This window comes from Sander vitreus, chromosome 2 (assembly GCF_031162955.1).
Source record: "Sander vitreus isolate 19-12246 chromosome 2, sanVit1, whole genome shotgun sequence".
In the NCBI taxonomy this organism is placed as follows: domain Eukaryota; kingdom Metazoa; phylum Chordata; class Actinopteri; order Perciformes; family Percidae; genus Sander; species Sander vitreus.
In genome coordinates, this window is record NC_135856.1 from 22,494,499 (window position 1) to 22,765,001 (window position 270,503).

At 40.1% G+C, this 270,503-nt stretch overlaps 10 protein-coding genes across 12 annotated transcripts; 4 read left to right on the forward strand and 6 right to left on the reverse strand.

Annotated features, from left to right (window-relative positions):
* Positions 1-7,614: 7,614 nt before the first annotated feature.
* fbxo41 (F-box protein 41) lies at positions 7,615-47,965 on the reverse strand. Its single transcript, XM_078261435.1, has 13 exons — positions 47,417-47,965; positions 46,112-46,341; positions 28,695-28,902; positions 22,503-22,576; positions 18,876-19,264; positions 15,831-16,069; positions 15,594-15,709; positions 14,947-15,099; positions 14,689-14,784; positions 14,450-14,568; positions 13,876-14,034; positions 12,914-13,029; positions 7,615-11,852 (listed from the first exon to the last, which is right to left on the reverse strand). The coding sequence occupies exons 1-13, from the start codon at positions 47,963-47,965 to the stop codon at positions 11,790-11,792; spliced, it is 2,511 nt and encodes an 836-aa protein (XP_078117561.1). The 3' UTR covers positions 7,615-11,789.
* Positions 47,966-95,892: 47,927 nt separating this feature from the next.
* Positions 95,893-104,426, reverse strand: mogs (mannosyl-oligosaccharide glucosidase). Its single transcript, XM_078261437.1, has 5 exons — positions 104,324-104,426; positions 102,721-103,084; positions 101,363-101,586; positions 101,000-101,193; positions 95,893-98,462 (listed from the first exon to the last, which is right to left on the reverse strand). Exons 2-5 carry the CDS (start codon positions 103,067-103,069, stop codon positions 96,692-96,694), a joined length of 2,538 nt encoding a protein of 845 aa, XP_078117563.1. The 5' UTR covers positions 103,070-103,084; positions 104,324-104,426; the 3' UTR covers positions 95,893-96,691.
* A 1,019-nt stretch (positions 104,427-105,445) lies between these two features.
* On the reverse strand, positions 105,446-121,507 carry pdcd4a (programmed cell death 4a). Its single transcript, XM_078261442.1, has 11 exons — positions 121,387-121,507; positions 114,361-114,663; positions 114,140-114,237; positions 111,060-111,173; positions 110,592-110,813; positions 110,391-110,488; positions 109,886-110,000; positions 108,433-108,540; positions 107,336-107,446; positions 107,079-107,218; positions 105,446-106,545 (listed from the first exon to the last, which is right to left on the reverse strand). The coding sequence occupies exons 1-11, from the start codon at positions 121,430-121,432 to the stop codon at positions 106,494-106,496; spliced, it is 1,407 nt and encodes a 468-aa protein (XP_078117568.1). The 5' UTR covers positions 121,433-121,507; the 3' UTR covers positions 105,446-106,493.
* Positions 121,508-125,937: 4,430 nt separating this feature from the next.
* LOC144524962 (uncharacterized) lies at positions 125,938-182,798 on the reverse strand. 2 transcript variants are annotated; one of them, XM_078261462.1, is made up of 7 exons: positions 182,712-182,798; positions 175,810-175,910; positions 134,683-134,727; positions 134,290-134,334; positions 132,848-132,992; positions 131,265-131,426; positions 125,938-130,037 (listed from the first exon to the last, which is right to left on the reverse strand). In XM_078261462.1, exons 2-7 carry the CDS (start codon positions 175,846-175,848, stop codon positions 128,917-128,919), a joined length of 1,557 nt encoding a protein of 518 aa, XP_078117588.1. In that variant the 5' UTR covers positions 175,849-175,910; positions 182,712-182,798; the 3' UTR covers positions 125,938-128,916. The 2 variants fall into 2 exon arrangements, with proteins under 2 accessions (XP_078117588.1, XP_078117583.1); XM_078261457.1 differs by lacking the exons at positions 175,810-175,910; positions 182,712-182,798 and adding an exon at positions 137,936-138,260.
* mxd4 (MAX dimerization protein 4) lies at positions 162,799-190,804 on the forward strand. The gene is made up of 6 exons (XM_078261484.1): positions 162,799-163,027; positions 163,654-163,753; positions 167,137-167,166; positions 182,733-182,847; positions 184,609-184,771; positions 186,250-190,804. Exons 1-6 carry the CDS (start codon positions 162,964-162,966, stop codon positions 186,411-186,413), a joined length of 636 nt encoding a protein of 211 aa, XP_078117610.1. The 5' UTR covers positions 162,799-162,963; the 3' UTR covers positions 186,414-190,804.
* Positions 190,805-191,081: 277 nt separating this feature from the next.
* Positions 191,082-206,819, reverse strand: LOC144524996 (PRELI domain-containing protein 1, mitochondrial-like). 2 transcript variants are annotated; one of them, XM_078261506.1, is made up of 6 exons: positions 206,681-206,819; positions 205,244-205,450; positions 203,573-203,798; positions 202,018-202,131; positions 200,561-200,639; positions 191,082-193,019 (listed from the first exon to the last, which is right to left on the reverse strand). In XM_078261506.1, the coding sequence occupies exons 2-6, from the start codon at positions 205,333-205,335 to the stop codon at positions 192,898-192,900; spliced, it is 633 nt and encodes a 210-aa protein (XP_078117632.1). In that variant the 5' UTR covers positions 205,336-205,450; positions 206,681-206,819; the 3' UTR covers positions 191,082-192,897. The 2 variants fall into 2 exon arrangements, with proteins under 2 accessions (XP_078117632.1, XP_078117625.1); XM_078261499.1 differs by lacking the exon at positions 206,681-206,819 and adding an exon at positions 206,508-206,673.
* Positions 206,820-207,520: 701 nt separating this feature from the next.
* ndufb6 (NADH:ubiquinone oxidoreductase subunit B) lies at positions 207,521-209,830 on the forward strand. Its single transcript, XM_078261516.1, has 4 exons — positions 207,521-207,798; positions 208,956-209,048; positions 209,394-209,438; positions 209,705-209,830. The coding sequence occupies exons 1-4, from the start codon at positions 207,619-207,621 to the stop codon at positions 209,768-209,770; spliced, it is 384 nt and encodes a 127-aa protein (XP_078117642.1). The 5' UTR covers positions 207,521-207,618; the 3' UTR covers positions 209,771-209,830.
* Positions 209,831-210,653: 823 nt separating this feature from the next.
* toporsa (topoisomerase I binding, arginine/serine-rich a) lies at positions 210,654-214,657 on the forward strand. Its single transcript, XM_078261448.1, has 2 exons — positions 210,654-210,836; positions 211,947-214,657. The coding sequence occupies exon 2, from the start codon at positions 211,950-211,952 to the stop codon at positions 214,287-214,289; it is 2,340 nt and encodes a 779-aa protein (XP_078117574.1). The 5' UTR covers positions 210,654-210,836; positions 211,947-211,949; the 3' UTR covers positions 214,290-214,657.
* A 1,193-nt stretch (positions 214,658-215,850) lies between these two features.
* mtap (methylthioadenosine phosphorylase) lies at positions 215,851-230,798 on the forward strand. The gene is made up of 8 exons (XM_078261472.1): positions 215,851-215,943; positions 217,763-217,849; positions 218,003-218,061; positions 218,280-218,447; positions 221,208-221,310; positions 224,272-224,511; positions 227,106-227,228; positions 228,141-230,798. The coding sequence occupies exons 1-8, from the start codon at positions 215,920-215,922 to the stop codon at positions 228,177-228,179; spliced, it is 843 nt and encodes a 280-aa protein (XP_078117598.1). The 5' UTR covers positions 215,851-215,919; the 3' UTR covers positions 228,180-230,798.
* On the reverse strand, positions 229,685-232,929 carry cdkn2a/b (cyclin-dependent kinase inhibitor 2A/B (p15, inhibits CDK4)). The gene is made up of 2 exons (XM_078261524.1): positions 232,515-232,929; positions 229,685-231,151 (listed from the first exon to the last, which is right to left on the reverse strand). Exons 1-2 carry the CDS (start codon positions 232,635-232,637, stop codon positions 230,900-230,902), a joined length of 375 nt encoding a protein of 124 aa, XP_078117650.1. The 5' UTR covers positions 232,638-232,929; the 3' UTR covers positions 229,685-230,899.
* Positions 232,930-270,503: the final 37,574 nt, after the last annotated feature.

Sequence of the window (270,503 nt, forward strand, 5' to 3'; positions counted from 1 at the left end):
CATGGAGCCTTTGATCATGGGAGACGTCAAAGCCGAGACAAGGAATCTCAACCCCCCTCTACCCCCCTCACCAACACCAACGCTTTTGAGGATCCATCTCCTTCACCGACCCCCATACCCCATCCATGTCACCGTTCCCGACTCACCATTTCCCCCCTTTTCCCCCTCCCCCTGAGCTGGTTACTGCTGGAACCAAACTAACCCCCGCCCTAATACCATTTTTCTCTGCGTCCCACCCCTGCCGCAGTTTCGACACAATCACTAAAGGTAAAATGCCAGTCACCTCTTCCCCCTCCACAACGGAAACATTCTCTCCTCAGCTTGATAAGGTTGCTTGCAGGGGCGTAGCACAAAATTCAGCCCTGTAGAAAGGCATTCTCTATGGGCCCTTCCCCGCATCCACAGCTATTCATTCTAGCATCTTTATGGGCCCTTGTGTAATCAGTACTCCCCCAGTCTGACACCCCTGGTTGCATGTGTACAAAATGCAGCAAGCTGTGATTGATTCGTGCCAGGTCCAGGCTGCACGCCTAGTGGCCCTCATGACTCTTTCCAGGACAAGCCCGGGCCATGTGTACCAAAAGCTTCCTCAATTTCTGCCCAGATAGGTAATAGAAAAAGAATGGCAAAACCGCTAAGAAACAGGAAGCACTCAACAGCCAAGTTTAGCATCCATTCCTCGTCAGCCACAGCTTGCCGCAAAAAATGGAGCAGAACATGCTTTTAACACAAAAAACACTACAGCTTTATTAAACATTCAGTTCAATTCAGCGCCTCCCAACTTCAGTTTTATAAATGAGACTCGAGTGAATAAGAAAGGAGTTGGAGTCGCCATTTAGTTTAATGACTCACTCCAATGAAAGCAGATATCTTCTGGAAATTTTGCTCCTTTAGAATATGTGGATCTTCAGCTGAGTTCCTCCTCTCGAGCTATGTTCCTAAATATCTACATGCGACCTAAATACTGTGCAACCTTTTTAGATGGCTTTACTGAACTGCTGTCTATAATCTGTATTGACTTTGACTGTGTAGGTATTGCTCGTGATTTTAAACATTCATGTTGACAATCCCCAGGACAGAGGGAACTGTTCTTGATAACCATGTTCTGACTCAGCATGTGACGGAGCCCACACACAACAAGGGGCACACTCTGGACTTGATTATCTCTACTGGTCTGAACACTTCCAAGGTCATGTTGGCTGACTAATGTTGCTTTCTGTGATTATTCCTTTGGTTTCTTTGACAGCACTATCTCCATGTACAGAGGTAATCAGAAAACGGTATATCACTTAAAAAACACCAGTGAAACACCCCCACCCTCACTGGGGTCTCAGTCACTGAGCTTGTAGATTATTTCAATTCTAAAATTACAAATGTTATTGATGCCATTGCTCCCACTAAGGTAAAAGCTGTCTCTGGTAAAAAGATTTCCATGGAGAAATATCACACTGATAAGAACAGAATGTTGAAAAGCTGAACGAAGGTGGTGGAAAAACAAATCTCCAGGTTCATTTTGACATCTATAAACAGAGACTTTGCATTTATAATTTGGAACTGAGAAATGCAGGATGGCCCTTCTTCTTTGACATTATGGCCAAAAAGCAATAATAATTCATGTGCCTTGTTTGCTACTGTCGACAGGCTTACAAACCCTGTGTCAATTGCATCTGAACTTCTATCCACCATGGCATGTAATAAATTTGCCTCCTTTTTCACTGAAAAAAACCTGAAATTTAGACAAGCAGTCAGTGTCTCCATATCAGGTACAGGATATGTGTTGTCCCTGTGAAACTAATTTAAATACCATGACACAATTTTATGCAATCAACTATAAAAACCTGGAGGACATTATACAACATCTGAAATCCTCCTCCTATTGCTTTGATATCCTGACAGGCTTTTTTTTTTTTTTTTTAAACTGTTTGGCCTCAGATCTTCTACAGATTCTAAACACTTCTCTCCCAGCCCTGAAAACTGACATCATCAAGCCACTAAAATAACAATCTAGACAAGTCACTAATGAGCTTTCCACCTTCCATTTTTAAGTAAAATCATTGATAAAGCAGTTTTTCAACAGCTTAACAGCTTCTTGTCATTAAAACAACTGTTTTCAGTCAGAGTTTTGACCACACCACAGCACTGAGACAGATCTGAGGTATTCAATGACATCCACTTAGTGGCAACATTTCAGTCTCCACAACATATTACTAGACCAATTGGAAAACTGGGTTGGACTTTCTGGCTCAGTACTAAACTGGTTTAAATCCTACTTAAAAAAACAGAGACTACTTTGTGTCTATGGGTAATTACACATAAGCAGACAAATATGACATGCAGAGTTCCCCAAGGCTTCATTCTTCTTCTGTTTAACATCTACATGCTTCCACCTGCTGAGGCTATGGAAAACAACAAAATGTTTTGAAAAAAATCAACGATTGGATGTGGCAGAACTTACATTAAACAAAGAGAAATCTTAGCGAATTTGTTTTTGGAGCCAGAGAGGTAAGATTGAAAGTCAGAGCCCAACTCCAATCGGCAATGTTAAAAACAACATACAAAGCCAGAAATCTTAGTGTAGTAATGGACTCAGACCTGAATTTTAGAAGGCCACATTAATACAATTACAAAGTCAGCCTACTTACATCTTAAGAATATATCAAGGGTTAAAGGACTTATGTCTCAGCAGGATTTGGAAAACCTTGTCCATGCTTTTATCTTGTAACAGCGTCTTTACAGGTCTCCATAAAAAATCAATTCTGCAGTTGATTCAGAGCGCTGCTGCTTGAGTCCTCACTAAGACTAAGAAAGTGGATCACATCACTCCAGTTCTTTACACTGGCTTCCTTTCTCTCAAATAATTGATTTCAAGATGTTGTTTTATATAAAGCCCTGAATGGGTTAGGGCCAAAATACATTTCTGATCTGCTGCTACATTATGAACCATTTGCTTTCTATCCCCAGAATCAGAACTAAACATTAAGAAGCACCGTTGAGTTTTTAAGGGCCACATATATGAAACAAACTCCCAGAAAATTGCAGGTCCACTGCAACTCTGTGCTTTTAAATCATGGCTGAATACTTTTCTTTGTGACTCTGCCTTCTTTTCTTACACTGCACTGTAACTGTTATTCTTGTATTTTATATCTGTCTTATTCTATTTTAGCTTTTTATATTTTATATTCTCTTTAATGAATTACTTTACATTGTTTTTAATTGCTCTTTTTTTATGTAAAGCATTTTGAATTGCCTTGTTGCTGAAATGTGCCATACAAAATAAAGTTGCTGTACCAATAATTTAAGAAATGAGAAAATGTGCCCTCATGGGAAACAGCTGAAGTTTATTCTAATGACCAAATTATTCAAAACCAGCCATTGCCAAGGACACCGAATTGATGCATTTTCTGGATGTCGACTTGTTGCCAACTACAGTTTAAATATCAAGGATCATCAGATGGAAACTTGGTGGATGAAAAGGAACAGAAAGCCCAAAGTTCCAGTGTGAGAATGACATGCATCAAAAATTTAACATGCCATTTTTTTGTGTTGTTGCCAACACAATTAAAGACAACCAGTGCTATGAAACAGACTCTTCAATTTTGTGTTTACAATGTTTGTAGATCTCTCTCTCTCTCTCTCTCTCTGCATTGTAATATTTAGCAACTTCATGTTGACTCTGAGTATGCAGTGTGTTCACAGCAGAAGTATTCTCAAACCACACAGTGCGCATACTAAATAACATCGGTTTATGAGTGGGCTGTCGATGTACAGCTGGAAAACAAAAGTCTTAAATCATATGAAAAACATTTTGCAGTCTATTTGGGAAGTTCAATTGGCAGTTTGATTGACGTCAAACACATATTGTATAACTTCCTGTAGTTGTCAAAGTGTGTAGAAGTATTATACTATCTAGAATTTGTATGGGTTTGCAGGGCCTTTAAGAAAGTGTGTGAGACAGCTGCTACTCTTTGTTCATCCTAACGAGCTTGGAGAATCAGTATTCCTTTATCAGTAGAGTAAATGATTATAAAGCAATTCATCAAAACAGTATAAACTGGACAATAAAACAAGTGGGGCATTACATATATCAGTTAAGATAAGTAGGGATTTCTAAATACATAAATATATGAATGTAAAATAGATTAATTAATACCTATGGACAATAACGTTATCTAAAAGTGCTAAGTACACACTTGCATAGGCTACCGTGACCTGGATGACTAAGAATTTTCACAGACAGACAATATTAAAATAAATAGTCACATTTACAAATACATTTATCAATATAGTTATATTATATAATATAGTTATAATATCTAGTTATCAAAACGGAAGGCTTCCCCCTTTTTACTTTTCTATTGACTGAGTCTATTATGCTTTTGGTGCTCTCTGGAGCCTTGTTGTGGCCAAAACTTTGGTAATCCACTGTAAGATGTAACATGAGCTTCATCTGCTTCTGACACCTCAAGGGCACAGACACAGGAGAGCCAGCCAACACTTTCACCTCATAGCCAATCAAAACTCATGTTACATTTCATGGCACATTATCAAAAAATTGCCACAACAACGCTTCACAGAGTTTCTCCCATGAGCTCTGAGTAAAGACATGAGCATAGCGTGCCTCATTGGACAGAGTTAACAATCAATAACTTTATTTATCACTGTGTGGAATTTAGGGAAAGCTCTTTTGGTGAAATTAACTTGAGACAAACTCATAGTGCTGATATATAAAGTTGTTATGGTGAACATAAACATACGACTGCAGACAGCAACCATGTTGGGTCATGTTTCCTTATAAATGTAAGTCCAACATTTACACTTCTTTTACTTCTGCGTTTGTCTACACTCATTTTTGCTAAAAATATCTGTGTTTGTATTCTTCACCAGGTAGTTGCCTAACAATCTTTAGCTGAGCGGCATTTTCATTATAGTGGCATTATATGTATAATGTCTACTATATATTTTTATACTATACCTGCATTGCCTACTATGTTCATATTGCTGCTTATACAGTGTATTTATACAAAGTTCTATGGTTAACTGCTCCTCAGATCTCTACAGGGTAAATCCAGACAGCTAGCTAGACTATCTGTCCAATCTGAGTTATCTGTTACACGACTAAAACAACTTTTGAACGTACACATGTTCCACCAAACCAAGGTCCTTCCCAAGGCTATTTTGCAGAGGCGCTGTCATTGAGTCCGCCGCTTAGCGCCACCCAAGACGGGAATATGAAAAGTGCAGCTCTCGTCCCTCCCTCATTACCACCACTGAGGTGCCCTTGAACAAGGCCCTTAAAGGTCCCATGACATGGTGCTCTTTGGATGCTTTTATATAGGCCTTAGTGGTCCCCTAATACTGTATCTGAAGTCTCTTTTATATAGACCTTAGTGGTCCCCTAATACTGTATCTGAAGTCTCTTTCCCGAAATTCAGCCTTGGTGCAGAACTACAGCCACTAGAGCCAGTCCCACAATGAGCTTTCCTTAGTATGAACCATTTCTGTGTCTGTAGCTATTGAGGAGGAGGGAGGGGGGGCAAGGTGGAGGGTGGGGGTGTGGCCTTGACCAACTGCCACTTTGCTCGTTTGAAAGCCATGATGCCTCTCTCTTTCTCATGGGCTGGCCAAATTCTCTGGGCGGGCAAAGCAGAGAAAGGGGAGGTAACCTTCCTCCTTATGACCTCATAAGGAGCAAGATTCCAGGTCGGCCATCTGAGCTTTCATTTTCTCAAAGGCAGAGCAGGATACCCAGGGCTCGGTTTACACCTATCGCCATTTCTAGCCACTGGGGGACCATAGGCAGGCTGGGGGAATGCATGTTAATGTTAAAAAACCTCATAAATGAAATTTTCATGCCATGGGACCTTTAACCCCAACTGCTGCAGTGGAGCTGCGTGAGATCAGGGTGTTCCTGCAAAAGGGAGGCTTCCTCTCAGTGAACCTGAAAAAAAATATAAGTAAACAGGACAGTGTTGCTAATTAAAAAATTAAAAAATAGTAAAATCCCAGATAATCATTTATTGACAGACATTTATTTATTTGGGCAGATAAACTCAAAGCTATCTGCAGAGCTCTATAAGTAGAGAGTGGAAAAATGTCTTTTTGCAATTTCAATTAACCAATATGCTTATAATGAGATATATATATATATATATATATATATATATATATATATATATATATATATCTCAGCAAAAAAAAAAGTCCTCTCACTTTCAGCTGCTTTTATTTTCAGCCAACTTAACATGCGTAAAACTACTACTAAGAACTAAACTGAACAGCGTTTCACAGACATGTGACTAACAGAAATGGAAAAATGTGTCCCTGAACAAAGGATGGTCAAAATCAAAAGTCACAGTTAGTATGTGGTGTGGCCACCAGCTGCATTAAGTACTGCAGTGCATCTCCTCCTCATGGACTGCACTAGGTTTGCCAGTTCTTGCTGTGAGATGTTACCGCACTCTTCCACCAAGGCACCTGCAAGTTCCTGGACATTTGTGGGGGGCGCATGGTTCTCGCCCTTACCCTTCGATCCAACAGGTCCCAGACGTGCTCAATGGGATTGAGATCCGGGCTCTTCGCTGGCCATGGCAGAACACTAACATTCCTGTCTTGCAGGAAATCGCGCACAGAATGAGCGGTATGGCCGGTGGCATTATCATGCTGGAGGGTCATGTCAGGATGAGCCTACAGGAAGGGTACCACATGAGGGAGGAGGATGTCTTCCCTGTAACATTCTGCAACTTTTGATTTTGACCATCCTTTGTTCAGGGACACATTTTTCCATTTCTGTTAGTCACATGTCTGTGAAATGTTGTTCAGTTTAGTTCTTAGTAGTTGAATTTGGTTATGTTCATACAAAGTTTTACGCATGTTGAAAGTGAGAGGACGTTTCTTTTTTTGCTGAGTATATATATTCAGGCTCATACTATTTGTGCTTAGTATGCTTTTTGAGTATGTGTGCTTCATTTTCTTTCTTCTTTTCTTTTTCAGCAATGAATAACCTGCAGTTAAAACTGCTGAGAAGACGCAATATACCTTTTTAAACAGCAAACGGTTAATCAAAGCAGGAAAAGAACAGGTGTAATTTACATTAAAAACGACCTTCTGGAGCACCTGATGGTACCGAGCCATCGTTAACTAAATTTGCTTCACCTGCTTTTCCCGCTGTGTGTGTGTGTGTGTGTGTGTGTGTGTGTGTGTACACAGTCTATGGTTCCAACTGTAGGATACATCTTTTTTTGAGATTTCCGCTGCCACCCAAATACAGTGGAGGTGAATTTAATTTCTTTTGTGACGCTTAAAGCATTCACAGCTTTATGTCATTCAACATCAGCGTGTAAAGGCTTTCAGATTGCATTTATGAAATTCAACAGAAAACATATCTTTCAAGACACAATGTCGTGGTTCTGTATAGTCCACATACCTCACTGTGAACTGGTGTTAGTGATAGTTAGCTCAAGAATGAATTTGCACCATCTACAGTACTTTTAAACATTACTTTTAAAAAATAGCTGAAAGTATGAACAAATACAATTTAAAGCAATTTTTTATTGATGACAACAAATGAGTGAAAATGAGTAGTAAAACATTTCCATCTATTGCAGTCATCGCAGAAGGCTGATCATCTTTTGGGAATGTTTTTTTTTTTTTTAGCGACAGAATCTATTTTGTCGTTATAGCAACATAGATGAAGTTCATGAGTCAATTGGCGTACCTGTCGATGACGGTCAGAAATGAAAAAGATTACAAAGACAAACTGCACACTTAATTGCCCAGATAAGTGTTGAGGTAATGTGTACAATACTATTCAGATGAATGGGCAGAGTACAATCATTCATACATAAGATATGTACAGAGAGGTACATGAGCACTCAGACACTGTTTTTTAAATTGCACAGTATACATGATATGGAACTGCAACAGAAGAGTAATACGACTTGATTTAAATTATGAAATGATAAAATAAACATAAGGAAGCACCTTGGTTTATAAGTGATGCTTCAGTTTCTGAATCAAAATAAATAGATTAGAAATGATTCTGCTTTATATTTGGAGAGGCAGAGAATGGAGATGTAAGCCAAAAATTATTCTTGGCACCTCTAATCTGCAGTTTATATGTTTAGCAGGTCCATTTTCACGATGGAGCAAATGTATGGGTTGGTATGAGTGTGAAATCTACAGTATAATTCAAAACAAAAACAAAGACAGTAACAAATACAAAGGTGAGCATAAGGTCATATTGGCAATGAACTGAAAAAAGCACTTGAATGTAGTTGAATCAGTTTCAATCTTTAACTTCCCAACTGATGAGATATGAGAGATGGTGTAAGAGAAACTGTACTTCTGTTCAGTCAAGTTCATATGTAATCGCTGTATTTCCAAAATCTTCCTCCAATGAAACCGAACATGTAAGCACATGTACGATCAGTTTCATACCACAATAGCAAGTGCCGCCAGGCATCCCGCTGACAGAAACCAGCGTAGTTTCTGATTAAACCAATGACCGAAGGGCCGATAAAAATGTTCAGGAAAAAAAGTGCATCATATTTTGTCAAATACTGAGAAATAGCTGAACATTAAAAACAACACTCTTATAATAAACATCTGAAATATCTTTTTTTTCTCACTAGTGCAACAACAGACTGGATCAAATAAAGAGAAATGTTATTAACCTGCAGGCAATCAAAGCTCTTTAAACATCTAATAATTTTCTTGTCACAGTAGCAGAACAGTTAAGAAGGCAACTTAATGATTGATGCTTGAACACAAACATGCCAACATTATACACATCGCTCTTTTTTTTATAGAAATAAATAGCTGAATTATCATCTTTATCCTCTTATATAATTTCCATCTCTATATGACTCTGATGCACATTTAATATAAAGTATCTAATACACAACTGCATTTCAACACTACTAGTATACATAATATAATTCTCTATGTTTATCTTTCATTCAACTTTGGGGAAAAAATGCTTACAGAATGAAGACCTGTAAACGTCAACTTTTTCCACTCACAAGTATGACCTTAATATTATATAACATCAAATGTTGGTCCTTTTTTTCTTCTTGTTTTAGTTTTTTTTTTACAAACATTATGTACAGAGTAGCTGATAGCGAAGGCAGGATTGTCTAAAACTTAAAATAAACAAGTGCTTTGTGTTTTCTCTATCGTGTCAGCCAAGTTTTACACCTTTCCCACAAACCGACTTCCCTCGAACGAATCAGTACCAGTGTAGGATAATAATATGCAGTACTGGAAGAACATGAAGGAATGGATACTGACAACCATTCTCACACACTCACCTGGAACATCATTACTACAATAGGCAGCTACACAAGTCCTCACAAACATTTTTTGACAATAAAGCAGAGAACCCCAAAAAACATCAGCTCACAGCTCTCCTCGTCAAGTGACTTTTTGAATTTTTAAGAGGCCCCTGTGACAGGCGCCTGCTCAGCCTTCCTGGAAACTGTCACTGTGCTCTGTTGCACACTCCGCTCACAAACGTGTGTTGTAAAGACAAATGTGGTGTGCAAGGTTAAATGAACAATTTGTTAAGCAACCTGTGGTAAACGTGTCGCAAGGAAAGAGACGTGATGTTCCACCAGATGTGTAAATCATTTTACAACCTGTTTCAAAACTGTGTGCACAATTTCTTTAAAGTGAAGTGATATTAGGCGGCTAATAGGAGCTCCAGTGATTTAATATTGCACTTTTATAATGTTTGTGGACTCGAAAGAGACTGATTAAAAAAAAATCAATGCACAAAGTCAGAAAAATCCTGACTTTTGGTCCCTAGTAAGGGTCAAGCTCCAAAAATTCCCATAAATAGTCTTTTCTTTGGACCCTCTATGCCTTGTAAACACATCTTTTCACATTTTTCAAACTTCATGCCCCCCCCCCCAGCTTGTAATGCAGCTTTCTGTGCTATAAATTTGTAGTTTCCAAGCCGAGATAAGCATTATGAGGGTTATTTTCTCAGACTTGACTCCTCCAGAGCTAGAAGACATTATACAACTGTTTTTTTTTACAGACTGAGTAGTACTCCTTGTGAATAATAAACTAATCTTGATGTGTAAAATAGTTGGAACACCCCCTTTAAGTTATCTGCAGCACAGAGGAGTGTACACCACTGTAAGTATTGCTACCCATACTTCTTGAGAATTGCAATGTAGGCTTAACTTAATTGTAGCCATGGATTGAATCAAATCAAATCCCTAATTTGAAGGTAATACCGAGGACTTGAGCTCTTTGTTTTGCGTTCTGCAAAATAGTAAAGGTGATACATGTTCCTTGCTGCAAATAGTACAAAGTGTTATATCACACCAGCTGGCTGTTGGCTGTGTAAATCCTTGGAAAAAACCAGCAGAGGGAGCCAGAGGATGTCAGCTAAAAAATATAAATCAGGATTGATCAGGGCCTCGGCCATGATGAGCACTATTAATAGGAATGGCACTGTTATTAGTATGGTAAAGTATGAAAGTCACATCATATATAAACATTTAAACACCTGGAGACCATGTTCCATATGAAACACAACACCCTTATGCTCAGTAAGAGCTGCTTACACTCAAATCAAACTCCAACAAGTTACATTTGATTTGAAGAGGTTCTGCCTTACAGTACATAGTCCCTCTTCCCTCATTAATGGCACATTGGAGAAAATGCTCACTGGAATGAGGACACACACTGTTACAAATGGCACCAGTTTTTGAGAGAAATGCATTATGGATCATCTTTCCAGCCTTGTCAATGAGCAGCATCTGATACTGCGTCCTGCTCTCTCAGAGATACTACATCAACGAAACACTGAGTCCAGGTTTGTGATATGACGCTGTTTACATACAGGAAGCAGAGAGGATGGTAGAAGAGGGTAAATGCATCACTGCCATGCAATTGGCTAAGAAGACTGTCAAGGTCTGTGTGTTACAGCAAGGCTTTCCTTGCTCTCTCCACTGTGCCTGGAGCTGGCGCAGCATGTTTCTGTCCTGGGTGAAGGTAGAAAGTGTTGAAAGTTGTACAGTTTCAACACACAGTACAGTGCGGCAGGCACAGGCAAGCTGGAAAACCATTTGTTGAATCCTCGACACACACACACACACACACACACACACACATAAAGCTCCTTTCTCAAGACTCTTAAGAACTCAAGATCGCTTGGGGAAATCAATTTCTCTGTACTTTCTTACTCCTGCCACAATTCCATGTACTTCCTGTGGAAAGTATGTACGCTTTATAATGTGTTCCTGCCCACGAGCTGTTGGGTGTTGAAGGTAGTCTTGAGTATATAACAGACAGTTAAATACAGTGCTGTCACCTGGCTCCGGGCGTTTCAAGAAAGGGATTTGGCTCTGTACGACGACACAATCCATTTGTACAGTGAAAGCAGAAAACTGTCAGTTTTGTTGTCTTATTTGAGTCTGTAAGCTTTAAAACAGGCCCTTCTTGTTATATGAGTATATATACTGTATATATATGTATATATATATATACTGCCATTGTTTGTCCAAATAAGCCTCCCGACTGATTTCAATCATAATGAAACATTAAGGAGATATTGATTTCCCCTTACTGGAATAGTGAATGAGTTTTTTTTCTGTTTGAAGTTTGTACTTGTGGAGTATGCACGTTGAGCCATGGTCCTGGTTCACCGTAGCGATCATCTGTTGTTTCTGCAGACGTACTCAAACCCAGTGGAGCGGGCTCAAAACAGCTGGGTCTTTTTGATTGACTGGAGCCAAGATGGCCCCTCTACAAGACTTGAAAAATCTGCACAAAAGATGTTAGCAGAGACTATCTGCTTTTACGTGTAGGATTTTGGAGAAGCCGGGTCTCTTCTTCAGAGCCTGAAAGAAAAAAGAGGAAGGGATATCAGAATTAAATTTTCTCAAAGGCAACCTCTGTATGATTCTTTTCTAAATATCTGACAGCCAAAAATGCTCCTTCTTCCCCCTCTCGTCTTTTTTTTTTTTTTAGCAGTAACTGTGTACAATAACTGTGAAGCATTGCGGTGCAGCAGGTTAAGGATGACTGTAAGCATCGCCTCTACAGAACTCCCTTCAAAAAATGGATGATTAAATACAAGCGGAGAACTTTGGTTTCCTTTTCACAGCAAACTTAAAGAGCGACGGATAAAAATAAATCATAGCTGTTTGCAGCTTTTGGAGAGGTTACCTAACTGCTGAGAGCAACCCCACCATCTTGGGTGTGATATCCAAGAGGAACACACTGTAAACTGACTCATAAAAACAAAACATAAATAAAACCTGGGATTTTACAGCTTCTATATCTCTGTTATTGTGTGGTCAGCTGTAAGAATGACCCGAGCCTCTCACATTAAGCCTCTGCTCGAGTGAGTTAGCACCAGCGCATCCACAACCAACCAGCACTGGGACTTCAAGGATTGAGTCATGGTTTTAAACGATGTGTAGTTGTGATAAAAAATAGATGCATCTTATCCTTTAAACAAGTATTGGCCATGCTGTTAGTCATGTGCATACTGTGGTGCAAAACTCAAAAGACAGTGGCAGAAAAAAGAACCTACATTTAGAAAAAAAAACTGCTTAACAGAGTGCAGACGTCTGTTAACACAGCTCACCATACTGTTAGCCGTTACCTTTACAAAGTCAACACTGCACTTGATGGATGTGCACAGAAACTATTATGTATGTATGTGCTTACAACTACTGAAGCCCTGAGAGTTTATTTATTTATTCATTTTCATCTGTGAAAACAGCTGAAAAAAAAATTAGCCTGAAAAACATTTCTGGCTTGCTTCTATGGCTTCCGTTTACAACAGATCATCCAAAAACTGATCGCCATTGTGCAGTTAGAAGAAAGGCTTTTTCTTCCTCATGGAAACTTGTATGTGCACATGTATGAGTAGTGGGTGAAAGTGTGCTGGTACCTGAAGCTTGTTAACCATCTCATCAAACAGTTTTCTGGCTTCAGGGCTGTTGGGGTCCTCAAAGTAGTCTTCTATACCAATCTGAACCACGACAGACTTCAGGTTGCGGCAAACACCTGCATGAGTGGAAGGAGGATTTGGGCAGATGAATGCTTTTGGTGGTTGTTTGTTATTTCTGGCCTCAACAGGGTGTTCTCATAATAAATTTGTACTTTTGAAACTATGAAAAGTAAATACACAGTATTTTTCTTTTTCTCTTTTTTCAGTTATCCATTTTTAAACAACCTTAACAGTTATATGTATCTGCCTAAATGTAACCATAACCTATACTGTTTTAGTAGCATAACCTTAAACAGCACCCAAAATATTTGTATTGGCTGATGTTAAAGCTATAGTGCGTAGTTTCTGTCGCACCCATGAGGAATTCTAAGTAATGACAATACCACTGTTGTTGCATCCACATGACACAAGCCTTCCATAATTGCGCCCCCACCCCTCCTCCACACAGTTGCTAGTAGCCAAGGAGGACAGGGAGGATTAAAAAAACATGGACTCTTCAGAAGAGGTCATTATCTTCACTTGGGTTTCTGCACGCGAAAGTCGCCGGACGACACAATCTTCTGAACATAGCCATACTGAGAAATACAGAGAGTGTTTTGTGTAGCTGATAGCTTTGTATCAAGTCATGTGGCAATGGCTTGAATGTAACGGACGTTCATTAATATAAAAAAAGTTAAGCACTAAAGTTTTAATAATACCTTTATATCAGAAAACATATAGCATTATTTGTGTGATATACTGAGAGATTACACTGTTCAGTACATTTAATGCACACTTGCAGCACAGTGTTGTGTGACCAGTAGTACAGTAATAAATCAGACAACATTACATTAACTGTAAATGTTGTATATTCACAATAGTAGGATTAGACAGTAAATCAGTACAGCAGTATTCAAACTCACTGTTGAAGTGGAGCAGGGCTTTGGGGGTGACTGGTGTGGAGGTGAGCACCAGCATCTCAAGACCTTTCAAGCCCTCTCTGCAAACCTCTGCTGCCACCTCCTGGTTGATCTCACTCACATGATCCAACTCCAGCACCTGCAGGCGCATGCAGTTCCTCGCTGGCGGTGGCGGGGAGTTGATGAGGAAATACAGAGATGGGGAAGATTAGGAAGTGTCAAGATAATAGAAAATAGTAAATGTTACAATAGTGCATGCAAGCAGGTCTTAACCAATGGTGTTTAAAATGCACATTGTTATAAACAATATGGGAATAGACTTCCTTTTCTAAAACGGAAGTACGAACAAGACACTGGTTAAATGTAGTTTACATCCTGATATGATAATACACAAATGTTAATTCTGTCCCCTTACTGCTTCTGCATATATGATTGTGGTCACGATTTAAAAAAACAGTGTGACAGTATTTGAATACTTCATAAATATTATGAATAATGTATTTTTCACGCTGTAGCTAAAATCACTGAGAGGAATTAAACAAAAAATGGAATAGTAGTTCTATAAAGCCATATTTACAGAGAGAGGCCAGCCCCTGAATGCCACATCCAGCCCCGCCCACACCAAGAGCACGGAGGTGCGGCCAACATCTTCCGATCGTCTGCAGGCATCGGTTACTGAAACGGGCAGGTTGTTGGCTAAAAGAGACAAAATACAGTCCATGTTCATTCATTTAATAAGCACTGATATCATAACAGATATTATTAGAGAGAATATTGGTTATCATTTAAAAGTTAGTATAGTTCTCTGTCTATTACCATGGATGTAGCGGCGCCACCTGTAGGGAGATGATGTCTCTACAACCTGCTCCGAGGGCCCAGATCACCTCCTGGCCAACTGGATCTGTGGCACTTCTGGAACACAAGACATGTTCGCAATTTGTGTTTATATATTACACACGTGGCACTTACTACAGCACAAACCTGAGTGCAGTCCTATGGACTCATTAAAGCAAAGTCACTGGGGTTAAACTGTACTGTTTGTGCAGAGATGTGACCTGGGTGTTCATGGTCTACCTGTAGGTCACAGCCTGCAGAGCTCGGCAGTAGCAGCTGGCCAGCCAGAGGGAGCGATCGGTCAGCAGGTTGGGGCAGTGTGAAATCTTCAGTATCAGCAGGTTACTTCCTGTGGCCTTTAACAACGCCTCCAGACCTTCCTCCAGACAGCCACTTAGACGGAAATGTGAGGGAAGGTCAACAGAAAAAGACAGGCCGACAGAGACAGAGCAGAGGAAGTAATTCTCCTGTCATTCAGACAGCACTCCAACCATTTATAACAAAATGTTCCTCCAGTGTTCGCGTCTACGCATTGTCAGAGCAGATTGGAGCTGCACTATACTCTCCTCAGACAAAACATTTAAACAACTTCACTTTTCCCGCTCAAATCAAACTTCTACTTTGTCTTCTTTCAGGAAATGAAAACTGCTATTTTACATGCTGATCATAATCAAACAGCACAAAAACATCAGCATTCAATCACTTATGTTGGCTTCCTCTAATCAATCACTGTTTAAGCATTCATTTAGAATGTTACTCACTTAAATAGTTTGCAAAGCAATGTGCTTATCAAAGCCAAAATAATACACAATGCAGTAATAATAAGTAGCCCAAAGTGAATAGGCATTTGTTTGGAAACTGTGTACAGCTGTATATCTGAGTCTCACCGTGTGGTTTTAAGGTACTCGTCTTTGGTTTCCTTCTTGCCCCGCTGTCTTGGTTTGAGGTTTTGCAGGATGAGGGAATGCGTCTGAGTGCACCACTGAGACAATGTGCTCAGGAGCTAAGGTAGAAACATGGAGATCAGTGATTGTAATAAACAGCAAAGACAATACAGCTACATGCTACTGCTTTGATAATGCTACTGACTTATAGACTGCATACAGTATATGCTAACTATGCACCTTGGAGGAAATGCGAGCGTTCTCTAGCAGCACTCTGGTCCACACAGCTGGGTGACGAGCCACAAACTTCCAGTCACGGCAGACCTCAGCGGCTCTCAGCAGGGTTTTAGTATCCAGGTAGGTGAAGATACAGAAGAGAGCTGCACGCATCTTCAGGATTTCTGGACTGATCACCTCGTTGGATTTAGACGGGCTCTTTTCATGGCGGCATGGCTTGTTGTAGACTCCATCAGACCGACCTGTGGGGAAGAAAAAGAGTATTGTAACCCCTTTAACACAATGTGGGAGTGGTCCGCCCCATGTTAAAACACAGGGATTATTTTGGATCGTTAGAGCCCTGTGCTGAATTTGGACTTCAAAGCTATCAAGGATTTTTTTTACAATTTTGGAATATGAGACAGCTTTAAAGTTGGTAGGGAAGTTCTATATTTTTAAGGTTTTAGTATATTCTGATGTAAGATTATAAAGTTCAAATCCTTATTATTGGCGTCGACCATCTACACCGACAAACCTAGTCTTCGTTAGATCTGTCAGAAGGCTAGGTGTAAAATTCCACCCTCAATTATGAATTTCATATAGGCAAAGTCATCCAATCTTGTCTCTATCGTCTCATAAAAACCACTACATTTTATTAACTTTTGAGTTTTATTAGTATAGAATAGTATAGAATATCTTCATTGTCATTGTAGAAGTACAACGAGATTAAAATTGCAACTGCCGTATAAAATATAAATAAATACATTAGGTACAAATAAAACGTATGTTGAAATAATACCAAATACATCATACATGTTTTCATTTCCTTATGTTTGAACTACTGCAACAGTCTTTTAACTGGAATAAATCAGAAAACAATTTGCCCAGCTGTCAGACTCTTGACAAAACTAAGAAAAGAGAACATCCTGTATTACTCTTTATTAAATGTTCTAATCCTGGATGCCAGTGTATTGTAGAATAGATTTTTCATTACTTTTAGCATTTCATGGCCTGGCCCCAGATTAAATAAACTCTTAGTTATGTATTAGTCTGAGGTCCTCAGGCAGGAACCTTTTGGCTGGGGGCTTCATTTGTTTATACGGTATGTATATGTAAATATCTGGTATTTTATTAGCAAATTTCCTGATTTTGTGCTTACTATTTCACTTAAATTATTAACAAATTTGTTTTTTATTGTTATATGTTTGCTTTTTGTAAAGCACTTTGTAATCATTGATTTTGATACTGAACAACTGCAACATAAATAAGCTTGATTATGATTAAGTAGGTAAACTTACAGACACATAAAAAAAACTAATTAATTGAACTCTTTCACTCGAAGCTTGAGAGATGGATCTATGTTTACTTCTGTTATAGACCAATTTTCTAAAGACAAATACACTTAAATGCCACAAACAACAATGTTTAAAAGATATTCTGTCACACGGTGGCGCCAACCTTCAACAAGACACTAAATGATTACATAATTTTTTTTCTTCTTTCCATCTTTGCATTCTCTCTATTGCTATCTATTGGTTGATACTATGTGTCCAATCCAAGCCCGTCTTATTCCTCCCAGCAAGATTGCTCCTAGATGACTCATTTCATCTTTGGCCTTGGAAGGCGTCTGCTTGAAACCATCAGGGCTATGAACCATTACTTACACTCTCACTCTCTCTTACTCTTTCTCTCTTTCTTTTTCTCTCTCACACGCACCACCTACGCTCAAGACTGCCAAATGCACTAAAAAAGCCGAGCTGTGCGTTACATGCTGAGAAAAAACCGCACTTGTAGATACATACCATCTGATAAAAACCTGGCAGAGACTCTCCCAATAAGGAGAACTACGTCAGAGCAGAGGAATGCCAGTTACATGACTTGAGAACTTGAGTGTTACGTGAGAAAAACCTTTCAGTTAATGCGGCAATCATAGCAGTTCATAACAATTTGTCATTGGGCTCTGGCTCAGTTTCCCAGACTGCCTCAGTCCACCTGGTATTTAGAAGGAACCGGACAGCAGGTGAAGAATAATGGAGGGCAGCAGCAGTGAATTAAAGGATTTTGGCAACGCAGGAGAGAGTTAACAGAGAGATGCACAATCTGTGGTGGATCTGAAGAAATGTGCGGGCATGATTGGCCGTCTGACTTGGCGGCTCACTCGTAGAAGCAAAGCTTAGAATGAGAGGAGGAACGGAGATGACATAACAGGCAAACAGCACTCTCGCAAATACCAATATGTTCTACCAAAGTCACAGACACACAAATAAATTGTATAACAAGAACAGCAATGTATGACTTGGTTTACTCATCATCTATAAAAGACATGCTGGTAGTAAACAAAATAGTGTATCTTATGAAAACAGAACCTGAGCTGGTAAAATCACATTGTAAGCACTGAAGCCAAGATGGATCATATTAGGTTGTATGCCAATTAGCAGGATTTATACACCCTGAACTGATTATTCAAATGAAATGCATTCGGTTAATATCAGCTTCTTATTTGTCAATGCAGTGCTGCACATATTAAATACTTTTTCAGTTTTCTCATTGATGCACCTGCAACTGGGACACATACAGTATAATTTGGGTTATTTGTCTCATTATCAGCAAAGTGCTGACTAGCTGGTCTTTTTTAATAGCTGACAATTTTACTTATTGGCTTTGTAGCAAGTCAAGTTAGGTCAAGTCAAGTTCATTAATATAGGCCAAAATCAGAGGGCTGTAAAGCACACTACACCCTCTGTCCTTAGAAGTGTTTACATTGTTGTGTCTACACACTAAAGGAGATATGGGGCCTCTTTCCTCCATGTTTACCATATATGCTCATGATCCACACTCAGTTTGTAGAAGGAGCTTTGATCAGGGACACAGCGCCAGAAGCATTGCAGCGACTGCATCTCAACCTAACCTAGATCCACATCAGTCACTGCTCTTATGGGAGTCATTTTAAGGCTTTTATTCTGTGAATCCTGGCTCCCATGTGTCTGGATGTGAGATTGGAGAAAGTGTGTGACAGTGTGTACATTTCTAAAAATATAGGGTCTGAAGAACTTCCCAAAGGGCCGTTACCTGTGTTAGGGCGATATCCTGCCCTGCCGTGGTGAGAATATGGAGAGGCAGACTGCTGGACTTCAGCCACAGCTCTCCTCTCTTGTTCCCACATCTCCACCTCAGACTCGGTGGTCCTGGAGCCCACGTCTGATACGTCTCCTTCCTCGCCTTCAGTGCTGTTCCTGTAAGGTCGCCGCTGCCAGTTCTGGATAGCCTGTTTACGAAGACCCCAGTTCCGCGATCCACCACCGCCACACCCAGGGGAGCGCTCGTAACCCCCCTCGCCCAGCCGGCACTGCATTTGATAGAACTGAGCCTCGGGACAGTCCTCCATGGGATGCATCTCCACGCTGTCACTGTCGTAACCTCCAGAGCCCTGTGAGACAGACTTGATCCGCCCTGATGCTCTGCAGGAAAAGAGAAGGTAGTGTACTATAAATAATGATTGAATTATTAATATTTTTTAAATAGAATACTCAAAAACACAGATGGTCCAACTAATATCCAATAACACGCCATACTGTATTCTGAATAATCACAATAATGACAATCAACAACAGAACATAATAAAAACATCAATATTTCTATCAACAAAAGACTAAAGGAACAGTTCAGCATTTTAGGAAATTAGCTTATTTGCTTTCTTGCATAGCGTTAAAAGAGAGGATGATATAATATCCTTATAGGTCCACTGAGGACAATAGCAATATTGATGTTTAATTTGACAGTAGTGGATGCACTTCTGAAACCTAACGTGAACCACAAATAGGTACTGTATGACTGATACGGAACAGCTGATTTATAGTAGAATGAGGTCAGCTTTTGTACGTACTTGCTACAGTACTTAAAATAACCTCCCAGCCAATACAAGTAATGAGCAGTTACAAATATCAGCCTCTCAAAAAGTAGGACATTTTTCTTTCTTTTTCTCGATTCTGCCTTTTCAGAGCTCCCTCCTCTTTCTCTCAGCATAATAAGAAGGGTGGAAGCGTCTGCATGCATCATTTTAGGAATAAATATGAAAGGGAATCACAGATGATACTGCAGGTAGCACTTATCAGCAGTCACAGGGGAAAAGGATGCACAGAAGATGAGATGCATGTCATGCCACAAATATGAATTTAGATTATGTAAAACCAAAACAGTGTGGCCTGTTTATGGTTTCAACTATCTAAACTGGGTCAATGACAAAACTGTGATGCATTATAGTTTAATGAGCTGGTTGTAAAGCAGTAACCTGATGAAAATTGTTTGAATGTTTTGTCAACATTAAATCAATATCCAAATCATGAGAAGATCATGATTACCAATTGCTAATTAATGACTTTGGAGGGTGTATTCAGAATGCAAAGAAGCATCAGAGAGTAAAACAACTCAATAATCAGTGGAAGAAACAACACTCCCCCCTGTGTCATCTCATTGCTCGTGTTGACCCCTAATGTGCGAATCAAAATGAAAAGGTAGCTTTACACATTTAAAAATTTATGTCTTGATTCTGATAAAGAAGAATCACATTTACATTATAAGCTTTTAGACAGGTTTTCTATGCTAACTTGAATGGGAGCTCAGGAGCCTAAACAAAGCTGATTTAGACATTTATTTTGAGAAAATGATTATATACCTTGATAAAATCTGTGCATATCTTAACTTTATTACTATCATATGTGACATATAATACAGGAAATATGTGACCATTAAAGAGATTAAAAAAAATGGCATGTTATTGTAAAATCATGACTGTGAGGTCAATATAAATAAATCACTAAAGCTGTTGCACACTTGAGATTATGACCTTCATCCTAGATAAAGAGCTATTATTAACCAGAAGACAGAAGGCTAGGAGAGTGGTTGCTGTCTTACTCTGTGTGTGTGTGTGTGTGTGTGTGTGTGTGTGTGTGTGTGTGTGTGTGTGTGTGTGTGTGTGTGTGTGTCATGCCACCAATGATTCAATGGGAAAGGCCTGACAGCTTCTACGTGACGTCACGTTAGGAAATACATTCACACACCAGCTGGGAATGATAGTTGTGTTTGTCAGAGTCTCATGTCACAGCTGTGTGTCGGAAATATCCAGCAGGGACACAGAAATACTTCAGTCACACCTTATGTAGAGAGATGTCCAACCTGCACCTCACGGCCTTTACTGAATGAGTCTAGCTGAAAACGGCATCTATTCCATTACACATCACAGTGTTCAACAATATACTACATATGAATATCTTAATATGGAAGTGTGAGTGTGAAACAACACACAAAACACAAAATAGTGGAATATTTCCTTAGAGCCCAGGGCAACATCTTCCATTCGCTTGTTTAGTCCATCCACGCGTCTATAACCCAAATATATTTAATTTACAATAATAAAAAAACAGTGAATCCTCAAATTTGAGAAGCTGTTGGAACCAGCAAATGTTTGGCAATTTGTCTTGATTAATAACTTTAACAATTATTATCAATTATTCTAAAAATAGTTGACGACTATTTTCCTGTCGATCGACAAATAGATTAGTACTTTATTAACGGCTCTGGTTCCGGAAGTGTTTTTCCCCATTCAACTGTTTCATTGACGTTTCAAAAATTGCTTATATAGAGAGTTTTAAGTCTGGAACCAAGCCAACCAGCTACGAGATGAATAGTGAGCATAAAAGATTTGATTCGGCGCAAAACATTTTGAAAACGGCAAAAAAGGCAACAGTACAAGTGTACAAGTGTGTGGAAACTATCATAGAAGCTCGCAGGTACGGCAAACGTTTCTACGGTAACAGTGAGTTGGACCAATCAGAGACGTCGTTGTCATGCTTAGGATTGTGGGTAGTGTAGTTTTTCTCCATAAGATCACAGATAAAACATGTTTTTTTAAAACAAGGTTGATTTCACAAAAACTTCTAGCTTCTACAGGAGCAGAAACTTTCGTTTCACAAACACATAGCTTGTGATCAGTCTACCTCGGATGGTTTAGACTTCATGGCTGATAATCAAAATCCTTATGGAGAAAATCAATGGGATTTTTACTTCCGGAACCACACCGTTGAGCTCTATTTCTGTAGAGGAGCCATAGTGTTAACCAGCCTTCCGAGCACACTCATTGGTCTATGAATGTCACAGAAACCTTCTATGTGTACAATATACAGTAATCTCTGTATTTTCAATTTCAAATAATGTGGAAAAGACAAATTAATATAAAGCGGGTTGTAACAGGTTGTAACCATGTCACTTCCACTATCTTCATTGTTTTTTCTGAATTACTGTAACTGCAAGTGCTATGCTTGCAAACATTTATACACAGGACTGACAAGTTGTACCCCAAAGGCCAGAGGCGGCGAACACAGTAGATGGTGGTTAAAAGCTCTGCGGCTCCAGGGGTTCTGTTATATTTCCACACAGCTGACAGACTGTGTTTCACTACATCAGCTCTCACAAGGTAAGAAAGAGGAGGCAAATTCAATTGGGAGCCAATAGCCACAAAATCTCCACCTCTTTCCCCCAGACTACTTCTATCAATCCAGACAGGATGTCTCCCTGAAAAATAAAATGATTCCTAGTGAGGGTCTACACTTAAACCTCCTTCTGGCACAGTGGTGGTCGGGATGCATTTCAGAGGTGGGAAATCATGTGGAAATGTGGAAAAGGAGCAGTGTGCTGACTTACCCTGTGCTGGGGGACGAACGTCGTTCTGACACTTGGTACATGCCTCTTGTGCTCCCAGAGTTGCTGGAGTTTCTCTGGAAAAACACAGACATGCAGAAAGAAAAGTGTTATAAAATTACTCAGTACCCCTAAACTTCCTTAGGCTCAAATGTGTTCCTAAGTAGGCTACTGAAGAGTTGATAGCAGCCTAGATACTTTGGCTGTACCATTATTTTTCCACAATCTACATGAAACTTTTAGATAATTGTGAAAATTAGGAGTTTTTCATGAGGCTGCAATTCAAAAATTCACAAATTCCAACTGAAAAGATATTAAAATCAAATAGTAAATAAAATCAAAAAGTAGCCTATTTTTCTGTTATCGTGGGAAGCTTCTCTTTATGTGACAGTTCAAATAATCAAAACTGAAACAAGCAACACATCTGATCTTCAAATTAAAGACATTTTCAGTATGGTTTAGTAGTACGGTTTGATCTCGCTTCAGCTTACAGATTTGAGCGACATTACGGCTGGTGACAGCATCAGGCATAAATCAAGGACATCAATGGACAAACCCTTTCCCAACACAATAAGAATAAATGATGATCAGTCACAAATGATAAGTTAGGCAAGAAGAAGCTTGTTAAGATTATTGGTATGATTTTCTCCTGAGGGTGACAAAATAAAAGAAGAAGAAAATGGAAAGAGCTCTTGAGCATTACTGTAATGGATAAATGACATATCTATTTTATTGTGATATTTCTCATCCTTCAAAATAAAAGTTTGGCACTACAAAGCTTAGAGGGACCAATAATTCCTACAGCAAATTTAATGGAAATCCAGTGACAGAGCTCAATAAATGTAATTTACTTGTAATAAACTTACCGTACATTGGATTTTCGTATTTATTTTGTGAAAGTGATAACCTTTTCATGTAGTGATGCGACAGGAGGTCACCAAAACCATTAGGAATCATCCACTGGGGATCATGAATATCCATGACAAACGTCCTGGCACTCTGGCCAGGAGTAGACAAGATATCTTGCTCTTGAACAAAGTGTTGAATGGACAGATTACCTGACCGACCGACCCTTCACTCGAGCAACACAAAAACCCTCAATGGCTCAACGTCTTTCCTACAACCTAAAATATTTGGTTGTAGATCTTTAAGTGTAAGGTTTAAGTGCATTTGATGGTGGTTGGGTGTGCAGCCAGACTCTCACTCTCTCTATTTGCCTGAGAGCAAAATCCTCCTAGTCACTCTTTCATACACCACTCAAAGCTGCCTGTGCATTGAAGTAGGCAGCCTGTAGCGTTTTGTACGTGTGTGTGTGTGTGTGTGTGTGTGTGTGTGTGTGTGTGTGTGTGTGTGTGTGTGTGTGTGTGTGTGTGTGTGTGTGTATTGGCAGGTGGAACTCTGTGTACCAGACTGGCGACGTGCCACAGAGGTAAAATGTGCACAAACATAGACATAGACACACTCTCTCTCTCTCTCTCTCTCTCTCTCTCTCTCTCTCTCTCTCTCTCTCTCTCTGCTTCTACTCACACAGCTTGTTTCTGGCCTAGTGCCAGTGAAAATGGACCATGGAGGAAACAGGCAAACACCATCCGTGGCTCTCATTCCTGGCCAGCCGGCAGTGGACAGAACAGGGACAAAACTCCAAGAAATGGATGGAACAAAATCCATTCAGCAGAGGGTAAAACTCCAATCTGTTTCTCTATTCCTCCTGTCGTCTTCTCTGTTAAAAGGCCAAACGTTTATGAAACACTACAATTTAATTAAATCTCTCGTCACTTCCTGTAAACACATGCATTAGATTCAGCTCGAGTTGAGCTAGAGTGAGCAGAAAACAAGCCATCTATCTGATGTCTCACTGTCAGTCTTAAAATTCCTGTGGCTCTAAAAACCTGTCTCCTAGGAGATAAGGGTGAACTTGCTGATGTCGTGACAGAGAGACAGAAAGTGAGGTTGTGAGAGTGTCCGGGCTTCCCTTGACAGTGTAACAAGGTGCCAACCAGTCTGTGACTCCACACTTGTACTTGTCATGTTGATTATTCACAGTCCCGCATGAAACTGACTGATGTTTATATCCAAAGAGAGGACATCTAAATTTAGGTAGCAGTGTTTTGGTTCAATCACAGGTCAAATGGCTGAGAAAAAAAAGTATATTTCATTTCATCATATTCAATAAGACCAACTAATTCTTGTTTGCTAGAAAAATGTTGTGCATCCCTGTGGAGGCTGGGGCCATTGAACCTGAGTGGACAATGTTCAAAGTTTCCGTTGCTGAAGCTGCGGCGAAGAGCTGTGGTCTTAGGTGCCTCAAGGGGCGGTAACCCACGAACACCGTGGTGGACACCGGTGGTCAGGAAAGCCGTCCGACTGAAGAAGGATCCCAGAGGACTCCGGAGACAGTTGCAGGGTACCGAAGGCCCCGACTTTCGGTCGGCACCAAGGTACTTCTGGAAAACCGTTCGCCACCTCAGGAGGGGGAAGCAGGGAACCATCCAAGCTGTGTACAGTAAGGATGGGACACTGTTGACCTCAACTGAGGAGGTAATAGGGCGGTGGAAGGAGCACTTTGAGGAACTCCTGAATCCGACTAATACGCCCTCTATGTTAGGGGCAGAGCTGGAGGATGATGGGGGATTGTTGTCAATTTCCCAGGCGGAAGTCACTGATGTAGTCAAACAACTCCACAGTGGCAAAGCCCCTGATGAGATCCGTCCAGAAATGCTCAAGGCTCTGGGAGTGGGGGGGCTGTCTTGGTTGACACGCCTCTTCAACATTGCGTGGAAGTCTGGGACAGTGCCAAAGGAGTGGCAGACCGGGGTGGTGGTTCCCCTTTTCAAAAAGGGGGACCAGAGGGTGTGTGCCAATTACAGCTCACACACCTTATCACACTTCTCAGCCTCCCCGGTAAAGTCTACTCCAAGGTGCTGGAAAGGAGGGTTCGGCCGATAGTCGAACCTCAGATTGAAGAGGAACAATGTGGATTGCGTCCTGGTCGTGGAACAATGGACCAGATCTTCACTCTCGCAAGGATCCTGGAGGGAGCCTGGGAGTATGCCCATCCGGTCTACGTGTGTTTCGTGGATTTGGAGAAGACATATGACCGGGTCCCCCGGGAGATACTGTGGGAGGTGCTGCGGGAGTATGGGGTGAGGGGGTCTCTTCTCAGGGCCATCCAATCTCTGTACGACCAAAGTGAGAGCTGTGTCCGGGTTCTTGGCAGTAAGTCGGACTCGTTTCAGGTGAGGGTTGGCCTCCGCCAGGGCTGCGCTTTGTCACCAATCCTGTTTGTAATATTTATGGACAGGATATCAAGGTGTAGTCGGGGTGGGGAGGGGTTGCAGTTCGGTGGGCTGGGGATCTCATCGCTGCTTTTTGCAGATGATGTGGTCCTGATGGCATCATCGGCTTGTGACCTTCAGCACTCACTGGATCGGTTCGCAGCCGAGTGTGAAGCGGCTGGGATGAGGATCAGCACCTCTAAATCTGAGGCCATGGTTCTCAGCAGGAAACCGATGGAGTGCCTACTCCAGGTAGGGAATGAGTCCTTGCCCCAAGTGAAGGAGTTTAAATACCTTGTCTTGTTCGCGAGTGAGGGGACAATGGAGCAGGAGATTGGTCGGAGAATCGGCGCAGTGGGGGCGGTATTACATTCAATTTATTGCACCGTTGTGACGAAAAGAGAGCTGAGCCAGAAGGCAAAGCTTTCCATCTACTGGTTAGTTTTCGTCCCTCACCTATGGTCATGAAGGCTGGGTCATGACCGAAAGAACGAGATCCAGGGTACAAGAGGCCGAAATGGGTTTCCTCAGGAGAGTGGCTGGCATCTCCCTTAGAGATAGTGTGAGAAGCTCAGTCATCCGTGAGGAGTTCGGAGTAGAGCCGCTGCTCCTTCGTGTCGAAAGGAGCCAGTTGAGGTGGTTCGGGCATCTGGTAAGGATGCCCCCTGGGCGCTTCCCTAGGGAGGTATTCCAGGCACGTCCAGCTGGGAGGAGGCCTAGGGGAAGACCCAGGACTAGGTGGAGGGATTATATCTCCAACCTGGCCTGGGAACGCCTTGGGATCCCCCAGTCGGAGCTGGTTAATGTGGCTCGGGAAAGGGAAGTTTGGGGTCCCCTGCTGGAGCTGCTACCCCCGCGACCCGACACCGGATAAGCGGACGAAGATGGATGGATGGATGGATAGAAAAATGTCATTTAATGATTTCAGATGTCTTTGCAGCAGGTTACTTAATAGCATTATAAAGAGGTATCTCTTACATTATTCCTTGTACTGTATGGCTATATCAAGTGATGTGGACAATATTTTTGCACTAATGGATAGTGATCTGAAGAGAAGATTTTTTACTTAGAATCTATCCAATAATGAGCCAAAAAATAAATAGCTAATGTTTTCTCAGGCAGGTCTGTACCACATTACATGTGATTCAAAATCATGTTGGAATGTCAAGCAAGAACGAGAACTGGTTTCCATGGCAGCACACAGATTTGTGCACTGAAACAGGTCACCCCTTTTGTAAGAGGTGTTGGATGATTGTTTGAATATTTTTTAAAGAACAGAATGTGTATGCTTTTGCATTTTTTATCATTGTGTAAAAAGGCAAAATAAGGGGGGGGGGGCAAATGGGATGATCTCCAGTTTCCGGAGCCTGAGGAAGCTTTTTATGCGAGTGTGCTCTCTGCTCAGCATACTGCAAAGCTTCACTATTTTCACCGTTTTGTTGCTGAAGGTAAAGCAGACAGGGATCAAGCCTCTAATTTCACTTTGCTACAACCATAAGACCAATCTATGGTGGATGAGCATCACTTTGATTACAATACAAAAATGCTGTAGATACAAACACTATATGGCCAAAAGTATGTAGACACTCCAATCAACATATTTTTATATAATCTTGGTCTGGGGCTGTTTTTCAGGGTTTGGGCTATAGTTCTAATTAAGGTAAATCTCACATGTAAAGCTACAACATACAGTAATAGTTTAGACAATAACATGCTTCTTTACATGCTTCTTTACGTGTTCTTAACTGTTTTAACATGACATCTTGTGCACAAAGCCAGGTCTATAGAGACATGGATTTCCAATTTTGGGGTACTTGACTGGCCTGCACAGAGCACTGATCTCAATCCCGTCGACACCTTTGGGATCCAACGGAAATGGCAAGCCAGATCTCATCAAATAACATCTACGCAGCAATCTCACTAAAGCTTTTGTGACTGAATGGGAGCAAAATTCCTGCAAAAAAAATCACATATAAAAGGTGTTTGGGTGTCCAGGTAATGTGTTCAGCCAGTTTATCAAACTTTGTAAATGGGTGTTACAAATGTAACGTTGGAAATGTGAATAACTAAATGAGAGAAACCTAGATTCTGAAATTAATATTGAGTTATTTTTATATTATATTATAATATAGAAATATATATATATATATATATTATAATCTACAGTATGCTCTCCTCAAAGCCACCAGCCTTCTTTGACAAAAAGAGAACACAGGAGATGCTGGTCTACTGCTGCCTGGATCGGTTAGTTTGTTTGTGTTATTGTGTGACTTTGGTATTTTAAAAAGATTAGGAACTGACAAAACTAACAAACAAACTAACCAATCAAGGCAGTGGTAGACCAGCATCTCCTGTGTTCTGCAAGGCAAAATGACTGTTTTTGTCAAAGGAGTCTGGTGGCTTCAAAGAGAGCATAGATGGATATAACAGCTTCAGTTCCCTGTTTTTATAGGTGGGCTTTTTTTTTTAGGTGGCTAAAATAAGTTTTTCTGCAGCCCCTGTCCGCAGCAGTACATTGCTTAGCTTCCGTGTTGGTAGTGGTTCTCCTGTCTGCTTCTCCAAACTGGGGGTGTGCCGACAGCCATTTAAACACTGACTATGGATACGTACCACATACAACCCCACTTCCCTATCCCTTTAAAATGTATCACAAAATTAAATCTGAAACAGTTTTTGTATCACTTCAAGATCAATTCAGCATTTTTAAAACTATTTCTATGTTATATATTATGTATTGTATATGTGTACATTGTATTATCTATGTTGCTCAGACAGGAACAGGAAATGTCTTAAATATCATCAATACAGTCAAGTCTAATCTGAAAACACAAGAAACACAATATCTCACAATGCATTGTGTAGTGTGTTCTAAGCAGCAACTCATAGATGCAACAGAAGATACAAGTTAGGATATCCTCACCTGGCGTCCATTGCCCTTTGAGGCCTGCAGGCTGCAGCGCCCCAGGCTGCCGTTCGGCGTGGTGCCACAGCTGCTGATGATCTGCAGCTGTTTTTCGGCGCGGTCTGCTCGGTCCAGCAGCTCCTCGATGAACTGCTGTAGCCGCACCTTGGCATTGGCTTCACGTGCTGCCGTCTCCTGAAGGAACTGATCAATCTGGGCGACTTCCCTAAGGGCAGAGAGTGGATTGGCAATGGACAGTCTTCAAATTCGGGGGTATGCACTCTTAAAGCTTATTTTGTAAATCTGTCTCATCAGGTGGCAAATTACATATCTGCTGAACCTCACCTATGGTGAAAACTTAACTTAAATGTTCAGCTTAAATGGTTGCTGCAGGACCCTTTTTTAAAAAAAAAAAACCTCCCTCGCATTCACATGAGTTGCTGTTCTGCCCTTTTTGCATGGAGACTATACACACCAAGGGTTGGTGACAGAGATAATACAAACACAAAGGGAGGCAGAGAAAAAAGAGGAATAGAGTGTGAGAGAGCAGCTGGATATTTATACCGCCGCAGGCACAGCAGGGCCAAATTCCTGTCATTTTAAGGGACAGTGTGTTACTCGGATACAGAGGCAAACAAAAATTCAGACAGTATTAGTAATGGTCTGCAGCCTGATCGGCATACTGTATACAGTATTTCTTGCATTCCCTGCAGTGATTTTGTTCAGTGTCGTCTGAAAAAAATCACTGTATGACTGATGATGATCATGTGTGTTGATGGTCTGGTGATAAAAAATCAGATTTTCTTCAGAAGGGATTAGTCAGATCACATTAACTCAATAAATTTAAGCTTGGATTATGAATTATATAAGCGGTCCCTTATGTCCAGTGCCAATGAGCAGTGTCTGCATTGGTAGGAACTGGCCTTGACTTGGTATATGTCCAAATCAGCCACAAATAACAAATTTAAACGAAACAATGTCAATGGAAAATGTTATTGTTTACCTTAGTGACACAATGAAAAAACATACATTTAAAGACATGCAGATAAACTTTGCCTGAGTAATGAGTAATGCCAAGTCTGTACTCATATAGCTCTGTTCATCCTTTCAACCTGCAATAACTGATTTTATTTTGGCCACTTGGAGGCAGCAAAAACAAGTTGTTTGTTTGCAAACAGTTGCTTATTTACACATCCAGCAGTTACAACGACCATTATCATTCATGTGGAGTTTTGTTTGTGTCCACCTGGTGGATGTAAGTCCAATATTTTTAGCTTTTAGCTCTGTGTTTGGTCTCTACCAAATCCTTAGGGAAATATCTGTCTCCTTACAGTAGCTGCTAAATGCTCCACTATGTTTACCAGCTAGTTGCTAACTGTGTCTCTCTGCCGTTTGGTGCTGAGCAGGTAGTGCACAGTGGGTTTATCAGAGCTTTGCCTGCTGTGGCTGAAAACAACACTATGAGAGCAGTCAGAGTGAAGCTGGACAGCTAAACAATGAGCTGAAACTTGCTATAAAGCTCTGTAAAGCCGAGGAGAGCTGCAGATTTGGGTGATAATTCTCTGTAGGTGCATCACTATGAGCAACCACACTTTCATTTTGACATTTGATAAAGTGAAATTATAACTCATTCATGTTACTATGCATTCATAAGGGCTGAAACTGATAATAATTGTCATTATGGATGAGTCTGTTGTTCACTTTTGGATTAATTGATGAATCATCTAATCAGTAAAATCACAATCATTAAAATGTTCATGAAAAATGCCCATCATTATCTCAGAGCTTTGTTTGTTTGGTCCAACCAACTAAAACCAATCTAAAACCTACAGATTCAATTGGCATGATATACTATATGACAAACAGACAATTATTACATTTGAGAAGTTGGAATGAGCAAATGTTTTGCATTTGTCCTTAATACAGGCTGTTGTTGATTATTTTCTGCAAACCATTTCATATGAATATCTTGCCACCACCCAATCCAACATCCCACATCCCCCTTCTACAGAACATTATTTTCTCTTTTCATGCCTGTACTGTAAATGTGGAACTGTCTCCATATGGGACTTATGCAATTCCCAGAAGCGGCAGACATCCTCCAGGCTTTTTTTTTCTTTATTTATCTCTGTTGTGTCCTTATAAACAGACTCAGCCTTTACTGTCTAAGCAATGCAGTCAGAAGAGCTCAACAAGACAATTCAGACATCTGACCTTGACAAAGCCAAAGGAACCATTAAAAGCTTCAGACCATCACTGCAGACAGGAAATGAGGACACAAAACCTGTGTCCCTCCAGTTTAAATCGGTCCATGCTCATAAAATAAGCTAAGCCACTCATCGGAATGAAAAAAAAAAAGGATACTTTTACATCCAACTGATGGCAAACAATACAATCAAGAATCTATCGAAAAACAGTAACAACACTCACAGTGAATTTTCTGCAACTGGGGCAAGCTGAGATAAAAAAAAACAAAAAAATTGTTTGCTGCCTGGCACAGTTAACTTTTCTTATCCTTAGGCAAAAATGACAAAAAATATGACTCCTAAAGCAGTCTAGGTGTTTGACTTCAGGGGAGAAATGAAAGCACTATCAAATCTGTGAGTAAGCAATCAGTGAATCCGTAAACAATATCAAAATTAAGTGGCCATAACTTCTCTTCTTTTCCTCTGTGATCAATCTTTTTTTAGAGTTTGTCTCTTGGTAATTGCTCATAATGGGAGATAACATGATTTATATCTACTTTGGGCTCATTTGGCCCTATGCAATTGGGTGTAAAGTGATTTAAAGAGGCCTTTTACTGTACACTGCCTCCACTGCTGGAGATGACATTTCTCATTGTGGCTATTTACAGAGAAAACATGAAGAATGTGTGCGTTTGTGTGTGAGACACAGTGATGGGAATAACGGCGTTATAAATAACGGCGTTACTAACGGCGTTACTTTTTTTCAGTAACGAGTAATCTAATTGATTACTCTTCCCATCTTAATAACGCCGTTACCGTTACTGCCAAAAAATGCAGTAGTTACTATATTTGAAGCTGTCTTTTTCATCAGACCAACTAGCGTAGATCTCTGAGTCTGAGCCAAGAGGCAAAGACTTTTTTTTACTGTTCTTCCTTGGTTAGTGGGCAGTGCACGACACAAGTGCATACATGCTGACGATTGGCTGAGGTTGAGTAAAATGTCATTGTAAGCCAATCAGAGGCAGAGTTGGGTGGGTGTTCGAAAGCACGCATAGTCGGACACACAAGAACAACACAAGCGAGTCAGTCAACGAGAGAAAGACAGGTATGGCGTTATGAAATCAAGGAGAGGGTTAACTTTTCCTGCTACAAATTTTCCACCGTGGTCAGAAAGAACAGGAGAGACACTTTGTTTCTCTCACTATATCACTCTGGAGTCGCTACTAGCTCGAAAGCTAATCGCCGTCACTCTCTCACTTCTCCCTCGCTCTATCACCTACTCCCCACACACCCACCCACACACACCCACACACCCACACACACACACACACACACACACACACACACACACACACTGAAACTGAAACTGACTGAACTTTAAAGCAGCATTCATTTGAGAGATTGAGACACATTATACATATAACAGTAGCATATTTACACATCCAGCAGACACAGAGCAACAATAGCATTCACATAGAAGCCTTTTTCTGACACGATGGTGGATTAACTCCAATATTCACTCTCCCTTATGATCCACTATATTCACCTGCTGTTTCATGCTGTGCAGGTAGTCTACAGAGCTTTATCGCTGAAAACTGCTGCTGAGGGCAGTAAGGGTGAACCAAAACAATGAGCTGCAAGATGCATGAATGCTTCATAGAACTGAGGGGAGCTGCAGAGTTGGGTGATAAATCTCTGTGGGTTCATCACTATCAGCGATTCAATCCATTATTTGTCATATTCAATTCATTGTTAATATAAACATATATGAGTGCAGCTTTAAGCACAACGCACTTTAAAGTTACATCTTGACCTCTCAAGCATTTATTTTTCTTTAATTTCTATGAAATAAGTTTCTATCCTTGCAATTTGTGTTTCAATGTTTATATGCTGTTTACTTCTAATAAAATATGTAAATGTATTGAATTTCCTTGGTGTGTACAATATAAACACAAGATCAGCTTCCATAAATAATTTGATCTACATGTAGAATTTGCTCAAAACTTAAAGCCAAAATCAAAACTGACACGCAACAACTTTTTGGTACATTTTAGAGAATCACTGTAGTGATGAGGCTTGTGATACTGTTGTGCACATCAAAAAAACGCACTGAAAAGTATCATTTATTTTAATTCGATGATTGGAGCTGTACCTAATGTGGTGTATGGTTAAGCAGCATATAGCAAAAGTTCTGCTCTCGTAATTCAAGTTATTAAACGGAGAACAACAATGACTGAGCACTGTTTTTAGTTCAGCCTGCAGTACAGTATAATGATATACAGCCATCTTAAAACTGCTATGGATAAGCAAGGTGTGTATGTACCATACATTGTGTTTTGGCATTCAAATTGTAATGCATTTATAATTAGTCTTAGTTAATTATTTAACAATATTAGATTTTTGTTGTTACTGGAGACAGATGCACCAATCCCATGAGGAGGAACGTGTTGGAGGCAACACAGGAAAGCTTTCCCTCTCTCTGTGTGTGTAAGGAAGAAATGTACGGATGCATCAGACTGCCTGGCAGCTTAACAACTCAGCTGAAAGAACCTCACTAAGCATGGAAATCTTTATAGAGAAGAAGCAAGGGAATCAGGAATTTGATCGAAAGACTGAGAAAGATGTTGGAAGGTGGGCAGAGGGGGAGAGAAGGAGAAAATGATATCTCTGCTGGGTCATGGGAGACATGCAAGGAGAAAGGGGTAAGTCCAGAAATAAAGAGGAGATAAAAAAACAGAGGATTGAAGCTGATAAAAAACCCCATGAAGAAGAGGGAACAAGACTGTGAGAAAAAAACACTGCAGAGGCCAAAGCAACAGACATCAGAAATCTGCAGTCATGTGGAAGCAGAAAGCACAGGAGGTTTGACAAAGGAGGGGAGAGAAAGAAGATGTGGCTACTTCCTGTTGTCAATCCTAATTTCAACACACAACCTCAGATGAACATATACACACACACCTCGCTCTCAGCGTGACTCCAACACCTCAGAAAAGAACGCCCCAAGGTGGCAAACATGCCCGCGTGTTCACCCAGACACTGTGGGAGCTGGAAAGGAAGACCGCCATCTTTTCTGGGTGATGAACATGCAGGTTGTTAAGTCTGGGGCGTAATTCAGAGACAATGACTCGGCCGGTGGTTCCATGCTGGATCCACACAGTGTTCCTAACACCAATTCATGTTCGTGGGTGAGAGGAAACCACATTTTTGTGATCCTTGTTTACAATTTGCTGATGGTGCCAGAGAGTTGTGTCTCTTCTTTATCTTTGTTTCCATCTCTCACACACACACACACACACACACACACACACACACACACACACACACACACACACACACACACACACACACACATACCTACTCTGAGCATCCAGATACCAACTTTATAATGCACACATGCACTTTGCTGTGATGATGTCCAGAATCAACGACACAGAAATGATATTTTCCAAAACAACGCTTATTTGCTAACTTGCCGAGAGTTAGATGAGAAGATGGATACCACTCTTATATCTGTAAGTAAATTGTAGCTGGAGCGAGCAGCCGCTTAGCTTAGCTTAGCATAGCATAAAGACTGGAAATGGGGGAGTGCACAGAATAAACTACAGAGGATGCAGAGTTTGACCATTAATTCCTATCAGATATGATTTATTTGATTTAATATCTACTGGTCTTACCACACTGTATCATGATGAAGGGCTCAAATGAATTACATCGTGTAAAGTGAGCTCATAAGACCAAGAACACTTTCATTGTAATTAGATTTATTTTAGAACTTTACAGACAAAGTTTCATGATTAATGACAGAAAGGATTTACGTGGCTAGGAACTGTGTGCCTGGTACGTAAATACAGCAATCAAATATTGGATAAATCGTTTATAAAGACCTACTTTTGCACAACCCACCACCTTCCTATCATCACTATTACCTCCAGGATGTGCAGGATGCATCCATCATCCACCCGCTGGCTTTACTCCATCACCACCTGCGTCTAGTCTCTGGGGGATCCTGTATCTCTCATCTTCATATTGCTATACACTTTGGATTGATCTATCCCCATTGAATTAAATACAAGAGCTAAACTCTGATGCAACAATGTGCCTTACTAAATCCTAACACGAACACTAACACACAGCAGTTAAGATACAATCAATACCAATGATTACAAAGAATAAGGCCATAGCGCTACATTTAAGCTTTACCACACATTCCCTGTCAGCGCTCAAACAGCAAAGACTGCTCTTAATCTCTGCTGCCTTCCCCCCATGAGACTAGAATAAGGGGATTGTTGCCTGATATCCATTTAAAATCAGAGGCCTTCTTGTTCCTTTACGCTCTTGGAAATAGAAAAAGCTCCTTTCTTGCTAAATTTAGGCCTTGACAGCTTATTAACAAAAATATAAGTTTTTTTTTAATCAAATAAATGAAAATTGGCTTTGAAGACCATAATAAATGTCCTATGCTACTGAATATGCTCAGAGGAATAATGGAAAGCTAAGCCGACAATGTTTCATTTCCCTAACACTTAACAGCCATAACAAATAGTCTAGTATAGCAAAGACATCCAGCTATGACAGGCATGATTAATAAGGCATGGTATTCTGAAGGATTCTGTTTAAATGTTAATTACAACCACTGGTCAGCCTCCTTTCACATTTGTCATCATCTCTGGCCATTAATTCAAAATTATGCCTCATTAATATTAAAGAGCAGCAGAGATGATTGACTGAAAGGCCTGCATGTGGAAGATGAGGCTGTTGCATGAATACGAGCTTTCTCCGCTGTAACAAAGGACAGCTGCTTGTGTTTTGTGTTCTGACACCTGAATCAAATAGTGATGGTGAGTGGTGGGGGGGAGACAGATCTCTAGGCTACATTGTGTCATCATCATGTCATAATGTCACACATTTGTATGCATTACACACAAACACACAAAGAGAAAGGCAGCATGAGGAGATGTGTCGAGAGTATGGCTACATGAAAAGGAGATGTGAGATGGACAAGGATGAAAGGGTGACAGAAAAGGGATGATGAAAGAGACGCAGGCTAAAATGGACTGTTTTTAAAGCCTCTCAGAGACGGAAAAAAAGCATCACTGGTTTCCCAAGAAACCACTAATCCATGTTTTAGCTCTGGTCAATCAGGGGGAAGTAAATATTTTATTGTGGCTCGACCAGTACTCTCAAAATCTAAACTCCCGTTACAAATCAAACATGGATGAGTCCCCCAGAGATACAACAGTAAGGTGATGATGTGGAGCAACGACAGAAATGGATTATTATATCATTATGAAAGAAAAGGCCACCTGAAATTCAGCTATAAGACAGAGAATGCTTGTTTGCAATAATGAATGTGTTTTGCTTTTGTAATTGCAATCATTTTCTGATAAACAGAAGTGCAACTGGAACTAAATTGGGGAAAAACAGACATATGTATGGAAATCAATCAACATTTATTTATATAGCAATTTACAGCAACCAGCAGGTATCCAAAGTGCTTTACATCACACGAACCAAGAATAAAACAACATATCATACAATAAAAAAAATTAAACATAGAAAACAGTAAAATCAGAAAAGGTTACATAGAAACAGGAGGAGGAGAGGGAAATTGTCACACCACCACTACGTATTAAAAGCCATTCTAAAAAATAGAATCTATTATAGAATCTAAGAAATCTAAAAAGAGCTACATCTGTAATAGTGCAAATATCAGGGCGTAACTTGTTCCAGAGTCTCGATGCAGCAACTGCAAAAGCCTGATCACCCCACAGTTTCTACCTTGTTTGTGCGATGGACTACTGACTCTGTACTACATTGAACACTAAATACTAAATTTAAATAATAATATATCATTAATAAATTATATCTATCTATATCTATATCTATGTGGCTATCGGCCACATGGCAAGTAAATGTTTGTACCAAAATAGTTCTGTTTTTCAGTCTTCATTTTGGCGAAGGTGCAGCTACATTCTTCTGTTGCTCTGCTGTCTGCATGTCGGAGCTTCGCGGGGGGGGGGGGACACACGCACACACACTGGCGCACACACCAGACGCCAGCCACCACGTCACTTCTGTTTAGTGATAGCTATCGTTTACCTCAGGCTAATTAATTAGCTAGGAAGTGGCAATTTTTGCCAGCCAGCCTTCCAAAAGATAGAATAATGAAATGAAATGTTAACCGATCATTTACCATTGACCGACAAGCAGGAAACCGAGTCTCAGTTCACCTGTCAGAGAGGCGACATTTTATTTTACAGGATGGTAGGGGAAGACTCATGAATATTCATTAGGGATCCCATCCCTGAATGGCTAGTACTCGTTGCCCACTCTGGTTGGGTTGGTTAGGTTTAGGCAAGAGGAGGGTTATGTTTAGGCAAGAGGGGTGGGATTGGTTATGGTTAGGGTAAGGATGTCAGGGCGAGCCAATCAGGGATGAGTCTTCCCCTACCATCCTGCAAAAAAAAAAACTTGCATCTGCTCTGACAAATTTTCCACACTCTGTGTCCCCGGACAGCTGTAGGCTTGTACCGGTTAATGTTCTGTGCATTGTCGGACACATGCAGCCACTTTCCTGAAACCGCTTGCGAGACTGACAAGTCCACAGCAGCCCGTGGCGTTTATGTCCGAGCCTGTCTCCACCGCCTCCACCTGCGGGTTGTCAACTGTGTGTTTTTTTTTGACGACGTAGTTAAGGCGGGAGACGTGTGTTGTTTAGGCGGCCCTAACCCGAACCCTTAGCTGCAAAGTGCTGCAGGAAACCCTGTGAGAGACTGGTATAAAATTGGACAACACTGTGGGGTCAAGATGAGGCTTCTTAAGGAAATGGGTAGTAGGGCTGCAGCTAACTATCATTTACATTTATCAATTAATCTGTTGATGGTTTGCTTGATTAAGCAAGGTCATTTGTCCATCATAAATTCCCAGAGCCCAATGTGGCATCTTAAAATTGATTATTTGTCCGACCAACTGGCCAAAATTCAGGGATATTCATTTTACAGTGATATAAAACTGAGAAAGGCAACACATCTTGACAGCTTGACAGCTCAAAAAAGGAGAGAAAAAAATCATGAAAGCATTGCCTCAATATCAGCTTTCCAGTAGTCTTGCATAGCCAGACCTTCACAGCCCTGTATCAGCTCTGGATTATGGTCTGGCTATGCCGCGTTAACATTCTAGGATAGGGGGAAAAATGCTCCGGCTTGTTTGTATTTCTTTAAACCAATCTCTGCTAACCCACAGGGGTGCGACGGTGCCCTTGCAAAATCATGTGCAAAGTAGATAGCAGAAGGGGAGGGAGCTGCACCAGATTTCAGGCTTCATCCCATCAATGTACATCTGTTGAGCCAGACCTTTCCACAGAAGAAGCACACACATAGGCTATTGACACTAAACACCAGTAAAGTACATCCTCCAAACATCTTACACTACAATAATCAGAGTCCGGCTTCTGCTACGTGGACTGGTTACTTTACTCTTTCATGTCAGTCTTAAAGGAACACGCCGACTTATTGGGACTTTAGCTTATTCACCGTAACCCCCAGAGTTAGATAAGTCCATACATACCCTTCTCATCTCCGTGCGCGTTGTAGCTCTTTCCGACGCCTCCACCGGTAGCTTAGCCTAGCACGGATCCTGAAGGTAAATGGTTCCAACTAGCCTACTGCTCTGAATAAGTGACAAAATAACGCCAACATGTTCCTATTTACATGTTGTGATTTGTATAGTCACAGTGTGTACAAATAACAAGGTCACATGAGACACAGCCATCTTCTAACCGTAAATAAACTGGGAACTATATTCTCAGAAAGGCGAAGGACTGCTACTTCTGCTACTTGGGTGGAGTGATATGCTTGCACCTGAGAAGCACCGGACAGAGAGTAGAAATGCTTCGCTTTTCTGAGACTGTAGTTCCCAGTTTATATACGGTTAGAAGTATGTATGTATGTATGGACTTATCTAACTCTGGGGGTTACGGTGAATAAAGTCCCAATAAGTCGGCGTGTTCCTTTAACAAAATGGGGAAGACAGATGTGTCACTTCCTTCCTATTTCCCTTTCTCCGTCGTGGTTCAAAACCTTTCATCCAATCTCAAGGACACACGTCAGTTTCTTCCATCTAATGGTAGACATGAGCAGCCATCCAATCATAAATCCTGCTCTATCTGAGTGCTAACATCCACTGGATCATCCATACACTATAATCTGGGTTATCTAATATCATGCAGAACCCTATCTTGTTATACAACACTTTACATCGCTGCTGGAAATCTGAATGTCTGTGTACGTACATTTGTTTGACACAGAGGGTAATTTGGCTGGTCTCATTGTCCAGCTGGTCTTAAGTATGTACAAAGTGCATGTCAAGTAGATTTACAATTAATAAACATATTCCACATTATAAATGATGTACAATGCATTCTGGGCATGCATTTCTGTGTTTGGTGGCAGCGCTGCCATCTTTTCCTATAATCTGAACAATTTATTGGCTTACATGACATCTGTTCCTCCGGGGTTTGTGTGGACAAATATTACTCGAGAAAAATTGCACTTTATTATTTATATTATAACAAAGACCCTAGATTACACTCATGTTTATGAGAGGTGTCCTACTAATTTTCAAGTCAACATTCTTCACGATTACAATCTTAGTCTGAATTCTTTTCATTAGAGAGCCTTCAGAAGTCTTGCCGAGCTAATACAACATGCTCCTCTTTCTCAGACACTAATTAGGGCGAGTTCTCTCTCTGCCCTGACAGCTTCACTTTGCAATCAAAATTGCTGCTCTAGCTTGTTTTTTGAGAGGAGGCACTGTGACAGAAAATAGCCAGACTCCTCCATGCTCTGTGGAGCCGTTACAGCCTTTCTTTCGGGGCACTCTTACTTTGTCATAGATGGCTGTAGGAATAAATCAAGCCTCAAGGTTGAGGCCTACTGCAACTGTGCATGCTATGTGTGTGCTAAATATGATATAATAACCTGACAGGAGTTTTCTCTGTACTGCTATCCTCCTTCTTCAATACAGAGACTATGAACACCTGCACAATCTAATACAAACAACTGCAATACGGCAACATTTAGTCACTCCCCTGTTTGTAAAGCACACGAGGGTTGTATAAGACCAATCACGACATAACACAATCCGACACAACCATGCCAAAATGTACAGCTAGAGAAAATTACCATAATAATCACCTTTCAAACACAATGGAACATTATAAGCTTCACAAAGGAATCGTTGGTCGTAGGGCTGCAACCAACAATTATTTATATTGTCTATTACCAATTTGCCAATTATTTTCTCACTTAATTGGTTTGGTCTAGCCTCTGTCTTTAATTCTTTTCTTATATTTATTCCTCTATTATTGCTGTACATGCTTATAAATGATCTCAATAACTTAGAAATATTAATATTTTAATCTTCTTTCTATTCTTTTTTAGAGTGACTTTGTAACATCTGTCCAGGGACTACAGCCTTTTGTCCATGTGTGTCGCATTTACAGCAATGTTCATCATTGTAGACAGACAGATAGACAGATTGAAAGAGGTATTGCAAATGTAAGGTGATTAAAAAGTAATTAAAAAGTAAGAATGTGCACTGCCGCTGTTAAATTAACCAGTAAATAAATAAACAATCATTGCTGTTTTGTGCCTCCTTAATGATGTCTTCAAATTGCTTGCAAATCATCATAATTGAGAAGCTGGGACACGAAAATGTTCGCCATTTTTACTTGAAAAACAGTTGCTGAATATTTCTTTGAGGATTGACTTATTGATAAATCAATAAATGTTTTAGCTCTAACTTGTTTCAGGGCTGGACTACTGGATTGCAAACATTGCGCAGGTCTAAATAATGACTAAATCAACCCGCCTGTACGTCACATACAAACCTTTCCAGCAAGAACAGAAACAATCAAGTATTAAAAGAAGAGTGGCTGTCTGATAATCTGACTGCCACTGGAGCACACAGTATTATGTCATCCTGCAGGAGCACTCAGTGAGGCTCATCACTTCCATGTATGAAACGGATCACAAACTGAAGATCAAGAAATTTAATTAGAAATAGCTCTTCAAAATGATCTACTCTTAACAATAACAAGACAAATGGCATATTAGCGATTGCAATCATTTCATAACAATTAAATAAACCTTGCTGTATGTCATCAAGCAATCACTAATAGCTGGAAAGATTACCACAATATTCAACATATTTCTGTGACAGACACTAAATGAGGCTGTTTTTCTACTTTAAAATGAGTCTGTAGCACACTGAAATGATGAAGATAATCGTCCCACCATTTTTCATTTTTCCTCAGGCTCCAGTTTCTGCTGATCACAGCTGCTACCATTTATTCCAGCTGCTATCAAACCACTTAACAGGCGTGCTTGAGGGACTCTGTTATTCATTTAGTTTTTGACTGCTGCAGTGTAGTGTGATGTTTATCATTATGTTTTCAGTGACTGTTACGTTATGAGCATGCAGTTTGTTTTTGTGCATGTATTGTTGTTTGTGAATGAATGTAAACTAAACTGCACGCTGAGATTATAATGAGGACCAAGCTGAATCGAACAAGTTTACGTGAGACGTTTTGTATGCTTTTCATAATTATTTACAGTGTTTCTGAGTGCAGAATAAATTATTAGGCCATTTCATATTTTTATGAATAGCGCTGCGAGCAGCAGAAGGCAGTTCGTGGGAGTTTCCTCTGGTTGCATGGCAACTCACAGTGAGGTGACTCGCATGTTAAACATTTGATACCACTGATGTACATACAACATGATGCATATCTCCTTGAAGGAGTTTCACAGACTCTCCAAAGTCACTCACGGCTATTCAAGTTTGTTTTTTTTAAGAATCAGCTGTGTGTATAAGGTTGTTGGGCAGCCATGTTTAAGTCAATAAGCTGCTCTGTGTCTGTTAACTTCTGCTTAGTCATCAACCCAGCTGAACATTCACCGACCGTGATGCTCTTTTTCCACCTCAGACTTACTCTGTATTTTAAAGTCTGAATGAGCTCACTGTTTGACTGCCAGCTTCTCCTCAAAGAGACAGAGACCGAAAACGTGTTTGTGTGTGTGAGTGTGAGTGTGAGTGTGTGTGTGTGTGTGTGTGTGTGTGTGTGTGTGTGTGTGTGTGTGTGTGTGTGTGTGTGTGTGTGTTGTCGTCACACAGCCCAGGTGGGGATTTTAGGAATATGACCTTCCCAGTGTGATGCTGCCACGTTTGGTATGCATGACCACAGTACCCTTTACAACAGAGACGCAGGACTAAATAGAAGAAAAGCACACTTGTCTTCTGCTTATTTGCTTATTTGCAGAAGACAAGTGTCTTATTTGTTAGCTTATTTGACCCGATGAAACACTGTTTTGTATCTTACTATCACGAGATCAGCCAAGTCAGCTGCCATTATAATTATTACTATTGTCTCTGTTATAAGACTGTGGAATAGAAAAAAATACAATAGTTTTGTCATGTTGACACAAAGAGACACTTTTGTGAATTAGCTGTGACCTGGAGGGACCAAGATGGCCAACTGCAAATGTACATATGTATTGTTATACAGCAGCATTAGCTAAATTCACATTATCTCAGGAGCACTGAAACACAGTGGACGACTCTAGTGCTAAAACAGTTAGTCAAGTAATCGATTAGTTCATCAACAACAATTTTGATTAATCTTTTAGGTTATTTATAATAACATTTTTGCTTGATAAAAGCTGTTCTCTATTCTCTGATTTATATGATTAAAAAAAACAGAATCTTGGATGTTTTAGAGCTGCTGGTTAATTTGACTCAACACGGGAAATCTCACCCAGCCCGGACACGGAAAGGATTGACAGATTGATAGCTCTTGACCATTTTGTCACAACCTGGCTCAAGGGCCATGACAAAAGAGGGAAAGAGGCATTGTAAATGATCAAAAGTGATTTATTTAACAAAAGAATAAACTAAACATATCTTTTGTAATGTGCAAAGTGTGTCTCTGTAACTTAAATAAACCCAAAACAAGATGTAGCAGGCGGAGTGATCAGGCCATGGTTGATGTCTGGATTGCAGTGAAGAGAGACACATGTAGTCTGACCAGGTGGAGCTTTATCCCCACTAGCCCCCCCCTCATAAAGGCAAAACCAACTGCCACATCCAGCAGTCACAACCGAACATTATGCAGAAAAGGCAAATGTTACCAAATCACCAAAATATAATACACGGCAGAAGACATATACCAAGCAGAAAGGAACTGTCGACCTCCAAATTGCGCCGGGACGACTGCTCAACCCCGTCCCATCTTTAGCAAACCTCGGTACCTGGGAAGCAAAGTAAGAAAACAGGCACAAAAAAAACAAACAGGGTACAAGACAACAAAAGATGGCAATACCAACTTAGAGCAGAGAGGCACGTGACAACGCATCAGCCATTACGTTGTCTACTCCTTTAATATGTCTAATCTCAAGCGCGTAGGCTTGCAAAAACAACGACCACCTCATGAGTCTTTGATTGGGACATTTATGTGACTGCAAAAATGTCAGCTGATTGTGATCCGTGTACACAACAAGGGGCCTCCCACCAACGTACACCTCGAAATGCTGCAAAGACCAAACAAGTGCCAGCGCTTCTTTCTCTATCACTGAATAATTCAGCTGATAACGGTTGAATTTTTTTCGAAAAGAAGCTAACTGGCCTCGCCAGTCCCTGACCATCCTCCTGCAGCAAAACAGTACCCGCCCCAAACTGACTTGCATCTACTTGGATCATGAAAGGTTTATCAAACCGCGGCGCTATTAACACAGGAGACAAACACAACAAAGACTTGATGTTCACAAAGGCTTGCTGACACTCATCAGACCACAAAACTTTGCATTAGCCTTCAACAACTACGTCATAGGAAAAACGACTGTAGAGAAGTTTTTACAGAAGACTGTGAAGAACACTACATCGGTGAAGTAGCGAGGAATCTGGAAAAGAGACTGAGTGAACACTGGAAACTAACATGAACTTTCTGTGAACACCAGACCAGAACAGAAAAATCAACTGGGAAGGGGTTAAAGTCGGTGGACAACCAAAGAAAAATCAAAGAGGACATTATGATCTTACCCCATATACATTACGACCAATTGTTTTCACATGACCAAATCTCCATACGTAGGTTACATGAAAACAACTAAACCATCTGCATGACAACTGCAATTTTATCCACTGATGAAGGATATGAGATGTGGCTGAAAGCCAGGGAAAAACTAAGTAAGTAAGTGGACCTTGTGATAATTTTATTAAACTTTGCCATTTGTGCTATGGGAAATCATGATTAGGTATATTCTCTGAAATTTTAAAGATGAAACTATTAATTGAAAATAATCAACACATTATGGTGGGTAATGAAAACGATTGTTAATTGCAGACTCACATGACACAAATAATAATGCTTCAGTATTAATACCCAAAGGCCTTTAAATGTACATCACTTTTGTGCCATTCATTACATTCACTTACAAGGAATCACACACATCCATACAGTGCAGTGAGATGTGCAGTTGTGTGTTTGTGATGAGATTAGACGCCTTGTAAAGCGCCTTTCTGTCCCCGACCTACTGTTGACATTCAGGCCTGATTAAGAAACAGAAGAGGTGATAAAAAACCCAGAGGAAGATAGAAAGACGAGGATGGCTGTCCTGTCAGATAGACACAGTACAGATACCAGATGACTTTAATATGAGCCTTGAAAAACACATGTCAACACTTGTTGATCATTTTAACAAAGCAAATAGGTGCAAACAAGCAAAGGGCTTGTGTTTGTGGATGCAGCAGCTAGGAAAGTGCTACACCTTAATATATACAAGTAGACAGAAACTATGTTTCAAACACCTGTTCACCCAACTAAGAATGAACACAAAATAACCTAAACATAAATAACATAAATAACCTGTCACATTCTTCTGTTTCCAGAGCCTTCTTTTCCCATTAGATTGTTATTGTGCCTCATAAGTCCCTTTTGTAAATACTTGTCATTATAATGAATACTGTGACTGTGACTCTTTGACTGGTCAAATATTTTTATGGAAATTCAATGCATCTTTTAAAAAAAAAAAAATAGTGAGAGGAAAAAGGCAAACCAGTTTGTAAAATATAATCGTAGAGGATGCATTTTTTTCATTTATTACCTTCTATTTTAACATAGACTGAGTAAACACAATATATTTTATGCGCTGCCTCTAGCCTGTCAAACTAAAAATAGCATCAATGTTTGGAGCACACAATAAATTACTCCGGGATTCATTTCAATAAAAGCTCTGAAAATCTAAAAAATAAAGCCCAGTCTTACTCACTCTTTGTGCCATGCTGTGGGAGAGCTCCAAATCATGTTCATCAGATTCAGAGCCAGCAATAACTTGCATTAGCACACTGATGATTTATATCCAAGCGCTCGTTCTATTTACAGCAGCCGTACTTTTAACAAGTGCATGAAGCAACATGGCAGCTTCCTGGAAGGACTGGCCTGAGTCTCTGCTGCCGACCCAGCTGCTCCTGTCCAAATCTCCATTCAGCATGAACAGCTAACCAGCCCTGGAGGGCCATGGTGTATGGAGACAGCAGTGGGACAGATGCTGACCACATCTGGTGGGTGGATGCTACTGACAATTACATCATAAACTGAGGGGTAGAGGTGAAGGAGAGGAGTGTACGAGGGTTTGTATGCATGTCAATGCATTTTATGAAAGGAAGAACGAGGAGAATAGTTTGGAGCCATCTATAGAGAAGTCAAAGGTGAAGAAATTGGCATCCGAGTGTGTTCATGTTTTACTTCTTTCCTGCTACATTTCATTCCACCATAAGTCATGTGGACTATGACCTTTGTATTAACAAGAGAGATGGATAGACCAATCGACCGACAAACTGTCATCACCGTCATCTAAACAACAGCATGTGAGAGTATGACTTGTTTTGCACAATGAAAACTAGGGCTACAACTAAGGATTATTTTCATCATTGATTAAGGTGATGTCTTCAAATTGCTTGTTTTGTCCGACCAAAACCTAAAGGTACTTACTATCACAGCAGACAAAGAAAACCAGCAAATATTTACATTTTAGAAACTGCAACCAGTGAAGTAAATGAAATATTAATTCATTACCAAAATTTCAGCTCCAATGAGAATACATTTCTTGATTTCCTTTAGGTATTAGGAAAGCACACCAACAGACCAGCTGTAGCGCTAAGTCGACACTCAGTCCGAAGAATAGATATATCACTTACTGTTGTTTGTGATTGAGCTCCTGCTCCTTGTTCACTAGATCCTGTTTGAGGTTGGCTAGCATTTCCACAGAGACGTCCACCTGCCGAGAGAGCTCCGAGGCCTTGTCCTCCAGGTCTTGCTTCTCCTGGCTCAGCCGTTCGCTCTCCAGCTTGGCCCGCTCCAGCTCTGAGCTCTTCCTCTCCAGCTCTGACTGAAGACGACCTACGCGGGCCGCTATTTTCTGCTCCACCTACAAGACAAGAGGCACTTGAGCTTCCTAATGTCCCGCCATAATCCCCACATTGTATGAAACGCAACAAGATCATTCATTTTCTCTCTGCTGCTGAGCTCAAAGTTCTCAAAGCAGAACAGACTGAGACTAATTTAATGTCTAACCTAACGACACAGTGCATTTTCCTTCAGGGCCTCTGGACTGTGCAATTACCCACCTACCCAAGAGTGTTACGATCTTGGAGTGCTATCTAAGCAACACACCCATTTCAGGGGTTAAGTTCTGAAGTAGAACAGTGTTGAAAATACGAATATCTGAAATTCAAAATGTGAAGATCTGAGGGATTGCAGGTGATTTCCATAGTTTACAATAGACTTTCCTTCTGCATTATATTTTGTTGAAATACAGCTTTCAGTCATTAGTGGCAGGACTGAGCACTGTGTTGCTAAACAGAACTCCAATCATTCATGTACAAGAAAGATGATTTTCAATCACCAGTAGCCTACTTTACTGGAATTAGGCATGCACTTAAACTATTTCTCCTGTGTCACGGAAAAGTTTCCTCTGTTGAGTTTATATTTTCTACATTCTTCTTGTGTTTTAAATATTATTATTATGTGATTACAGCATCTTTCGTTTGTGGAAAAGCCCTGTGAAAATATGTTTTTTTATCCTATCCATTTATCCTATTTATTCTTAACGTGCCCTGCTGGATCCTTGGGTCATGAATTGGAATGTATTGTTTGATACAACCACTAGGGGGTGCTGAAGTGAGAAATGTTCAAATTCAAAACATTTATTTAAAAAAATGTCTCCAGTAAAATCATTATTTGAACATAGTAACAATCTTACCACTAACTATACATAGAGTGTGTACAGCTCTAACTGTATACCTAATAGCTATATATTTATTATTTTGCTTGTTTGCTTAGCTTGTTAGCTTTACATATTAGCGGTATGTTTGTATCTGTATCATGTAAATTTGTTCTCTGTTTTACGCAAGTATATTGAGTCACTTGAATGTGTTTGTGTGTGAATGTGAACACATTTGACAAAAAAAGTAAATTTTGATAACCATAATTATCATATTGACCTCTTCAGACAGCTTCTCCAGCCTTTCATCCAGCTCCAGCCGTTCAAACGCCCTAGCCTTCAGCCTGGCCAGGCCCTCTTCATAGGCCGCCTCTACTGCACTCGCCGCTACATTAGCTGCCACTGCTACAGCTGTGCTGGGGTTTCCATGGGGACCCGGGTCTGCGGATGTCATGGCTTTTTTCATAAAAATCTCCCCCAGGGGAAACTCCACATTGGGAATATACCGGGCTGCAGTGTTGGAGTTAGCCGGGGTCAAACTCAGGTCGTCCGCACAAGGAAGCTCACGACAAGGGAAGCGCCGCTCCTTTAAAGCTGACGGCCGCAGCGGCTCAAAAGGGTCGTTGTTGTTGGCAGGTGCGAGGATAGCTCCCTCAGCCACTAGCGGCAGCAGAGCAGCAGCGTCACATACACTGTTGGATTTGGAGAGGACGTAGAGGGTCTCGTACGTGTGGTTGTACTCCAGGTGGGCACGTAAGGACGACAGGCTTCGGAAGCGCTTGTGCTCCCCGCAGCGAGGACAGCGGTATGGCAGGTCCAGAGAGGCCATTCCGTGCAGTAACTGCCGGAGGAGAGGGGGCGCTCATGCGGCACAACGGTAGCGCCAGTATGAGGGCACAGAGGTCAAGTATGTGACAGATCCTCTCATGGTGAAAACATGGCGACAGGGTGACAACGGCAAGTCAGTAGGAGGAAGAGAGATCCCATGTCCTATGGAAGAGCCCAGCTCAGTCACATGAGCACACATAGTGGCAACATTCAACTGGTCTGTTTACTTCATCTGTCATTGTTCCCCTGCCTGAGGTCCTAGAAACAGAGCAAAGAAATTACAAGTGAGTTAAAGTGCTTTATACAGTGAGTTTTGGTATAACATCAGATGAGAAAGAGAATCAAATGAACAAATGGACATAATCAAGATAAATAAATGACAGAAACTTGATGACAAAGGCCATTCCTACAATTTCCCTTGGGATAAATAAAGTGATATCTTATCTTATTCTATCGTATTTTAGTGCAACTTCAAAACAATAAACTGGGGAAAAACTGTGTACTCCAGAACCATATTTGATAAATATATCTAGCATTTCCCTGCAACAGGACCAAGTTACTCCTGCTACTTTAACTTTTATGGACTCCTACAACTTGTGAGTTACAGTTTTTGCCCATTGCTTACACACTAAAAACGAATGCTTAGACCAAAGCCTCAATACCTAAACTTATTGTAGCATTCCTTAAACACAGTGTAACCATAGCTTTAACACATTGTCAAATTTGCACTTTGTTTGCAATTCTTTAACACACTTATTGCGAAACACAACACACGTTTTCTTACATTAGACACTTTGTTCAAAAACAAACTCGCCTGTTGTCATTGGGAAAACACTCATGCAAAACTCATCTGGCAATTGTAGACACATACAGACCTGAAAACACTTGCATAGAAAACAGAACACCAATCGGTCTTAGCACTACAAATAGGCTTCAGGTAAGCCATTTTGAGAACTTTGCAAGCATGGAGGCAATGAGAGTCAGAGTAAGAGGAGGACAAAGAGAGAGAGAGAGGAGTTGGACGTGGAAGAGACATCGCCTGTGACGTTGACGAGGACTTGTGGCCAGATCCCCACCACACACACACACACACACACACACACACACACACACACACACACACACACACACACACACACACACAAAACAAGTATGTTTTTTTCTTTGTTTTGTTGCTAAATGTGATGATTTGTGATTCTATTTTTCTTTATTTCTGTAAGAATGTTTGTTTTTTGTAAAAACTCTTGTTTGATTACTGCAGAAATTCTACTTTTGAGTTTTACAGAAGACTGAGTCTGAGAAAATGACAATAAAAATAGAAACACAAAGACTGCAGTGTTTTATATAAAGTCCACCAGTGTGTTGCTGGTGATATGAAAGAGTAATTCAAATGGTGCTTGTGTGTATGATTTTGTTGCAAGAATTTCATTTTTAGAAAGGAGTGTTAAGTTTTGGGAATAGAACAAGGGAAGAAAATTCACACATTTGTATGAAATAATCTTTCATGAAGTTAATAGCATGATATTAGCTTTCTTAGACATCTTTGTAAAATGTGATTATACGTATGATTATAGATATCATTTATATTTACCACTCCAGTAGCCTGCTGTGTCTGAACTCTCTAAGTAGGAATCTTGATCTATAAGTTTAGTGGTCAAGAAACATGAAACCTGGATTTCACTTAAGGGTTAAAGCAAACTCCTGCACTTGTACCCTGAAATACTCAGAGGAAGACTGGAGGGAGAGTGGGGGAAAGGAAATGGCTCCATTAGTGAGAGTGTTTGTTAGTGCCAACACCATCTTCTAGTCTGAAGTCTATGAGGTCAGCTGGACAATACTACAAGGGCATCTGGTAACTAAAACAAACTGTTCACCATCTGTTATCTGAGTTGTGTTCTCTTTCTCCTGCCTTTGCCTCTGCAGTTCCTTGTAAGCCTTAAACGCCGCCTTATATTTTTAATAACCCCAGTATGAAGTGAAGAAAAGATCAGTCAATAAAGTGCACACCAAAAAAGGACAAACACAGCATGCTCTTCAACTACTTTCCTTGGAATAATTTCTGAATAACAATGAACCTTGCATTCATGACTGGAGTCTGATACTGGTAAAAACCTGGTTTGCTTTTGACTATGAAAATGGCAACAACAACAAAAATAGGTCTTGTCTTCACATTGCATAATCATAAGAATCTGGCTTAAGAGATCCTCAAGTCAAGACTGTTTCAAACAACAACTAACGGGTAAAAATTCAGCTGGGTATTGCTCTGGTAAAGTTTTACTACTGAAAGCATAAACAGCTTTTGGTTAATGTCAATTACAACATGTTTTATCATGTTATATTGGACAGCAGCTTTCTATTTCACTTAAAAAAAATGCTACTGTTAAATGCAGTTTCTTTTTTATTATTTGGATAAGAACCATCTTGAATGGGCTGCTGTCATATATGTTATTATGTAAAAGCCTTGTAATGTTGCCTTGACCATTTCTAGCATTAATAGTTTGTCCATAGAACCCTCAAGATCTGCTGAACTCCTCCTACACCATGTTTAATGTTGCTTAGCCCAATGAAGCAAATTTCTTGACCCTCAAGTATTGCTGATTATATTATATATAATATTATTTTTTTAAATCAGCAACCCAAAGGGTGCTGGTTTAAGAACCAAGAATATTAAAGCCTTGAACTTGGATTGGTGTACAACGCCGCCTCCACCCACATGGTCAGCATATCAAGTAGAGTGGGCACAGTCTGTATTTCAACATGGACCATTTGGACTCTTACACCTGGGTAGAAACGGTGTTGTACACCAATCCGAGACTGACACTTGAACCAAAACAGACTGAAGAAAGAAGCAGTAGGCACTGACGTTGGCGGAGTGATCACAAATCACAAATGCAGGCTAGTCTTTACAGAGGGCTTATACACTGGAAATCCCCAGAAGTCACTGAGACTGTTATTAGAAGTCTGGTAAGGCTGGAACAGGGAGTGTACTGGCAAGCCGTGCCCACTTATTAAAAGAGGAGGATTTCACAGACCCAGTTACTACACTGCAGACAGCAGGCATTTCTCATCTGCTTGAAATTACGAAGTGAGGTATTTAACCGGGCAGGAAATGGAAGGGAAGTGAGGCTTTGGTAGCCTCATGTCACATCCTGCCAATAGAGCTCAGCTGAGACGTCCCAGAGGACTGTCTTTATTCATTTATTGTGATTAGTGAATAGTGGATGTGTGTGTAACATAAGACACGCAGCCATGCCCTTCAGCTTCCCTCATTGATACCAGTACCAAAGAGTGAAGTTTCCATTTTCTGTATTTATTTTGAATATTTACATTTTTTTTTTACAAAAAGCACCATTTGCAATGCAACCAGTGGTTAGGGTGGTTTTACACTGACAGATGCATCAGCAGCAGCTCTTTTGTGTTCCCCCCCGCCCCATATTGTCTGTTTATATTATAGGAACCATATTCTGAGTGGTCCTCACCATCAGAGGACCCTGTAAACTACAATGAACGGTGTTCTGTAGTAAGAAACAACAACTGTTTGATGCAAGGGAACACATGAGATAGCCTGGGAATATCTTCAAAGGTATTCAGTTTACATTTATAAATGACAAAGAGAAGCAGAAAATCCTGCCATTCAAAAAGCTGGAACCCGAGAATGTGTCATCTAACGTTTTGCTTGAAAAATAACTCAAGCGATTAATCGATTATCAAAATAGTCGCAGATTTTTTTCTGTCCATCGGGTATTCGTTTCAGCTCTACTATATCTACTATAAACCAACAACATTGTTATGCTGTTGTACAGGCTTCAACAACCAATCAAGAGAGGAGGCAAATCACAAACATCTGAGGCAATTACAGAATCAACAATAAAACAAATCATCTATAAAATATGACAAACAATATACCATGTAAGATGTATAGAATGCAAACGTTAAATTTTAAACCAATATACTCCTTTTCTGTAAAAATCAGTAACAACCAAAAACCATCAGCCTTACAAAATCAGCTGTCCCATCTGCATCTAGTATACAGTGCTCTCTACCTTCTAACTGCCAACTGAGAAGCTGTGGGACCAGATGCCGTATACAAAGGTCCTTTAAGTAAAGGCAGGGGGCTTGGAAACAGGAAACTCTCAGTGCTTCTTTGTCACTCGTGCACTGATCAAAAGCACATCTGCCACAATCCCAAGGCCACATTTTGTGTCGGGCACTATTTTGGGATAAAAAAGATGCAGCACAGAACAGCTCTGTCATAATAATTGAGAGCAGCCACCTGGTACTATAGCAAAATATCCCAGAGAGTGGCATAGTATTTAGGATTAAGAGGCACAGTGTTTAAAAACATTTTGATGATTAATATGAGCATTAAGAAAATACTGTATTAGTATTGATGCTAATTACAAGGTTTATCTTTGCTTTGAACTTGTATGCACTGTTAGGCAGTGCACTTATATATGTACTGTGTTTAGTTGCTGATGGGAATACACATTATCGGAATATGGGGAATATAGTCATTAAAGATCCGGATACTGTTACTGCTACAGACCACATACTTGACAGACATGACAGGCCATCAAAAATATCACCATAATTGGATGTTTTATTTCTGTTTGAGTTCTGTTGAGGCTTGAGTAACCCTAATGTACAGACCTTTAATGGAAAGCTACTTTTTTTAAAGGCTCCTAAAGCTCTCTCTGCTGAGAAAGAGAAACAATGTCATTTTCATTGTCTGTCAAATGCAAGCTTCCAGAGGGTCAACAAGCCATTTAAGTCAAGGCATAGATAGACCTACATAAAACAGAACACAGGCTTCAATTTGACTAAGTTTTTTTGTTTTTTAACAACAAGGACATGACTAAAGGGCTCTTTATATATTGCTGTTTTACATCAGGGCAGTAACCTGAAGTCAAGGGATGTTTAAAAATGGAGGTGGAACTTCAGAGGTTGTCAACACACACTGTCCATTTCTATTGCACAGATAAAGGTTTCTGAATGTAAAGTCGGGGACAGAGTCCCAGGTGGGTATTCTCAAATGGACAGAGAGAACAAAGGTATAGAAAGATGGTGGTAAAGAGCAAGAGAGGTGAAGCTACAAGAATGAGAGAGACAGAGACAGTGAAAGTGTTTCACAGTAATATGGAAGGCTATATAGATACTGCAGGAGTTTTACAAATTGTAAAGAAGTAATGGATGGCCAAGAGCACATAGCCCCTGTAAAATACATTTGAAATTATGTGAGCTTACCAACAGGAGACAGTTTGTATTTTTCTGTTCAAGAGTAGGGCAATAATACAATTATTGTTTATTAAAGGCACCCTGTGGAGTTTTCCACAACTAGAAGCAGTGTTGAGCAGTGTTTTTATGAATGGGGGCCTGTTTTGTTAGTATCTTGTACATATCCACGAGGATGCACATGTGCAACACATTTTCATACCTAAACATTAGAAAAGGTCGATTTCCAATCACTCCCAAAACAACATATATGGCGTTCTATTTACTGCAGCATGGTGGCCGTTTTAAACATGACGTGACCGCAGCAGCTGTTTTAATTATGTGACAGTTCGATTTAAAGTAATGGCCGCCGTTTTAAAGATCTTTTTAACGTTGTAAAACCTGCGTCACGGACTAAGGTCCGTAAAAGTCGGTTAATTTAAAAAAATGACCGTTGACTTTTTGTTTCACACGGGACACAGAACAACGGTCTCCAGAGTGAAAGTCCTGTGTTTGTTTGAAACCAACCAACCTCCCTCCTTACTTTGAATTTGGCACTCTTATACTTTGTCACCTTACTTCCTTGTTTGCTCCCGTGATAATTATTACGGCCAAGAGAGGCCACCGCCTAACAGCAAACGTAAAGATGGGTCGTTAAGAGCAGCTTGCACAATGGACCTATACGGTCGTTTTCTGGGTGAGGACGGTCCAACATGTGCATGCACGGTTTCACGCTTTTCCACTGATCATCAGTTGGTTACAGTAACATGTTATGAACTGTGGAAGCGTGGAAGGAAGAAGAAAACTTCTAGCAAGCAAACATCAATGTAAAGAATGAAGGTTTAAAATTCTTCGAAATATTTCTGCAAATATCAGGGAAGAAAATGCATTCCACACATTTATTAGGCCTTAAGGAGACATTTCGGTGAGTAAAAACTTTTTAACATGAAATATTCCAGGGTACCTTAACTTTCAGTGGAATCGTATTGGGATGATCATATCATGCTATCATTTTATAAAATCCTGTTGACTAAACAAAATTTGCAAGCAAATTGTCATTTGAAAGTAGCAAAATGAGGTCAATCCGTTTCATCATTTTGTTTTTTTTATACGTGATTCTTTTTGTTTTCCATATTTTGATATATATTTTGAAACTGGAGATGAGAAAGACACTGATCACCAATTGCTGCTGACAGCTAGGCCAGCAGTTTGCATGGCAGTTCCAACGCCAATGGTGTGTGCTTGAGTGAATGAGAAGCACATTGTAAAGCGCTGTAGTATAAAAAGCACTATATAAATGCAGTCCATTTTCCATTTGATTACAGCCATCGCTCAGCCCTAATCAAGAACGAATAAGCACTCAGTCATAGTTTGGAGAGATAAATATGTTGCTTCCATATACTTAATAGTATGGTGTAATTGTACTTAATATGATTTTGTGTTTAGGACCTGCCTCAGCCTTCAGTATCAGAGTGTTGTGACACAGCTGAAAACGTTAACATTGAGGCAGGTATTAACTCTCTGGCAGAATAGGATGCTTTTTTATCAGACATTATTACAGATATACTTATCCTCACCCTCTCCCTATATTACTGCATCTTTTAATTTTAAGCACTACAGCTATGTGGTCACTGGCTAACAGTTTGTGTGCACAGCAGTATTTAAGCCGTTTTAATGAGGAGGTATGGGACGCTCTGCATACAAACACCCTGATTGTACTTGCTGTGCTGCTCTGTCCAGCACAGCAGCATTTTATCTGCTTAAGAGTAGAAGTGGCTAACACAAGTTTCAACCCACAAGCTTTGCACATCCATGCTAACAGATATGTTAATATTTTATCCCAACACTCACTGCAAGCACAACCATCTCAGTCGTGATCCCTCTCTGACTCAGCCTACCCAAGGAATATTCTCTTTTTAAGTCTCTTACTACTTTTGCAGCTTTCTTTAAGGTTTATTCTCACACCACCCATGGTAAGTGGAAGTACAGGCTAAAATACTGTATTTAACAATTTGGCATTTTGTTATAAATTCTTGATTTATTAGATCTAAGCAGGTTTTTCGAACTCAAATTAACCTGGGTGCCAATGCTCTGCACAGCTGTTAGCACAAGTAAAAAATTAATATGTAGGTCAAACAACCATGAAATTTCAGTTTACATGCTTCTCTTTGGCTTGTGTTGTGCGTCTGTTTGTTTTTCAAATCTTTGTAAATACAGATTTTTTTTTTGATTTTCACAGACCACTGGTTATTGAGGAGAAGGAGATGATTACTGGAAATGTTCCAGATTATTTTTGCATTACTTAAACTAGACCAACACTGTCACCTATGTAAGAGGCCTGAGGAACTAATGACATGACTCTTACTAAATGGAAGCATCGTGTTAGTTAAGGCACAGCACCAAAGTCACGCCTGAATTAGGGTCCCCAACTTCCTCCTTAAGTGCTATATTTTTGCTATTGTTGACTTAACTAGTGTTTATTAAGGGGAATCAGTTCTCCCAGCAGAATCCTCGTAGCTGCTCGGATTATTTAAGAGCTCCTTCAAAGAGCAGAGCCTTTTGTGCTAAATCTAACTGTATACCCATTTTTCTTTTATAAATTATCAATTCCTTGATGTGGGTGTCTGACTAAACTGTGCTAACATTTGAAAAACAAGGCTTTAAAGCTTTAGTGCGTAACTTTTTATATCAATGAACATCTGTTTAATTCAAGGGGGCGGTGCACAGTCACGAAAGGCTTGTATCACGTGGACGCGTCAACAGTTTTGTTGTCATTACTTAGAATTCCACATGGGGGTGGCAGAAACTATGCACTATAGCTTTAACAACACCATGATAAGCTGGCATTACCAGAGGCATAGATGCACAATATCTACATTACATAAATAATTTAAAGAAGTATATAACCGCTGGAAAGAGGGTCTTTTCATAAAACTGGACTTTCTATGCAGTAGAATGGCGAAAACATTTTTAAATCGGTGCTACATGACCAAAGAGAAAAAGCTGTGATATTCCCTTTCGCTCAAAAGGTAGAAAACCTACAGCTACCAGAATCCAGTGCGCTGCATCGGACAAATAAACACTCCAACTGGTTGGTGACATACTGCGGCACGTCAAGCTCTACTGTATTGACACAGAATGGTGGCCAGCTGCTAAGAAACGATTTTGTATAACAGTTACACAGTACACTAAAATATGTTTCTGAAATCATTTTAGGCTTGAAATAGGCAATGCAGTAACATAATCTTGGTTTATATTTGATCAGCGCTGCATAGTTTTACAGTTTAATCTGAGTTCGGTCTGAGTTTGAGGAAGAGAGAGAGGGGCGGTTGTTCTGCTTGCCTGTAAGTAGGGAGATCTGGGCACTGGTAAGATGGATTTAAGTTTAACATGGTTCATTTACACATACTACCAACATTATGATGATACAAAGTTGGTTGAATATATATATTGAATAAAGTATCCCTTTAATTCAAACTCCTTACATTATATGTGTGAAGACACTGCAACTGAATTCTTAAACTCTGCACCATGTGCATAAAACATCAGCTGGCCCTCAAGCTACACTAATGACGTGACTGTTAAATGTTCAGCTCGAAAGGATGAACACCAACTATTAAACTACGTCTGAATTCATTCATAAATAATACAAGTCGCCAGTTAAAAGCAAATGTCACTCAGCTTCTGAGGCCAGGAGCTCCATGTCACAGTCAGCTGAGATGTATTCCTGTGTGCCTGTGCTCCATGATCAAGATTTGTTTTGATTGGAGGTGTGGGGGGAACAGAGTGAGTCAAAGTGTATCATAGCAGTCATGCCACTCCTCTTCAACTAGAGATGCTGCGGCGCTGAACTCAAGCTAGCAGTTAGCAGAAAGCTACTGTACATACTGGAAGTGCCAAGACTGTATGAGAGGTGTGACACGAGCACCAGCCTACACCTCAACAATGGAGCTGTGTTTGTCATGTGTATAATGTGCTCCTCCCACTCCCACATTATTATATTCACAGTCAATGCAACGATGATACTAAATATCCAAGTAAATAAAGCAAAATAGTTCACATTGCTGAACCCTCTGCATTATCATACAGTATGATAGCATCAGTGTAAAATGCGTGCTAAAGACTGCAAGCTTTGTGACCGCAGCCGACATGGACGAGAACCCTTTGACATGTTCCCCCGGAAAGGCTGCATTACAATACACAGACTCCTTTAGAAGCTTTTAAGGTTAAGGTTTAATGAAAGCCCCTAATGCCTTCTAGGCTCCTACATGTGCACGTCAAAGTATGTTAGTCCTGAGAAAAGCCATGGGACTCCTATGACAGGACAATCTCACGACCTGTGGCTCCTCACCTGACAGCAAAGGGCAAACCTAACCACTTATATGGAAAAGAACTCGGCACACATTGGTTTTCCGTTTGAAGAAGACCAGACCAAAACATTCATCTCACGTGACAGTGTTACCATGACAACCCCCTTTTTTTTGCAACACCTTGAAGACAGGCAAATATAACATACTTAACACCTATACAGAATCAAAATCAATGAACACAAAATAACCAACAAAAATAATTTCATATCTACCATTTAACCATCTAAAAATCAGAATTAACCAGTGGATTCAACTTTGTGGTCATTTACAAAGCTTTGATCTGACTAACAGCTCTGGTAAGAACCTAACCTTGTTCGAGACTTGAGATAGGTCTAGCTAAGCCACTTATCTATTCTGGAAAAAACGCTCTGGCTTGTTTCTATTGCAAAATAGATAGAGGAGATAGCGGGAAGGGGAGGGACATCCAGCGCATCTCATGTCAGCAATATACATCCGTTGAGCCAGACTAGTTCAAGACTGACATGCTCCTTTAGGGCAGCTTTGTCTTGGCTGTAGTTGGAGATAAAGCCATCTCATTAGTTTGTCCTCATGGATGTCCTATTTTCTACTCTAACGGTAAAACTTATTGTTTAAAAATTGTTATAATAAAGCATCCAGAAAGTTTTCTTACATTTGGCATTTCTTTATGTTTTATATTAATTTATATTTGCATGAAGTTCATTCAGGAAGACTTCTATGCTTCACATCTCTCTCTCTCTCTCTCTCTCTCTCTCTCTCTCTCTCCCAACCTAATCAGCTGCATTGTCATCAGCTGAATGTGGGCGTTTACTCTTTTAGTTTAACGAACCAGATTTTGCAAAGGTCTCTGTGAGCTATTGCATTGTTGCATTCAAACTTTAAATCTGTTTTACTCTCTGCTGCTGTCAGTTGTCATTTCAGGCAAAATCAATGTAACCCTCCTCCACCCCATTCACCTCAAGTTCTCATCATTCCCAGCACCCAGGGTTCCTCTATCAGAAGCCCTGCTTCACATCACATCCATCCAGATCTTCAGGCTCCCTTAATCCCTTTATCACCGTGAAATGTTAACCGAAGCATTGAGAACATTGTAAGTGTACAGACAGTTTTAAAATTTTTGTTTTGAAAGACAGTAGCTCCCAAGACGGCAGCCGCCTGTATACGAGAACGCGACTGTCTTTATAATCTTTATAATCTTTTTAATAAACTGTCTGTACACTTACAAAGTTCTCAATGCTTTGGTTAACATTTAGGGACCCTCATTATGCTACCACTTAAGTGTGGTGATATTCTGAGCCTTTTTAGTGGTATAAATAGCGATTTGTTTTTACTTTCCCTGTGCCCCGAATACTAGCGTTGTAAGCTAATCAGCGGTCCGCGCTAGCTTGTTTCAAGCTACAAACACATTTGATTAGCATGAAAACATGTCCCAGAGAACGATCGAGTGGGTACACGTCTGTTATTAACCCCTAGGTTCGTTTTGTGCCAGAATTGTCCTTTAAATGAAGTCTCTCCTGATTGAAATAACGTTTCTCACACAATGCTGTCAAGCTCAAGTTGTTCTTTGACTCGTCTCAGGTTATCCTGTAAGCTTCCCATTTTCAAACATAAGATTCTGTTACACTATTTGGAGATGCTTTCCCCTCACTTTCACTCTTTAGGACTTAACATGAGCTAAAAGGTAACCCCTATGCTTATTCGACATCTTTTAGCCTTTCTAATCTTAGCCGACACAACGCAGACAGATGAGAAACCGACTGAACTTGCAACATTAAGCCTACAAACAACCCATGATGCAGCATTTAGCTGCTAAGGAACCAGATATTTTACTCAGGAGTTAGTAGAGACCAAAACCAGAGCTAAAAGAGAGCAAAGTGGACTTACATTCATCAGGTGGACACAAATAGGACTCCACATGAATGATAATGTTGCTCTGTTACTAATGGATGTGTAAATAAGCAACTATTATTTAACAAGTTCCCCATATCAACTTAAAAAGTGAGGATATGTCACGTCAAAGTGGTCAAATAAAATCAGTTATTGAAGGTTTAAAGTAACAGCCTGTCCCTCTATTCAAAGTGTAAAACGGATCTTATGATAACATAATTGTCTAACCCCACAGTATAATACACCCCCTACTTTTTTCCAGAAAAAAAGAAAACTTTGAAACTGTTGATGAAAGTTATTAATTACTAACGTATAATAGCTATCTGTCATTTGGCCAACACTTATGCAAGAGACAAGCAGTATTAACATTCAGTTGCCACATGTGAGACTGAAGACAAACACAAAGCTAAAGCTCTTACTGCAGTGACAGCGAATGGAAACTCGGGTCTGGATGAGGCAGGGATAGTGAATGACATGGACTGACTTTCACAAATGTGAGATGATGGACAGACTGATTCCCCGGCTCACCGCTGTCTACTATTGATCCAAACGGCTGTTCACAGAAACAATTATCCTCCAGTATACATTCATCAACAATGCATGCCAGGAGGATGTTGTTAAACACATTATCGGCGCGGGTTCCTTCTGAAATCACTATGTACGTCGGCAGGCATGAACATGTACAGTATGGGTCCATTGTAGGGATGTAACGATTACCGGTGTAATGGTAAACCACGGTAAAAATGTTGAAGATGACAATAACCGTTTTCATTTAAAATATCATTATTATCATGGTGGATTACCACGGTGCGGAAACCGCATGTTCCCAGCTTCATCCGTTGGAAACATGGCGGAAGGAGGAGATGACAGCGCTCAGGACATTTATCAGCCTTGTAAAAAAGGCCATAGTAACACTTTCTTTCTCTCCTGAGATTATTGACCAATCATTGACGAGAGTCATCGCTTTGACCTCCTGCCAATCACCCGAGCTCAGACAGGAGAAGGGGACAGAACAGCGGCTGTAAACAGACTTTTTTCTTTGATCATTCCTTACCCGTTTTCGGACGTTTTTCGGAAGTGATGTGTGTTTAGCCCAGAACGTAAGTTAAAACTATTCTGTAGCTTGCTAAACTGTCATGGGTTTTACTGCCTCGTTATCTGTGGAAACGTTTAAGCTACGTTTATTCATATTTCAATAAGTGTACTGCTACAATGTGGGTTATGTTTTGCCCGTGTTACGACGTGATATTTATTTGGAGAGAGAGAGATATATTATCGCCTTGATAATATTGCTGTTGCTGTGTTTCTTATTGCATAGCTGATGTGCAGATTGTTTAATATTACTTGTGCAGTCACGTGTTGATATTCAGGTTGTGTTAGGGCAATTTGCTAGCAAGGTGCAATCGCCAGTAAACAGACTAGCGCTGTGGAGCCACGTGCTTAGCTATTAAAGGTGTATTACACTGTTTGCTCCGTTATGGATATGTGTGCTGTAATAGATGTGGCTTATTCTCAGTTTGTGTTACTGAGCAACATGTTACATTTATGTTAATTATTACAGAGAAAAGAATGTAATTCTTAGTATTATTTCTTGTTATATGCTGGTGGCTATAACATTTAGTTTTGGTAAATAATGTTTATAGTAAGTAAGATGCGTATTAATGTGCATTATTATTTGTTTATATTTCAGAACCACATCTAACTTTACATCAACGTAACGTCAAATATAACTTCATAGTTATCTTCATGTTGGAGTTGTAAATAGATCTTCCTGGATCTCAAAGTCAGACATCTGTGGTTCAAGTTCTTACCGGACACCCTACAACGGGCCAGTGTCAGTAGCCAGTTTTCAATAGTTTTTACAAGCCTATTGACTACATTTTTGTAATATAATAAACACTGTTACACTTTTTTAAACTATTTCAGTTTATGTAGGCCTATTAGTGCTTTCTGAACATATTGAACACACTTTTAAAAATATCGCGATAATACTGAAAACCATGATAATTTTCATACCGTTACACCCTAGTCCACTGTTGAAAATGTATAAAGCATGGGGGTAGCTTTGTTAATATTCTGCTTGCTTATTTCCACAGACAAGGAAGGGAGATTAGATGAATACCGGCTTGTTAATGGAAGGAATATAAAAAACTAATTGATCTTACAGTTTCCACAACAGGTAATAAGATCCATTAATAAGTCATACCGACTGTTTACCTTGCATTTAGTGGCTTTACACTGCGAGCCCTCTCGTATATACTTAGACATGTATTACCACCAGCAAGGAGTGCTACAATCAGTCAGAGCTGGATAAGATACTCAGTATCTCTTATCTTCTTAAAACACCAGCAAGCTTCTTATGTATGTATGTTAAGTCCCCTGTGTTAGTCTAAACAAGACTGGGGACATAGCTTCTGTAAAGGATGTGTGTGGGAAATGATGCATAAAATGGCCTCTGTGATTTGTGGCTGCATTTCAACTGTCTCTTAGGTCCTCTTATACTCATTAATCCTGAGCCTGTGTTGGCATGATATTCAAGTTGCTGCTAGAGGAGTGAGAGAATCAGTGCTGATTACATATTTCCTTTTTCAACTTTACTTACATATGGCACACTGTCTGAGGAAATAATTCAAATGAGAGAGCATTTCCTAAAATACAAAAAACACATAAGGAATATGGTGTTATTAAATGGTTTTAAAACATTTAAAACAATAAAAAAACGGAAGAGTCAATAAATATTGCATTAGTGCAATTTACACATTAGTGTCAGTATTTTTCCACAATCTGTCTTTGGACGCCACAAGCTGTCAGAAAAGTTTAAATTCCCTAAGGCCAGAATCATGAGCCTGATCCTTGATCTCCTTGAAGTGATGGTTGGATGAACACCATTTTGCACAACAATAACAGAGCAGCCCAAAGATGCCTGAGCCAGCTGTGCATGCATGGGCACAAACACAGTCTTGTTATAATAGAAGTGAATACTGCGATGTAGTGAGTCGTAAATTAATGATTAGCTAAAGGGAGAAACTGTCTGATCACAAGAGAATGGACACTTACGGCATGACACAAGATAACAACAAAATAACAAGTTTCAAATTAGGCACAAAACTGAAAATGAGTCCGGACTTATCAGGGAAGTGCTTTTGTTTTGAAGGATAAGTTATATTCTGTATTTTTCTTTAGAGCTGAAATGATTAATATATCGACAGAAAGACAAATTTTTGGAGGAAAACCCAAACATTCTCTGGTTCTATAATGTGAGGATTTGTTCCTTTTCTCAGTTTATTTATATCTAAATATCTTTGTATTTCTGACTGTTGGTCAGACAAAACAAGACATTCAAAGACATCAACTTTGGCTCTTGGAAAATGTCATTGTCTGTGTAACCAAAGTCTGATTTTGTTTATTCTTTTGTGCTATTTTAAGAAAATACTGAGCCATTTTTTAAATGAAACTTTTGTCAGCAGGAGTGAATGAGCTTGGAGAGGTTAAGGAAGTCCAAAAGTTTTGAGAGACACACATGCAGTGTTTGTTTTGGTGTTTTCATGGAATTGGTAGGAAATTCTCCTTTAAATAGCCTAGGTGGTAAGTGTCTAACATTAGGACCTGCACTGAAATACCTGTGGGATATGTGAATTTTAGTGTGAGTGTTGCTATAGCTTGTACACATGAACTGACTGACAACATCCTGACAGGTAGATCTGCATCCCTGTCTGATCTGTGAACCTCACATCCAGAGAGGTAAATGTCAGTCAGCCAGTCAGCCAGATAGATAGATAGATAGAAAGATAGATACAAAACTTTCCTGACTGTCCTAAAATGGCACAAATACAAAATTGTAAACACACATTCATACGTTTTCCAACAACGGAGGATTTCTATCCCCTGTGGTAGGCTACTGAATATGGGATTCACTGTCACAGTTCTAAGAGTCATGCACACATGCACACTGAATGAAAACACATATACACATAGTAGTAATAATAATAAATAATAAATATAACCCTCAAACAGCCCTTTAAAGTTGTGGGGTCGGGCATTTTGGCCCCACAAAGCTGTCCGGACCCCACAAGTATACTGTAGTCCCAGTTTTTGAATCCCACAAATATAGTTAAACAAGAACACACACACACACACACACACACACACACACACACACACACACACCAATGGGAATATTCAATGCTAAGAACTGCACAATATACAGTATTACATATACAATATTCTGCAACCTGCCGCATGTGAAAAACCCTCTGCAGTGACATTTACATGACGGCTAAAAACTACAGGTTTGCTATCACAAAATCGGTCTTGGATTAGTGAATGAAGAAGCCATGGGGTCTGCACACATGCACGTAGCATGTGTGTGCATGTATACTGCTGCAGTGCAGATACAGAACACAGTTTAGTTCATGACAGTTCAATCTAATCTTACTTTACACAAAATCCCATCAAACATGTTGATTTCCTGCTTTTACTCTTATAGTTATTCCTCCTCTTTTCAGCATGACTGCTCCAACTTTTGTCACATCTGATTTCTACAAAACACAGCAGCAAATAGGCCACGGCCCACTGACTCTGAGTCAGGTTTCTTATGCACTGTAATCCCAAACTGTCACTTCAGCAGTGTGTGCTGCTCAGGAGAGTTTGAGGCGTCCCATGGGAATATTTTTATTGGAGTGTGAATATTACAGTCATGATTTCATTGGACTCTTTCCTCTTGAATCCAAATGTGCTCAGATGAATATTAAAAACCTGAAATGTGCATGAAACCTCCAGTCTGTGAACATGACTGCAAGAATATAATATATTCATGTATTGTATGCTAAAAGGGTTGCACTATATAAGCTGACACATTTAGCGTTGACTTGTAATACAGCTCAATCTAATAGCAGGTACAAATCCCCCACACATCCAGGCCGGTCAAAGTCTCCTGTCGGTCAGGCTCTCGATTGATAACCGCTTAACGATGTGACAATAAACATTGCCACATTTAGCGCAAAAAAAAAAACACATGGATCCTCATATCTGCACTGCACATGGATCAATCACAAGCAGCGTATAATGTGGGTGTGGACGAGCGGCATCACCAAGTGTCATCGTGTAACCTAAGCAATGCACGCCACCGTAATGACTAAAATGCACTAACAGGCCTGAAGTCTGGTTAATGCACAGCGATGCTGATGACAGCAGCTGTGCCCTCTCGGAGGAAAGGGCGACAGCCTGACATGTACCCGATTTCCTCCTGTTTTCACAGCAGCACTGGCTCATCGCTGGACTGGACTCGTTGCATACTCTCCATGCACATGAGCAGCGGCGTCAATGAAGCGATAATTGAAAACATATACACACACACGAACACACGCCGACACAATTGTGATTAGAAGAGGGGGGTTAAAAAAAGAAAGAAATGACCGTCTTACTTACCTCGCAATCTTCTCCCCATTTTTTCCGCTTCAACCAAGAAACCGTTCCAGCCTTCGCTGACGTCACGCAGCCTCTCTCTGCAGCAGAGAGCAGCAGGCCTGCAGAGGACGACCAGGGAGGAGAGGAAGGGAGGAGGAGAGAGAGAGAGAGAGAGAGAGAGAGAGAGAGAGAGAGAGAGAGAGAGAGAGAGAATGTTTGAACAGATGCAAAAACACGAATCATAAAAAATAAAACCACTCCCATCTTCTTAAGCTCAGAATTGCAAGCAGTTCAAACTATTTGGTCCTGTCAGCTGCTGCTTTGCTTTGTAAATCAATAGACATCAAGTGCATTCATAACCTCTCTTATTAAAAGGCAGGAAAAGGGGTATTCAATATATGTTCTACACAAATAGCCTACATTATGTTTATCTTTGACATATTAAACCCCATTATTGAATCTGAATAACCATATCGTTTATAAATATCAAAATAAAGATGATTTAAGGAATAGGCTACATATGAAACTGAAACTGTAACAGAAAACTGTAAACATCAGAGCCTAACTTTTGATTTTGTCATCCTTTTACTACTTTTATTTGATTTTGTATGTGTGCCAGTATATGGATGTGTGTTTGTGTGTACATGTGTATGTAATTGCATGTGTATATGTAGGTATGTGCATGTGTGTATGTGTGTGTGTGTGTGTGTGTGTGTGTGTGTGTGTGTGTGTGTGTGTGTGTGTGTGTGTGTGTGTGTGTGTGTGTGTGTGTGTGTGTGTGTGTGTGTGTGTGCGTGTGTGTGTTTATGTATGTATTAATGTTGATGTATGCACTGTGTTTTCTGTTTTGGTGAAGGATAAAAGGTTTAAAAACTGTCAAGATGTTTCAAATATGAGCTAGGCTAACGATATGTATTGCCACAATAAAGTATTAAGAAAAAGTAAAGGGTGGGGGGATTGTGAAATACCCTCCATGTGTCATAGCTTTTCCTGTTTAGCATCCTGTCAGTCATCCAAACAATATGTTTCTCGCCTTGATACAAAAGTTAAAACAAATGAATGAACACTTTAAAACAAGACTATAAAACTGTAGCCGCTGTGGCCACAAGTGATTATCATGCAGCGACTATAAAGGATGAAAAATAGGGCACAAGAATCGTCTTCAAGTCAGCAAATTGAACCATTAATGTCCCTTTACTATCTATCCAACATTACCAAAAATTAGCCATCATAAGCTCCTGGTCATACCAGACCAAGTGAGGATGTTAACCGCAAACCCCTAAGTGAAGTAATTTAAGCCAGGGTATGTTTTATAGCTCATGGATTAAACTTAAAATTTGTAAAAAAATAAATAAATAAATAAAAAAAGGAATGTGTTATTTTGTATTTTAAACAGTCTTGTTTTAAGATTAGCAGCTGTATAAATATAATGTAGTCCATTATAGCCCCGTAATCAACAGTACCTTTCTGAAGCTTCTAATGTTCTGATTTTTTTGTCGGTAAAGCTGAAACAAACCAGGCCCGGGTTTTATATCCTTGTACAGTAAGTATCTTTGGTTTTTGGACTAATTGTCACTGAAGTCTGGAAACTGTGATGTCCATCACTATTTCCTGCCATTTAAGGCGCGTCATATACAACGCCAAACAGCACTTCTGATTAATCACTTAATAACTTTATAATAATAACTAGTAGAAACATACCGTCTTTTGGAGCTAAAAGCTACCAGTCGCCCCATTCTGCTGATGTCTTTGGTGTCTTTCTAGCCCTTACAGAAGGATTTGTATCCAGCCTAGAAGTCCAGAGTTTTTCGGGGTCTTTGTGCAATTAATCCATACTGTTACATTCAAGATTGATACACTGTATGTAAGAAATGTAAATAGTTTGTCCTTTATATGAGTTAAAATGTTCAATATGTTTATTTTTGTACTGGATGACTCCAACTATATGGTTTTAGACAACACAAATGCTTGTGTGGCATTGCTGTGTGTGTGATATCAATAAATATGACATTATTATTGATATCAGTGTATTGGCATAAGTGAATGTCATTCACAAAAGCATCCTTTTGAAACAATTTAGATATTTTGTCCACTGTATAAGTTACAATGTTTATTTTTTCACTGTTTGACTCCTAATACATATGAAAACTGATTTGGACAGGAGATTGGCTTAGCTTTTATTGCTGTGTGTGTGTGTGTGTGTGTGTGTGTGTGTGTGTGTGTGTGTGTGTGTGTGTGTGTGTGTGTGTGTGTGTGTGTGTGTGTGTGATATCAATACATATCTGTGAGATTCATGTTCCGTTTCATTTATTTATTTGTCTTTATGGTCCTACAACCTTTTTAACATTCAAGTGACCTCACTGCAGCACAAATATTCTAATAGCCCAGTTTTTCCTGAAAAAAAAAATGGTGAATGGATTGAATGTGGACAACAGGGTTGATGTTTTACAAGCTTTTATAGAAAATAAAACCAGACGGACCAGAGGTTGTCAAAAATCCTTTAGGGCTCTCAGCGTAGACCAAATAATAAATGGATTGATCAAGAAAATAATGGTCAGGACAGTTGACAATGAAAATAATCATTAGTTGCAGCCCCAGTTGTCAGAGAGGTGTTGTACTGAGATCAAGTCCTCAGTATTGTGTCAGAGAATCTGGGGATTTAATGACCTGAAGAAGAGTTTGCACATTGCAGTTATAATCAAACATAATTGGGTTATTTGTTTTATCAGTAGATTATTACATTTGACTGTTTTAGGGCAAAAAAGTGGCTTTGGGTAGGTGATGTTGCACTGGGGACTTTGGACTCTTGACCTTAGTATTTCTAAAATGGAGTTTCTGTGTTTAGTGGTGTTATTAGACTGGATTGATTGGTGTCGCTAATATGGGCTAGATATTACCATGGAGTGCAACTTAAAATGTAATGTAATGTGGTCACATAAACTACAAAACACTTGTAAGATCAGCTTGCATGCTGTTTATTTCTTTGTGGTTACTTGACATCACAAAGTTTGAGAATGCTCTGGGCCTTTGTATGCAGGGTGTTGGTGTGGGGGTCATAACAACTCTTGTTGTTATGTGGTGACGGCAAAGAGAAGAAAAGAGAAACACAACTACAAATCTGCTCACAGTGCTTGATTCTCCAGCTGATGTTTTTGGTCCCATGCATCACAGCCCAGGGATAGTTTCTGTACAAGCGGAAAAAAAATATCTGTGTATTTACAGCGACTAGTATTTGCCTTTGTAAACCATCCAAGAATATTTTTACACAATGAAACAACATGCTACAACACTGAAAGCAATGCATTTTAAGTTTGTGAATCCTAAATCTCATGTAATCTGAGTCTCTTTTATCGGATTGGGCTCCTATTATTAAACATATCATCACACATGTGACGTTAATTGGTCCACTCACGGTGTCATACAATATTTGGATGAGCATATCTTATTTGAGGAGCAAATCAGGAGCAGGAGTGGGAAATTCTGCAACACTTTCTGATAATAGTTTACTGAAAGGATGTGTTTAAATTAAGGTAGTCATTATGCCTCAACTGCTGCAAGTTTTTTATGATGTATTAATGTCTGAATTAATATACCTCGAGATGGAAGACCCTAGACCTTCTTTATATAGTAACATTTTCAGCTTTAACAAGATGAAACTGGAGACTTCAGAGTGAATGTACAGTGTAAGGTTTGATTTTACCTGTAACTTAGAAATGTATTTAGCCATGACCAGAAAGTGTGTGTGTGTGTGTGTGTGTGTGTGTGTGTGTGTGTGTGTGTGTGTGTGTGTGTGTGTGTGTGTGTGTGTGTGTGTGTGTGTGTGTGTGGGTGTGTAGAGAGAGAGAGAGAGAGAGAGAGAGAGAGAGAGAGAGAGAGAGAGAGAGTTGCAGAACCCCAGAAATCCCATTTATGAACTCAAGCACCACTTACTGGTCAAAGACAAGAAGTACACCATGTACATATCAGAATTTAAATATTAGTTAACACTTCCCACATTGTCTCCATAATGTTCTTGGTACATGTGATGAATTGAAATGGCATGAAGTGTGGTATATGTTATAAATATTACTGTGCAATACACAACACCCTCTATTGAGGGACACCAGATGTATTACGTACTGGCTTTTAAACACACAACTGTTTGTAAGAAAGCCTTTTTTTATAAACTGACATCAATTTTGCTATAAGAGACACAAAAATCATGTTTCAGAACAAACTCAAAGCTATCACCAGTCATGCAATAAATTAGAACAAGAAAAAAAAAACGATTTGCATCATTACCAAAATAACAGTTTTCAACATTTGTGACACATATATGACGGTCAACTGTAACAACAGACAACGACCTGTTTTGTTATGGTGTTGTACATCAGGATGCCAAATAATCAAGTCAAAAATAAAATTTGTTAAACTAAGACATTTTACTATTTTTTCAGTGATGTCTAAAATGTATAAAGCCTAGCTTAATTTTGAAATTGCAATTAAAAAGTCTAACCGTTTTTTCCTTCAGTACACAGAGCATTAAGGTGTCAACTGGTCCATAATTCATCACACTCCTGCACCTGACAAATTATTCATGCCAAATGTCAAAAGTTTTCCTCACCGCAGGAGATCAAAGATACAGTGTGTTCTTTATAGCCAACGAGTGTTCATTTTAAAGATTTTCTTACTGCGGTAAATACAGTGTATTATTGTCATGCAGTTGGAAGCACGCTGATGTTATAGAGAGAAAATGTTTTTGCTCTAAAATTATTCTTTTTAAATGTCATTGTGTATGCACAGGAAACACACATACACAAATCTGATGTTGTTTTATTGTTGCTGTAGAATAAAAAATTTGGCATTTTGAAAATCCTTAGTAATATATATATATATATATATATATATATATATATATATATATATATTTATATATGTATATATATATATATTTATATATGTATATATACACACACACACACACACACACACACACACACACATTAAATGGAAAGAAATCTTATTTATTTATTTATGTAAAAACCAAGTCTTGTAATTTATAATCTCGTCAGGTAGGTGTTGACTACCTTAATAACCTTTATTTAGCTAACATGCAAGGTCAATACTGCACATAATATAATAATTTTAATATAATTTCATTAACAGTGATTAAGCATGCAAGGTTTGTTAAACAGCGCTTTGTTTTTTTTATGACTACACCTGCTGTTATCAAACCACTATCTGATAACAGCATGAAACCATTCAGCTGTGCTTTTTAGTCATTTTTGAGCAGCCGGGGGGGCTTTATTCCAGCATATGTCGGGCCTAACACTGTCCTGAAATCACTGTATAGCAATGTATCCATTAAACAACAAGAAGGAGTCAGACACACAACCTGATGAGTTGACTAAATAAATAAAGATGAACTGATGATTATGGTCTCTGATGACAAATTATAGTGGTAATTTGAAATGTAAATGTAGAACTCTCCATAGATGTTAAGTGACAAATATGCAGCAGATTATGTGGTGCTTTTCATATATGCCAATAATAATTATATCTACTCGATGATAAAACCATCACAGGTGCATCTTTCTGTTTCATGTAGCTATACTGTCTGCTATATTGTTGAGATTTCCCTGCACTTCACAGTTAACAGCTGACACCTTCAGGCTGTTTCTAAAACATCTAACCCCTTTCATAATTAAGAAAAAAAGAAGTAAAAACCCCAACCTGATGCATCAGTCTCTACCCTTCTACGCCCTCTACGTGCCGCTCTTATCCAGTCATGACAGGGAAAGACTGACACACAAAAGCTTAAAAAAATGCTCTCCCTCGGGAGATTTTGATAGGATGAATACGATGCTAGGCTGTTTTCTCGTTCTCACGTCAAAAACCATGGCAAATTTAGACCGAACACCTTTATCCATCCCTCCTTATTCATATTTATGAGAAGTGACTGACAAACTCATTGTCTGGTAATTACAGTGTGGTGAACCTTCATTGTTTTTAGATTGGTAGAGACTGAGACATGCTGTGCTTTGGCTTGCAGCACTAATGCAAACCTCTTCCATGTAGATATTATTAGTCACTGTTTGCTTAGCAACCACAACACATGTCTGACATTTTTGTACAATGAAAATGTTTTGCCCAGAGTTTATTTTATTTTTTCTGTGAGGATTGTTTTAAAAGAAAAAAGGGGTGAAAAGGAGAAAAGTCGTATTATTACTGTTATTATGTATGCTGCGCAACATTATGTTGAAGTTATTTAATACTAGCACATATTAGCATATATAATAATAATGCTTTTAAGTGACGTCAACATCAAATGTGAAAACAATGGAGGGGACAAACATGTAGAAGCAGCTGTGGTGATATAATTCACCTTAAGGGAACAGCTTAACTTTAAAGTTTAGGGACAATACTTACCCCCCAAGGTAGTTGTTATTATATTCTAAAAATAAATCTGACCTTAAGATCAGTGTCATTCAGTAGGTTATGTTAGACTTAATCAACCACCCTTAAACACATCAATGAGCCAAGGCTGTATGATGTAGCAACAACACGTCAACAACAAAAAAAGAGAGAGAAAGCAGTTAAAGCTTTGAACAGCAGGGGGCGCCGGTAACTGATGATTAACTGATAAATATTATACCATTTGCTGAGAGAAATACAACAGTACTTTTTAATCATCAGAACAAATTCAAATCAAATATTAGAAATGTCTGTAATTGTTGACTGTTGATTGTGACTGCTTATTTCTTAAATCAGATAATGCTCGGAAATGATCAGCTGTAGTGTAATATGTATATAGAATCTGACTGCCATCAAATGTTGTGTAAACACTGAAGAGAAATTTCACAAAGCTATACACACACTGATCAGAGACCTCACACAATGCAAAATGACAGCCAGCCTGGCTTCCTCAAAGGATGAGGAATTCTTGCTACATCAGTAAATCAAATAGGCTTTTGCCGTCTGTTAACACTGAGAGTAACACAATAGAACAAGATGCAAGCCTGTGGGAGCTCAGTCAGTATCAATAAATCACCTCAAATCATTAACACATTGCACAACAATGCAACTCAACTGTAAGTGTACAGTTCATCATCATCAGCAGTCCAGCTATGAAAATGAGTGTGTGCCGACACTCTGAAGAGAGAGGCCAAACATTTGGAAATCACTTCAAGAACTATTTAAGTAACAGCAAACAGCACTGCTAATACTTACAGTTGGCATGTATTCTGCAGAAATGACTACAACGCCAGCCATTGAGGAATCATCTAATTTCTCCACTGATAAAAATGTATATTTAAAAGTCTTTCAATAGTGTGGTTTGGTCCAACAGCCATTAAATTGTTTTCTAAGTGTTGCAGGCAGTGCAAGCTTTCATTTTCACGAAAATATCACAACTAGAAATAGATTTTTATTGGCTGACGGTTTGAATTGATTTGTCAAAATGCAATGCACAACCAAACATGTGCATATTAAAAAGTTTACAATGTGTTCTGTGATTTATTTGCAAAGTTGTCCTTCCTTCAGTAGACAGAAAATGCATACTGGCACACCTGCAACGATGCTCCATTTAATACAGTGCATGCATATAAAAAATAAATGCATTATACGTCATTTTATACATCTTACATTCAACCCACTAATATAATTTCTGCAGGCTATATTAACAAATATATCATGTGTAACATAAAACATCTAAAATGATACTTTGTTTGTGTAAACCACAATATTGTCATTGATGAGATTACTGTAATGTGCAACTCAAACCTTTACAGGAAGGAGAATATGGAATATATTAATCTTGAAAATTGAGACATAATGATGGACAGAGGCTTTTGTGTTGCAGGCAGCTCAGTGTATGTATAGCCATTGTTGAAATGATTTCTGAATGGAAACTGCAAACCAATATAGTAATACACAGGCCTTATAGCAAAAGCCCATGTATCAGAATGACAACGATTATCCAGATCTCTGCATTCTTTGCTTGAGCCATGGATGTTGCCATAGTAACACGAGTATGTCTTATCAAGTACGGCCCTTGTGATTTTTCACTGCAACTTATTTAGGCTGTTCACTGTAGGTATGACAACAGGCTTTTGAGTTGTTGCATTCATTTCCATGTTAATAGAGTTAACAGCCATTGTGTGTGAGCTTAACCTTTGATCTTGCCTTGTCAAATTGTTGTCAGCTAATATTAAATTAGCCTAGTAATAGAGGCTTTTTATGCAAATGATGTAAAATGCTTTAAACTATAAATAGGCATAATTCGACTGAGAGCTGATATGATGGTCTCTGTGATATCAAAACATTTTTGCTGCACTTTAATGATCAGATTGTGAAAAGCCATTTATGATAGAGGATATTCAGAGGTGCTGATGTTGGATGTTAATCTTGTTCATCATGATCACAGCATTTTGGATTTATGGCTCAGCATGCATAAAGCAGGATTTCTGCAGTTCTGTTGCAGAAGAAGCCAAAATATTAGAGGTCACCAGATTCCATATACAAGCAACATCAGAACAGAAACATTTTAATCTCTGCAGCATATTTGAACTCGGCAGTCACTTTGTAGCTACAACTCGTCACACATGTGCGCTTCCTTCCTCTATGAAAATAATGAGACTGTTTGATGTTAGACCACTATGGGCTGTAATGAGGGGAGTAGAGTGTTCAGGATGCATGAAAGCTCTTCAGTCCATTTGGACCATGAGCGACCATTACGGCACGGGGCCGAGACACTATGGAGGTCTGCTGACTTTATGAAGGAGTACGGAATTTAATGATGGAGGCAACAGCTAAATTTGTCACCCTTTTAACTTCTCGTGGAAGGAAGGAGGAAATATATTTCAGAGGTGTTAAACACAGGGAGACCTACAACATTCGAGGGCAGAGTGAATGGGCCATATGAACAGAAACACGGTCACATTAAAAAAGGGCTGTGTACAGTACAGGTGCACTAGGGATCACAAATGAAGAGAATCTGCTACATAAATTAAAGCCCTTGATTGTACGAGCTCTGCGACTGTTTAAGTGATTGTTCAACTTCAATCATACTTCTGTATTCGTTCATAATGATAATTTCTTTGAGGGTTATTCTTTGTTCGAAAAAATACTGTTTTCACGACCAGCAAAGTGATGAGTCCATAAATTATCTTTATGCTCGTCCAGAGGCAGGAAGCAGCACATCTACCTCTCATCATATCAATCTCTTCCTCCTTCACAAGACGCCACTGTCAGTGGTGCCAGAAGAGACACAAACACAGAGAGTGGATGAGTAGGAGGAGGGAGAAACTGATAGTGATGGAAGGATCAGCATCTCTTCATTTATCTGCAGGAGGATAGAGGAAGAGCCCCAGCTGAGATGGGGTTAATATTTCTCCAGCCTAGGTTCTAGGGGACATTGTGATTTGTCACCTCAGTAGTAAGCCAGAGTGCCAAGAATCTAGTTAATGGTTAGACACAGCATCCTGCCACTGGGCACCATTTTGGCTCCATAACAAAGGAAGGCCTGCCTCAGCCACAGAGTACTGAGGAGGACCAGGGGCCCTGTCACTATCAGTCTCCCCAAAGATGGCAGTTCTTGATTAGTTAATAGTTAATGGACATGTGGAGTCATCAATCCTGAGGGGTGACAAGGAGTATAAATGCACAAATACACAGACAGTGGGAGACCAATGCTGATGCTGTAAACATATCTTGTTAACAGGAAGCAGACCCTATGCCGCCACAACATTGAGTGACAGGATCACTGATGACTAACAACAACAGAGCAGACTCTTTTTTTTTCTCTCTTCTTTTTCCTCACTAAGCATTTGTGCTACTATTTTTTTCAAAGCTGAATGTTGCATTAATCCATTTACTTATTATTTGTAGGAAACTTGATGTAGGAAAATGATTCATGGGCAACCAAATGAAATAATTTGCACCTTTGACACAAAGTATGCATTTATGTCGTAATGCCTGAATCGGAGGGTTGTGAAATAAATTGTACATTTGTAACTTAATACATACACATGTTATAGCATTGTATATGCGTATCTAGTGTGCTACACTATAAATTACAATTTGAAGTCCCTTTGTTTTCTCCATTTTCAGCAAAGGTATGACTTGCCATAACAAAGCTACAAAAGCAATTACAAAAACTACAACCTGAATCACATTGTTAATTCACATGGTGATTACTTACAACACAAGACAAGAGACTTTGGGGCCTGCAGTGAGCAGAAAGTGTTTTGATTTTTAAATGTGTACTGCTGATCTGACTCATACATATGAAAGCCCCCATTTAAAGCGTCAAGAATCACAGGAGGGGGACAAAACGCGTCTCTTTAGGGTTCCAACACTCTACAGGTTTGAGATCAGAGACAGCTTCTGTCTGATATATGGCCAGGGCTTTTAGGCTTGGGAAACATACTGCATCGTATACGCCCCTGTGTGACCCCAGCATGGCTCCTATATACTCAGACAGGGAGAGATGTCACTCTCACCAGCTAAAAGCCACTGGGGGGGCAGAGCTGGCCATTATGCACCACTGGGGGGGAACAGTAAGGAATAAGGAGGGGAGGGAACTGTGTCACAGCTCTGCTATGCTGCTATCCAAAGGGGGGTAAAGAAGTAGGAACAAGCAGGCAGTGGTAGAAAAAAAGTATTCAGAACCTATACTTAAGTAAAAGTAGTCATACAAAAATGTAAAACACTACATTTTAATGCTGTAGCTGGAATAAGTGGAGGATATTTTATTTTTAAAATTTAAATTCTTTTATTTTAACTACTGTATATACTACTGGACAGTTTAATCTGTATTAATGCAACATATAAAATCTAATGATATCTGAAAAGTACATATAGCTCTGTTCAGTATGTCCCTCTGAAATTTAGTGGAGTAGAGGTATGAAGTAACAGAAAATGGAATTTATCTGAGGTTAATATGAGGCTTCAACAGTCAGAATTAGAAATTGAAACCACTTTTACTTGTAATGGTGTATTTTATACATTTTGCTATTGCTACTTTAACTTTAGTAAATGATCTGACTTCTTCCGCCCACAGATGGAAATTACAGCTGTTGTAACTTTACAGTAACAGAAAGGATCAGACTCTATATGATATGATTGTTTTAAAATGGTCACAGCTATAAATCAGCCAAATAAACAATAAATAAAAAAAGACTGGAGTCTGGTCATCCTGTCATCCCTGAGATGGACTTGACTAAAAACTTGATCTATACATCTACAGCAAAACCTAATCGATTCAAACTCATAGAATTGAATATAACAGAATATAATAGAAAGGAGCATAACATAATAGAATAGAAAGAACACCTAACAGAACACAACAGAATATAATATAATACCACAGAACAGAATAAAACAAGACAGAACAGCACACATTATCTTAACCCTTTATTCCATCTGTATGAATAAATAATGAATTATGAATACTTGTATTATTGTGTCATGCATACAAGAAAATATGCCCAGCCCACACGGGCTTACAAAACACCATTACTTAGGACAAAGGACCAGATGCCAAAGTAACAACATACCCTAAACAAATAAACAAATAAACCTTCTAGTGTATGATATAGGTCACTCATAAACCTGACTTAAACACAATGAGGCTCTGTGTTCTCTGTTATTCTTTAGTTATGGCTCCAATTCAGAATTCAGTAGGCATTAAAACAACTGTTGCGGCAGAGAAAGCAAGCCGCTAATGCTGAAGTATAGCTATATTTTGCATACATTTCATGGAGCTCCAAAGAGCGATGCTTGATTTTGATGGTTCATTTAGATGCAGAATACATAACTGTAGTTGGCGTCGAGGCTGGTGTGCACATGCAAATCGTCGCCCTGCTTGACGGGAGGGTGCACTGTATGAGCTGAGCATGTTCAGCCCACTCATTTTTATACTACTAGTCTTTATGTCCCAGCCCAGCCTCCTCTCACAGTCTCTGATTCCATCTTGGCAATGACAGACATGCATGCAAGCGCACACACACACACACACACACACACACACACACACACACACACACACACACACACACACACACACACACACACTAAAACACTTCACATACACTCTCAATCGGCCTCACTTCTGTCTCTCAGTGAAAACACACACATGCGCACAGTTTCCTCAGACTTCGACACATTCTCTCTGCTTCTCTATGGGTGAGCCATCATTATCTAGAGAGAGTGCCAGTGTTTGGCCACAGTATGCCTCCTTCCCAGCGTTGAACTGAACAGCCGAGACATAGGCTGCTGGTAGTGACACAGCTGTCAAAGACATGCCTCATTACTGCTGTTGCAAATGTCAAAGCACTAAAGTAATCACTCACAGCTCTACTGGACACATGGTCATACGGTAATTGGTGATGTTATATAGATAAGTGGATTTTACACTTTTTTTTGTTCCAGACAGTTTGCATGATGGCTGTATGGTAATGTGACAGCAGGTTTCTAGATATTTGCAACAAGTAATAGTTTTTTACCCACAAGCACAAACTTCCTTCAGAGTCATTACTGTCAATCCAGGATGCTACCAGCTGTGTATGGTCCTCTTATGGTAGTTGATGATATCTGTGCACCCAAAGCTTATTTTCGTCCAGAAACATCAAAGTTATTCTGCTGTCCATTTCATTGTTAACAGGTTAACTGTTCAAACAAAAAAGTGATGAGAGCATAGGTGGATTGTGTGTGTGTGTGTGTGTGTGTGTGTGTGTGTGTGTGTGTGTGTGTGTGTGTGTACATCACCTCTGACATATATTATGACTGATTTGAATTATCATTCACTGTTAGAGGAAGCTGTAGTACTCTGCCACCAGCTGATAGGGATAATGTTTAACATTTCATCCTATTGTCACTACTAGCCGCTGTCATAGCCATCCAAACTATACTGAGCCACAGATATATGTTACCTTGAAGCATTAGTTATTTTATTTAAAACTTGTAAAGACAAATGGTCAGAAGAACTACCAAGCAAACTAAAACTGAGAGCTTATTGTGCTATTAAGCATACTTACCATACCGAGCAATATGTCAGAGCTCAGAGGTGTATTTGTGCTCAGTTAAGATTGAGCATTCTGCCTTCGACTGTGAAAACTGGATGCTTCCATTCAGTCCCAGGGGAGGACGGAAAGAGTCACCTTTGTTATTTGGATGAGGTTAAAAGTGAAATGCATTTTATATTCTACTGTTATCATGCTCTTTGAGTTAAGCTTTTATTGAAAATGTATGCCAGACATCCTAGCCCATTTGATATGACATATGAATGTAGATTAAAAGACATGTTTAAATGCAGTTTTGTTAAATGCTTACACGATGTGTGAGAGCGTTGTATGTTTAATTTGGTACGTTTATATCTGATATGTGTTTGACATATGTATGCAGTACCATGTATTGGCTTGCTTTCTCTTTGTTTTCTCTTGCCTCTTAGTGGTGTCTTGTAAGACCATGGGGGCTGGGCAACTTTAGGTGTATGACACTTGAATAAAAAATATTCATTTATTCATTCATATACATTTATTCATGATAGAAGGAGGGAGAGAAAAGCTAATCAGATCTGTGTTGTTGTAAGGACAATAACAGGTTGTTTTGATGGCATTTGCATTTTTCCTTTAAACTAAAAAAAAAACGTTGATTTTTTAGAAGGTGCCGAAAACAAACTGTGAACACAACACATATTTTCACCTCATTAAGTTAATATCGGCAAACTTGTTCATTTAAACATCCAGCAGATAATCAGCCACATTAGCATTGATTTGGAGTTGTGTTTCTGGCTACCTGCTGAATGTATAAGTTCAATATTCCAATGATGAATGGAAATATCTGTCTCTTTAGCTGCTTAATGCTCCACTATGTTCAGCTGCTAGTTGCTAACTTTGCCTGTCTGCTGTTTGGTGCTGAGCAGGTAGTGCACAGTGGGCTTTTAAAGCTTTTATTGCTAAAACAGCTGCCTTGAACCAAAAGAATGATTTGAGAGTGGTAAGAGTGAAACAAAACATTAAAGGTCTGAGTTGTAACGCCAAAACAATGAGCTGAAAGAACTCAACAGAACTGAGGTGAACCACAGTATCAGGTGATAACTCTGCGGGTTCGTCACTACAAGAGACCCCTTTCGCGTTACACATAGTCATTTGATTGATCTGTTAATATAAAAATACAGACCAACAGGTTGAAAATAAGTAAATACATACATAGAAAGCTGTTTGTATGGACTGAAATCATTATTCCCATTGACTGTCCAGGTTACCAGAGGTTGCCACATTGTACACACAGCTACACAACAGGGCTGCTGCAGCATTGTAAGGGCTGAAACCTGGAATGTTCCAAGGGCAGCTGTACATTTTCCTGAATAATTGAATTGCTATGAAGTCATTCAGCTAGCTAGGGTATGTTTTCCACTTTCCATTCACTTTAGATGCAGCATATACTGTAAGTCCCTTGAAGTAGTTACCATAGAGATGTCATGCCCAGGACAAAAGTGGTAGACGGGACTCCTTGACCATAGAGTTGACATTTAGTTCATGAAGGAGCAAAGAAAAAAAAATTTCTCAGTCTTGTGCTTTGCCTGATCAGTAATACAAATGAAGAATTTGGGAGCCAGAAACAATGGACAGAATTAGGCACTTTAAAATCTTTGCATAACGAGCTCCTTCTCGCACAATAGTTCTCTTCTTTTTAATCACCTGCACTCTCCAGACCACCTACACCCTTCTTCATGATCAGATACAGGACCGTCGGGCTGATGTATGATCCGAGGAATTAATCTGCTAAGGCTGATTGCCATTACCGCCATGCGATTATGCACCTTGATTACTGAGCCCACCCCAAGGACCATGACGTGCCCTGGTGCACATTTTAAAGGTGCGCATAAAATGATGTGGTGATTACCCCACAATAGATCAATCCACGAGCGAATGAGACTGTGTGGCCATATAGAGCGTCTCAAGTAGGACTGTGATTATTAATAGGTACTTGAAGTGACCTGATACCTGAAGCTTGAACCACTGAAACTGCCTCTGATCCTTCATATAAGCAAATGAATTCATTTTCATACATTCTGAAAGTCATTATTGGATTATTGTTGTAGAGGGAGAATTGTTTAGAGTTCAAGCATGGATAAAAGGGATGTTGGGCTCTTCAGAGACGACTGGGGCTGTACTTGTCCTTCTTGAGATAGACTTCAGATATTTAACGGCAGCATAGATGTGGATGGGCTTGACACTGAGGAGGACATGCTTCAGTTATTAGCCTATATAATATAGATATACTGGGGTTCAGTATTTACTTGTGTATTAAAAAATAGATTATGCAGAAAAACAAACCTTTGTGTGCCAATCAGAGGAAAGAGAAAGCTTACAAGTAATGAACATGTAAGTACATATCATTCTGCAATGACACTTATCCTCAGAATATGGGCCCATCTAATCCTTCACTGTCCTTTTTAAGGATTTCTTTTATTTAATCCTGAGCCAAAGTACTCATTTGGTACAGCAGATAACTAGTCCAACTGATTTATCCAGAAGCAATCCTACATTAAGCGATAAATTGGATGAGACAATGAAGAAGGGAAATCACATCTGTTTATGGTTTTCATATGGAATATGTTAGTCACACACAGGCACTAACCTTGGATAAGGTGGGACAGTCCTAATGTTAACATGTTTGCATTAGTAACATCCTGGAAAGGATTTAATGGACTTGATGTGCTACCATTTACAGCAGAGGTCCACGTTCTGAGAAATCATGGTTCTCAGTGGTGGTCATGTGCCCTTTCTGCACAATTACTTAATGGCTTCAGCAATTACGCATATCTACAGGAGTAAAAAACATAAATGTCAGTCAGTGGAAAATAACCAATTTATGTCTTTAGTCTGCAGCAGAGCATGAGTTAGGAAGGTTTATGACATGATTAACGTAACCGATAAAGACAATGCAGCTGAAACCGTACGCACATGCTGTAGATAGATCAAGGACCATTTACAGTATGCAAATGTGAATTTGAGCTTCCAAATGCACAAATGCAGAAATTCCATCACTGGCCAGAGTTCAATAACTCTTCAGTCTTCAAGTGTCTAGATAATGGTCACTGTGACTGCACATCACTGCAATTCAAAACCCCAACTATCCATCACTGTACAATGTTTGCCACTAAAACAACATGGATAAGGGAGTGCGTGTTGATGCCCGTTGGGCCCTGTGCTATTGTAAGTGATGATGAGTGATGGACAGGAGAGGATGGGTGAATACTATTCATAGTGCTCCATGTGGCAGCTTGCATTTTCACACTGGTACAGTATGTTTGTCAGCTACAGACAACGCAGGCACTTACGCACTGCCGTGGGCAAGCAAAGTAGTGTTCTGCCAGCCGACAGCATCATGGGCACATGCATGTCCTACCTACCACAGCGGAGTCCCTGGCAATACATGCCTGCATGGTTTGCAATGACAGATTGTAAGATCTTGGCATCCTATAAAGATGCACAGGGCACAAAACATTTTGAAATCCCATTTTAAGTATAGATGTGCCGTCTTCTCCCTCAAATCTCTATAAGTCAGATTTGCTTACGTTAAATATTATTTGTGCTATGCTCAAAGTGTTGAAAATTGTACCACTTCACGTGAAAAATCCCAAACTGTCAAAAAAGAAGCAATGGCTTGCACCACCCTTTTTATTCTAGTAGAGAGGTATTAAGGCACCATTAACTGCATTTACAAGAATGCACAGGCAGTTTTGACAAGAGAAGAATTCAGTACCAGCATTCTTTGAGAGAAAAAAACTACATGATAATAGACCATAATCACGTTCAGCAATTGAGTGGAAATTAATATCCTTTTATTGCAAAAATGGATAAGTGAATGAACAAAGCAATGAATTAATTGAGAGCATCAGATCATCTCACTGACATGGCAAGAAAATGTCCTGTTAAACAAGTTTCCTGTAGAGATTACCACGGCGCCCATGGTGTTCATCTCTACATTTAGAACATGAGAAACGTGGTCTTTGAAGTCGAGGGGATTCAGAATCACAGCATTGAGTAATAGGGTTTCACTTTAATGTGTTTGAGTCAAAAGCCTTGTGAGTCACAGGGCAGAACTGTGATGTCTAATGTTAGGGCTACAGTGAAGTGCCACATGTGGACTGTTACAATGTCTATTTTGGGAGGGGATACACTCATCTGAGTGATCTGATTGGGGGGTGGTCTCAATGCCATATGACACAGATTGGGCAAAGTGAGAAAGGGGAAATAGTCATTTTGATTATTCTAAACCATGCACAAGAAACTTGCTGCTTCCAGAAAATGTTTATTTTGTTCATAAACTTTTCATAAAAATAACAACATCAATATTAATTTAACGTATAGTAGAAACTGTGTATGTACAAAATCTTTACTTGAACAGTTAATATAACTTAAGGCGAGTTAAATTACTTATTTGCAGTACCCTGTTGGTGACAATTTCACCAACACTTCACTTTTATTTTTTGCTAAAATGAACATTTCAGCATACAGTATATCCAGCAACATATACCAGGTGTCAAAACCCTTTCATGGTAAAGCCCAAGGTAAAGTCCACAAAAACTCGCAGCAATGTGTGCTACCTGATTACTCAAAAGCAATGTTTAAATGATTTGCTAGTCATTTCTAGCTTGATTAAACATACTTCTGTACATACTGTAAAATCATTTTTGTTGAAAAGCTGTACCCCTACTAGTGTACATACTGGTCCTTTTTAATAGATCAGCTGTTCAATTAAATAACTCTTATCATACCAACAAAGGGATGAAGTGCGAAAAAATTTCTGATATCAAATTGTAAGATTTAAAATATTGTGTTACTAAACAGTAGCCCTCGAAAACCAAGACATTATTAATGATTTAGAATACATTTCACCTTGATAAATGACGCTCAAATGCGATAAATGTAAAATATACAGTTAGCTATAAAAATACAAAGAAGTACAGTAATACAAATATATTTATTTCCCATTTATGATATATCTTTCACAATTGTAATAATCCAAACAATTGTAACACAACACAAAGACCAATGACAAAAAACACTGACAGCCAAATGATAAGAAGTTAAACAAACACTAATTTTGATCAAAGATGGACAGCTTTATGGTCAAAGCCATAAATATGTTAGCCTACATTCATGTCAATAATCCTCTCTGTGGAGTGAAGGAGTACCTTGACAGTGGTTGATATTCCGCTTAAAGGAAAGAAAACACTGACATAAACATGCATTTTAAGAAACATAGTCCAAACCATTGCTCTAAGAATGCTAAAAGCAGAAAATAAGAATCTTAAATGGAGATATTAATAATCTGTAAGTGCAATCCATCCAGGCTCAGAGGCATGGAGGTTGGAGCTGTCCAGATGAAGAGGTGCTGAACAGCAGTCATGCAATGCCGCAGCAGAGATGTTTGGCTCTACTGACAGTAACAGCAACAAGTCACTGTTGATCTGTTTACCGACTTTTACAACTTATGCATCTTTGCATAAAGTCAGCAGCATCAGCAGCAGGCAATAAGGCCGAAGCAGACCTCTCTCTTCCTTTCTGCTCCTAAAAAAACGTCTTGTGCCAGGCATTGGCTTGCCAGTCAAACTAACTCAGACATATAATTGTAGTTGGCTGGCTTATCTTCCAAGACGGAAAGATCCTAATGTTGTATGTGTGGACACATAGCTTTGTCTTCAAATTCCCTCGGGAAGAGTGAAAGTCCACGCACCGGTGGTCACCTGTGGCTTTATTTCCATTTTCTCCTTCTGTTTCAGGTGTACACGTCCGTGCCGTTTCCTCTCGTCGCTCCGGGCGAACCGTTTGCCGCAGACGTCGCAGGAAAACGGCTTCTCTCCGGTGTGAGTCCTTGTGTGGGTGGTAAGGTGATCGCTACGGCTAAAACTGCGCAAACAGATGCGGCACTGGAAAGGTTTGTGGCCAGTGTGGATGCGGATGTGCCGGTTGAGCTCATCCGATCGGGAGAAGCGCCGGTCGCAGCTCTCCATGGGGCAGGTGAAGGGTTTCTCTTTGGCTGGGCCGTGAGAGGCGGCGGGGCTCTTCCTGGCCCTGGGGGGTTTCGTCGCACGGGTGGTGTAACTTTGGGCGAAAGAATCTGGCAACAAGGAAGAGTACAGGATGGAGTCTATGGTGCTCGGTAAAGCTGGTGATGTGTATAAGGAATCACACTGGTTAGATGGCTGTGGAGGTTCGGGGAAGGGTTTCAAGTTAGAGGAGAGGCCCATCGGAGGTGGTGGGAGGTAATTATTGTACAGGGGGCTGGAGTAGCTCTGAGAACAGGTATCAGAGAAACATGGTTCCTGTTTGATACCTCCTTCCACTTTAAACTCCATCTCTGGGTTGGGACACATTGGGGGAAATGTGTCTAAGAGTTCCTTAACGTCCATCTGCTGGTCAGGGGGGAAATCGCTTGACATTGGGAAGGTTTCTATCTGGAAACTCGTCTCCAAACAGCCAGATTTGTTAAATGTCCCCCACTCGTAGCAGCTGCTTTCAAATTCATTCTTGACCACGACAGGGAAAGAAGCGGCCTCTGACTTTGGTTCGTCCTTTTTCTGGTTTGAAGCTCGGGAGGAGCCGAAGCTCAGCTGGGAAGTGGACGGGTCTTGGGCCTGGCCGCCGGCCTGATCATCAGCATACCTCGGGCACGTCTGATCTGGAGAGTATACAGAGGGGGTAGGTCCGGAGCAGGTGTAGGATTGCCTCTTGACGCCGGGGTCTCCAAAATTGCCATTGCTGCTGTCCATCGGAGCAGGCGATGGATAAGTTCCCCGACTGTTGCCGCTGTGTTGCACTTCTGAAAGTGGCAGTGTGGATATACCCACAATCTCAGTGATCATATTGAGAAGTGTTTCGGTGCTGCACGGCGCTCCCTGAGATGCCTCAACATAGAAACTGCCAGAGTAGGCGAGCGAGGAGGGGGTGTAGGTGTCTTTTGGACACTCGCAGGGGTTAAAAGCAAATTCCGAGTTGGAGGCTTCGGTTTTGAGGGTTGCAGGGGTTCCTTCTGTTGAATTAGCAAGAGAGAAAACTTTGTCATCGCGAGTGTTTTATATTTCAGAATTAGTGCAAATTAAAACGAGGAAGAAAAATCAGCGTTACATAAACATTCATGCGTATTTTGGCACAGAAATCCCTTGATAAGATCCCTTGATATACACGGCTGCACTGAGAGAGTTATCTATCACTGTGGTACCACTCCTATTTAACACATTTAAATTACCATGCATGCACATTTTATCGACTGTGCAAAGATGCGAACTCACCGTGGCCAAACTGGGCAGGTACCCCCCGCTCTGCATCGACATACACCTCCTGGTTATCTTTCCGCACGCTGTTTTCCATTCCCAGGGAAGAACTGTTGCAATTCTCAAACTGAGGGTAAAAAGAATCTTTCGCATTCAAATCCATATTGTTCAACATACTGATGCACTTAGAAGTCCGTCTCTCCCAGTGAAAAAGGTAAAAATGTAAAACAAATTATGCAGCTGAATGTTTTCTTTCAACTCCCCCTTTTGATGGTTTTCAACAAATGATCCAAAGTGGTATGTGTCAAAAGGTGTAAAAAGCAATTAAAGGTATTCCTTTTCGTCTCTGCTCCTCGGTAGGTATTTGCTTGCTGTGGATTTCACATCGGCGACTTCCCCTCTCTCTCCTTATATACACATTGGCAGCTCCCTCGGCCCTCCTCCCCATTCATCAGCTCCAGTGAGAGGATTCCCCGCTGCGTGTAAACTTCATGCCCATACATGGACAGAGGATGTGACGGAGTCCTCCCTTCCCTAATCCTCCCTCCTCATGTACTGGAGAGATGGAGTCTGACGTTGCAACAAGTGGCAGCAGTGTTGAGTGGTAAACCGTTGTAATGATGGTATTTCTTTCCACAGTAAAGACTTATCATTTCAATTAAACGAATATTAAAGTAAATACTGTCTCGTTTCTCTTGGTATCACCCTCTACCTCTCAGAATAACACGGAGGTGAAATGTCTCAAACGGCGTAGGTATCCGCCGATTTAGTTTTAACCGTTTTCTCATGGTATGAGAGGTAAGACATGGTAGAAAAGCGGACAGCAGCGCCGTTTGACTGACTTGATCACTCACAGGAGGGATATTCCAGTTTTTGGAGGTAAGAAGCCATGAAGCTGCCAGTTCAGGGGGTGTAACGGGAAGGTAACGTAACGGGTAATGTGACATATATACTCTCAGGGAGTCTGGAATAAGAATAGGGAGACAATGTCATCATCTTATAATATTCCAGGACATACTTGAGGGATTATAATACTCAGGATATAGTGTTGATGTGGTGTATAAAAGAGTAAAGCAACAAACTAAAGGACGATTAATAGGCTAAAACTCCGAGAACCTGAACAGATAATAAGATATTATCCTAAGTCTGAGTCTGCCAGGCTGTCTTTGAAGTAAACACTATTAATGAATGACTTCGTTTTAAAGACCAATACAAAAACAACCCTGCAGTCCAGTTTAACTCATTTCTCCCCTGACATCCTCCCTTATCCGCCTCATATCTGGGCCAGATTGCATGGCCTACATGTTTTCTAGCAGTTGAACTCTTCCTGGCAGTCCACCTTTTTAATTTACTTTCACAAATTCTCTCCCTCTCTTGTAGTCGCTGGAAATTGTGGTCGCTTACACCATCAGGGCGAATAACTGCAAAGCCCAGTCTAAACGAACCCCTGGCCTTTAAAAGCATTGGAGGGAGTCGATAACACCCCTGAGGTGTTCAGTAGTTGAACCCAACTGTTCACATGACATTTCAACCCCCAAAGCATTTTTTCTGTTTTCTGTTGCCGGGTGCACTCCGTGGTCACACTTCCTATTACAAAAAGTCGATACTCTTTTATAGTACGTTGCAGTCTGTAGCAGACCTCTGGCACCGGTTGGAAGTTCAGGACCATGGATAGCGACGCTGCAGCAGCATTCCGCCACACATCAACCAGCAGCACACAAACACTTTACTTTCACTTTATACTCAATGGTTCCTGTGGTTCTGCATTCACGTGAATGGCGTTCTTTTAGCCTAAAATCAACCCAATCAGACTATGAAAAATTCTAAGTAAATGGTAACACAATGATTTTATATTAATATTGTTATGGAATGATTTTAGTCTTTTTAGTTATACCATAACGTACAATACATAACAGCTTCAAAATATGTAAATGTAAAATATGCTGCATTTTTATGGATAAAAACCCAGAAACAATTAGCTCCACCATGACCAATTACAACCTTAAAGTACTGCTCAGATGTTAATGTATGAAAGACAGGAGCCATTTTGCACAATGTCTTACTTTTGATACTTTAAATGCATGACTTTTACTTGCGACAGAGTGTTTTTAGTGTGGTATTGCTACTTTTTGCGTAAATTATCTGAATACTTCATCCACCATCATATGTATACAGTATATATATATATATATATATATATATATATATATATATATATACATACTGTATACATATAGCCTTTATTGACAGCAACATGTGAATGTGATGAGAGGTCAAGAGTTTACAAGCAAGAATGTATCAGATAAATGGACCAAAGCTTTAGAAAATCACACCACTACAGACAGCATTTAACTAATAACCACATCATTTCCTAAACTGTACTAAAAAGGCTCCTGTGAGCTCTGGCCATTTGAATAGTATCAGAGATCTGTTATTGACATGATTAACTGAAGATAAGAAAGCTTGTGGCCTATATGGAATAACATATATTGTGACTACTGCAGCACAAATGCAAAGAGACTATTAGACAAAATACACAGCCTGCTTATATTAGACTACTCAACATGTAATGTTATCTCCTTTAATACTGAAGGAGCAGTGGGAAATGTATCAAAGGATCTCTGTCATCTTTTAAGGTAGTGTATGATAATAGCATATAAGCTCTTTCATGGCAGCAGTGACATTCTACTGAACAAATCGTTTTCACCTCAGATGTGCACTCTAATTCTAGGCCCAGACATGTTTAGCTTTGAGGAACTGCCTCCAAGTAATCCAGAGTCTATTAAAACCAATCTGATCACACAGAGTTCAGATCACGAGATGCTGTTATGATAACTGCAGTGTGGCTAACCTCTCTCCTCCATAAAATGCCACAGCACAGGGACTAAGTAATGGATTTATGTAATGTTAGCACTTACTGACATTATAGCACAGAGGTAACTCCATACCTGTGAAAGTTAAATGAAAGCCTTTGTTTTATTCCTTTCCTCATCTGAGCACTGTAAGACAAAATGCTCCTGTTTCTTAGGGAACGGTGTGGTAGGTTGAGAAAGAATGTAGAGGATTATTCCATGTTCTAACAAGTATACTGACTTCAAAAGAGGTTCAAAGTACTACTGGCTAAGGACAGAAGATGAAACATTGCTTTAATGAAAGGATATTTGGCATGTCTACTGAATGGATCGTTGGAGTAAAGCACAAGTGGAATGCTTTAATATAGTCCTGATCTAAAATTGGCTCAACTTGTAGTATGTCTTATTAATTTGAACTAGAATGTGTGTAACAAATTTCATGGCAATCCATCCTACTGTTGTTGAGATATTTCACTAAACCACAAATGAAAACCTAGCAGTGTTGTGACCAAGTGATCTTTGCTCAAGTCTCAAGTCATTTGGTCCAAGTCTCAAGCAAGTTTCAAGTTTGTTTTTTTTGGGGCAAGTCAAGTCAAGTCACAGGTTATGTCAAGTCGAGTCCTTAGTTAAGGCAAGTCAAGTCCCAAATCAAGTACAATTGTTTTTACACCCAAGATAAAGCACTCTTACCTGTAGTATCCAGTCTTTATAAAGAGAAAAGACACTAGAACAAAAAGTATGACAATGAATATAATCTGTATTAAAATTATTGATATTCAGTGAAATGAATGTAATCAAAGCAAAAAAAGGTTATTTTTTTTTAAATCCAAAAGTGATTATTCATGGCACAGACGCAGCCATTGTAGAGGTCTGGTCCGACTAAGGAGGCTTCATTACAGGTCTCTGATGTTAAGTGTTGCCATAGCAAGGAGTTTCAATCAGTCATCCAATCATGACAATCCCATACCGGGGAGCTTTTTGAGTCGTCCAGTCATGATTCACAGTTTGTACTGCTGCTGCTGCATAGCATACTTGATACTTAGACAGAAACGTGACAGCATTAAATTATATTATTTTATATTTAACAGATAAGATTCAAACGTATGAATACTCACAAGTCATCATGCCTCAAATCAAGTCTCGAGTCACTAACTTACAAGTCCAAGTCGAGTTTCAAGTAATTTATGAAAATGCCATGTTATGTTCTTCTTTACAAATTAATAAATGTCAGACTGACATGTGATATGCATTGTTCTTAGAAAACAATTAGTTTTTAGAAATGTCTCATATATTGTCTCTAGAAGTACATTATTCAACTTTTGTTTTTGTTAAAGAAGGAAAAGAAAATCGCAATACTCAATATTATCGAATCGCAAAACTTCTGGAATCGCAATACAAATCGAATCAGCAGCCATGTATTGTAAAAGAATCAAATAGGGACAAAAGCATATCGTCCCAGCCCTGCTATCCATACAGTAGATGTTGAGATATTTTACAGGATAGGTGAAAACTTTGACCTGCTGGTGGCACGTTCATCTTCTGGACACCATGAATACAATTTAATGGCAATTTATCCAATAGTTGTTGAAATATCTCAGTCTGGACCAACGTAGTGGAGCGACAGACCAACATTGCCACCCCTAGGGCCATTCCAGTAGCATTGCTAAAAGAAATACTCCTGTACAGCAAAAAACACAGTTCATGTTACATCAAATAAATCCTGTGTTTTTCAAAGTACAGTAGTTTAGTCTCAACATACTTAAAAAATGTTCTGACAATTACAGACCTACTCTGACTTGCATGTTAACTGTCAAACAGAACACATTTCAGTCTCTGTTGATTAAATGGTTAATTACATTATTCCAGCTGTATTGATTGTGTGTGTGTGATGCCTAATATTGCTTTTATAACTGACGTGAAAGCTTTGTGCCCCAGGAAGATGTAAATACTTTTCTTTATACTGCATATGTAACCCCCTGGCCGTGTCATTTTTTTAGGTTCACTCCTGGACAGGGTGTGGGAGTTTTGCTTGCAGGTGGGTGCCTGATAGAGTTGAAGAGGCAGTGAGGAGTGACTACCCTCTGAGAGCACCGCCTGCAAGATGAAGGATAGGGTGGACAGTAATGTCTGTTCTATATTTTCTTATTTTGACTTTAAATACTATTCGTTAGTGTCCATTGGAGTTACAATTAGAAAAAAAGATGCTATGCAGACAACGCTAAGCTAATCTAACCCAGTAATACAGACAAACTTTCCAACCTTCCAAGGACAAATTGTCCCTTGCTGTATTGAGCTTTTCTGAAACAGAACTACGAACAACATATCAAAATAAAAGCATTACCTTTTAAAAGATACTAAATTCAGCTTCAGACAAAGCTGATACAAATGTAAGGATGCAATCTACAAGCTGTGGCTTGTTGTTGATTTTGCAAAACTGTGCAGCAGTCAAGCTATTGACATAAACTAAAGGCGCATCAATGGATTGTATACCATCTTTTTGGGTTCTGTCCATGTTAGAATTTAGACTTTCAAATCCCCATGAGACGATGACCTCAAGTCTCAGCCAGAGACCAGAGGTGACCAGAGGCCATTCAACAGTAATGCTGGCAAAATCACAGTTATTATTCGTTATTTTTGTTATCACTATTGCTTTTGTTCTGAAAAGCAAATTGTAATTCTGGTGTAAGCCAAATCATAAGTGGAGGACTTTCACCCATTATTGAAAATCAGTAGCCAGTTTCTGTTCATCTATGGATTTGCAATAGGGATCCTAAATTGAGTGTACAGGAAAGCTCGGGTTTTCTTAGACCTTTAAAACCCAGACTAACTGTTGTCTCAAGATCATAAAAATTGAAGTGTTGAAGTGCTACTACTCAACAGCATAAAAAAACAATCATTTAGTACTTAATAATTCTTATTCAAAATGAAATATATCTCACTTGATGTACAGTAGCTCCTTAGAATCTCAAAGCCTTGGCATTTTGTCAACGAACTATGCAACCCACACTGTTGAGAGTAAATAATAGAAGAACCCTTTCCATACCAGGAAATCCACTGAGATGCAGAGGCTGCCATTTACTGTTTGAAATAAAAAAGCCCTCCAAACCTACCGTGATCTGAGGTTATACTGGAAATACTGTACTGGATCTAAAAGAAAAATAAATAGAAAAACTGAGATTTTAAAAAGACAAGGTAGGCTACAGCTTTGCCTGCATCCATATAGTAATGAAATGCATATAGATCATACAGTAAACACATTTACATTCAGCCTCAAGTGCTATGTTGTACTTTTGACTAATGCCTTTTTAAGTTTTTTTGGATCTAAAGCAGATTTTTTTGAGAAATCCTAAGAAAGCCAGGGTTGGACAAGAGCCGGAGAAATCCATCTGCCTCACCAAATCACATTCTGACATGTCTCACAGTCAAATCTCCCCCCAAGGCGCTACATGAGGGAACATCTTCAATCTAAACCTGGATACAATAGGGCCTGTAAGACACCGCAAAAATGGATTGGGAGTGCTAAAACCACAGAAACCTCTGCCGGAAACACGACTTTCTATAAATACAAGATACTCGCCTCAGCTGCCAAGTTCGTTATTTTCTCTCCCTCTATCTCTCTCTCTCTCTCGCTCTCTGTCATGTTGGGCTCTGCATAGTTATATATATACTACATCATCTTTCAAACACTGGGCAATTGAAAGAAAAATAGCACAAATAAGAAAAATAAAAGCAGCGGAAGCGTGGTTCTTCTTTTGAAGGAACATCTCTCTCCTGCTCTTCCTCTGAGAGTGGGAGTGGGTTAGGGAAGCCCGGTACCAGGCCCCGATGCTGCTGCTGTTTGTGTGGCAGGTTTCCCGTGCAATCCAAAAATACTTTCGCACTCGCCCACTTTGGTCCCCAGCCGCCTGTACTCTTTGGTTCTACAACAGGGATGGGTGAGAATCATATTCAGCTCTCATATCGTGATTGCGGAATGCCCCAGTGTTTCTTTAACCATGCCCCCAGACTCCTCCACACACATTGCACTCGCATGGCTCCCACCTTGCCCTCTTCTCTGCTGGATACATGCTTGCAGCACTCTGACAGTCAAATTCTTGGGCCTGATCCAGCTACTGTACCTGCTGTTACACAACGGCTTGGACATGTTCAGGAGAAATCCGTGAAATAGAACAGTAAATTTCCATATTTTTAAATGTTTGATTCAAACTAAAGAATGCCTTCACTCCCAAATAACTGGTGGTATGCTATAACAGTAGATAAAGTGTTCAAAATGAATTCATATAGGTTGTGTGCTTTATCGGATGCAAAAACAATCCCCTTTAGACTGAAGCTCAATAACATCACCTACACAAAATCATTATCATGCAACATGGGACTAATTGCATGTACTTTTGACCAACAGAAGTTAACGTCTACATATTCTAGTCTCTGACTCATCTGCACCCACACATTGATTTCTATTTGTTGCCCCTTTCCCCGATCTTCTGACACCACAACATGTATGAAGGATCTCAATGTTAATACTGAGTAACATGCACTCAGTAAGGGGCCATGCAATGCAAACAGATTCAAACAAACAGCTAGCAGCAGACATGTAAGAAAACAGATGAAGAATGTTAAGAGCTTGCAGCTAACAAAAGTAACTATGGAAACGGCCAGCTCTACATTGCACTAGCTTCCACAGCTCTCTCCAGAAATAAAAACTGTTGGGCTAAGAGCGAATCAGGTAAAGACAAAAGATCCTGGGTGAACCTATTTATAGTGGGCCTTACATAACATACATAGACCTATGTTGGCTGAGGCAAGTTTGGTGCTCAACAGCAAGCTTCTGGGGGCAAAGGCAGGGTACAGAGAACTGGAGATGCTGGATCCTGGAGGGTATTTTATAAAAAGACATGAAGTATAAACAGCAATTAGGCGAGTGTGGATGATGATGCTGATGGCAACTGAATTAAAGGAAGGACGGCTTGCTGTTTTGATGTTAGGGAGAACAAACACTGTTACACTGTCCTGGGAGGGCAGTGATGTCAAAGCCGGAGTTCCACGAACAACATTAACATGCAGTGAGTTAATGAAAAGAATTGACACATTAAACAGTTCACAGCCATGAAGCTTGAGGGATACACAAAGACAGAAAATGGATAATGTCACAAGGAGCAGAAGTTCATTGTCAGTTTGCCCAAAGGCCTTGTTTATGTGTATGGGAGGCATACAAGTTGTGTCAGAGGAGCATACACACACACACACACACACACACACACACACACACACACACACACACACAATACTGTGGCCTCAGGACAAAACATCTGACATCTCTAGTGAGATGATATGAACATATAAGCCCACATACGCACAGAAAACCTGTGTGAGAGCCACTGTAATGCAGAAGCAGTGATCATCTAGAAATACAGCCTGCCATCATATCTTAAATCCAAATTGAGCCATTAGCATAATTATCCACTTATACCGCTTTAATTCTAAGTAGCTCTCCATTGTAAGTAAAATGATAGCTAAGCTGTATTCAAAAAGCCTCTTTTACACTCACAAATGCCTTATTAATTAGCTCCCTCTAGCATAAGTTCCCAGTAATTACATTCAATACAGCAGTCAGTGCTACAAGGGGGGTATTTCCAGCAACTATTAGACAACTTTATAATTACTCTGCAGATGTATAATGATTTCCATCATAAAAATATTCTATTTCAACACCGAGCAACAGCCATTTGGACACTGCATTCTCTCCATGTTCACTGCAGTCACTAGCAAATTCATTGGTAGTAGGCAATCACAAAATATTCACTATATAGAAGCTCTGATAAGGTTGGGATGATATGCAAATGAATACTCCCTGACTCATCTGTTTATTATGCAGTCACATTAGTTATCTCTGATGCTGTTTGGCTATTATCCCATCTCACTGTGAAAAAGGGTCTTGGGTGAGGGGGATGGATTGCGCAGTGAGTGCTTTAGTCACACAGATTGTCCACACTCTTCAAAGAAATAAATGCATTTTCGACTTTCGTTGCATGGAGCGGATGTGGAATCCATTTCCTCTGAGAGAAACAGCGAAAGGCAGAGGATATGGCTCATCTGTGTCCAAATCCCTTGATAGCATGTTTTGCGTTAATAGGTCAAAGGGTCAAATGATGAGCTTGTGTCTCCCAGGACTGAGCCCGAAGGCAATCATTGCAAATGGATAAATCATACGCTAGTTTTGTTTAGATGTAAACTCATGATTCAGTCAAATGAATGTTAGTTAAAAAATGCTAAAAGATGGATTTGAAACCTTTTCCTAGTTGCACACAGGTAGTGTTTATACGTGTTGTTGTTCATCTACAGTATCTACCATGAATAGAAAAACTGAGAGACATAATGTAGCTTCTAATAAATGTGGTAAGCTACCGATCTGTGGCTTCACAGCCTATCTGCTGTTCTGCTAACTGATAGAGGCACTATTTTTAGCCATACAATCTTAGTGCACCATGCTAAGCCTTCAACTATACAACTGCAAATCTAGTCCATTCAAAGGATTCATAAAAAGTCTAGAGGTTGGAACCCAGTGGTCATGCACACAGACTGAGAGCCTGTATCAGTGCTCCCAGTACCTACGTTTTATATCTGGTGTCAAAGTATTAACAGCATTGCCACTGTATCCCCCGGTGTGTGAATGTATGCCAGCACGTCAAGGAGTGAAAAGAATTTGACATCTATGTACTCTCCATGCCTTTTGATTTTAGCTAATTAAGCACCAAGCCCTCACAGCAACTGCACTCCATGGAAACCATGTGAAAAAGCAGATTGACGTCAGCTAGAGGCCTTGGAATGTGCAATCTAACAAAGGAAAGAGGACAGGGCTGCTGTACTTAAGGTCAGTGTGTTGAAGCTACTGTCTGTTTTGACTGACAAAGGACTGACATCTATACTGAACATATGAGGAGTTGACTGACTGCAAACTGAATACAAATGTCCTGTAATTTCAATACTTAATATTACATGCAAAACAGGGTATGTCAATACCTATGTCAATAGCTGGAAGTGGGATTTTATCTTTCAGCAATAAGAGCAACTTTACTAATCCATGATATAAAATGTGCACACATTCAAAACCTCGTAATGCTGACTGATGTGCATTTACTGTTCATGTATCTACTGCAACACCGGGGGATACAGTGGCAATGTTCTTATTAATACTTTGACACCAGATATAAAACGTAGGTACTGGGAGCACTGATACAGGCTCTCAGTCTGTGTGCATGACCACTGGGTTCCAACCTCTAGACTTTTTATGAATCCTTTGAATGGACTAGATGTGCAGTTGTATAGTTGAAGGCTTAGAATGGTGCACTAAGATTGTATGGCTAAAATAGTGCCTCTATCAGTTAGCAGAACAGCAGATAGGCTGTGAGGCCACAGATCGGTAGCTTACCACATTTATTAGAAGCTACATTACGTCTCTCAGTTTTTCTATTCATGGTAGATACTGTAGATGAACAACAACACGAATAAACACTGTACCTGTGTGCATCTAGGAAAAGGTTTCAAATCCATCTTTTAGCATGTTTTAACACTGTAACATGGAACAACCAGTTGTATTAATAAATGTTTTTTTTTTTATGTTTATGCATATGTTGTTCACAGCCTTCTTTTTTATGGTAATTAAGGACAAGACATTATCAATGGTGTTTGCAAAGAAAGATTACTGAGTCAGCTGATGCTTTCATCCACAGCAAATTACAAGTGGCCATAGAATAATCACCAATTACAAGCGCCCTGTGTGAAGGTGTGTTAGGGTTTGAGTCATAACAACCAAGCTCAAATTATAAAGTAAGGACAGGTCAGGTAGAAGGTCATTTTTTGGTCTACTGCATTTCAAGCAGAGATCGTAGGCTAAGATTGAATTTAAAAAATGCTTACACCAACATTACCGAAAAAGTACAGCATGACAAAAAATATATATATTTAAACCATTTATTGTTTTTAACAAAACAAAACCAATGCCAGTCAATGTTGTATTTTCTTGCCAGTCAGCCAACAGGTTGGTGGCTGCTTTAAGAAGCAGTAATTTTAGAAATGTTGAGCAAGACTGCATAGAACTTTTTATAAGACTAAAATCAAACAATTAAATATCAAAATGACCACAATCATTAAGACAGAGAATTTAGGACATACTGTATGATTAAAGACAAATGGCACAATAAAGAATAATGGCCCTCGCATGTTTTCCCAGATAGAGACTTAAAAGTGATACGATTGAAAAAAGTTGTTCATTTACAGCATCACACAAATAGTGTGTAAGCATGACCAATCCCTCAGAGATGAACAAGCGGTTTCCTGCATATTAACGAAAAATAAAGTAATCACCTGTCTTGATTTTCGTTATTAAAACGTTGCAGTGTGACGCAATGAAGTTGCATGTAGGATATGAGTTCATTCAGTGTTTCCTAAATGCATCTTAATTATTAACTGAAGGACTAGACTAATGGCTTTACATACAGCAAAGACTGTAAAGGGTAGCTGCACTTAAACTTGTTTGAAATTGCCCTTCCAAGAATACTTGTGTGAAACCTGGTATTTTAATTCAAGGTTAAATGTGGAAATGTGATCATGAATGCCTATTTTTCAGCTGGATCTTGTAATTACAGTTTGTTGAGTTTAATCAACCAGACAAGACCTATTAATATATCTTAACACCTGATCATTGTTGTTGTTTCAATCACATCCAGATAAATGAAGGCCAATATCTTAGAAAACGATCAGTATTGTTCAGCCATCATTAATACTGTCAAGGATGACCAGCCGGTAAAGGGATGGCTTCCTTGGCCCCTGCCAGTGCTGTCATTGTACTGTTCCCAGATATACCCTGTTTCAACATACTGTCTATAAACATTATTGATGAGGTTAGTCCTGAGTTCCTTATAAAGAGCAGCTGCCTTCTCTTGGTATGGCCCTTCTGTGTTGCTGTAGTGGTGGAGGGCTCTGACTGCCAAGTAGTTGATGTTAATCCATATTGGTCCCCTCCAGTAGGGGGCATCGTGTTCTGTGTTTCGCTTCATATACAGTGGATCAGCCTTAGAAATTGAACGTAGGCCATAGGGTGTCCACAGCTTATTTGAGTCTCTCATGTCACGGAAGATATGTTCTAGTTTAGGTGAATCAGCTGTAAGAATGTGCAGTAAGAAAGGGAACAAGCTAACATAACCCAAAGCATTAACATACTGCAGCTTGGGGGCCCGGCGGACTGAGCGCACAAGGCGTGCCACAGGGAACTGATGACGAGGTTGTCCGGGAGGCACATAGACCTTCTCCTGCTGCAAGGACACTGCCTGGGTGTGGTTGCCGTAGTCACTAAAAGCATGAAGTTGATCTGACCAGTGGAGCTCATTCAGCAGGTTGTTGTCACTTAGCACCTGGTGGGAGAGTTCATAGTCCTGATGCGGCTCCCCTAGAAGGCGGGCTATACTTGCCATGATGCCTGAGGACAAGGCCATCCAGCAGTGTAAATCCACATGGCGCTCATCAGCTGATGGGTGTGAGGCCCGAGGGTAGTCATCCAGCCCAGAAGTCAAGGTCTTGGGATTGAGGAAAAGATTAGTATCCTTGTCACGTCCACGCCAACGATAAGAATTTGGTAGGGGCCCCGTCTGGGTGGTGTTGTACCATTCGAACCAGGTTTTCAGTCTGGGGAAGAGCCGCCGGAGGAAAGGCAAGGTCGGTTGAGATGCTGCCTTCTCTGGGTTTGAAGAGAGCTGTTCGATAAGTTCCTGAAGAGCTAAGAAAAGAGTAGGTGGGTTGGCATTCTCGTTACGCTGTACTACAAACTCAGCTGGGACTTTACTGCGAGCCTCGTCTCCCAGGATCTGCTCACGGGGAATCCAGCCCTCCATATTCATCAGGTCTATCCAGTGGGCAATAGCCTCCCTTGTCACCTGGGGATCCCATTTGCTCAGCAGCAGCTGGTGAAAGCCCTCATCCCAAAGGAATCCTCTAGGAAAGAAAGACCGTGATGGTACAGCAGTGAATAAAGCGCCTTCAGGGTACAGGAGCGGGTACTCATTGTAGACCGACTGTACCACTGACTGGCCGTAAAAGTAGCCCATTCCACCCAACATGTTGCTGAGTGCTGCCTTGGCAAACTTAATGTGTGCCTGGCTAAAACCTTTGCTCTCAAGCCCAAAGGTCTTCTCAAACTTGGAGTCAAACTCAGCTTTCCTCTTTTCCAGCTCCTGAGTCATGATTGAGCCCACTAGTTGGTTGGGACGGCTATGGAAGCTCCCAGACTCAAACAGAACTTCGATCTGGAATGGCGTCTGGACGGTCACCTGGTGAATGACAAAGTCAATCTCTTTCCTTGTGTCAGCGGGTTTCTGTTGGTTTTGGTGGGAGGGGGGCTTGTAGGTGTCTATAGCTATGTAATGCCTCTTCTCACCAGAAGGAGGGCTGTAGACAAACCTGCGGTTCAGACTTTGCTTCACAATGTCAGTCAGCTTCTCCAAGCCAGGAGAGACAGTCTGAAGATAGTTGTAGCTGGAAAGACAAGAAACTATTGTTAACTCTGTGTTTCTTTCAGCAGTGGGGAAAAAGGGTTAGGATTATCAGAAAGTTTGGGACGGTGTGTGAGAACTCTATTATGATTTTAGCTCAGCGCTCAATACGATACAACCACACATCATTGTAAATAAGCTTTTGATGATGAAGGTTCCAGGTGTATTTATCTATTTCATTCTAAATTTCTTAGAGAACAGGTCTCAATTTGTTAAGCTGAACTCAAAAGTTAAGTCAGACAAGATCATGACAAACACAGGGTCACCTCAGGGAACTGTTTTATCACCCTTTCTTTTTACCATTTATACTGCAGACTACCGTCCACAGCAGGCAAGCTGTCAAGTTGTTACATTTGCTGACGACACAGCGCTCATTGGGTTAACTGAAAATGATGACTATAGTCACTATCAAAATGAAATAAAAGCTTTTGTTGATTATTGCGACACTCATTTCCTAGAACTCAATGTTAAGAAAACTAAAGAATTAGTAACTGATTACAGGAGAAATAAGATGACAACTGAGGCAGTGGAAATCAAAGGTTCAGTAGTAGATAGAAAGGGTGAACACATACAAGTATTTGGGCATTGTTTTTAATGATAGGCTAACATGGTCTGATCATGTTGACTTATTGATGAAAAAATGAAGTCCACGTGTATATTGTATGAGGAAGTTGCAGTCTTTTAAGGTGAATACGGATGTGGTGAGAATGTCTTTTATGTCAGTGATATGTAGTGTTTGGAGTTATTGTGTGGTGAGTTGGGGTGGGAATGCTGGGGCAACTGAGAAGGCCAGGATTGATTTAGTGACGAAAAGGGCTGCAAAAATGGTGGGAGAGTTAAATGCAGTGGATAAAGTATATGATGACCGCCTGGCAAAAATGACACAGAAAATAACGAGGGACCCGGGTCACCCTCTTCATGGTAATTTGCCTGGCAGGGGTATGGAACGTAGTGGTAGGCTAAGGCCTCCTGTGACACGAACTAAGCGGTCTGCTCTCTCTTTTATACCTCAGACAGCACAACAAGCACTTTAAACGTACATTTTTTATAATTTCTGTACTGTATTTATGTATTGTATTTATGCTCTATCTTTTTATGGGCATTAAGGCGGGTATGAGCACTGTAATTTCCATTTTTATGGATGAAATAAACTTGACTTGAGTTGCTGCCCGCTCTCCTCCCAGTGCAGTAATCTCCCAGTAGTGGGGAGTGAAGCAGAGAGACAACAGGATGAGCGAGCTAGCTAATTCTTGTCTCATTTGTGGTCAGATAAACAGTAAATTCAGCAAATTCAGTACCCGGGGACCTGCGTGACCCAGGGGAATGCAGCCGTAGAGGCTTTCGTACCCGATTGTCCTTCTGCCTGAGGAGACATTGTACTCACGCTGTTGTTTATTTGGTTGTCATGACTTTGCCAGTGATTGACGTCCTCTAACTGTTCCAGTTGCTCATCCTTACAGTGGAGAGAGAGCGGACAGCTCGGCAGTCATGCAATTGCGACTTCGTGACATTTCATAAAATTCTGAACCAGTAGTAATAAATTCTGCAAAATGTATGTAACGGAAATACTGTAACTGCCCTGTGTTTTCATAATCTGTCAAATCAAAGCAGACACACAAACCTTTTAAGTAGTTTATAGTCATACAAGTGATCTCAACTGCACTAGCTATGTTTGTGAAGCCCAAACTGAGTCTTATATTGTACTGATGACCGGTCAGAGTAAAAATCAACTTTAAGCTCCCACTTATACTTCCTCACCCATCTTCCTACAATTAATTAATAATTCAAACAATTCTTATAATGTCTATCAGTGCATACTGTACCTTTTTATTTTGCTATGCTGGTCTTCTCTGGCCCTCATGAAAGTGAAATATTGGTCCTGATCCACTCAGTACAAAAAATACTGAACCAACAGTTCTTTCTGAAGGTGGATGAACACCTTCACTAATTAAACGGCAGCTGCGCCATTTCAGAAAAAGACTAAAGCCCTCATGGAAAGGGTCTGCTTTTCTTTGGCTTTTCAAACGTTATATATAATATATATCCTGCTATAATGTATATCAGCATGTTCATAAAACTTTCAGAATTAAGAAAATCTAATTCCTCCAATGTTTTTGGATAAACAAATTTATGAAACAAAGGCTGAGAATCCTGCTTTTGCAGCCATCTAGCGGTTGGATTTCCTTTTTACCCCAGTAGTAATGTAGAATCACACGAAAACATGACATTACTACTGAGTATCATCCAAAGACTGGTGCTGGGAATCAGGAGAGGTCCAACAGACTTCCAGATTTCAGGGTCATTGAAATAGTGCTTTTCTTCTTTCTATTATGTACACTTTCAAATTACCACATGCTTTTTTTATGCATAAATATTTAACTCATATTGTTGCAGGCAATTCCTAATTGTCAATTGCTGCATATCTAAAGTCCTGATAAAACTGAGCACTGGCAGTCATTGATCACTCTCTTTTAAAACCGCTGCCTACCTTTCCATTCACTCCTGTATTTATGCATTTACCTTGCATATTTGGCACTGGATAATTCCCCGGTAACTGGTTTTCGGAAGGTGATCTTAAAGTTTCCAAGCTCCTCTGAGAAACCAGTGATAGATGCAAGGCGGTTTCTATCCTCAACGTGAGCCTCCAGTGAGCCCTGGGTGTCTGCTGCTGCGTAAAACATCAGAGAGATGACAGGCGCTTGAGGGGCCGAGCTCTGGTGGGTAAAGAGGGGGGGGAAAAAAGCCTACAATTATCAAAACTTAAAACAGAAATCATTGAACATAAGAAATAACTGCAATTGCTTGGTACTTTTTAAAGAAAATATATGTGGGTCACATGAGGGAACATCTGCTCAGAAGGCTGAATAAAGAGTCAGTACTCACTTGCTGTTTGGCAGTGATCCTCCAGGTCCAGTCTCCTCCGTGAACCCCTCCCATCTTCTTGACAAACTCCGTAGTTAGTGTGAAATCATTGTCTAGGATTTCCTGGACACCAAAGGCGATCCCGTCATGCATCATCCAGCCATAGCCTTGCAAACCATCCCCTTGCTCACAAGTGTGCCTCAGGTTTACATCTGTGTCGGAAAACTGCCGCATCCACATCATACCTGGGGATATAGATGAAAGTTAAGTTATTTGGTATTATTGTACAGCACAAATGATGCACAACAATGTCATTTGGGAAATAACTAGTTTCACATAAAAGGTAAGTCCCAAAACTCACTAGCTACATGCACCATGTTACCGGCCAACTGGATTTTGAGAACAGCAGTGCTTAATTAAATGTTGTTACTCAATATTGGAAAATGTAGTGCACTTTGTGCTGTCAACTAATAAACAATATTGTTCATCCAAATTGGCCGACAGGGTAAACAGTCCTAGAAACTGTGGCCAAATGTACTTGATTTTGACAAGTGCCTGGGCTTGTTTCCCACCATTTCCCTGATCTAGTGCAATTAAACATTTAACATGTGATTAATGCAACAAAGCAAATATTTTGTGAAAGCAAATTAAATGTTAAAGGGAAATCCAGCCTAAAATCCAGCCTAAAACTGTCTATGTATGTCACTTTTTGTAATTGTTATATCAGCACAATACTTGTGTTGTGATACAAGATTATATATTGTTTGGGATTTTGGTTATATAGTGATACACTTAACATCCAGTTCTTCAGTTTTATTTCTCCTCTAGTAGCTTCTACATTGAAAAAAAAAAAAAAAAAAAACTTTATTTCACACTATGACAGTATTGTATATATTTTGTATCGCCTTATTCCAATTCACTGAAGCTATATGATGTGTACACAGAAAAATATTCAAACCCAAGACACCATTTTATGGCTGCACAATTCCATAAAATGAAAATGCTCTAGATTCATTATGCTTCAGTTTATATACATTTTCCCAAAAAATTCACCATGATGCATTTAGTATCTTTAGAAACTTTACGATCTCTGCTAGAATTTTAAATAAAGCTCAGTGTATTGCATAGAATCAGTAGGGTTTACAAGGTTAGACAAATCTCTTTCCATGGTTTTAATCTTTTAAACTCATTGTTAATCTCAGTGAACAATGCTCCTTAACTTGCTTTGTCATCATAGCCAACAAGTTGACATGGTTCATATAAAACAGATCCACAAATTGAATCTGATCTGTACAATAGTGGATTGGACAATGGATTTTCCCTTTAAATGTTCCGCCACAAATGTACTGAGCAACTTCAGCTTGACTCTGTCAGCCTACCTGTCACAATTGACCTGGGACTCCTGGTTTTCATGCCAAAGTAGACCTGAGGCCTGTATGAACCCCAGAACCTCGCTGCGGAGACCTTGGCACTGCTGCAATTGGCATCCAGGACAGGAGGTGATGGGTGTAGGGTCGCCACCCGTTTGGCCAGGCTGGATCGCATGTAGAGGGCATAAAAGAACCATATCAGGCTGAATATGCAAAGTCCAATGGAGATGTTGATGAAGACTTTGCCAATATCAACTTTCTTTTTCTTCTCTTTACGGTGAAATGCAGGGGGCTTCTCATCTTTCCTCGGAAGGGGAGCAGCTTCACCAGTCACCACCCTCTTCCTCTGCCTGCCCATCCTGCCCTTCTGAAGCTGGAGACAAATGGAAAAGGGAGAAGAAAAAAGAAAAAAAAGAGTTTGATTTAATAGTCTAATTCTGTGTAGCAGTGTCAATGAAAACTGAAAGGTAACTGAAGGTCTGTTTCAAACAGTGCTTTCTTATGCAGTACAACCAAGTCATTTGTGCTTTTAACCTATATAAATAAATAAATAATATATACATAAATAAAACTGACATGAAATGGACTTGAATTTCTTGCGAGCTGGCCTGTTGTTAATCAGGGACAAACCAGGGCCAGTGTGTAGACTACAGAGATCTAACAAAAACACCAGGCATACAGGCATTACTGGTTTTACACCTCTTTTTTTTCACTGTTTGAACTATAGTTACACTCAGCTGCCAGTTTATTTGGTACACCAAGCTAAAACTAATGCAGTCTAATACAACAGTCCTGCCATAAACCCTTACAATGTTCAGTTTCAGAGAGGTGTTGATTCAACATAATGCTTATTTTGGAAGCTGCGGTGTGGTGCTTTTCAATTACTACAATATAGACATTTCAATATTTAGTATGTCATCATTGATATAAATGGGGCGGACACAATATAAGAAACACCTCCCAGAACTTGACCAAATGAAAGTATGCTTTATTGTACTGCTGTTATATTAGACAGCATTAGTTTTTTAGCTAACGTTGGGTAAATAAACTCACAAAAGGAGTGTAGTTTTTCATTAACCAAAGCACCGGGAAATACTATCATAAGAAACGTTGGATTATACCGTGAAAATTATGGCCATTATTATAATATACATCACAGATTGTTCTTGTTGTGAGTCTTGTAGGAGCCTGTTGTGGCATACGGTAGGTAACGTTTCAGTTCACGTCATCTCAGGCTAAAATAGGCGGTTTAGCTAACGGTTAAGTTAACGTTAACCTGGTGTATGACGGGAGAAAAGGTGTTGTTACGGCGCCGACCATTATATAATTTAATTCAGCTTCCATTTAAAGCGTGTTCAATTTAAGTAGCATTAGCAATCAATGACAACTGTTTTACCAAGAGCACATTCAGTTTGTGAGTCGCTACTATACGCCCCGGCAATGCAACGTTGCCTGCAGGCTGCACGCGACTCGCTAGTAACGTTAACGTTAGTTTTTAGCGAAACCGACCGACTGTCGCAATATAATGTCGCTTTAATTAGTCAGCAGCTAATAAAATACAGGGCCAATCAGCAGTGCAAGCGTAATGTTCATTGAACAAATGGTTACCGACCTGACAAAATACTAGAGTTTCAGCTGCTCATTATCCGTTGCTAGCTTACTAGCTACTTCCTTGTTACTACTCGTTCGAACTGACGTGTAGTCCGCTCATACATCCATGACTCCGCTCCATCGTGTATGTGCGCGTGATGTCATAAATTACCCTAATATCTATGTAATTGATCCTTTGTTATTTTTCAGCTTATAATCATCATAAATGTTTGTATGAATTATTTTTGATTGTGTGCTAATGTTGTTTACCAGTATCTTTGTAATAAATAAAATAATAATACAAATAAATAACTGACATGCGCAAGATTATGACAAACAAAAAGTAAACGCACACTCTTTAGCCCTTGTGTAAGGTATATTGACTTATTGATGCTATTGTTCATTTATTTTGTTTAGATACCTTGTATTTTATATTTAATTTACTTTTTCATATCATTTACAGTGGATTCTATTGTAGAATAAGGATGTGCATGACCTGCTGAATGCCTTAAATGACACATTTAACTAAGGTTTAAAAAGACATGCAAGAAAAAAAATCATGCAAATATGACACTGAGGGAAATATGTAATTTTATTGAAATGTATAAAATGATTTACTTGCGTAAGGGAGGGTTTAGTGAGCAGTTTGCTGATCCAAAATAAATCGATAGTACAAAGTCTGGAAGTTCTAACTGTAGGAATACAAGCAAAACCTCTTGACAGTGTACAGCTGCATGCATGAATGAGAACATCCTTTGAATTACATCAGTTTCCAAATATGAACCAACATTATTACCCTCAACCGTTTATTTACACAGTAAGCATAATAAAGCTCTGCTATGACACATAGCCAGTAATGTACCATAAATGGGGTCAAGAGTCAGAGAAAAAAAATAAGTCAAGCTTTGGCCTCAAACCGCATTTTCGGCTACAGGTTTAAGTTGACCATAGGTCATAGAGAAAAATGGGAAATGAGACCGGTAGATGTGAAAGACGTGGTTGAAATATACAATAATGATCACAACTGATGACTGATCAACAAATGTGATTGGTCTACATATCCACCACACTTGCCCAATCCCTTACTCCTTGTTATTCTTTCATCAATACTGCTGGCATAACAAAAAAAAAGGAATACAGACACTTAATTGTGTTGCTTTTTAATGAATGAAATATATTTCTCAGGCACATCTTTTACTTCCGTCAACATGAAAAACTGTTACAGACAGTGGCAGAAAAGAATATGCATATACTTAACATATAGTCTTCCAAGAAAAGCTGGGGTTGCCATTTCAGACATATTAGACAGGTAAACAAGTTTAAAGACAATTTCCAGATTACTTCTGCTCTCTACAGAAGGTCTTGCTTGTTTTTTTCCCCAATTTATTTATTTTTTTTAATTTATTTTTTCAGAAAAGGGCTTCCAAAGTATATATGCCCTAATGCAAGTATCAAATAGCCACCCAAATAGTGCCAAAAAAAACGTCTTGCTTCGACTGCTTTGCTTTATAAAATGAAATTTTTTGCCTCAGAGACCTAAGATGCAAAAAATTAAATAAAATACAAACAATAAACTCTGTTCATTAAGGATCAATATAACCACTTGAACCAGAAGGTACAAAGCTTGTTGTCCTTGAAATAATTTGTGGCTGAAAATAGAAAGTAATTTAGCAACAAGGATCTAAACCTAAATGCTTACTGTACAGTATCCTGTATGTCTTTCAAGTGCTTTTTCCATTTATAGCGCTTTACATGGAGAAAATGGAGACATGGCTATAGCTGAAGCAAAGCAAGAGACAAAACATCTAAGTTCATCTCCCACACACCCCAGCCTGTCCAGCATGTCTTTATGCAGCTTTGACTCAAATTATTCTTGAGAAACAGGTACAAAGACTGAGCCAAGAGGGGTGCATCAACCCCAGAAATAAAGATTTTTTTTTTTTTTTTACAAAAAGAAATGTGTAAAACAGTGACCAACAAGATGATAAGAACTGAACGCCTGGGTGACTCTTCAGTCTACTTTCACCAAACTTCAATGCTGGTTTGTGTAATGACAACATTATCAGGAGAGGGACGAGGAAACTTTAGACTGCCAGCATGCCGTATCCAGGGGAAAACATGCTGGAGCGGAAACCGGGGGTAAGAACCTGTAGACCCTCCTCCGCCTCCTAATCTGCTCTTCCTCTTGTGGATTAGGTCTTGATCGCTCCTCCATCTCCTTCACTTACAAAACGCTTCCGTCCTCTGTTGGAGGAAGTTTGAGAAACAAGTTAGTGTAAACTTGGTAGGAACCTTACAATATTAAATAGGTTAATAAGGCTGGATATATTTACATTTGTCTCATTGTCAATCATTATCTTATTATCCTCTGTACCACAGAGCTCCACTGTTGACCAAAAACTATTAAAAACACATCAATGATCCACACTGCTGCACTAGGTGACATTAACCTTCATTACTACAAACACAAGTACTGTGGTTTATTTTGAGTCAATACCACATTGCACTATTTGCGCTACAAAATGCACTATTGTTTCCGGGAAATTACAGAGCCTTTATTAAAACTATACATGTGTGACACCTTTTAAAAGATTTACATCTTAAACAGGAACAAGCGGACTTGGGACTGAGTGCCACAGACAGGAAAGGTGAGCCAGGAAGTATTGAAAAGACACACTACTACATTGTTGGTTTTGGACACCAGCCATTAAGAATTATTTTATTATGAGCTATGAAAAAGGAAAATGATTTGAAGTGCTGATAAATGGTCAACTCACCTGGCTGGACAGGCATCCCTCAGCTGTTTGGTGATGACAGACTCTTGGTAGCAGAGGTCCACAAAGGTCTCCATGATAGAATGGGCATGTGGCACGTCAAGGTTGATTTCTGGGAGCTCATCATAGACACGCTGGAAACCCTACATGGAAAACAGCGTATGAAATTCACATCTTGTTAAAATCATGTATTTCATAGACCAATATATTCTGTACTTAAAGTGAGCTAAAAACTAGAACATTAAAAAAAAGGCACTGACCCTGTTCATCTGATCCACAGTGATGAGGCCTGTTTTCCAGAAGGACTGCAGCAGCTTTATCATCATATGACTAGCAGTGTCTCCTTTTGACTCCAGCACCATCACTACAGCCTGATGATAGAACATAGAATGTGTGTAAGAAAGAGAAGTGTGCTGCTGCCATCCAATGTCTATCAACTAATAATACAAAATAAAAAAAATAAAAAGATGTAAAAGATGCACATTTCACCACACAGCGGCAGTGTTTGCCATTTGAAAATATTGAAAACATGAGATAGGAGAAGGTAAAGGTGCAGTAGTTTAACCCTAAACATACACTTTATTTATTTATTTATTTTATATATATATATATATATATATATATATATAAATAAAGAAAACTTATTTCAATTTGTGGTTATTTGTAGATAATAAAAATCTGCAAAATTCCTGCTGGGTGAATCATTACTGAATGTGTTGCATGTGTAGAACAAAAATAGCACCAGGCTATGCAACAGTACACTGTGTAAAGATTTGGTGACCAATTCATGATCACCTGTTTTTATTTACAAAAGGAGATGTCTCACACACACACACAGAGACAGAGCGAGACTTTTACCTAATCGTTTATTCCGTTAACACCCACAACATAACAATCACTGAGCAATTAGTATGGAGAATAAACATGTTACGCAATGTGCCTCTCCATGTTGGATTGATTGATTTGGACTAAGGCCTTTTATTGCATGTAGTGCAAATGAGAGAACGCCTCTCCCAGACACACAATGTCCTTGGCAGACAACAGAAATTACAGTCACATTTTTTATATATATATATATATATATATATATATATATATGATAAGATTAAGTATGATTTATACTTAACCGTTGTGTTTATCCAGTGTCATGCTTCAATTTTATACATAACGCTTTGTAATGTTTTTTACGGTTTTATTTTGTTCGATTTGTGCTTCTACATGTCAGTGTTTTAACCGGTTTAAATCTGTGTGCTTTTGCTCGTTTGTTTTCTTGGTGAATATGTGGAAAAGTGTGATTGGGGGTTGTTTCATGACAGAATAAAAACCAAACCAAGACACAATAACTAGCCTTGAATACCTCATAGACCAGCTCATGGTGGAAGTGTGGGACTTCCAGGTCTCGCAGACAGTGCTCTGCCTCAGACACGTCTCCTGATATCAGGTACTCCTTGAGCAGGAGGTTCATCTGGAACAAACGCACACACAAATTAAAACATTAGTTTTGGTCTCTGTTGTTGTGGTTTCTGTGTGTACATTTGCATATTGTGAGTTTTACAATTGTAGTTAAAATAAACCTTAAAACAGAATACAGACAAAGCTCAATAACACCTGAATATACTTTGCTCTTAAAAGTAGTTTATCAAACCACTGTGACTGTGTGTGTGTATATATATATATATATATATATATATATATATATATATATATATATATATATATATATATATATATATATATATATATATATATATATATATATATATATATATATATATACACACACACACACACACACACTTTTAGTGTCTGCTTCATTTGTTCGTAATGCTTGGTTATGTCACTCAGCTGAGCTGCACACACACACCAACCATTTTATAAAAACATAAAAAACTTATTTATGGAACAATTAGTCATACCACTTGAGATTAGAGTGGCGCGTGAATGATGCAACAAGTTAAAACCCCTCAAAGCTACACCGACCATGTGGGTCTAATTCACTGAGGTGAGGGAATGTGTCGTCCAAGCATCTGAGAAAAAACAACATGGGGATGTAATGTGGACAGGCAGGATAGTGACAAGAGGAGAGGGTGTAGAAACTGAAAGGATTAGAAGAGGCTGCAAGCAAAAGCACAGTAATAGCGTGAATAGGAAAGCAAGTGATGGCAGCGAGTGAAAGAGGCCTTGTGCCTCCTGCAGCCCAGTGTGTTTCCCCTGAGGCTGCACACAACCAGGCAGGAAATCAAAACTGGACAGCCTGCGGCTGTATGACTGAGAACACTCTGACAGACCACGCTCCCATTTCTAAACATGCACAAAATCCCTTACAGTGTTGCATAACTTACAATTTACAAGATGTGCACTTGAAACTCCCACACCATCCACACCCACATAGAATAATTCCAGAAATTCCACATCATGGAACAATAATTGCAAACCAGACAAAGCGAACAGCACGTGGGGTGCAAGTGTGTGTGTGTGTGTGTGTGTGTGTGTGTGTTCAGTTAAAGGCTAGGGTGTGCATCTGTGTCGGCCCCTCCTGTGCCCTCGTTTTTGCAATTCCCACTTCAGGGTAGAAAAGTGCTCTGCTGACAGAGCAACTTAGCAGAGGGTTGTCCTGCAGCTCTCTACCCAGCATGCATTTCTGCCTTCTGTTTACCTTACGTAATGCCAATAAAGAAGCAGAGCTCGTCAATACAAACTACTGACCTCAGGTGTTAGGGATAATGTATTAACTCATTTTGAATATAGAAACGAGAAAGTTACTAAATCAGTTTATCGTCTTTTTTTTTTTTTTTTTTAAATGTGCTTACCTCTTTGACGAGATGTTTGACAGGTCTCAGGCCTCCACCCACACCCCACACATTATCTAGACGAACCATCTCCCTCTTCATGTTCAGCAGCACTTCGGCACGGTCTAAAGCCACTCTGAAAAATAAAAACACCAAAATGTGATTTTCTGTTGCACAGAAATGGAGATATAGTATGTACATTAAGTGTAAGTTTGTTATAGGCTAAGAGGGATATACCCAGGGAGGTCCAACATTACCAAGATAACACTACAACATAGACGTTTTATTCTACTCAAACATGATCTGATAAACACGCTGTACTCAAGGAGAAGATGACATCTGTTCCTCTTAAAAACTGAAAAGTAGAGGCTTTTCTCAACAGGGAGGAAGAAAGGTTGGTTGCATCTGCAATTAGCGTTTTGCTTATCTTACCGTAAATTAACTAAAGAAAGACTTACGAAATTTTACAACCGTCGCATATAAAAAGGTTCATTTTTTATTTTTAGTTTTGCTGGTCTCGGCTCACCTGGCATGATCACAGTCCACTTTGCCCTTGTAACAGTCCAGGAATGACATTGGGAGGACGTGGTCCGCTATGGCTCTGGCTATAAACTGGCCTAACATCTGAGAGACGTTAGAAAAAAACATCAGGATGCATCTCCACATCTCGGTTGTTTTTTTTTGTAGTCCAATAAGCATAGCAATATGACAAAATGTAGACGTCTACCTGTGGAGCCTCCGGTGTGTCCAGTATGAGGTCTGGCAGCTCTTTCAGTATCTTGTCGAAGGCGCGTGCCATTTCACTTTGTGACAGCATCTTGCCCGACAGATCAGACAGCAGGCGGGAGGTCAGCTCTCTGTGGCTGGCCTTGCCTTCGAGAGACAGGGACACAGCCAGGGAGGAGAACTCGTACTTATGTTGGCCCAGGTTGAGCCCCTTCAGCAACATCTGACAGGAGGACAAATAAGAAATTTAGTTTAGCTGTGGAGCCAATTGATCAATACTAAATCAGTGTACAATGAACAAGTGTAAACTGAACGATACACTCTCTAACCAGTACAGTTACTGATCTAATGATCTGTGCAGACAAGCTCTCCATTACTTGGTTCATCCATCAATTTATTCTCTAAACCCACTCATAACTGGTCAGCATGCATTGAGTGAAGAGGACATGCTTTATTTGAAATCATTTACCTGGACCTCTTTTGTGTCTCCATGTTCAAAGTACTCCTGTACAATTGGGTTGACCATTTTTTCCAGTTCCTTCTCATCTACCTCTGGCACAACTGTTGCATAAACTGTGTCCCCCTGTGCAGGAACAAACATTATCACTCCATCCCATATAACAAATATGCACAACAAATGATACACATTCATTATGACGTAAACATTTTTTTTTTTTGATATACAGGTTTTCACATTATGTGGAAACCAGAGTATGAAAAATTATAACATGGCATAATAATGAAATTAATATCTGAGATTTCTTTAAAAAAAATGCCAGTGTTATCTGTCCCTGTTCAATCCCTCTGTGATATATATATATATATATATATATATATATATATATATATATATATATATATATATATATATATATATATATATATATATATATATAGGTATGGTGAAGGGTAGGAAGAACATTTATTTACGATACATTATTCATTCACAAAGAAAATTGGTGTCCTAAAAGACTGTCCATTTTTTTTAAATTAAGGCATTAAGATCAATTTCCTAAAGATGATTTTTGTATTCCTCTTTTTAGTCAACTTTAGCATGGGTGTCCTAATTTTTTCACATGACTGTATATGTCACAGCCTCCACTCTTTCCATAAGGGTTTGGAAACTGGCTGCAGGGATTTGCTCCCATTTAGCCACAAGAGCCTTAGTGAGGTCGAAGTGTTGAAGTTGGAAAGGGTCTTTCCCAAACTGTTGCTATTGTGTCCACATACTCTAGTCGTATACTGTACTTGACTGTCTACAGTGACTCTGCATGTTTTTATGCCAGTACAATGACAATCAATCTTTCTACTTTTCTGACCACAGGGTTGTTCTCTTTCGACGACAACCTGGCAGAAGCCAACCATCCCTACACCGTTGACGATGACTTGCTGAACGAGGCGGAGGTGAACGGTAACTGGACGCCTCAAGAAAAAAAATATCTATCTATCTATCTATCTATCTATCTATCATAAACGCCTCTCTTGTCTCAAAGCTCACATTAGTTGATGCCAAGCATGTCAGTCAAAACCGGTCCAACTAACTTTGTTTTTCTTAACCTGGAGAACAATAGGAAGCATTGATAAAATCATAATCTTAGCAAAGATTGAATGCATTTTAAAAAAAGAGCCTACAACAATTATAAGGATATAACTAACTTGGCTTTTTTTAAAGAGAATAGCTGGCTCCAATTTTAATGTCCTGTAAAATCTAGAGCATAGCAAATCATTACTCAATTGTCTTGACCTCTACTGATAAGCCTGAGTTTATACAACAGGAAGACAAATATCAGTATAAAGAAGGATTGTAGCCAAAGTGGCTGATTCACTTTCCTGTTTTTTTTCCCTTTGATGGGGAAAGTACCAAAACAATAATTTATGGCCAAGTACAGGCAAAAGACTGAACCAACATTTCTTGTCTCAACATGGAGGCTGATGATACTTTAACCAAGGAATTGATCAAAAGGAGAGGAAGGGACCACTCGCAATCACTTTCCTTTGCATGGCTACTACTACATTTTGTCATTTACCGACGTACAGGACGACCTGTACCATTCGGAAATCCTTCTTCAGGTGATCCCCTCAGTGTGATTCAAAGGGCACTGTCTGCACATGTCCCGTGTATTTTTCTAAACCACTGTGTCCCAGTTCCCTTTTTAACACACTGACATCTTTTCCACTACACTCCCACAACATTCAAGGCCAAATTGCACTGCGCTTTTCTGAGCGGTTCCCAAAACCGCTATCAATTTTTAAAGATAATTTTTTTGGAGCTTTTCCCTTTATTGAAAGTGGATATATATATGAAAGGGGGAGAGAGATGGGGGATGACATGCAGCAAAGGGCAGCAGGTCAGACTCGAACCCTGCGCCACTGCAGGACTCAGCCAACATGGGGCGAACGCTCTTACTGGGTGAGCTATAGGTCGCCCACCCGTGAGCAGGTTTGTTTTAAATGAGCTTCGGCAAAATCAATTGGACTTTTTGACATAAAACAGCATCTGAACAACAAATCCCAATAGATTAATTATCCAATAATTATCCAATATAAATTCTGGTTCTTTGATCGCCATCCAACATAATGCAAGTCATCACGAGAGATTGATGCATTGTGTAATTCAATAGAGATGCAATGCTGCATATGCTTGCTGTCTGAGTGTGGACGACCATTATCTTGTTCGCAGAGCAAAGCCTCTTTTATATCCAGTGTGTTTCAGCAGCAGCCCTTCAACATCAGCACGTTTGTTTGACACAACAATGAACAATAAGAAATAAAAAGGTGTCAGCTTTGATCAATGGGCCTCTTTGGAACAAAAAGCTGCTCCGCACAACAGGTCAGGCCAACAACAACTGTGACAAACTAACATCTGATGAGGGAACAGTTCATGTTCGGACTGCTGATGATGCTGCTCAGGTAGTCAGGTAAAGGAAGCATTTTGAAAATAATAAAATAAAAGTTCCACAACTTCCACGGTGCATAAGAAAGAACAAATTTCGCTTATATTTAAAAGTTATTTTTCAGGCAGAAAATCTCAAATATCTTGGCCAATATCTTTGGGTTATTAGTAAGCTATTTGAAGACGTAACATTTTCCGATTTGACAATTTATAGAATGCATAACTGAACAATTACATAATACACAATAACTGGCAGATTATTCAATATTTAAAAATAATTGTTGGTTGCAGTCCTACTTTAATGATTAATAAATATCCAAAGGAAAACAAGTCTCACAGATAGCTTATGGGGATCATGTTTTTATGACTATAAGCACAAACCCTGGGGCGCCGTGGTGCCTAGGAGCTACGACCATGAGCCACAGCCCCCCCACCTCACCTCCTGTCGGTCTCTTTGTTGCAGGTCATTTCCCATTTCTCCCTTTTCCTATTTCCTGCCATCTCTCCACTGCCATCTGTCTAATACAGACATAGAACGCCCCAAAAAAATGAAAATAAAGAATGAAATAAAAAAAAAAAAAGCTTTTGAGAGAGCCACATCTCTTTCAGACAAATATACATATTTTGAACAGTCCAAGTCTGCCGTAATTGCTTACCTGAGCAGACTCATCGTAGTTAGGGTCCCGCATATCAGGTTCCTCATCTTCATAAACCATCCCAGCAGCCCCCCAAACTCCTTTACCACCTGCCCCACCTGGAGACAACCAGCAGACAAGTTCACCATTATCATTATGTGAAAAGAAAACCATTGCCACAAAAAGGCTGTGGCAGCTTCCAAAAAAAGAAAGCTGAATACACCAGTGTAGCTCAAATGTACCTTTTTTTGGCAGGCCTCTGCCTTTGCCCGTCCTGGATTTGCGGTCACTGGCATTGACTTTGCCCTTTGGGCTGTGTGGGTCACTTCCGGACAATTCTCCTGACTCAGAGAAAGACTCGCTGGTGGAGTTGCGGGAGGAGGACTTGCGCAGGCGACGCTTGGCTTTGGCTTTGAGTCGTGCCTCGTGGAGTGCTTTCTCTTGAGGCGTCCAGTTACCGTTCACCTCCGCCTCGTTCAGCAAGTCATCGTCAACGGTGTAGGGATGGTTGGCTTCTGCCAGATTGTCGTCGAAAGAGAACAACCCTGTGGTCAGAAAAGTAGAAAGATTGATTGTCATTGTACTGGCATAAAAACATGCAGAGTCACTGTAGACAGTCAAGTACAGTATACGACTAGAGTATGTGGACACAATAGCAACAGTTTGGGAAAGACCCTTTCCAACTTCAACACTTCGACCTCACTAAGGCTCTTGTGGCTAAATGGGAGCAAATCCCTGCAGCCAGTTTCCAAACCCTTATGGAAAGAGTGGAGGCTGTGACATATACAGTCATGTGAAAAAATTAGGACACCCATGCTAAAGTTGACTAAAAAGAGGAATACAAAAATCATCTTTAGGAAATTGATCTTAATGCCTTAATTTAAAAAAAAATGGACAGTCTTTTAGGACACCAATTTTCTTTGTGAATGAATAATGTATCGTAAATAAATAAATGTTCTTCCTACCCTTCACCATACCTAGAGATTGGCATGGGGTACTTGCCATAAAATCATCTCTCAATGCAAATCAAACCAGCTATTAGGCTAACTGAAATAAAACCATGCCAATCTCTAGGTATGGTGAAGGGGATGTGATGATGTGGGGCTATTTTAATTCCAAAGGCCAAGGGAACTTTATCAGGATAAATAGTATCCTGGATCCATGAAATAACTGGCCTTTAAAAATTAAAATATGCCTGCCTCTATGGGAATTTAACATAGGGGTGTACTATTATTTATTATTTTAAGGAAGAACATTTATTTACGATACATTATTCATTCACAAAGAAAATTTGTGTCCTTAAAGATTGGATTTTTCCTAATTTTTTTAATTAAGGCATTAAGATCAATTTCCTAAAGGTGATTTTTTTTATTCCTCTTTTTAGTCAACTTTAGCATGGGTGTCCTAATTTGTTCACATGACTGTAGGTGTAATCTTCAGGTGTCCACTTGTCATGCCACGTAGTATATTTATATTTTACGTAGAGTGTATTTATGGCTTTAATTTTACTTGGGTGACATGATTCCCAGAAACAAACATTAGTAAGAATGTAAACCAAACAAAAAAGGAAGTATGTAAATAGTTATTAGTTTCTGTGTCCAAACAGTGGAATAATAATAATAAAATCGTACTGGTGAATTTTCAGACATATGCCATTTTACAATTGTAGCAAAAAGCATTATGCCGCAGCTCTAAGAAATAAAGCTGATGCTGACAGCAAGTCCAACATGTATAAATATTGTCTGCAAACACATTTCAACAGTTCTGGTGAAAAGACATGTCCTGCATGTTGTTGCTGTAAACCCAAGGATTTGGTATGCAACAAACGGCTCATGACAATAGTGAGACATATTTACTGTTAACTTTCTGTTATCTGCACTTCAAAAAACTAAAGTTCATCACAGGCGCATTCGGAAAACTGTACAAACACCTTTAGACCACAGCAACACTGGCTCAGGGCATGAAAACAGTGCTTTCTTTCAGTGTGTGCTACAGCCACCTCCATATATCAGGGCCGTGTTATGCACAGTCCTGCGACAGCAGACGTTAACATTTAGGTGTGACGTTTATAGCCTACATTATAATAAATTATAACATAACATGTTGTTGCACAAGCTATTAGGCACGTATTGATCTGTACGTGTTGTACAGTTTTTTGATTCAGCCAGTAGAGAACCATAAAACATTTGGAGTCTCATTTTCCAGTGTAAACAAGCCACATACACAACAAAAACACTGTATATAGTAAGTTAATAAAACGTCTTCCCAGGTTGCTTCTTGTAGGTGTAGAGACAACAACAAGTTGGATGGGAGTGTTCCAGCAGGCATGGGAGGAGGGAAGGAGCAAAGGGGAACACGTGCTGAAGAAATGCTGACACCACTTCTTTTTTTCCCCCTCCGTATTCTCGCGATATGTCCGCAGCAGCTAGAGTGGACCTGACTACATATGGCATGGTTGGGTCCATGACTGGCCACATGCCCAGGCTGTAGGAGAGAAGGAAAGCGGGACGAGGAGGAATGTCTGAGGGTGTAATGAATACTTACAGTCCTGATGCATGGGCCCAAATGGCAGTTTGAGGATTTATAGATTACAGGACATGTAGAAAACACACAGAGGGAGGGGGGGAATGTCCAAGCCAAGTCTACAAAAGCAGCTGCAGTCTGTGTGCTACAAAATTACCAAATGGTTACAACTGGGGTAATTGTATCATACTTCTGATGGAAGAATACACAATTTCCTTGCAACGTACTTTATGAAAAAGGTATTCAAAAGATCTCAAGTGTTTAACTTTGAGTGTGAATAACAAATGAACGGATGCACCTTTCCCCAAAACAAGACACCTCCCTGAATTAACCTGTTGCAGTAAGAGCAGCACCACACCCTTGGCCTTCAAAATCTGTAAACAGCCGACCATGTGTGATCTCCTCCTCCTGTTCCCTCTCCTATCCTCATGTAGGCCACAAGGCCCGCCAGTGCAATAAATTAGAAACTAACCAATGGCGGCAGGCCAAATACACGACCGGCCAATTGGAAAAGAGCAGAAAAAGTCAGAGCCGCTTGCCAAGACGAGAGTTGCTAAATGAGCAAAACAAAATGCAGCGGGCTACAGAGATCGTACCAACTTCAATTGCTAAAGTTCTTGTCTTAAGGTTTACTCTACAAAAAAGGTCTGTGTCACTGTCAGTCTCATAAAGCTCCAGCAACAAACTCACTGTTGTGAACCCTGCACGCCTACCAGAGCACGACAAAATGAATACCAAACACAACACTGTCATGAGGGTTTTTAAAACCACCCCCACATCTAACCAGTTTTAAACACACAGCCAGATGCAGGACAGCCGAGGACCTTTGCCTTACATGCTGTGCGGGAGCTTTCCACAGGCAGTGAGTCTAAACAGCAGTGTTGAGTTTTTTTTGTTTTAGGTCTCCATTCAGTAGTAAGGTTTATGAATGTGAAGGTCAGTGGCGCACATTCCTCCTCAGGTACAGTCCTAGATTTCACAACCGTAAATTTAACTAAGTATGCACTGGCTGAAAAGACTCCTTCCGTTCCATTTCGCTCTTTCAAGGATACTTTTGCCACCTGCCACCTGACCACGCCCACCTCACCTGTTGCCTATAAATTGTAATATTATAATTTTTGGGGGAAATCTGTCAAATGAAGCAGCATTTTTTACATCCCTCCCCCTCCACTCAAAAACCAGTTGCACTTGTATGTGCAGAATGATGCCATGTGCAGCGTTTGACACTAGAAGGTTGTTGACATGTATCTACTGAAGCTCACATTAAATCCAAGTATGAGGCGTGTAGATATGAGCAGGATTTATGACATCAACAGGCAAACTTTGGAAATGAGCAATATTTGCATATTCATAAATTCCAGATTTTACAGTGATTTTTACAAGTTTTAACTAGTTAAACTTCTATTTGTAAATAAAAACAAACTATTCAAAGCAGAGGCTCTCTAGACATGTCTTAAAACATTTCTGGAGGGGATCTTTAAAGACAGCAATGCATGTTTATGCAGATGACAGATTTGTTTTTGCACGTCTACTGTGAAAGGCTCAACTAACACAAAGTGCTTTGACTTAGATTCAGTCAAAAACTTTGTGAAATGAGCAAAGTTTAATAAATCCCTGTGCATCTCAAGAAATGTATTGCAAGACATCCAAGACTGCCAGTGACTTATGCATATTAACTTTTGATGACAATGTGTAAAATTGTTTATAGTAAGGCAGCAGTGGGTGATTTAACATGCACAAACCAACAGATTCAAAACTTTGTTTGCTTTGCCTTTATACTTTTCCTTCTATACTTCATTCCCCTCCTCCCTGCGTTTAAGTCTACGTTAGTTTGTGAATCACAACAAGCCCGGACTCTCAAAAAGGAAACAAATCTTAGTCACAGTTTAACATCCTGGTTAAATAAAAGGTCAACCTTTAAATCTACTAAAATAGTTCTGTCAACCCACACATATAATTATTATTATTTTTTTTTTTTTTAAGTGTGTGATGTCCTCTAAGGCCAAACAAGCATCAACACAATGACATTGGGGCCAGTAGAAAACAGCCCTTCTGTATTGGGTCCTGTGGTGATTATCTATCAGGATATGGACGTCTGAAGGGTTTAACTGTCATTTCATTTAATGAAAGCAGACTCGGGCAGAATTTTACTTAAAAACATGTTTTAGACACATCGCCTGCCCTTGTGTGCATATGGTGACTCGTGTTTAAATATACAACAGTAATAACGGAGGCTGGCCACACACACTGCACAAACAAAAGTACAAGGGTTTACGCTGAAACGCTTATGTCTCTTGTTTTATTAATGCAGGGAGAGAAAAATGAACAACTTCATTTAATGGGAACTTGTACAGTTTTGCTGACTGTGCTTCTTGAGTCAAACTGCAACAGCTGCAGAGCAACAACACAGATAAAGTGCACTGGGCGGTACATACAAAAGATTAGAGCAACCAAGATAAACGGTCATGAGTCTGATAACATGTATTTTTTTATATATAATCAGCCAATTGCTTCCACTGGTGCCCAGTAAAGCACTACTTTACACCAGTAGTTTGCTCAAAACTGAAGCCCTTCATGCAAATGGATGGTGTGTAAAAACCATGTTTTCATGAATGCATGTGGGGTGAGGAGGGTGAACAAAAGAGAGCTTAAGACCATAACATAATGTGTACTCAGCAGACCACGAAGAAATCTGGCATGACATCTTTGGCAGTTGGTTTCTTCCATGGTGCTCTAAAACGCATGTATTTACCCAAGGAGTTTGGAAATGCTCTCACAGGTGGGGCTCTACACAGGCTCTAAATCTGCAGCTACAGTACACTCCTCACAGCACAGACCTGCAAACAAGATTATGTATAGTAGAACATTACATGACAAGTCGCTTAGTCCATCGATATAAAATGACTCATGTCTAATTTTCAGACCCGATTTTTGTTATGCGTTTAAGTTAAAATAACAAAAATGCACCTTCCCTAAAAACACACAAGTTGAGTTGTTTAAGGATTTTGCTCTTATGACAAAAGAAATCATCATTGTCTCCTGTACAAAGCTGCATCATGGCATAACTAGTGGCACAGGCTACTGTGTGTCAGAACTATGTATCTACATGTCAGCAGTTTTGTTATGAATGAGTTGATGTCATTAAAAGATGACAAATAAAATGCAATGAGAGGCTTGCTTTTTACAGATATTTCATAATCAAATACATTCAAATGGGTTTTTGGTTTCTGGTGGGACTAGCAACTTTAAGACATTACTTTTAGGCTCTGGTAACCTATCCATAATTAATTCACAGTAAACCGTAATCACTAGTTATGACCCCAAAACAGAAGTCTTTAAAAGCAAGGATAACTGATCATTTGAGAAGACTTGTGTACTATACCATGTAGCGTGTATATGTGTATATATATATATATATATATATATATATATATATATATATATATATATATATATATATATATGCGCGTCTTCAGTGTCCAGATTGACCCACAATGTATCAAGGAGTTGTTTTCTCCTTTTTTTTCCCCAGCACAGACAATGAAGAGAGTGTGTGTGTCCACCTCATCAACAGAGGCAAGTCAATCAAGCATGGCTGACATTCCTTGAGAAAAGGGCCAGTCTGTGCACTGAAGCACCCGCTACACACGCGTCACCTTATGTGAATCTGTTATGTGCGTTTTTTGGGCACAACACAATTCAAGGTATTTATGTTTGAGGTTAAATGCCACTTACACCTGTGACATTTCAGTTTGATACATTGTAAGCGGTTGCAGTGCTAACAATATATTTATACTATTTATGTAACCTTTAAATACACAGCAACGGAGAGATTATGTAAGGCTCTCCTATTGGCTCTTATGGGCTATACATGTCGACGTCATGGCTTGGCTGAGCGAGGAAAGCACTGAAACCAGTGTACATGAACTCAAATATCATTCAAAGAAAGCCTGTGCAATATAATCACAACCATTATTGAGACACTGTGCGCATGAAGAACGTATGTTTGGTGCTGCCAGAATTGTTCGATTTAAATCTAAATTGCTTCCTGTTTTTGTATTTCTCAACGATAAAGCTGACTGCGATCGTGTTCGGCAAGCAACTGCTTATCAAAATATCCGGGGGGCGTCTGGGTTTAAAAAAAAAAAAAAAATACACAGGTAGTAACACAAAAAGTGTTGACATCCAAGTGGTAATTGGGGAACCACAATATCTTGCATATGTACGCTCATGAAAAAAAAAGGAACCAAAACAACTCAATCTTACTCATGCATGAAGCCTACTCGTTTAACGGCGAAATGGAACAGCAAACAAAAGCCCCTGCGTATCAAAACAATACTAAACATATGTGCCAACAACGACTTCTCAAAGCGGAAGTAAGCATTGTGGCCTCGTCCAATCAGAAACGCGAAAGGGTTAAATGTAAAAGCAGTCCCAACAACAAAACACCGTAACCAAGCTGCTAAAATGCGAAAATGCAAATTGGGTTCGGGTCTAGTTGCAGCGTGTAAAAAGTGCAAAGCTGCTTAAGTGTTTAGTGATTGTTGCACCAGTGCCCGTGTGTGGGTGTGCTTGTGTCTGATTTTAACAGAGCACATGGTGGAGTATGGCTGGCGCTGCTGCCCATCCCATGCAGGGACAATGGATCAGGGAGAGCACGCCAGCAGGCCCGTCGGTAGCTCCCTGATACTTTGCACCTATGTACGCTAACGTTACATAAAGCGAGGCAGAATTAATTCACTCACCGTCAGCTTTTGGAGCTGAGGACCACGTATCCACTTCGGTCGCCATGGCGCTCTGCAAATGCTCGATTAAAAATCCTTACGGTGAGCTCCTCCTGTCAAGCTTCAGCTGCAACAACCCCCAAAAAAACAGCAAGCCAAACGTCTGCAGAACAAGATATTTAGTGTAGCAGTCTTTTGACAAATGCTACGTGCTGGTAGGGAAAACACGAAACCTTTGGTGTGTTGCAGGGTATCAACTGCAGAAAACACGAAACAAATAATTTAACTGAATTACAAAGAGCTCGAGCAGAAATGCTGAAGAACCAATGAGTGAAATAAGGGGTTTCGCACTCTTCTCAGCGTTTACGGATGATAAGAGTAAAACAACAACGCGGAGGGAAGGTAGGTCAGTCGCAGAGTATTTCAGCAAACAACCTGATAAACACTCAGTTTTTAACTTTGCTAGTGTAAGCTGAGTAGAGTCACGTGAACAAAACGCAGATGGGGAGTGGTCAGTAGAGGGGGTGGGGTGCTGGTCCTCTCTGACCAATCACAGAGCAAGAAAAACACGTCTACCGTTATGTCTAGAATGCGCTATATAAAAATTATCGACCCAAATTTATCTTTTTTGATTGAATTATCGTATTACTAATTAAGGACAAGGACAATCAGTATCAAAAGCATTTCTAGCATACATCTATCATTCTTTATACATATCTAATTATTCTACTTTTTGTCATGTTTATGAGGTATTCTGATATCTTCTTCCTCCTTAAATATTTTATCAAGTACATTTTTACACAATTTATGCCAGTTCATGACCCCAAACATAACTTTTAATTAAATAAATAAAGTAAAGTCTTTTTAAGCATTATAATGCTTTTTTGTGGGAATTGCTACAAAAACAGTGGCTGCTGGATGTATTTGTTTGTTGGGTTCACTCATAATACGCCTTTGTGAATTTTATTTATTTTACACTAAATAATTAAAAGTGTGATCGTGGCCTAGGGGTTTGACGTTCCTAGTTTGTATCTGGTTGGGAACTTCTATATGTTGTTGCATGTCATGGCTCACCACTGTCTCCTGTCTAATTAAGGTAAACATATCCCACAAATACTTGAGAAGGAAACAAATAAGAATAACAATCTGTTATGACAAATGACAAAAACATTATAATCCAGATTTGAAGTATTTTTGTCATCCACATTCACACCACCAGATGGAGCTGAAAACACATGCAGCTAAGTTTGGTGATGGTCGATTAGCATTTAGGTGCCCTTGGTATTTAGTAGCAGCCAACTATCTTTTTTGCCTTAAAGGCCTGCAAACTGATGTTGCTCACTGAAATGTTGGGAGTACTCTGCATGTTTTGACACTATGTTCTGGATAGTTTTGTCCCCTCCATGGGAGCTACTGGTTCCTCTTTTTATCTGCTTCAGAAAATAGTCTCTATGACATGACACAGGCTTGTAATGTGCAATCCATTCAAATTTTCTAGGCTTCCTGCTGCAGCTTTCCTGTATGGTAATTTGATTAAACCAGTATTAATTTAGGAATATGCAACATGTGTGAGGCTAAAATAATGAATGTCTTGAAAAAACATTTTGACACAGGGACCATCTGAAAAGCAGGCCTCAAGATTATGTATAATGTATGTATACATAACATTTAATTCTGGAGCTTTTGTGCCCCCCATATAGTTTTGGGGACCCTAGGCAGATTCCTGTTTTGCCTGGTTGGTTATCCAGTCTTGGTCATAATAAGTCATATTTATAGTGGGACAGCAAATTCTTGGATTTTTTTCTGCTCTGCTCATCTCATCAGAGTAAGAGGTCTGGCAGGTCTCGTCAAGGCACATGGCAGAAGTTGATATATTACAAGCATGCATGACAACTAAAGTAAACTGCAGATGTTCTCATACTGCATGTTGTGATTGTCCTCGCTGATACACAGTGCCGTCAGCTAGACACGATCACAAATTTCAAACTCATTTCTTTGCGAGTTTACTCCTAAAAAGATGAAGCCTTCAGAGTGAGTGCAGTCTGATGATTCATCCTGAGTCACTGTCACTGACCGCTACTCATGAGTGGGTGTTTTTAGCTCATTCCCTGCTTAAATAAGTTAGTGCATTTGCTGTATTTCGAAGCAGAATAGTGCTTGTACCCCAGGCAACTACAACTATAGATAACGTTTACAAAAGTACAGACATGTATTTGGTAGCACTTCTTAGCATTTATTTTGACACAAAATCCACAGTTGTTGTGTTGAATAAAGTAGCGCAGATGTCTGTGTCCAACAAGTTAGAATTCCCAATGAGCATCAATGAAAAAAAAACTCAAGCAGAAGAAATGTAAATACAACCCCACCTTTTGGAGAGGAAGAAAAAAAAAAAGCACCAGGATATGTGCCATCAAACAAGTATCTAAAAATGTGAGAGCATCTCATTGTTTGTATTTTACATCAGAGTATGCATCAGAAATCTCTATGCTATACACCAAGATACAAAATCAACTTGATATTCATGATGACATAAAAATGTTTTGATAATTATATTGACAAATATCATGTTAACAAATATCAACAACAATCAACTTTGGCCTCATAATAAGCAACAAAGACTTAACACCACAACAACACGGCCGACGTTTACTCTCTCACACATGCGTACAACACACTGACGAGCTGCAGGTAGAAGTGCACAAGGATACCCTCAAAGAACACCACATTTTGTAGCAATATTACTTTGAACTATTTCACGTACAATCACATATAGATACTTCTATAAATCCAGCTGTCTCGAAGCTGCAAGAGTAAAAGGAGAACACTTTTTGTTTCCCGGGAGACAAACAGTCGTGAGTAATCCTGAATCAACAGGGTTGGATGTTTTGTTTTTTACATGGCAAACCAGTTCAGCCGTACCAACGTGGGCTCTGCGTTAATTCTTTTTCAATTCTTCAAATCTTGGCATTACAAAATTAAAGTCAGTACAAATATAGAGTAAATACTATCTCGATAAGTTGAAGAACAGTCCTTTGCAGTCAAAACTCAGCGAGGTTAACAGTCTTATATCAGGCCTTTGCCTTCTGTGGCAATGAGGGTAGAGTTTGGGCATTTTGTCTGTACATACTAGCTGCTCACAAGGCAAAATAAATCAAACTAGTTCTATACACTGAACTCAGATCAGTTTGGCTTCAATGTAAAACTCAGAGCCGGGGTAAAACGAGCCCGTTTGTGCCTCTTGTGTGTTACGATTACATTCGAGCAGTGGTGGAAAAATTGAGATTCTTTACTTAAGTAATAGTACTAATGACACACTGTAAAAATGCTCTGTTACAAGTAAAAGTGTATTTAAAATGTGAAAGTATGTATCATCAGGAAAATGTACTTAAAGAATTAAAAGTAAAAGTACTCAATGCAGAAAAATCTTTACATTTTAGAAACAATCAACTACAGTAAGTGTTTAATCAACTTAAAGATGTACTTGTAGGCCTATACATTGTTGGGTAGCTTAATTAATAATAAAACATTGTATTTTATAAACTACATGTGTTGTGTGTGTAAAGTGACTAGTAACTAAAGCTGTCAGATTAATGTAGTGGAGTAAAACATATAATATTTCTCTCTGAAATGTAGTGTAGTAGAAGAACAAAGTGGCATGAAAAGAAAATATGTACTTACGTTACATTCCACCATTGCATCCGAGTCACAGAGCTAAACATTGGTTTGAAAAATAAATACCAGAAAACTCCATAAGGTCATTTAACATTTAACAACACTTTCAGAATTAGAAAGGACAACTCTTTCTGTCTAGCCATTGTTACGTTGCTGCACAAAAAAGTTTCGACTTCATTCCCTATGTATCTTGTCTAATGTTTAGTATGACAAGAAAAATATATTGAATGAAGTTTTTTCTGTTTTATGTCCAAACTTAAAATATAATATAAATGTATAAAGACCAGATTCAGAATGCTGCATATACATTTTAAAACTAAAAGTCTAAAAATATATTTGAGTAATTTTCCTAAAATAGATTTTGTAGACCATGTTTCTAATGAAATTCATAAATCGGTGACAAAACATGTACTGTGTAATACTGGAGAAATATGAATAAATAATTAAATAAGCAATCTTGTCCAGGCTTGTGAGACAAAGAATAGCCAGTCTTATTGGTAATCATTTACCTACCATAATATTTTATGGTTTTGTTGAGCCATTTTATGGAAAACTGACACTCAAATCCTCATGGTATAAACAAAACAAAATGGGACTCACTTTCCATTCCCCCCATATCACACTGTTCACATATTGTTTTTTTTGTGGTTTTTTTTGTAACTGTCAAGGCATTTTTTTTTATGTGTGCAGCTTTTGAGACCAAACTAATTTCCCTAAGGAGACATTAAAGTATATTGTATCATATCATTTCCCTTCTGAATATTTTAGAATGTTCAACATCTTTGGCCAATCCATAGATGCAACACATGATTGAAGGCCAAACTAACTTATTTTGTAAGAAAATATAAAAATAAATAAAAAGGAACATTAATATGTATATATATATATATATATATAAAAAAATAAAAAAAAAGGGCCGACGTTATTTCCAGCCACCATCTTTGTGTGGAATAGGAAACCGAGTTGAAATTTGGGAAATGGCTTAAAAATATTTTTTTCTTTTAGTCCAAATGGACAGAGGAGACCAGAGGAATCTGGAAATACCTTCAGAACAGATATTTTTCAGAAACAAGGATGCTTAGCACTGTGACCCAAATGTAATGACAATACATGAGAGCACAAACTGGGGCTAAAGGAAAACCAGATCATCTGAGTTTGCAGTTGGGAGAAACCTTAAGCCAAAGGCATTTCAAATGCAGTGTTATGTACAATCAAGGGTCTCTGCCAAGCACAGCTCAAGGATCAGTTATAAAGAGGTAAATGTCTTTTTTTCACAACAGTTAATTTCCTATCAACCAGCATTAACTAGAGTAAGGAAAAAAGTGTGAATACTATTGCTAAATACTATTTTTGCAAGTCTCACTGTGTATATTTTATAAAGAGACTGCTAAGCACTGCTAGAAAATGTTTGCCCATTTGATGTGCGACTATACACAGTTTACAGAAAACACACACACACTCGCATAGCAGCAGTAAACTATAGAATGCCAGACAGAAAGTCTATTTTCATCTAGGCACCATGTACGTTGATGAACATACATTAGCTAGAACTAATCAAAGACAATAACAACTGTTCAGTCTTTAGCCAAAAAAATGTACAATAGCCAGAAGGCTTTTATGTTGATTTGTTCAGAGGGTGACCACTCTCTGTCAGAGCAAGGGTCACCTCTGAGACACACCTGTGAGTCACTGCAAAGATTGGAAATGATCAGGGAATGACAAAATGACTTTCATAACAAACCCAAACCTCCCAATACACACACACACACAATTTTTCTATCACAAATAAAAGGTATTATTGAGCTGAACCCAGGCAACGTTTTCTGTCCACAGAACTATAAATGAGAAAGCTAGACAATTAAGTTGGCTTTGCACTGAGCCAAGGACACAACAAAGTGGCCTCTAGTCAATGAACTACAGAGGCATTTGTGTCACAATAACTACAGCAAGACACACATGTACAAAATGTGATTGAGACACTCTCGTTTTCTAAATCTTATTCTGTGCTTCAGTACATTTTGTACTGAGAATTAACTACAAGAGAGTACACATGTGCCATTTCCACTGCTAAGACCAGGATCGACTTACTCGACATAAGTGCAGAGCATCAATCAAAAGAGTATCAACCTCACACTGAGGCAGAGACTATTCTCTACTGACAGATATTGTACAACTGGACATCAACTGACAAATGATTTCACACACAAAAAAAACAGGATCAACCGGGATACATTTAGAGAAAAGCAGTCCAACTCTCCATGTTTAGCCACAGCAATAATAAAAGAGGCATTACTCTGACTTTAAACCTGCACTCCCTACATTTATACCTTTAAAATCTCACAAGCATTACTTGACTCAGACAGACATTACAATGGTTACTTCATTTCAAAGTGTCGTCTCAAAGCCCACACCTGGCAGATTGTGTTGCCTTGCTGCAGTTTTGGACACTTTATCAGAGGTTTTCTGTCAAGCGTCATGCTGTATAAAAATTCTCCGTAAACAATTTCAGTGTATCTTTTTGTTGCGATGCATAACCTTTTACATTCATTATCAGTGATGAGATTAGGCTTAAAGTTTCTGCCTTGTAAAAACTCAACAGTCCGTCCACGGAGGAATCAGACTTGCATTGCCTTGCAAAAACTGTAACGACCAACCAGGAACATGTTCAAACACATTAAATCCTAAGTCAAACAGTCAGTTCATGATACAGTATAATCATGTAACAGTCTGGAACAACAATGTATAATCATAAGACCATTGTAAAGCTTTGCCACCCACACATTATAAATAATGTTTGCACCCCTTATGGGAGCAACATAAGACACAATGTATAAAACACTTCTTGAATCAGTCATAATAGCTCCCTTCTTATTTCCTCTAAAACAGAGGGAAGTAGGCTGGTGAAAGCAAAAAAAAAATCACCTTACAACAAAACAAAAAAGGTCACAGGTTAGTCCAGTGACCTCAAACCATATGTCCAGTAGTTATGAACCTCTTCAAAAGATAGAATCCAGACACAATTAGTTAGAGCTGCTCTTTTGAAAATCAATTGTTTAGTGTTTTTTCTTCATATACACTCCAAGAATATAATTGTTTTCAATTTAAAAAGATGTCAGTCAATGATAAACAGTCTTGTTCACTGCTGCTGGGATGATTTTAGTAAGATGGTTAATCAGGCAGCGGTTCCCAACGTCTTTGTTGTTCGACTCTTAGCTGTCCACTAAAGATTGATTTTCACATCTCAGATTGTTTCATTTCAATAATGTTTTTAAAATGTTCAGAGAGGTAAAACTATCCATAATTTCACAAAAAAAAGGAAAGATTACAGAAACATTAGCATATCATTTTCTTTAGCAGAACTAGGTTTCTTCTTTCTCATACTGTTAATCATCACGACCCCTCTGATTTATTTGTTGTCACATGTTGGGAACCACTGACTATTTGGGTTTTTCGTTTCAAGGAGCTAAAATGCTTTTTTTTTTTAGCAATTTTGCGTCATGTAGAGAAAGAGAGATGAAAAGTAAACGATAGAGGGACATGTTTACACCGATCCACTGGTAAAAAACGGATTTGGTTAGCATGTGGGAAAATGAGAGACAGCGAAAGAGCAATTCATTAGCATTTTCATCACTTTAGAGGAGAAGATATGCTGGCTCCCAAACTATAAATAAATTACCGGCTTCTCTTGGAGTTTCTCATTTAAATACAGAGAAAACAAGAGGATACATTACTCATCCTGCCCCCAACCATAGTAAGACCTGCAAGACTTTTCTTCAGTGATTTCACTTTTCACCTACTAGTCTTGATCTATGAAGATGCTATCAAGCATTAGCATCTCACTTTTCCCACTTGTTTGACTACATCTCACAGGCTGTCAGCTTACGAGGACTCAACAGTGAAGATGGCCTCGCCTGTCTTCTGGATGATACTGGAGGATGAAGAGACGTGGCCGCGCTGTTCAACGCAGACGTCCAGGAGTGGTGACTGAACAGCAGCCTTCCCTCGGAGGGAACAGTCCACGCTGTCATGCAGCATGTCTTCCCTCTCCTCTTCCTTCACAGCCTCTTTTCTTCCTTTCCCAGAATTCCCCTTCTGTAGTTCCTCTTCCTCTTGTTCCTCTCTCTTCACGTGGCAACGACATACCTCAATGCCTGAGTCACCTGTTAGCCGTCGATGCCGGAAATGATCCTCCTCCTCATCTTCCTCTTCCTCCTCTTCTTTTTCTCGTTTTTGCTCCTCTTTGTTGTTGCAATGTGTGGAAACTGCCACGTTTGAGGAGAAGAGAGCCTGTTTAGGGGGATACAGAGTGGGCCTGGGGATTGGACCACAAGGCCGAGCCTCTTCTTCTTTCTCCCTCTGAATGGCCACAGCTCCAAGTGGGTCTGAGAGGACGAGAGGATGGATTTGACCAGGAGGGAGGGAATGTAGCAGAATGAGGGGAGAAAGTGGGAGGCGAGAAGGGTGTGAAGGACGAGAGTGTAAAGGAAGAGAGAGAGGTGGAGCTGAAGGCGAGACCCCTTCACTGCCATTAGAGGACCGTCTTTGTACGGGTATGACATCTGGAGTGGCCGCGGGTATGACATCAGGGGGAACTTGTAACGGAGGTGTTGGGGAAGAAGTTGGTGTGAAGTTGTCCGCAACCCGTGGCATGACAGCACAGTCGCCCCCTGCTTCACTGGGTGTGGAGATGTGACTGCTGTCATATGTCTCGTCTGTCACCTGGACAGAGAAGGAGGTGCTGGAGGGGGAGGTGAGGGAGCACGACTCGCAGGAGCAGCTAGTGTAGTTGTCAGAGCTCTGGGAGGAAGTCAGCCCACTGGCACCGGGGCCCAGATAGGGAGGGCAAGGGTGACGGTGGTGGTGATGATGGGGGTAAGAGGAGCTAGGACCCCCCATGGCACCTCCCTGCAGGGCGAAGACGGAGCTGTAAGGCGGAGGAGGGGTGCTGGGCTGCGCCGCCACCTCCTCGTAGGAGGGCAACTTGAAGGAAGCCAGAAAGCCTGTGACAAGAAATATGTCACAGCTCAAATGTGCAGTCTGCTACTTGACTTGTAAAAGGACAAGACTGGAGATACAGCATGCTATACTTTTCTTAATGTCAATAAATCACATGAAAAGACACAAACCAACAATGAGTTCAACCTACGAACAAGTACTGCCTGTGGATCTAAAGCCTGATATAGCCTGTCCTCTGTGCCATAGACCTCCATTGTTGCACTGTCTCACATGCTTCCTTATTAATATGGGCACTGTTGTTTATTTTGAGTCAATCCCACATACACACTACTAACTAACCAACAAAATGTTTATTCATCTCCGACATAAAATAGTCTAGCAAATGCTCAGTCACAGTACAGTCTTTATGGAGTGCTGTTTTGGTGTGTGTACAAAGTGTCCCTGTGCTTTTTAATTTGGGGATCCTACTAGTTTAAAAAAGGTTGAAGGAATCTGAGGCACTAGAGGAGGTAATGTTTTAAAAGCCGGTGGCGGTTCATCAGGGCAACTAGGCGACCATTTTGTACTTGCCCTGATGGAGGCCTTAATGGCAGAAACGCGTAGGCATGTTTTAATGACTTTATAGCCAAGAAGATGAGATTAAACGTTACCCTCTCGAGTGCCTCAAATTCCTTAAACCTTTTTAGTCCATCGAATGCACCATATTCTAATTGTTTAGGTGACGTTTGCTAAAAACTACAGTGCCCAGCTGCTCTACAAAATGACTTTTGAAAATGAAATTTCTTTGCAGCATGGATGTTTTATTTAATGGTTAATTGATGTTCTACTTAATACATGTAATACATGTTAATTATTTAACGTTTTATTTTATTCTGCATGGTGTAAAACTGTCTTAATGAGTCGAGATCACTGCATCGACCATAATATGTACAGTATGGGTGTAAGGTTAAGTATTTGTTGTCTATACTATTCAGTACTTTTTTTTTTTTTTAAATGGATGTCAGAAAGACTAGTTAGGTGCTTGTCAGGCTACGGCGTAGACGCAGAGGGGTCTGCGGGGGTACGCCGTCGATTTGAGGCAGAAGCATAAATCAGCCTTAAGGAAACCAAAACATAAGTTCTGGAAAATTGATTTACAATATATAAAACACTGTTTCAAACAGTATTAAAGACATGTTTTTAAAGATTATCAGACTCTGCAGCACCCCCACAGTAAATCTAGATCAAAAATAAAATAAATATGTGAAATGAAATGACATAAATAAACCTACTGAGGTCCAGCACTGAGGAAGGGTAGTTGCAGGCTCCGTTATAGGCGATCAGATTAATCTCCCTCTGTCTCTGCTGCTGTTGGATTCTCAGCTTGGCCCGGCGGTGGCGGTAAGCACAGAAACAGCTAAAGAGGATCAGAATCGTCCACAGCAGCCAGAACCCTGCAGAGAACAGGAAATGAACCCAACATCTTCATGAAAACAACGTGTAATGTTTTTACATTACTGCTGTACATTTTCCAAAGCATACCGTAAGATGTTAGATTTATTTCCGAGCTTTGTTTGCATTAGTTTGACCATGACATCAACTTTCAAACAACATATTTGAGGTAGGCAATTCATTTCAGTAAAAAAAAAAAAATGGATGCTTTTCTACCATAGTTATATATAGTTTGTAGTGCTGTCAGTTAAACGCGTTATTAACGGCGTTAACACAAACCCATTTTAACGGCGTAAATTTTTTTTAATTGCAAGATTAACGTTCTTTTTGGCCTAGCAAACTTCGCTTACATGCTGTTGCAACAACTAGTAATGTTAGAAAAACTACAACACCACACCGGATCTAGCTAGACCGGAAACAAAACGACAGGCACGCCGCATACACTTGTTTGGGCTTGCGAGCCGGCCAAAGAGTAGTAGGCTAACGGTACGTTTTGAGTGGATGGCGAGCACGAGACGCCAAAATGGATGCCAATAAGATTCTGAATGGAAAGTTTACTTTTAAAAAGTTGCCAAACGGTTCCATTGACAAGACCAAAGTGATCTGTGTGTTTTGTCGTTGTGAACTGAGCCATCATCGCAGCACGTCCAGTCTGAAATACCACTTGATGGCCAAGCACACAGCTGATGCAAATTCTCCGCCCCCTCGTCAAAGCCAGGCGACAATGGATGACTTCAGACAGAAGCACATCATGGATGTATTAAGAGAACCACAACTAAGAACGAACTTACTGCAGCCATAGCTAAATGGGTGGCTACTGCCTGTAGGCGTGTTAACGTTGTGGAGGACGAGGGTAAGCTGATCCACTTTTCCATGTTGATAAGAGCATTAAAATGAGAAAAAAATAAATGGACAAAAAGAAATCAAAGGACATTTAGAATATATAAAAATGTGCAATTAATTGCAAGTTAACTATGGCATTAATGTGATTAATCGCGATTAAATATTTTAATCGTTTGACAGCACTAATAGTTTGAAATGTGTTCTGGGTGGACAGCTCATAAATACAGTGGTTACAGTTGTAGGAGCAAAGAATATATCCTTTGATTTCAACATAACCAATTACTTCACCCTTAACTTTATCTGTAAATGTACAATGTGATATGATGCTGATTATCTGACCAAGAAAAGCATAGTTTCAGATGTCAAGTGATTTTTCCAATGATCAGATTTACCTAGATAGCAATGCAACATGCAGGCTAAAACTGTTGTTTGGTGCCTCCTAGTGTTTATTTTAAATAGTTGACCATGGCAGTATGTTAGTTTGAGTTCAAATTAAACAAATGACATAATAACAGCAATGAAAGTTAATGTGCATGGAGAAGGGAAAGCCCCAAAAGTCAGGTAAAGTCAGTTGACTCACACCAGAGTTCATAATAGTAGGTACAGCAGCCTGTTTCTCCGCAGCAGTGCCCCGTTTCACACAGGTAACCTGGATTGTCGTTTACACCAGGACAGTTGGGACTGACAACGGGCTGGCTACCAGAACCCCCGTGATGCTTCACCACCTAGTGGACAAAACACCGCAGCACATGTAACCACAGGGAAAATAATTATACTGCAGAGATAAAGTTGTAATGGTTGGTATGGCGATGGTACTCCCTTCGACAGACGACAGGATGACTTCAAACAATTGATTCTCGACCATCACAAAAGTGCTTTGACAAAATACTTACAACCACCTGTTATCACCTGACATATTTAAGTCATGAGGAATCTCCATGACAACTGAGCAAACTCCCATTTGCTGATGAAGACCATGAGAGCGGTTGAAATCTTAATCTGATTTTAACCCTGACTTAGCTGGAGGGTTTTTTGGCCACTTGGGGGCTCCATAATAAGCCGTCAATACACTGACATATTATCACTATACCATGGCGGACATTTGGAGTCATGTCTCTGGTCACCTGACAAATATAAGTCCAATATTCACTGCTGTTGTATGACATTTGTTTTGGTGTCCACCTGAGGGAAATATGAGGCTCTTTAGCTGCTACATGCTCAACAGATAGTCACTACCTTTGTCTGCCTGCTGTTTGGTGCTGTGCAGGTAGTGTGAAGTGGCATCATCAGAGCTTTTTGCTGAATATAGCGGCCTGAGGCAGCTATTAGCAGAGTTGATATGAGCCTGAGACTGTACCAAAAGAAGTTAATTAGTTAACGTAGGTTCAGGACCAGGGCCAGGCCTCAACCACACCTCTAATCAACTGCCCAGTCTACTTATACCTGGTAAACCCATCCTGCTCCGTTTGTCTTCTCGTCTTTCTCGACCCATCTTCCCTTTCCCTTCGTTTCTTCTCCTTCTTACATCACCTACTCACATCCCTTCATCCTCCGTTATGTTCTCCCCCCATCCCTTCCTATCCAATCTGGTGCATACCTCTCCCATGTCTCATTCCAGGTACCGTCTGGGGGGTTTGTACTCAGCTCTGGTAGAAACACATCTGAGACGGAGCCCCCACACTGAGTCTCCCTAGTCTTCTGTACGTCCTCCCAGACCAGAACAGACAACACCCTCCCCTATACATCCATTCATCTGTCCTCAACATCCAATACCTCCTGAATTTCCATTAAACCTTTAAATGACATATTGTTGTGGTGTGGTCCTTGCTAGTGAAAACAGTGAAGTTGAGCTGAATGGTGATAATTCTCAATGGGTTTTTTCCTACGGGTGACCCTGTTCACATCACACATTTAATCCTTTGTTAATACAAACAATTAGTGCAGCTTTAAGATTATTTTGTGAGATGACAGTATGTTTGTTGGCAGCTAAAGGTCAAGATTCACTTTAAAAAAATCTCACACCTCATTAACTGTGCGCAGGTCAGTCTCCTTCTGAGAAACAGCCACCTAAACAGAGAAATGGAAGGACCTCTGTGAATGTTACAGTTCCATCTTAATCATTAGCAAGTCAGTGTGAGGGAGAGAAGCAAGTGAAGAACTAAACTAAAATTGAAATCATAAATGTTTGACACCTCATAAAATCCATGAACCACAATAATAATGCGGCAAGAATAGGGTTGCTAAATTTGTTACGTACATAGTTACCACACATGAGATTGAGAAGTGCTAACAATAAATTATGCATTGCCATAGCAATCACTGTGGTTACGCTTGGAGGCTTTTAAACTCCTTTACAGTGTGTTATATTATCCAGTGATAAAATGTTTAGTTGTAGTTGAAGGTAGAGCTCCCTACCGTAGCAGTTTCAGTCGCATCCAGCCCCTGCAGGGACATGGTCATCTGTTAAAAGACAGAGAAGCACAATGGTTAAGAAGGAGCAATAGCGAGAGAGAGAGAAAGGATACGATGTAAATGGCAAGAACAAACAAAAGATTGGCAGATGTTAAAACTGACAAGGGCACATGCTTCACAAGAAACAAATGAGACTGTGCTGGCATTCTAGCAATCAAACATGATAAAAAAAAGTTTCCAGTCTGACGACGCTGGTTACCCTACACTCCTGGCTCTTCAAGGAGCTGGGAAGGTCAATGGCTTTTTGACAAAACCCGTTTCTCCTCTGTGGGTCGAGATAGCAGACAGAAGGCACCAAATCCCAGACACTCTCACTTCTTCTTTGAAACGCACACATGCATGCAAAAGGTACACCTCTAAAACTGTGATGAACGGTTCAGTCTATAAAATGTCAGGAAATAGAGGAAAAACACCCGACATGCGTTCCCAAAGCCCAAGGTGACATGTTCAGATTGCTTGTTTTGTCTGTACAAAAGTCTGAAACCTATTTATTTTTAAAGAGTAAAAACAGAAAAATCTAACATTTGAGAAGCTGGAATCAGCAAATGTTTGGCATCTTTGCTTGGTAAATTAATTCATTGATAAATCAGTAATTAAAATGTATTTGTTTTCTGTTGATCTACAAAGCATTCTGTCACATATATCTGAAACATCTAGTCATTTTTAAAGAATATACATTTTCCTTGTGTGATTATTTTTAGTACCTCAGCAGGCAATGAAATCTACAACAATCACAAAGACTGACCTATCTATAAGGATGGGTGCTAGCAAATAGGTACAATTAGTGAATGATCATAGAATGATTTGAGTCCAAATATTATCTGCAGTGGAAAAAATTACTATATGTGCGTTTACTCTACCCAAATGCAATTCTGTAACGGTGCAGATTTAAAAATTCTCTGGGTGTCACTCACACCTCAGTAAATGTCATTCAGGCCCACTGGGAGTAAAAGGAAAATATGCCTGTGTTTGTGCTGCTGGATGTGGGGCCACTGTAAAAAACTATGTGGAGACACTGGGGGCTTTAAATGAGCAGAGTAAATGAGATCTCTTTTGTTAACAACTGGCTGCTGGTTATGTAGTCAGCATAGGGAACAATGTTGGCTGCAGTGTGTGTGTGTGTGTGTGCATACAGGCCAGCGCACACACAGCTATTACCGGTTCAGAATTACATCTGTCTATTTACAAAGTACAAAATGACAATGAGCCCAAATTCAGCAAGCGGCTACCTCCACACACTGCCCTGAGGCTGTACAAATGACAATAGTAGCCGTTAGTCATCCTAGAGACATTCATATTTACTATAGTACATCATATACAACTGTGCATAGTATACGCTTTTTTTAACACCTGATGCATCCACAGGTTTATCAATATTGCACAACATTACATGACACTTTGGGGAAAGAGCATTGTCTAATCAAGGACATACAGGCAGAGCATTGGACAAAGTAATAATTAGTTTCTGCCGCGCTCTGTGGCCATGAACACATGATCTTCACAGGCAGTGCCATTATAGCTGGGTACATTTTCCGATACTAGTGCGGATACACTACCTAAATACCAATTTTTTTATATCTTACTTTGAGAAATATAAACATGTTTTTTTATTAAACATTTTTTTATTAATTTAACAAAAGAAACCAAAACGCTCAAATCTGGTTGTACAAGCCGGACAACAGCTTTGCCTTCATGAAATATAAACTAAAGCCGGCAAAATTATCATTTCAATCAGAAAGTACCTGATAGTTCAAATCCAAGCAAGCATACTGGCATTGGGTGTTTGGCAGTCAGACATATTTCGGTGGATACCAAAAAAGTATTGAGGTTTAATACAGAGCTCTCCTGCAGGAGTCCTGGTTCATCTCTAACATCCCTACTGACAGTCACCTGTTTGCTTCAAGATTCAAGATGCTTTCATGTTTGGTCCTGCAAACGGTGCGTTTGTCCACTAAATAGTGTGCCACACCAAAACCCAACAGAAAAGTCATGCTGCATAACCAACTGTCACATTTAACCTCAGTTGGTTCATAAGGAAGTTTTTATACGGTTATAAAATGTCAGAGTCAAGAGGGTTTCAAGAGGCAGCTGAGTTCCTGTGGTAAGCCCACCACACGGCACAAGTACACGCACATGGGTGTGAAGTTATCATTCAGACTTCCCCAGAGACCACGGACTAACCACAAAATGATTTCAACCCCTGGGATCCCACGGTTCTGCATAGCCTCAACACACACACACCATCAATAACTCCATCCTAGATGACATGAAACCTGTGACAAACATGCTAGTTTGTGGACTGTGAGCCTTTCTCTGCCACCTGTGGTCAAAATGACTGGCTGAGATGTCTCCTTGAGTGCTTTCAATAGATGTAAGCCAATGTAGTTTTCATTGTGGGATTATAAAAACAGTTGTAAGCCTAAATATTTGGGGGGAGGGGAAACAGACTTGAAACAAGGAAACATCATCCTCAGGGTGAGGCCGGCAGAGTACTGAATCAGCAGTACGGTGTTCTTCTGCTGGACAAGCAGCTGTACATTAGATTTATTAGGCTTTAAGGGTTTGGCAGTTAAAGCTCTTCTAATCACAGCTAAATCCTTGGTGCATTATGGCAGATTGTGTCAGCTACGCAAGGAATCTACTTCAAATCTAATTGCAGGTTCAGCAACACAAGCCAATGAGTCACAAACTACTACTGAAATCAATAACATTCCTTTAGTATTCACAAGTTGACTGTATGTCTGTGGTAGCCCTCTCAATTTAGCCTACATTTTAAAATATTTGTAAAATATTCCCATAATATTCTGGACATTTTGTTGTGCATAAGAGTACCCATGCTTCAAAAACTTATTATCAAATGATTTGCAATTAACTACAGCATCACAGACAGCATTTCCACAAACATCACATTGAAACAATACCTGACTGACTTTACTACACACACAAAAACATTTGCTGCAGTGGTGCAATCGATGCACATCTTGTCCTTGAGAAATATATCAAAAGACACAAAATCTCAAGATGGAGAAAAGGAAACACAGGTCGGTACAGAACAAGTTGAGGCCACAGTTTGTCAACAACAACAACAACAACAACAACAACACAGACCGAGGGAAGCATGTTGCTCTGCAAAACAACTGAAGCCCAGCTGTCGGCGGCAGTGTTTGTATCAAAGGAAAGCTGTGCAGTGTATTACCTCTTCAGCCGTCAGCCCGAAGCAGAATGTCAACGTTTTCTCTGGATCCATGGCGAGAGCTGAATACCAAGCGTAACAGAGGAAATGTAAATGCAGAAGTGGGATGTTATTTTGCTAAGCACCCATCACCGCTGCCCCACTCCACAGACACGGTGGCATCCCCATCCGCCATTGCCCGGACGGACGACGGACGGACGGATGCCCCTCCCAGACTCCGCTGCACACCGGAGTACCAGGGCCAGATTCCCCCTGTATTTTATGGCTGGGACCGCGGAGTATCACAGTGCAGACGGTTCTGTCGTCGACTGGGGTTTGCAGTAGTAAAATAAAGATGTTTTACTTTTTGTGTTCGTAGAGAGGGGTCGGAGCTGTGCATGATGTCATGCTTTTCCAGCCCCCAAAGTACTTGTATGGGAGCACTGCGGCTTTGATTGGCCGGAGCTCCCAGCAACAGCCGCACAGAGACGCCTCAACACGGCACACTTTTACTGCTGATCATAAAACCAACACCTGTGCGTTTTTGTAGTGATTAATTAGTGAAACGGAACCGCAACATTTAACATCTAGTTACAAGGTTAAATAAACAAACTGCTCATTGATTTGTTTGTGCAGGCTGACTCTAGCAATGTAATTCATATTAAACGTATGCTAATGTAAATCTGAAGGAAGCACAATTAGGTTATATCTTATTTAAAGGTCCAATATGTAATATATTTACTGTAATAAATCCAAAAATGACCCCAATGCGTCATCAGATATTAAGGAAACATGCTAAGTTGAAATACTATCTTTTTTGACAACAATGCTAATGCCAGTATTTTCTCCTTTTGAAATTTCCGTTCCGTGACGGAATTTCTGTTTGTGTTTTGGCCTGTGTGTTGTTATCAACTGTCCAGTTTGTCAGCCAGGCCGGGTTGCCAGATATACCTGTAAAAACGTAAACCCAGCGCGCTACAGCTGTGAGGTTAGTATAGCCATAAAAGCAGCAAACAAACAAACGGGATTAACAGAGATTGATTTTACCCGACAAAAAAACCGGCATGTTTCTAATAGTTGCGTGACCAGAGACGTAACCCGTCCGGGTAAATATTGGAGATGTATTTGAAAGATGGAGACAGCTTAGAGCCCAAAAGGATGCAGAGTTGGTTAATTTCCTCCTGAACAGGTAGCTAAGCATTAGCTTCAGGTTAATTTATCACAGCTACTAGGGACAGGCATTTTATGTCATTTTAACAGTTGTGTAGCTACTCACATTGAATTATATAGCTAGAGTACCCGAGTTGGTTACTTGCAAAAACAATTGAGACACAGTCAGTGAAGTGATCCCGACTGGTCCTGGCTAACCCATGCTAACCCTGCTAACTGCTAACGTTACCAGGACCAGGCAAGCAGCCACGGCTGTTTACAATGTGTGAGCAGCTGTAGCCGACAACGGTGAGTTATTTGAAACCAAGAGAGAGGGGCTGTAAATCGGAAAGAGAGGACCTTGAGTTTGCAGTTTGTTTAGTGATTGTTGCCGTAATTCTAAGCCAATAAAGTGTGTTCAGTCGAGTGGAAAAGGACGGCAAGGTAGTGGTATTTTTAGCGGTTTCTATCGTAATTCTAAGCCGAGGAAGTGTGTCTGTCTGGCGTGTGGAGAGGATGGTGAGGTTGTGGGATTTTTAGTAGTTCCTACGGTAATTCTAAGCTGAAAAAATGTGTCTGTCAGTTGGGTACAGAGCTCCACATGAGCATGGGCTTTTATGACTGTCAATATAGCCACCATCTAATGTTAGCTACTCCGCTGTGCTGTGGAGTAATGTCTGGCTATGTGAGACAAGCGTCTAGCAACATTGTTGTGGATGCTCTGCTCCGGTATCAACCTGGCAACCAACGTGAACTTCGAGTCTGGGAAGGAGGGGGCAGGGGAGACGACTCTCTCCAGTATTTTGAAGTACTGCAGTAACTATTTTAAACACTAGCTGTCAGTATTACATATTGCACCTTTAACGTTCGGTAAAAATGGCACAAACTCATTAGCCTACTCCATTGCAAGTAAAAGCTGCAGTGAACAAGCAGAAGTATCAGTATATTGTTAAGAATGGTGTCTTCAAATACCCTCATTAATATGTTGTTTTGAAATAAATAGCTTGAATCAGCCTCAAATTGTATTTATTAAATAAAGTAGCCTATATTTTCCTCTGAAACAAAAAAGTAGGCTACACAAAATCAGTTATACCACTGGCCATCTCAATTAACGTCAATAGTAGCTAAAGTTAGCGTTTTTTCAGTCCAAAAACTCATGCGCTTGAATTAATAAATACACCAAATTTAACAGTAAAAGTTACATTAATCAAAATGTTACACTTTAATATTAACATTAGCTGCTAGAGTTAGCTAGATCTGTAGGCCTACTGTCATTAGCCAAACAACTTTTGCAGTAACATTCCAGGCTTAAGAAACAACAGGTACATCCACCACAGCTAAAGGATTAGCATACTTTAAACCTAAAGGCTGTTTTATGCTTCTGCGTCGAATTGACGGTGTACCCCCGCAGACCCCTCTGGGTCGACGAGAACCCCTCTCCAAGCCCGCCATGACACACACCTCCAAAAATGTGTAACTTTGCATTGAGGCGATGCAGACTGCAAGGACTGTGATTGGTCATCTCGTCCTGTGTGTTGATAGTCGGTGTTTCAAGCAGCCTACTGTGGGGAGTAGCAACATGCTAGTTCACAGACATAAGCTTTGCAAATAAACTCAGACATATTTGGTTACAATGACGGGGTTATCCGTTTGTAAAGTGTCTATATGTCAGTAACATTTTTAAATTAGCACTTCGCCAGCAAGCAGTTCTTTGTGGGCAGTTGTGCTAAAGTTTGCTTGCTAACGTAACATAAACTGGCTGTCTCTCTTTTGTCAGAAATGGCAGTTTCGCGATTGACACTCCGGAAACTACACACCCCCCTAGCATTCTGGCGGTGAAATGAACTGCGATGCAAAGAAACGCGTTCAACCCCGACGCAAAACTCTGAAAGCGTTACAACGCTGTAGGAGCGACGGCGTAGCTATGGCGTGGAGTTGCAGCAGAAGCATAAAGCAGCCTTAAGTAATGAATGGTTTAAAAGTGGTGACTGCTTCAAAAATATTCTTACTATCTTGTTAAACAAACTATTCTAGCTAACATCGTAGTGTGTTAGCTTGAGTCTACTCTGTGCAGTACAGTGCAGTGCAGTAGTCGAGTCACCAAAGAAGAGTCAGGGTCGAATCATCATTAGGCTACCTGAGTTTGAGTCTGAGTCGAGTCACGAGTCCAGGGAATAGCATCTCGGGTCGCACTTGAGGCCTAGTCCAGGACTCGAGTACTCTATCACTGCCTATTACACATAAAAGTAGTCAGAAACTTCATACAACTTCCAAGTCCTACTTTATGAATGCTCAAGTCCGATTTCATAAATCCTCGAGTCCAAGTCGAGTCACAACTCCAGAAAATAGTGATTCAAGTCTGACTCAAGTACTCCAGAACTGACAGTCTGGTTCAGTTCAGTTCAGTTCGTTACACATTAGAACGGTTCTTTTTTGCGTTTTTATTGTGAAAAGTTGTTGATGGTATCAATAGTCTGCGGTGGAAACGGGTACATGTCCGTACAGGTTACCTGTAGTTGTAAAAGTACTATAAACCAAAAGTGTTTGATGGAAAGGCGGCTTAAGAAAATGGGGAAAATGAAGTGCCAACTGGTGACATACAATTTTGAAGAGCACCTGCTTGTCATGGTATACTTTAGGGTTGCTGTTATCATTCTTTACCTTAAAATTCAGTCTCGGTGCTAGTTGCTAGGCAATTTTATTGAGGTTTCTGTTGCTCAGGTCATTCCTTTGGGCTCCTCAGTTTTTGGTGGGACTTGTTGGAGGCCAACATATTGTTGACAACATGCAGTATGTTCCAAATAGTGAACACTGTAGGCTACAGGACATGTGTCACAGCTATTTTCACATGGTCATACCCAGTGTTGGGGAGTAACAAAATACATGTACCGGCGTTACATATTCAGAATACAAATTATGAGTAACTGTATTCCATTTCAGTTACAATTTAAATAGTTTGTATTTAGAATACAGTTACATTGTTGAAATCAATGGATTACATGACGATACTTCTCTGTTTCACGGGTTTATTCACTCTCGCAACTCCATGCATTTCCCAGAAGCCCCAATATGAAAACGAAAAAATTAGCTATTTGCGTGATCACTGATAGAGGTAAAGATGGAGCCGGAACCGGCACAACAGAGCCAGGGCAGGAATGCGTTTCTATCTTGGAAATTCAAACAGCATTTCACATTAAAGAAAGAGAATGGAGAACAAAATATAACTGTGCACTGCAGTGCAACTTCTGCTTGCCAGTAACCAACTTCCTTTCAGCGTCCAAATTACTCCACCTCCAACCTGAACAAGCATCTTAAAGTAAGTTATTTTTAGCCAAGAGGTGTCATCTGCTGTAGTTTTACTGGTCACCTTGCTATTTTATAGTTGACGTGCGACTTTACATTCTCCTACATGCTGATTTACTAGCCCCAGAGCCGTTGAAAGACTAGCCCCGTTTGACATGTTAGCTAACGTTAGCTAAAATTAGCTCATGGTAGCTTAGACTGCGGTTAGATTTTTGTAGTATGCAGTTCAGGACTACAAATACAACAATCTATCTGCTTGTTCAGGTACACATTCAGCAAGTTGGAACAGAAGAACACACCAGAATAGGCCTGTTTAGTAAGCTGTATGTGATGGCCGCATTCTTACTTATAAAATGCAATTCAATGTGGAAGTAATACAAGTATTCAGAATACGTTACTCAGATTGAGTAACGTAACGGAATACGTTACAAATTACATTTTTGGGCATGTATTCTGTACTCTGTAACGGAATACGTTTTGAAAGTATCCTTCCCAACACTGGTCATACCCTACATTTTAAAACATAGCTCTACTGTTTTGGGGTGACACCTTTTTTATTTAATGTTTCTGTACTTTGGTATTATGGTCAAAGTTACAGAGTCATTTTGAGCTACAATATTTCAATTTCAATTTTTCAATTCCTGATCAAATACACATGCCCTGTAGCTAAATGTCATATGTAGTTTGGCATTGTCCATTCTAAGCTTGCATGTGTTCATAATTTTTTATTTGATTTTACAAAATGTTATGTTTCTGCCTTGACCTGTACCCTCCAAAGGAAATATTCTTGGCAGAATAAAAGTGAAACAAAATCAACAAATCTATTTCAGAAATGTAATACTTTTTTTGGTGGCATAGTGGAAATTGTTTGAGAAGATGAACAGCTGTCATATTACAATATTGGCTGGCATGTGTCTTGATCCACATCACAGCCAAAACCTACTAGATACTAGAGAATGTACTATAGAAATACAGTAAGGTCATCAATGACAGTTTATGTCTTTTAGTCACTAGAGGGCAACAGACTACAGGCTTTTGTTTTTTGAGTCATTTTTCTGCACTTAGGTCGGTTGACCTCTCATAGAAAAATAGCACTACAGCTTAGTAAGACTTGGGCAAACAGTTACAGTTGTATTGTTTCAGTAAAAGCAATACTAATGAAACTGCACTTTATTTGAGACGTATGTTATGTTTATCATAACTCATATATCCATCATTGCTTATCATTTCTATCCGCCATACACCTCTTCAGGGGCGGCCTGGGACAACAATTCGGCCCTGGCAAGTCCGTCCCTTACTACCCAATTTCAGAATGGGACATAATTTGTTTCATAATTGCAAAAACCAGGCTCACGTGAGCTTATGGCACCAGCAGCATGAGGGGGCCACTTACAGGCTTTCATAATTAAATAATACACACAAATTATAAAACCTTCAAATAAACTACCATGGCACCGTCTTAGAGTAGAATGGAAATGCTTCCTTATTTAAAACATATTATTACAAACGTAAAACACCCAAAACACAAGTACGAAGACATAGCGGAAAAGACGCAAGCTTTTATTTTAAAAAGTAGAAGCATGGGGACAGCACCAGGCGGGAGGCTCCAGGCTGTAGCCGTACAGTACAGCATATTTTTGTCAAACTAGTGTGAAACGCCTGTGTTGCCAGTTTTTTTTTTTTTCAGCGGCCCAAATCGGCCCAAGAGTGCATCGGTCCCTTCTGGCATTTGCCAGAACTGCCAGATTGCCAGTCCACCTATGCATCTCTTTCTGTTTCTCTTGTCACAAAAGGGGAACATGAAACTCTGAAGTATTTCCACCGCCCTACATTGTTTTCCCCATATTTAATACCATTGGTTAAACAGGTAGTGAAGTACAAGTTTGAGCTCTTGCTCACCAGTATTGGATGTGTATTTGAGTGCAAACCCATTGTACCGTCTGGATTAAAGGGAGCACTTACTAACAGGGTGTGTTAGCCCTTTAGAGATAAGTGTTAAAACAGCAATGGGTGGTAATTGGTTGGTAACCACACAATGTTTCATACCATGTCAATGACCCACACGCAGACAAGAATTATTTTTCAAAACTGTTGGTAGATCTACACTAAAAACCTGAAGTGAAGGACTCAAATGGGAGCAAAACAACTGAGATAGACATTGGAACAAGTGCTTAAAACAAGAACTAAAAGTAGATAAAACAAACCTCTTAGCTTTCCAATACTCTTAAATTTGGATTTGTGTACTAACATTGGAATAAAATACAGTTCTGAGTTACTGTATTTTCCCTACGTATTAAAGAGAAGATGTTTTAGTCAACTCGTTTGCTCAATGACAATGTGACGAAACACACTTCCTCTGACCCACCTTAGCACTTGTGCACACACAGGCACACACACAAGAACAACAAACCCATAGCAAATGTTAATGGGCAAGGGAAGTTTTTTAGTGAAATTTTAGTGAAAACTAATACATAAATGCTCCATGCTGTGGTATATTAAGAAAGATACAGTGTTTAACATTAAAACATGATGTGTAAATAATATATGAATATCCATCCATCCGGCCCAATTTGATATGCAACTCAATTTTATACAATATATGTAGTATAGAGGAAACTCAAAATGAAACTCATTTTATATTTTGTTTTCCTCTCCATGGTGAGGTTAGACATGTGATTAATGCAGTAATTACTTCTGCTAATTACTTTATAGCTTCTCCCAGAATAAATGGCAAACTGGCATTCAGTATGTAAGATGTGGCCTTGCAGCACGTGTCTCTCTCTCTCTCTCTCTCTCTCTCTCTCTCTCTCTCATCTCAATCAGTCACCCCTTTCTATCCACAGAATGGGTGTAGCTACAAAGCAGCAGCAACACATCCACAAATACATGAAGAAAAATAGATGATTGATGAGAAGCATGTTTCTCCAAGCAAGTTTATATTTCATGAACCCTCAGAAATACATTATATTTATTTAAAGAGATTTGGAGAACAGTTTAAAGTGACAGTTTAGGGGAGACTTAATTGGCATTGATTCCTCCTGAGCCAGCAGGCGCATGTGTGGTTCAAAAGACATGGTTACAACCACTAAATCGTTTCTTGGCACGTGGTGATTTATTCTCTGCTTTCCACAAAGCGAAGGAGCTAAAATTAAGGATGCTTTTTAACTTGTGACAGACCTTTATATTAATAATAGGTTACTTCATTCTGTAAACTGCTAATAACATATGATTTTAAACTTAGTTATGATACTATGACTTTGTTATATCAGCATGCACCAATAGTAGTATTATTTATGAATGTGTTAATATAAAATGTATTTTTGTGTAACAAATATTTGTGTTCCTCTTTATTCCACCTTCTGATAAAATCTCACTTGCACAACCAACATACTTTAAGTGCTTGTACAGAAACATCCACTGTCATATGTACAGCTGACAGTCACGTCTTTACAGCACACACAATGGATGCTCTATGACAGCGTGGGGGATGATGACAAAACACAGGTTGTTTTGTGGGAGATTAGATGCAGGCCCGGCCCCAACTCAAGAGTTTATAGTGTGGACTTTGACAGAGTTGTCAAAAATAAAACCCTTATGAGACAGTAAGGAATGTTTCCTGTGGTTGCTGTGTTATTTTGAAACCTGCCCACCAAATAACAGTCATAAGTCTTTACAGTGATGTCACTCTGGAAAGCTGATAAAAACACAAGTCATGCAACTTTAAACTTCCCTTTTCTCTTTAAATGCCAAACATAACGTCCACCAAAGCTTAATAATTTGCCAATGCCATTGCCGGGAAATGCAAAGTGGTCTGGTGCTGCAACACACATCTGCCTGCTTTTACCACATAGTCAAGTCACATCCTGTGCCTTGTGGACATGATGTGACATTTAAAAATGCCACTGTAAATGACAGCACAGTGCACGATGGGCCCCCGAAGGGGGGAGAAAAATTCCATTTATCTGAGGAGCACAATAAGGATCACTGAATTACAGCCACTTATGTTTATCTTTTTCTCTTTTTGTGCCTTTTGAAAACGTGTTTGTGTCAGAAATCTTAATAATATGCAAGCAAGTAAGCTCCTATCTCTTTATGTTGATTCTCCCTGGGGCCTTTTGAAGGCCCTAATTTGCGCTGTATTTGACTTGATACTTGAAAACATACAAAGCCACAGGTTCTTTATTTACTGAGACACCTAACCAGAGATCTTCAGAAGTTCAATACACAAAGACAATTTAGTTGTCAACAAAATCTAATCTAATCTAATCTAACATCTCCTGTTCTTGTTTTATGCTGAACACATTGCTTAAATACCCTAAAAATCTGTTTTCCTAATCAGCTTCTTATTTTAAGAAATAGGGTCCTACATGAATACAATATTATCTGCCAAACTTAAAACAATACTTGTTTTCACATAAGATATCTATATATTTGTATTTGTCTGTGATATCCTCTTAAGAAAAACCTCTTATGATCCTCACCCATCCTCTTATAAGAATGGAGGCTATATCCAAAATCAAATTAGTTTTTCTTGTGAAATTCTGTATACTTGGACCTCTTCAGGGCTCTAAAAGTCCTTCAAATGAAACTACGTTAGATAGTTCAGTACTCATGTTGACCACTCATATAACCTCTGGTGAAGGGTCACAAGTAGACTTTGTTTCATTTTAAGGGGTCACAAGCCAAAATGGATGGGGACCAATACCTATATAATAGATACTGAATAGTTTACTCTCTAGTGAGCGGAATGATGAATATTTACAAATTGTGTGAAGTGCTTAACTCTTATTAATGTATAACTTCATCGTTGATCATTGCTTAAAATATGTAATGTTATAAAGAAAACAAGTTTCCAGGTACTTTAAAACTTACTCAGATACCTTGTCATCACTTGTCCCATCAATCAAATACCTGCCAATGATACCTGACATTCAGCACAAGGCCTTCATATGCTCCCTAGAAGATCCTCCACCAGCTGTCACTCAATAAGTCTGACAAAGTCACTGGATCAGTCTCATTGGCCTCTGTGTTTGAAGTGTGACTGCAGTGTTATCATCTGCATTGTAAATCAGCTGTCCCTGTGCTAATAGCATATTCTACAGCTGTCAAACAGAACTGCAAGGAAACAGATACACAAAACTATTTCTCTGATGTTTGTTGAAGGATCACAGGACTAATCCGGCTGCAAACATTGTCATTATGTGCCTTGGTACACCCCTACATCAACCACACACAAACCAAACACAAACAAACGCAATGCATTGCTGTATATGTCATTACACAGACATAGCAGGCCTTATTGCTTACACGCCATTCAACTTTATGATGCATCATCCTTATCTCAACTCATGTGAGTAGACATCATGCGATATTCACTGTTAGTATTTCAAGTATTTTTGCTGATGTGTGCCCAATCAGTGTGGTATTTGGTTTCACAGAGGCAGTTGTATTATGTGAGTCACTATCTGTTGGAAAGACAGCACACCCTGACTCTGCTAAATAATGAGCTGGCAGTGAAGATCTGCTGTTTGTGCACAAAATTCTCACGACACAAACAGCTTCCTGTTCTGACATTTCATTTAACCCTGCCTGCCTTCTTTTTTTTTGTATCAAAGTATTGTTTCTATGTAAACACAGTTGATGCAAACATAACGTAATGAGGCAAATACAGATTTACGCTCAGTGAGAAAGCATACATGATTGACAGGTTGTTTTGCACCCCTACTTTCCTGTTCCTCTCTTTGACAGCGGATTAAACTGACAGACCCCGCCCCACTCAGCGCGCGCGCGCGCACACACACACACACACACACACACACACACACACACACAGTCTGGAACCACAGGCCAAATAGAGGTTCATGACAAGTCCTGGCAAATCATCCATAGTCAACTTAATGAGGGTAGTGGAGACCTTGAAACACAGGCACGCACACACACACAAGCACATGCTATCAAACATGATTATCATGCCGTTGAGTGAAACGACCAAAACATCATATGAGAAGACTTGCATCAGGTTACCTCGCGCTACTGCCTGAAATCCAAAGCTTCACATCAAAGTATCATGACCAAAGAACACAAGCAACATGTTGTATATTATATTTCAAAGACTTAGGTTTTTACTTGCAGGTTAAAAAGGATTAGCACATGAGCCATGTGCATCCTTAAGTAAGCTCATCTATGTTTTTCTTACGTACCACTGACCAGACATCAGATGCACTACTGTAAAATTATTCAGAAATGTAAAAACAAAATGTAGTTAGGAGAAAATAATAACCACCAACAGTAATGAGTAATGAGAGAGAAAAACATGTACATGTTTGTTTGGCAGCAACACATTTATTCATTTATTGTCATTGTACAAGTACAAAGACAACGAAATGCAGTTTGCGTCTAACCAGAAGTGCAAAAAAAGGGCTTTTTTTACATGCATAAATAGAAAGCAATAATGTTTGTGACTCCCTAATGTAATAAATGGGAGTTAAAATCAGCACTAGGATATATGCTGCTTTTGGAAGCCACCCCGCAGTGACACAAACAACAGTGGTTTACGATGCTGAGCACTGGAAAAATAGAATATATCAAAGAGAAAGGAGATGAAACCCACAATTGGGATCACATTCAAACCTTCTGCCCTTTCCAAATAAATTATCCACAGTTAACTAAGACAAAACTCTGGCTAGAATAACTAAAGTATTGGACAACATTAATTTGAAGAGGAGTAAAGAATGGCGGAAGGGAATAGAATGAAGCATATGAAAACACAGAAAAAGAAAAATCATGAATATGTTTAAAAATAAAAAGGTCTCCATATCAGTACAGTTCCTCCCATTACCCCATTGTTGATTCCACTACCTCCAAAGGACCTTGATGTCTTTCTTCAGTGTTTGGTGCTGCTGATTCTAACATAAGGCTTTTGTTTCAGCCCGGTACAAAAACAAGAGGAACCCAGAGGACCATCAGAGCCCAGAGAGGAACGAACAGGACAACAAGTGCACCAAGCCGAGTTGCACCACTGACTGCTGCAGGCCAGTCAGCAGAGGAAACTCCAGTACAATCAAAAAGGCTGGTTCCCAGTGCATGTCTGCAATGTGTCTGTCTCCCAATCTGCATGTGTTATTTGAGTTCAATGACAGTTTCATAGACTGATTCAAGTCTTATTTTGCAGACTTGAATGCAGCCATATTTTGAAACACAGCACATAAACATGCACAAAGTGGAAAAACATGTTTTTTCTTTCCATTTATTTCCATGGTGTCTGGTGAGAAAAAAAGATTGGTGAGAAACTGTCAATATGGTATCTATAAAAATGGACGGACTGATATTGAAAATGGCCTCTTTGAACCAAAATGCAAACAGCTTTTGAAGCTTGCACTTTTCTGTGTCACACCTGCTTTTGGTGACACAAGATGAAAGCGTGCCTGTGAGGAGTTACGCTTTTGCAAACACCATTAATACAGCATGTTATTTTCTCTCATTGTGACTCACAGTAAAACATTTCTCAAGTAATATGATGTCTAAGTTCGGCCTTCTTCTTCTCCCTGCCTTGCACATTTGTTGCTGCACATTTCAATCCAGTGAATTCCTTTCTGGCCTTAGTCTCAGTTTTCCCTTCCCCGCTCTGGTGGTGCTCTCTATTTTCTTTCTTTTTTTCTGGAGTCCTGAGACACAGTGACCCACATCCAGTTCCTTCCTCTCTCAAAGCAGTGTGCGTAATAGTTGAAGCTAAAGGTTTTTGTTTTTGCAGCATTTTTCTCCATGCCCCCCCCCCTGCTCCCCCTGTTTGCAAGTGGGAGTGGATAGGGATCTTTGCCATGAGTCATTACCAGGGGACCCCTGACACTCTGCTGTACCCCTCCTCTGCATGCAAGGAATGCTAGCTAGATGCACTCCAGCCTTAATGAAAGGGGGGCACTCATTCAGATGCAGGCAGCAGAACTTTATGAAAGTTTGATAGACAGCAGGGTGTTGACAAAGAAAAGCAATTTTGAAAAATGAGGATTTTCCACGCGTAACAAGTCCATCCAGAGGACCAGAAAATTGACAGTCAGGAGGTTTTTATGAGTTCTTTTTTCCCCTTTTTTTTCTTTTTTAGGTGTGCACAGCTGCACTTTGGGGCTGTGGAAACATTTGCAGGCACGCACAGAGCTCTGGCTCTCTGACATACTCTGTCATTAAACGTGTATGCACGCCATGCAACCTGTGCTAAACCTATACCTGCCCAATCCTTTATAACAAAAAACAAAGCAAAAATGTCTCTTTCTTTCTTTTTGTCTTTCTTTTTTTCTTTCTGTCTTTTTTTCTTTCTTTCATCTTTTTCCCCCTGTTGTTTCTTTTGCTCTCTCCAGCCTCTCCTGCCTCTTGTTTTTCTCCCTCAATCTCTCTGGCTTCCCCCATGGCCAGCCTGGCAGGGCCACGGGTTCAAAGACGTGCAAGCACCAGAATGTAGGTCAGCCATCGGTGCTGAGTTACCGATTAGAAACAGCTGTGCATTTGTGGGCCATTCTCTGTGTCTGCTGAGGGCAGCGGCCATCGCAAAGCTATACTGAGTTATAACCCCCCCTCTTGCGCTACGTTCCACTTTCCTCCCCTAAAAATGATGAATCATGGGATTGCATGAGCACTTTGGTTTTGATCAGCTCTTAGGAACATGTAATGTAAATGCAAACAAATGCTGTGAATCCTGCTCATCACTGCTGTCCTATTGATCTCTGTACATGTACATTAACATGTGTTAGCATGCTTTTGTCTTTCCCAACATGCATGTTTCCCCTCTTGCTGTTCTTTCGGGTTCCCTCATAAAAACACCACTGGAGGTTAATTGCCCTCCTTTTCTCTGAGCCCTTAAAAAACAGCCGGGCATATCTGTGGTTCTGCCTATTGTTTTCTGATGAAAACATTGCTCAACTGCAGAATGTTTCCCTCCGGCTGCTCTGGACAATAGCTGATGTGTAACATGAATTAACCAGCGAGTGCCTGAGCTGAGTCAAAGCTGCGGTGGTCCTGAAGGTGACACTTATACTAGCATGTCTGGATTAGCCCACCATGCCCTTCCCTCATTACCAGTGCTGATTCTTAAATACAAATACACACACAGCACCTGGGGGTAATTACCTGTCATGACCCATGGGGATGCCACCTGTCAAGGGGCATCAATGTGTGTGTGGAGAAAAGAAAGATGGCTTATTTTTGTAAAGAGAAGTGCTTGGCATATACATCTTAAAGTTCAGTATTACACAAGTACTCGCAGAGACCCCTCCCTAAAGCCACAGACAAAACTACACAAGCAAGAAAACACAGCGCTGAAGTTGTGTGTGAGGAAAGTGAAGCAGTGGAAGAGTACAGCAGGAAGAGAGCTGTGATGACTCCTCACAGTCCAGACCCTTTAACACCCCTCCCTCCACTGCCAGCTCAGCAGCGGATATGAGCCAAACCCTGTACCTTGCAGCTGTGGGCCTAAAATGCCAGATGGGCAAAATAATGCTCAGAGACACACTCACAATTCAAGTGTGCGTGCAAGCAAACAAAGAACATCAACAAAGGTTGAATCAGTCACAAAAACAAATGTTGCACTGTATGTATGGTAGTAGTAATTACAGCAGCGTGTTGTCTCTGACATTTGTCTCTGCCACGCCCTTTGACCACTTGTGAGTTAGCTGATGAAAAGCTTAAGCTAGACATTTCAGCAACGCTGTATTCCCTCACACACGCAACTTATTACTGGTGGGGCACATGTGCATGTTTGTTCCAAAACGTATGGATGCTAACAGTTGCTAGCTAAGAAACTGAGTCATACTATATACTCCAACCAAAGATTCCAAAAACATATATTGGCTACATATTTTGTGAATGTTTTAATTAGTGTTTCTGTGAGTGTAATGACTGTGTGATTGTGTGCCCTGTTGGGATGTTTTCTATTTGCAATTAGTTTTCTCACTCTCAGGTCTCTCATGTAACATATTTAGCCATGTGTTGGCAAAACAGTAAGTGTACAGATTGCTAGGATTATGTCGTAGAAGTGGTTCAAGAAGTTTCTGTGATCGGTTTAATAGTTTGACATTTTCGCCTTCTTGCTGAGAACTAGATCGATAACACTCTCATGCCTGTGCGTGAAGTATGGAGCTGGAGCTGGGAGGCGATTAGCTTACGTTAGCAGTTAAGGACTGGAAGCAGCAGTAACATTACAGCACAAACACCCCCCATAAAAAGACATATTGTTGTCTTTTTACATTTTGGTTTTTGTAAAGATTAAACAAAAGAGATATAACAGTGTTAATTTTGTGAGCTATAGATGTGTTGGTAGACATTTTTGAACTTTGGACTGAGCCATGCAAGCTTATCACCCCTGAGGCCTGTACTACGAATCAAGATCAACATGCCCTGGATTTCTTTCAGTTACCTGGCTTCACTAACCCTAACAACCGCGGTCCCGCATAAGCTGTGTCACGACGGTGGTTATCAACTTGTTCACCCAGGGTTTCCCAATCCAGCGACGCGCGCGTTCCATGCGCGTTCACATAAAATTGGTGGTGTTTGCACAGCACGACCAATCGCAAACATCTAGCAGAGCCACATATTTTTCATAAGAAGAGCAAACTATAATTCTCAATAATAACAATAACAATAACCTCTCTCTCTCTCTCACTATCTCCGCGCACCGTGCATCTTCTAAGAACGGTGACGCCTTTATCAATCGAGTATTGACTGGTCAGTAGGTGGTGTTTTTACACCGGTTGATCTCTAATCTCCAACATAACCTGCTCCCGACCAGGTTAGGCGTTCAGCATAAATTACCACGGCGATTTAACCCGGTAACAACTGATCCACCATCGTGATACAGAAAACCCTGGGTTGAACCTGAAGTTACCTCGTTAACGCCAAATCTTGCTTCGTAGTACAGGCCTCTGCTTCCACTCTTTATGCTAAGCTAGGCTAATTCTCTGGCTCCAGCTCTGTACTTAAAGGTGCACTATGAGTTTCTGCATGGTTTCAGCGCAATTTCATTTTTCTCTCAAATTGTAGGCATCTCTCCTTGATCCGCTAGCTGCCTGGACCCTGAACACACTGTGAAAAAGCCCGGTCTCGGGAGACAACACAGGGGTCGTAAACGTCAAACAAACACTAGAGGCACAGGCTGTGCACCAAAATACAACACCACGTTCCAGCCAATCACCGACCAGATGGTTGGAGGGGGGGGGGGTGTTTAGTGACAGTCAGTTAATCATGACAGTTACGGAAACATGGGGGGAGGGGCAAGCTTGCCCGTTTTTTTTTGGTATTTACTTGGAACGTCAACAGAAGTGAAGTCATGCAGGAACTCATAGTGCACCTTTAACGCACAGACATGAGACTTGTATAAATATTCTCATCAAAGTCTAGGCAAGAAAGCAAATTAGTTGTGTTAGCTGCAAATTAGCTGTTAAGCGAATTTCCTAAAATGTCAAACTCTGTTTTTTTCCGCTGTAAATCCGGTAAGCATTGGAATAATCAACATCCAAGTGTCACTGTGATTGTGTTTTCCAGCAAAAAACTACAAATCTTTAAAGTCACCTTTAACACCTACGGGGGGTAATTACTCAAAAGACAGATTTTGGGTGGAGTATCACTTCAACTGAATGCACGGAAATGCACAGTAAACAAGTCACAAAGCTTAGAGGCAATGGCACACCAGGGATTTGTAAATACAGACATCCTTTAGATTTTTAGATTTAGATTCAACTTTATTGTCATTGTGCAGAGTACAAGTACAAAGACAACGAAATGCAGTTTGTGCAAAAAGAGCGGAAAGTGCAATGCGATATACAAAGTATAGACAGGACAATAAATATAGTGCAGTGTAGACAGTAGTATACCTTTGGTTTACAGGTGGTGGTTTAGAGTAATATAAATTGAACATAAATATGTGTAGTGTATTAGCAGTTACCTTATAAGAGCAGAATAAATATGGCTATGTAATATGAACAATGTATGAACAACATGTACAGATATGTGCAATTTAGCAGTAACATTATAATAGTAGTAATAGTAATATAGATATATGCAGTGTATTAACAGAATATATTATAAGAAAAAGAGAATAAGTATGGGCTGGGGTTGTCTGCCTCCTTGTTGTCCCTGATAAGATTTCCATGATCGCGGAAAGGATTCTCTTTGGGATATCAGACTAAAGTCTAAAACCAGGACAGGTCATTCAGTTCTGCTTCTTGTTTCATCTAGAGACTGCTTTCATTTTCTAATACTCATCCATTATCAGAAAATAATCACATTCATAGGTGGGTGGTCTGTCACCACCATCCTTCTCCACTGCCCACTCATAAGAGAAGATAGGCCTGGTTTGCATATTTATAGGGAGGATGTTTGTTGTTAAAGACCCACTGTTTGAGTGTATGAATTAGCTTAAGTTTGCCAGTTGCCACGGTCACGGATATGGTTGTTTTATTTGAGCTCATTCATCCTCACATACACACATCTCTGCCCCCCCGCCTTGATTTTCAGTGTCTGTATGGTTTTGTGCGTGGTGTTGGTGTCTGTGTTTCAGCCTGGTGGGACTAAATAGTTAACCAGCGCTACCAACATTCAAATTTAAAAACCGAGTAAAGCATAAAATACAAACGACAGTATATGTTATTTAGTGTCACTGATTTTGTTTGCCAAATTTACTTTTAATTTTAAATGATTCTCAGCTACATATCTGAAGGCAGCGGCTCTGTGCACTCATGCTTCAACAACACATAAGTTCCTGGTTCCATGGAGGACATATGCCACAACAACATGGTGTTGTCATGTGGCATCGAGCACAAGAGGGGAAGGACCAAGTGACAGTCGTTCCACTGCAGTACCCATGCCAGCAAGGCAGAGGAACTGAGGAACCCAGGAACCTGGAGAGAGTCCAGGTGACCAGTGCCAGATGCAGAAAACAGTCCAAGTGCTTCCACTAGTGCCAAAAAAAAAAAGAGGTTGGACCACAAGACTGAAACGGCATAGGATAGACGAATAGTTTGCCACCTTTCAGCCTCTTGCTGTGTAAACAGACGTCAGCTCAGAACCACACAGAGAAAGCAGGACAGACATGGATGGGTATAATGCACATGCACATGTACAGACACAGAACACACTACTGCCTGATGTAAGGTAAATTACTAACATAGAGCTTCAAAGATGCCAAATCAGCTATATGCAAATATAGAAATATAGAGAAATATGTCAAATGATAGTCTCCAAAATCATGGTCATCAAAAAGAAACAAGAATGGCTCATGATAGCCAATGATATAATGAATACACTTTCACAAATACTGATACTGATACTGATAGTCATGCTGATAGTCATGCAACCAATTTGCATTGGTGACTTAGCTACCTCAAATTTACTTATAGGATTAAAAGATATAGTAACTTCTGTTATCATCTATTGACATTATTTTGTTCTTGAAAACAACCAAAAGTGCGACATAAGAATATCGACATCATGTGCTCATCATCACACATGCTGAGATAAGCATGGCTGTTTTAGATATGACTCAAAGAGATGTGACAGGCAGCACGTTGAAGCTGGACTGTGAAAGCTGACAGGATGAATAAAAGGCATTCTAAAGCCACCAGACAGGTCCTCCCCAAACATTTGTAAATGTTGCTACAAAACATAAACATAAAGATGCAGCACTACGATTGTGAAAGGAAAACGTCTAGACTGGATACACAAATGTGTGTATGTAGGTGGGTGGGAGGACTGCCCTATACATGTGAGATTTTCTGACTAAAAGAAAGAAAGATAATGCTGTTTGAAGCCTAGCAACATCAAAGGTTGCCCAGGGTGACTTACAGAGGTTTTGTTATTTGACGCAAGTGCCAACTATACCATGAGAGCGCCCTGCTTTAAAATCATAATAAGATGTTGCAATAGAGTTCTGCAAATTTGTAGTACAATCGTAGTACAATCTTGGTGCTTGTAGGTGCAGACACATTCGTTCTCTGATACACAAAAATGTTTAAACATACAATTCGACATGATATGAATATTGCTTTGTACAATAACATTTTAACACTGCAAGGCAGATAAGTAACAAACATTGGATCATGCATTTGGATGTTTGGGTTATGTTTGTACTCAACTCCTGTTGTGTACACGCCCCACTTCGCCCTTTAGGAACATTTCCCGACAGTTAACTCTTTGGTATTTCTCTGCTACGTCACCATCTATGACACACAGGATGTTCCTGAAAATGCACTGGGGGAGGGATGGATGATATGACCTGTAATTTGTCTTTGTGTCAACGTTTACTACGCAAACCATGTGGTGTATTGCATCAAGCTAAAGTTCAATGGAAAATTGTGTCTCAGAAGCAGGAGCATCATTTTGTCAAGGGACATTATTAGTCTAGCAACCATGAGATGTTGCTCAAGGCCAATCAGAGCGTGCTACCGCTAATACGACGTGACCTTTGTTCAGTATGGGCCTGAACATTTCTGATCTCAGCCTCGTAATAGGCTTTCACTCTAGCAGCTCAGGGCTTTAGCATCTATTTCAATGCTTACAAGACCTGTATGGCTTGGTTTGTATATAAACATCTTATCCTGGGTCTGTACATGTATAATGCAAAATGTGCCTGTGGACTTTCTGCAGTTACAACAAGGCGTAGTGGCATTAACAGGCCTAATCCTGAATACATGTAGAACCAAGCTGGTAGAAAAAGCGGACTACAGTTACTGACCTTTAGCCTAAAGGATGGAGTGGAGGGTGCTTGCAAATGGGAGGAAGGCAGTCAGTAAACAATTCATGTCAACAAGATAAGCAACTCCCCAACTCTGCAGTCTCTCTTCCCTCGTCTCTCATTAGCTTTCTTGATGCATGGACCCAGCCAATATCAGTGTTTAATAAGATGGGTTAAGTGAATGTCACAATATGTACATTAAAGGCACGACATTTCTTTCTTGAGGTGGTGGTGATGAGATTTTGACATAAAGAGACAATCCTGGTTAAAGAGAAGTCAAAGAATAAACAACTAAATGACAGAGACTTGGCTTGTCTGTCCTGGCTTCACACTATTTATTGTTGTCTTTTAAAATTAAATGACTTTAGAGTCTCCAGACTATTTATTGTTGGAGGTTTCATGAGACCTAAAGCATGGCAGTAAAAGCAATGAGACTGACAGAGGAGTCACGTGTAAAAAGGAACCACCCTTCAGTCACATATTGAAAGAATTTGGGTTATTTCCTGAGAACATCACTTTGATTGGGGGATTATCACTTTGAGACTGCATGCTGTGGCTCAGGAAGCAGAAAACACATGTTGCTGATATTTTGTTCCTCTAGTTGTGCCTTGAAATGGAAATTGAGCAAAGCAGGAGAATGAAACCTTCCATTTTCATTTCATGAAATTGATTCATTTTATGATGGATGACTATTGCAAATGGCTGAACTTCACATTGAAGAATTTACTATGTCGTTATCTTTAATTCTAAAAACAAAATAAAGACTGTTTATTAATAGTCTCAGTTCTCAGTGATTACATGTGGAAGGCTTCTGCAGAGTTGCAGCACAGGCATTTAGCATGGTGTATTATATATTTGACTCCAAACATTTTGCCCAATAATATGCAAGTAAACAAGGGAAAAGGGAAATGAGAGCAGCTAAAAGGACCACAATGAAGAAGACTGCACTTTCAGTACACTTAAAATAATTCTATCTGCAGTCAGTGAAGCTGCAATAAATAGCTAAAGATAACACATTTTCTATGCCCACAATTAAGTAAACAGTTATATATAATAGTGTAATACAGCGCAGGGTAGTTGCTTAAAACTAAAAACTACAGTATATAACTAAACTAAACATTAAAACCCTCAATATTAATATCATTATCAAACGGTTTACTATTATGACCTACATTTCCACAAAAAGAGTCATAATGTTCCAATTTACTGCACAGATTTGGTCTCTCTGAGCAAAAATGTTGTCGTTGAGTCCAGCTGGTTACTGGTAGGATGGAAAACATCGAGATGTTTGGCTAAGATGGATAGATGGAAGAAAACAAAGAAAGAGTGGAGAGTTTAGTCATTTGGCTGACAGGCCAGAGGCCATGAGCAATGCAAGGCCTGAGCCACTATGATCAGAGAGCATGCAGATGCTAAGTCTATAAATAGAAACATGCAGCGGGAGGGACAAAGGCTATTTACTTTCATATGACGCAAAAGGATGGTTGATATGCTGTACTGTAATGGGCACTTTAGAATCATTGCCTTTTTACCATTTTGGCTCAATGACATAAAACACACGAGCATGATGACTATTTTGACCATACTATAATTAACTATCACAAGGTCAGAGTGCTAAACACCAGGCAGGTTTATGAGATGGCAATAGTTTACTCCAATATTTTTGTCAGTTGTAGGAAATATAGAAATGAGAAAAAACAATATGCTTGCTGCAAACACTACATGGATAGCACAAGTCTGAAAATAGATACCAGGCATCTGATATTAAGTTTAGGCAATGAGCGAGCTTTTTTATGGCTGTGAATATGCTCCTGCATTTGCAAAGGAAAGGGTTTTTTTCTGGGTTCACAGACAAACATTTGCACACGTCTACATGTCTACATTGCATTTTAAAACATGTTGTAAATGTGGCACAGGCTGAAATCCAAAACGTTCAAGTACATTAACATAAATCTGACAAAACGTTCTGAATGAACAAAAAGGTCAAAGTTTTTCCTTCGTGTCAGCTTAATCAGCATTCATTAACCACACTTTCTTTTAATAAAGATTCTTGGCTAAAGTTATTGCTGTAACTAAGATGATTGTCAAACCATGTCACTGAATAATTACAGCAAATGCAGCAGCAAATAAAGCCACATCTTTCTAACAAAGTCCAGTTCAATAAGAGAGGAAATAGGACTTCTAAAACTATGCAGGGTGAATAAATGCCAAAACCTCATAAATGATGATATGCACAAGATGATGAATGCTTGCTTACATAAAAAGGGTCAAGGTCAAGTTTCTTGCGGGCATTTGCTCGATTGCATTGACTCAAACAAATGCTCGCACAACAAAACCTCAAGAGACAGGCACCACACATGGCTCAATAAACATAAAATAAGCTGCAGATGTACAAAGTTCAGTGGCAGAGTGAATCGACGTCACTGCATATGTGGGCATATGATAAGAACGGTACAAGTTGAATGACGTCTCTTTAATTACCCCAGAAATAGTCATGAGGTGAAGCCTAAACAATGCATCGATCTTGACCAGAGAAAATGCATTAGCTTAGTTGCACTGTATGTGTGTGACTGGGTTGTACTCTCACTATGACTGTACACCGGCTGCGCTGTTTCAGGAAGGACTGAGGCTAATTTGGTCTCTTGTTTACTGTGTTTTCATATCACCATAAAGAACGTGCACGTAGACAGGACAGCATACTGTATTCTCCAGTGAAAAGCTATCAAACCTCGTAAATAAGTCTTTGTATTCTATGAAGCTTAGGGAGTGACAGAAAAAAGCAACAAATATCTCCCCTATTCTGATCTGTGTATAATGAATTCAAATTGGACAGGAGGAGAGAGCATTAATTATCCCACTGGTAAGCATCCTTGCTTCATAAGTGGGTATAAAAAGGACTAACAAAAGATAGCTAACATAACATAGAAACCGTTCACTTGATCCTGGCTCGCATCATGGCAACAATGAATTTGTGAATTACAAAAAAGAAAAGAAAAGTAATATCACACTAAACAGGTGTTACCACTCCATTCAGATGCCACTGAAATTAAGTCATGCAAAACGAAGGCAGGCCAAACACAGGAAATAAAAGTGCACATAGATTTATATACAATTTCATTTACAGCTGAATGTGGTTTCTGCATGGCTCCAGCTGGGTGAACCAAATATAACCACAATGTCTGTAAATCTTAAATCCTATAAACTATCACCTGCATCCTGAATGTATTGTACAATCATCTAAACATTTACAATTAGTTGCCTTTTTTTAGGTACACCAAGCTAAAGCAAATGGAGTATAATACAACAGGCCTGCAATAACTTCTATCCTCATGACTACTTTATAATACTTTATAATGTAGGTGTTGACTTAAATAAATGGTAATTTTGGAGGCTACCGTATGTAATGCTGATGAATTGTGTTGTTGTTAAGATGTGTTTTAAATATTCTGTCAAACCAAATTATATCAATGAGGGTAGAAAAATATTAGAAACTCCTCTGAGTATAACACATTCATTTTAGCTTGATGTAAATAAACTGGCAACTGAGTGTACAGCATTCAGTCTTTTCACAATATGTTGTATACAAATGGTTAAAGCACATTTTCTGCACCACCAGTATATTTCCATGCGTGTTTGTGAGGCTGCATAGCATGGCAATCATACAAAGCTTTATATATTTTAGGATTGTTCACATGCACAAAAGCTGACAGCAACAGACTTAACCAGCAATTTGTGTCGTCTGAAATCATACAATCTATGACAAACTGTCTGCAGCACAGGCCCGATGAGGCTCCTGCGTGACACTTGTTACCAAAGAAACTACAACAAATTGTGGCTCCTCGAGGGCCTTTTCCTCATCATTCACACTTAAAGTTACTTCCCTCATCATAACACCTTTGTGATTTCTTCAGAATGTACTCCAACAATCTGAGGCCCAAACATCTGGCTGCAAGCAATATACACTGCCTGGTGCCTTCCATGCAGAGCAACCCACTTCTATTCTGCAGAAACTCCTGTTAAGATACTCATAACTCCTCTGTTGCTCTTGCAAAGTGACACTTTGTTCATGCCTGCAATTCATCTGCAAGAATATCACACAGCTGAGAGTTTTGTATGAAAACTTAGAAACATTAGGCTTCATTCTGTTGGGATCTACCCTCTGAGCACTAGTACAGGATATGGAGCCAGAATCTGAATCTGATTACATTAGACTTGAATCGACCAAATCAAACTTTGACTTTGACTGTAACACCAATGACTTCACTTGGACTTGGTCTTACATTCATCCCAAGTGAGTTAATCTAAAAATATAATATTTTGTCATTGTTTTCATTTCCCTAACAATGAAAACTGAATCAGCAGAAGAAAAAGGTCTTTGGCATTGCAAGCAAGCAGACAGACGACAGATAATCACTTCCGGATGTAAAGACTCTGCTGTGGTCAACAAAAAAGGATGACAACCTGCAAAACATTCGGCTCAAAAATTAGACCTGTATTACAATTGTGTTCAGAGCACTATACTACTAACACTATTATTTTCATTATCAATTAAACTAACAATTACTTTCTAGAGTAATCATTTGGTTAACAAAACATCATAAAATAGTAAAAAAGAAAAAGAAGGCCATCACAATTTGTTAACTTAATTCAATTGTTTTGTCGTACCAACAGTATGTATTCAGGAACAAGAAAATGTTTGATATTTTTACAATTAACAATTAATCAATTACTAAAACTGTTTCAGCTCTAACTATGTCACAGGAATAACATTGGTTTATTTGTAAGTGATATAAGAATTTCCAAAAGCATTCATTACTTGTGAAAATTTACTAGATGTGTTTTTCTGAACATGGCCTTCCATTTGGTGAAGGGTGCATAATGATGCCTTGTTTAGGACTCAAAACACAAAGTTTAGGACTTGGATTTAACTTAAAACGTCATAGCCAAAACCTGAGACATATTTGTGACTTGCAGAACAGTGACTTTCCTAGCAGCTCTGGCTGTGGTTAGTATTAAGAGAGAGTTCTCATTAATAGATGCATGCTGCTACCTCTATTCAAACTGATTTTACAAGTGATGTGGCTATTTAGACGTTTCAAGGAAAATGTGTTAACTTTACATTTTTTTGTGTATTTTCCTCAACAACATGCAAATAACACTGCAGCTCTTTTTTTTTTTTATATCCTCATCACTCATAAACCAATTCAGTTTCTGCAGCCTCATACAGGACTTTCATAATGACTTGGACAGGAAATTAGCACAACACACGCGCACACACAAGCGCTGTGAGAAATTCTGCCATGTCACACACTCTTGTGGGAAATTGCGGACGTGTATTAACAGAGCCTTGCTGACGACTGAATGTCCGTTGAATGTAGTTTGCTTCACGGTCAAAATCCAAAAGCATAGTCTACTTTCGATAAGTAATCACATTTGGCAACCAAAACAACAGTCTAAGTTCAACTATGACACACGCCCAGAGTTCATCCCAGCCAATTAGAGGCAGCTTTCTTCGTGTCAAACCAATCAGCTGCGGAGGGTGCGGGCAACTCAGACTGTTGCTAGGGTATGTCGCTGATGACTTTTGCACTCTCAAGCCAATCAAGTCGCACGTCGCCGTTTGGAGCCTGCTCATAGGCTAAGACATAGCCAGAGAGCCCGCCCACAGGCTTTTCTCATTTGACAGATGTGCGATCACTCACATCTCAAGTTCTAGTTAGGTGCTGTTGATACTGTAGTTTGGAGTCACCAAGACTCAGAACTGAGTGTAGCAGCGCACGTACATAGCTCTGAAACAGTTTTTTAAAATTTCCATTCCAATATTTTATGACTTGTACATTTGTGTACATAGATAATTTCATTTTTTTTATAATAACACAACAGCAAGATGGAACTTAATTCTCTTTTAATTCTGCTGGAGGCTGCAGAGTACTTGGAAAGAAGAGACAGAGGTATTTCAAGAGCTAAACTGACAAGTTGACAGGAATTCTAGGCTAGAGATTATTTTGTGAATGGAGCAGTAGGACGGCAGCTAGCTTAATCGTCTATCATAATGTAAAGTTTTAACGTACCCTGCCATAGTGCAGGTATGATGTCACTTTACAGACGATGGGTGCAAACTGGACCTATAACCAAATCCTAGAAAAGAATAGCTCTATTTTATTATTTAAAGTAACGTTGTGTCATGTATTTATGAACTGTGTTTGATTTTTTTTCTAATACAGATAATGTGTTGTATCAGAATGAAGTATGTTTTTATATTAGCTCTTCGGAAATGAGTAAACAACAGTGACATCGAGAATATGAGCCAGTATCATAATGACAGACACACATAAAATGGTCATGTAGCATTGACTGTTTTACAATATAGATCTTGCCGAAGGCTATCCAGCGCTATATTGACATATTGGAAGCGATTGCATTGATGATCGATCACGTTTTGTTCCTCTTGAAAACACTTAGCCTCTATAGCTATTTCATGTTTTACCATTTCCCTGAATGACTCATTGCCAGCTTTTTTATTCTTGCAGACACTACAGTAAATCATAACATTCATTTTGTTTTGTTTCCTCAATAGAGGCAGAACACGGTTATGCGTCTGTTTTACCGTACAGTAGCGACTTTTCCAGTAAGAAAACGAAAGCCTCGACAATTTCCCGAAAAACTCAGAACAATAGGTAAATATAAGTCATGCTTGTTTATTTGTTTGTGTAAAGTGCCAGCTTATAGAAACACAGACACATAGTGGAGTTGTTTTCATGTACACTGCCATCTCTATTCTGCTGCTGCTGCTGCTGCTGCTGCCTGGGCTGGGCTCTCTGTTTTGGTCTCTCCAATAAACACTGCCACGCGTACACTGTCAACTCTGCTGCTCCCACTCCCACTCTCTCTCTCTCTCTCTCTCTCTTTCTCTCTCTGTTTCACACATCTAAAAACACTCCCGATGCTGAGAGAAAACACACCCGACATGCATGTAACCTTTCGTTTCTGTACCCTGTCTCACACGGCTGTCATGCTTCCAACCTGTGCCTTTTTCATGTGGTTATAGTGTGTTTTGTATGTGTGTCTCTGATGTTAAAGGAAAGTCCTTTACCAAGGGGTCCCATGTAAGGACACACACACACACACACACACACACACACACACACACACACACACACACACACACACACACACACACACACAGAGTTCGTGGAGTCATTCATATGACTGGATCTAATATAGACCCTGCTGCAAGGCCATACAATTGCACAGAGTAATACAATTACATAAGTGAATACATTGAACTTTCACTTTCTGTTCTACGTTGCTTTTTAGACCAGTTTGACAGCTGGTTAAAGGTAATTTAAACCTAAGCATGCAGGTTAACATGTAATTTTCATCACTAACATTAAAAGGCCTGTTCAGTGGGAAGGTCGCTAACAGGGCTGTTATTATATATTATTTTCATCATTGGTTAATCTGCCAGTTGTTTTTCTCGATTAAGTAATTCATTATTAATAGTGTTGCTTCTAAAATGTCAGAGAATAGTGAAAAAAATGCCCAATATAATCCCAGGTGGCATCTTCAAATCCCTTGTTGTATCCAACAACAACCCAAAGATATTCTGCTTGCTATCATATATGAGTTAATTGATAAAGTAGTTAACGATACATTTTCTTACAATAATCGATTCTAAGCGATTAATCCTTTCAGCTCTAGTTGCTAACGACATGGTTGACACACCTTCACTATGCCAGTCGGACACGCCCTCATCAGGAATCCTTTTTCTTTAGATTCATGACCCTAATTTATGGACTTTTACATCCTAGGCTATACATAAAATTTATTTCAAGAGTTATTTGGCCAGGTGTGCAACAGTAGACCAGAAACACTTGCATGGTGTGTCCAGTTTCATTCCCAAGAACACTAGCACATGAAGATCTGATAAATAAAAAAAAACTTTCCTGTTGGCTAATATTAGTTTAGGGAAGCACAGCGAGCCTGATTTCCTCAGTAGTGAGTCTGAGAGTTATCATTGCACGTACAGCACGTTAACTTGCGTATCATTATTGTAATTACACTCCTGTACAAGGCGTAGTTTTTGTAAATTTGAAAGTGATATTTTGTATACATTTTTTACAAATGAGAATGCAGTCTCCTCCATATTCCTTTGATACGGTCTCTGACAGAATAACACAGTTGTGTATCGGTGTGTGAGGCTGTGTATGGGGATGTGGCAGGTAGGTGTGGTGGCTAAAACAGACACACACTGTGACAAACACCAGCCACCAGGCTTCGTGCAGCAGACCTGCTCTTTCTTCATTGTTCTTGTGACTGCACTCTGGGCAAATTCCACAATTCTCTTTACACTCTCCAACAGGTTTTTTTTAAGCATCAACAGGATGCAGGGGGCAGTGAAGTAAAAACATTTTTTGTGTTTGAACTTAAACCGTATTTTCAGTTAAACAGAAGCTGGCTGTTGGTTCGAAAAGCACAATACTTTGCTTTGTAGAACCTTGAACTGGTGTTGTAGCGTTCGATATCATGACCAAATCTGCAAGTTAAAACAGATTACAGGTTTTGAAATGATGCTAAAAAAAAACCAGTTGGGAGTATTTCTGCACACAGAAAGAAGAAACCCTGGTGGAGTTTCCTTTTTTTACTCACAGACTGTTGTTAAATTAAAACAACAAAAAAAGAGGAAGACTTGGAATTTTATCAATGAGAGTTTTTCTGCTTCACCTCTTTGTCATACCTGATATGAAATTAAAAATATAAATAGCGCAGGTGAGCTCTGAGGATGAGTAACTTTGGCAGTTTTACATCCCATAAAAAGGGTGATATAAGGCTGATATGTAGGCCTTTGATCATCAGCGCCAAGTTTATGACATCAGACAGTCTTTTGCATGCCATGCCATTCTTTTACATAACATGTAAAGGTGTGTGTTAACTGGCTGTTATTACAGGTCTGTGTGCATTCCCTTCCTCTGCAAGTTGCCGTATGATTTCCTGGTCATGCCCTGTGCTAGACTGGGACGTTTCCCCAATTTGTGCATATTTGAATAGGACAACTTCCTCTATGATGGAATAAAGCTCTTTGTCTGCCTTTTAGGCCAAGTTATTAGCCAAAGTGCAACATCCTGTGCTCCTTATGGGAGGATTTTGTGCATCAGCACATTATCGCAGTTGTATGGTCAACTGTAACCCTTTTTGGTGCAGTGAGCAGCGTCGCCGTACAGACGCCTCGGCCTTCTCGGCACTGCTGTGGGAACCACTGCTTTACGAGCACAAGGGCTCCTTAAACAGCGAAAAATCTGAAAAGGCTTGTTGTCAGTCTGGCCTTTTGTTTGCTGTTTTTGTTTTTATTGCCGTGGTATCCATGACGGCCTCATGAACAGAGGGCCTGTTTCAGATGGACCGCAGTGCCCTCGCTGTTCAGAGGCTCTCCTCAGATTAGCCCACACGCTGAGGAATTCTGCAGAGTCTAGGCCTCCAGACGTCCGAGTGTGTTTTTATCCCATGTCCACGCTGCTTTTCAACCAGCGTGCAGCAACTACAGCAGTGTGTGTGCATGCTGTTTGTATGCGTGTGAGAGCAGGCAGGGAGGGGTCACTCTCTCTCTCAGGGTGATTTTTGCCCTCTGCTGCACACTCTCTGACAGATGTCAAACAGACATGGAAAATATTTTGAAAAATAGACACTATTTTTGCACACTTGTCCTAGATGTCTATTTCCAGAACGTGTGATCAAGCCTTTACATTGCTTGCTTAAGGCCTGTTTGGAGTATTACAATATTCTGTAGTAACATTTTAAAGCAACTCAAGCATTCAGAAACCCAAAAGTCACCTGGAGGCAGGAAGGCAGAAGCAGAGAAGAAGCAACACCCTTCTTTGATGTCTTGACACAGTTTTCCTCTAAATGTTTCTCAGATCTGCTGTTACTCTGCATTCTCTTCCAAACTTCCGGCTTTCATCTGTCTTGCATTTAGATCAAAACGTTTACTAATGTGATTTGAAGTGTGTGTAGTATTTAAGCACCCGCTGCCCTGACACCCCTCCCTTGTCTTTTGTCCTTTCAGATCGTCGCACAACGAGCTGGAGAAACACAGGTAAGGTCACACCTGAGGCTTCTTGGCCTCTCGCATCTCTCACGTTTGTATGATTTGCGTACGTGTCTTTGCCAAGCGCCCTTGAGTTCCTAACATACTATGTTGGCTGCTGGCTGCAGGTAGATGTCAAGATATTTGCCTCTCAGTCAAAAGCACCTGATCGTATCAGAGGTCATCTTCAAAGAGATTGAATCAATTCATTCCTCATGTCTAAAAATGGATAATAAGCTGATTTCAAAGAGCAGCTTCATGTTGATCAGATCAGTCTCCATTTCATGGATGAAACTCGTTACCTTGTATGGAAAGGGAATCCTGTCAGTAATGTGATAATCCTGCCCAGGCTGACGCTCTGAACGGAGGCGGGGTCATTGCTCCAAACTGAGAAGCCCAGAGATGACAACACACACACACACACACACACACACACACACACACACACACACACACACACACACACACACACACACACACACACACACTGATCCCACTCTACTATCCCCAGCATGCATCTCGCTCCGTCACACCGCTTTCTTTCCCTCCCTTCGGGGTACAGCTCTCAGCTCGTGGTGAATTGATATCCCCACTCATTAAAGGCACAGACGTCTGTTTTTGGTCTGATTTGACTTCACCAAGAGGGAAAGTGACTTCGCAGATCCAAAGGAGTTTGTTGTCAGGAAGCAACACTCCGCTTTGGTACAACAAAGCTGCTTTAGAAAGGAATGGTTGGTGGAAAAAGCAAAAATGCTTTTTTTTTTTTTTTTTTTGCATCAAGGTCATCCCAAACTGATTGTTAAAAACTGCCTGCCAGAGAGTATTTAGGAAACAGCTGATTGAGTGACTATAAGCATGTGAGCAGAGGCTGAGATGGGTGTGTTTAGACTGCATGTGCGTGACACACTGTCAACCCACGTTGAGGGATTGGGGTTTGCCAGTCACATGTCTGGGAGTGAGTAATAGATGTGTGTAGTGCGGAGAGAAACAAGTGCAGACATATTCCTCCCTGACCTGTGAGACAGAGGAGGCCCTGGCTGATCACACTAAAGGTGTTGAGACACAACAGTTACCTCATGTCCGACGACAGGTGTGGTTGGTTACCAACAAAGTGACGTCCAGTCAAACTGACAAATGTGCCAGTAAAGTGTTCCGTAATCAATTTACTCACTTCCCTTGTCGTCACTATGGCCACTAGTTTCTCACTTATTCACTGATGTTTTGGCCCTGATGTAAGGGCTTAAATAAACAAAATATGTTTAAATACTTTACAAGCAACGTGATATCATGACTTTGCGTAAACATACACGCCACTTTCTTAAGCCAAGTGGTGTGTTATCTGTACGCATTTTGAGCGCCGTATACAGCGGACGGGTTGGGTTTAGGAAAAGAAGAAAGCTACGGTTGGATTTAGGAAACGTGACACGCGGGTTGGGTTTAGAAAAAGAAGAACCGGCCAAAACGGCGTTGATAAACATGCTAAAAAGTGAGTATGCGTCTCGATGACAAGCCAAAATGGCATACAAATTGCCGTGTCATACATACGCCACTTAATGAGATCAGTCTGTTACAAGACACGCTGCACTGTCCTTGGTGACAAATGAGGCATCAGGCATATTTCAATGTACTTTCCTGCTGTTATATTTCTTTGCGCCCATGACTCTTTGTACAGAAGAATGTCCACCTACGTATTTGTAATGACAGGCACCGCAGTGACGAGGTATCATTGTGATCTTTTGCAATGTAATGCGTCGTTACTCAAACACACAGTATTAAATGTTGAAGCTGTAACTTTAGGCTTTAGCATGGCCCTCTACAGAGCATGTGTAGTGCATTATACCTGCTGTATTGCTGAAATTATTAATCGGTCAGTCAACTGAAACAATTTTGACGCCCGTGTTCAGTCATTTGTCAAGCAAACACGTCAAAACCAATGCCGGTTTCAACTGCTCAAGTGTGAGTATGTTTGTAGAATCTCTCAGTATTGTATCACGTGTATTGACTATGTTTTAGTTTTGGGCATATCGACCCAACGAAACAAGCACTTTCAAGACATCGCATATGTTCAATGGGCCTTTTTCAGCACTTTCTTACATGTCAGAAACCAAATAAATAATTGTCTGAAAAGATATTCAAGAGAGTAATTGAAGCCATACTTGTATCAGTTCCAACCCTACTGGTATGCTAGTCAAAGGAATGAATCCAACATTATTAGTCGGTTGGTCTCTGTGACGGTTGATCTTATAAGAAAACCAAAAGTCTTCAGCTGTCCTGTTCAACCAGTTTAATGAGTGTGCGACCAGTTTGAGCTACCGACCTGTTTAATCTTCAGCAGTCCCAGTATCGATTCCAGCAGCTCGACCTCCCTCACGCCCTCAGACGCCACTCCAGGGAGGTGCTGCTGTTTGAGCCCTGACTCACTGTCTTTGTTTGGTTATGTGTCGGTGTGTTTGGTTCACGCTGGTGCAGCACAGAGCCACCCTTGTACTGTATGTTCACGTGGTAGACAAAGTGACCGATAAATGTCGGGTTTAGTCACCGGAGGCCTCAACTGTGATGTAAATAGCACAAATAATGTGCTCAAACACTGAGGTTATTTGAGGTTCGATACCCAGCCCTACTTTCAAGCCATCTGCCAATTTTAGGCCAGTGTCTATTGTGATAGCTTTCAAATGTGTTTCTGCCTATATTTTTCCATTTCCTCTGGACATCAGGCTCACTCACTGCTGCTGTTCAGCGATCTTATGCATACTAGGTGTCTCTCACGAACCTGAATGCTGCCTTGGCAGCCAGTCAAGAGGCACCCTGCATATATTTGTGTCCTGCTATCAGAGTGAGACGTCTGGGTGGGTGCCAGCAGCGTCCCACAGGTTCGTCTGTCTTGACACAACCTGCTTATCTGCTGCAGCCTGAGTGCAGCTGTGACAGCTCTGTATGGACCGTCTCGATGGTGACTTTGCTGCTCTCTCTCTCGTCATTGCATTGGCACAGGCTGGAGCTGCAGAGCATCAGCTTGACATTTCCGTGAAACCAAATGCTACCGTGTGTGGTTGGTCTCCGCTGGCATTGCTTCCTTCCCATTTCTGACTTTAACCGCTCTTGATCACGCCTATGACGACTTGTCAGTGCCACAAGTTTCCTTTTCTAGAAACACCAAGAAATTGCAAAACTACAGAGGTTTTGTTTTCCCACACATCACCTGTTTACAGGAAATCCAGGCGTGTAGGGCCGGTATGTTTGGTATGTTCGTTCTGCCTTAATTGAAAAAAGGATTTACATCTCTATTTTTACCTTTTCCAGACACCGCCCATGGCTGTCAGATGCTCTCGGTTTCATTTCTGAGATCACTCAGAAATGATGCTCAAAAGTTTGCAGATTGATTTCAACAAACAGTATTTTCTTACTATATATATATATATATATATATATATATATATATATATATATATATCATACTGTGGATAATGTATAGCAACTATGGGCCACCTATTGAACTTAACTCTAAATTTTCATGTACTTCATGATCACAGGAGCAGCCACTCAGTTTGTCACGGTCTAATCCTCTCTCTAATTAAATTTACTCTCCCGGTGTCTTCTACTCCCAGCTGTGATGAATGACTTATATGGCTTTGAGGAACTCTTCCCCTCGAGTGAAGCTCCTGTGTGTGTGTGTGTGTGTGTGTGTGTGTGTGTGTGTGTGTGTGTGTGTGTGTGTGTGTGTGTGTGTGTGTGCCAGTGCTGTTTGAGTTATGGCGGTGTGTCGGTGGGAGGGAGAGCCATCCCACAACCCTGCTACTTCACCTCTTTGCCTTCTACTCTTTTGTCTCCTTCTTTCTCCAGAGACCACATCTGTTTTATCTGTTATCGTTTTTCTCCTTAGTCCGGCTCTCCTTTTTCACCCCTAAAAGTGTCTGAGTCAGCAGAAACCTGAGGCAGCAAGGAGGAGAAAGGCAGAGCTACCTCCTCACCGAGGGTCTTTATCACTCTTTACTGGTACTCTTGCCAAAACTGGGTTTATGTGGAAGACGCCAGGCTTTGATAGGCCTGTTAATCTTCATTTTAATGTGGATTGTAAACTACACAGCCATTGTGAATGCAACTGAAGTTAAGGCCATATTATGTCCACATCCTGCTTTTTTAGTTTTAGTGTGGCATTCACATGCTCACATGATTGCATGTGGCATTTGTACTTAACTTCCCTAACCCTTGTGTTGTCTTCCATTCGACCATGTACCTGTTGTCCTGTCGTTTTCTGGCGTTTTCGTCTCTTTCATCGACAGTTTTGTCTCTTTTTTCAATGTTTTTGTCTCTTTTTTTATGTTTAACGCTTCTTTTCACTACCATTTATAAACACCACTAACACCAACTTATTACCAGTTTTACACTCATTTTTGGAATTCATGGTCAGTACACCTCATTTATAGGAAATTATACCTACTTCTTGAGTTAAAAAAGCAGAAATTATGAATTATTTAGACTCATGTTAAAAGAAGGATAATTACAGAAGGGTAAATGTCAATGTTCAGTCTGGTTTTGAAACATTTTTTTTTTCAAATGCTAATTTGTTTTTATAAAACATCCAAAAGTCAATGAAAGTAGAGATCCTATCTTTTGTTGTACTTGTGAAGCACGATGTATGGAATCATCCAAATTTGGTAGTTAAAAAGAAAACCATATTTCTGATATAGACATTTTGAAAAACACAAGGGTTAAATGTCACACTGTCGGTTATATTTCTCATGTGTGTGTGTAGTGACCAAGAGTCATTAGGTTTGCATGGGCAGCTAATGACCCAAGGTAATGAATGATGTACTGTAGATGGGCTAATCATTAAGGCATGTGTAGACCATGTAGTAATTTGTATCAACACCTATAACATGAAATCAGTGACTGATATTAAAGTGTGCTTGAGGTTTGCCATGCGGATACAATCCTCTATATCAAGGTTTATGTAATTTGATATTTTGATATAAATATATGTAGGACTGCAACTAATAATGATTGTCATTATTGATCAGTCTGCCGATTATTTTCTTGATTAATTGTTTTGCCTGTAAAGTGTGAGAAAAAACGTGAAAAATGTCCATCAAAATATCCCAGAGCAACGATTAATTGATTATCTAAATAGTTGCCAATTCATATTTTATTACTTATCGTTTCAGGTTTAAATGTATGGATTTTGTGATATATAGTTTTGTAGATAAAATAACCAGATGGGAATGTCTGTGTCTGGCTACTGGATAAAATAACAATTTGATACCACAGTCCTGAAAATCCAATTAATTCACAATACAACATAATTGCCATAAAGAAACCCTGCTATGGAGAAATACAACCAGATATTTTAAAGGGATATCTTCGTTAATATGGCAAAATCTTAGAGGGCTTAGCCTACACATTTCTATTCTCTCCCGGTGTATTTTGTCATATTACCCAGCCTTACGCCAGCCTTTGGGTTTGTCCAAATTGTTATTCATTTACTGAAGTCAGTGCACATAGCTGTAGGACAGTCTGGGTTGGAACTGTTGAAAGGCTGGATGTGGACAAAGAATAAGAAATAGGCTACAGCTGGAGGTCAGCAGCAGAGGTCCCAAGTGGAATTTCTTTGGCTTACTCAGGTCAAACTCGGCAGCAATCGCAGATTGGCTGCACATATACTATCTGTGGACGATTAGTGTGTTAGGATGATCTGTGCAGGCTTTTTGTACACTGACACAGAGATATTTGAGTATGTGTCAGCGACTGCCGCAGACCTACATTTAGGTGAGAACGTCCCTGTTCCCTCTCAGGTGTCGTTGCTGCAGGGTACATCACGTTTCTGTGTCAGTAAACTTGGTTCACTCCCGCAAAGCAGCTGATGCTCATGAAAACAACAGTGTAGCTCGCACTTTAACAAGTGTGTGCATAGCTTTGGGGGTTTCAAGGACAAGAAGAAAGAAAAACAATTCAAGAAGGAAGTGAAAAGGAGGAGAGAAGGGAGGAAAGTGAGTTGACTGAACCATTCATGGTTTTGTCCCAGGCCCTTGTCAGCCTGAGGAAGAGGACGAGGCGAAGACATTCTTGAGCGTTGCCGAAGGGAGGAATGGGAGGCAGCGTAGGATGTGGCTGCTTTGTGTGTGTGTGTCGAGCAGGCAGCCTGAAATTTAGGTCAGCAGAGTGTGCACACATACGCTGGAATGTGGAGTTAAGTAACCGAGGCGGTTAACGGGGGAGTCTGTCGGTGGATGGGGGTCACAAAACACAGCAGGCCGAATATTACTAGAATGCTCTGCAGCCGCATCTGCGTTGGGTGCTGCTCGGTTTGTTTTGGCAAGCAGGGAGTCACAAGCGAATATTTGTTTGATAATGCATTGATAGAGTGGATTAGAGCTGCAGGCAGTCTGTCATTCATCTGCTTTAGACTCTCCTCTATTCTCTCTAGTTTAGTTGTTTTTATGTTCTACAACAGCAGTTTGTAACCTTCTTGGCTTGTGGCCCCCAAAATGACTCCTTGTCAACTGTCCTGTCAACAACTCCTTAGATTTATCTTGTGGCCTTTTAGGTGGGCCCAAATCCTCAAACAAGACCCCACCCAACTGATCTACAACCTTCGTTCCAGAAGTAAACAGCCAAACCTTTACAGAAAACATGGAAGTTGGAATCGTCTCTCATGCCACTAGATTCCTGTGTGTTGATCATTGATGAGGATTCATTAGAAAACCAGAGCTCTCCCCGTGTCAGGGGAATGTGTTTATTGAGCTCGCTGAACTTGTCTCTGCTAGTCAGTCCGACATTTGCAGATGTACTTTTCAATGCACGCAGCGGAAGGCAATTAATGTCCAGGTCTGTCATTTGACATTGTGTTGAAATGATTCGGAGATGCACAGGATACTCGTTCTTTACTCCAACCCCTCGCTCTGTTTGCTCACATGCTCTCCTCTTTAAATTCTATTTGACATCTGTTTCTCTGTTAACACCAGTGTAAGCTGGCTGTGCTGAGGAAGGGATTTTGTAATGATCCATGCTCGTTTCAGTACACGCAAAAAATGAATCTAATTACTAGGCATTCCCTAGCACACCCAGTGGAAATTCCAGTTTGTTTTGTGGAAATACTACGAGTGAACAACAAACTGCCTAATTCTGTAGTTTCCTGTTGTTTAATCACCAGTAAAGCACGCAGAGCTCTTTCTTTAGTGTAATTCCACGAGTTGTGAAGTAGCCAGGCCCCTCCCTCTGTTCCTCTGTTGTTGCTGGTGCATTTAAGTTTCTGTTTGCTGCTTGCGTGTGAGAGCAGAGTCATGTGAGAGCGAGCTCCATGTTCCTGCCATCAGGAGAATGTGTTTATGGAGGACTTGTATCCGTCTGTCTCGCCTGGCAGTTGTCACTGCACACAGAGGGTGGGTGTGGCGCCTCGATGACAGAAAACAAATAAAGCTCAACCCAGACGACTGACATTTCATATCAGGGTGATGAAAGCCTATCATTTCTCCCTGGGTGTCTCTTGTCTTCCTGACGTGGGCAGCGTGGCCTACCACTCTGCCGGTTTCACATGAGCTGCTTAATTTTTCTGCCCACTTGTTTTCCAGAGACAGCACATCAGATCTCATTTAAATGTAAACATGCTAAGGGCAGGGCCTGGAGGGTGACAGGGAGGCTGATGAAGGGCAGCTGAAAGGCCCAGTGTGTGTGTGTGTGTGTGTGTGTGTGTGTGTGTGTGTGTGTGTGTGTGTGTGTGTGTGTGTGTGTGTGTGTGTGTGTGTGTGTGTGTGTGTGTGTGTGTGTGTGTGTGTGTGTGTGTGTGTGTGTGTGTGTGTGTGTGTGTGTGTGTGTGTGTGTTGGTCGGCTGGGATTAATGTTAGGGTCCCTCACCACCTCAAGAATCCCTCCATCTGGCCTCGTACTCCCTAGGAACCTGCCAGCCAGATGTGGAGCCACTCTACTGGCAACCCCAAATTCCATCACCTAAACAGGGTGATCCACACTCACGCAACGCAGCCCTTACTTTCACTTTACATAGCAGAGCCACACTGTAAAAGGGGGCTGATGCATAACTTTTTTGCTTTAGGAAAGTTTTGGTGTACTTTTTTGTATCCTACTCAAAAGTTAAGAAGAACACTGATAAAGCAAGGTTTTAAATAAATGTTCTACAAAATAAGCTATTTAACATGTGAAAGTGTAGTCTCGCATTGCCAGACCCTCCTCCAAATCACGCTGAAGGAGGGTCTGGCTACTCCACATAATATTCGGGGATGGGAGGAAAACATGCTCTGGTTTAATGGCATTTCTTTAAACCAATCAGAATCGTCATGGGCGGTGCTAAACTCCGCTAGCTGTCTAAATTTACCATGCAGAGATCTGAGGTGCAGTCAACAATAGTCCTCATAAATCCACCGAATTTAAAATTCCAACACAAAGAAAGCGGAAGGAAACGGAAAATACATGCACCCGGCGGAATTTCCTGCAGCACCGGAGCAATCGCGAAGGATATAGACTAATGAAAGGGTACCACCAGTGTTATTAAATGATTGTCAGTACTGGATGAACAAACAATATGGCGTTTTTTTTTAAGGGATATGAAGAAACCAAAAGTATAATTCTAGTTTATTACAACTTGAGTCTCATTTTTGTAGTTTTGGCCATCATTTATATCAGTAATAGTAAGATTCTACTCACCAAGTTAATTGCTGATATGGAGAAACACGGTAACATCATTAAAAAGAAGCATTATGGGGTCAACAGGAAATCAAGCAGCCAGATGTTCATACAGACTAGACCTGCAGGATCAATAGAGAAACAAAGGCAAATTATTAACTAACTTACTTTATTTAAGTGAGCACATCCAAAATGTCGGTAATAATCCCTGATTGCAGAGGAAAACTGTGTACACTATAGGGGTGGTATGGTTCACAAAACCCACGGTTCGGTTCGCATCACGGTTTTAGGGTCACGGTTTTCGGTTCTGTACGGTTCTTGTTATTTTTTCTTTTAATCTTTAACACTCCGGAAATATACTTCAGCATATGATATATAGCTTAATTATCCACAATGTAGGGTACAGTATTAAATAATGATATAGTTATATAATGTAATCATGCACAAACTGAATTTGACTTGACTTTAAGCACATTATTGGGACCATCTCTGAGGAAAGCTAGGTGAGATGTTGATACAGCAAGAGGGAAGACATTGATGATTTCAACATGCTTTTCATTTATTTGGCAAAAAAGGAGAATGTGTATTGCCATCTACAGGAACTTATGTGCCTTTTTAGCACATGAAGATTGAAATATTACAGAATATCAATTGAAATAACTTTTAAAGTTTATCAAACTGCCAACTTCAGTGTAGCTCATACAAAAATGTGTGCGCGCGCGTCAGTCGCGGGGAGAACTGAGCAGCCCCGCCTGCTGCAGAGACCCGACAGGATCTAAACTGCAGCCGCTTCAGTGAATTTAGAGTGAAAAAACGTAGTACATTGATGTTAAAATGTATACAGGTTGGCAGGACGGTCTGAAATGTTTTGCAAGGTCTTTAGCTGTACGTTTTGTTGGGAACTTGTCCACACCTCTTCTTTCTCGCGAAAGGGAAACACACTGTCTGAGGTCACATACGGGCACCTGACGGGCACGAGGCTACATTGCGCATGCGTCGAACCGTACGGCACACACACGCTCCAAACCGAGACAAGCGGGCCGAGCGGTGCAGATGTTTTTTCATGAACCGTACCACCCCTAGTACACTATGGCAAATACAGTAGGTCAGACTTCATTTAAGTGATCTTGCCATGTTTCCAGATTGCAGCAAGTAACAACTGATAAAAAAAGGTGGTCGAAACTATAAAATTTAGATCCTCTTTATTTTGAAAATGTCAAATGACCAACCCTCCAAATTAATACATAGCATATACATGATTTGCTATTGTGCCTGCCTAAAGATGAGCAGAGAAGGCAGTGAATCCTTCATGCTGGTGTCTTGTGGGCTCAAGTCAAAACAACACCAGAGGCCAGGTATCGCATTTTCTTTTCTTTAAACCCAAAAGGGAACAAACCGAGTCAGCTCTGGCAGTGAGAGGAAACATTGCAGCGGTGTTTCTGATGACTTTTGACCTCAGTTTAGCGCCTTTGGCTCCTTGCCAGACACGCCACTCAGTCCTGTGCGTATGGGTTGAGGAATGCGCTGGGCTGCAGCAGGCTCATTAAACAGTGCAGTGAGTGAGGGGTGAAGGCCTGTTGTTTGCACTGGCGTGCCTTCTCAGGCCCTGCAGCTCTTTGTGTACTGATCAAGCTCCAGTTCCAGAGCCCGGGCGGTCCTTGGACACTGCTGTCACCAGGGCAGTGTGTGTGTGAACCATTATGTGTATGTGTGGACAATGTGAAAACTGGCCGTGGTTTGGTGCAGCATACATAAATGTACTTTGTTATGCATCCATCAGACATACACAGGCTGCTGCAGATACACTGCTCGCCTTTGAGTTGAGCAGCAAAACAAGATATTTGACTGTTGTTCTCCTTCCAAGGCCCACATTGTGAGCAGATCTGTGATAAAGGCCTGGTCTGTACTCTGTAACCTTGGAGCGTAAGTCAGCAGTATAGCTTGTTCCAGTTTCAGCAGCGTGCAGCTTTCTGAGCAAAAGGTTCCTTTTTTTCTCCCCTGTCTTTGCTTTGTTTTGGCACTGAGCCCTTGGTGGAGAAGGAGGAGGAGGAGGGGGGAGGAAAGGCCAGAGATCAGACACAAATCGTCCCGTGGTACTCTGCACGTGAGAACGGTCAGGTGGTCATTTCCCTGCAGACGTGCCTTCAGAGCAGATCAAATTGCAGGTTTACTATATGCTGCAGAGAAGTTGCAGACTGTTTTGTTTTTGTAGTTTTAGCAATTTTCGTTTTTAGCAAAGCCACAAAAACGTTTTAGAGCCTTAAAGGCTGCTGTTACGCCATCATAATGCACAGTATCAAATGTTTTTTGTTGTTGAGAAGTTTGCTTGAAAAACAATAGCACTAACACAGTACACACACACACACACACACACACACACACACACACACACACACACACACACACACACACACACACTCACACTCACAAAGTATTGTGTGATATGTCCCCCGAACATTGAAACCCTGACTTTTGCATGTTTGAACTTGTCGACACAAACAAGTAGGACACCACACCAATACTCACACATTACATGTTGCATGACTGGAATATCAAAGACTGTCGTATTTTCAACCCAGACAAATTGGAAAATTTGATGTGATTCAGAACCACGTGGAGCCAGGCGGAGCAAACTGTCTGCTCTCCTTCGTGGACCCAACGTTCAGGTTCATCTGGTGCCACACTTTGCATGGCTGTTTGAGGCAATCTTATAAACATAGCGTGAGTAGGAATAACAAATGTGAGTGTGTGAGTGAGTGAGTGAGTGAGGGAGGGAGGGTCCTAACCCCGCTCTAAAATCGGCTGTGCGCTCTTGAAGCGTGTCTCGCGGCAGGGGAACATGTGCTGCTGGGGGGGGGCTGTCAGGGACACACTGCCAGGTTAAACCAGGTCTTGTCTTATTGATATGCATCAGAAAGGTGAAGCTTTTTCCCCCGTAGGCAGTCACAATTAGACAGATAGAATGAAGAAGTGTAGCATTTAATGCATGGCTCAAGACAAAGAGAGGATCAGCCCAGACTTGTTGAAACTGACAGACGTTGAAGTGGATCGTTATCAGGAATTACATAAGAGTTAGGGGGACATCAATTCAAAACAGCTACAGTTTGGATTAATGGAGAGAAGTGGTATTTCTTACATTTTGGTTGAGTTTTCACATTTGAAATTGGTTTCATGTGACATACAAAAACAACTTAACACAACTACAATCATTTAACAATAAATAACAGTTACACTATTAACAAGTAAAAACTAAATAAATGTTGAGTTGGTATACTAACTAAACCAGCTTCAAACTTTAGCAGTTATTTTGCAGAAAAAATGACCATGTTTGCCTTCTCTGGCAAGATACGACACCTCTCCTGACTTATGGCATGTCCTGCACAGGAGAAAACTCTCTCAGATGGTGTCCAAGAGGCCTGTATAATAAGATTCATAAACAAGACATACTGATTCCAAAGTCGCTTATGTGTTGTAAGCTGTCTGCACTGACAGCTCTCAAGATATCAGAGCACTTAAGAAGAAGTGTAGCTACTACCTTTCCATCTTTTTTGTGGGTTTAGAGGTAAAATGCAATAAAAAATTAAGGTGGGGTGCTAACGTTATACGTTTAGCTAGCTGTAAGTAGGCAGGTAGCCGTTGTGTGTTTCTACACAACGTTTTAGCGCTATACATTCAATATTTTGCTAATAAATGTAGCTTCCAGTAGGTCATTTAATTACACTTATTTTTTTACTATAAGCCTTCTCTAACGCCTGTTCTGCAACTCCTAAAGGCAACAAGCAAGTTCAGTGGTTTCAGTCACAGTAAAGAGGTCGCAAACAGTTGTCGTGCAGTCGGGTCAGGGGGCGCTGCAGCTCCTTTAGCTCCTGAGCCATAGCTAACAAGCTAGCCTAGTAACCAGAACAATCAAATACAGAAACGCAAATTACTAGAAAGGAGCAGCGCAATGCCCAGGTAGTGACACTAATATATAACGTGTATACATCAAATGTAGTGGTTTTCACCTGTAATTCAGCCCGCTCCACCTCCCACTGTGCTCTCTCTACTTTGAAACGGGCCCATTCGTGCTGCAGGAAGTGCAAGATCCCCGGGATACTGTACTCACAAATATATCGACTGCGTTCAGTTTCCTCGGCTCGGGGTGGTTAATATGCTTTTACGTCCGTTTTGGTGAGTCCAGAGGGAAAATATGGCATTCAAAAGTAGCCTACATTTACGGTAGATAGCTGACGGTAGACTACAGAGAAAGGGTGATATTTTTACGTCCGTTTCAGAGCGACAGAGGGAAAATATTTCAGTCGACACATTAAGTGGAACCGAAATGAGGAACCAAAATTTGCGTTCTAATCTGGTCTGAGTACTACCAGTTGCGTAGGAACCGGTTCCATAGTGGAACTGGGTTTCGGTACCCAATCCTAATCCAGACATGTACAGTACATACATTCTCATTTCCAATTATTATTTTTTTTTTAAAGGAATAGTTTGATATTGTAGATGAGAAAATTGATACCACTCTCTAATGTCAGCCCAGACCAATCCTCACACATTTGGGTGGTGAAAGTGCATCTGTGCACATTTTGTATCCTCTGCATGCCAATGCCAGGTAAAATATGTGGTGAGCATACAGGTGTGGCCTGTGATGAATAAGTCAGTAAAAACGGCTTTTTCTTGGGGGAGCAGAGTATTCGGGGAACGCCTTGTTTTTGTTTTTCATTACAAGAGAGGGAGAGAGGGGGGAGTGGGGTGCAAGATGGTGGCGCATTGGCTCAAGTTACCCTTCATGATGTGTGTGGAGCGCTGCCTAGTGCAGCTGAGCAAACTGCACTCAAAGAGCCCTTTTTTCAACCCAAGAGAAAGTCACCCACTAGCTCGGACCCCACTCCCTTCCAAAAAAAAACACCCCACCCTATTCCCCCCCCCCGCTGCAGACCCCTAGCTCCTTCCTGCCCACTTCCCCTGGCCGCAGTCCAAGTGCTTCATGTGGCTCGACTGGGGCAGGTTGGAGGTGGGCCCCCGCCCCTGTCTTCAGAAGACACTTGTTTTCCACTGGGATGAGGGTGTGTTGGTGTTGGCAGGGTGGAGCAGAGGGGTGGAGGGGTGAGGCGGATGGGGGAAATTGTCCCCTGGGAGAGGAGGAAATAAAAGAACGAGAGCACTTTCACATGCCCTTTTTTGGGGTGAACGCCTGTATGCACCTGTAGAGAGGTAGAGATGGTTTGAAGGATTTGCTATATGTTTTTGTTTTTTTGATATTTAAATCCAGTGCTTTTTTTAAAGCTACAATCAAATCCCTAAAAATTAAATATGCAACTATCATTTAGGATTTTGGATTATAACGTTTCGCCCCTGAGACTCTTGTAGTCTACCACAGGCCGCCTCTGGCTGACCTCTAAATGAAACAGACGGGGCTAGTGAAAGGGTCTTACTTTATGCGGAAAAACACAGGCAACGCCCTTCCTAAAACAAAAAAACAAAACAGGAAAAAGACTGTAAAGCATGTGTAAAGAGTGTGTCCTCCTGCGTGCTTGGCTCTGCAGTCAGCCCGACAGAGCTTTATTTCTCTGATTAGGTTTATTGTGGTTGCAGCGATGGCCAGTGGAGACCTTGCATTGTTGGGAGTTTGTTTACCGTTGAGACACCGAGTTAGCCAAAGGAACGAGAGAAAAGGGGGAAGGCTAGCTCAGAACAAAGAAACGGTTCATGGACTAGCTTGACTAATGGAGGATTGAAAGGCCTTTATGAACAAATTTGAATGAACCAATGACAGACAGGGGAGGTAATCTGCTGATAAAAAATGTTGTGAATAAGAGCAGTCCTTTGAAATAATATACAATATCTGTAGAAAGTCAGTCAGTGTCCACACAGAGATTAACTCTGCCTTGCTGACTCTTTCATTGAATTAAATGTCCAAATGCTGCATCCAGGGAGCTGTTCACTTGTGGATCCAGGGTTGCTGGTCTGTAGGGCTTTGGCAGGGATACAAGGTTTTCCAGGGCCACAGTTTGTGTCTTGAGTTCAACTGACAGAATGACCAGAACAGATGAGAAACTTCTCATGGCCGTCATTTTGGTCAATAATGGTTTTTGCACCCAGTGACTGTGGGTTTAAAGACTCTGATTCAGCTTTTGGGTATAGCAGGGTTTCCATTTGGTAGATCAATCAAATACAGGGATTGGAAAAAACTAAATAGACAGCTGAGATGGACAATGGTAACGCACCATTAGACAGCGCACATTATGTTATCTTCTGCATATACATTAGAAATAGCGAGTCGTCGGTTTGTGCAATGCAAGTACTTTTGTGTGAATACACCACCAAACTAAAGCAACCAAATGTAGTCACACAGGCAGGCCAAACCCTACAGGGGTCGATAAATATAGTACACTTTTTTATAAAAACAGAAAAGTCTCGGAACTAAGGCTCCTTGAATGTGTGTCACGTGGGTGTACTGTGAAAACAGCTCTTGTTGATGAGGAAAGATGTAATTGTCGAGGTACACACTCTGGCCGTATGATATGATATGAAAAAGTATTTTGTAACTATATCAGTCTGGGACATTTCCTTTCTCATGCTGGGAGGACGTGACTCCTCTGAGGGATTTAAAAGGGGTTTGCTGGAGCCTCTGCAAGCTTTGAACATGTGTGTAACCAGTGAGACTCTGCAGCACCCCCTCAACCCTTTGAACATGAAACGTCCCACGGTCAATCCCAAAGACACAACTGAAACCAAAGCGGAGCATCAACAACCCTGATTATGTCATATTGCTTTAGTACGTTTCCCAGCACAAGAGACGAACATGACAGTCGCAGTATAGGAGGAACAGTATTTGTTTCTGCCCTTCAGGGACGTGTGGACAAGCCCTTGTCAGTCTGTTTGTGTAGGTGCCCGCTCACTTTTCTGCTGGTGGATGTCTGCTGACTCACCCTGTGCTTGTGTGTTTGCAGACGTGCCAAACTACGGCTGTACTTGGAGCAGTTGAAGAAGCTGGTGCCTTTGGGTCCAGACAGCACAAGACACACCACACTGAGTTTGCTGAAAAGGGCGAAGATGCACATCAAGGTATTAAAAAAACAGCCACATGAAGAAATAAAACGCTCAGGACATGTCATATTGTTTTTTTTTTTGCATCTGTTTGACAAGTTAGCCTTTGTTTTTTCGATTTCAGTAAAAGAAAAACAAAATTCATTGTAAAATAAAAATCTTTGGTTTCTTAACTGTTGGTCGGACAAAAACAACAATTTGAAGACGTCCCTGTGGGTTAGGGAATTACCAATGGCATGTTCTACTATTTTCAGACATTTACATTAACTAAACATACAATCGATTAATCAAAAAATATTTGAAAGAGTCAAATAATTGTTACTTGCAGCTCCGGTGCAGAAGAAAACTGGATGAAACTTTCCTCGAAAAGTCCAGTTTGTCCTCTTCTTGACGAGCACCAAACTCATGCTCTACTCCTTCCTTGTCTTTGAGCTGTTTGGTTTTTCTCTCTTGCCTTCTTTAAGTGCTATTTTGTGTTCTAATCTTTCAATCGGAGCGGTTCAGGGTCTGTCAGAAGAAAACTGCTCCCAAGTCTGAAAGGAAAACAAATGAGTCAACAAAGTAGGATATACAGGACATTTGGTGGCTGATCTTTAGATATGTGAAAGGAGATAATTGGATGTTGGGTTTGTTTAAGTGTTGGGTTTGTCAACTCCCCCTCCATGGTTCATTAACTGTTGCAGATCACACACAGGGACATGTAAGATACTTTACAGAAAAAGTATGCAGCAGGGGCAGTGACAGAGAAGGCCTTAATAACACTTCAGTGCTTGCATAATATTATTAGATTATTGCCATGCAGAGGATGAACTGTTCATTTAAGTACAGTTTAGGACACGCTATACTGAGCTTGCTGTTTACAAGCAGCAACACTGTGGTTGGTGGAAAATCCAGGCACAGCAAGTTTTAACCCTTCATTTCCTGTTTGTCATGCATGTCTTCAATTCTCGGACGATCTGCGCCAATTCTCGTCAATCGTATCACAAGGGGCCACGTGTTTGCCTTGGCTTTGATTAACCACTGAAAACTTTCACATGCAAACAAGTGCAAAATCGAAGCCCAGGTTGAGTCAAACTTTTAGTTTATGTTCATTCTGACTTTCTAACCTACCTCAATCTACCTTAATGTTGTTGTTTAATAATCTCTTTTTGAAGTTTGGTAGAGGTCTGGCAGGAGATGAAAGAAAACGCTGGTTTCATAAGCGTTCACATTTTAATGCGATAACATCAGTAACAGCATCGGTATGGCATGAATTCAAATTCTTGTAAAGATACGCTGTATCCAACATCAATAATAAATCTAAAAATAACATGGTGATCACAATTGGAAGAAAACCCTATTGTATTGGTAGCTTTTATGTTGTTAGTAATTGTGCGTGTAAAACATGTTTTACTTTGTTTTATTTACGAATATACATGGTATGTGGTGTGCAGCAATGACTGCTCTTTCTTTTGAATATGAATGTCAAATGCTGGAAATATTCATTTAAATGGGGTATTGTGTGCCTTTTCTACATAGCCACAGAAAGGTCTCAGTCAGATTCTTTTTTTTTTTTTTCTGAACAACTTTTGTGTTCCTTCATAATACGTTTTCCTATTGCAAGGGAAACGTATGACAAGGGAAAGAAAAAAAATTCTGGAAAATCGAATGGTACGATACCAAAAAAAGAAAAGAAAATGTATACGGGTATACAGTAAAAAAGAGAGAGAGAGTAAAGATGGAGATGTTTGTGTCCAGCGAACATTGTCATTGATTCTTTCCGTTAATGTGTCTCTGCAGAAGCTGGAGGAGCAGGACAGGAAGGCTTTAAACACGAAGGAGCAGCTGCAGAGAGAGCACCGCTACCTCAAACGCCGTCTGGAGCAGCTTTCTGTGTCCGGATCTGTTGAGCGCATCCGCACCGACAGCATGGGCTCCACCATCTCCACTGACTCTGAGCAAGGTACGCTGGTTTTCAAAAGCCAACCAGCAGTCCACTATGGAACCTTATTTTATCCCAAATCTGGAATATTTGTATTTTGAATTTGAATTCTCTCATCAGTGACGACGAGCTCATTCGCACATAACTTTCTCAAGCGGATATAGACGTGTGCGTGTCATATTGTGAAATGCTTTAACTGGAAATGTAGATTCATTCTAGGGAATCTTACGTCTCTCTAGGAACAGACTTCCTTTTCTGTATCGTGTCGACAGTCCTGGGCATTGTGGTCACAGCTTTATGTAACTATGACATCCAAAAAATCCAATGCAGATCACCACATCTGGTGCAAATCAATAAGGACCTTGGTATGGCTCAGACTGAGGTTGACAAACACACACACATATATAAATATATATATTAAAAAAAACTGTGCATACCCTGAAGCTATATTCAGTTTGTAAATTTCGCTCACAACACACACAACGCTATTATTGCTTTCATCTATATGTAAACCCAGTCAGCTGTTTGCATTCCTCTCGCTGTCCACTGATAAACTCTGAGCCACACTGCGATGCAAGTGTACTGCCACTCGATGATTAGCCCCGCTCTTGTTTGCAGGTGATGCCCCTGTGGTCTAGCTACTGATGCTGGTAGATAAGATTTTGTGTAATGTACTGGTGCAGGTTGTAGCAGCTCAACCGCTTTGTCACGTTTCATCTGTCGAAATGACAAAAATGCGAATGGTAATCTGCCATCCTCTGAGGTCAGAGGCATTTTTCAGGTTCTGTTTGAATGCCATGATCCTGAAACCGCAGCCAATCTCTTGAGACTTAAGGCGCTAGCTGTACCCTTCATTAGAAGTGCTTGTTGGATAGTAAGACGGCATCTCAAACCCCCTCCCCCCACACCTTTCGGGTCTGTGCTCACCCATTTCTGCAGCGACTGGCCAGGTGTGCAGAGGTGAGGAAGTTGGCAACACTATGAACGCCTTCTAGGAGAGACTGTTGAAAATGTGCACTGTTATCCCCATATTTAAACCATTCGTTGTGTCTCACCCCACTCTGTGATGGCAGGCCTTTTACCCCGTCATTCAGAACAGCTATAAATATTTGTGCCTTTCGATGCGGTTGGACTACTTGTCGTATGATCTAGTTCTTTTCGAGCATAACACCGAGTTTAAAGGCACAATCTGCTGCTCACCAGGGACACAGACTCCCCTGAAATGCATTAGTTTGGACTGGTTCAGTATCTTTATTAATCCTGGATGAGGTAAACACACATGCAGTTGTTTATAAATGGATGGGGATTAGCTGTGGGAGCACAATGATCTGCCTCTTTGCCCAGAGTTAATGGCTGCCTAAATCTGGGTTTAATTCACAGGCGCGGCAGGCTCCTTAATAAATATGCCCACAGTTAGGTGGAAATAAACACTTTTCCCTCACTTCTTCTGTTTTGAACAGTGCGGAAAAAAACGTGTTTTTTTTCCTTTTTGTGTGCAGAGGTGGACATTGAGGGAATGGAGTTCACTCCTGGCGAGGCGGACAGCGTGGGCAGCATCAGCGACGGCGAGGAGGAGGAAGACCACTACAGCCTCCAGAGCAGCTCCAGTGACACCAGCTACACAGCCACGCATTCCCACAGATTGCAGCCGCACCACTGTTAGACACCGCACGCTCATCAATCTCCCAACCAGCTTCCTGGCCGATGCTTTCCTCCACTTGCCGACACCTTCCCCGACCATTTGCAATCGCCAATGCCGCCCGCTACCTACATCAGACCAGCCCACAACGGTGATACACCCTGAACCTCCTTTCCTGGCCCCAGCTCTCCAGGAAGCACATGGGGCTGAAATGCCACTCAAGCCTTCCTGAACCCCCTGACCACTGACCCTACCTCACCCTACTGTATCCTGCCTGAACCTGCCCCTCCTCACATGCCCTGCCCTCCCACTGCCCTCACAACCCCCTGCCTAGTGTTGCCGCAGGCTCATAGAGTGCAGAGCAGTTTGTGGTTTTAATGGGGACTTCTGTGGTGTGATAGATAGCTTTGACTTGTTAATCGGGATTCTGTAAAGTAAGTGTGTGTGTGTGTGTGTGTGTGTGTGTGTGTGTGTGTGTGTGTGTGTATACAAGCTTCATGTCATCTCCATGAGGCAATAATACACAGAAAAGGCTTTGCACCAAGTTTGTGGTGTAAAAGGTAAAGCACTTCTGCAATATTTGCAACATTGAAAGTTATTTACATCATACAGTAGCTTCCCTTTACGCAATAAGATTTACAGGAGTAGCTATTGCAGATGTCCTGCACGTTCCTCGAAAACGTTTGACTGCTGAAAATAAGGACAGAGATTAAAGGAATAATTTGACATTTTGGGAAACATATTTATTTCCGAGTCTTTATGCTAAGCTAAGCTAAGCTAAGCTAACCGACTGCTGGCTGTAGCTTGATATTTAGCAACCAGACATGATGGTGTCAAATAAGCTTTGTTCCCCAAAATGTGAAACTATTCATTTAATGCTTCCACCATTTAGGTTTGTGTCAAATGTGCAGAGAGGTGCTCCTGCAACTGCGTAGCCTAAAACAGGACTTTATCAGTGGCTACTTCTGCACACAAAGTCACATCTTCATTACCAAATGTGGCCAAAGACAAACTGAAAAAGTTACAGAGCTGTAGCAGAGAAGAACAAATGTATATAGATGTACAGTTACTGTCCAAACCCTCACGTCTCCCTCTGGTTGGGTTACCTAACCACTACTCCACACTACTGACCACTACACTATACCACCCTACGGTGTGGATGGACTACTATGTCAATTAAAAAAAGGAGTTGCCTCATAACTAAAAACTCTATTCCTTAAAAATTGATTAAAATCCTTCTCAGTAGCGAATTGATGTAGCAATAAATACGAGAGGCGGGTGCTTCTGAGTGTTTAAATGATTCTGGTGGACTATGAGGTGTCACGGGAGACTTCCTTTCCTTTTTTTTTTTTTACCCTGTAGATGGCCAGTGGGTGCTGACAGAGAGTGGATCTTCCTTTTTCACTAATGGATCCTTCTCTTTGCTTACAATGCCATTTACCCTGAATTTGCATTTCTCTACAGCTTTGTTACTTTTTCAAGCAGTGTTCATGTGTGTCTGGATGGTTTTTGTTGTTGTTCTGATTAACAAGTCAAAGCTGTTAATGTGGAAGAAAATACATAAAAAAAAAAAAAAAAAGGGCCAGATCTAATGATTTGTTCTCTGTAGAGGCGTTCATTTTAGCAAACTAATCACATTCAGTTGAACTTTTAATTTCTGGCCCAAAGGCCAATATTCTTTGCTGTCTGCTATCTGTTACTTATTTCCATAGATGACATTTCTTCTTTAACTTGTCTGTAACGTTTGCACAATAGTCACTGTTGACGGAGGAGGCGCTTTTGTCGCTCTCTGACCATTTAATAATCATTAGGCTTCAGACTCTGGCAGTCTTTAGAGGTTGGCGTCCCAACACCTCAAAAAAAAAAACAATAATAAAAAAAAATATATATAAAGGGGCCAGTCCACCATGACAGGTCTGACCAAAAAAATACAAAAGACTTAAAAGAACACAAAAAACCTGTATACAAAAGAAGCTACTTGTCGCTAAAAGTGATATTAGCCAGTGTAGTCTATATTTCTTGTATTACATTTTGTATTATATTTTCCTAAATGTTCTCTTGTAATAAAAAGACAAAAAAGAGTGAGTATATCTATCTATATATAAATATATATATATATATATATATATATATGAGAGACAGACAGACATGAGGTCAGGCTTGTTGAAGTAAGAGTGGGGGCAGGGGAGCTGATACACTGGCCCCTCTCCCTTGGGTGACTCTCCTGCTGTCATTCTGTGCCTTGGTGAGCATTCGACCTCCCTTCTCCTCCCCCCACCTCCTCGTCCTCGGTCCCTACTCAGGTCACACTCCCCTCCTCTCCTCCTCCTAATCTCATCCTCCCTGGCGGGGCTGAAAGCTTTGATTTCAACCCTTACCATGCCAAAACACATGAGCAAGGGGCACTTGAAGAGAAGACCTTATTAAAAAATACATTATAAAAAAAAAAGAAGCCCCTTTTGTCTCTACTGAGCAGCCGCTGTTGTTGTTGTACACCCGGTCCAGGCACTCCCCACCCTCCTGACGCCCGCTCTGCCAGTGCTGCCTCTGTCACAGAAAAATTAAAAAAAAATACAAACTCACACTGGTAAACTCCCATGGCAGCTTCCAGTCGCCCTGAATGGTCACCAACAGGGCTCAAAACTTCTGGGCTTGAAGCGTGTTTATCTTTTCTTTTTGTCATGTAACTATTAATGTATGTTGACTATAAGTTGACTATGTGTTTGTTCAATGGGAGTCACTGGGAGAGGAGCGATAAAAGAATAATCCAATTGATGGCAGCTTAAAGGCCTCCGTGCTCCCAGTGGTCCGTCCCAAACATAGTGTTACCCATTGATCATGGGGACCTCTTGAGACACAGCAATATTACCATCATGTGCTTTCTGAGGGAGGGAGGGTGGGCGGGCAGGGTTTTTAAGAAAATCAAATGGTTTTGCTTTTGACTCTGTGGTGCATTTTTTATTTTTTTTTGGTGACCAACTCTATATTTTGTTTGATGACCTCCTATCTGCACTCTCTCCATACACTGCAGGAGGGCAAAAAATCAAGAGTTTACATTATTGTCAAAGGATTTGTACATGACTGTATCAGAAATGTCCTTTTTCAGTTTGTTGGTCAAATGAACAAACCATATTAATGGCATAAAGTCATTCTCTTGCACAGAACCTCCCAGCAGAAAAGTGACAGGGTAAATAGGACAAGGGCCAGATGTGAGATTATAATTATTCAGTGTCATCATTGGAAAATGTACATAGCACACACTGAGAATAAGTGGCTTCGAGCAGCTGACTGGACGTGGTAACATTTAGTTTTGAATGTTGGATGGTTAGTGTTTATGGAAATTCTTTTAATGATGTGCCTTGGGAAAAGTTATTTTCTTAAAAAAAAAAAAAAAAAAAAAGCAGAGATTGTAGAACTAGAAGACTGTTAAATTAGTCACAATTGCTCTTATTTGTAAACCCTTGGAGAGGCAACAGGAGATGTTACAGCTTCTCTCTTCATTGCAAAAAGGCAAACGTTTATGTCAAGAAGCGTCACTGAACTTCTATGTAGATCAAAGCGTAATTTAAGAGTCATCAGAGCAAGCACAGACATGGTTTGATATTTGCTTTCATGTTGCCGTTGCACAGAGATTTACTTCAGCGTGTTGGGTTTTCTAAGAGCTCAAAAGCACAGTGTGATATTTAGGGAAGTCAGCAGGCAGAGACAGCGAAAAAAAAGAGAGGGTGGGTGGTGGGATGAAATCAGGGTGAAGCACAGACCAAGGGCAGTCTGCACAGAGAGCAGCGTGAAGGCAGAGAAGTCTGCGCACACAGATCCTATAGCCTGAGCCTGCTGAGTAAGGGTGCTTCTATAGAATCTACACAACTTCAGTGAAATATTATTCCTGCCAAATAAATAGTCACTTTTTAACCTTCTATGCTGAATGATTAGTACTGTACTCCTTTATGTGATTCCAGACAAATAGCTTTAACTACTTGTAGGCTTTAGGTCAGCATCCCGCTTTCCGGAACCCCAGCCTTTATGTCTTTTCTCCTTATTTTGCATCTTTATGTACCGGGTGACGCTCCAGAGTGTTTTGTTTTTTTACCAACAAGAACCTGGAGGCTGTAGAAGAGGGTGAACTGGCTGGGATTTATAGTTGAGAGGAGGATGGTTGCGAGTGGCTGTGCTTAGCACTGTACTGTGCAGAGTAGGGAGAGTTCTGTGCCAGAGACCTGTGAATATGTTCGTTTATAGCGAATGTGTAAAATGCATTCAGAAGATGTTATATAAGTTCCTTTTTTGTTTTGTTTTGTATGTGTGAGTGTGTCTACACAGGCGTATCTGGTGCTAGCTACATTTTAGCAAACACTTGAAGGTATTGTGTATTCTCTCATTGTAATATAATTAAAAAATGTTTTATACAGAAAGTTGCCGCAGTCTCATCATTGCCTATTGAATGATTTATGAGAGACAGTATGGAACTACACACTGCTTATTGTGCACTGTGACAACTTCAACTGAACAAAGCAGCAGGAATATGCAGATAAACATGTTCAGATGCTAAAGGGCTTCCTGTTTGGTTTGTGGAGCTGTGAAACTGTGATCTGTAGTCTGGAATATTAACTAGTTTTTAAAGGTCAGAGTTCATCTTTTGTCTCCGTTACAGCAGAGAAAAGTTGAACTGATGAAATCAACAACAAGAGAGAATTAATTAAATAACTTATCACATTTTATTAAAGCTTAGTTTGACAATGAGAAAACACAAGACAACAAACACTGGACTTTAACTTGCAAGGATGGTTGAAAATGTTTTTGAATGAGTGACAAAAAAAAGCTTTTAATTCTTCAATTAAAAGCTCAAATCAATGCTGTTTTTACATATCTTACTACCTGGCTAAAATAAACCTACATATACCCTATATCACAAATGCTTTATGCTAAATAATCCTTCAAAATACATTACATGAATATATATTGTATAATATTATTTATGAAATATAATTCAAGTCTTAGAGCAGCAAAAATCCAGACAACTCCATCTACTGTAAAAGGGAATGCAATCACTGAAATCTGTACAATAGTGTATCATCTTCATCGCTACTTAAGCTTCATATCAACAGGCAGGTTGAAATGACTCCGTCTTAACAACGCACCTCAGTTACGCAGTCACACAGTTAAGAGTATTCACATTACAAAGTCATTTTGAGCACGGAGATGTGAAAACTTTGCTCAATCTGATTTGTTTCAAACAAGTCCCTTCGCTTCTTATCAAAGTTTCACTTCAGGCCTTTCTGGCAATGGGTAACCCCTAGCATTTATAACAAATGTCCCATTATTGTGCGCAGTGTTACAGAATGCATTATATGCTGACACTAGTAACAAACACTCGGGCTGATTCACAAAGGATATGGCGCTAATGATATTACAGCGCAAAACACGCCCATAAAGTTTTGCAGCTGAGGGCAATTATCCATGTGGCGAGGAATAAATGTTGCCTTTGCACCAAGAACATAGACGACGGAACAACGGCAGAGAGAAAGAGGGGGAAAAAAATGACATTTTCAGGCCGAGATCTACAGGTCCTGACCGATGAGGCATTCCTCAAAACGTCAGGCAAGGAATTTAAACGTGACAGAGAGAAACTGTATTTAGGATTTCATATCCCAGTCGGTGCTGTTGTTGTTTTCAAACGCATGCATTCAAAATGTATGCATATTACCTCATTTAAATATGTGCGAACAGCATTTCACCCTTTTCGGGGTCTTTGAGAATGACACTGGTTTTTTTTGTCTTATTTGTGCAGGTTTAGTGGCCCTAAAAGCCGCGCAATCCTTTTGTGAATTTGCCTCACTATGTACTGATGTGTTTGAAAGTGGGAAGTATAGTCTCAACCCCAGAAAATGTCAAATAAGGAAGAAAGCATGAGGAAATCGACCATAATATAATAAGGTTCACTGTCTATATGCGTGCAACCATCAAATCATAATCCTTGTTCTTGCTTGCTTAAGCTTAGTTAAAACTACACAGTCACAGTATTATGATTTGGTCTAATGTGAACTTTAGGCTAGACCAGTTATGATGATGATGATAATAGTATTGATAATATCACTTGAATTCCAAAGTGCCAAACTGTTCAAGAAGAGTTTTATAATTTTGTATGAAAATAAGCTTACTAAATTAAAATAGATAAATGACATATATGGCAAGACATGTACATGTGCATTTATACCTGAAGTAATTACAGCATCAAAAGGTGCTGCTGGTCACAATCTAAACGCTTCCACAAAGGCAATGTGTTTCAGACAAAACCTCAGGACCTGAGATTTAACCAAGACAGAAAGTGAGAGAATTTTTTTTTTAAAGTCCAATCGTAGAGAAGAGAGGCTGCTTCATACCAAAGGAAGAAAAAACAAAGAATAACCAGCAATCAGCGAGTTCCCAGAAAACTTCATTGCAGTCAAGATGATCAAAAGGCATTGTGTTGAGTTGGTGTCACCTGCACGGTGCCCCACACACTGTCCTGTCAGACGTACTGCTGCGGTTTCTTTGGGACAGTAGCAGCTGACGCCAGGCTCTTGGCTGCTTCCTTGGCCTTCTCTGATGCATCCTTCACTGTGTCCCTGAGCAGCCGCTGGGGCGTCTCTCCTGTAAGAGTCCAGAGACAGACAGGACAACAACAACGTGTTATCTTTAGCCTTTTTCAGACATGGAATACGCAACACTGCTGGCTTTATCAAGCAGTTTTTGTTTCGTTTTTGTTGTTCAAACACAGGTGACTATTACATAAATGCTCCTTATGGCTTTGTTTAGCCATGACAGAACATTTTCAGAAAAATGCCCCGTGGGAGCGAGATATCTGGCACCTGGTGTGTGAGAGGAAACATCGTACTGCTAGAAAACAGTGCTAACTTTTAAAGTATAATGACAGGGACAATTCCGTTGTTTTTTTTCACAGGATGCATCAGTAATGGGATGTAAAATGTATGCTATCGAAGGCTTAATTAATGACCATCGAGCTGGTCTATTCTATAGTGTCTGACAGCAAAACAAGCTGGAATCGTGCTTTGCTGGATATGAATGTATTTATTGATGCTTCTGGCATGAATGAAAATGGAAAATATAAGACGGGAGACAGCTGGTCTGATTATTACTGTGGTTGTACAAGGTTTTTTCGTTTCCGGGTTTCCCGGGTGCAAAGTGACAGGGAAATGATTTTTAGAGAGTGATCTGGCATAATCTGACATCTCTAACAATGTAAAATTGGCTCATTTACAGTATTTCATAATGCATTCATGATTTTTATTTTAGCAGATCAATAGTAAATGTGTTACAGTGATCTTAATCCGGGTGAACATGATGAGCAGCCTTTACGGTAATCTGACACCATTCAATTCAGACTTGTGCGGTGTTGAAAGAGTTATGGAAATGTTACTACATGTCACGTTACCATCACATTTATGTAAAGAGGTTCATGCCTGAACGATGATGGAAAGGTGACAAAACCTAAATTATTATGAACTTCCTCTAAAAAGAGAAAATGCTTTTGAAAAAGTCTTGATGTGAGCACCACACCCATATTTGTGTTCTGTTAGGATTGGCCTCACACTGGATTCAGTGCCATGGGCTGCACAGCCTATTTGTGCCTGACCTCATTGTCAACACTGAAACTTCAAGTACCACACGTGAGCGCAACAGCCAGAATCACAACACAACAGAGCAGTTTCCCTAAGAAAGAAACAGAGAGGTATCTGTAATATAAGCAACCTATATATTAAGGGAAACTTGCACAGTTACGAGCGGTTAACAATATCCCTGTGTCTAGTTTTTTCAGATATTTACAAATCCGACATTATGTCAGAAAACATATGCCTAACTGTGAAATCTTGAACGAGCATGAGTCTCTGGAAGCAATAAATGAATTTGTGGGGCGTTCTCCCTTCTATTTTTTTTTTTTTTTTTTAAATCAGATCCTTCATGACAGAGCTCTGTTGAACACATCTGGACTTGGACAGGAGTGGGCGGACGAGCTGAATGTAGAACTAAAAGATGAAGTCTGGGACGAATGTTTGAAGAGTATATAAAAGAGATTGTTCAGTCAATGTCAGACATAGTCTTATACAGTTTAAGGTGTTACACAGACTATTATTACAGGGAAAAGTTACACAGCTTTTTATTTTTTGTAAGTCTATGATCCATAGTGTTACACATTATTTTTGGTCATGCAGTAAACTTTACACATATTGGAAAAGCATCTTTTATTGTTTCTCGGAGGCTTTTGGGAAGCGGTGGGAACCTGATCATAGATCATAGCCATAGCCGCTCATAGCCATCCTTGGAGCAATAAGCTCCTTATCTTTAGCCAATAAGTATGAAAACATGGCTGTTTTGTTTGGAATGGTGATTGCACAGAAGTTAATCTTGCGTGTGTGAAAAATGGACTCTGTACCCACATACAGTATTTGTGGTTGAGAGAAATGGCAAAAACAGAACATCTGGAGAGACTGAGATTTTAAAATGAAGATAGGAGGTGTGTTCGATAAGATCTGGCTGGGACTCTGTGCTGACATTCTTTTCAGGGTTAGGACTAATGTCTTGTGTCCAATGTAAAGCACCATGCTGTGGATATTCCTTTATTTTGACTATGTATACAGACTTTTGTTTACTTTTGTAAAACGACTTTGTATTCAATTTAATTATGACTGTGGTAATTGTTATTACTCAGGATGTGCTGTCTGTCGGTTTGTGTGTTGTGTTTTCCAGCTATGTTCTCAAAAAATAATAAAAACACATACATACACACATATATATATATATATATATATATACACACACACACATATATATATATATATATATATATATATATACACACACACACACACACACACACACACACATATATACATACATACATACATCTAAAGGATTTTTTTAGGAACATCTGTTAAATTTCTCATTAATGCAGTTATCTAATCAACCAATCACATGGCAGCTGCTTCAATGTATTTAGGGTTGTGGTCCAGGTCTAGACAATCTCCTGAACTCCAAACTGAATGTCAGAATGGTAACGAAAGGTGATCTAAGCAACTTTGAGTGTGGCAGGGTTGTTGGTGCCACAATCTGCTCAGTTACTGGGATTTTCACGCAAAACCATTTCTAGGGTTTACAGAGAATGGTCTGAAAAAGGAAAAACATCCTGTATGCGGCAGTCCTCTGGGCGAAAATGCCTTGTTGATGCTAGAGATCAGAGGAGAATGGGCCGAGTGATTCAAGCTGATAGAAGATCAACTTTGACTCAAATAATCACTTGTTACAACCGAGGTATGCAGCAAAGCATTAGTGAAGCCACAATACGCAGAACCTTGAGGCGGATGGGCTACACCAGCAGAAGACCCCACCGGGTACCACTCATCTCCACTAAAAATAGGAAAATGAGGCTACAATTTGCACGAGCTCACCAAAATTGGACAGTTGAAGGCTGTTAAAATGTTGCCTGGTCTGATGAGTCTCGATTTCTGTTGAGACATTCAGATGGTAGAGTCAGAATTTGGCGTAAACAGAATGAGAACATGGATCCGTCATGCCTTGTTACCACTGAGCAGGCTGGTGGTGGTGGTGTACTGGTGTGGGGGATGCTATCCTATCAATATGGGCCAACATTTCTAAAGAATGCTTCCAGCACCTTGTTGAATCAATGCCACAAAGAATTAAGGCAGTTCTGAAAGCGTTTAGTAAAAAAACCTTAAGAAAAACAGAAAGAGGGCAGAGACGACCTGCTTCCTTCAGACAAATCAGCAGATGTGTGTCCTGCGAGGGTGACTGCATGCTGACAGAGGGAGAAACCTCTTCACATTTGGAGACTGACAATAACTGGGGGGACTGGATTTTGGGAAGTTATAGGGGCCAGTTTCACTAATGTGAAAACTGCTTAACAGTTGATTTCTACATCCTATTATTCTTTTAAACAACAAAGACAAAACAAAAAATCGTGCAAATTGGCTTTAATTGCATAAGCAACATTAAAAAAAAGAAATCCCTGCATGCCTCTATGACATCACCCATCTTATGGTCACCATGCGTGTTTTAGTGAAAGGTGATCAATGTCAGCCCTTACTAAAATTACACTGGCTGAGAGGTGTCATACTGGCAGCTGACTGCTAATTGCGGCCCAACTGGTTTTAACATGTTTCCTGTTCCTCACTAAAGTTGAGTTGATTTCTTATGTGTTTTATTTTTTTTTTTTTTTCTCTATGTGTCTATGTCGCACAGTCTGGTGCAGAGGCCCCACCAACTCTGCTGAAAGTGAAAGGCGACTGAATTCCCTACTCGTATAAAAGCACCTTAAAAAAAGTTCCAAATCCACCCTCAGGAGTTTTTACATTATCAGAAATATCTCAGCACTCCCATAGTCTGTGTTTGCCTGTTAAGTGACAGGTTTAAAGATGTTTTAGGGGTTTATGTTCCTCTGAAGGAAATGTCTGGAAAAAACAGACATGGCAGTCTTACAAGAGTGAGGCAGGCGGTACTGTGGAATCTCAGATGATTACCCAAACACGGTCTCCTAAGACCCTCCCCCCACAAGGGAGAATGAATGCATGTGAATGAGTAGTGACTGACAAGCAGTTGGACACCCCCCCTGGCCCTGATTGGTGCATCGGAGCGGTGGATTTTTGCAAATCACACTACAGGCTGTAGGTGGTGCCAGAGGAGCTGGATTGTTTTTTAAATGATCTGCTTCATGTAGTTCTACTCGAACATAGAGTCAGTTTCAGCAAATATGACAGAAAGTTAGTTTTATAAGTCTTACCTAGTGCACCTTTAAGTGTAGCAGGTACGTATATTAGGTTCAGCATAAAGGTTAGTGTTCATTTGACTTTAGTGTTGCAGGATGTAAAACGATTCTGATGTTGAAGAAATCAAATTCGGACAAAACATAAATACAGTAAAATGTCTGTTGAAGTTAGGACCTCATGCAGTTGATGCGAGCAGCAATGCATGTGGACTTATGAGATGAGCATTGTGTCCGACAGTCAATCTAATCAATAAAGGCAAATAATAAAAAGCAGGCACACAGACCCAGGTGCATTGCATGTAATCACAGCATTACATGAATCCATCCCACACATGACACTGCTCTCTCCAACCCTTCCTGTCCCTCACTCTCTCTATTCTGTCCAATCAGAGAAGATTTTTTATTTATTTATTGATAGTTCAAAATAAAACTGAATAAAATGGCAAAACAACACTGCAGGTCCTCTCTGTTCTTCAGCATTTATCATTGACTATACTGCCATACAATGGCAAACTGCAGTAATTGACACTATTTTCAAAGTTACAAAAGGTTCTACAGAAGCTCTAAGAGACAAGGGAGAGGAAAAAAAAAACAAAAAAAAATCCAGACCTGTGGGTTTTCAATCTGTGCCATGCAAGCATTGGCATTAAATCCCCTAAAAACAACACAAGCTGCTACAGTATAACCACACAGACCCCTACACACATCAGACTGGTCGGTTAGAACTCAATATTCTGTTGTTTTTGTTTTTTTTATGAAGGAGATGTCCGGTTACCAGGGCTCATCATAGCCTCTTTTCCAACTTTCTTTTAGCAAAAATAGCGTGTTTTTTAATCAATATTTCATAAAATATTTGTTTAGGTGTATGGTGTCTAATTAGGTTATAGCTGTTTTTTAACTGTCTAATAAAGAACATTAGTTTTTTTTCTTATTTGATACTTACTTGTTCTTCTCTGATAATTCTCTGTTGGTTCACCACCACATGCGACACCTCTGACATTGCACATAATCTTGTCATACATAAGAAATATAAATCATAGAACTTAAACACAGAGTTTAAATATGCCCATTGAGCAGTATATCAGCTGAATGCCCAGGTCAAAGTAAAAATCAATGAGCTTATCCATACTGAGGCGTTGCCCTTGTCAGCTGAGCGAAAATAGACAGACATTTTTTTATTCACCTGTCCTAAGTCATAAACACAAGAGAAAAAATAATTTAAATCAGACTTAGAAAATTGATATTTTTTTCTCACTTGCCTCCCAGGGCTTCCATAGATTTTCCCTCTACTGTTTAAACAGTCTATGTGTATAACATATGATTTGTTCATTGTAAATGTAATATAATATTTTATCTTATCTTTTATCTCTAAAGTGCAAAACAACATGTGTTTGTTTTTCAAACATCAAGTCAAGTTTAGAGTTTGTGATTTAAAACACTGGAAAACAACAAACACAACAGTATCGATTATAGGATTCAGTCTCACATCTGACAGTAGGGTCAACTAAACTATCTAAACACTATCTACTTCAATACTAGATCAACCTTTGAGTCATTTTTACTCAGAGGTTCGGGGACAAATACAGTGTGTATCTGCATAAACAACACAAGAGGAGAGAGTCACTACCTCAGCTACACTATCTACTGTGTGAGGCTCATATATGGCATCCTGTGACAACCCTGGGCAAGGCCTGGGATGGCAGGTGGATGCCCCACTGCTTACATACTTACCATAACGTTTAGCCTGATCCCAATCCCTGCAGTGCCATCAACAAAGGGGCAGTGGGACAGAATCACAACAATAGGAGAATGCCCTTTCAGACAACAGTACGCTGCATCAGCACAACACACAGTTTGTAGCACAATACAAACCTCACTCATCAGAGCCTAGTGCCAAATAAGGCACTACCTCGCCATCTAATGGCTTCCTATCATTTAAAATAACCCCTGATCATTAAAATGTACTTTTCAAAAATTCATGTTTTGTATTGCATTGATTCATCTATACAATAAAAAATAAAATTATATATATATATATATATATATAAAAAGATTAAAAAAAAATACTGCTCCAGTGGAGCTGCTCAGTGACCAGCAGATCAGACTGTAGTTATACTGGGCAGCTTCCAGGTATGAATGTGTAACTGTGTGAATGTGACAGGTCGTCGTTGCAAATGAGAATCTGTTCTTAATCAACTTACCTGGATGAATAAAGGTTAAAAAAAAACTAAAAACAATTAAAGTCAGGCAAAAACTGTCTCTAAAAATTGTAAATTTTCAAAGTCTGATGAAGGATAAAGTATTTGTTCATGACAAATAAAGAGTTGGGATTAGAGCTGGATTTAAGTCATTTTTCAAACCCCAAAAAAAACATCTTACACCTCCTCAATTGTGAATATTTTCTGGTTAACTTTGTCTTCTATCATATTAAATTAAATATCTTTGTGTTTTGGACCATTGGTTGGACAAAACAAGAGATTAGAATGTGTCGACCTGGGTTTAGGGAAGTATGAGCGATTTTTTAAAACTACTTTTTGACATTTAATGTACCAATCAATCAATTAAATCAATAACAGATGAATCAATAATTTAAAGAATCGTTAGTTTCAGCCCTAGTTGTGATGGATGACACACATTTTTGCAGATACTGTAGTTTTAGACAGCTGCCAGTATTTGTTAGTGAACACCCATATTTTTTATAGACAGCACCTTTAATTGGCCTAAAGTCTTTTAGTGTTTATGTTATCAGGTTATTGAAGTCCTTCCACTTTTCGTCTCTTGGGGGACAGGCTTTCTTTTTTAAGTGTCTTTCATATGGCCTGCTCGGCAGTATTTTGTTTATGCAACAGTGACTGCCTAAATCTTTGGTCTGAGTCTAAATTCAGAAGTCCAAGCTGTTTGTCACTGTAGTTGCCATGGTTTCATATACCTCTGCAGCCACGGTATTTATTCAGTATATTTCTAAGCAGCAACAAGGGCCTTTAGGCTGCTTAAATTAATCTGTTTCGGGGTAAATTTCTATGCAATGCTGACAACTTTCCAATGGGAGAGTAATTATTGCTTCAAACTTGGAAGGGTAAACATTAACATTTGAATGTCTGGGGCAAGCCACTTTTGTTTTTTTACACTCACCGGATTCATGAAAACACATCATGAGGATGTTTATCCATGTATCCAAAGAATAGAAATTGTATAAATTAAAACATAAATAAGTTGTTGTTTTTTTAAATAGTGTACAATGTGTCGCATCTAATGTTCTGAGGAAAGAAAGCCATACTTCTCATATGAGTTTCACCTCTCCAGAAATAACAACAGTTAAAAATAAACGGTTTCCCTCTTCCATTTTCTCTTGCACTTTTCTGCTTTCTGCTTTCTGTTGGTGAAGTGTACGTACCCTGTAAGTTGGACAGTGCGTATTCCAGCCCTTTCATGGCCTTCACCTGGTTACTTTTGAATCGGGCCAATCCAAACTCCTGGGAAAAGACAGAACAGGAAATGGCTTTACATTAGGGGAGACAGCTAAAAAACAACACTTAGCTAACAGTCCTCTCTCTCATTTTCTCTGGGGATATCAAAGCAAGCCTGGCATCTTCCACATCTACAGTAATAGTAACAATTTTAGGCTGACATATTTTTGGCACTGTTTTCACTTCTCCCCTCACATCTCCCACTTCTTTATTTTGGCATTTGCACACAGGCTCCCAGGCCTCTACTGCCCATTCTCTGACCTACAAATCAAAATAAGGCCTTGGAACTAGTGTGCTTTGCTGCTACTATATTACTGCTATTACACCTCTATGCTGATGAATTCATAGCTGTCTTATGGAAAGACCATGATGGCTATTTTCAAAGAAAAAAAAGAAGAAAAAAAAAGACTATGATAGAAAAGAAACTACGTTACATTGATATAGAATATAGAATAGTTGAACATGTTGAGTCAAGCATGGGTAACTACTAGGGGTGGAACGGTACATGTATTCGTATTGAACCGAAACGGTACGGGCGTCACGGTTCGGTGAATGAATTTACCCGGAGAATACACGGTATAAAAATAAATAAAACTTGTGTGCGTGCAAATTAATTAATGTAATGCGGAACTACGGTTAGATACGCGGGTTCTTTAGGGACACCTAATCTGTAGCCCCGCCTTAGCTCTGAAGCTGATTGGCGCGCTGCCTATGTAGCCGATCTCTGCCTATGTATGCAGTTTTAATGAGTCAGAGATAGCAGCACTAAGGACGAGTATGGTGAGTGGTGGCGACCCACAAGAGTTAGAGGACCAGTCAGTTCCAGTAGTACAGGCGAGAGAGTGGTGGATAAGACTGCTGTTGTGGATTAGTGGTACTTTTCCAGCGTCGCGGCTCCGAACCGTAACGTTAGTTGGGACAGTCGCCTTGTTTCTTTAGGCTAACTATATTAGCTTTAGCCAGGCAGGGAGCAGCTTTCTGCGGTGAAAAAATGGCCGGGAGACGTCGTGAGAAAGTTGCATTAATGAGGTAATTTAGTTTGTCTTTGCAGAGAACAGAGATGCTGCATTTTCTGTTTTATAGCAGATTGTCTTATTTTGTTTACAAGTTACAGATGGAGTCTGGAGATGATTTGGGGTACTTATTGTTTACATCTTACTTTACACACCAGGCTGTTGCAGCTAGCTCAGGGGAGAGACTGTATGACACTAGATGGTACAGCCTGCACAATAAAAAAAAAAGAATTTGCCTTCTACATTTTTGTTTTGCTTTTCTCTCCATTGTACCGAACTCGTACCGAACCGTGATGTCTGAACCGAACCGTGACTTCTGTGTACCGTTCCACCCCTAGTAACTACTTATTGCGCAAAAAGATTAAAAGTACCTGAATAGGTCTGGAGAAGCCATAAACGTTTGAGGATATCCACGCCTCCCGTTTCAGCTTGGTGGTGGCTGGCTGCTCCACAGAGTCTTGGAAAATACAACGCTCTTCAACCGACTAACATGGGGAAAGAGAAAAGTGACAGCCGGTTGAGGTAAAGGACAAAGCTGTGGAACGCTTTTAATTTGTCTTTTTTTTTTTATTGTATCTAGTTTTCGACACACAGGGGCTTAAGAGCCGATTTACAATTTGAATTGGATGCTCGGATCAGACAATTTCTTTGATCACAACCAGTTAGTTGGCTTAATTTCCGGTTGTGTTTCATGCTGCAGTGGATAAAAAACATGAGTAGCATAAATCCATCCTGCATTAGCGTACAGTGTACAGCAGTGAGAGTGTGAAAAAAGCACACATTAAAGCTGCATAATGTACAAGTTGTGTCAAGGCCCTTCTTCCCTGGGAGATCATTACATCTGAAGTGCGTTCAAACGCTTGCCTCCTTTGAAGATAAGGCTGGTTTAATTAATATTCCCTCCTCCCTTCTGGGGTTAGCAGCTACACCTGACTGCACTGCGCAGTCATGGCACAGAGTTCAGGCTCTTCTACTCCGCCAACATACTGAATGAATGAACAAGATCTTTTTTTTTTTTTTAACTTGTGAATTGATTTTGAATTGTAGAAAATACAAATCTGGATTCTTGTATAAATCAGCTTTTGCTAGAACTTAACACACTGCACAACTGTTGAGTGTGGTAAGAGGTATGCAATGCTGCACCTGTAATGACATCTAACAGTGATGTCAGATGTCAGTACTCTCCTATATCACTGAAGCAATGTGATAACTTTAACCACTGGAGGTCAGCAAAAACATTTTTTTTTTTTTTTTGGCCACTCGGGGGCAGTTGTAAACACAACACTGATATATCATTACCTTTTAAGTTTAAATAATGAAATTGTTAGCAAACAGTTGCTTATCTACACATCCAGCAATTACGGAGCAACATTATCATTCATTTGGAGTTGTGTTTCTGACCAATACTCTCTCTCTTTTAGCTTAGTCTCTACCAACTATATATAATAGACTCTTTAGCTGCTAAGTGCTCCACTATGTTCACCATCTCGGCGCCAACTGTGTCCGTCTGCCGTTTGGTGCTAACCAAGTAGTGTACAGTGGGTTTATTAGAGCTTTTTAGCTATAAGAGCGGTGAGAGTGCATCAAAACAGTAAAGTTGCAGACGGCTAAACAATTACCTGAAACTCAATATAAAGCTCCATAAAGTTAAGGGGAGCTTTATATTGAGATACATTGATGTTATAAAAATATTCATTGTAGCCACCTTAAGAAACTCAGGCAGACAAAAAATGCTCCAGGCAAATGAATATTAGAGATTTATCTTAGTAGTGTAGGCCGAGTACACAAGGTCAGTGAGACATACCGGTAGATGAAAACTTGCTAACATTTTTCAAAGACTTACGGGGAAATTGCTGTAAAAAAGGTTCATAACAAAGAAAGGGAAATGCTACACAAAAAGCAACCACAGATAATCAGACAGCTCACCATGAGAGTTGTGTGGTTGAGGTTCCAGGTATAGGTGGTCAGGCTCCTGTTGACAGGGTCCACGATGGAGTCCTCGATGATGTACACCAAGCGAGACATGCCGGTGGGGAAGAGCCGCTCCGCCCAGCGAGGCAGCCGATTGGTCTTCGTCAGGAGGCGTCTGGAGAGGAGCCGGTGGTCCGCAGTCACTTCGCGGTACACAACGTCTTCCGTGAGAACATGGGTGCTGAAGGATACAAAAACACACAGCCATGTGTGTCATTAGGTCTGTCTTAAAATAGTCAGGTGCCCATATAAACACTGAATTAATCATTCCTGGCCAATGAGAGATCCCGTCCCTCAGCAGTCCCTATCTTCTGCAAAAATACATTTTTAAGTTTAGTTTATGTTTATATGAGGCCTCAGCAGTCTGGGATAGACAAACAAAGTGGATATCTTTCAAAGTCTTTTTTGTACCAAATTCCGTCTTTGTGTTACTATACATCCACTGCAGCTCAGCAAGGAATACTGTGGAAACACAAGGAGGAAATTCTGTACTTAAAAAAAACTAACTTTGGAGGATACGCACTTGGTTTGGCTAACTCCCAGGTTTAAGTTTTGAATATATTCTTGCTATGGATTTTGTCACTCATCTTTTCCACTGGAAGCATTTTAATAAAAGGGATCTCTTAATGGCTAGTATGAATATTTGAAAATCCTTACAGCAAGCGAAAACAAAACAAACAAAAAAATCTGCTGTGTCAATGTACATAAAACAGAGGTCCACTTCCAAACAAACAGTCAATTAAAAGAAAATGTCTGTGTGTTTTCTGTGTATAATATAGAGCAAAGATTCCTCAAGATGTTGTTAGGTCAAGTCATAACGCGAGTATAACCGATTAACCACACAACTACGGCTATGCTAAACTTTACTTCTCTATTATTATACTATTACTATTGTTTTCTCAGTTCACGATCTTAATCGTGACTGAGGGCTCTTTAGTTGTAGGTTCACCTGAATTGTATTGTAGGATTCCTGCAGGGCTACAAACACTCCAATAACTTCTCTTTATCCCAAAGGTCCTCTACTGAGGGATTTATATTATAAAGATGTGATTTGCCGTTTAAACTGCATAGTGAAAATGTGATACTGTGACAGCCGTAATCCATCAATACTAATCTGAAAATGTAAACACTTCCCATAATATAAAAAGTGAAGAAAAGGTAGCACATCTCAGCGTTGATTTATTGCAATGTGAGCCCAATTAAAAAAGCGCAATGACAGTAGTTTGTCCTACTTCTTTACTTTTTGGAACATGCTTATTGGATTGTGGGTTTAGCACTCCACTAAGAATCTCCATTGTTGAAGCGCAGCCGCCTTTTTCAACTTCCCATGATATTTCTCATGATGTTGGTTGCAAATGACTGTAGCTGGTGAAAAGTCTCATTGTAAGCAGTTACTAAAAACAAACAAAATGTTCCCACTGTACTGTAGTCTTGTTTTGTCTTTTTCTTCTAGTCACTCATATCTAGACAAAAGTTGAGGAAGTGTGATTGTGGGTTATTGTTTTCATTCCAGGCACTGTGCCACTACAAAATACAATATCTTAAATTCGTGCCTTCTGACACCCACCACATGCTTTACAATAAGCATCCCTGATGAAAATACTGACCATGAAAATATTACAATACCTGAATGGGTTTGGGTACCTCTGCCAAAAAGCAGAGACAACATGGTCCCACATACTCCTGATGTCTGTGTTATTACAGAAATACTTGACCATTCTTCTCTCGCTGATGTATAGGATGGCTTGAATCCCGAACCCTGAGGTCCCTGGCTGCGGCTACACAAGACAATAAAAACGTCGGTGCTGACTCCATCCAGAATCTGGCACAGTCCTGGAAAGAAACAAAAATGTTGGACAACGAAGGGATATTGTTTTGATATTGTTTAGTAATTGCTGATATAAATTTGTCAATCGTTTTTCTGTTTTTTACCGTGGTAGCTATCCTCTCAGTATCTCTTGGTATATTAGGCTACTGTAGTCAATGTTGCATATCAATGAGCGGGACTGCTTTAAATCAGTATTCGATTTTAATATGATTTTTGTTTCAATTTTATTGTGTAGTCACACTCCTGCTCCATATCCATCAATAGATGTATAAAACTACCTCTCTATACAGAATAACTTATTACATTACCGATACATCATTATTTTGGCATTCTCTACACACCCATGCAGTCTTGCACTAACTGTATATACAGTACCAACCACACTACTACCCTGTATATACAGTGACGATTGACTTGTATGGTAGATGCTGCATGTTTGTTGTCTATATACATATTTTTTCATACCTACTTGTCTGTATATAACTGTTAATAAATGTTTTTTTTTGTTTTCTTGTCTTTTTATTTATCCTGCACAATCATGTATTTGCTCCAACAGTGTTCTGTGAGTTTTTCTAATTAAATAAAAGGGGATCTGTTATTATGTTAAGTAGAGTTAAATATCCTTTAACTTAAAACAGATTACATAAGCATCCTTTGCGTCATCTGTAATCTGTACACATGTCACCTTGATTTCTGGCTTTACACTGCACTCACTGTACAGTAGCTGAGGTAATGGCTTGTTCTCATGCTAATGTGACTGCTAACATGTTAGTTCCTTGGCCATCTAACAGCTAACGTTAGCTAACTACTAAAAACCGATTTAAAATACTAGTTTTATGGTAGTTTTATATCGAACGGTGCTAGTGAGATTGAATGACAGTCCGTATATTTGTTATTTTATTGCTCGATCATGACAGTCTGCGTTGAAGATTTGACAGCTAGCTTACCATAACTCAACCACGGTTAATGAAGTTTAGCTAGCTAGCCTTAACACTTAGCGGAGGGTAACGTTAACTGAACTTTCAACCGCTCCTGGCTATCGAGAAACAAGAGAAGTCTTACCTGAAAGTCACTGCGAATGAAATATTAGGCTAATAAATATCCACAGAGTGCCTGTTTGTTGTGCCTTTAGCCCTAAACGTCAGCTAATTGCATCCATGTGACAGAACAGGCAGTAGTGGAGGGACGACTGTTCTAACGTTAGTCAGTCTTCTTAATCGTAAATTAATACAAACCAGCGTTGAAGGTGCATGCCGCCACCTCCTGTATCGGAGTGTGCAACATCTTCTTGAAGAATCTGGCTAGCATGAAACCCGCGGTACCGTATTCCTTGCTTTAAATTGGCACTGCGCCCATAGAAATACACTAAGTGAATGGACAAACAAAATAAATAAAAAATGAAAATGTACACGTTCATTATCATCCTTGTGGTTTTCGCCATCTAGTGGACATAATTGGGCATAAACACAAGAAACATAAAGTTATTGATAAAAGGCGCTCTCTTGCATCCATAGGGGACCTCTACATCCATCGGTAGGCCTACAGGAAAAAAGACAAAAAAGATTATCAATTTAAGACGCAAATTACCCCAGCCCAGCCACAAACTGTTCTGTTTTTACATTTAGTTTTATTCATTTGCAATACCGTCTACACAAATGTATTAGGCTACTTAATTTATATTTTATTTGTTTACATTTTAGCCCTATTATATGCTGATGAAAACAATGGATTTGTGCGGAGAGTTTAGCAGTCTGGAGCATAGAAATAGAAGGAATCCTTTGATTGTCATTGCCAAGCACTACTTTTATTGTTGTGCACATGATTAATTAATAAAGAACCTTGAACCTTGTGAATAAACCTGAGTGACTTGAGAGACTTCACTGCTTCTGACACTCTTCTCACACCGCATGTTTCTGTCACTCTGAGAATGATTCAATGAGTTTTACAAACTACAAATAGGAGAAAGGAATAGAGAAAAAAAAATCACTTCATGTCACTCTTCTCTTCCGATCCAGCAGGTGTCGCAGTAGAATTAGTTGAACTGTTCAAACTCATATCAATCACGTTTCCGCTCCTTCTTCTTCTTCGTTGGTTGGTATATTTCTCTGCAAAGAGAAGTGTCCTCCATGGTGTCATTGTAGGTCTCTTGAGGTTGAATATCCAGAAACAAGCGATGTCTGGGTACACACCAGACGAGAAGCTCCGTGTCGAGCAGATAACAAAGCTCCGGAGGCAGTGGCTGAAGGACCAGGAGCTCAGCCCGAGGGAGCCCGTGGTACAAGCTAAACCTCCCGGCGCTGTCGCTAAGTTCTGGGCTGGCTTTCTGGAGCCCAAGAGCCTGTGGAGGCTTTACGTGAGTCCCGATACACCGCTAATGCTAGCTAGCAAAACAACCACTGGTGATAACGGTTACGTTACAAACAGAAATTATCAGATAACAAACTGAACGGTTTTCATAGTGTGACAATTGTTAGTGTTATAACGCTAACGTATTAAGCTACGACACGGCTGAGTGTTCGCTCACATCCAACGTGGTGAAACAGCTAACGTTAACCTAACCTACTGCTTTCTCAAAATGACATGGTTGTTTAATGATTTCGACCGTTTGCTGAAATAATAACTGTGCTACATTTATCATTTGACAATAGTATGGAGGTTCTTTTCAGTATGTCATTTTCTCCAGTGACTTCACATTTGGTTAAATAAGAAAACTGGCTGCAGCCCTGTTTCAGAGACAATTAACTTTATTATGAAATGGAGTACAAACCAGATGTTCACTGAGATAATTGAACAATATGTCCCTTTACATGTGGTGATGATTTGTTCTATGAACTGTAACAGTCATACCTTATCTTACTTGTTTGTAGAAAATCAAATATCACGATTTTTATTTTTATTTTTTTAACCAAATACCTTGATATCGAGTTCACAACAATATTGTAGGGTTGACTATTTCACAGTAGGCCTAGTGAAAAATAGTGCTTTCACAAACTATTTACACAATAAGATTTTTAAGGAAATAATCATCAGTAATATGAATATAATGACTAAGTCGGTAAAGGCAAATAATAGAACAATAGAATAAGTTCAGAAAATTACATCACTTTACTGTGATACAGCCTGTAAAACCAGGAAAAGACTTATGCCATATTACAATATCCAAAATCTAAGACGATATCTAATCTTGTGTGACAATATCGATTTAATATCGATATATTGCCCAGCCCTACAGATTGTACATTTGAAACTTCTCTTGTCTCTGAGTTGCTTTGGTCCACTTTATGTTTCAGCATGTATCCATTCCATAAAGTAACCACTATTCTGATTCACTTTCCTCTTTGTTAAACACTTACACGCTTAAACCTTTTCACCATATCCGATTAAAAGAGCATGATCCCTATGTTGTAGTATGTATTATCTTTTATGGGGCTGTCAGAATAAACACTGTGATTCATGATGTACTTCTTTTCTATATACAATAACCTGTCTCTAATGTGCTTCTCCTCACAGACCTACAAAGCATACACAGGTGGAGTTTTTACATTAACACGGCTGTTGATACCTGCTTGGATTGTTCACTACTGTGTGAAATACCATATTGCCGTAAGTCAACCAAAATTTTAAACATTATTTGGGATATTAAGAAATAAATAAGAAGTAACTATTACATGTTATGTGCAATGGAGTTAGACCTTCACTTGTGTGAATGCTTAAGTTTTTGAAGAGCCACAGATTGGCTGATTTTCTTTTTACTGTTGTGTATGCCCTCTATGAGCTTTTTTTATTTTATTTTTAGGCATTTGCACATGTAAGTTCCTGAATAATAACATACATGTTTAACTATTTAGAGTGTTATTTTATTCTTTAGGTAGCATACAAGTAGGGCAACTTGCAAAGAAAGCAGGAGTACTTTGAATGCAACATTGACAATGTCATTGTCCCCTACAGCAAAGGCCATATGGCATTGTGGAATTGAAACCTAAGCTGTTCCCTGTAAGTATGATTTATTAATTCTACCATTGCACCTTTGTTCTTCCTGTAATCACTATAATCGTTATTTGTATTTTTTTGTACGTACAGCTGCATATCAGCTTGCTTTACCAGCCATAGTAAGACCTGATTGTCCTGCAGTCTGATTCCACACAAACAGGCCACAGTCCAGAGATGCTCTGACGAAAGCATAAAAGAACTGTTCTTTGAGATGTCTTCATGGAGGAAAAGAGTATTTCTAATTAGTTTGTCCTTGTCATTTTGTTAAGGGTGACACCATTCTGGAGACGGGCGAAGTTGTTCCAGATCTTCCTGACACCCATGGTCATCACTGAAGTTTCAATCATTTTCTGTTGTAAAAACTGTGTATATGCCAATAAAATATTACAAAGTTATTTATTAGTATGTATAATTTCACAAATTAATGTAAATAGTGACATATTAAAGTGGAGATTATTAATGAATGTTTTGAATGTTTCCAGTAAGAGGCTTTAGTATTTTTTTAAAGAAACATTTTCCAGTTAACTGCCAGATCATCATGGTAAAAAAAAAAGAAAAAAAAAAAGAACGTTAGTAAACTCAACCTTATTAGTGTAGCTCGTAGCAGTTAGCTGTAAATTACATTTTTATAATATGTTACTCCACTTATTTAATGTTTTTAAATTCTAAGCAGGGTAATGGGGTGGGGATATAATGCAGATAGGTGGGACGCAAATTGAAAATGTTATGTTGGTTTAAAAGTTTAGATTAAGACCAGCTCTGGTACAGCACAAGGTAACCACTTAAGATACACTGAATTTCCAAATGGCAAGCATAGCCTAATATAGCATAAAATGTTGGTCAAATTTGAACCTATTGTTGAAGTTGAGGCAAATATTACTTATACTTTTATATGATTCCAGTTGTCTTTCAGACTGCTATTAGCTGGACTGAGATTGTGCCTTCTACACTGTACAGTATGTGGTATCATGTTGCATAAAAACAAGGCCTCAAAGACTCTTCAGTCAACTAATAACCGTCAGTATACTTCATGCTGTTTACATTACAGTATGTACACTGTAGAATAGCTATAATTAATAAAAATGTAAATAGGAAATCATTTCAATGGGTTTTATTCTGATTTGATTTTGTGTGTACGAAGTCTTTTATTTTGGTAGTTCTTCAAATTGAAAAGATGGTGCTTTTATTCTAAAGGGCGGAAGTGGCTTAACTAGCTTGAATTTTTTTTTTAAAAAGTACTCAGAATGTACGGTAGGGATATGGAAGGAGTGTTGGGAAGCCAGGCTGCTGGGCTTATAAAGACTTGCTCCTGATTGACAGTTATGTAGAAATGAATGGGTTTCTTCAAGACGAAGAGATCTAATCAGTTTCCAACTGCAAACGTGTCCGAAGAAGGCAAAAGTAAATACTGTTCAACTTTTCTCGAACGTCCTAACTAACCGTAGAGGTCCTAGCCTAACTAGCTAACGCTAGATAGCTAGCTATAACGCAATACATCCATGCTATAACGCCCTAGCTTACTTAGCTAGGTAGCGTGCTAACTTTAGCTAACCAAGTTCGTGGGCTGAGTTCGCAGTTTCGATCAGTGGTACCGCGAATGTACCTCGACAGAATAGTTTGTATAAAAGTCGGGGTTGTTTAGATAATACAATCACTTCAATCCGACGTATTTCCAACTGTTTACCGACAAGAACTGTAACGTTACTCATTGAGTGGGCACCCTACAAATAGACGGCGCTAGACACTGTCCTAGCCAAACCTGCTAGGCTAACTAACAGAAAACAACAACATAACCGAAGGACAAACACGAGTGTCGATTTAATTGTAGGATTAATCCGCCGTGTTCTTCTCAGTGGTAACGTTAACATGTCTATCAAGAGTGTCCATATGTAAGGCATATGTAACGTTACAGCGCGAATAGATCGGATGTAACGTTAGGACCGTGATAATAGTTATGTACCACGGACTGTCATAACCATATAACACTATCCATGTTCCATTCGAGTTAGGCCGCCATTTCTGTCATTTATTCTGCTCTTTTTTTAATACAAGACATGTTTGCTTTTATCATTTTTCTTTTCTTGTTACTGCAAGATACTTTCATGATATGTACGTGTAGGGTTCTTGAATGTATGTAAAGGTTATTTATGTAGATATGCATTTGAAATGGGGGAGACAGCCTTGTTCTTATTATCGAAACTAAGCTGTCATAATAATGTATAATGTTAAAAAAGTAATTGTTCAGAGTCATATTTCATTGTTGTCATGATGAGAAGGATGAATAATACTGTTGTTTTCTTTTTATGCTACATCATTTGCAACTTAATCTAGCACATTAATATTGTCTGTGCAAGTCACAGTGTGCAAACCTTCTAGTTGCCTGAATGAATCTGATGTCAGATTTATTTGAAGAGCATATTTTCTCAATAAACAGGAAGGTATTTTGTGCAGTTGTTCGGTTTACTCGTAAATGAAGCTAAAGTTTAAACCTTATTTTTCTTATCTTGTTAGATCATGTCAGCAATCAAGATTGCCCTGCAGCAGAGCCAGAAAAAGGGCAAAAGGAAAACCTCTGAAGCAATGTCTGCAGAGGTGTCCCCAGACTCCAAGTGTCCCATCTGTTTGGACATATTTAACAACATTTCTTACCTGAACGTCTGCCTACACAAGTTCTGTTTCCGCTGTATTCAGGAGTGGTCGAAGAACAAAGCTGAGTGCCCTCTATGCAAACAGCCATTTAATTCAATCTATCACAGTATAAAATCAGATCAAGACTTTAAGAAGTATGACCTGCAGCCGGTGGATAATGGCTCTTTCGGGACTTTTGGGGGAGTGCGGTTTAGATACCGCACAACTCTTACTGGAGTCCATCGACAGATGCGGGGAAGGACCTCTCCACCTCCAGACAATGGAGTAATGTTTGAAGCCTCAGCAAACCCTCCACAACAGCCGCAGGACCGCTACATCCGGCGGATGATGAAGAGGTTGGCAGCCAAGAGGAGAGCTGCGAGTGAAGGCAGGGCAGTGAATAGTGTCCGAGAGCAGGAAATGGTAAACTTCAGGAGGGAACTGTACCGACGGGGGGTGAGGATTCGGAGTGTCCGGGATGGAGGCCGCTCCCGAGACACCTCAGCTGAGTTCTTCCGAAGAAATCCTGCCTGCCTACATAGACTGATCCCCTGGCTAAAAAGAGAACTCATTGTGCTATATGGGGCCCATGGCTCTTTGGTCAACATAGTTCAACACATCATCATGTCACGCATTACACGTTACGATATGGAGGATGGAGCTATTCAGGAAGAGCTCAGGCCGTTCCTCCAGGGACGCACAGAGCACTTTTTGCATGAGTTCATCAGCTTTGCAAAGTCCCCCTTCAACATGGAGGCCTATGACCAGCATGCTGCTTACGACTGCCCCGCCCCTTCCTCAAATGAAGACAGCAGTTCCAATTCATCTGTAATAGCTATCTCAGAGGATGAGGAAGACTCAGTGGAGTTGGACCCCCCAGGAGACTCCGTGTCTACTTTGAGCCACTCTGCGTGGGATGATGAGACGCCTGGGCCATCATATTCTACGACAGCGGAACAGAGCAGGGCCGAGTGTCTGTCAGTCCTCGACTTAGACTCCGATTCAGACAGCAGTTTAGAGGAGGAGACACAGGAGTTTGGGGCCTCTCCACAGCCAATGACTCCTCATAACCAAACAGACGTGGCACACGGTGCAGTTAACAATGAAGAGGGTCTGTCTTATGACAGCGATGACTGTGTCATTATAAATTTCATTAAGCCAACAGCAGAGAGGACTCCTGAACTGGTTCAGCTCTCCTCTGACTCTGATGAGTCTGCCAGTGAAGATATTAAAGCAGTGCCTCTTCTGCCTCAACACATCCGCTTCTCCAGTCTCAGTCCCATAGCTTCACAGAGTAGTGATCCAAGTGGTGCTGGACAGTCAGAAAATGCAGAAACGGACCACTATCATCAGTTTTATTCAAAAGACCGATGTAGCTCTTTGACATCTAGCAGACACAAGACATCCAGTAAGTTAGACAGAAAAGACACAGGTAGAAGATTTGACAGTAATGATAGATCTAGAGAGAGGCACTTGTCTAAGGACAGAGACCATAGGAGAAGGAGGAGGTCAAGAAGTGCAGAGCGCAGGCACTCTAGCAGGAGCCTGGTGATCTCCCCCAGCAGGACTCAATCCAGAGAAAGAGGTTCTTCTTATTCCAGTAGCAAAGACTACTCAAAATGTGACCGTAATTATAAAAGGAGAGACCGTGGTTACAGCTATCAATCAAATAGGCATTACAGCCAAGAGAGAAATAATAGTGGGATGAATTACACAGAGAATCGCTCCTACTATTACAGTATTCACAACTACTCAGATCGGCACTCTTGCTCCAGGAGCCACAGCAGAGATTCGCGGAGACGAGACAGGGGGCATTCTCGTTCTAGGACTTGTTCCAGCAGTCGCTCCCCTTCAACGAAAAGTAGATCTCACACCAATAAGCCTGGTGGGAAGAGGAAATACAAAACAAGACATTTGGAGGAGGCATCCAAAAACACACTTCCCCACTCAAATGCTAACGGTGACTCCCCCGTGTTGTCAACAAAACACAAGAAAAAGAGCAAAGAGAAGCATCGTAAAAAATCCAAAGACAGGTCAAGAAAGACTAGCAGGAGCCTCAGCGTGGAGCTCGTCAATGAGGAAAACTCTGAGCGGAGCAAGCATCACCATAAGAAGAAGAAGAAACACAAGAAGAAAAGTAAAAGGCACAAGAGTAACGAACGCACAGAGAAACACTTGCCCACTGTCATCACCATTGATAGTGACAGCGATTCTTTTTGCGAATGACAGTGTTCAGATGGCTTCACCGTTAGCAGCTAATGTCTGCCAGCAGTATTTTACATCAAAACAATGTTCAATATATTGAAGGTCACCAGACCTTGACGGATATAGTGAATACACATATCCGTTTAAATGCCACTGCAAGTGTTTTCTACTGCAACAATTCATTGGACACTGGCTTACACGATTGTGTTAACACCTAAAATAATCTTATTGTACGTGCAAAGTGCCACTATGAACAAGGAACAAGCAGAATGGAATCATTGGGAGTCACACATCTTTTTAAGTGTCAATTCTTATTCAAGAAATTCATTTTCTTTAATGGATGTATTTTATTTTAAGGTGGTCTCAGGGATAATATTGATTACAGTGATTTTGTCATCACAATTCAGTTATATTCTTAATGCAAAACAAATTCTACTTGCACATGGAGTAGTACTTATTATCCGCGGATGATGTTTGGATTTCAGACTTGGCTCTTTTGTATTAAATTTTATTTAAAATAAATTGTAATGAGCAACTGTGTGTGCTGTCGGTTTTCTGTTTCTTCCATGTGTTGAAGTATTGTTGGGTTCATGTTAGTAATAGCTGGGCTATACTCGCCATACGTTTGCAACTGTTGATTAATTAATTGATTAATGGTTTTAATAGAGATGAAGAGATTTGAGTGAAAGAATTGCGTGCCATGTCACATTTTACAACACTATATCCAAGATAAGAAGATTATGAACTGTGTTCGGGGAGTAACCAACCTCTTTACTAGTTTACATTTTGTTTTGTGTTATAGCTTCAAACTAGATCAAAGGTCTAAAATAATTTGGAGGGAAGAGGTGAAAGATGGAAAATGTAAGAAGCTGAAAATGTACTGTAAATTCCTTTACATATTCGTAGCATCACAAGCACAGAAGTCATAATTTTGCGTGCAAACTCAAACCTATCTGGTTCCTGTAGCTCTTAAAATAAACCTACTGTTGTAGCTATAGAGTTCACTTTCTATTTCATGAGACATACCCTTTGCTCTCTGTCTTTCATATACCTTCCACAATACAGATATGCCAAGTGCTGGGCTGATTGTCTGCTTCAGTGTAGAAGGATGCAAAAAAAAAAGAAGGAAAATCAGTCGACAAAAATAAACAGTGGTGTAATATTTATCTGTAATTTGGGCTGTGACAAGTGTTGAGGGAACACTTCTGAAGGCTCTGTGTAAGTGTGAAAAGGCATTTCATGTTTTTTTCTCAAACCCAGGACCACAAGATGGTGAATTTCGAGTAACTATAAAGCCAGGAAAAGAATTATCCCTACAGTTAAGTGTCTGCGTGTGCTCTGAATGAAAACCCACGGCCTCCTGCAAGGTAAGTAGAACGGTAAACACATTGTTTGCCTTTAAAAACGATTAAGTAAAATACACCAGTATAAATAGCCTAAAACCACTAGGCCATTTATCTGATCTAAAATGTTGGTTTCGCCACGCCTTTATTTTGAAGGCAAACCAATCAAACAGGAAGAGAATTGTCTGATGTCCGTGGTGCTGACGGATGTTGTTAACGGTTGTGGCCGTAGTTTGTGGCTATAAAGGGTCTTCCTCACAACTTCTTTTTTACAAATCTTCACTTTTACAGGCAAGAAAACTATCGTCATGGCTTCCACGGTGCCCATTAAGGTAATAACCTAAAATATAATGTCACGTTGAAAGTCTTACCAACTGAACATTGTGGGTTAAAACCACTGACTGTAAAGAATCTGTTAGCATCGTACTGTATTAGCAAAGCTGTAACGTTACTTATAGCTATAGTCTGCACTTTTAAACAGTCATGGGGAAAAAAACATAAGCTTTTGTATGCTAACTGCAAGGTTGCTCTATAACTGTACGTGGTACTGTTTATAACAACTAGTTAGCATTAAAGGTGAACCATCTCAGGTGAAGTTGATTTAGCACGTGGCCACTGCAGACAGAGTGCACCTCACTGTAACCGTAAGTGACAGCTGTCAGCAGGAGGTAATAACTACATTTACTCAAATACTGTACTTAAGTAAAAAAAATTAGGTACTTGTACTTTACTTGAGTCTTTGCTTTTCAACCTACTTTCTACTTTTACTCTATTAACGTTACATTTCAGAGGGAAGTGTATAATACTTATCATATCACAGTGGGGGGTCTGGGTGTCCTCCCCCAGGGAAGTTTTGAGCATCAACGACTTCCTTTCCTGCATTCGGATACACTTTTATGCACCAATTTACGGTGGAAATGCCTTTATTTAGCCTATGTGAAGAAGAAAAACACAGATGACAATTCAAAATATATCAAAAATATAATGGAAAGTATGTTGTTGCGTGTCATTGGGCATTTTTAAGTGGGTATATGGAAATCCTGGAGCTTTCTTAGTGGGTATACTGCATATACCTGCATATCATGTAGACTAGCCTACACCACTCACTGCTTGATTTAAAGTAGCAATACCATGCTGTAAACTTTACATAACTACAAGTAATATTATCAAAATGTACTATAGAACAACAGCAACTCTATTTTAGGCTATTATTAATGCATTGATTACAGTTTTAGCAGCATTTCAGTGTTGTAGCTAGTTCCAGGTGGAACCAATTTTAAAGGTCCCATGACATGCTGCTTTTTGGATGCTTTTATATAGGCCATAGTGGTCCCCTAATACTGTATCTGAAGTCATCTGAAGCTTTAAATGCTATTGAGGAAGAGAAGAGGGGGGCAAGGTGGAGGGTGGGGGTGTGGCCTTGACCAACTGCCACTTTGCTTGTTTGCAAGCCATGATGTCTCTCTCTTTCTCATGGGCGGGCCACATTCTTTTTAATAAAAAAAAACAACTGCAAGTTATTTAAAAATTAAATTGTGAACAGGGTGAATCGAGATCGCGATTTTATAACGATTAATTGTGCAGGCCTTAACAATTTAACATATTGTTAGGTACTTTAATCCATTACTGTGAATCATATTTTAGAATCTGATCATATGATGTTCATATTATTTTGCAAAGTACTACTTACTAATACAGCTGTCAGATAAATGTAGTGGAGTAAAAAAAAAAAAAAAAAGTACCTTATTTACCTCTGAAATGTAGTAAAGCTAGAGTAGAAGTACAGTACTTGGACATATTCTTACCCTGGATCAATGCTGTTTGACTGACTGACTATAAGCAGTATTGTATGTACAAACACAGACAGCTTTCTCCCCGAGGAGGAAATAACCAGATCTTGTCATTGGAGTCTTGGATATTGTCAGTTGGTAACAAGTTAGTGACCGATTTGAATGTGTCCTCATAGTTAATAGATACTGCATTTATTTTCTGTTTTGTGTTTTTATCCATGCCCTAATTCCCCTACCCTGTTTGTAAACCAAATTATGAAAAGTTGTATCTATTTGTGTGTTTTTTTGTGTATACAAATGGAAGCGTTTTGGTCGGATATTGATTCTGATGTAGTTGTGTGACTTTCTAATTTTTGTTTAGATTGGAATAATTGGTGGTTCAGGCCTTGATGATCCAGATATCTTGGAGGGAAGGACTGAGCGTTATGTTGACACACCGTATGGAAAGGTTAGTCGTGTTTTGTGGCCCTAACCTGTTTCTTGTCAAATAGAGCAGTGTAAACGATAAGCTCTGTTGACATTCTGTCCTGTTTTGCTTGTAAATGATTCCTTACAGTAGTGTTTTTATTTATAATTTGATATTTCTGTTCTCCTTGAACAGCCGTCCGATGCTCTGATACTTGGGAAAATAAAAAACGTGGACTGTGTGCTCCTTGCAAGGTAAGAAAGGGTATTTTACTATACTCTCAACATGTGAATTTTTGTTCTCTATTAGAACCATCTAGTGAATATTTAATCATACTGCATGTCTTCAATATTTCACTGCATCTAACAATGAAGTGCCAAGCTATATTGTCTTGTTTCTGACATTGACCTAATGTTCAGTGAACATGATTAAACAATGTGTATCTTGAGTTCTGCTTGTTCCCATCTTTTAGGCATGGGAGACAACACACCATTATGCCATCCAATGTGAACTACCAGGCCAACATCTGGGCACTGAGAGAAGAGGGCTGCACACATCTGTTGGTTACCACGGCCTGTGGTTCACTCCGGGAGGAGATTCAGCCAGGAGACATTGTCATCATAGATCAGTTCATTGACAGGTAAGTGGGATTTGACTACAACAGCAGGTTGTGATTCAGATATTTGTTTCTTCTTTCCACATACTCTCTGGACGTGTAGTAAAACCGAGAATGTCAGAGCATTTCAATTGTATTCTTAGAATAGATTTAGCCGAGTACGTTTATCTTGATTTTAGTTACTTTCTGTGTTCAAACTGAACATGGGGGGAAAAAAGGTTTTGTCTAAGTGGGGCGAAAAAAGCCATTCATTTTAGTGAGGGGAAGTTATTGTATAAAAGTGATAACATGAAATCGCTACAGATACCAGGCACTTTAAGACTGTCTGATCACACTTCTTTTAATTTATAGTTTAAGATCCTTAAATCATACGACTGGCATTCTCACACAACAGCCTTATTCTTATTAACGCAGCTAATAAGATACAGCATTCATGTCATATCATAATCTGTGACATTGCACACCCTGAAGTGTGTTGCTGCTTATTTAAACCAGTTTACCTCTTTGAGAGTCAATCCAGAAAGCAACAAAGAGTGCCACAGTATGAAGTTTATGTGAATAAAGTGGCTACATTCATTGTTTTATGAAGTAAACGACATCATTAACTTAAATGTATTAACTGTCTTAATGTGTTCCTCTAAATAATTTGACCTTCTGACAAAGGTTGTTGTTGGTTGTTATGACTGTACAGGAGGTCTCTTGCACAACAACTCAAATCCTCTTCCCACACATCTCGCTGACATGTTACTGTGGGACAAAAGTGTCCAGATAGCTGAGTGAGAGAGGCGAAGGACTCGTATTACCACGTTTGACACATTTCTCAAAGCCAATGTTTGTTTACTGTCATGTTCAGTGGGAAGAATTGTTAACCTCTGCTTGGGGTTTGGTTGAACTCTCAAGTGTCATAGTTGGCTTTAGCGAGAATTAAAAAAGCCACTATCACTGTGACGCTCTGCTATGGAAACGGTTGACAGCTATATGATATTTGCAATGATATATTGGTAACTAAACAGTCAAGGCTCCTTCCTGTCTGTTTCATAGTGGTGTATCAATCGCTTTTGAGATGTGAGAATTTCAGTTCTCATTCATTTGATTTACTGAGCTAATACCCACCATCATGTTTTAATGGCTATAATGGAGCGCTCTTCGTCACATGAAGACATACTTTCATTTACTCATTTTAGAGTTGGTTTTAATAAGAGTTTATATTGACAATTATTGACAGTGCTGTTATGGTTTTGAAAGTGATTTTTGGTGCAAGTTGGCCATAAATAAACTAGGTTAACTGATCCATGTTTATTTAGATAGAGAGATGAGAATATATATATATATATATATACACTTTATGTGTAGCCTGACCCTGTGTGAGTGTGCAAGTTTCTCAGTTAGCTGATTGCACAAATTCCATTAAATAACTCAATATGTGCAGTGAGAGGTGCTGTTTAAGTAGGATGGCTTATTTGTTTCCAGTGAGTTGAACTGCTTGCCAACAGTCGTGCCAGTGTGTTCCCCTGCACACTTGCATACCACTGCGTCACGTTGCCCGTGGCTTTGTTTTGCCATGTAAGTGAAAAGTTCCACCACCAGCATCAAGCACAGACAAGATCTATTTATCAGAAATGAGGAAGTTGCTTGTTGGGACTAGTTCAGACTTGTCCTGCAGCATGTGACAGCATGTTTGTAAAGGCTCCACTTTATTGATTCGACAATCATTGTCATCTTGCTTTTCCAAACCCAACACTTGGTCGAAAATCCTCCTATTTTGACCCTTGATTTAGAAGTTCTTGTTTTGATTTTCACTTCTGATCTGTTTTTCATGGCACCCTCTATCATTGGTAATGCAATCTGAATAGTGCTGTGATTTCCCAAAGCTTTAGAGCTTTAGACGAGCTGTACGTCAGACCTGCTATGATGGAACTGTGTTTCAATAAATATCTAATGCTTAGTAGTCCATAGCTCATCTTTTTTGCGTTTTAGGGATTTAAATATTGAATTTTAGGCTTTCATTCTTTGCAACAATGATCCTATAATGGCGTTGCTAATGAAATGCCAGGCCCAGATAATTTGATTTCTATAACATAAACGGGCATTGTACTGAGCCTGTAGTTTTTCCCACACATTACTGTTATGGATTTTCAGCAGGGTGGAGCTGCAGCTGGCTCAATCTGTTTAAGCAATGACTAGTCTTCCAATGCCAGAGTTATGAGTAAGAGATAGGGTTGGGCATCAACTTAAAAGATACTGTTGATGCAAGGTTCACTCTTTCGAAAATTTTAATGTCTGAGATAATTGTGGTATGACTAAGCAATCGCTGGGAGAAGAGAACCAAAGTTATACCATGAATCAGCACCACTGAGAAATCTATCTTCTTAATACCCCATTACATAATGATCTACATATGATATAACCAAACGCTCAAAAATAATTCAGTCCTTGCAAAACAAGCTGAGGGCGTACAGGGAGACGCAAAATCCCCAATGTTCTCAGGCCACTGGGCTAAGTCAGTCTCTTGTATACTCCCGACCCGGCTCCATAAAGAGCTGAAGGCAGGCAGGCTGGCGCTGTGCCTGGTGGAACCCCACTGACTCAGCAGAGCTGGAAATTAAACAACGGTTATTGGCATGGTGCAGGAGAACAGGCTGCTGCTGTTCTCTGCTAACGCTTGCATAGTCCTTGTGACAATTAACTTTTACTTGCTGCTTGGTTGATGTGTTCATGTTCACAGTGTTTCTTAAAATATGTGTTTTGATACTAACTTTCAGTGCTTCTTGTTCTTTTTGCCAGGACTACCAAGAGAGCTCAGACGCTGTACGATGGGCAGCCAACCAGTCCTCCAGGAGTGAGTCACATCCCCATGGCTGAGCCTTTCTGCAACAGAACCAGAGAGGTGAGTCCTCGAATACCTGTACATACCCATGTCAATGCCTGTACTCACTGAGCCTTTTTTTTTTTTACTTCAAATTTACTCCAATTCTTTTTTTTTTTTTAATTGTGCATACATATTACATTTACATAACATATCATGTCAAAATATAATTGATAATAATTCCTGTACAATAATGTGAGTTGGCCCAACCAAAATGGACCAGAAGTGTGAAGATAATGGAAAGGTGGAAAAAAAAGCGGCACATGAGAGCTACACGGTCTGATCCACAATAAAGTGCTGCATTTTAACAAAAAAAAATGAATTGCTTAATTAAAGCTTTAGTGCATAACTTTTTGATATTAATGAACGTCCGTTACATTCAAGCCATTGCTAAATGAGTTGATACAAAGCTAATGAAGACTATCAGCTCCACACAACTCCGTCTATATTTCTCAGTATGACTATGTTCAGAAGATTGTCGTCCGGTGACTTTCCCGTGCAGAAACTCGAGTGAAGATAATGACCATCATGTTTTTTTTAATCCTCTGTGTCCTCTTTTGCTACTAGCAACTGCGTGGAGGAGGGGTGGAGGCTGTGCACGGTCACGGAAGGCTTGTGTCATATGGATGCGCCGACAGTGTTGTCATTACTTAAGGCCTTTTTATAGTTGTGCGTCAAATCGACGGCGGAGGGTCCGGCGTAGACGCAGAGGGGTCTGCGTCTACGCCGGACCTGACGTGCACCTCTCGAAAAATGTAACTACACGTCGCTCAGCCGTGGCTTGGTAGCGTTGCATTTCACCCGACTCATTTCCTGGTTCTTCTTCTCCATGAACATGAAATCAAGGAGAGGGTTAACTTTTCCTGCTACAGATTTCCCACCTTGGTCAGAAAACACAGGGGAGACACTTTGTTTCTCTCACTATGACTCTAGAGTCGGTACTCGCTCCGAAGCTAATCGCCGTCACTCTTTCACTTCTCCCTCTACCACACACACACACACACACACACACACACACACACACACGCCGGCTCGACGCACACCCCAGCGCACAAGTATAAACATCACGCCACTTACGTAAGCTACAGCGTAAGCTCTGCGTGGAGCCTCCGCAGAACTGTAAAACAAGCTTTAGAGTTCCTTATGGGGGTGGCAGAAACTACGCTTTTAAAGGTGCACTATGAGTTCATGCATTGTCACTTCTGTTGTTTCTAGAGATGCACCGATAGACCGGCCGGTGACCGGAATTGGCCGGTTTTCATGTGCTTGGCCATGACCGGCAGGTCAGTCTGACATATGCCGGTCAATGCTACAATTAACGGACAACATAAGTTATACGTGTTACAGTTTTCAAGGACGCATGGACACGACACGACAGCACAGTCTCGTTTTCCCCCTTTCTCTCAACTTTTCTGCCGTGTATCGCGCGTACCGCTCGCGGTGTGAAGCGCGTGTTCTAGTCGCTATTCTCGCACATGTAGGGAACCTCGTGAATTAACCTGCAACATGTCAGATGTTTGGAAATTCTTCAGCGTGTGTGCAGAAGATAACAAGTTTGCAATATGCAACACCTGCAAGGAAAAAGTAGGGCGTGGAGGGACGACACCAAAAACCAAAATCACATTTTTTTTAGTTGGATATTGGATGTGAAAAGAAGGAAATGGTTCTAACATTGCACTTTAGATGTGTGTACATTTCCCACACCAGGAGTAATTTAAATAGTTCTATTTTATAGTGATCCATTATCTGTTCAAAAAATGTTCTATGTTCTGTGCAAAATGTTCTATTAAAGAAGAGATAGAAAATAAATATTTGTGTGTGCTGTAAAAATGGAATCGGCTAAAATCGGTATCGGCCTGGAAAGTTGTAATCGGTGCATCTCTAGTTGTTTAAAGTAAATTTCAAACAAAACAGAGCAAGCTCGCCCCTCCCCTCCCATGTTTCCGTAACTGTCATGACTAACTGTCACTAACCCCCACCCCCTCCCCCAACCATCTTGTCGGTGATTGGCTGGAGTGGTTTGTTGTAGTTTGGTTCACAGCCTGTGCCTCTAGTGTTTGACGTTTACGACCCCTGTGTTGTCTCCCGAGACCGGCTTTTCACAGTCTATTCAGGGAGCAGGCAGCTAGCGGATCAAGGAGAGATGCCTACGATTTGAGAGAAAAATGAAATCCCGCTGAAACCATGCAGGAACTCATAGTGCACCGTTAAATTAATATTGTTTACACACATGAAACATTTTGCGGCAAAAGTATGTGTCATTGGGGCTTAATTGTAAGGAAAAACTATGCAATCGATCGTAAAATGCTCTGATCTGATATTCAGGATGTAGCTACAGTTTTTGATTAGAGTTTAAGATTTAAGTAAATCTGTCTTTCGAGCAAGCAAAATGTAAAAGCATCCAAACAAGATTAATTTAATAGTTTTAAAACCTAAAACACTTAAAGGCATAGCTGCAAACTCGTCTGTACTGTCACTTTTATTCTACCCGCTTGCTTTTGCAACTATGTAAAAGCATCCATAAACAAAACTCTATGAACGGTGATATACAAATATAATGCATGAGGCACAGGTCAAGTATTTCCCCATGGTATAAAACACATTTATGAAAAAACAAATTGGTTTGTTTTTTCTGACTATGTAAGTTGTTGTTGTTATTATTATATAGATTGTATTACTTGTATAACTGCCATAATGTTGCTAATTATTTGGAAATGATTTGTAGAAAATACTTAACTTTCAAAATAAATATTTTCTGATCTGTAGTCTCGTGTGTCAGCGCTAGAGCTGATCTCCAACAGACTGAAACAGCATATCGGATCAGGAGATGGCACACAGCATAGCAGGCAGTGTTTTATTTCGTCAACACTACAGTTGAGCAAAGGAGATGAGCAGCAAATAAAACCACGTCAACAGTTCCCGCCTGTTCTCCCATCCCATCAGCTGTACGGAGACGGTTACTAACTCTCTGTCCTGGTGCAGGTTCTGGTGGAGGTGGCGCGGAGCCTGGGGGTCAAGTGCCATGTGCGAGGCACTATGCTGAGTATCGAGGGCCCCCGCTTTTCCTCGCGGGCCGAGAGCCTGATGTTCCGCCAGTGGGGTGCTGACGTCATCAATATGACCACTGTGCCAGAGGTGGTCCTCGCCAAGGAGGCCGGCCTGTGCTATGCCAGCATCGCCATGGCAACAGACTACGACTGTTGGAAGGAGCACGAGGAGGCGGTAAGTGGCAGGCTGGAGATCCTAACGACGTTTTTTTATTTTGATGTCTCGTCTGTCCTTGTTTGTGCCTTGTGTGAGTCAGTATTGGCAAAGTGGGATGCATGGTTGGTGCATTTCGGGTGGCGTCACTTCCTTCCTTTTGTGTTTGTTGTCTGTGCAGCCAGTAGTATCACCTTTTTTTTAATTATGTTTGTTTTTAGTTGTTTAAGATTTGTTTAGTTACTTACTATACCCCATTGGTTTTTCTTAGCTATCAGCTTACCACCACTGGATAACTTTTGGATAAAAGCTATGAGCTGGGTCCCAACAGGCTAATAACTAAATGTACTGTAGCATTTTATTATCTAACTTGTCATCAGGTTATATACTTTCATACTTTCTACTTTTACTAAGCTGGTGATTTACACTTGACCCAGATCCATCTTGCTTGCTGGACCACTTGTGCCAAAGTGTGCTATAAAACAATTATTGCACAATTGTATCCAATCCTTCAGCGTTAGCTCTGAGCTAGAAGAGCGATTGTGACACATCATCAAGGTAGTAATCATTGCTCTCACAGAGAAAAATGTTGATGATGGCAGCAAGATGGTCACATCTATAAAAAGATGTACCAGACAGTCTATTTACTATAAGCAAAACAATAGTTAGTACAATAGTAATCTCTGGTTTCTGTAACAGGACTCATTATTTCAGTTTTCATTTACTCAGCCTGGTAAGTTATTGTTGAATAAAAATAGTTTTAAAACCATTTTTATTTAACTTGATGCAATACAGTAATCCCTAGCTTGTTTTTCTCCTCACTTCCTGCAACTCGAGGATTTTCTGAGTTGTGCTTGTAACAAAAGGGACATTGTTTACTGTAAACTGCGGTGATCAGTGTCTTCTTGTAGCAGGAAACAAGCTTTGGGTACATGATGACCTCCTCAGTTTTTGCCACAGAGCACGCTAGATGTTGCTCAGTTGAAATTCATTGATTATACAAACAGGCACATATTGTTTGGGTACACATTCACTGTCTCACAAATTTCGGAATTGCTTTCAGAAAAAAAGTAAATGTGTACTTTTCCAGGGATAGCATAAATTAACTTTTGGTAATAGCTCTGTCACTTTTTAAGGCAGTTCTGTCAGAAGTTAATGTTATGCTTTCCTCTTGGAGCTGATTTGAAGAAGAGTGTTACATTGTAGGTGGGAACACACGAGCAAAAACAAGTCTTTGCTTTTATAATGATAAAAGTTTCAATTACTTCAAATATCATTTTGACATTTTTTTTCTGCAGTGTTTAAAGTTAGCACATCACTGAACCATTACATTATTAAGAAGAAAACATTTCTAGACCATATGTCATAAAAATGTTTTTAAGACTCATTATTCTCTAGTTTTTAATTTTAGTTGTGTTTATCTGGTTTTCTTTACTTTTTTTATATATATATATATAATCTCTCTATCTATCTGATTTCAAGATAGATTCACTACTTGAATCGTGTTGTATTTCCACTATATGTGTAAATGTATATATGTGTGTTTTATTCTTGTATACATGTATTTTCGTCTTTCTGAAGCACTTTGTTGCAAACGTGTTTGTTTCTAAAGTGCTATATAAAAGAAATAAACGTCAACATATGATCAACAAAGGTTTTCGCCATCTGTGCTCCGTAAGTAGAGCAGAGTATTTGTGGCTTCTCTTGGCTTCCGAGTAACCTTCTCTCTGTCAGACACTCTGGATAATGCAGTTGATATACTGTGTGTGGGCGAGTTTCAGCTTATTTGTCACTGATCCAGCCAAACTCACAACTTAACTTCCGAGTTCCTGCAGCTGACCTCTTCCCCCTCCTGTCGCAGAAGGCTCGCCACATCCTTCCCCCCCAGTCAGCTTGCCTGCCAGCCTCCGGTGGAAGCCCTGCCAGAGGAGGTTGAGTCACACTGAGTCATCAGCTTCACTGTCTTCATCCTGGCAAACACCACAAAAACATGAACCCAGTCATTGAATGTGACATGAAAACAAAGCACTCAAGGGAGGGGTTAATTGAGGTTAAAGGAGAAAACACAAGCACAGGACGGAAATAATGTAACTTACTGTACACTGTACAGTACATGTGGCTGAGTAATGTTGATTATCACATAATTTCATGCAGATATACTTAAATAGTTTTTATCCGTGTGACTGAGGCCTTAGTTTCTGTATGTGAATACAGTTGATAAATAAGCATGCTTATGATTTTTATTTCCCCTTTTCTTGTAGCGATGTTCATCAGGTGAATAATGTTATGATTGCCAGTGTCATAGACATGGCAGGTGAACTGGCTCAAAGACTTAAGTGTATAATGAATACCACGTAATGAGTCATTGGAGTACAAGGCCCAGATGGTGTCTACTGATTTTCACATCTGCACTGTTGGCTATCTCTGCAGCTGACTTGCAGGTTCTGTTGTGACTTGAATAAACTTGGAGATAAAACTAAACGTCTCTTTGAACAGCTCACCTTGTTGTCCAGTATAGAGCTGGTACAAAGTGACAAGACACTTAAAGCAAGCGCAATTTACATTTCTGTAAGTGATTCTTATCACACGCCGGCTGTTTTCTTCCCTTGTCCTAGGTCTGTGTTGACAACGTAATGAAGACGATGAAGGAGAACGCCAACAAAGCCAGCAGTATCCTGCTGACTGCAATACCTCAGATTAGTCAGATGGACTGGGCTCAGACAATGAAGACCTTGAAAGTAAGTTGTCAACTTTTATGATGATTAATTTCCATTCACTAAGTGTTTGAAGAGGTTGTGAAAGAGGGTCTGTTTACCTTTTTATAGCTGGCTATCTTGAATTGAGATCTCATTTATTCTGCCTCCCGTCTCACTGGGCCACATCTTTTAACCGTGTTTCAAAAGAATAATCAAACCATCTGGAGCATTACCGCTGTCGAGACACTACCCGTTCATGAAAGTGATTATTACCATGAGGCCCAAGTGCCGAAAAAAGCAATGATCGCTCCGTCTGCGAGGCTGACTTTGTGCTGTGTTGCAGCTTTTTATTATACAAAATCCAACTCAGCTGATTTAACTTTTAATGGAAATGTTTTTTTGGAAACATTTAAGCATGAAAACACACCATGACTGTAATACATATAACCGTCTTAACCCAATATATGTGGTAATAAAAATATGAAATGCATAGTTATCAGTGCACATGTTCAAGAAATGTTAATACAAATGTTTAACACATTTTTGTAGCATATGAATTTTACTTAAGAAAATCACATAAGTGTTTTTACACTGGGTACGTCCATTTGCAACAATACTTTTTAATATGCTTGAAGTACGTTAAGTTTGCAGGAAGGTAAGTGGATACATTTCTACTCACAATGTATCTTTTTTTATTGGAAAGGTTCACACTTTGGAATAAAATAATGAATCTGAATTGTGGTAATAATAACCGGCACATCCGTTTTTAATAAAACTTCCAGATTCATTATGTCCTCCGTTTATCTCTTCAACTTTCTAATGTATTTCACTTTTGGCCTCAGACTGGACTGAAACAAACACTAGGCAACTTTCACAGTCTAAATGTAGTTATTGTTGCTGTATGTCTTTGACACATACATGGGGAGGGAAACTATTTTGTTTCTTCTGTTACAGTCAATGGCCCAGTCTTCAGTAATGTTACCAAAACACTAAGCGTGCAGAAAACAAAGTAGAAAAGGATACCAGACACCACCTGTATCGCCACCGACTACAGACTCAACTCTGCCTGTGGAATTGTCATCAGTGAATCACAAGAAAGTGCCTCACATACAGTATATAATGCACGTGCTCTGTCTTCATTGGAAAAGGAAATCGGTTACTGTTATTCTCTGGAACACCCATGAGTATCGTCACTCCAGTAGCAGTTTTTCTGTCAGTCCCACCCTATGTTTAGTTAAACATTCTCAAAAGAGCAACAAAGGTATTAGGTCTTCTAAGGATTATACTAGATATTTTTTTGTGCATTTATATTTTTTGTGGTCTGTCAACATTTAAAATGTATATATTTGCCTGTAAACGTTTTGGTGTTTTTACTGCTGTTAATGCAATCAAAATGCTTTCAAGTTTAGCACATACATACTGTGTTACTGCCTTAGTTACAAGTAATATAAACCTTTTTTAAAGTAGAATCTGATGTCTTGAACGTATCACATGTACTCAAGTAAAATCCTTTAAATGCCTGGATACTACAAAAAAATGTCTGGTTATTAATACTGGGAATGTTTGTATCTTTTTCTTTTCACATGCACATTTTATTTTTTGTGAAATATTTTCATTTGCTCTTCATGACTGTTTTACATGTTTCATGAATCAAACCCCAACAGCATTCAATTAATATGGGATAGGATCTGCACTGTACATGCAAATTGTTTTCCAGTTATCATTAAAACAGCTAATTGACCGTATTTGGAGTACTTTTGAGAATCTGACTGCAGTTATTGACACTGACAGAGATGACAGACATTTTGTTGAAGTGCTGGGCCTTCTGTGAGCACTCATGTTTTCCATTTCCCTTTTCTTATCTGCATGTGCTGCACCTGAATGTCCTCACGCTGCACAGTAGCTAAAAAAGAAATACTTGGTACCTTGTATTTCCCCTATATTGCCTTGTCTAAACAACATTATGCTGCACACATTGGCTCAATAAAACCTATGGAGATTTGAAATCATGCTTTAAAGTTGTTAGTAAAACATTAAAATCTTAAAACTTTCAATTTCAAAGATTGTCTTTTTAAAAGGCTATTGTCCATTACAGCAAAAGAATTAGAATTAAAAATACATGTAAAGGGTAAAGTCACTTGTGTATTTATATATTCCTCTGAATTCAGAATTTCCGGTCTTGAAGCAATTTTGACAATGATTTAATTGAATATGCTAATTAAATATTGTAAAAACGGTCTCCTGTTTGACATGTGAGTACATCATTTATTGTTGAGATAAAAATGGTTTACCATGGCAGGCAGTATACTGGACCCATCCGTTGACGTTTCAGAAGAGACAACACCGTGTGATTAATGCCTGTAGTGGTTTTGGGGACTTTCTGTGCGTTTTCAAACCTCCCTTTGGTTGCATAAAGCCATAAACACAGCCATGCTTAAACTAAACCAGGCTAATGTTTAACTCGCCAAAAGTAGAAACATGGCCGATTTTATGAGTCATCATTTTTAAAACACGTTTACTTCAGTGGTGCTTTAAGTCAACCAACTTATGTCAAATATTCAAGGGATTACAATTCCCAGAAGAAGAAAAAAAACACTGCCTCAAATCTTTTCATTGAAAAATAAATAAATGAATTATTGCATCAGCATTGAGCTTACTGGCGTGTTTAACTGTGAAGTCTCCTGAGACCAGAGCTAATTGATCATGAGCCTGTAGCCTGATATTTACCATGCAGTGTCAGGAAAAACGCTCGCTCTGTAGCTCTCTCTGTCAATATTCATAAAAACCTGTTGCAAAAGCAAATCCAAGGAGAAGTCATAACGTTTGAAACGTTTCCCCTGGGGTGATATATAGCCTATTGCTCGTTCGGTCTTACTAGTTATTCAGCAATGTTAAACTCCCAACTGAATTTAAATGCAACGCAAATGATAATAGCTTGATTGATTTTTAAGTGTTCTTTTATTCTCTGGTACCATAGCCTAATCCATCATTTAGACCATATGTAAAGCATAACCATAGTATTACTGTTTCTAATCTGTTAATCTTAAAACACTTAAAATAAGCCTAAATCTAGATTTTATTAAAGTGCATAATATGCGAGTTCGGAAATAGCATTTGTACAAACAGCAAGTGGGACTCGATGTCCCTGCAGAATAGACATACGAATACAGAATACGTTAGACACTAATGTGCAATGTGCAAAACATTTTGAATGGCTTTGATTATATATTTGACATGGAAAGATATTCAAAATAGCCTACGGTATTCGCTATGGTTTATAACCAACAATAATCCTATTTTAAAAATACAATTCAGGCTAGGCTACTTAACAAACATATTAAAACTGTACACTATATAAAGTGGGGTTCCTTATAAACTAATCGATAGCCTATATTTCAATTATACCACGGAAGATAAATCGACAACAAATTGTGTTTAGGTCGCTGTATAATATCCCCAATAGCCTGGCTTACAGTGGCTTTAGAGCTATTGTGTTATTTGTTATAACAACGAACCTGAGCCTAAACCCGATTTTGTCCAAACAACAAAAAAAAGATGGCTATATTAGCAACAACAACAAAAAAATCTGACAAATAAATTAAGAAATAAAAACGTTTTTCAGCAAAACATGCTGATGTATAATTTTGGCTGCAGGCCTCTTCAGGCCCCGTTTCTCAGAGCCCCCATTTACAACAAAAATATCACTTAGTATTTTAAAGAGACTGCAGAAAATCGACCACATCCCTATGGCTGTTCTCTCGAGCCAAATCGATAGCCCGATTGTTTGTATTGTCTCTGGTCTGCGGGTCAGCCTGGAATTTCACCAACAACCGCACAGTGTCCAGAAAGCCCGTCCTGGCCGCGTCATGCAGCGGGGTGGTCCCGGTGCTTGTGTCCGCCACGTTGGGATCCGCTCCGTGCTTCAGTAACAGCTGAGCCACCGGCGTGCTCCCCATCATCATCACCTTCAGAAGAATATAACCCGCAGTTAGAATAGGCTATTTGGTTAAATTACTACTATAAAAAAAATTATAGCTATATATTTTTTTTAAATCAATTATTTAGGCCTAGGATATCCTTACTAGAAGATCATTATGGATAAAAATAGAGTTTGACCTGCAATTTAATAAAACCCCGCTGACCAAATAATTACTCAATTTTCACCCAGATATTTCATCAATCGGATTTGGAAATATATTTGGGAAATCACATTACAAAGACCTCGCCATTATGAGTTTGTCAACTGACGCTGGAGATAATAGACTTGCAAAGAGATGAAGCAGGGTGAAGTAGGCTATTGTCCCACATGGACATGGACTACAAATATAATTTATCTCCACTCATTTTTTTTTAAGTCGAAATAGGAGAATGATGAGCCACTGTAAGCACATTTAACGCACCAAAACAATGCGATAAACTGATAACGTCTGTAGGCGAGTGATTTGAGCAGCAGCCTTTTAGAGGCTCCTCGAATTTAGTTTATTTTTCTTTCATCTTAAAGAGAAATTCTAAATGAAACTGACTTGACGACAGGAGAGTTGCGTTTTTCCTCAGTACAGTCTCTGTGACTCCAAGACTATGTTATGATACAAAGGCACTTCGACTGCATGTTAAGAGGCATCGGCCGTTTTAATTAGGCTATAAAATAGCCTAATTAAAACGATTATTAATAGATTATTATTATTAGATAGATTAGAAGGTGTATATAATTCTGCTCACTTGTTGCTGGAATAGCCTATTTTAGAGATTAAGAACAGGGCCCTGTATTATAGGCTATTTTATAGGCCAAAGAACTGGAAGCGTTAAGAAAATGTTCTACTTTTAACGCAACCATAATACTATATAGCCTACTAGGCTTGTATATAGACTACGCTAATGTTTCGTTTTTAGCCTGATTGATACAGTGCGAAAATGAATAATCCAAAGTAACAATAGCCTGTCTGTTGTAACTCGTATAACCGTATAAAGGTTCCATACTAAACGTATAGGCTAGGCTATAGTTTCATTTTATAGATGGTAAATTATATTAGGCCGCCTAGGCTACATATTACCTCGATAGGAACGCGTTTTCGCCTAATAAAGTATAGCCGAAGTTTAATCACAGTCCACAACGACTCACGCGACTGCCCGTCATATTTAGGTGGGTTGCTTTTTCAGTAGCCTAAATAAAGAACATATGTTAAATAGCCTGGATGAAAATGTCTCCCCACTTGGCAATACTGGTTGTCATTTGAGGAGATTAATGATGTAAATGCTGTTACGGAAACACATTTAAGTAGGCTACTGCGCTTCTATCTGCGGACGAAGCTCATCTGTGGTGCTACTGACCTGTAGAGCAGTTCGACCGAAACAGTTAACGCCGTTAACTTCAGCTCCTGCCCGCAGGAGATACTCCACATCTGCCGTGTTTCCCATCGCTGCGGCTGTTGTCAGATCATCCTCCAGAGTCATTGTCGTGTCCAGAAATCTGCAGAGATAGCGTCGTGAATCTGTCACTTTGTCGTTTTGACAGGTAGTCTGATGATGACTATTGGAGGAACAGGAACGGCTCAAAAACACCAAAGAGCGCGTGTCTAATAATTACGGCTCGTGTCGTCGATGTGTGGCGGTGGGTCTTCAACCGTCCCCGGCTCGTCAGCTTGTCCAGTCCTGTTGGTCCGATGAGTACACCGTGCATCGCCTGTCCAGCAATCGGTCGGTGTGTGTCTGGGCTTGTTTTGAATGGGTGACATCATTCTGTTGCTGCAGTGGTGCGATTGTGCGCATGCGCTGCTACAACTAGTTTTGACAGCAGACGCAGAAGACTGAGTTCAATTTTAAATTCTGCTCCTCCTCGATCCTACTGTGTGAGATGACGGAAACCAACTCCTTCCGAGTTGAATTAAATCAAACTGTTCGTTGGCGGATCGTTTTGTAAACGCAGCTGCGCCTGTTTGTAGCCTACTGGATGCTGCAACTAATTTTGAGTCTTAAAGTTCAATCTTGACCCTGGAAACAGAAGTTGACTAAACAATCTCACCTAAGGTCTATTTAACAGCAGCTCTGGAGCTTTCGATCATATGAGTTGTCATGAAACTGTAATTTAAATGTTAAAATTTTCTTTTTTTTTCTCACTTAACTTGAATGCAAAAGTGCTCATAAAAAAAATAATGGAAAAATGGAAATTTCAGTATACAGTTCCATGGCAAGTGAGCATACTCCCATCAGCTGATATGATAAAAGGCCCCAGAACAGCTACTGACTTTAGGGTGTGGGTTAGGGGTTAGTCGATGAAGGGGGATAGCTAACTGTAATGTATGGTGGCCCTGAAGGACCAAACACAAGAGCAAAAGGGAAAACAACATTTCACAAAACACGACATTTCGCAAAACACAACATTTCACACCAAACAACATTTCACAAAACACAACAATTCTGAAAACAAGACATTTAAAAAAAAAAACACAACATTTCACAAAACACAAGATCATTTTAAGAAAACACAACGACATTTCACAAAACACATTTGGCAAAGGTAGAAAACAAAACAACATTTGGTGAGACTCAGACTGGAAAAGGTAGGCCTACGTATGTTTTGGACAATGATTCCTCATCGCTGATTGGATGCACATCTGTCAGTCTGCGACAAACGGAAGTCCTTCTTTTGGATTTTTGGCAGACTGGATGCCTTGCAACACATTGCTGCCTCTCACAGATAGGGATGATATGATCAAATAAAAAAAAACACGTAATTTTTCCTGAGGGAAATTGATGTGCACCAGTTGCAATAAGTGGAAACAGGCTCCTACAAGGCTGTTGCTGTTGTGAAATGTTGTGTTTTGTAAAATGTTGTTTATTTTTGTGAAATGATGTTTTCTCTTTTGTGTTTTCTCTTTTGTGTTTTGTGAAATGCTGTTGTGTTTTGTCCTACAGGGCCGTAGAGAGGGGATCGGTAGGATAATTAATTATTTACTTTAATTGCAAAATGACAAGTTAATATGACAACAGAAATTGTACAGTCGTAGAAAAAGGGGTGAAGACACCAAACAGGAGGAGTGTCCCTATGTGTCTGCCATGGCTGCATTCATTTGCTAGGGGGCCCAGAGGCAAGATTAAGTATGTTTACATGCACACCAATATTCCACTATTATTCCTAATATGACAATATTCCGAATTTGATACAGGTCATGTAAACAGCATATTCCGGTTGGATATTCCGAAAAAGGCCTTTTTTTTTAATATAGCATTTTCAGATTAAGACGTGAGATATTCCGGTATTATTCGGGTTTTAGAGGCATTCTTTGGACATGTATACAGTGCATTTGGAATATGCGTCTCAATCAGGGTTTTTACCGCAGTTTACGGCCTCTTGCCTGTTTACGGCTTATGGTCAGCTCTGTGCGTTGCTATGGTTGCTGTACACAAACCAACCAGCCAACGGTTTGCAAGGCTGCAGACCCAATAAGAAGGAGAAACACAGCTACTTTTAAACATTATCAAAGACTTGGATATCAACAGGTTTTTATGCGCACACATCGCTAAGCCGACCTTTTCAAGATGCTGGTTGAAGGAGTGAAAGGGGGACGCTGTGTTTGCACGGTACAGCAAGTCCGCCACTGGTAAACTTCGTAAAATCGTATTTTGTACGGCTACATGTAAACGGAAATATTAGTGGAATATTCACTTTCATTAGCCATGTAAACAGCTTAGTCAGAATATCGTCTTTTTCGGAATAAGGGCAAAAACCGGAATATTATGTGCATGTAAACGTAGTGAAAGATCTGCTGGGGCCCTATTACTGGCCATTCAGTATGTAAACAGCACAGCATAAACAAACCAAAACCAAAAAATAAACTATGATGGGGCGTGTGTTTTAATGTGTTTTTCCCCATTCAGTTGTTCCATTGACGTTTGCTTAGCCTATATAAAGAGTTTTATATCTGGAACCAAGCTAACCAGCTACAAGAAGAATCAAAAATAAAACATTTGATTTGTTTGGCACAATTTTTCTTTTTTTAAACGGCAGAAAAGGCAAAGGTACAAGACTGTGTACAGAAACTATAGAGGGTTTTCACCGACGTCACGTTCTGGGTGGTAACCTGGATGCACGGCCATATTGGCGGCACTCGGTGTAAACAACTGAATGGAGTAATGGAGTATTGTGCACTTTGGATACATTAATACTTTATGTCTAAACAACAGAAAAGCTCATCAAAACGCGTCCAAGATGCAAAGGCATGGAAGGACTTGGACCACAAAAAAGGCACGATATTTTGAGAAATTACAGTTTACTGGCGGTGCAGATCCCTACAAGTTGGCTCTCTCTTGTTGGATCCATGGCGACCCGGTGATTCTTCCTTCAGTTGCATATCCCGATATAGTCAACTACCTGGTTTTCTCGCCGAGCCCATACACAGCGGAAGACCTTAAGTCCTACAAAACTTTGGAGGCTTATAACCAGATGGTGTTTGGATGGGTGAGGGAGACGCAGTACCAAGTCATTAACGACCGTTGTGTTGTGAAGGCCAAAGTAAGTAATGCAATAACGTCTTTAATCAACCTAACCTTAACTGTACGATATCATTGTGATACTCAAGGTGTAGCCAAGTGACTCTCAATAGTTTTTTTTTTCAATTCAAAGACCGAACAAGACAGAGTTTTCCCTCGTAGATCCTGGTTGAGCTTTGCCAACCACAAGCACCTCCTTTCCTCTGATAACTTCTGACATTCCTCTCCCTGGTTTTTAATAACTTTTGGAAGTCGATAATATTCCAAATGTTTTTCTCAGTGTGACCTATTGGTACAACCTAAAACACGGCAATAATTAACCATTTTCCTTAACGCCGTTCGGGATCTACTTCAGTGCCTGTGCTTTGTTGTGATGCGGAGTACCTCCAACATGGCGATTTCGGGTCTGATGACGCGCCGTGAAAACCCTCTATCATAGACTTCAATGGTAGAAGCTCGCTGTTGCTGGCGTACGCAGTCTCGTGGGTATGGTAAACATTTCCATGGATAAAACATGTTTTTCTTAAAACAAGGTTGATTTCATACGGAATATTACAGGAACAGGAACTTTCATTTCACAACCTCATAGCTTGTGGTCAGTCTACCTTGAATGGTTTAGACATTATGGCTGATAATCAAAATCCTTTGGGGAAAATCAATGGGATTTTTACTTCCGGAACCACACAGTTGTTTTTTTTTTTAAAGATAATTTTTTTGGGCATTTTAGCCTTTAATAGACAGGACAGCTGTAGACAGGAAAGTGGGAGAGAGAGGGGGAAGACATGCAGCAAATGGTCTGTAATACCCTAATACATCCATGGTAATACCCATACTTGCGTGGGCGGGGTTGACCTTTGACCGAGCATTGCGTGGTAAAAGTTTGTGTGAGTACCTCACCTTTTGTTTGGAAATATTCTGGCTTTGCAGTGAAATAAATAATAGGCCGCTTAAAAGTTATATAAATAACATGTTAAAGCAAATATCCATGGCAGTATATTTAAAGTAACCACGGTTGGAGGAGAAAGAATTGCATGAAACAGGTGAGGATTTGGCTAGCTTAAACGAAGCTAAAACAGCAGGGTAGAAACTGCCAACCCCCCCCACCGCAACAATTCAGGCAAACTCTGATTTACCGCCAGGTAGATTTCACCTGTTCTAGGATCATGGATGTACTTGACAGTTGCCCCCAACATAATTTCCTGAATATGAATTCACTCATAGTCATTGCCAAACTTCCAATGACATCTTGCAGTGTGGAGAGACACGCGTCTCCGGGCATCAATGATGAACACTCGTTTTTACAACTTGATGTACCTGGATGAACTCATCTCCATATTCAACTCCAAGCCACGCCGCCCGCGCCTTGCGATGTGGCAGGGTCTCCCCACAAGCCACCCACGGTAAGATAAAACACTGACGTTAATTATATGCCCGCGGTGGTCCGGTGTATGACTCTTGAGATAAGAGATTGTTGTATTATTTGTCACTAGCATATGTGTTGGCTTTGCGTTCACTTAGTCTGCTTGCATGAGGACATGTGAAATGGTAAACTGCTTGATGGTGTTTGTTTATGTCTGGTTGGTTTCCCTTTGGCTCTGTTGTTGAGATCTGTAGCTACATCTCAGCTGTCAGCTGTTTTTTCTTCTTTTTTTTTAACTCTTGAGAGTTTAGCACAGTTAACGACTGCCAAGTGCATGTTAGAGCCTATAGTCAAGCCTGTGTTCATGATCTGGTAGTAATATTGATACATGAAATACATAATGCAAGTTACTTATGTTGACATCACCTTAGTGGATTTTGGATAGCAGGATGATAGCAGGATGATCATGGAAAATGTCTTTGAAAAGCAACACAAAATATGTAGGCCTATTTTGTCACAGGCTTGCCCAAATTTTTCTTTTCTGCCTAGGCCACTGCAGTGCGGCCCTGATCATGACAGCTGTGCTTTAGCATATTCACAAACACATTCTCTTTCAAATGAGTAGAAACCAGTTAATACATATAAAACGTGGAACTTTTATGTGCGGCTGCTGGATGGTTTGCTTACTTAGTAATCCAGACAGTGTCAAACTAAATTCTGAAAAACATGACGCAGCAGATGTTTTAGATGATCTGTGATAAACTGAAACTATCAACAACCAAAAATGGTTCATTTTTTTTTGGTGAGCAGACAAAAATAGACTTTTCACAGGTTGCTGTTTCGGACAGCTGATTTGTTAACAGAGTAGTTGACCAAATGCATCATTTCACTAGAGGCCTTTCACAAAATGATTGGAATGCATGTCTGTCTTCAAGATGGAAGAGACAGCAGCTTGTGTGTGTAAAACAGCTGTTGCTATATTAGTTCATGTTTAAGAAATATAAAAAAACAAAAGTAGTAATTGTGTGCCTTAATATTTAAACCTGAGAAGTCATAGTGAAACTATAATGTTATGCATCTCTATCATTTAACCTGCTTAACCACTGCTGGAATTTTCTATGGAATGTGATTTCCTATAATTACATGTGGCCATGATGGAGGAAACAACCACGCAAACACTGTGTGCTATGCCTCTGTTAGGAATGTGACCTATCAGTAAATGAGATGTGTCTTGTGTGAGGTGAGGTTGGATAGACTGATGGTTTGTTATAGATGGAACAATGGTTGCTAGCTACGCCTGTGTATAAAAATAAAATACATCACGTTTGTCATCAGATTGAATGAGGGGTGACACTGGGCTGAGACTGAGGAAGTTTTGTCTTGAAATGTGGGGATTTAAAGATTTTTCAGGATTCATTTGAGACAAATATGTCCTTATATTCAAAACCTGCACCAGCTTGCATATGGCTAGAGCTAGAACTATGAGCGAGGGCAATGCTAGTGTGGTGTCTGCTGCTGTCAAGTGTCAGACAATTTTTTTTTTTTGTCATTACAAAGTTCACTCAGACAAAACATGCAACAAGCTCTTCAACCTTTAGTTTCTTAGGAAAAGGCCACATTTTGCAACTCTCTTTCAAAGCCTGACACACAACACGTCTTATGAATAGTTCTATTAATGATAAGTTTTATAATGATGATTATTCAGCATGGTTGAGTTCCTTGTTTCATTCTTTGTATGAGTTGAGTGATGCTGCATCTAGAAGGACACATAGCCGCACAAATTAACTAATAATTAAAAACGTTATAGCTGATTTCTATTTTTTATTTTATTTAGCTCTCACACTGTGCAGCAGAATTGTCTCTGTCAGTTATGTTATTTTATTGGATCATTAGATGCATTACTGCATATTAACAGCATACTAATGTTGTATCTAGTCAAGATGAGATCAACTACTCTAAATGTGTATACTTTTTACCCCACTACATTTATTTGACAGACAGACATACACAAACCATAATTCAGTAGGCCTATATGAACAACCCAGCATATACAGTGGGGCAAAAAAGTATTTAGTCAGCCACCAATTGTGCAAGTTCTCCCACTTAAAAAGATGAGAGGCCTGTAATTTTCGTCATAGGTACATTTCAACTATGAGAGACAAAATGAGGAAAAAAAATCCAGAAAATCACATTGTAGGATTTTTAATGAATTTATTTGCAAATTCCTCGGGAAAATAAGTATTTGGTCACCTACAAACAAGCAAGATTTCTGGCTCTCACAGACCTGTAACTTCTTCTTTAAGAGGCTCCTCTGTCCTCCACTCGTTACCTGTATTAATGGCACCTGTTTGAACTTGTTATCAGTATAAAAGACACCTGTCCACAACCTCACGAGTCACAAGTCACACTCCAAACTCCACTATGGCCAAGACCAAAGAGCTGTCAAAGGACACCAGAAACAAAATTGTAGACCTGCACCAGGCTGGGAAGACTGAATCTGCAATAGGTAAGCAACTTGGTGTGAAGAAATCAACTGTGTGAGAAATTATGAGAAAATGGAAGACATACAAGACCACTAATAATCTCCCTCGATCCGGGGCTCCACGCAAGATCTCACCCCGTGGGGTCAAAATGATCACAAGAACGGTGAGCAAAAATCCCAGAACCACACGGGGGGACCTAGTGAATGACCTGCAGAGAGCTGGGACCAAAGTAACAAAGGCTACCATCAGTAACACACTACGCTGCCAGGGACTCAAATCCTGCAGTGCCAGACGTGTCCCCCTGCTTAAGCCAGTACATGTCCAGGCCCGTCTGGAGTTTGCTAGAGAGCATTTGAATGATCCAGAAGAGGATTGGGAGAATGTCATATGGTCAGATGAAACCAAAATAGAACTTTTTGGTAAAAACTCAACTCATCGTGTTTGGAGGGGAAAGAATGCTGAGTTGCATCCAAAGAACACCATACCTACTGTGAAGCATGGGGGTGGAAACATCATGCTTTGGGGCTGTTTTTCTGCAAAGGGACCAGGACGACTGATCCGTGTAAAGGAAAGAATGAATGGGGCCATGTATCATGAGAGTTTGAGTGAAAACCTCCTTCCATCAGCAAGGGCATTGAAGATGAAACATGGCTGGGTCTTTCAGCATGACAATGATCCCAAACACACCGCCCGGCCAACGAAGGAGTGGCTTCGTAAGAAGCATTTCAAGGTCCTGGAGTGGCCTAGCCAGTCTCCAGATCTCAACCCCATAGAAAAGCTTTGGAGGGAGCTGAAAGTCCGTGTTGCCCAGCGACAGCCCCAAAACATCACTGCTCTAGAGGAGATCTGCATGGAGGAATGGGCCAAAATACCAGCAACAGTGTGTGAAAACCTTGTGAAGACTTACAGAAAACGTTTGACCTCTGTCATTGCCAACAAAGGGTATATAACAAAGTATTGAGATGAACTTTTGTTATTGACCAAATACTTATTTTCCACCATAATTTGCAAATAAATTCATTAAAAATCCTACAATGTGATTTTCTGGATTTGTTTTTCTCATTTTGTCTCTCATAGTTGAAATGTACCTATGACGAAAATTACAGGCCTCTCATCTTTTTAAGTGGGAGAACTTGCACAATTGGTGGCTGACTAAATACTTTTTTGCCCCACTGTATATGCTGGGTTGTTCATATAGGCCTACTGAATTATGGTTTGTGTATGTCTGTCTGTCAAATAAATGTAGTGGGGTAAAAAGTATACACATTTCCTCTTAAATGTAGGGAAGTGGTAGTATAAAGCAGCATAAAATGGAAGTACTCCTGTAAGTGAGCAATGCAATGTTGCAAATGATTATTGATTATTTGATGACTACTCGTCTCATCAGCAGCGTGTTGACTTGGCTCTAGGAGTTTTTGGTCATGCATTATATTGAAGTCGACAGTAATGGAGTGGGGGGGATTTGTGTCAATAGCCTTAATTCTGAGTTTATCTGTCTGAATGTGAGCAGACCTGTGTGGAATATGTGTTCATCTCAGGGTTTACAGCCTGCAGCGATGAAGGTTGAGTGTGGGTGGAGGTGTGTTGGTCTGGAAGTCCCCTGGGTGCGTGCACATGTGTGTCTGCCCTGCTTGTGTGTGTGTTTTTGGTGTGAGAAAAGAGCGCTGAGAATGATTACAGACGTTAGGGCTTATGCCTTTTTTATGTTCTGTTTTAAAGTATGGAAGACTAAACAGATCACAGTTTTATTTTTATGTACTGAAAAAAGGGACTTTGTAGGGGACATTCAAAGCTTGCTTTTAATAACAACCAAGGCCATCATCAAACATGTCTTCCGCGGGGGTTTTCCTTTGTAGGGCTTGACTTCATGACATCAGTGCATTTGGCATGCTCTTTTGGTCAGAAAAAATGCTCTTGGAAGAAAGTCCTCCTCTTCATCTCTACATTTAGCAGCTTAGTTTGGAGAAAAGTGGTCAATAGTGATGTGTCTCATTGTAATCTGACAGAACTTAATGGTGTTTCTCACTGAACCTCCTCTGAGTTACATACCTCAGTTTAGCAGCCCTGTGCTTGGAATTGTAATGTTACAACATGTGGCCTCCGAGAATGAATCAACGAAATTTTTACCCTGATTTGGTATTTCAGTGTTTATATTTTTAATTTCTTATCATTCACACTTGACTCTACCAAACCATGCTTTGCATACCAACACTGCTGCACAATCCAAACCACTGTGTTCGACAGCCGAGAAGGGGAATACCTATGCTCTCCCTGGGAATGAAATCACCTCCTGCTGACTGTTCATTTGAAATCCCCTTTTATTACTTGTTTTAAAAGGTTTTATTGTCCGGCCCATTTGTTTGCCAAACGCTGTTCTAATAAATCTAACACTTGGCACTTCACAGATTTACACAAATACAATTTTTATTAATTCTAATTACATGCACTGACACCAAATCTAGACACGTTTTAAAATGCTCAAATTGCAGTAACAGGACACATTCAACTCTTTGTGTTTTTTTAATAACGGTCTGACTTCATACTTTTGTTTTGGTATCAGCATTAGAGGATGGATACCCGAACCAAATCCGTCGGGACCCAATGGGACCTGACGGGCCGGGTTTGGACAGATATTTAGAAATGATGTTCGGGTTCGGGTTGGGCTCGGTCACATCAGCGCGATAAGGCATTGAACATTTTAAATTTAAAAAAGCTTATTATGTAGGTGCGCGCCTGTGTTAACGTGTGCTTGCTTCCCCGTGTGTGCTGATCCGCTCATCTGTTGACATTTCCGAATGCCTTCCTACAGTTGCTTAATAAAAGTGGGCTTTCCACACAAACAAACGTATGTGTCATTAGTATTAGAAAAAAACGAGATTTTAACTGTTGGGCTCGGGTCAGGCTCAGACATAAATATCTTAATGCCTGTCGGGCTCGGGCCGGGTTTGGTTACTGCTCTGTCGGACGCGGGCCGGGCTCGGACAAAAAAATGCGGCCCGATCCGCACTCTAATCAGCATGGGGCGAGCTTTCCAATAGCCATGGAGAGACACACTTCTATTGATAGCCTCTCATTGCTGGTAAGCAATTCTACACAATATGTGGTATTTCACAATGCTATGATGAGTAGAGGCTCTGCCCTACTTACACACTCGCCTTTCACATTGTTCTATTTTGTATTACATCTGCCTGATGTTATTTGTGTTTTTACATACCCTGACACTTCCTAGAGAATTAAAATGATTAATACAAACTTTTTTTTTTTGATATTTGGTGCATCAGTGAGCTTCCCGTTGAGGTTAAATTGCACAACGTTCCAATGAAGTTCTCTGTTAAGGTTCAATGTTACTTGTGTCCGATAAGAATTTCGTACTGCTCTAGCCCATCCTCCACTATTTGCAGACTTCACATTACATCAAAGGCACATCACAAACCGTGACTTAGGTTAAGCACACACAATTCAGTATACTGTATTGCTGATAAAGCCTTTGTTATGGTATTTTTGCTTTGAAGTCCTCCTGTCAGAACACTTTCCATGAGTAGAGGGATAACAACCAGACAGAGGGAGGAGTTTGTTTCATACTTGAGGTTACTTTTTAATTCCCACATAATTGATCCATTCATTCAGTTCAGCCTGATATGCAGTAAGCCTTAAATTCTTCCTCCTTTACTTATCTTGCCCATCTCGCCAGGAGAGCTGATGACACTATGCTCAGTTGTTTATTGAATATTTTCCTCAACTAATGTGTTGCAGTTCTTAATCAAGAAGTGGCCTCATACATGTAGTCTACAGTGAATGCTTTGTCTCACTTTTTAGGCCAGTTTGATTTTGGCATGGCTTCTTTAAACTCAACCTTTGTCCATTTGATTCTTTATTGTTAAGCAAAAGTGAGACATTTCTACCAGATACTGGATCAGAGAGGGTTCACACTTAATGCATTATTATGTAAAAGACAATTTACAAGCCGAAAGTGATCTTATATGTAATAGTCACACCACAGCATATTAGATTGAAAGGCTTCCTGGCAAATCAATTTCTAACCAGACTGGGCTCATTCTGGGATTATACTTCTAAATATGAATCTGGTTATCTACCCGCAGTCAGTGTGTAATTTGGTGTTTGTGACACATTTTATTTTAATTTAGGCTGTTCATATCTAAATAAGAGATTCATCCCACCCAATTCAGAGCAATGTTAGCATACTTTATGGCAAATTAGCTTGGAAATTCAGTGTACATGCAGAGTGTAAATGACAGTGACACACTGGAGGTTAGTGTGATTATTGTTACAACATATGTTTTCCTGCTTCTGTTGAGGTGTTCATTTGGGCACCAAATGTCAAGCACGACGTCCTCTTGGTAAATGCTGAATCATACTCTCATGGTAACGGAAGTGGTTTTATGTAACAACTTCAATGTAACATGTTGTCACTCATTTGGTGTAAGACGATGACATGACATATTACTTCCTAATGTCACTAGAAATGTGTTTTCACTTCCAACGAAAATAAGCCTGTTGTTTTCGTGTGAATCCACGAAAAGCTGAAAGCTTGCCTTTTAGTGGTCTTTTTTGAAATGGCTTCTAGTCTTCTTTTCTTAAATATAAACATGTAGTGACAGTTTCAAACACAGATTAATTAATAGCTTTGACAGCCATATTTGCTTGTCACACACGGAAAACTCAGATTTTGTGTGGTGAACTGGACACCGTGGAGAGTAGTTACTGAATGTAATGTGTGCGCTACCCTTGGTCCCATTTCATCACACACACACACACACACACACACACACACACACACACACACACACACACACACACACACACACACACACACACACACACACACACTTACTTCAAAAAGCCATTTGTGAGTGTGTCAGAGGCATATAAGGCAACAGATTTTCTACGACTTGGCTGCAGAAGGAGAGCAGAGCGTGGAGGGAGGGAGGGAGCTGAGAGCACTCAGGCTTTTCTTCCGTTGCCGTTTTCTTGTTGTGCCAGTCACATGCACTCGGAGCAGCCAACACACCCACATACGTGTGACTGTCTCGAGCCACTGGGCCACCTCCACACTCATGCTGAAATAGATAGACACATAAGACAGCAAAAGGAGAAAGAATTAACTGTCAAATCGCTAACATATTTGTTTTTACAACAGTTGACTTAGTTTGCTGTAACCATGAGTCTGTTGTGTCTGCCTGCGGTAAAAGTTCTGGCACATGCTAATATTGAGCAGATTTTAGTTCCTTTATTCTGTCTGGAGATAATAAAACGTATTGTATAGTCAGTTCACAGCTGTTTATTTTTCCAGGATGTGGACAGGATGAAAACACACTCTTGCAGCCTGGGTAATAAAGGTAGCATTTGATTACTTACAAAGTTGGCCAATGTTGGATAATGATTAACAAGGAGGTGACATCGTTCCTCCTTATTATGACAGTGATTACAGGCAGCACCTACAGATATGCTTACACAAATGAAAGCAGTGGCTTTATGACATATTTATGACCTAATGGAGTCTTTTTCATATTGTCACATTGTCAGTATAAATGCATGCACCAGTTTTTATTTTTCAAAAGGGAAAACTGTACTTCTTTTATATATTTTTTGCGATGATAAAACAAGATTGACTGACTCTCGCAGGGCGTGTTCTTTGTGGCAGAGTTGTCAAGTTGTGGCCCTGCTTTAGGTCAGTTTTAGGGCATACAGACTTTTAATGCAATCAAGTTGTTAAGCAGGACAGCACCAGGTGATTGGTGATTCAACACGTCAACATTAGTTTCACTTCATTAACATGAGATCTTAATATCACATTTTTTGTGCAATTTCTAGCTCACTGTTCTTCAGTAAGAGATATTTATTATGAGTTATCATTTTGTGTTAACTGATATATTCAATGCAGTAAAGTTGGAAAAAAAACTTGTAATCAATGCCTACAGTTATCCACATTGAGCAGTCTTGATGTAATTTGCAGTAGATGGAATAAGCGTTTTCTTCCACAGTCTCACCAATGTATCTCGAGGTTTTTCAGTATACTGTTACATCAGATCAGCTCTTTCCTTTAAATGAGTTCCGGCCAAAGCTAGTCATGTCCGCTCTCAGCGGTGTGTGGGTGGTCAAAATGCCTTCATGCTCAGTTGAGAACCAGCTTGATTGAAATGTCTGACATTAGTATCACAGGAAGGTTAGTTAGAAAATTCAAAGAAAAACAGAATTCTGTAGTACTTGTGTTTGGCAGCTTTCATATACCCACCTCTTATTAGAGCTATCGAAGAACACCCAGTGTGTTTAGAACAGAGCATGGAGCGATAAAATGCAGCTTTGATGAAAAGGTGAGCTTCAGCTGAAGTGTTTGCTCTGTGCTGAGGGTGTGGTCAGTCGTCTCTACCCTGTTGTCTTTCTTGCCATCAGAATTGGGACTCTGCTGCTGATTGTGAAATTGATGAGGTCACTTTCATTCTGTGAATTACGTTCACATAAAATGGTCTGCCTCTGAGAAATCCAGTTCTGCTCATACTGCTGCATGCTGACTTCTTGTGTGTTTGCATTGGTTAGTGGGCGCGGGGGCGTTTACTGAATGGATTTGAGACGATTACTCAGAGGAGATACAGTGTGGTCTGATCCTGACCGACCTATTACCCCAAAAACAGTGTTGGATGCAGAGGAAGTGACGACAAGAGATTTATAAAGAGACAAACACCATACGTTATTTTTTTCCATTGACCCAATCGTTGCTTAAACAATTTGAATAATATGAATGATAATTAAGAGAAACATGCCAAGATGTGACCGGAAGCTCAGGATGAAATACTTTTTTTGTCACACCTGAAAACCCCTTTGTATTTAAAGATACTAGTAATAATAACATATATCTTTCTTCCTGTTCATTTTTTGGCCTGAACCGAAAGAGAAACCTACCCGTCTTTACAGAATAAGGTCACATGATCGGCCAATGTTGAGTCCAAAGATTTCCTATGAAGATAATATGACTCATAAGTTTCGTGCCATTATGCTGACATCTGGTATCTTTAATGACAGACCTTTGCTTTTTGATAAGACTGATTAGTGTAAAATGTCATTACATAACAATGATTACATTTTAAATGGCAATCGTCTTTATAATTATTATTTTACAATCACCTTCACCTTTACTCACTTTGCCTTAGCTTATCTTTTGTAAAATGCACTGCTTCAGTTGGATTTGTGGATTAGTTATCATGTTACCACCAGGGGGCAGACTTGATTCGAAATAAAACCAAGGCCATGTGGTTGATTTGTAGTGAAATGGTTTTTTTTGCAATGTAGTCCTCTAAAGTCCTTTTTTTAATTGAACACAATTTTCTGACTGCCAGCTGAGATACCTTTTCTATCTATCTATCTATCTATCTATCTATCTATCTATCTATCTATCTATCTATCTATCTATCTATCTATCTATCTATCTATCTATCTATTTATCTCTCAGCACTGCATCTTCTCCCATTTTGTCGCAGTTATTGCCTATCAAAATGAACAATTGCCAGTGAGCAGTGAACAAAAGAAATGTAAGATTATTGGGACCAAATGTTAGATGTTGAAGTCAGCAGAGAAGAGATGGAGGCTGCGGCCATGCAGTTTGAGCTGCTCTCTGACAGATAATGTGTGTAGTCACCCCCCACCCCCCCCCCCCACGCCCCCATTTGCCTCCCACATCAACACCATCCCTCCGGGCAATATGAGATGTCTGGGAGAGCAGAGGGGTGAAACTGGAGAGATGGCGCAGTCACTGGCCCATGTAATAGAACGATAGAGGACAGTGCCGGCATGGACGTGTGCACACACATACACATGCACACACACAAACAAACACACATGCACACACACATTTGTAAGTTACATGTGAATATGCTGAGCGGTTTGATTTGGGAGTGTTTTAGACAGCAGAGTAACCAGCCGTCCGGCTTTAATTTTGGCAGTAATTGTATTCTTTCTTTTAGTTCTTCCAATACTTTTTGCGTTTCGCCACACATGATTAGATTTTCATTCAGTATGAAATCCTTCACAACAAACCCAGGTCAAACAAAAATTATAAATTGCTTAAAACAATGCAGACACACAAGCTGGACTGCAACTAATTACTTCTTATTTTTTGGTCACTTGATTTTTTGTTTTCAAATGCCAATCATTATTTCCCAGAGCCCAAGGTGACATCTTCAGATTGGTTGTTTTGTCAACCACCAGTCCAAAATCCAAATATATTCAATGTATAATAATATAAAAGAGAGAAAAGGAGCAAATCCTCACATTTAATCAACTGGAACCAGGAAATGTTGCCACATTGGTGACTTCAGGGAAGCAGAAGGATTTGTTCTGTTGTTTTGCCGTCATCTCAGACTCCGGCAGTAGCCACGGTATCTTGAAACGTCAAGCTGCAGGCTACCGCAATGCTAACGTTACCCTGTGTCTTTACCTGCATGCTACCAGTCGGTAAGCTACGCTGTGTCTGTTGTATTTTTCTTTGGATGTGCGCAAGAAGGCGGGGGTGGAGAGAAAATACTAGGGGAATCGCCGATCCAGCTTTTGATTTGGATAGCCAAAATCTAATCAATTTTGAATTTAAAATCAAAATCGTGACCTCCCTATTGACAAATGACTTCAGCCATTAAACCATTATCAGAATTGTTGGCATTTGATTCAAATCATCACCGCACTTTACACCAGTGATATAGGCTATAAGCAAGTAACATTATCATTGCTTACTTGTGGGGGGAAAAGTAAAACTTTTAAGTATTAAAACAAGTTAAATAAGTACATTATACCAAAAGTTAACTAGAATGACACTTACTTTTTCTCTGAACTGTGTAACATCTGTTTTGCTTTTATTCTGTTTTTCTCTTGTCTGCCTATAAGATAGATGATTTACCAAAATCTTTATTTTGGAGGGAATGCATCAGGTGTGGTAGAAGTGTATAAGTAAGTCTATATATCTACTTTATAGAAGGGCTCACACTAAACTAGAAAATGTTCACCTTCTTAGCATGAAAACACGGCACTTGTGATGCATTTAAAAAGTATGCCTGTATGGTACCCAACAAAAGGAATTCTATGTCACACATTTCAGGACATTATCTGCACAAACATGTTTTACATGGGGTTTGTAAATGCAGGGAGAGAATATTTCCCTGCCCCCAGGACGGTAATGTCTCAGTTTTTACAAGTTGCCCAAGAGCTTTAGCAGCTTCCTGTCACGTGATCAGACTGTCTCCAAGAGGTCTGGACCAAACACCTGTTGTCAGGAAGCAGGGAGGGGAGGCATGGATCTCTCATTAGGGACTGGAGCATTACCATAGCAAACATGTAAACACATGCATGAACGCAGGCAGGTGGACAACATACAGTACGACGACACTGTCTACCTGTCCATCTGTTGGCTTTGTGTCTCTGTCTGCCTCATAAACTGTAGTAAAACTGTTTGCCATTTTCTTTCATCTTGTCCAAGCAATTTTCCAGGATGTTATTTAAAAAAAAAAGTAAGCAAAGTTTCAGTTTTAAAATTATTTAAATCAGCTGGCCAACAGTGAAACATTCACATGACGATAATGAACAAATGCCACATTGTCTGGCAGCGCATGTGACAGCAACCCTGCACACAGTTTAAGAAGCAAACAATCACACAAGCGAAATTCCTCTTGCAGACCGTGAAGAATATGTCATAAATCATTGTTAACTTCTAATTTCATCCCTATTCATTCCACAACTGTCAGCCTGACGATGAGGCATCTAAATACAACTTTCTACCGCTAGATGGCACTGTGCTGACAGCAATTTCCCCCTCTCAGAGCACACTGACCTTATTCCCTATCTATCTAATTACACATTAGACCTGTAATATGCCATTCCACATCCATGGGTCTCAGATGAATGGTTTCCCCCTCCCTTCCTCTTCTCATCTCTCTCCTCCTATGCTTTCCTTTTTTCTCCCCCCATCTTCACACTGTTCCGGCCAGCTTCCCTCAATTACTGTCACGGGCAGGCCACAACATTGGGGGAGGCTCTGCCTGTGAATTGGAGGGTGGGGTGGGAGAGGAGGGAAGGAGGGAGAGATGTGTACTGTATATGGATGTGATGAGAGGAGGAGACAGTTTGTGACATACCAGTGCACGGTTTATGTTTACAGGTGTGTTTGTATGTGTGTGGGCATGCGTGGCTGTTTCCGTGCCTGTGGGTTTGTCTGATATGCCCATGGGGCAATTGCTTGCCACACACCATGTCTGCTGTAGCAATGCCACTGTGACAACAACAGTTTGACATTTGTGAAGGATAAACATATTCCACTTAGAATTAAGGTATTGCCCTTCACTAGCTGTGGTGAAAATGAAAAAAGCTGAAGAATATGATGACACCAACAGCAATGATTATCGGCGTTAGACTGTATGTTCAGCCGTATTCCCTCTGCTTCATTCAGTGTCAAAATCAGCTGGACAGCTATTTGTTTAAGGTGTTTTTATACTGTATACTATGCAGCACGCAGAATGATGGCTGGCCTTAAAGGACAAATCCAGCGCAAAATTAACCTAAGGGTTAATAACATGTACTGAGTCAACCGTTCTCTGGGATATGTTTTCATGCTAATCGAATGTGACCAGTTTATCGCAAACCGCTAATCAGCTTACAACGCTAGTCGTCGGGGCAAGGGTAAAGTAAAAAGAAAGCGCTATTTCTATACCACTAACAAGGCTCAAAATAGCACCACACTTCCACGGTAGCATAATGAGGGTCCCTACATGTAAACCTAAGCATTGAGAACTTTGTAAGTGTACAGACAGTTTATAAAGACAGTACCGTTCACGTATACAGGCGGGTGCCATCTTGGGAAAACAGTCACGACCAGTCGAACGCCGTGCAACCAGTAACCAGTAACATAGCTCAAGCATGGCGTTCGTCGACTTGGTACACATGTGTTATTAACCCCTAGGTTCATTTTGCACCGGATTTGTCCTTTAAAGTTAACATATGGTTCTAACATAATATGTAGTGCAAAGTTAAGTTTGGACACCTTTTTTCCTTTATCTTTCTTTATTGTGGCATACAATTTGCATTTACATTTCTCTTCTTGAACACAGTTTCAAGGCTCTGTTTCAAGTCAGCTGCCAAATGTAAAACTTACTTGACATCACATTGTATAATACATCGTGATGCTTTGCAATTTTGTTGCTGATTATTTAGAGAGGGATTTAGAAAGGCAAATCTCAAATAAACGACAGCATCATGTGATATAAAACTTTCATTTTAGTTTTTAGAACGCCAATAAATATTAGTTTTATACTAAATCTGTCCTTTTAATCTTATAAGGATGCCACTATTCCTGAAAATATTTCGTTGTTAAGTTTTTTGGGAGGCATTTGTTCCTTTTTTGATAGTTAACAGTAGAGAGAATGACAGGAAATGTGTGGGAGAGTTGGGTGATGCAACAAAGGTCCCCCGGTGGATACAAACCGGTGAATTTGCCGTTACATGGCATGCATCCCAGACCACTTTTCCACCATGGCGCCCCTATCTATCTATCTATCTATCTATCTATCTATCTATCTATCTATCTATCTATCTATCTATCTTATATACACACATACACAGTATAAGTATTTGTTTATTTGTTGGCATAGTGACATTAGTGACCATCATGTGTATTTTGGGCAGCTGTCTAAGTGTGAATACTCTGCATGTGCAGGGGCGGATCCAGTGGTTTCCAGAGTCAAACGTAGGGCTGGGCGTCGTTCAAAATCTTTCGATCCGGTGCCAATTTCGATACCTCGGTTTCGATGCCGGTTCCTTAACGATACTTTTTTCGATACCATGTGTTTTAAAATCCATTTCAACATCAACAAAAATACATTAAACACAAAACTTTTATTTTCAACCTTAATTGTGAATCAAAACAGTTATCAAATAAAAAAACAAATCTGGTAACACTGCTCACTCAGAGTAACATTAAATAAAACTGGTTGTGCTTTTGGATAGGGGTGCGCCAGTCAGATACTCATGATTGGTATCAATCCGAACTTGGCCAAAATTAACAAAAAAAGAGAAACCTTTTTGCCACAACATGAACCTATTATAAATAATAAATAAATAAATGAATAAATGACATTGTGTACAGGCTAATATTGAACTAACTAAAATGCAAAGGAATGTAAACAACAAAGACTTTTTAGTGCAAACTGCATAATGACACAAACCTTTAACAATAAACCTGGTGACCGCCCTGTTGTCAACACTGAATTAATGGAGAACTAACTTAAGTGCAAAGGAATGTAATTGAATTGCCTTGTTGCTGAAACGTGCTGTAGAAATACAGTTGCCTTTCCTTACAACCTCAACCTGTCAGTCTTCACCGGGGCACAGAAACCACTGTTGTGCCTGCTTGTCTCAGAGGAAGTGTAACGTCAACAGCACCGCGACCGCTTTTGCCTCTCCATTAACATCATATCGCAGCAAACGCTGTCTGTGTGAAGTTTTGAAAAACTGTAACCACACTTGAAACCACTTTATCGGCACTGTGACTTCAACAAAACTGCAGAGTTGACGTAGTTTGCTCAAGTTTACTCCGTCCGCACCTCTGCAAGTGTGTGTGTGTGTGTGTGTGTCGGGGCTCCGCTCTCTGTCAATATGCAGAGAGGACAGATAAGCTTACGCGCTCAGACGCTTTTGGAACCGAAATTTGGCACCGAAAGAAATAATTTTTCGATACTCATAGGATCTGAGTATTTTCGGTCGGTGCCATAAAAGTATCGAAGTTTGGTGCCCAGCCCTAGTCAAATGTAGGACCCCCTGATTACCAGTATTCTTCTGTCCGATTAGTCTCTATAGTTTCAAATTTGAGTTTGGAGACGCTGCTAAAAGCAATTATTTGTTGTCAAAAAATAAGGGATCGACAAATACTGGTTTTTCAAGGCCGATACCGATTATTAGTAATTAATAGGTGTGTAAGGGTACACAAAAATCATGGTTCAGTATGTACCTCAGTTTTGAAGTCACGGTTCGGTTCATTTTCGGTACAATAAGGGGAAAAAATGCTCCCAACTCCCAACAAGTGAAGTAAAGAAGCAAAAAAATGTGCTTGTTGATTATTATGAACTTTTGTAAATAACAATCAGTTTACAATTTTTTAAACAAACTTTTAAATGATTTGTAAACAAATTAGGGGGATATGACTTTCTGGCCGAAATGTGGACAAGAAGGAATTTCATAGCAGGACTCAATCACTTTCACCATGTGTTTAAAACCTGAATATAGTTGTAGATCCGCTGCTATAAAAACACCAATGGCATTTGTTGGCCCGATCTGAATTACCAGCAAAAGTCTAAGTTTAAATGCAGAGGGGAGCTGCGTTTGCACTACGCTCGTTTTTTTCCGTAGCAGTGATATTCACATTTACGTGGTGCCGTTTCAAGTGAGTTAGCAAGTTTGACATGTTGCCAGAAACCTACCCGATCACTAATGAGCGGCACACTACTTTCGTCTTATCCACTTGTTTTTGTCCGTTTTTGGAGGTTCTTCAAGCTCTGGCTTCTCTACATTGGCCATGACGCTAGCTAGCGAGAGGCTCAGCTGGGATAATCGTACTGTGTGCAAAGTGTGTGTCAAGCGCTCAAAGTGCAAGGCGGAACAAACTTGTGGTCCGCCACTTAATATGTTCGTGTGGGAACTCGCAATTGTTCCGCACGCAAAACAAGTTCTAACAATTTCTGTAAGTTCTGAAAGGGTCTGGTACAAATACATGTACCGTTACACCCCTTGTAGTTACTGAAACCGATAACCGATATTTGGAACCAATATGCATTTACAGTGAAAATGAATCTTTAAGTCAAAATTATGATTTTGGAATGTTACAAACTCCAACACAAAACTTTGTTTAAATGCTTTAGGCAATTATTTAATGAACTAGAAACTTTCAACATAATACCCAATAACAGATAGTCAGATAGTGTTGTGGGCGGGGCATTAAGTCAGACTCAGTGTTGAGTGAAACCGAAGCAGAGGGACAACAGAACTGAATCCATCCTCAAAGACACTGCCCACCCTGCTCATCACCTGTTCAACCTGCTTCCCTCTGGCAGGCGCTATAGGTCAATGAAAGCACGCGCCGCCAGATTAACTAAGAGCTTTTTCCCCTGGGCCATATGTTCACTGAACAAACAATAACCCTGTAAAACAATGGCCATTTCCCACCTTAACCCATCTACTATCCCCTGTCATGACCAACCACACTACCCCTGGCAACTGAACTTTTTTATGCTGAAGCCTGTTGCTATTTTACACGTGTGAGGGAGGGTGTGTATTGTCTGGGAGGGATGGGAGGGTGTCAGTCAACTGTCTGTATCCCAAGATACATTTGCTGTATTTGTGGGTGGGTGTGTGAGTGTGTGTGGGAGAGAGAAAAAGAGAGAGTGAAATGTATGTAGGGAATGGGGGGGAGGGTTGTCTGGTCTCTACATATTTTACATATATTATTTAGCTTTTTAAAAGCACTGATCTGGAGCGGCACCCTGAATTTCGTTGTTTTAATACACTATTTTTTCAATGACAAATAAAGCTTGATTGATACAGAGCTGTAGCGGAGCCAACGTAGCGCACTTTTTAAATAATTAACTTTATCGGTTATCAGTCAAATAAAACACGTTTTTTGCATTTGGGTTGCTCATAATCACTTTTTCGTCACTGCAGTGGCAAAAAAATCAAGAGGCAGTATAGGAAATATGTCCGGATTAATGGACGACTAAATAAGGGGGGCAGGGAGTGAACTGAGATTCCAGTAATGTCATGTTTCAGCTGGAATTAGCGAGACTTGGACCCAAATGCAGTTCAAAATTTATTAACAAAACTACAAACAAAAGAGTCCAAAGGTAGGCAAAACTTACTCCACAAATGAATATAAGGTAAGCGTACCAGGAAGCAGGACAAGAGTAGCCACGACAGGTCAGGACACAAAGATACAAAACAGCACTAACAGACAGAATAAACAGCAAACAGATTGAACAATGATCCGACAAGAGACACAGAACAGGAACTAAATACACCAGGTAATGAACACTAACTAAGGGACAGGTGATACAACAGGTGGAACAAATCAGGGTGGGGCAGAACAATCAAAAAAGGAAGTGAATTAGACAAGACAAGGGAGACAAGACAGACTACAAAATAAAACAGGAAACAGAACATAACAGAAAAAACAAGACTACCACAATAAGACGGAACAAAATACCAAAACCCGACAAGTAATTTTAGTTACAAACAAACAAAAGAGGATGGTTTTTCCAATAAGTAAATGTATTTTACATTGACAAAAATATATCCATATTAGTGCTGTTCTTTTTTTGGATACCTGAGACGATTACCTACCTTTGCCAATGGTGAAATATTTCCTGTGTTTGTAAATGACTCTTAAAGGTCTACAGGTTAGGCAATAATTCTCCCATTCCTTAGATATCTTCATTATAAACTCAGACAGGCCAGCTTCATTAAGAAGCCTGTTCACGCCTCCTACCCCTGCAAAAGACTTCATACATAAAATCCCTAATTTCCTGTCTGGGTGAGTGTAAGTAATTGAATCATTTGACACCGAAGAGAGATAAGTATCATTCAGTTGGAGGTTTCGGACTCTGCGAGGCGAGATTGTAATGTGTACCTATTGTACAGTGTGAGATTTCGGCTAATGGTTATGTTCGGATAGACCTACCATAGGGAACTCACCAGGCCCACTGTCTGTCATCTTTATATTGTTACATATCAGCTGTAGTGGATTTAGCTAAATATTAGAAGTATGATCCAGTCTTCACTCCAAACACTTTTACATTGCCTGAAAGTCTTTAAAGTCCCCCTCCACCTAAAATTGTGTTTTCTCATGTAGGGCTGGGCAATATATCGATATTATATCGAAATCGTGATATGAGACTAAATATCGTCTTAGATTTTGGATATGGTAATATTGTAATATAGCGTAAGTGTAAGTGATGTCAGTTTTTTAACATACCTGACTGTTCTAGCTGCTCTATTATTTGTCTTTAACCACTTAGTCATTATATCCACATTACTGATGATTATTTATCTAAAATGTCATTGTGAAAATATTTCCTATTAAATCATCGCAATATCGCCATTGAGGAATTTGGTCAAGAATATCGTGATATCTGATTTTCTCCATATCGCCCAGCTCTATTCTCACGTTAATGGTCCCTAAAATGTCTGACCTTGAGTATATTCTAGTTTTGTATCCGTGTAAAGTTTGTCACTAGAGAGGTGTTTTCACATTCCTCTCCTGAAGAGGGAGATGTCTGTGCACTTTCCTGTAATCTGAGAATCTGAGAATAGGTACGTCACTTATTCGTAAACCAATTGCTGTTTAATATGCAAAAGCCAGCATAGAAACCTGAAACCCCCAGTACAGAGAGTGAAAACACACTGTCATCGTAGGTGTGTCAGCCATTGCCACTTACAAGCTAGCAAGCTAACAATATACATGTACATAAACAGATAAAAGATGCCAACTACACTTACCACTCTGATATGTCTGCTAGTTGCTGATTTTAGTGCACAACAGACTCCTCATCTGAGTCTGGATCTGAGTGACACCAGGTTTCAGGAAGCCGAAACTATTGCTTCAGATTATTTTCTTTAAGCGTGCTGCCTGCCCACGGAGCTTTGTAAACGGGCTGCCCTGCTCTGCCGTCTGCCCGCGGGGCTTCACGAGCAGACTCCCCGGTCTCCACAGGGATGTTTTTGGAAGCGGGATTGCCCCGCTTCCCACTAGCAGTTATCAATTTCTCTTCCATGACAACTGACAAGCAAAGAAAACAGGATACTCCCTCCGACAACTTCAATGGCTGCACCTGATTGTACGAACACTTTCATTTGTGGGGCTGTCTGCTCCCGGATTTCAAACCCGGACCAACATGGTCTCTTGTTTGGAAACGTTTGCGTTTTTTACGAAAATAGTTAATCGAAATGTGTTTCTGAAAACATTTTTAGGTTAGAATTAAGGACCTCAACTTTATGCAAATGAGGAGCAGGCCACTTGATGCCCTGTCTCTGGGTGCTTCTTGAAAGCGTGGAAATGACACGTGCCTTGACTGCCAGCCTCGGGGCTCCCCCGCCGCCTCCTGTCTGAGCCTGGTGTGAAGCTCAAACAGGTAGACCTATTGCTGAATCTCTCCAATATTTCTAGCCATCTTGATGTGTGCTGCTCTTTTACTGGTCAACCTCAGCTAGAATGTAGTCACTAGGGCTGTTGGAACAAATACCGAAATTTAAATATAATTCGAATAGTAAAAAAATCAATACTATTCGAATGCTGAAATTACTATTCGAATGTGACTTTTTTTATAAATATGTTGGCAAACGTTAGCTAATCTCCCTCTTCTCGCCTTGGTCTACCCGCATGTGTCACTCATGTCATGTCTTATGATTATGTCTAAGCTAACGTTATGTACCGTACGTTAGTACAACATTATGGAGATAACATTACGTACCGAGTTAACTTAGTACAAGGGGGAGTGACAGGCTGCGGCTGGAAATCGTAAGGAAGGACGGGATATAGGTTTAACATGACTTTAAAATCGACATCCACCGAGCCAAAGTGCTTATGTTAACATTAGTTAGCTCGTTCTTGTTTTCTAACTGCGTCACGAGGTATAGTAACGTTAGCGTAGCTGGGAGCTTCATGGAGACAACTAAAGGTAATGTTAGCTGCCCTCTGTCAGAGTTAGCTTCGACTTCATATATTACTTTCTAACAGCTGTATTCTCAGTAACGTGACACTCTGCAAGAAACAGGTTGCTTATAAATCACTAAAATAGTAGTGACAGCACGGTTTGGCTTGGTTATTAATGCAGTTAGCATCGTTTGTTACTTACCTAGGTTATGACAAATCGTTTCGGCTGTACTTTCTAACATGATGTCATTGTGCTAACCGAGCACCGTTAGCCTTTATAACAGAGCTGCTTCACTACACTTGTTAGATAATGTTTCATTACAGAGTTCTCTGTTGATTCGTGTGTCACTGTGTGCTTGTTGTGGAAAATTAATGTAAACAAAGTTGCGTGCAGGTCCCCTCAAGGCCAGGCTGATGTTAGAAGATCCTCTAGTGGACAGAATGTGTAACAACAACCACATGCTTTATAGTATATAGTGGCATTGACAATGCATAAGCCAGAGTAGTGCAGTACATATTATTTAACAGGCTGCAATTGAGCATTAAATATTCAAATATTATTTGAGTAATTAAAAAAAAAAATCAAATGGAATTCAAATGGTATTATAGAGGAAGATTGACAGCTCTAGTAGTCACCAAACAAGTCTTAACTGAGCGCAACCAGCGGCGGTGGGCAGGGCAAGGCCAGATCCAGAATTTCTCAATGAGGAAGAGAGAGTAGATGTGCTAACAGACGCTTTTTTGGAGTCTTTTTTTACTTTATGTTTTTGCTCAGTGTTGATGTTTACTCTCAAAAAGGCTTTAGGAAATCTTTGATTATACCTTTTTGAAAGGTTTATTTGTCTTCATAATGTAAGAGCTGGCCAAAATGAGACAGCACAGTGAGCAGCTAGGAGCGCAGTCTGTCGGCCATTGAGCTGCCCCATCAGAACCACCGGGGGTTAAGTGCCTTGCTGGAAAGGCAAAAGGCTGGGACTGTATTTGCATTCTCATGCCCAATTTTTTCCCAACCAGTCCAGGTACCTAAACCGGTGACATAATGGATACGAGCCCATTTGTCTTTAAGCTTTTGCGCTTCCAACGTCTCATGGCTTCAGTTGCCCTTATACAGTATGACTGCATACATGAGACTCTTCATTGAATCATAAGCATGCACTGAGAGAAATGTGAAAAAGTCCTTATCCTCCTGCAGTTCAGGTAGAGGAGAATATTTGGTGATGATGTAATTGTAACTGTGTAACCCTTTTGCCTTCAGTGATGACATGAATATTAGTTTTTTTTTTTTTTTCTCGGATTTAACATCTTGTAACGGCAGATGTTTGCTAAAGTAGCTCTAGTTTGGTCCTTCCAATTTACCGAAAATCATACCTGTTACACTTTCAACACTAATGTCCTTTTTTACCTCAGCCCTTCTAAACTGCTGCTGCAGAAAGGGGTTGTAAAGGCCTTTTTAGGGCTACAGGGGAGGGGGTGAAAGGGTGAAGAGTGGGGTGAATCTTGTGGCTGCACATTAATTGAATGGGTCCTGAATCCCTAATTAGGGACAATGGCTGTAACATGGGCAGCGCAGAAGCAGAGAGCTCTTCTGAGAGGTAAGTGATGAGTTGAAGGACAGCCACGGAAAAAGCACCTCACACTCCTCATACGGCATCCTCCAAAAGCCTTAAGAGACTATTGTGTGTGTGTGTACGAGCACGCACACACACACACACACACACACACACACACACACACACACACACACACACACACACACACACACACACTCACACAATTGAAAGAGAGGTGGGGTGGAGTAGGGGGTAAAAGCGAGATGGCGCTCCAGCTGCCTCTTCTCGTCGCTTCCTTCTTCCAGCTCATTGACTGATGTCACGGCGAGAGACTGAGAGGGGGGAGCTGCACCATTGTGGGGAGAAAAAAAACCTGCCGTGACGTGTGAGTACAACCCACGTCAAGGCAAGAAAATAAACACCTTGCTAAGCCCATCAGGCTGTGGCAGTGTGTGTATGAGTGTATGTTTGCAGTCGTATATACACAACATGAAATTGGTCTGTGTTTACGCGAGTGTTGCATTCTGTTGTTGTCAAGTAGGCGTCTTTGCGCCATATTGCAACTTAACGAGTTCACTTGGAAATATGTCTTTTGAGACAGGCTATCAAAACACTGACAGTTAAATGCTGGTTAGATTACACAAATTGATTTAAAACACCAATTTTAAACAGTTTGTATACTGGACATTTTTTGTCAGTTTGAGTCAGAAATGGCGTGATACAAGTCTTCTCGAAATTTGATTACTACCCAATTAAAGTCACTGTGTGAAATTAGGAAAAAATGTTGGTGCCTCCCAGTAGTAATATCAAAGACGACACTGTAGCAGAAAGCAACAATTGGGATTGTTCACTTTCTTTGCACACAAACGTATACCTTCAGATTAATTATAAAATTCTCAGGACTTGAGTATAAAATGTTGTGATTGAAATCCTGCTGATGTATTTGGACACAATCGGTATGTATTCATGCTTAAATTATGTGTGTTTACACTCTATTATTTAATTATATAGAGGGCTGGTGATCTATGCATGTACTTAAATAACTGGAGTTAGATAGATATATAGATAGATAGATAGATAGATAGATAGATAGATAGATAGATAGATAGATAGATGGATACTTACGTCATCAAGACATCACACACAACATTCACATGGACAAATGTTGAGTAAGGATAATCAAATCCACATGAATAGCATGGACAAAAAATAAAAAATACTAAATAAAATAAAATAAAAAATCCACATGAATGTACTAAGGGATGTATAAGCATGAGACGCTTGCAGTGATAGGGCAGCAACTGACCCTGTGATTCTGTATGAGATTGTGTGTCATGGTGGTAGTGCAAATAGGTCCAATAGTGCAAGGATAAAGTCTAGAGACCAGCATTAAATATGGACAGTATAAGAGAATAATGTAAACATAGTAATATAAAAACTATTGCAGTGCAAGGATAAACTTTAAAAAAGACAGCATTAAATAAATTATGGGCATTATAAGCATTAAGCATTAAATATGGGCATTATAAGGGAATAGAGTAGACAGTAGGATAGACACAAATCAACAGTCAATATTAGAGGTTTGAAGTAATAGTGTTACAGCCGTTGTTCAAGTATTAAGTTAGACCTCAGTACATGCTGGGGGAAGGAGGGAGGGAGGGGTTGTGCATATGGGCTAATATAGCCAGTAAACAGTGTAAGCAGTAAATAGTACATACAAGTAGGCCTAGCCTCATCAGTGAATACGTAGTCTTGCATTGCTAGACCTATCTCCGCAGTGCTGTGTCAGTGCTGGAGTATGGTCTGGCTACATCGCTTATCTATTCTTGGATAAGGGAAAAAAACCTTCTGGCTTGTAGCGTCAGTGCTCTTGCAAAATAGATAGTGGAGATAGCAAAAGGGGAGGGACATGCGTTGGATGTTAGGCTTTATCCCAGCTCTGTACATCTGGTAAGCCAGACTAGTGAATAGGAGACCTCTCAGGGCTGTAGTCAAGTCCACCTTTGTCGAGTCCAAAACAAGTCAGAGACCGGGACTAGTTAAGACCGAGTCAAGACCGAGTCTAAACGAGAGACAGTCAAGGCCGAGACAGAAAAAAAAAAAATCCTCTTCAAGACCACTTATTTACCTGTTCATAATTTATGTGACACAAGAGACAGTATATCTTCTATTTTAAGATCATAATTTTGCTCTGTTTTTATTTGTAATGATAAAAAAGCAAGTGCAGAGTACAACACTGTAGGATCAAATTAGGCCATACTATTTTACTTTAAGAATAACTGTGTGCAACTTCACATTTTAGATGTTCATTTGTGTGCATGAGAAGAAAAGTGAGGTTGAGGGTAGAGTGCTGAGTGCTTAGACAACAACGTCCGGTGTGTGTTGTAATCAATGTCATGACATGACAGGATTAACAAACCGTTGGGGAAAATCAAACATTGGCCAGAACCAATTCATGATTCCCAGCAGCTAGTTTATGTGTGTTTAGCCTGGTCAGTCAATACTGTCTCCAATACTGTCTGCTGTCCTGCAGGTGTGGTGTAACAAGAGGATGTAAAACAGCAGCAGCAGTGAGGATCTAGGTGTGTGTGTGAGCATATTTGTGTCCTACAGAGAGACACAGCTGGATCCTCCAGGCCAAGGGTGTCAGCTAACCAGCCACCCAGCCAGCCGGCTCCCCCTCCCCTCCTTCACTGTTCTCCCTCCCTCTCCCCTCCCTCCTACGGGCCTCATTATGAGAGGGAGAAAGCTCACGGATACCCTCTCCTCCCCCAACTCCCACTGCACCATGGTCATAGAGAGAGACAGAGAGAGTTGGAAAAAAAACGAGTCAGGTGCTAAATGTGAACGTGGATTAGTTTCTATGCCAACGGTGGGAGGACGCACTTACGCAGCCAGCCAGCCAGGGTCCCTGCAAGACACTTGTTTTTGTCCCTCTTGTTTTCTCTCCTCGCCTGCCCTCCCCTCCCCTCTCCTCTGTGCTCTCTCTATCAGTAGGGGAGATAAGGCTGGGCCCTGTGCCTGGTATTAAACGTTATCTCTCCAGCTGGGGCTAAGGCCTGCTGGATTTGGCTACACAGGCGCTCCAGTTCAACTCAAACATGCCTTGTTTTAATGGCCACCCATTAGCATCACTTGCTACCAGGAGGCTTGACGTGGTTGAAAATGTTTTTAGTTTCCATCCTGCGCATGCTGTGGCTGGTTACCAAGTCTTAAAATGTATATCATTTCTCTCTGAACTTTTATATGCATGCAGATAAACATTTGAATTGATTGATATTACTTTTTCCCCATTCTGTTCACACTGCCTGTCCTTTGGAGCTACAACCACTGTGTCCTTTGTGTGATATTTCCTCCTGATGGTGCTGTCCCTCTCTCTGTAAGGGTTGAGAGAGAGAAGGAGAGAGGGAGAGTTGGTGGGAGGGAGGATGGGGAGCGATAGACAGGAAAGACAGAAAAGAGGGAGACAGGCAAAGAAAGCCTGGTGAGAAAGCAGGAGAAGGAGACAGAGGAGAGGAGATAGGAGGGGAGAAAGGTGCATACACTCAGGCAGGCAGGCATGGAAGCGAGCAGGAAGGGGTTAAGGTGAAAACAATAACAAGGGGAGCGGGGAGCGTACGTCTGTGTGCGGCTCCCTGGAAGTGTCAGGCTCTCTGTTCATTGACAGTGTCGTGCACCCGCCGCCCCGAGAGCGCCGGCAGCCTCACAAAGACAGACAGCTCGAATTAATCCCACGGGGGGAGTGCGTGACAGTTTGGCAGAGCGGAGAATTGAAAGGGAGGAGGATGACGAGAATGGGGAAGGCGCAAGCATTTGTCAAATCATAATTAAATGATGAATCACTATTCCGTTATTAACGATATGCCCACCCGAACCTTCCTTGTTACAAAAAAAAAAAAAAAGATGGAAATGGAGAAATGAACGACCACAGGCATTGTGGCCACTGAAAGATAGAGGATTTGTTGCCCGTCCCTCTTATTTTACAGAGCTGTGGTTGCTCACAAAGTACTAGTTTGTTGTTAATGGTTTCCAATCTTTTCTATACACAGTCAAGACAGTTTGAAACATATTATTAGAACAAATAGTTTGAAAGTGCATTTTCAATCATGCATAAATTACAAATACAGTGGTTAGATGTTACTTATGTTAAATTTATAAATGCATAAGGAAATACTTAGATCTACAACTTTACACCAGTGTTCAAATACGCAAGTATTTTGCCATGTGACGGTAAGATTGATGTTGAAAATCACTTATTTGAGTGGAATTGTGCCTGACCAAACTGTACAGACTTATTTAGCCAGTTAGATTTTTTTTTGAATTAATATCTACTTCTTATTGTTTTGTTGTCAAACTAAGCATTCACATTAGGGTGTGCATGTTACTAAAGGAGAGACAATAAAATACAGTACAATCCAGAAAGTTCAGTAGACTTATTCATCAGTAATTTGCACAGTGGTTTGGAACACTTTGGTTGGAACACTTAGAGAAAAGAAACTTACAAAATTACAATAATTTTTCCCCCCACCTTTTCAATCATTTGTTAAATGACATTGGCAAAGTAATCCACCTGGAAGGTGTGCTTGCAGATGTTTGATTGGTGCTGGATCCTGCATTTCTTTGCTGAAGCCCTCTGAGTTAGGAACAAGGCTGTTCCATTGAGTTTTTTAAACTGACTCCAGTAACTTAACGCTAAGGCGGCAACTATCGATTATTTTAGTAGTCAAGTATCCTACGGATTATTACATCAATTAATTGAGTAATCGAATAAGAAAGTCTTTAGCTAAAGAGCATCAGTAAATATACAAAAGAGAAAATAGGGCAGGTCTCTTAAAATGAACAATTAACCCAATCAGCTAACCAGATGTGTGTCACCGCAGTGTAATGTAATGTAATCTGTAATGTCTTTCGATATTTTACAATTTTCATGTTCATCAATGCTTTGGCAGAGTGCCCTCTGAAAAAGTACACAGCCACAGTTTTATTCCTGTTATGCTGTGGTTTACTGTATGGTACTGCTCGACTAGACATACCTTTTTAGTACCAGTACTTTTTTCTTTGTTTCCCTCAGTAAGGCGGGATTCTCAGCTGATCGCCATAGTGACACCATGTGAAAGTGCTGTGACATCATCTTCAACACAAACGCTCGCTGAATCCTTTTATCGGCAACCAAACAGAGGAACGGCTGCACTCAACTGTACGGTGTAGTAAACGGCGTGGTTTTGCAGGCTGCCATTTTTTTAAATCTGGGTTGAGTGAATAAAAAAATTGCGGCCGCTTTTGACGGCAGCTTGGCTATTTAAAAAAAGACACGTGTTTGTGCGAGATGTCTTGTGTCTCTTGTGTATCCGGACACAAAATCGCACACAATTTCATTTTTTTTTATTTAAATTTTTTATATTAAGTGTAAAAGTGGAATGGAAAAGGTTAACACTAATCTTAACACTTAATTGTCAGTATGAATGCATCAGAAATAGTTACAGATATGCAAATAAAATGTTCCTGATCAACTTGGAATATGGAGCAGTATTAATCTGTCTGTCCAGATTATGATGGGGCCCCTAACATGTCTGATCGCTCACTGAGCTTCTTCGCAGAAGTTGTATACACCTGATACCACAAGCCTCAGTATAAATGATTTCCAATATCTCTCTACGTTGCAATCAATACCAGCAGAGGAGGCTGAATGATGCTGCTACGTGCTGCAAAACCTGAAGACTAGCATGTTACATGACATATATTTTACCCTAATGGTTGATGTCTCTTATAATTTCTTTTTTGGTTGATTGTTGCCCACCCTGCTGTTGTGTCTGCATGATGCATGCTGCCTTGTGTGGCTAATAGTACACTTTTAATACCAGCAAATGTTTGTAAAAGCTGGTTCTATTGTTGCATTTACTTCTATGCAGGTGGTAGCCACAGTTTGAGTCTGTGCACTGGTAATAGATGACCGGCATGCCCTGCAATGCTTCTCCCTGATGTCCTTTATGACAGCAATGGACCTCCAGATAAGATAAACTTTCCGGTGAAAAACACAACAAAGGGCCTGCTGCATATTCCCCTCTAAACATGGGCACAGATACAGGGTTCTTACTGGCTAGAGGCTGGGCTTTCACAAAATCAATTCAGTGTGTCTGTGTGTGTTGGTGGACATACGTGCCTGTGTGTTTTGTTTTTGAGCTCTGCTTAGTGGAAATATGAGTTTGTGAACCTTCTTTTGACAAAAGCATACAAATATGCTTCTCATCTGAATATAGTGTACAGTTTGTGTGATTCATAAGCTGTAAAATATGACCCTGAAATACTGTAAGAACTTAAAAGACACCAATCTCTTCACCAGGATGACCACAAGCATCATGAAGAATGGTTTCAGTACTCTGTCCCCGACAAGCCTCTTAACAAGTTATTAAAGTGCCCATATTATGCTCATTTTCAGGTTCATAATTGTATTTTAAGGTTGTACCAGAATAGGTTTACATGGTTTAATTTTCAAAAAACACCATATTGTTGTTGTACTGCACAGCTCTCTCTCACTGCTGCAGATCCTCTTTTCACCTGGTCCCTGTTTTAGCTACAGAATGAGACCTCTTTTCTTCTTCTTCTTCTGTACTATCTTTGATTGCACTCGCACATGCTCAGTAGCTCAGATGTAGATCATGTCAGCTAGCTAGCTCCATAGACAGTAAAAGAGAGGCTGTTTCTCCACCTTCAGTCAGTTACAAGGCAGGATTAGCTGGGAGACTTCTTCTAAATGAGGATGCACATGTAAGTAGTTCTTTAGTAGATTATGGTGAACTTGTGTGTGTTGTAGCAGTGCTTTGCTATTGAGAACGAGGTAGCATGCTAGCGTTAGCATTAGCGTTAGCATGCTAACGCTAACGCTAAGAGCTAACGGTTGCGGTTAGCCAGCTCGTTTCGGCTACTTGTGACATCACAAGCCGTGCCGATTTTGAACAGCTCAGCCTGAGACTGAAGGCAGGACACATTCAGAAACCGTATCTCACTCAGAACAGCATGGATGGTTTTTTTTAAAAGTTGGTATGCGTGTGGAAGCACCAGAGACACAAAAGAACACCCCAAATCCCAGAAAAAGTGTTTTTTTCATAATATGGGCACTTTAACACTTCAACATACGAGCATACCTGGCCAAGAGAAGCATCATAGAAAACTATTTTTCCCCCATGCCATATAAACTGCCTCCTGCCATTTCCTGCAGCGTAAGGAACAGGAGTAGAAATGAAGCTTGGAGAGGAAGTCTCAGCAATTAAAGAGCCATTAGCAGCACCTATCTGAAAAAGCCATTAATCAAGAAGCAGCAGTGCCGCTCACAATGGCATGCACAATGTACACCAAGGAGAATGAACGACGGATGATTAAATGAAAGATATTTCTATTTGTAAAGTGTCTCTCTGGCCTAGATATATGCGAAGCACTATAAAGAACGGTTCTATTTACACAGAGAAATAAATCTGAAGAGCACAACTAGCAGTGTTTTCCACAGAATTAGTCTATTTGTGGTGGTGGCTGATGGGAAGGACCCAGAGCCCACTGCTGTGATAGATGGCATTACCACACAGCTAGCATACAGTAATGTCTTCCATATGTTCACCTGGAACTCCCAAACAGCCATTATGTTACGTCTGTCTCTCACTTTGACATACAGTATGGGCTGGTTAAAGTTAACTTAACTTAATGTGGAGGTCTGCTGTAGCAAACGATGATGTCATCGATCGTAGCTAGTTCCCACACCGACAGCGGGGCGCGGGTTTGCAGTGGTGTATGCTGGGATGGTACCTTTGGGATGATACCCCTTGCCGGCTCAAACAATTCTCTGCGTAGGAAATGGGCATGCACTTTGGCGTGCAAGCTGTCAGTACCCGATCCGTACCGCCTGTACGATCCGTTCTGCGCATGCGCATAATTACGTAGTAGAAAACTAACAATGTCCCTGTGCGATTTGTACCACGCATGCGTTGAAACACTTTACGACCAAACATCACAACTTTTTTATTAAATCTTTATTATACAATAGTCATAGCTACAAACAATCGAGACTTGTCACTGATCCAAAACCGTGTAGCGACGTCATTGTTGTGTTGTTTATGTTAATGTTTTTACTTTTAATACTTCGTCGGGATGACAGCTCTTCCAGCCACCACTGCTGTATACCACTATAGTAGCTACATGCTAACGGCAGTAAACATGTCATCTTAGCTGGCAATGTTGTTAAATTCTCCCCAATTCCGGGTCACATTCCTGCTGAAACATGTCCGATTGTGTAGTGTTTGGTTCAGAAGCCTTTATCTGCGATTTTTGACGTTAGAAAGTGCTGCTTCGTTCCACTACAATCTAACTCTCTCTCACTTCATGTGTTTGTACTTTGATGAAAGTATCAGGTAAAAACAGGGCTACAAATGAGATCTCTGTGAGAGACCAGCAAACTCCTAGCAAACTATTATGTAGCTCAATGCTGGACATTTCACCCAAAATTGTTTAGTATTTGGTTTATAAGCCTTTATTGGTGATTTTTTTACGGTACAAAGTCCTGCTACATACGTACATATATAGTATATATAGTATAATATGTCCAAAGTTAATCATCGTTATCGACCTGAATTTTTCGCGATCCCATATCGAGATCGTTTTATCGCCCAGCCCTACGCTAATGGCATTAATTGCATGCTCAAAACGTACCGATTCAGACTTGTCAACGGTATACAGATTGATTTTGTAAGTAAAACTGCAGGTGGACGCTGAGGCTGTCACTTTCCCCCCCAAAAGAATCTGTTTGGATAGATGTAATAAAGACAGGGAGAAAGTGTGTGTGTGTGTGTGTGTGTGTGTGTGTGTGTGTGTGTGTGAGAGACAGAGTGGGTTTTGTGCCCATACGATTTGAGTTTCAGTTTAAGGTTGGATGATTTCGAACCTAGTGTTAAGCGACAGCATGCTGCGTGTGACGTCTTTTGGGTCTTTTCATGGGACTTGTATGACAGTAAGAAAAATATAGAATATCTAATAATCTAATAACTGCTGAAACAGTAAAGTGCGTGCACATTTTAAAGGGAGAATGATATGGAATATGAATATGGATATTATCGATTGCATTACTCAGCCATATTGTATAAATACTGTCAAAAATATGTCAGCTGCGCATTAATTAGGAGTATTGATAAAACATCAGGGACTCTGCTGGTTCAGCAGGCCACACATTATTAGGGAAAGGTTAAGTGCCCGGCCGACATTTAATTTCCTTCGCCATCTCTCTCTCTCTCTCTCTCTCTCCCCCCATGTCGCTCTTCCCTTGTCTTTCTTTTTCTTCTCATCCACCTCCTTGGTCTACAATTTTCTCCCTCCTTCCCTTTATTGTCCTCTTTCCTTTCTTCATAAACACTTGAATCATAATTCCTCATAAGATTCTATAGAGGGCTTAGCTGAGCTGCAAAGAAAAGTTGCTTTCCCATTGGTTGACACACACACACACACACACACACACACACACACACACACACACACGTGCGCGCATGCCACATCTCCCTGTCATTTAGCAGCATCCTCTTCAGCAACACGCTTGCAAGATGGATGCCCTCTCACACGCATTTATCCACCAGCGCCGCGGTGCTTTATTATCTAATTTTGACAGCCCGGTCCCGCCCATCGTGCCGCTGTACTGCTGCAGACGTTTCCCCCAGGGACAGTCTGGGCGAGGCCTCTGCTGAACCCAATCGCAAAGTGCTAAACGTGCAGCGCAGCTCGAATGATAATTTACTGTAACCAACACGCTGAACGAGCTCCTGTCATTGCAGCTACCCCTTCAGCCCCGTCTTGGCTGTCTCCATTACTGCTCCCACCAAAAATACACACAAAAAACGTACACATAAACAAACAGACAAGGCTCCCTCAGCTGGACTGATTTTATTTTTATTTTTTCTCTGCTCCATAAAAATCTGCATTTTCAGTGCTGTCCAGGGTCCAAGGTTTACTGGGGCTGATAAAAATGATGATTTTGAGGAAGAGTGTCTGCGCCTGAGGGGTAGATGACAGGACAAGATTGAAATGTGTTTGGAGCTCTCTCCCTCGTCGGCTGTGATGAGGGATGGCTGTCTGCTCTTTCTGAGGTCTGAGTGGATGAAACATTAAGCCACCTCAGGATAACTGATGGCGGGGTTGATGAATGGTCGTAGTTAGCATCATCGCTATTCATCACCGCAATGATTGTGATTCATCAAATTCACTGGTTTGCATCAGGATTAGCTTATGCTTGTTTTTCACGTCATCCGAACTGTGAGGCTTGTCATCAAGGTGCGACGGTCGGCCTCATCAGGCCGTCACACTTTACCTTGACAATGTATTTAGGCTTTGCTTGGTGCTTTTAGACAACGCTGGGGTCTACAAGAGCTGGTTTTAAGTCAGAGACAATGTAAAGAGAGCGTAAAGACAATACATCTGAGGCAAAAGTTACAAGAATATCTGTGATCTTCCTCAAATAATCAGCACAAATTGGTATACTGCGATGCTGTTGCACATATGTGATTCATGAATTTTTCCTTTCTGGTCTCATACTTTACCAAAGTGAGATAGAAAACTCTGAAATGGACTGTCAGCCTAAAGCCTACCGTTCAGCCCATGATGGAGTGGGAAATCAGGTATTTTCCTTAGAGCAGGCAGTGCTTGCTGAATGTTTTTCGACACAGGGGAGGAGTTTTCCTCGAGGCATGTATGACCCATGGTTCTGTATATTACGTTTCTTTGCATGGAATTGGAGCCAGTGTTTTTTAACATGGTAAAATCGGCCTTTATCTTAGAATTCAAAGTCATCTTACGCTCACCTGTTATCGCCATCATTTTTAAATTGTGGAAAAGTCTTTGTTCACGTGAGAAGGCAGTGTATAAAATCAGCTATATCTTTATTTTGTATTTCGTCGTGAAATGAGCAAATGTCATCAGCCAGAAAGACATATTAAAGAAATATTTTTTCTCTGCCCACTCACTTCTCCATAACAAGTCAACAACAATGATAAACTGTGATTTGAAGATGAATAAGATGCTAAAAAAGAACATTATTCTCACAAATCTCTTATGTTTTTCATCAAAACAATAAGTTTTGGCAAAAACATCCTATTTTGGTTTAGACAATTGTCAAAGCAAACATGGGGGTGTTAGCTCTCGTGTACTTGAGACTCTTTGTGGCACTTTTCGCCCCCTCCTAAAATCGGATAATCCTCATTTTATGTCCACGGTTTGCCACTGTCGTGCAGTGCTTCAGCCATTGAATTGGTAATTTCATTCCAATCCCCCCCAAGGCTCACCCTGCAGTCCTAACCGCCCCCTCCTCCCCTTCCCAATCCTTACATACAGGCCCTGCATTTGGTCAAATTGCCTAAACCCTGAGCGATTGTAATTTCTAAAGAGGCTGCCGAGTGGTGCTTTGAAGGAGGGGAGGAAGGAGGAGGGCAGAACAAGACTGGGGGGAAAAAAAGAAAAAGAAGAGGCAGTGATGGCAATGGCATTGGGCATGCATGAGTTAGAAGCTATAGGTGAGAGCGGGGCAGGGTGTGGAGGATGGATGGATGGGGAGGTGGTGTCAAGTGCTCTCACGGAGGAGTCAAGCCCTACCTCTCGCTGGTCGCAGCCTCGCTCTCGGCGATCTGATTCCCTTTGAAGCAATTACCCTTTTACCTGGACAAGCTCATCACAAAATCACTCCGGTCAACCACACCACCAGCTCCCCCACTCCAGCAACGCTGGACTCCA

Bases quoted from the DNA above. Each gene is read 5' to 3' on its own strand.
- fbxo41 (XM_078261435.1), bottom strand. From the start codon at position 47,965: ATGGCCTCTCTGGACCTGCCATACCGCTGTCCTCGCTGCGGGGAGCAC. The intron at 15,100-15,593 runs GTGAGACTCAGA...TTTCCGTCTAAG, and splicing joins GAGTACCTTAAAACCACACG to TGGCTGTCTGGAGGAAGGTC. The intron at 14,035-14,449 runs GTAAATATGGCT...CGCCACCGCCAG, and splicing joins TCAGGGGCTGGCCTCTCTCT to CGAGGAACTGCATGCGCCTG.
- mogs (XM_078261437.1), bottom strand. From the start codon at position 103,069: ATGGGCAGGCAGAGGAAGAGGGTGGTGACTGGTGAAGCTGCTCCCCTT. The intron at 101,194-101,362 runs GTGAGTACTGAC...TTTACCCACCAG, and splicing joins GGATCACTGCCAAACAGCAA to AGCTCGGCCCCTCAAGCGCC. The intron at 98,463-100,999 runs GTAAATGCATAA...TTGTCTTTCCAG, and splicing joins TCCAGTGCCAAATATGCAAG to CTACAACTATCTTCAGACTG.
- pdcd4a (XM_078261442.1), bottom strand. From the start codon at position 121,432: ATGGCGACCGAAGTGGATACGTGGTCCTCAGCTCCAAAAGCTGACG. The intron at 110,814-111,059 runs GTAAATGATTTC...TCCTCCTGTCAG, and splicing joins GAGACACAAAAGAGGTCCAG to ATGTTGCTGAAGGGGCTCAA. The intron at 107,219-107,335 runs GTCAGTGCCTTT...TTTTCCATGTAG, and splicing joins CTGTGGATCAGATGAACAGG to GGTTTCCAGCGTGTCTATGA.
- LOC144524962 (XM_078261457.1), bottom strand. From the start codon at position 137,986: ATGGATCCAGAGAAAACGTTGACATTCTGCTTCGGGCTGACGGCTGAA. The intron at 131,427-132,847 runs GTGAGTCAACTG...TGTTCTCTGCAG, and splicing joins CTACTATTATGAACTCTGGT to GGTTCTGGCTGCTGTGGACG. The intron at 130,038-131,264 runs GTAGGTTTATTT...TTCTTGTCACAG, and splicing joins TTCCTCAGTGCTGGACCTCA to GCTTTCTGGCTTCCTTCAAG.
- mxd4 (XM_078261484.1), top strand. From the start codon at position 162,964: ATGGAACTTAATTCTCTTTTAATTCTGCTGGAGGCTGCAGAGTACTTG. The intron at 163,028-163,653 runs GTATTTCAAGAG...TTTCCTCAATAG, and splicing joins CTTGGAAAGAAGAGACAGAG to AGGCAGAACACGGTTATGCG. The intron at 163,754-167,136 runs GTAAATATAAGT...TTGTCCTTTCAG, and splicing joins CGAAAAACTCAGAACAATAG to ATCGTCGCACAACGAGCTGG.
- LOC144524996 (XM_078261506.1), bottom strand. From the start codon at position 205,335: ATGGTCAAGTATTTCTGTAATAACACAGACATCAGGAGTATGTGGGAC. The intron at 203,799-205,243 runs GTATTGTAATAT...TGTATCCTTCAG, and splicing joins AGGTACCCAAACCCATTCAG to CACCCATGTTCTCACGGAAG. The intron at 200,640-202,017 runs GTACTTTTAATC...GTCTTTTCCCAG, and splicing joins GCTTCTCCAGACCTATTCAG to GAGTTTGGATTGGCCCGATT.
- ndufb6 (XM_078261516.1), top strand. From the start codon at position 207,619: ATGTCTGGGTACACACCAGACGAGAAGCTCCGTGTCGAGCAGATAACA. The intron at 209,049-209,393 runs GTAAGTCAACCA...TGTCCCCTACAG, and splicing joins GTGTGAAATACCATATTGCC to CAAAGGCCATATGGCATTGT. The intron at 209,439-209,704 runs GTAAGTATGATT...CATTTTGTTAAG, and splicing joins TGAAACCTAAGCTGTTCCCT to GGTGACACCATTCTGGAGAC.
- toporsa (XM_078261448.1), top strand. From the start codon at position 211,950: ATGTCAGCAATCAAGATTGCCCTGCAGCAGAGCCAGAAAAAGGGCAAA.
- mtap (XM_078261472.1), top strand. From the start codon at position 215,920: ATGGCTTCCACGGTGCCCATTAAG. The intron at 215,944-217,762 runs GTAATAACCTAA...ATTTTTGTTTAG, and splicing joins CTTCCACGGTGCCCATTAAG to ATTGGAATAATTGGTGGTTC. The intron at 224,512-227,105 runs GTAAGTGGCAGG...CCCTTGTCCTAG, and splicing joins GGAAGGAGCACGAGGAGGCG to GTCTGTGTTGACAACGTAAT.
- cdkn2a/b (XM_078261524.1), bottom strand. From the start codon at position 232,637: ATGACTCTGGAGGATGATCTGACAACAGCCGCAGCGATGGGAAACACG. The intron at 231,152-232,514 runs GTCAGTAGCACC...ATTCTTCTGAAG, and splicing joins TCGGTCGAACTGCTCTACAG to GTGATGATGATGGGGAGCAC.